We start from the raw sequence: 261,294 nt of genomic DNA, 5'->3' as shown, positions 1-261,294 counted from the left end.
ATTGAGTGTAGCCACGAGAGTATTTTATTAGGCATATTTAGGCCCAAATTCCACAAATCGATATTTCACTGTACTAGAATTGTTTAAGTCGGGTTGAACGAGCAAACTTCGGAGCCGGTGGCCTTATGAATATCCAGATGTCCTTATTATTGTTTCCAAGGTATCGCGTAAACAATAAATTTCATTTTTTTTTGGTGTTGATAAAAATTCTATTATTGCGTTCACGCAATACGTGTTTCAAAGGGTGTTTGTGTGAAGTAATAATAAATATATATTAATAATAAAAAAGAACTATAAATGTACATATAATATAATAACCGCAATAAAACAGAAATTGCAAAACAATAAACTGTATTGAAGTAGTCATTCTTTTGTAACGCATGCGATGTGGTTACCGGTGTTTTTGTGAGGATGTTAGGTTACGATAGTTCATTTATTTCATTATATGCCTATTATTATGTAGAGTATAAAGCTTGGTTTCCACTAGAACGCAACTCAAGGCCGTAAGTCACAACGCAAGCGAATCGGAAATAACCAATCAAAAGCGATAGTTCGAATAATCTATCGCTTCTCATTGGTCGAACCAAGCTTAATAGTTAATTTGCTAGCTTTTTTTTCTTTAGCAAAATTGAATAAGCCATTAACTCAATAAAAATACAAGTAAAAAACAATTAAAACAAGTACTTTAACATAGATATACATCACTTCGTCATTACAGCCATAAGTTTTATTTGAAGAAATTGGTTTATTAATATCAGAGTGAATTAGAAATAGATGTTCTTCATCTAAACTTTGTGGGTTGATTCAAAGTTTTCAAACGTTTGAAACATTAAGAACGTTTAAAGTTTCCATTTTCCCAAATACGGCTTTCTTTTACTTTATTGATTCTATGCCTGCGTATACAACTATACTATAATTGGGCCTGTTTGTTTAACCTAGCCTATTTATTCACTTAATTTCAGTCCACGAGCGAGAGTGATTATACTAACAAAGGCACAAAGCAAAAACAATACAACTCAATAATAAGAAAGATGTTGGCAAACAATAGATTTGGCAAACTGTTTAATGTCCGTAGCCCATCGTTAAGCTTACGACCTATAACGCCTGCTAATGATTACAATATCTGGGTCGTATTTTTAAATTAATATATAAGTATGAATTATCTATGAGGCGCCATTAGTTCTGCACGAAATGCTCTGCAACAATGGTGGAGGAATTCCATCAAGATCGTCATAGGTGGTAACTATTGGTAACAAGACGCGAATAGTATTTACGGTTTTTTATGTCGGAATAGGAGTTTATAGAGAGCAATGAATGAATCAAGCATGCAACTTAAGTGTGAACCAACACTAGTTCACATTGGAACATTTCCAAGGGTTTCTCTGTACATACATTGGCAAAAATATGCGCAGACGATTTGCAGCACGCGTAGACTCACTTATACTACACTCGTGTCCTTCTTTGCGTTGTTGCGTTACGTTGCGTCGCTAGTGGGAACCAAGCGTTATACTACACTCACGTGTCCGGCCTCCTTTGCGTCGTTCATAACCTTGTTTGTATAGGAATAACAAATGACACAACTCACTCTTGCACTTGTGCACATTATTAATGAAGCCGCAGTTGAAACGTAATACAAAGTAAATATACGTGAAGTAAAACGTGTATTATAATAGAGGCGGTAATAATGGCAATTTACAGATCCGACAACAAGTGTATATATTAACGTCATCTGCTGCCAGGCCCACAGTTAGTTATGTCAGTTAATAATTCGTTTTAATAAAAAAAAATAATGATATAATAATGATAAAGTCGTCGCTATTAAGGGAATCCGCGCAGTTAGATAGTATATCATTCTATTTAAGGACCGCTTTGACCTATGGTCCTTTTTTTCACATGACGACACAATGTCCAACAGTTTTAATAACAAATTAACGATATATTAATGATAAAGACAGTCGCTTTTAAGGGAAGCCACGCAGTTATAGATAGGATATCATTCTATTTATGGACCCCTTTGACCCGTGGTCCTTTTAACTCTGCTCTCTGTCATTACGCGTTGTCATACATGACGACACAATGTACAACTTAAGTGTGAGAAAAAATACGGTATTAAATATACATAAAACACATACATTAAATATACCGTATTTTATACTCTATAGGCCTATCGTATGTTGAGGATGTGTAGCGGATTGAGGCCCAGAGTGTCTATAATCTCAATATATACAGCATGTGCGTGAAAAGAAATTATTATTATTAAATTAACTGTATATATGAATATATAAAATGGAATTGGTCATAAATAGATTAATATTTATATAAATAGTCACTACAGTGTCATCATAGTTGTCTCTATTTGAAGATATGTACTAATGTTGGGTCTTAGACAAACAAATGTGATGTGCCCATATAATATGGGCATGATGATGTCATATCACTACTATATTTGGGCATATCACTACCATATTTGGGTATATTACACTTCTCACATAAAGTTTGATAGTGTAGACAAGGCTTTATAGTTAATATCCACGTATTTGTATGTTATATACCAATACATACTCTTGATGTTTTGAGTGTATTCCTAAAAAATCGATCCGCATTCTAAGATTATTTATAAGTCAAATAAATGATAGTCCTTTGCCTGGTCACGTTTTAGCTCTAATACCATGTTAAGTGGTGCTCCAGTCGGCGATTCCAAGTCGCTAAGCGTGGACTGAGATCGTTTGAGAGGAAGTGATCAATTTCTTAGTTCGATTTTCACTTCCATTGGTTAGGAGAGTTTTCCCGTTCAATCTCAGTTTGTTTGTATTGTTGTTAAGTTGTGTATTTTCGTTTGATTGTATTTTGTTATTTGCCTAAATAAATATTATTTGAGTTTCGATTTATAGATTTATTTTTAAAGATATAATGTTTTTAAATTCCTATTAAAACGTATCAAACAATTAAAGATGTTTTATCTTCTCGTTTATCCAGTGTCCAACACGATTCAAGTCGAATATCCAATCGAAAACATTTTTTTTATAATAGGCTAAATCTGTGTTAAATAACATTTTATATCAATAAACTCTATCACCTTTATTTAAGACGAACATAGTTTCAATTTTATAATAGGCTAAATCTATAATCGTATGTCCTAAATAATATTTTATATCCATAAATGTTTATATCAATTTTATTTAAGACAAAAATTTCAATTTCAAAATAAACGTTATACTGTGAAGAGAACTGTAACAGTTACCAACATGTCAATCATGACATTTAAATCAATTCGTCTTCAAAATAGATTGACAATTAATTTGTCTTATCGTGGCATGCTCTTCCTGCTATATACTATTCATGTGACAGTGACATTTAATATTCATACAAGTTAGACCTATAATACCGACATACCGAAAGTGCTAATAGTAGACCTATACATCTAAATCTCTGTCTACACTATCAAAAAAGTTTGATGTGCCCAAATATGGTAGTGATATGCCCAAATAAGGTAGTGGTATGACATCATCATGTCCATATATGGGCACATCACACGTTCTTGTTACATAAAGTGTACACACAGAGCTTAACACAAGTCCATGGGACTAATGTCAAACATTATCATCACATTTGTATTCTAAAGATTAGTTCCTACTTGGACGCAACGCAGGTACGTACGTAAGCGCGTCGACAAGCAACTTGACCAATCACGACACGATGGATCATCGGAACTGTCGATTGTGATTGGCCAACTAACGTACGCCTACGTCGCTACGTCCAAGTGACAATGAGAACAAAGCTTTATATTATAAATAAATCAAGAATAATCAACTAGGGCTCCCTCTATCGTCGTAGAAAAGTTTATTGGAATGACTCTTCAACCATGGAGCTTATACATTAGAATAGCTTTTATATCTATGGTTTATTAACTGTGATGATACATATGTTATTTAAATAATTACGATACAGAATATTGTAAATATAAATACAAATAAATATAAAAAGCTTGCTTTTCATGTCTTTTACATTACGGAATTCCGGGAATTGGTGTATAAACCACTGCTTATAAGTATTTAAATTGTTGCCATATATCGTTATTCAAACAGTGTTATTGTTCTTTTCTCATAAAAAGACAGTACCGTAAAAGTAAAGGGCATATTGTACAAAAATATCGAGTGTTTAATTTTATTTTTTAATAACAATTAATTTACCTTGAAAAGCAATCGTTAATTAATATTTATACTTGTTTGTTTGAAATTAAAACAATTATTTGCCTATAACATATTGACAAAATATCTTCAAAGACCATATTGTGCCATCTTTAAATTGATTAAATAATTAACAAACAAGAATTAGCAAACTATATAAACACTTCACAAATTGCATATATTATCTTTTTAAGACCATAACCTTGTATATGTTTGTATTTAGCGACAACAACTTAATTTAATTTAATATCAAATGGCCGGCTATATAAATATAAAAGTTGACGCGTACAAAAAAATTATAATACGTATGCGTAAAATATTGTATTTACTAAAGCGTGGTTCCCACTAGGACGCAACGCAGCGACGTATCGACGCAAAGTGTTGTATTGCGTAAATCACAAGTGGAAACCGACGACGCAACAGTGCTGCAAACATCGCAGGTTTGATTTCACGCAGGCGGGGGCAAACACAATTATTAGAAGGGCATTTGCTTACGTTGCGTAGATTACGTTACGTTGCGTCGCGTCGCTAGTGGGAACCACGCTTAATGCGCAACCCACTAGAGACACAACACAACGACATAACGCAACGTAAGGGATTTGATGAATCACAAGCGATGGATTATTCGGATTGTCACTTGTCATTGGTCAACTCGCTTGCGTTGCGTCTACGTCCTTGCGTTGCGTCCTAGTGGGAACCAAGCTTAACGCATATAAACCTCCTTTTCCTATACTGCGTTAAGGGTGGTTCCCACTACCGACGCAACCGACGCAACGTAAGGAAATGCCCTTCCAATAATTGTGTTTGCCCCGCCTGCGTGAAATCAAACCTGCGATATTTGCAGCACACTATTGCGTCGTCGGCTCTCCCACTTGTGATTACGAAATACAGCACCCTGCGTTAAGCGTGGTTCCCACTAGCGACGCAACGCAAGGACGTAACGCAACGCAAGCGAATTGACCAATCACAAGCGATGGCTTATTCGCTTGTGATTGCTAACTGTCTATAACTTCGCTTGTCATTGGTTAAAACGCTTGCGTTGCGTTTACGTCCTTGCGTTACGTTCTAGTGGGAACCAAGCTTGACGTTGCGTTGCGTTCTAGTGGGAACCACGCTTAAGTAGAGTGTACGCCATGTATGTATATTTGCACGCACGTGTGCATCAGTATCTGGTTTTATGATGGTCATAACCTTATACGGTATTATTTTATCAATAATCTGACAATTAAATGATGCTGATTTATATACTTATTATTATCCAAATAAAAATTGATAACCGATAAATAGGCTGTTATATTGCAATCAGTAACCTTCGTTTTTTTTGCAAATAAGTGTGACTTTGTTTACATTTTTTCTGCGGTATATCGCTTTATATCAGGTGTTTGTGAGAAACTAACATTTGGTGCCTAATCGATTAAACCATTGTTCTTCATCTTATCGTACAAGATGAAAGAATTTCGAATTCTTGTTAGAAATCGATTTTATAGTTAAATAACTACGTGCTTTTGACAATCATATCATAATCGTAACCTTTTCTACAATCGCGTACATGAGACATAATATTCGAACCGAAAGTCACGGTGCGTCTAAAGCTCTGTCTACACTATCAAAAAAATGTGATGTGCCCATATATGGACACGATGATGTCATGTGTTTGCATCCGCCTGCGTGAAATCAAACCTGCGATGTTTGCAGCACTGTTGCGTCGTCGGTTCCCACTTGTGATTACGCAATACAGCACTTTGCGTCAATACGTTGCGTTAGGCCTACGTTGCGTCGCTAGTGGGAACCACGCTTTACTGACGATGATAATGATGATGTTATATGCAAATTCTCTTCAAATAAATTAAACCATATTTTAAAATGACTACACTGGTAAATTACTGCGAGCCTGGTATTAGCTCTTCGCTAGAAGGCATATTTGACTTGTCTTTTGTAGTGGCGTAACCTTTGCGAGTGACGCGTGCTTCAGTGCAGAAGACAATAGACTACGGATTATTATGGAAATATAGAATTACCGGGCCTTTATCATATTTTCTTGTGAATTTCCTCTCAAAAAGAACCAATCAATCAACTTCAAAATGACGTAATTTTGGCCTCTGGTGTATTTTTAAACAATTCGTGTGTTGATATGTAAAAAAAACTTAATTTTGTTTATGATTAACATCTTTAAATTGCAATTCCATTTTTAAAGTAAAATTCGCTGATAAAAGCAATTTAGTTTTAGTCTAGTGGACAATAGGCCTATAATGAGAACACTATATCCCGCATCTCTTTTTTTCGTCTCTAAATTGAAATTGTATAGGCCTATATTTATATATCTTGTATCATAAATTTTGTATATTTTTAATGAGATGCAAATAAATAAAAAAAATAAAATAAATCATAAAAAAACATGACTATTATATCCTATAAACGAAAGCTCTTCTCTTTTTTTTTCTACTCACTTACATTCCCTGAACATACATTCCAACTATTGCTTAAACATTTTATAAACATTATATAACATAAAGCATTACGTATTACAGCTGGTATTTATATAAGGCGACATGGGAGATATACCAATTTCAAAACTTAATTAGTATTTGTTGACATTACATACCAAATTCGGCAACACATAGCCTTAAATTTCAGACTTACATCGTGGATATAGTCTGCTGTTGGGATATCGTCTGCTGTTGGGATATAGTCTGTTTGAATCACCTGAAACAACAGCAAACATTTTGCAGAGCAGGCGATCAATGAAGTTGGCACTTGCGCTAGCCCATAGGCGTGATATGCATTATAACTCAAGTGTAATGCAACCGCGCTGAATAGACCAAAAACACATGCTGAAAACCAAAAGACAAACACACGACATGGCCTGTGTGTATTTGTTGTAAAGCCTGCATTCATATAAAATTAGTTGGTTACTTATTTCGTATGTTTGCTGTTTGATCTAACCGTGGCAGTTCGTACGTTTCGTAAAGTTGCATTGTCTTTGCATACTCTGCTCTGTTTGAACTACGTCATCTGGGTGGCTATAAGCATGTTCTTGACTTAAAAAAAAAATAATGTCAACAAACACATAAACACAATTAATAGACCAGCAATTGTGGCAAAAATACAACAAAATATTTTGACTTGAAGTTACAACGCAATGTATTATAGGGCCTACGAACAGTTAAAATAGCATAGTGCGAATAAGAAGCCTCTGTAGTTTTTATTTTTTGTAGGTCAGATTCGAATCCAAACCCAAACACAATTTACTTATTTTTAACATTTATTAACTTCAGAATTACAAAGCTGTATTGTCCTCCAAAAACATGAACAATAAAGATTAATAAATCAGACTTTGTTATTTTGTAGGTTTATATCGCTTTCGTAGAAAAAAAAATGTTTTCATTTATAACATGAAAAAATAAGTGGTTAAATTTAACCAAAAACCCATTTGCTGGCAGCCAATTTGACTATTTTTTGCTTTAAATTACAGTTTTTCAGGTAAATATTTTTTTTTCGATCCAATTTATTGGATAACTATTATATGACATTAAAATGACATATTAAAAAAAAAAAATTACAAATTATTCTTTTCAGGGGGACAATACATCTTTTAAGGTGAATAGCAATGATATGTATTTTCATTCATTCATTTTTTTATTTCACTTTTTTTTAATTTTCAACTTAATTTTGTAATAGTTTGACCACTTATGGCTTGTGTTCTGTTTGTGTATACTCTCTCATGGGGAATTTTTGGTTTAAATTTTATTTCATCATAAACTCGTCTTGTTTAACGTACGCGAAAATTATACCAGATAATAATGATAATATTATAACAAACTGTTTGTTTTAGACTGTATTAATTGTATATGCACACATCAAATTGTTGTTTACACATTGAGTTATAATTGTTAATAGAATGTAGACAAGTATAATATCGAGCTATATATTCGATTAGTTGAAGCAAGCAGGGTGAGAGAACAAATTGATTGTCGGCAGTACATTGTCCAATTAAACCAATCACCCGGGCTTTCCTGTATTACGCTATAACAAGTCAAAATCAGATATTGAATGCGTAAGACAAATAGATTTCTTCGATTGTTTCAGAGTATAAAGATCAAATCGTACGATTCTCACTAACATACAATAAGATAGACACAGTACTTAAATAGATCGTTTTCGATTTTGTAATGTCTGCCCAGTAATAAAGATCCTAAGCCGGTGGTTGTCGATGATGAACTGTCGGAAACGGGAGCTCCCGACAACCTATAGATTGGTTCGATTTTTGGATCATTAAACCGGCAGTGACAGGCCTAAAATTGCCAATGTTTCCCACTCGAAACTCTAATGATTTGTTCGATTTTTACATCGGAAGATGATAAAAGTGTACGTTTTCTGTTTCGATCAGTCATTTCTTGTTGAGACAACACGTAAAACGGACTATATGCTTTACTAATAGGGATAATTTATACAGAAAAGGGGATTTTTATATTTGTTGTGATTTTTTTGGATGATTTGGTTACATCAGGACTTGTTGCCAAACTGCGCGTGAGTCTTTTTGAGATATAAATTCGGATGCCTCACAACAGTTGTATTATACTACTGCGCAACACACATGGAAAGCAGAAGATGTTTTGATTGAAGACGGATTTTTACAATTCATTAATTTTTAATATTTATGCTTTAAAATAGGATTCTAGATTAGTAAATTGGACTTTTGTTAGTTTGGTATAACACATTATTAATATTATTTAACCCTGTTTATGTTAATTATATTATATATAATTTAAATTATTGTATTTGTTTCTAATCTGATGTAGGCCCTAATCTAATCTAATTATTCATATACTACTAGTAGAACCTCTTCTTTGGGACACTTCTATTAAGGGGACACTTTCCCGTAAAAAACGTGGGAAAAAATATGTTTTAACACATACGGCCAACCCTTATTAGGAGAGTAGGAGACACCTATATTAAGGGGACACTTTTTCGTGACACTAACGGAAGAGGGAGGAGGATATGTTTTAACACTACAGCCAACACCGGGGCCTATTCAGGAGACACCACTATTAAAAATACACTTTGTTGGGCCCAAAGGCGTCTCTTTAATAGGGGTTCCACTGTATTAAACACTAGGCCTAATATTATATCATAAAAATGCTTGACAGCTTTAAATTTAAATCGACGTTTTGTTATTTTTTGCGATGACGCCAAATTGCAGCCCGGGAACGTAAGTCAACAGTGATTGCTAAGTTAGTCACTATCACAACAACCCGTTATTATTCTTAATCAAACCTGACTAATTAATCAACGAAACGAAGAATAATTTTAATAAGAATTCATTTTAAGTTGGCGTCTTTGCGAAATGTAAACTTTCGCGGATTCTTTTAATATCCTGCGAATGACGTAGGATAAACAAAGTGTTATTTTTTAGAATATAATTTATGCTTATAAATAGAATGTAAATTAAATCACGTGTGAACTGCGCGTACCCGTAGGTGACTAATCACAGTGTCATATGTAAATGTTGCGTTCATTCATGCATGAGATCGTATGTGAACTGTACGTAAAAGAGTTGACCAATCACATCGTTGTACTATAAATACGCTCGTTTTCATTGGGTTGGTTAAACGAAAGGAAACGAAAATTCGTAAATGTTTTTTAATCGTATTCTAAATAACTGCGCATCACAACTACGTGTTGTTTCGTTGCGTTGAACGAACGTACCACCAGCGCATGGCACCAAACTAGTGGCGTAACGCAGTGGCCTGAGGCCCCTGGTTTAGGAATCCTAAGTAGCCCTCCAACGCTGGAGACCTCGGGCGTGTTTAGCCTTTTTCGACACATTTTAATTTTCATTTTTCTGGGCACTGCTCATGGGCCCCCATACATGAAGCTGTGGGGCCTGGGTTTAGCCAGTGAGCGCTCATATCCGTTACGCCACTGCACCAAACACGTGGAAACGACAACAACTGTTACAGATATATTAAAAGTGTGTTTATTTCTATATTGAGAAAATTAATGCTAAATTCAGACGATATACTTTCAGTAGTAAATGATGCGTGCTAAGCTAAGGATAACACGCGTGTAAAATTGAAAACGCGACGTAGGATTATATTATTTTCTTTACAAAATTAATAGTTTTTTAAACAGGGAAACACAGAAAGGCTGACAATTCCGGATTTCAAATTGATTTCATAGAAAGTTGGGTCTTTCAATATAGAAACAAACAAAACACCGATATTGGAACAGGTGTTAGGCTTTCACAGGAATGAACCCGACATCACAGTACGACGTATTGCATATCATTTCCGATCCGGGTTCACCTGCATTTTAATTATCAAAACTAAGAAGATACACTAGTCGTTGCAAGATTCAATTTGCTTTATTACTTGTGATTATCTAATTATTTGTGCATTTGCAGACAAGATTAATCGTTATCTCTATCGTTAGTTACCGTTTTATGTACGCGCGCTATTACGTCATGATGATTAGGCGCGCGCACACCTAAATCTTGATCAGTGTACCGCGATAAGTCCATTAAAGAGATCAATAAGTCTTGTCGTGACGATTTAATATAATATTTTTCATCTTATTTCAGTTGGGTATATCCATGCTGGTTTTGCATTACGTCATTGGCCTCTCTTGAGGGCGCTTGAAACACTTTTTATTTCTAACCTTTTTACTATATATTATATTTTCTAATCTGTTTTACAGTACTGTTATATATTACATATTATGTGGTTTTGCGGTATGGCACCTTCCTTTATTATAGCAAGTGGTTGGTTCGATTAGTGGTCTCGAATATGGTTGTATTTGTGTATATATTTTCATTTATTTTAAATTAAAATATAGGCCTACATGGTTTTGTCAATAACAACAACAGTTCACATTGAAAGTGTCACTGACAAAGAGATTATTACCAATTATAAATAATATTAATTAGTGTTATTACAACTATTTTATACCCTTATTTTATCATTACAGTTTCGTATTGTTATAGTGTTATATAATTATTTCTTTTTATAATTATTATTTTTTATTATATTTAGTGTTTATACGCCCTTAACAACTCGTGAAAAACAGTAAATTTAATTCACAGTAGATGTGACAAAATGCGACGAGTGGAATCCCGTGTTTATGGTTGAATTCAATCAATCAATTGATTTTTACTCAACTCGTGGGCAAGGACACTCGAATTTAGCCTTATCCAAAAATCGATAACCCATTGACCAGGGTGAGGAGGCTATTTAGAGAGGACCGTTAAACGGATCGATCACCGTTAGGCCTTTCTCTTGAAATTGTAGTCTTTTGTTCTTTTTATATAGTGTTAATTCTGACAAGTTGGTATCAAACCGGCCTAAAGAGTCTGAATCTACCCACACTCTTCTAGTCCCATAAACTTTAGGCCTAGACACATTTACCTGTTCAAAACTAGAAATATTGGGCCTGATAGAGTCAGGAATCGAAGATGTTAATTTTACGTCTATGACTTTATGAGTTATATTAAAAAAATATTTAACAAGGCTAAAAGAAATTGGTCTTATTTCGTTTTGTAGTCAATACTCTTCTTTACTTTAGTAAAGTAGGTATATGGGCCTGATAGTCAGGAATCGAAGATGTTAATTTTTACGTCTATAAGTTATTAAAGAAACATTTAACATGGCTAAAAGAAATTTGTCTTATTTCGTTGTGTAGTGTCAACAATGTTGTTTACTTTTTTCTATAGTAATCAGACTACTATTGTGATGGGTACCAAAACAAGTTTCCCGCCCAGCCGAGTAATGAGCGGGTAGTAAGAGATAAGCGCCTTATCCTCTTTATAGAACACAATAAGTATAAGTTAAAGTCACTATTAATCGTGGTGTCTGAGTACTTATGCTGAACACTACATTCTAAGGCTTTGTTACTCAAGGTAACGGTTTCTGTTACATATACAACAACATTAACTTGCAAGTTTCGTTGTAATTAAATACCATGGAAAAGGGGACTTTAATTGGGATGAAGGCACGCACTTGAGTTTAATACGATTAACTTGTCGAAATGCTTCTTTACGCGGTAAACATTTTTTGTGGGAAATTTAAACTAATGTTAAGCTCTGTCTACACTATCAAACTGTATGTGTCATTTCATAGATTTTCTGTAACAACTATCTATAATAATGATATAAAATGGTTACCGGTATAATGACATTAACTATAGGCCTATACAAAACATACGGTAGCCTATAGCAAATAACATTTGTGTTATGTTTTTATGTAAAAGTGTCCTGCGAAAAAATAATTGTAAACTTCTCTATGCAGGATCCTTGCCATCAATTATATACTGAAATTGTATTTTTTTTTTTTTGTCTTTCGTGGGAACAACCCACCTTTATTATTTCCACTCTTTTTCTCTTTTTTTCATTCTTTCTTACAAATAATTTGACACACATTAAAAAGAATGTGTTAAAATAGTATATAATATACTGAAATTGTAATTATAAACGATGACAAATAAATGTGAATGGATGAAATAAATTGTATCGATTGATCGATCGATTGATTGAATGTAGGCCTATGTATGATTGACGCAGTCGAAACCAGAAACGAAAAAAAACAAAAGATGTCTGACCATTGGAGTGTTATTGCTCTGACCAAACAAAAATGAAGCATTTAGGCCTGCTCATGATAACCCGATTGTAAGACTACTTCTTAAATGATTTTTCAATATATTTGATTCAGTCTATATGACATGTACAGAAATAAGTAGAAGAATCATCAAAATGGAGTACGGTATATTATGAAACCATATGTCCAGGGGCGATTGGGGCGATTGATACGTGGCTATGTTTCCTGGGCAGGGGCAGTTTGTATGCAGACAATTATGTCCGTCTTGGCGTGTCATAGACAATAGTCACACCAGCCAATCGTGTTTTGCATTAATCGGAAGACGTGACTTCACCTGCCTAACAAAAATATAATTAATACAATAACAAAAAAGATACTTTAAAGCTACAATTCTACTCTTATACCACTGTAAGCGCCATATGATATTAACCCATCATTGTCTATGTATTTACCAAACTCTCGCAACACCGACTTATTTTCCCTTGCCCGTTGTCGAGTCAACGTAACCAAAAATTGTTTCATTCAAAGATTATCCAAGCTTTTTAATTCAATTTCTATTAAGGATAAGACTATCGATATTTTTTTTGACACTTTGTCCAAATTTAAGTCTTAAATCGATTTAAGTTTGCCATTTTGTATGTTTCATGTTTTGTATTTTTATGTGCTTTTAATTCTATATTTATATCTAAAGAGTTTTAAGGCATCCTGTAATTGGCGATTTTTCGCTGTTGAATGTGGTTGAAATAAAATAAAATAAAATAAAAATTATTAATAACTACACTTTGGAAACAAAGCATAAAGGTAGACATGTATAAAGCTCTGTCTACACTATCAAACTAGTTTGACAACAAAAGTGTGACGTGCCCAAACAGTGATATACCCAAATATGGTAGTGATATGACATCATCATATCTATATATGAGCACATCATTTTTTTTGTCACATAAAGTTTGATAGTGTAGACAATGGATTTTTTTTATTTTTTACTTCAAACGATACATACAAGACAAATGAAAATGTTAATGGTAACCAACCTTAAATTTCGATTCTCTTATTTATAGTCGTACTTTTTTTTATCGCGAGAAAACAATTACAGAATATGATGTTGTACGAGAGATTGTCACGCATTCACAAATTTAAAATCACCCATAAAAATTAATGTTATAATAATTATCTTTACAATAATTTTACGTATATACAAGGACATATTTTTCCAATAGTAATAAAGAAAATAATTACTAGAACAACCTGACAACTGACGTTTATGTCGTATATCTCACGGGTGACTTTATTCGTTTCATTTCATTTTGTTTTAATCTCAACAGGCCTACAATTTTCGTCAATCATTCTATAACGTTGATATAACAATGAAATGAATTAATGCCACAAAGATAGGAAGACTGATGGTTATTATTAGCATCGTGAAATTTACGAGCTAGTTACTGACAATTATGGAGATATATGATAGGCATGTTGGAATATTGAATGAAAAGATGAATAAAAAACAGTAATTTTTATAACGATTAAAGAATGGATGTTTAATATGGCATGCTACAGGTTGTTCCGTACTTTTGAGGATGATGGGATATTGTCATATGTGGTACGATTGTGAAAAATTGCGTGTTTGCGGTCCGGCACGCCTCCGGAATTCGCACTTAAACGAGGTGTCAAATTCGACGGATTACGTAAACGGATAAATAGAAAGAAGTGTTAAAACGTCAAGTTGACAACCAAAATTATTTCCAAATAAGCAGACAAAAATAAATGTGTAATAATTAAAACAATTAAAAAAAATGGAACGGATCACTAGTAGAAATAATAATAAGCAATATTGTCACCTGCGCAGGTGGAGATTGGTCTTGTACAATCTAAATTAATTCAAATAAAACAAAACGGAAATTGTCAACTGTAAGTTTTGTGAAAGCACGGTATACCTCAAACATTTCAATACGTTAAACACAATTAAAACCTATATCTATATATTAAAACCTCTATTTATTTTGAAAATGAAAATACACATGTAAGCCTAAACTGATTCGTCGACCAACAATTGATAAAATAAATTATAGTACTTATTTTATCCATGAAGTGAGTGGACACAATTACTAACGACAATTCATATATTATATCCACATCATCTTCACCACTAATATACTTATGAGTCATTATCACCACAATCATTATCATAATCACAATCTTCGACATCATGGAAATTATCCGAACTCATCATTATTCTCATCATCATATCATCATTCTCATCGTCATCTTCATCATCATAATCATCATCATCATCATCATCATCGTCACCATCCGCCATCGCCAACGCCATCATCCTCGTCATCACTATCATCATCATCATCACCACAAACACCAACACCAACGCGACTACATCAATCACCATGTCTATTTATTTGCTTCGTGTGAACGACAGGTATTAGTCCTGCATATAGTCCTTCGGTAGACACACCCTAAGCGTACATTTGAACATTGCTAATTTTTACGCCGAAATGTATTATGTGTGCCCGACCAAAATCGAGTTATATTTTATACTACTGTACCATCATTCCTCTAACCTCATTATCATCATAATATTCCTTGTACATCGATATTTCAATTTGATTTCTTGCTGTGATGATTGTTTAATTGTTATTATCATCAAATCAATACATTACACCTTATTAAGATATCATTTGTGTACACAATCGACAGAATATTACCACAAATCGTTGATATACTCTTTAATTGATTTCAGACGACCAATCCGGCAAATTTCCCGCGTCATATTTACCGATTTGTCATCAGGCTGTCACTGCCAAAGCAAACCAAACACTCTCCTATACCACTTTATTATTACACTTTCTAACGCACTACAATTCGCAAAAAAAATTGTCCTTTTAAGCGATTTGCGACTGTGGTGACGATTGAGTGACATTTTAATGTGGCTTTGCCAAGTGCCTGTCCGACTTTTCTTTCTCTTGTTATCGACGTGCCCATAGGCGGCATAGGTAGCTCGTTTTTGGTAAGAAACATACTAAGATAATAGACGTCAGTGCCGTTTTGGTATAATTACTATACACACACAACTAAGCGTTTCGGCATATGTCTTAATATTTCCCTTAAACAAACATCACGGCCATCGATTCACAAGGAAAGTAAATAGAATACTATTAAAGAAAGTGATTTATTTCACAATACCAACTTATAAATATAAAGTGTCGACCAGTAAACTTATTCACACGAATTTGAGTTGAGCGCAGCTATTTAGTACAGTAGCTTTGCAACAACGCGGCGCTGCCTCAACTTTACAGAAGCGCAATTTACTGTTTTTCACAGTATAGTAGGAAATAATAAATAATAGGAAATCGACACCCTTTTACTTTTTGAACTGAGAAATAATAGATTAATTATAAAGGCGTATCAGACTAATACAATAGGCCTATACTTTATTTATTATTCAATTTAACAAAAAAATTAACAACTATATCACATAATCTAGAAACCAAAAGGGGCAATTTCCAAATAAATACCTTACGAGTTCCACAACAGCTTTTTTTTTCCACATACAACGCAGCAAGTAAAATAGGAACAAAGAAATTAGAATACCAACGCTGTATATGAAAGACTGATAAATTTGACTAACAATGTAGCAATAATTATAGTTTCATTATCATCAAGTTTATTTTAGTACAAGGAAAGTGTTGTATTCATTGCTGTACACTTAATTACAACATCAGCGGGTTCAGTAACTCATCACATAGCGTCATGCTTTGAAATCCAATGGAAAAAATTATAGACGTCATCACGCAAAGCGCAGCATAATCGTACCGACGACTACCGTATACTAAACACACAGTACATATAACATGGGCTGCGAAAAAGTAAAGCTACTATTTCCACGATAATCAACTTTAATTTATAGGTATGAATGTTCTTCTAAAGCTCTGTCTACACTATCAAGCTTTACAAAAAAAGAGTAATGTGCCTAAACATGGTAGTGATATGCTCAAATATGGTAGTGATATGCGCAAATATGGTAGAGATATGACATCATCATGATAATGGGAACATCACATTTTTTGTTACATAAAGTTTGATAGTGTAGACAGAGCTTAAGGTGTGGACCAATAGACATCATTACTAATAAGTGTATATCAGCCCATCGCTCTTAAAACCTCAATATTAACCATTGTGGATTCCATTTTCACTGTAAGAAAAAAGAAGAAAGTTCCACATATGGATGGAAGTTAGGGAAATCGTATACCAGACATGTTGATTACCAATTCACATCAAGCGGGGACTTCTATGCCTACATCACCACAATTTTTTACCACGGGGCCACATTCTCTATAATGTCCTTAATAATATATTTATATATGGGTAGAAGCTAAATTATGTAGGCCTAGAACTTAAGTATGCGCAGTGGTGTGCGGTGCCTAGAGGTATACTGTGTTTCTCTACACGTCAACCCATTCATGATTTTCAATTTGCATATATTATCATCTTGCTCATTATATATGCATAGCGTACGTCTGTTACCTGTAGTGTATAATTTAATTGCTTTGGAGTCTGGATATACTATACGGATACTATAATATCAGATCAACAAGGCTTAGGCCTTTATATCTATATAATTTGTACGCGTCCAACACTGCAATACTATTGAACGCATTTATTAAACTTAGTAAACATAAACTAGGTCTATAAATATATACTATATCAGATGAACAAGGCTGACTTAGACCTTATATTTATAGAAATTGTACACGTCCAAAGACTGCAATACTACATTTAATGCATTTGTTAAAGTACAGTAAACATAAACTAGGCCTAACTCTATTTTGTTACATGCAGTTATGTTGTTCTCGTGTATTGAAATAGAAGAAATGAAAAGTAAGGACTGACCCACTGTTATGCAGACAGACAAAGAAACTACACTGTCAGCAAACCTATAAAAAAATTGTTGAAATATCATATACCAGGAAAGAGTGAAATTACAATTTAATTTCTATCTTCCCTGCATATACATAATATTAACATTATGGACTGAAATTGTACGGATTAACAGACATACAAGAAAACTGAATAACCGAAAAACCTAAAACTGTGTTTCCAACACGCTACGACACCAGTGTTTGTTCAATGCGTTCATTCAAAGCATCACAAAACGAACGGTACCTTATTTCCAATTAGTTGAAATTTGCGGTAGATACTATGGTAATTATACATGTCTCCGCAACATTCCTATTCCCTAATTGAGTAAAACGCTAAGTACCTCTAATTTAATAGATAACTTTACTAGGTTGTTTCCCCGACAAGAACAAAGACTTGAATTATAGTGTGATTGTAAATAGACCTGTGATGAGGAGCGATCACTGATGATAAACATAGAATTACAATCTTACGTGTAAGATGTCTCCTCAGACCATCTGAAGGCACAAAGGAATCATAAGAAGGGCGTATTATACTGAATGTTAAGCCGATGTGTGTGTTCTTTCGTCGGCTTGTTAATTTTGCAGGGATCATACGACGGGCTAAGCCTAGGTATACGAACAACAAGGGATTAGCCTGATACTTTAGTTTTAATTGGGTAAATACAAGATTATCCATACGAAACAGACAACAAATAATTGTGTAAGAACTAAAAGTGTTAGTTATTTCTTTTCTGGTACTGGGATAAATATAAAGGAATTAAAAGTAATTCCTATAGGATAAACAACATTATAAGTAGGCCTACCTGTTAGGCCTATAGATATATAATGTTAACGACATTAGAAAAGCACAAACATACGCAACTACATTCATATTAGTACAAGTTCTTCATAATTACCCACAAATACTTTTGGATGTTTTTTTCTCTGGTCAAAAAAAAAAAAGAATTGACATGAGCTTGTGAAAAATATCCTATACCATAATATATGACTCTGTGACACACAATTGTAATCGTGCACGGTGAAATGTAAAGTAAAAAATAACAAATCTATTTCAGAATCTAAAGCTCTGTCTACATTGTCAAATGTGATGTTCCCATATATGGACATATTTTGGTATATCATTACCAGATGTGGGAACATTACACTTTTTTTGTCGAACTAGTTTGATAGTGTAGACAGAGCTTTAGTGAATTGGAAATGGAGGAACTGAAGAACATCCAATGTAAACCTTTCCGTCGCGAGTTAAACGCCTTTATGGCACAAACGAACCGCGCTTTATGGTACATATTACTTTTATTACTTGAGAAAAACATTCTCGTTTTCAAAAAAAATATTTCTGTTTTATTATTGAATAGTAATTCTGTGATGGAATATTGTTACTTACAATGTTTTATTTATTGTTTGATTCACATATCGTGTTATTGCTCTTTGCAAAAACCAAGGTAAAACACAAGATGTACTTTTGTTGTCTTTTTATTATCCTGTTAAAATACATTTCCAGTTGGATATGTACAACAAACGTGGTATACATCACGTTTTACTCATCCCCTGAATGTAGCATACACGTACAAGGCATAAAACGACCGTGCAGCAGAAATAAAGAAAAGAAAAATACCACAGCATTACTTCTGTTGGTATCAAAAGAACGTAGACTAAATATACCTTCACATGTACTAATGTAATGGGTATGGCTACAGAGACACTGAAGCAACCTTATATTTATCAGGGTGTGTCCATAAGTATGAATTAGGTAAAGAATACAATATTACACATTATACAGTAGTATATATATAAAGTCTAGCTTAATATATATATCTATAAATTAATGATGTATTGTCCCCCAAAATCATAAAAAATAAAGATCTATAAATTCGGACTTTTACTAGGCCATTTTAATAAAGTTATTCACTTCAATAGAAAACAAACAGAAAAAAACAATGATTTTCTTATAAAAAGACAAAATAAACAATTAGGGGTAAATTTAACCAAAAACCTATTGACTGACAGATTTGTTTTGCTTGAAATTATAGTTTTTTCAGGTAAATAATTTTTTTGCCGATTCAACTTTAAGTGAATAACTATTATGTGACATTAAAATGGCATATTCAACAAACACAATTTTAAAAATTATTTTTTCAAGGGAAACAATATATCTCTAACGTCATAACTGGTGCAACAGTTAGGCCTAGCCCAATAGCTATTGGTATAACTTCCATTTATTTTAAGAAAGGCCCACTCCCATTACAACAATTAGGAACACGAAACTACAATAAGATGAGCAAATTTGTAATGGTTAAAAAAATAATTTAAGATTTTAATGACCAAAGTCTGTATTTTGATAAGCGGTTGTTAAGTTTAATTCGTGGGGGATTAATGAGAGACGAGTCTAACTAATTGTCAAGGCGAATAATAGGCCTGGTTGTAGCGTGTAAGACATTATATCAATAACCAAATTATGGTTTTTATTCCGTTTTGTTAAAGAAGATTATATACCATAGAATTCATACATATACATTTGTATTGTTGTTGACGATAGTAATTGTTATGGTAAATCTTATTTATTTATTTATTTATTTCAATCAATTTGGCGATTGAGTAAATTTGAAGATTGTTAATTTCTATCGTTCATAAATTATTTCAAACTATAAAAACGACCGTTGTTTCTCACCCTCTGTCTTAATGCTTCGTTCCTACTTGGACGCAATTTAAAAAGCGCCGGCGAGCAATTTACTTGCGTTGCGCTTACTTCCTTGCGCTGCGTCCTAGTGAGAACCAATTACTTTATCTCCAGCATAACTTACATGAAGCTTTCTTCATTTTCTCAATTATTCATCGTCAATACAAAAGAATAAGCAAACAAATAATTGGATACTAGCGGAAGTAAATTCTGTAAATAAATTGTTTAAATAAAATGATTCATTAACTTTAGAAAAAACACACCAAAATCCACTTTCTTTTAATTAATACCAGAGAAGGGTGTTCATTATTACAAACTTTGAAATTAAAATTGCAAATTAATTTAACCAAATTAATGCTAATTAACAAAGTCACCACATCTTTTAAGAGGTTAAATGAATATATTATTCCTCAATAAATAATACTGATTAATAACAATAGTAATTTATATTTGCAATAAATAATAATACGAGTAACGACAAAAGAAATAAAATTAATTTATAAGTTGTTGAAATTCAAGGCTTGAATGATTAAAATTGTTTTCTATGGGAAGCCATATTAAAAGTTGTTTTAACAGCATAAGAAGTTATCAATAAAAGTATACATGTTTTGTTACTATTCATGATACTGTTAATGATTATGATAATGGTATTGTAATGAATACATTCACATTAAAACTAATTGTTATATCATAAATTCTGTAAACAGCAACAGTAGTACAAAACAGGGCTAAACGGAGCTAATGCTCTTATTGAAAAATACGAATACATTAACATTCAAAGCTGTGAATAGAAATATACATAAAATACGGTAAGTGTATATAATAATATTATAAAAGTTATAATAGACTAATGGAGAAAAAAATGCCGTATTGTATCATGAAATAAATTCATAATTGTAGAATTTTAATTTGAATAGTGAAGTATAAGCCTACACTCAATTATGAAATAAAATTGTAATAACTTTGTTGTTGTATTTATGTAATGGTGGTTGTAGAGTCAGAGAATACGCACCGGTCTCTGGTGGTAAATTAAAATAGTTAAGTTAAAACATAGAATTAATATATTATTTTATACTAAATAATCTAATGTTACACTTATGTTTTTAAAAGTATGGAAATCTGCATCAAACTGTTATAGTCCCAATGGCTGTCCCACATCACTTAAAATTAATAGAAAATCTTGAACATGGTTATTTCTCTCCATGCTTAGAAACGCGTGCCATAAATCAACGACTAAGTTAACAAGTTTTCAATTGGTACCAATAACTTCCGAAATATACGTAAACGGAAGCAATACCGGACACGCAAGTGATATATAACCCCTCGCATATTGCGAGGCCCGCCCTCGAATGGCTCATATGGGGTAGGGATCGCTTTCAGATTTATGGATCCTATAAGATCCATGCCGATTATGGGGTAACTGGTTTTCCTCCTCCGTTTTTGTGTAGAATGGGTTATTGGTGGGAAGGGGATTTCATATACCTCCTGAATACTCTAAGTAATAAAAACATAAATTAAACCTATGTACACTTATTCTTATCATTTTATTTTTGTATTGTAGCGCCAACACATACGTCTCCACATGCCTAAACATAATAATAAAAACGAATACTGTATAAGCATTTCCTAGGACAGAGGGAGGAGTAACAAAGGCCTACATGCACCCTCCACACAGCCCCCCCCCCCCACCCCCCCCCCCCCCACACTTATTTTTAAAACTCTCTTGTTTGCAATCAAAATACACGATCTTTATTTCACAAAGCAGTAGTATAGATTCGCGCCTATTAATCCAGTACAATCTTCGGCGCGATAAAATATGTTTGGTGTGAATTCCACGTTTGTGATTTATTAGAGTAACAATCCTTAATGGCAGAATAAATGCAATTGATAATTACTTTGCTATCATTTGTCACTCATCCTTAGCCTGCTGTGATGTCATAGCAGACGCATGCTCCTTGATATTGTTTTATCTACTGCTATACACAACGTGTAGGCCTATACAATATATAATAGTAATAACAATACTAGTATTACTGTATAGTAATATATAAGGTAAATGAATTAAATGTAAATATTTTACTTTTATATCATATTAAATAAATATAGATCTATAAAGGCAAACATATTCATAAAAAAATAAACAAAAGTACTGTAGTACTACTGAGTTCATCGAACTGTATGATTGATGCGTAAAACGGAAGTGCGTATTCATAGGCGCGTGCGTGATCGGATGCGCGTCTGCGTATAAAACGCAGTGTATCGGAAGTGCGTACTGGACGCGACTACTAGTAAAATAATACGCATTAAACTAAACAGCTGTTGAAAGTATTGGCTTTTGAGGAAAAACCAATCAAAAACTGTCAATTATAATACTGTAATAATTTAAACATTGAAAAACATTACATTATTCTATTTATGTTAATTTTATCGATAATCTTACAGAGAATAGAATAATTTAGGCACGTGAAATGATTTGTCTAAACTTGACTTAATTGTCACCCTTTATTTATCTCTGTTTGATTGCTTAATACCAGAGGAAGGAATACTCGCAAGCTTACACATTAACTTCGATCTTATTGGAAATCAATTTCGAATTGAATTAAATAACTTGCTCGTCGATATTCTCTGTTATCATGACTTTCGATTTTTAAATAATAATACAAATGCCTGTCTGTGTAATTATAAATGTCATTTATTGAAATTTGGATAATATGTTTTGTAATAACAGTACTAGTAATAAATAGTTGGTTATAACTAAATTAAAGCGTTTTGCTTTGTGTGGATATTGCATTTTGAAAAACAGAGGAGGCAGGAAAAAGGAAACAATAGCGAAATGATTGGTTGCTATGGGGATATTGTTTGAATGGATAGCGACGGTATTATAGAAATGAAAGATGGAATGCATATGGTTTTGTTAATCGGGGTGCTATTGTAAAATGTTACCACTGCTAAGAGAGAATACAAGGTGAGTTTAAATTACAAGAAAACAAATATAGCAGTTTCGTTTTAGTAATCAAGTCTCAATCAAGGAAGGATATTCAAATTTGATGAACTGCTCTCAACCATGAAACGTTTTTCACGAGTGAGTTGTTGTCATTGTAGCTTTCTCATTCATAAACACATCTCAGTGGGTTTTCGGCAAGGGAACCGAAAAACTCAGTGGATACTCGTCGCTGATTGGACAATTCAGTATGCGTAATACCAGTAGCGAGTATTATTATGAAAATTGACAGATTTTGAGTCTGCGCACTGACCGATAATTTGTAATGCGCATGGCAATACAACGCGGCGGGTATGGTGATGGGACTCAAGGCAGCTGACTAAATAATAACATGGAAGAGAAGCTTTGGAAAAAAGGCAAGACAAGTACAATTCTCCCACTGTAAGTACAAAAAGCTATGCTGTAGGCTACAGAGAACGCGCGGTGACCTGAAATCAACCGCTTTATATCCCCGAAGATCGTTCGCTTGTTTACTCCTTGGTTACAGAGTCGCACTGTACGGTAGGCCTGATGATCTCGAGCGATATCACAGCTCTCGATTCGATTAGTGAACCGTCTTCGGCCTTGCATCCTGATCACGTAGGCCTTTCAGGCCATCTTTCCTCGGACATCTTTCTCTCTAATTCCGATATTAAAACCCCAATTAGTTCTTATCCTGCATTATCTTCGTTTAGCACCATGTTGGAACCACCGGCTGATTTTCGATCCGATTACGGAATGACTTCCTTGTCCTCGTTTCAACCTATTTCAAGTGCATCAAGTTACACAACGTTAACCCCTCTGCAACCGTTGCCACCAATTTCAACGGTATCTGATAAATTTAGGCATGAGCCTAGCAACATCGGCAGCAGTTTTATGTTAAACCATTCTAGTAACTTACAAATGAACAATTATCATCAATATGATAAACTTGGAGCCATGAACATGGGTATGAGTATGAGCATGGGTGGCGGAATGGCGCCCAATTCAATGTTAAACGGTTATACGCAAATGGGTACGTACTGCTCCTCTCAAGACACGCGTTATGGTGTAAACGGGTATGAACAATACACAGGCAATCATTCTGTGCGTAATTTACAACCGCAATCGCAACGACCGTCCCTTCAAAGTCCAATGGTCATAAATGGTGTACATCACCTCGGTGGAACGCCTCCCGGTTTGGCGGTTAGTACGCGGGAGAGAAACACTGGATCCCGATCAAGTACGGGAAGCGATGGTGAAGAAATAAACACTAAGGAAGTTGCGCAGAGGGTTACAAGTGAACTAAAGCGATACAGCATACCACAAGCGGTTTTTGCTCAACGTGTGTTATGTCGGAGTCAGGGTACTTTGTCGGACTTGTTACGGAACCCAAAGCCATGGAGTAAGTTGAAGTCTGGTAGAGAGACCTTCAGGCGGATGTCCAAATGGTTGCAGGAACCCGAGTATCAACGAATGTCGGCATTGAGATTAGCAGGTAAGCACAAAAACTGTTTATATCTAGGCTATTGATATTATTAGGTCTTCTAATGTACTTGAATAAAACGCCAATTCATTCACATAAAAGAGTAAAAATATCAAATTATTACGCTATATTTATGCAATTTTTGCTAAATTATTTGTTTTACACATTTTTTTGATAAATTAGTCAGTCAAATTAAACTTATTATTATTGATTTACATACGCCAGTGAAATTCAAACGGATGTTATTTTTATTTCAATTGTACAGTAGGCTAAACTAGAATTGTTTAAAAAAAATAGTGTCTGTAATAGGCACTATGATGCTTTAGAGAAAAAAAAATTAAATAAAGAATTCACTATAAATTAAAAATTCTTCTTTCTGCATAAAAAAAATATTTATTCTTAAATACCACTTAAATTATAATAATTTTCCTATTATACGAGGTGAGATAATTTTCCACCCCTTGTTACTTACAAATAACCAGCATTAAGGAGAATTTCTACTGCAAAAGTGTAACATTCAATTAATATGGGAAATTTCTAGTCATAAAATTAAACCTAAATGTTGCGTGATTGAAAATAAATTGTTTTTTAAGTTGCAGAGTTTGAGTCCTAGCTATAGTTATTCATAGACTTGACACCATCAAACATTAATATACGCAATAATTCAAAATTTTGAAGTATTCGTTTTAATATTCTGTCATTGATGGGCTAGTCTGATAATTTTTTTTCTCTTCTTTCTATGAGAACTCAAAGAGTTAGAGAGTCATCGTTTTGACTTTACTCTTTATTTGGTTAGGAATTGATTTTCCACCGTTGTGTGTTGGAATTACTGTCGAAAAAATCAATATGGTATTGGTAGTTAGTTAGCGTATTAAGATGTAACTATAAATTGTAGCGTATTTAACAGTTAAGTTGTAGGAGTTATCTTGTTTACATTATATTTCCAAAATAATACATCTGTCTACCAAGTTATAACAATTATAATTATTAACTATTATTAATTATTAAAGAAATAATTACAAGTACAGCACAGGTCAATGTGATGATATTGAGAGACTATAAAGTTTTAAAAAAAAATAGTAGGCCTAACTATAATTCTTTAAAAAAAATATATAAATTTATAGATCCTAGGCTATATCTTTTTAAAAAAGAAAAAATATAATTATACTATTTAAAGTAAAATGTGTAGGCCCATGTGTTTTAGAATACCTGTTATATTTGGCAATTTAGTGTTACATGGCAAGCTATTGTTTAGAAGGAGGTAGTACCTGTACTTATAGTGTATAGTGTTTGACTAGTGCAAGTATGCCTTGAATAGACCATGTTTTTAACACCTTTACAACACTTCCTCACATCTATTGTTAACTTGAATTCTTCACTATATATTTAGAACAATCTAGAGTATTTTTCTAGTCTTCCAACCATTTTTTAAACTACATCTAAGCTTACAGTAATATTTTTTAAAGTAGGAACTGAATCATTATTTAAAAATACCTTTTTCATTGAAACTTTTTAGACAATGTAAAGTATTGATTTGTACTACATCCATAGAGTGTATACTATTATTAGTCTGTATTTTAACACAGAAATGAAAAATAATGTTTCACTACTACTACAGTGTACTGTACATAATAAATTGGACTAATACAGACAAGATAGTGATATAATCTTTGTGTATTTTGGCATAACTAAATAAATCATAAGAATCATTATGATAAATATATTTAAATAGTATTATATATTCAAAAATTAAACCTTGATTATACACAGCATGCAAGTTTAGCATAGATAACGCAGTTTTTATAGATGTATTATTAAGCAAAGGTAAACACAGTTCGACTATTCAAATCATTTTAACACAGTTTTTTTTTATTGCTTTTTGTTGCAATAATATACTCAATAATATCCTGTATTTTACCATTTTTTATTACAATGAATTGTTGTATCTTTGTAGTATTTTTAATATGCAATATTATAATCGCTTGAAATATTTTTATTTATTATTATAATATAATTATATAATGTTTTGTACCGCTGCTAAGATGTGCATTGAACTGGTGTCATACTAATATTTTGTATGTTAATCAGATGTTTTTATAAAGTAATCAACTTGCCTGTTATTTTGGAATGAGTATAGTAATACAATTACAAATTCCTTACTCACAGAAGTATATATACAGAAAATAAGCCACGTTTATTTTCATATTGGTACAAAAATTACCAAATAAGGAAACAAACATTAATGGTATATAAATTTTGGTGCAAAAACTGCCAAACAATGGAAAACAAATTATGGTATAAATTTTCATTTTAAAAGTTTTTCGGTTAAATTTTTTAAAAGCGTTTCAATAACTCGTGTTTAGTACCAGTTTCCTATTCAGTGTACAGCTAATGTAGTATGAGATTAAACTTGTTTAAAAACTCTAAGAAAACACATGTAAACAAAAACCATTCTCCCCCTCTCTGTTTTCAGAGCTGGTATCAAAGGACAGAAGCGGTGAGTAATTGTATTACATACAACTTTTGTGTTTACCTATCTTTGCTAACTTGCTCTCTTTATTATTACCAGCTTAAAGCTTATAGTAAACCATTACTACAAGCTGTTCTATCTGTATATTGTTGTAGTTTTCTATGTTTGTCTAAAAGATCTTTTGAATGAAGGAAAATAATCATGATGATCGGGAATTACCAGATTACTTGATGAATGAATTAACTCTCTTTGTACCAAACTTTGCTATCATAAAATGTCGATAAAACAAAAATATAATTGGAAACAAAGACAACTTTTAAACCGCTTTTATATAATTTAATATACAGTATTATCTAGCATATTTGCGGCTGGCAAACAAAGTCATATTTTCCGAAAAATACATAGCAAACAAAGTTTGCATAATTTCACAAACTGAACAAATAATTAGAATTTTCCAGGAATTTAAATCGTAAATGTTTTGAACATCATGATTATTTTCGTTCATCAATTCACTCTTTGCTTGTTTTGCATTTTGATATTTAACCTGTGCATTTTGACCTTTAACCATTATATTATGACCTTTAACCTTTGCATTATGACCTTTATTATTTTTATTTATTTCATTTGAATTGCCACACTTTTTTTGTTGAACTTTATACTAATACTACCAACACAAATGTAACAATTACCTCAAAACATTACTAAGAAATAGATGTTTTTTGGTAAAAGTTTCAGGTTTACCACAAATTCAGTATCCTACCTGTACATTATAAAGACCCAACAGCTTAATATTCAATCTGAAGAACTTACAGTCATGATGGTTTATGGGTCATACACTATATGCCAAGTTTTGTGAGAGTGTTATAAAAAGACCAACCAAACGTTTTCTCAAAATCCTTTCTTTTACATTGGTCGTTTTAGTACTGACTACTTTAAACGTAAAATTTATGTCCAAGACTAGCCAAGTTCTATTTTGCTTATTAGAGCTGATATTAAATGCCACGATAACTTTTTTTTATGATTAATAATATCACTTAAAAAGTTGAAAATGACAAGTTAACCACACATATATTTATTTGAATATAAAACTTGAAAATGATAACTATTTCACTACTTCAATAAAAATGTTGCGGTAGTATTTCTCACATACTGTAGAGTGACACTTTTCAAAGTACAGCAAGTTATATACTGTATACCTAACTGTAGTTATTGTTTTGTTCACTCCGAGACCTATATTGTATATTAGGCTGCTGTTTCACACTAAAGTAATGTAAGCCTGCAATTATGTCTCCAATATGTACTAACAGTGCGAATGGGTTCGTCGATCTTGTATAAATTGTTGCAATATATTCACGATAATGAGATTGTTGAATACGGCTGGGTTCACCTTTTATTCACATACTAGTGTAGTTTAGAGTAACTAAACGATAAATAGCCAAGGTAAAAGCGTTACATTATTTAGCATAATTGTTTTAAGTCAACGCGCTAACATTAAGAAATGGTATGTTAAGAAATCGCTTTGAATTTCAATTTATGTAGAAGGTCTGTTTAATGACGATTATGAAAATATGAAAAATTTATTTGATATTGTGGCATTATTCCTGAAAATATATCATAAAATAAAATTTAATCTTGGTATCTATGCTAATCTATTATATATGAAGAATATCACCAGAATTGAAGAAAATGTTCATTAAAAGAATATGTAACATTTTCAAATTTACGCAGGAAATTAAAATAAATGGTTGATATTTTTTTAATGAATTTCAAGTTTTAGAGAGATCTAGAAAAATAACTTGCCACTTTTCATTATTGATTATAGTAATTATTAATTTTACAAAGTAAAACTTTAAATGGAGGAGGTCTATTTCTCCAGGACAATCATTTATTGCTCCTAAGTGAAAAATTCCGATTTTAATATTTAATAATTTGATGAACTATTTCAAATAATCTATGTTTCCTCATCTCTTTACAAATTTTATGCTGCATCTGAGAGATGAAATATTTTGAACTTGAATAGTTTTAGGCTACCAGAACAATATGTCCATGTCCAAGTTTATTTATTTTGACTGAAAACTTGTTTTAAAAACATTCTAAAATTCATTTTAAAATGTATGAAATTAGTATCTTATTAATAGATTTCTGGTAATTTACAAAGTACTGTATACTAAATCTGTAATCTAAATGAACAGAATCCAAAATATAGATTATGTACCTTCCAAACATTAAAAATATCTTTAGGATACAAGTTAAGAAATAATTTATTCACATTTATATTTTTTCATCTTCGTCTATTTCCATTTTTGCTATTAATTAGTCATAAGCAGTTATGTGGTGTGCGGCGAGCTGTCTACTGCTAGGGAGTGTGAAGTTCGTCCATAATTTAAACATAGTATTTAATACTAATTATTGCTTTAGAATCGCTAATTACTTGCAGTTTGGCAGACATTTGGTATTTCTGTATTTTTTTTTGTTGTATTATAGCCATCAAGCTATCATCTTAATACAAATCAATACATTAACTTGGAAATCAATATTTTATCCATATATATCACTTGTCACATTGAGTTCATTGTCGGCATTACAATCTTTTCCTCTTTGATGGAATTCTTGACATTTTCATAATTCACTAATCAATTTATAAACACTAGTACTCTAGATATTTTCATTCATCATTTTTTTTCATATAAAAGGAAATTATAGAACAATTAATGAATTATGAAATTGATAATTTGTATTTTTACTAATCAAATTATGATAAGCATATTTATTTTTGTTATTAACAATAACATTTATGAGAATTTATCAAAGAGATAATACCAAATTTTTAAAAATATATGTATATTTTTTTCTAATTTTTATGATTTAATTATGGTGCTTTGTAGTAAAATGAATAATGTACGATATCCCAGGAGGCTTTGTTTCGCCTTTTATTCATGGAATTCGCGAGTGTCAATTTACACCATTTGTGACTCGTTCATCGTCCTCATTCTTTTACTAATAAGCCTAAATTGACCACCATACTATGCCAACAAACCTATATACGTACAATTCTTTCAATTCGCTTCTGTCTTCTCCACCCCGCTCACGATTGAATTGAGTAGTCTTGTACTCAGAACTGTGTATTGCAAGCAAACTGCATTACTGCTGTTTAATTAAATTACCCAGCACAAGTACTGAGGATCTCATTACAGGCCTTGTGTGCTACAATGCGACTTTCTCTACACAAATAACGCTGACAGCTAAGCAAAAAATAGCATTATACGCTGTCTACTACAAAAAATAATTAAAAATTACTGCTGTATTATTCTGCCAAAAAACTACACAGTTTACAACGCAGCAAAAATAGTAATATTTACAAAGTTGCCTTTTTTATCAGTCTGTCTTTGTGACGATTTATTTACAATTTTACAGAATAAATATAGTCTATTAGTATTATACAACAAGCGAATTATAAAATCAATAAAAATAATTTGAAGGCAATTTTTTAATAGTAAATTTGCGATGTAAAATGAGGTTATTGTACGGGGGGATTTGGTGCATTCAACGTCGCTTTTCACGTCAAAAACGTGAGGAGCAATTATTTCAAGAAATGTAGCCTTTGGCAGGATGAATAATGCGAAAAGAGTCGTGCAATAAAGAAGCCACGATTCAATGATGTCTTGCCGTTTACCCAATAAAAAATAAAGTGGCCACACTTAAATACTATACACTACAGTAATTATACCGTATTATGCCGCCGTTATAATGCCAAATAGGCATCAACATTACCATGAAATACTGTATTTTGTATGTGGATATATTTCGTTTCAAATGTGTTAAAGAATTTCATTTGGCGAATTTTATAGATATTTTAGTAACAAATTAATCATTTATATCTTGACCATAACCTATTAATGAAAATATAATTTGATTTTTACTACACAAAACATGACCTAAAAAATTCATATAGCTGTATTAGGTTGTTATATTGTACCAAAATGATGATATAAAACACTTTTAAAAAAAAGCAGGAATGACTGCAAAAATAAGAGTGCTTTTGTAAGATAATAAAAAAGGTAATTATAAGTCTTAGTCCCAAAGTGTTCAGAATTCTAAAAATTTACTATAAAAATAAATTCTTGTTTTACTAAACTGTAAATTATCTTCAAACGAATTATGTAACTTTACCATATATCTAGTTATTTCTTTATGAAAAAAGAACAAACTAGTATTCATGTTACACTGGATCTCGTAGACGCCTATTGCTTCTATGTATTTCAATATCTATGAAATCTGGGATGAGTTCCCTCGGCGGCTGTTCAAAGATCGCATCCAGTGTAACGCTATGACCAGAAGGCATGTCTCACGTTACGTACAGAAGTCCCCGATGGGTTTTTCCAACATTGGATCTTGTGCTAAAATATTACACTGTCCCTCTTGCGATAATTTGCAGCACTTATAGAAAGCTGTGGCTGAATAAATGCCATGGTTTTAAATTACACTTTAATCTTTTTTAGTTTGTGTTTAAGTGTGTTTTTCTTTGCTGTACTGTAACTGTCAACTTACAAAAGTTTTTTCAAATCAAACCATCCCAACATTTATATAATTTTTAATAAACAATCAACAGTTAAAATTCTTTAAAATTATTAATAAGTGATGTATTTTTAATTCTTAATGATTTTGAGTACATTTGCTGGTAGATTAATACAATTCTGACACATGCTAATCATTAATAAAATCACTAAATAAATATTTCTGATAATAAAGACTTTTTTTTTTTAAATGTTTAGAATTTGTTTAATTTATCATGGTACATTTTTATTTATAGTACAGTATGCTAATATTGGTAATTATTACTTTATAATTGGGCCCATATCAACAATTATTTTTTAATCAACATATTTAATTGATTTCTGAGTACACAATCTTACCGTTTCATTTAATTTAAACCGATAGAAAAACAAGAATGAAATTTCATTCAGTTAGTTTGCAGTTTATCAAATATTTGGCTGGCCGGTCCCGGTTTTCCGATCGACTTGGCTTTAAATTTGAGTTGCGACAAATTCCTATTCCCTCGAGTCCATTAGGTCATGTGATCCATTAGTATGTATGCAAATGAAAAGCTGAATCAACAAAACCAAAGAAGTAAACTAATTAGACCGTAATTTTCGAACATACATAACTGCGACGACGCAAACTCTGTACTACAATCAACGATGCACTTTCCGCAAAAGAACATTTAGAAAAACTGTCGTTAAATTGGGACAAATAAACAATTAAACATTTTAACGGCTACTGAATTGACGAGTTTCTATCCAATTTAAGATTTTGTTAAAAATTAAATCATTTAAAAGAAATAATTTTGAAGTCTTGTTTTGTTGATAGAAACATAGGCCTAATTTGAAACAAAGTTTTTCCTTTATGTACAACAAGTTTGAAACAAAATAGCGCATTTCACTAATAACGCAAATGTTTCGAGTAGAACACTAATGACAAGTAATGCTATAGTACTTGGTATAATAATCATTCATTTTAACATGCATTGTATGTCGTTTTTTACAAGGTTAGCGGTAGAATAAAGTGGCTTGCACGTGGTAGTAGTATACAACATGCCCCATAATAAAACAAATTTTAAATTAACTCGCTGTAAATTACAGTACTCACTTAAATAATACTTCCTGACTATGTTTTTCTAATATTATGTTAAGTAATTTAGTTACTATAGAGGAATGGTGATAAAAATATGTAATTATGTTCTTTTGTACTAGCTATAGTAGTCATGTTCTCATCGATACATCATTTTGTTAGACCGAATGTAGACATTTTATGCCAAAAATACATTTTCTTTTAAGGGCAATTTTTCTATGCACTAACCATTTCATATATTGTTCGTAAGATTTTTGGTCTATGAATTCATCTGACAATATAGTAATATAATAATATAAATCGCATCATTTAGTTAGATCTACATCAGGTTCAAGATTAGCTATATTTATTTCTGTAATAAAATATTATTAAGATAATATATTAAGAGGTAATGCTGTCTTCTGTGGCTATAATAATACATTATAAAGACAAGAATGATTAACTGTATTGTTATATTATTTAAGGCACATGTCGTCTTTTATTGTGTTGTTTTAGGAGCATGTTCTATTGGGTTCAGCACTATTCTATAGGTCATCCTTTTTTTTTGTTAAAGCTTTTAATATCTCTTAGTTATTCAAAATAATGCAATATTTTGCTATCTGTTTCGTAACACCACAAGGCCACCGAACACCGTGGGGTGTCAATTATTTTTTGTTCACCGAAGTGAAAAGTCATTTTATGCTATTTCTGCACATCGGCTACAATACTATGCCTGGGAAAATATGCATGTGTTTGAGTGCCCGTCAGCATTTCATATGCTTAAAGACAATACATGTTTTCGTGCGTAAGTAATTCATCTCTGAATCGTTGACGATTCTATCACCTGCTATGTAATGCGAATAAAAGCAGACCTATATTTGCTGGTTTGTTCATCTGCTTTGACCAGCACGGTTTGGCCATCAACATGTCAGTTTATGCCAAGCTGTCATCTGCGGTCAATCAGACCGGTAGAAAAATGACTTACAATCCCCCATAGTGCAATGCTAGCACAACGTAACCGTTTATCAAAAAAATTACGATAACACAACCATCATCGGTCATGGCCGCAAGTCCATCAATTTTAATACACTGAAATCATGAGAAAGCATTTATTAGATAATTTATCAGTCGGAATATTACCAGCCCATGTTGTTATAAAAATCTAACAAAATTGAGTGAATTTCTCCTCATATCCTGCCAACTTATGGGCTATCATTGTCTGCAATGTGATGCATTAATTCTATGTTCAGTGAAGCATGTCGCTGTCTTTATGGTTTTTACTTTATTTGACCACAAAGGCTGTTTTTAACACTTGTACCTCGCAGTAAACAATAGGTGAAAGCGAGTATCATTATTGCTGGGGTTTCTGATGCATGCAGAGCGGCATTGTTCTAGACTAATATCTGTTACCGCCTGCTTTTGTCCAAAAGATTGCGTTAATGACCATGATGACGATCGCGTGAAACAACTTGGTTGAAACAACTAATAAATTAATTTATAATTTCAATGTATCGTGATAAAACAGTTCATAACCAACCAAGAAGAAATATGAATTTGTCACCATGTCGCTATTCAGGATACCTGGAAAGTCCTTGTAATAGCGTGCTGTAATAACGTGCCGTGAGAGAGAGATAGAGCTATTGACATTTTTTTCTGTTAAGCAGAACTCATAGACTATCCAACACCAATCATTTTTGTGTAATTTATATTTATATGAAACAAATAAAATAATAAGAAAATAAAACCAAAATAGTAATACACGTATAATCTTAACACTTGCAAAAAATATGCAAAAAAATTGACTACTACTATCTATGGATAGACAATTTTTTTTAGCTTTTTGCTGTGAACCGAAGCTTTTCAATTTGCCAACTGTTTTGAATAGGTCCCCGGTGTGTGATTGGAGATTTACGTGGGAATCGAGCATTTATTTAGTAAATTACTTCAACAGTGTTTCAACAATTAATTTCATTTCAATTACATCATCATGAAGTACGGGTTAACCTCGCTATCTACGAGTTACTTCTGGAATTGGAAATCGCTGAAATCAAATTTTTACAATGAATAAATCATTAATTTACAGTAATTATGAAGAGGAATTGTCTTGTATAATGAGCCTCTAGGTAGGTGAGGTTTGTTTAAACTGAAACTAAATCCAGTTCAACGTTTATTAGTATTTCTCAAATATTATGAAATGAAACTTTTACATATTTGTCATTTATTTATCTATTTCAAATTTAAACTTTAAACAAAACATTTATTTAAAAAAGAAATCTTTTTATATATTTTATCAATTCTACTGTATAATTAAAAATATTATTTATAAACATAAATCAATTTCATTAATCTAAATCAGTTATTAAATTCACTTCAATATTTCCTCGATAATTTTTAAATGTAAAAATAACTAGGATAATTAAAAAACATAAACATATTATAGTCTGTCTATAAATCCTTGATGAATTAATAAATAATGTATGGTTTAAAAATGTAGTATGTACAGCATTCTGTGCTACTCCTATTTTGGAAATTCCTTAAATGTAAAAACACAAAAATAACCATAGACATTAATAGTGAACTACTATAATATCCTTTGAAATATCCCAATAGTTTATTATTAGCTCCGGTAGTAAATATATGTGTAGAACACAAATCTATGCAGACACACACACACACACACACACTGGGATCAATACATTGATATAACACCGTGTATTAGTGATTTCGGAAATGTTGTTATTATCACAAGGAGGTCAGAATATCCACAACTGTCAATGAATTGATTTGGGAAAGCCCTTCTTAACTAGCTCGGCGGCGTTGTCGCTGGTTAATATCAACAAACTTTCCTTTTCACACAAAGAATTGATTCTTTTCCACAGCAGACGTGTCAAGACTATACAATTAAAATGTCTCAGTATAGATGTGTATGTCATTACACAGGTTAATCATTTAGTAATTTTTATTTGAATGGTCTAATAGCTAGGTGCCTGCATTTCTAGCATAAATGTCTAAGTTCAAATCTTGTTTGATGTAGATTTTATACTCACAAATTTTTTCTTTTTAACCTCAATGATCACACAATTTCCCCCTTTTAAAAAATTTATTTCTGTTAAAATTTTAATTTCTTTGTATAGTGTATGAATTAAGAACAATTTATAAATGAAAAACTATTTTTTTTATAATTATACACAATCTACAACCAATATTTATTTTAATATAAAAAGTATACATTCATTTTTTTATTATTAGAAATTTACTCTACTATTTTATAAGCTTGATGATATTCTATAATTAATACAACTATCATTAGCAAGTTTAATTGTTTTAACTTGGTCTTCTGTTTTAACTAGAAATTCACTTAAGGCCTTCAAATCTGTCTTCATCACCTTAATATTATTGGTTATTATCGTTTTCCTGTACATTTTATTTCATTGTAGTTTAGTCCTTATGGGCACGGACTTTGATAAATGACTTAAATCACTCATTACTCGTCTTTCGCATACTGAATACAAAATGCATTTTTTTTTTATTATTAAGTGACTTTAGGATAATTACATTGCGTTTATAAATTTACAAAATATGTTATTATGGATCATTTTATCTGTGTATACATTTTGAAATTGCACTTTTTTACCCATCACAACATTTGTGTTAGCATATGGCTTTTAAAGTGAATTTTTTCTGACAGATTTTACTTGCAATTCATGTAAAAATATTCACGACTAGGCTGCCTAAGGCAATTGCAATTTTGTAAAATGTACAGTTATTTAGAGTGTATGATAAACGGAGTAATCAACTCTTAACTGCAGTTCTCCCTAGCTGACGGTTTTGATTTCAAATAAGTAAATTCCTGTCAATCATCCGCAACATTTGCATTAATTACCGTTACACCATTCCGCATCCACCTAGTTGAGGCTACGATTCAATCGCACGTTTTCTTAAGCTACTAGCGGCTTAATAGAATGATTATTGCTCTAATCAGCAACAAGCCCAGGGGAGTAGGGGCTTCGCTGCCTGCAGCTGCCAATATCACCAATGCTTTCCGCATCTTCACTAGGCCTAATGAATTTCTATCGTAATACAGTGTCCATGAGTGTAGTGTTCTGGTTCAAGTTCCCAGTGTCAAGGATTCATCTTATTTTTTGTATGAATTGCCCGAAAACAAAAAAGCGTTTAATAAAGATTAAATTATATTTACCCATGCTTTTGAAAATTGACGCCATCGCCAACAACCAAATAGTAGTAAATTTATTCTGTGTCTAATTGAGGGAAATGAGTGTGACAGGGTACATGTGAACATATTGACTTGCTTGGGCTAGCCTTCGGGATAGTCATCAGTTATCAACAAATACTGTGTGTTACTACTAGCCTTCAATTTTAAGTATGTGAGGGGTACCTTATTAGGGGTAAATTCTAATAATTGAGGTGATTCTTTCCCACTTCAAATTTACAGGAAACCGTATATTGTAGAATGTTGTACTGTATATATAATTATAAACATATATCATCTTTAATAAATTAATTAAAGACCCTTTCCATAAAAAATAATAAAAATTTAAATATTTTTAACTTCATTAATGGTTAGTATTAAGCCTTGTCTACAATATCGAACTTTATGTGACAAAAACCATGTGATGTGCCCATATATGGACATGCTGATGTCATATCACTACCATATTTGGGCATATCACTACCATATTTGGACACAAACGTATTTTGTCAAAGTAGTTTGATAGTGTAGACAGAGCTTTAGCCATTGTGTGCATCAGACATGATATTCTTGTACTCATTGTCGAGTCCCAAGTACTGTCTGATAAGAGTACAACATATAAGCTATTGTCAATATTGGTCTGTTCAAGTGCTTGATAAAAATGTTACGATACAAAAACTATTCAAAGTATAGCGAAAAGTAGATATAATAAACACATACCGATGATAACTATCATTATTAAGATAAAGAATGAATTGTTAATAATATAGTAATAGTTGCTTTAATGGAACATTGGTATGATACTGTATACCAAAGCCTGTTTATTCTTATGTTCTAATACCAACTTAAAATCTATGCTGTGCCTAGCTTACCTGTATTAATAAACAAAAATGTTGTGATATTTTCCCATAGATACTTATAACTGAACAAACAGAAAAGGCTAACATACAAAATTTGAAAATTGCAGGCCCTTTAGCTAATAAATAGAATATAATAACTATAAATAAATAGTCATTTAACACTATCCCCAGTGGTCTAATAGTAGGTGTCTGTATATCAAGCAGGGGGTTCCAAGTTCGATTCTTAGTTGAGTCATTCTTATTGTTTAATTTCAACAATATTATTGAGTGCTATTTTCTCGCTTTCCTTGAAACTAACAAATGAAAAAAAAATAAATTGTTGTGTTTGCAATTGCCTACATATTACTCCACCTTTATTGTCCATCATGTTCTCATTTTAATCAAATTGACTCCGAAGATAAAACTGTAATTTTTTCAAATTACTTTTCAGTTCTATAAATATGTAAAACTAAACAGACTCAAATTTTAACAATAAAATATGTAATTATAATTTTGTAATGACACTTGAATTATTCATACAAGAAAGATGTGAATAAAAATATGAAAATTATATGAATATATTTATGAAAATGCATCGCATGATATAAATAGTAATTTTTTTTCATATAAAAGCTTATAGTTAATGAATAGGATTTGACTCATGCCTGTACAGGCATTGTTTAGGGGATTCCTTTATCGTTTATAACCTCAAGAATGCAATCTTCATAACCTATAACCAAGACGCATTTTATACGTCTTTTGTGTGTACAAAAAACCTTGGAAAATAAAGCTTCCAGGGGCCGTGTTTTAATCTGTTTGAGACCTCCAAAAGAGTGTGCATAATTTATGAAGATTCTAAAGAATGCATTCAACTTGAAGGAATTAAAGATGTTTCCGAGTTTTATATTATTAGAGAATGCTTGTAACTAAGCAACCGCAAACAAACCGAAGCCATTATTATCATTTTATTTACAACCTGTGTAAAAAACCATATTGGATCAGATAAAAAAGATACTTTGTAATTATAGTCTAGTTCACTCTATGGTATTAACCATTATTTAGTATAGAATGTTATTCTAATTAATGACCACATTTTGTACTTTATGGTGGTGTAAGCCTGATTCCTAAATCGAAACTTATAATTGTGTAGAGGTGAAGTTTACGGTATAAAACTTATGTGATACCATCGGGGATACCACGCAGTAAACTTGCTTATTGCGTACCTACTATATGTAAGCATTACATTTATTCCAAATGATACACGTACGTGTTGTAATAAACTTTATAGACAGCCACGAAGATGAGGTTTTGTTGAAATAATAAGCAATAACAGTATTACCTGTGACAAATTATAATCTATAATTTCCCTATTAATATTATGTGGAAATTGCGTGAGGGGGATGATTGTAATGAAATGTCATTTCGGTTATTTGTCGTCCATCTTTCGTAAACCTTGCTAGAAGGCCTATGCAAACCCTTCATGTTTTTTTGGTCTATTTTGTATGCTTCTTTTGCATAGTTCCCATGTTTTGGGTGTACTTTCCATGTTTTTTGGTATAGTTTCCATGTTTTTTAGTATAGTTTCCATGTTTTCTGGTGTAGTTTCCATCTATTTTCGGTCTATTTTCCATGTTTTTTTTGGTATATTTTCCATGTTTTTTTGGTATACTTTCCAGATGTTTTGTTGTAGTTTCCATGTATTTTACTACTAGTTGTCAATCACCAAGGTCAAAAAGACAATCCAATAGTCTGTCATTTATTCAGATGATTCAAGGCTACGTAATATTGCCCGTAAACACTAACGTAGCAATGAACAACTCATAAGGAATACGTCGCTAATGACCGTTAATTTCGCCCTATTAGTATACATATTTCTGTATGCGATTTCAATTTGATGAATTAACGGGAGAAGAGTTCAGGGCGAGAGCGAATTATTCTATGTAACTTGACGTCAAGTGAAGTGATATTAAATTAATTATTTAAAATTGAATTTTAATTTATGGATTTAATGTAAAAATTGTTAAAAACAAAATTTGTTTAATTTCATTGCCAAATATTAAGTATGAAAAGAAATAAGAAAAATGTTTAAAAAATGAAATGGCCGTTTAACAAAATGATGACACTAATACATTAGCGTTATTTACAGTAAATATACCCTTATTTCCCTAGGTTTATATGATACACACACTGATTAAAATTGATTGTCTAACGTGTTCTTTGATTTTCAAATAGCTTTGGGGGGTGTCTAGATTGTAGAAGGGAAAATTGAAATAAGAGTGCAATGAATATTAATACATATTTACATATCTACAAGGTCTAAGAATTTTTTTTATAATTGAGTTTTTTTTCTACGAAACTTTGAATGATTTCATCATTCAGAATAAGTGAAATGATTTAATCTGTTGGGTTGTTAAGTGTGTCGCTGAAGGAATTTTGTCAGGGATCTTCAATTACATTCACTTAAACTAATAGTGTAGTCTCCCCTGTGCCCTCAAAATTAATAAAGACCTAACTAGGTCTAGCCCACAGCTACGAGTCATATCACCTGTCTTGTAGAAACTACTGAAATCTTGTCAAGATATTAGAGAAATTTGATTATTTTGTTAGATTTCACACCAATGTGGCTCCGAGCCTTGTGTCGTCAAATGCCAAGCCTATGGGTATTGGTAAATAGAGTAGAGCGAGCGTGGTGTTTGCTGATAGCGAACGACGATGGCCATTCATGTTTGATGTGCAGATGGCGGTTTAAAATCGCTTAACAAAATCATCGTATCATTGATAAAATACAATTTACCCGCTAATATAAAAAGCTTCTTCTAATAACATAATATTGAAATTAATTTGTATTTGTAATTTAATGTATGAAGTAGCCTGAATGTTATGAAGTAGCCTTTTTACATACATTTTTCAGATTATTATTGACATTTACTTCAAAAAATTCTATTGGAACTCTTGTAATTTGGAGGGAAACCATTATTTAAAACCTTTTTGTTAACTTTAACATGATTAGCACATGTTTTTAACAATGAGTACAAGTTTACTAAAGTGCATGTTCTATCAGGGTATTTTGAAAGGGTCAATTTGTTACCTCTTGGAGTGTCCAACAATTACCACTTCAAACTTCCTCACAGTGCTTGTTGAACCCACTAATGAACATCCCTATTGTTCAGGGATTCTCGCCGTAATCCGCAGTTGAACAACAACTTTTGAATGATTGGTCTTAGAAAAGATACTTAGTTTCCAGCATGTACTAATTAATGCCATGCTTAACAACTGCAAAGCTTCTTACTTCTTCTGTTTTGGTACAACTTTTTTTGGTTAAAATAAGCAGTTTAATACTGATCTATGTAATTAGTATATAATCAACAAATGACTTCTAATACTATGTAATCCTTCTAAGAGCAACTAATAAGTTTTAACTACAACAGTAACAGATATAGGTAAACAAGTGTACAGTATATAGAAACAAAGATGCCTATATGCCAGCTTAAAGAATTAGTGAGAATATTAAGTTAGCTTGTAAATAAAAGATATCTTTTTGGGTTGTGTAAGGTTGGATAAAGTCCTTATCCCAATCACAAGGTCACCAAGTAAAACAAGTATTAAGAATAGCATTAATTATTTAAAAGTGTTAAAGAAGAAAAAAAACTACAATGTATTTATAAGAGGTAAACAGGTTGCATAGAAAGAAAGGAACAACGGAGTCTCAAGTATTTTTGAGAAGTAAACAGGTTGCTAGCAGATTATACTGTTAGAGTACATTTAGAAAGAAACAATTGTTTACCGACACATGTTACAAATTACCACACAAAGGTAGACGTTGCCTACAATAAAACTATTTTATGAACACTTTCCATGTTTTATAAAACTACTAACAACTAGTGTTACTACTAACACAGCTATAAATCAGCCATAAAAAGCAAAAATATTATAATTCTTAAAAGCTAAAGCTACAACGTAGAAATCATAAATTTTCAAATACTTATTCCAGACAATGGCTCAGGGTCCAATTAGATTTTGCTATTAAAATGCTGAAAACGCGGTTGTTTTCTTTACATTTTTCTGCAATTTGCACGGGTAGTAAAACTTATCATACTCGTGTTACAATCACATCAGCATGCGACGCTTATCGTCGATTGTAAATATATTGTTAGATAATAACGCATAAATGTCCTCGCAAATTGAATATTATAGCGTATAGCTAATTTTAGCACATAATAAAACTTTTAATCAAAACAATCGTAAAGTCAACGACAGTATCATTTTCTGCTTTGCTATTCATGACGGAATATAACAAAGTTTCTTGACTATTAAATTTTTTCCGTAAATATTATCATTATTATGATTGTACATATACTAAAATATGTCTACAAAATGATTTCTTTTCATAAAAAATCCCTAAGAAAAATATTTTTTTCAAAACTGGTATTAAATTGGTATCGTGTTTCCTTCAAAAGACAATAGGCAGCTCTCCTGTTAATCTTAGAGATAATATTTCATTGTTATTTGTTCCCTTTCACTCGTACTTTTTCCTGACCCGTAGCATTTCGCAAGCAAATTTATGATTAATCGCGTAACAAAGCAGTGTTTCAAGTCTCTTTTTAAACGCAAGTGCGGTAGTAATTTCCTTCGCTCTTTTTTCGGACAAAAAGCAGGAAGATGGTTCGAAGCGAATCAGTGGTCATGCAGGTGATGTTTTCAGTTTTAATACGCTCAGGCCGAGGGCAGGTGGTCTGCCATTTTACATAACTTTGTCAAAAGAATCAGAATTAGAATAGTTGTCACTTGTAAAATGGGCTTTGAAATAAATTAATATTTCTGACTAAGCTATATACTTATTCATCTTTTTAAAAAAGGTCTATTTTACGCTTTGCCTGCCTGTATAAACAAATTCATTTAATTTAAATATCTAAAGTATACAATTTAGAATGCTTTCAAATGATAATATTTCATAAAATAAAAATTCATATAAAGTTTATATTTGTGATTATTACCTATTTTACTTAATTGGTCCCATATCAACAATTATTTTTTGATTAACATTTTTGGCTGGCAAAATAGTTACTAGATTTTAAAACAAACGTTTGTGGTTGATGCGCTTGGACGAGTCTGAATGCTTTCTTTGTACGACAAGGACTGAAAATAAATAATAAGAAGTGTGTCTTAAAATCTTGTGCAAACACAGAGAGTGTTGTTGAAGTTTGTTGACGAGTCTCAGCGGTAAACAGAGACACGCGCCACCAACACAAAGACATTCAATCTGAAAGCGAGGCGGGTGCCTTAGTTTCTATGCTATTAAATTTATAATTTCTTTAAATAAATTTAACAATCGTTTATGTTTCTTAAAAAGTTGTGGTTTGATATCGTAAGACAATTACTTTTTGTTTGTCATATGGAAATGTAATTTCTTTAAATAAATTCACTAGTAGTTTTTTATTTTTTAAAGTTTGATTTGATATTGTTCATTTATTAATGAGTTGTAAAAATGAAAATGGCATTAATGAGAAATGTAGTAAAGAAATATATGTAAATTATTTGCACAGATGGAATTTATCAGCATACTTAATTCCATGCTGTGTTGTCGTCAACTTTGAATTAAAAAAAGACAAATTGATGTCGAAAATTTTTATTCTTTCAACTAGTCAATGAACTTTATAAGTTTTCTGCAAGTAATAATAATAAATAGTAATAAATACAAAAGAAAAACTGAATATAATTTCTAAACATTGCTTAAAGGTGCTCTATAGTATCTCCTTAATTGGGGTATTTCCTGATTAGGCAATTAAAACATAATATTTCCTCTCAATCCTTTGGGGGAAGTCTCCAATGAGGGGTTCTGTTGTAATGTGAATATACTGTAGATATAAATTCTAAAAATGTCTGATCTTTAATTAATATTAGTGATTTGTTTTGTGTTTTTTGTTTGTATGGGGTTTTTTTAGGAAGAGGACACCTATCTATCAGTAAGAATGCTTTAAAATTATATTCATTAGGATTGTGTGAATGTTATTATTAGAACTCATTAACATAATCAATATCAATCATTATTATTATGTGAGCAAACAGTATTGATCTTACAATTAGCATTAGTAGCACTATCAATATTGTCATTGTAATCCTTATCATTTTAAATGTTATCAATATTATTTATCAATATTACTTATGATAACGAGGTAATTTCCTTTGTTGCCTATTTACTCTAAATTATAGTATTGTCATAATTTGTAATTGAATGTTATCAATTTCATTTATCAGCGACATTCTTAAGCTCTGTCTACACTTTTAAATTTTATGTGACAAAAAAAGTGTGATGTGCCCAAATATGGCTAGTTATATGCCGAAATATGGTAGTGAAAAGACCATATCACCACATCACATTTTTTTGTCACATAAAATTTAAAAGTGTAGACAGAGCTTTAAACATTATATTTTCAATATATTGTTATCATTTTCATCATTATGATATCATTTTCTAGTTGATTTCTGCGACTCATCATCATTCTATCCCAACATTTCAATCAACATTTTTCTATACTCGGAAATTATTATAATCAGATGTATGTAACACAATAATAACAGACTGCTTAATTTGATTATACTTTGACTGGTTGTGGATTCAGACAAAAGGCCGAATTACCCAATGTTAATTTGCTGTTTGTTGAATGCAAATTTCTACATTGTGATGTAGTCTGAATCGTTAGTTTACGCCAAAATTGATGGTTAAATTTGACAGATAATTCTTGATTGCATTATTAATTTGAAGACTGCTTAAGCTTTTGGTTTTGTTTTGTCCACGAAACCCTCGACTAATTAAAGCATTATGTTAAATCAGTTTGAGATGGAACTCATTCAAACACAAACTGACGAATCGGGCTTGATTTCAAAATGAATTCTAGTGTATTGTTATCATTGTTACTAACCTGTTCATTATCGCTATTTGTTTTGTTATTTATTCCATATTGCGTCCCAATTCAAACATTACACTGGCTCCAAGTCTGCGCTGTTTAAACGGAGAAATCCTTTATATTAAATTCGTACGAGTTTGATTAAAGTATTCGGGTGATGGCGAACATTGCATAAATTACCATATTTTGTGTAATTCTTTTCTGCAGTTTCATTTAACATCTTTAATTAACATTAATTATTTATAAACCAATGTTAATTCTTGCCTTCAAATTTGAATTAATCTTGTTTTAATTTCAATTGTTTGTATTTTATTTTTTATATCTTGCCTACTATTGTGTTGAATGAATGAAATTAGTACACATTGTGTTTGTTGTTGTTATTTGCATAAACAAATACATAGAGAGTAGAGTACTATTAGTAAATGACTTGAAAAATATAATTTTTAATAGCGATTTTTAAGTTAGTTTTATAGATGAAATGGCACTTTATCTAAGCGTAACATTGAGATATTTGTGTTTCCATAGTATTAGTCATTTTTTCTATTTTGTGAGATCTACTCAAAAACACCTGATTTGTCTTCATTCATTACAAGCTCACGACAAGGCCTAGGCTCTTTCCAAAATCACTTTTAATTAAGTCAACGTTGCAATGCTATGCTGTTTTTTTGTGTGTCTGTTTTGTTTGTACCACCTGTTGTTTAAATGGCTTTTGTTGCTAAATTAAAATACATTCTGAATCGGAATAAAAAAATAAATTTGCTATTTAATATGTTGCTTCGTATCGTAGATGAATAACCTTGGCTGATCTGCGTTCGTGTGGCTGTACTAGTTTTCAGCATTGATTTCCTCTCTTCTCTCAGCTTGTTTAACAAGCTAGGAATTGTCATGCAATTATTTTTGTAATGATTTTTGCGGATATCCCGACCGTTTAATATTGGGTCATCATAAGTATTTGGATGTAGAAATCAATACCAATTATGGTTAGATCAATTGATTGTTATTGATTGTTATTGATTATTATTGAAGATCAGTGTAGTTAATAGTAACTCTTTAACACTCCTCTTGTTACAAATTCAACAATCTTAAACCGCGGATATCAATCACGACAAATACACACTTTAGATTAAACTTTCAATACGGATTGATATAATAGTCGTTTGGCCGACTGTCTGATGATCACCGTAGTAATAGCCAAGATCCGACATCAAAGTTATCTCTACTGTCACGACGATTAGTTATTTAAAAGGTGACAAGCCTCAATAAATCATGACTACGGTGTGTCGATGAATAAATGATGATAAAAACGATAGAATCTTAATAATAAGAATTAGAAAGAGGATATAGGAAGTATTAAAAATTATTACACAAATTATATATAGTACCTAATTGATTCAATGATGATATAATTACTACTGTTAAATTCTAATTTACAAATTAGTTTTCCAGTACAGTATGTTTGAGTATATTTTTATTCGTCTGCTATGATAATTTTGCATTTAGTCTTTCGTTGAATTTTTAAATATTTACAATTTCTATTCTATAGTTTTTTTTTTACTTTTATAGTTTTGTTTTTCTAAGCATATAGACGGTATTTTAAAACAGCTAATTCAAAAATTGAAAAGGAAAAAAAAATTGTAATTGTGTTTTTTCTTTTCCAGTTTTTTAAATACTAATATTCTTCAATTCATAATAGAAAAAAATATAGAAATATTTAAAAGTGGCATTAAAATACTTTACAAATGCACCTAATAGTTTTTATACAAATTTATCATTTTTTAATTGATTTTACATAATTATTATCTTTATTATTTTAATAAAAATATTTCTATCGATAGTTTAGATTAATTTGGAAGCGACATATTATGGAGATTATTTTATAACATTTTGCTAGAAATTCATATGAATTCTAAGTTGGTTTCTTCGGGCAAAATATTTCAATACGCACGGTATAAATCATTATAAATTGAATTAATGTAACACTTTTGTTTTTATTCGATTCATATTAATCATTTTCATTATTGTCGTAAATCATCATCGTTTTTAAAATGACAAGACTTTATGTCTAAGGCAATTTGTGGATGACGCGAGTCATTTAAACAAGTTACAATTTCTAATTTATTTCTATTTAAACAAGTTAAAATTCTTAATTCATTTTCTTATCAATCAATCCTTGCCAATTATCATTTTAAAGTCATTACTTTAATGTAATTATTATTTTTTTTTTTTGAAAAATATAAGTATACAGTTCACGACACTACTTATTAGTGATTCTGTATGTAACTTTATGGATCAGCATTTAAATTATTACAAATTGTGTTTTGATTTTTTAGATAATTATTTATATTTATTTTATCGATTTAAATTAATTTAGTATGTGCTCATGGTTTTATGTCATTTTTTAAAATTGTAAATTATGTTTGATAATTAATGGTTCTTTTCCTAATAATTTGAATAATATGAAATATACATTTTAGGTTGAGTCCTGCATAACTTAAATGATTCTTTTTCAATTTTTTTAAAAATAATTTTTGTGCAACTTTGATTTTTTAAAGTCTGTAATTAATAATTAATTAAAACAATTTGATATTGTGATAATTGTTGTTTTATCGTATTAACATTTTGAAGTATATTTTTAAAAGAATATTATTTATTCTAAATCTGAAATTTGTCTGCTTCATGAAATATTTGTAGCATAAATTCCTTAATAATTCCTCAGCAGCTTTCAATTATATTTAATATTTACGAAGAACTGCAATTTCCGCCATAATTATAGTATAAATGCGTGCTAGTCAGGAGGAGACAAAAATCAACGGACTTCCGATTTTTAAGGATGAGGGACCTCACGCTCGTCGCTGACATTAACAATTAATGATTCAGTAGTAGAAATATTTAGAGTCTGTCATTCGAGAATTATGAACATGATTAAATTTATTTTTTAATGTTTATGTGGCTCATTTCAAAGTAGTTTGAATAAATTTTAAATTCTAACAAATGTAGGAAAGTATCGTTATTATAAATTATTTTATACTTATAGATTACAAAAATGTTTTTTTCTTTAAATTCCTTATTTAATGGCATTATGAAATTTACAATTAGTTGATGAAAAAAAGATGTTTTTGTCTTATAAATATTAAGTTTCAAGATCAATATTATTTTCTTAATTTATTGTTATTACAGACTTGCGATTTAGTGTACGTTTTAATGTTAGGTTTAGTAGAACTACTTTTTGTTGTGGTTCATGTTTCGCAGCGTTATAAGAAGTGTAGTGTCCGGTTTCATTGCTCCTTTCAAACTCGGCCTACGTAAGTGAAGATAGATTTCAAGCTAGCCCTAAAGCTATTGGGTGGACCCATTTATAATCTATGGATACTTTATATTTTACACTGATATTACATATAGTACACAGACTTTAATATTGGCCTTTATTGTCTTTGTACGTTTGCGCTTTTGCAATGAAAGAGTCGGTTGCTTGGAGCAGAGGCTCTATTTTCGTCTTTTCTTTGTTGTCGTTTGTTTCTTAACTTGGGTAATGAAGCAAATACTCGGCTGTGAAAAATTAATGACTGACTATTGTTCTTATTGTTGAACAGCAATATTCTTTGACTTATCCCCGACCAAAGCATGAAGGCCAGTGGGTCTTGTTTGTTTTACCTTATTGCTATCGTACGTAATAGATAATAATTGGCAGAGCGCGTCTAAAGCGAACCTGGGTTTTAATTAGAACACATGAAATACCCTCTATTATTACTAGGATGATAGGTTTTCATTGCAATGTGATAAAGCTTATTAAAATGAAGTATTCTCTAATGGTAGATACAGCTGTAATAACACAACATCCAGACTATTAGAATAAATTCTACAAAAAGATTTCTACAAAAAAAAGATTATTAAATAAAGAAGTGAAATTCTCTTTATTTACTAACCATATTTATTTATAACTTGTAATATGAAAAAGTGCATTGGTTTAATGCCCTTGGCTATCATTACTTATTTCACACGTAATTCATTCGGTCTCTATATACCTCTCCCCCTTGTTAATCGAATAATCTACGTTGTAATGAGCTGGGAATACCGCAGAAAACCTGACCACCGATGTGGTGTCGGTCCCGCGTTTGATGCGTTCCTAACCAACGACGAATCATGAATCTATTCACGGTTTTCAAGTCCCAAGCAGAAGAGAAAAACCTCTGAACTAGTTTAATCTTAAAAGTTTGCGGATCGTAAGGTGGTCTGAAAATGACACCAATTTATAATTCCATTAGCGTAGTGTGCAAGGAATACTCGTTCCATTAAACGATCAATAACGCCTGCTCTGTTGACGTTATCCCTCGCCGTTTGCCCCGTAGCAGTGCAAAGATCGGGTTATAATCAAACTGCCTCGTGCTGCCAAAATGCAAGCATCAACGGCAATGTAATAATAACAAACTTCTGTCAAGTAGGCCAGATTTTGTTTTAACTTATCTTCATTACAAATTCAAAATCTAATACTATGGTAATCAAACAAAACTAAGGTTCTCTTGAAATTCATACGAGAAAATAGTATTGCCAGTCAAAGATTACCTGGATGAGTTGAATGACCAAAGTAATTTATTTGTATGCCTACCGATAAATTTATAAACTTTCATGCTTAAAAATTAAAATTCAATATGTAAAAGGTACAAATTTGTCAATAATTATATCTATATCAATTTCATAATAATAAGTTGTAATATATAATGTACATTTATTGTACATGGTATAAGTCATATTTAAAATGCAACTAGGCTAAACATTTCCACAAATAAATTCAGAATTTTTTTAGCGGAATCAAGGCAACCAACTAGAATATTAAATAGAAATTGCAAATATATATGATACAGGTTGAACACAATTTGGTTGCTAAAACCACCTAATAAATCAGATTCTCTACTACTAAGTATATTTCAATAGAAACTCAAGTTCTAACAAAGGTTACAGTACTTATTATGTAAAAGATTGCATGATATTAAATCAGAAAATGTTAATTAGTCGTGGTAAATTTCTCTTAACTAAGATATGTATTAATTATTTCTGATACTAGGTTTTTCTTTTAGACTTATTGGATTAGATCTAATGGCTTTCAGAGTAAGTACTATTAAAGAGTGTACACTGATAATGCATCGGCTTGAGACACGGTATCTTATTGTTATAATTGGATAAAGTTAAAAACAGTTATGACGACTCCGCCAGCTGGTTCCTACCACTTGCTACATAAGGACCTTTGAAAGCATTGTCGTTTACAAATGCATCTTCAATGATAATTAACATAAAAAGAAACATTAAATTTAATGATTACTATTTAAATTAATGTTTGTCATGTATGACAAGAAATGTTATTTTTGTGAATTCTTCTTTGAGGAATGGATTTTAAATAGTAGGAAAAACATTAGACTTTAACTAGTTTTAGAATGAAATCCTGTTTCGAAGAGTTTTCAGTTCATATTTGTGAGAATTTGTTTATAAAAAATAAAATATCAAGATTTTTAATAATATTTCTTGATTGGTAATTAATTTTTAAAAATATAAATAATTTATCAAATACTATAAAATAGAAAAAACTAAATATTTAGTTTTTTTTTCTATTTTATAGAAACAATTATTTTGAATAATTTTTCAATTATAATGAACTATATTTTTGCTTTAAAAATATGTGTACAAAATTATTTACAATTTGCAGTTAAATGTCAGCATATAAATCAACAATTAACAAAAAGCCAAGAAATTCTTTAAACAGTACTATTATTTACAAGTTGTGTTGATAGAGAGGCGGGTAAAAAAATTACAAAATATGTAAATTATTTGATATTTCAAATTATCCAACCCACTATTTTTAATAGTGTTGTTTGCGCAAGCATCTATTTCTACCTCCCAGCTGGTTTCGAATTGGGAATACATTTTTCAGCCTGGTTTGACATCAATTTTATGCGGTTCATTTTCGACCGCGTTGGGAAAATATCTTAAAGAATACGATGCACGAGCCACACACGAGAGTAAGTCACAAAGACACAAGAATAGGCGTTTGTTATCACTAACAAGAGAACAATAGAGGGGGAATGTTTCTCCTTACTGTACGATTATTCATCATTGTAGTTTTTATTGTATGAATTGTATAGCCTTTGTTACGCCAGGTGTACTTGGTTGAATTGCTAACTCGTTCCAAGATATTGTGTTAGAATTTCTCGTTCTTATTGTCATCTGGATGCTGTGGGTATATTTTAATACATAATTTCCCAGGCGTAACAAAACAGTTTTGCAGAATTTTTCCGCATTTTAATTCGTAGCCATTAGTTTAACGGTGGAGCATAAAACATGTGTGATGGACGATGGATAAAGCAAACATCTGTGTATAATATAATAAATACATAATATTTAGCTTATTAACATTAACTTATTTCAATTACTAGTTTCTGTATTTATTTTATTTATTTTATTTATTTTATTCAGTTCACAACCAACAGCGATGAAACCTATCCAATTATAAATAATATATGTGTATGAGTGTAATGGTACAAATAATGGCATTTCATACACGAAAAAAAGTACTATTAAACGATCGTTTAATAGTGCGTACTATTGTATGCCATGTGACCCACAATCGTCCAATCAAATGACAGGAATTTATTCAAGTGTTATATAAAAGAGAATAGCTATCCAATCATATGTACATTCTATCTGTGTGGTGGTGCAATGGTAAAGATGTCTACATAATTAGAGTCTAAGTTTGATTCTTATATGTATAATACATTGATGTATACAACCAAACATGAACACCACATAATAATGTTTACATTGTATTATACATTACTGTTATTTCTACATAATTACATACAAAACAAACATACACACTGGCGGTAGTTTTCCCTTTTTAGTGAAATCCGCTTGTCTATCAATTTTAACTTTAAGTATGAATTGATATCAATTTCTTATCACGCCTCTCTCATAGATCTGCCACTGTAGCTCTTTGCTCCTACTTTTCATGAACTTTACTTTTCTACACTACCAAACTAGTTCGTGTGATGTACCCAAATATGGTAGTGATATACCCAAATATGGTAGTGATATGACATCATGTCCATATATGGGCACATCACATTTTTTTGTCACATAAAGTTTGATAGTGTAGACAGAGCTTTAGTAATTATTTCTAACTTCATGCAAAAGCATTTTTTCTTTAGGACAGTGATAAATGGATATGTTTTCTCATATTTATAATCATTTTCTTCATATTATATTTTACAGCTTGTAAGAAAAAGGAAGATGACGCCAAGAATCAGATTCCGACCAATATGATTAAGAAACCGAGACTTGTGTTCACGGACATTCAGCGACGTACGCTGCACGCCATTTTCAAGGAGACAAAACGCCCGTCAAAGGAATTACAAATGCAGATTGCTAGTCAGCTCGGCCTCGAACTGAACACAGTCAGTAACTTTTTTATGAACGCGAGAAGGCGGTCACTCGATAAATGGGTAGATGACATCAATGGTAACAACGCGATGATGAACAATAGTGTGATGTCACCAGGTAGTAACCCGGCCAGTAACGCAACAACGATTACGCCGTTACCTATCAAATCTGAATACCTCCCGTTAAAACCTGAATTGAGTTCATGAGGCCGCAACTACTAGGAGAGGAAGAAAAAAAAACAATCCAAATCGTTATCCGCCCGGTTATTAATTATTATTTATTTAAACTGGGATTAAAATCCTAGCTATTATCGGGCCAAATAAGGCTGTTTTCTTATATAAACCAAATATAAATTACAGTCTTTCTATGTTTAAAACTTGTATAAATTATTGAATTGTAAATTTTCGTATCATTATTTCTTATTAGTAGAACTATAGGATGCTAATTTTTCTAGCAATGTCTCATTTAGATAAGTGATAACCCAGGGTTGATGCCTTGGAATTGTTTTAAATAGTAAGATGATATCACTCAACAACTGTCAAAGAGATGCTAAGAAGTAAAGATGTTCATCTCTTCTTCTAAGTATTTCTTCTGGTTGTGTGAAACTTTTAATGGTTTTAATGAAAATATAAATATGCAAATTTCTAATTCATGGTCCGTCGATCTATCCTTTTGTAGACACAATTCTGTACAGACACTAATCTTTTACAAATATTGTATTATTTTACTTGAAATTTTAGGTTGTGTTTGTATTTAGCAACGCAACACGATCTAGCAATAATATCGATATTTTCTTTGATAATTGTTACTACGCCGTGCAGTTATCCCTGTCATCAGTATTTCGTCCTATATTTATTTTCAACCCCAATTTTATCGGGGAAACATTTTAAATTTCTGTGTAGTTGTTAGTGCTTAGTACTCTATCTGTCATGATAATTATTTAATAATGATTCATTCCATGCAATATTATAGTTTAAATATAGTGAATACCACTTCCACATTTTTAAATGTGAAAAGACATAAAATATGTAATCAAATTATATGTATAAATATATTACTAGTGTTAATCAGGTAAAAAATTAAATTGAAATAAGAAGCAAGTAAAATTTTTTGATAAAAAAAGTTACACATAAATTTTAAAAGGATTCCAGATTTGTGTTAGTAATTATTCGAGAAAATTTTGTCTCAACACAAAATTCTATTTCTGTCACTTTGAATAACGGTTGTTTGTTTTGCGTCACACAATTTTCCTGTGTTATTGTTCGCCGTGAGACGAGTACAGCTGCAATTGAATCATGTTCGTAACGAAATTTACAACATACTCGAATTTATAATTACGTTAAAAACGCTGTGTGGAATATTAAACACACCAGGCTCTACGAAGTAAATAATACTATTAATTAATATATAGTCCCAACAGCTAGCATTAATTATCAAAATGCATTAATTATCAAAATTAAAAGTATTAACAATGTATTAATAGGGGAGCCACTAGAATTTCAAAATTGAAAAATTATTTTACACGTACTTACATCCATTACCTATATTAAAGGATAATGATATTTCAATTATACAAAAATTGACCAAACATTATTTATTATTTAGTAAAAATTTGGATAAAATTTAAACATCCAATTAAACCAAAAATAATTTTCTTGATTTTAATCAGAATTTGCTGCAATGAGACATAACATTCCATCCTTTTCAATTTTATTTAATTTTCGATAGATTATTATTTCTATATTTAATTTCTTAGTATTGTTACAGTTGTAAGTACTTGATTTGACTTCATTGACTACTTGTTTCGGAGTGACAGTTCCCTGTATTAAAGCTAGAGAAACCAAAAATTAAAATAGTTTATCATTATGCTATGGTTATATGTACGGTATTCATGGGTTTGTTATAAAAATCGGTTGAAGTATTGAAAAGCAACAAAAAAAAACACAGGGTGTTAAATGTTTGTAAATAGGGTTCATTTTGATCCGTAATATTTCAATACTATAATAGGGATTTATTTCATTAAAGCTGCATTCACACTGAGGATGGATTCCAGCCGGAAAAAAACGTTTCATTTTTCGGTCACATACATACATTTTGTGTGGAATCCAGAATGAATTATTGTGAATGGGTTCTACCCTTAAGCACTACATAATTTTTTACGATTTGTTTATCCAACCATAAGACCAGAATCTGTGCTTAGTGTGAACATAAGCTTAAATCCTAGTATGCCTTTCATATGCTCCATCTTTGGGTGGAGTAATGGTTTCAAAATCGTGTTACATTCAAATATTCTAAGTTGTATGCTTAAAAGCAATGGCAAACATTTATGCTTTACACAATGTTGAGGTTAGAAGAGGGATGATGCATGCTGGGTAAAAATGTTCCTATAACCATCCTTTTAATATACTAATACAGTCAGCTGTGTAAATCATATAATTCAAACTTATTACTCAATTAACATAAAGGAGTTGGTATCAGAAATTATAATACAATCATTCAGTTATTCATTTATAAAATTAAGCTACTTTGCAATAATGAGACAAAACCTTTAATTCATTTCAACATTTCTTTCATTGGACCTAATTAAGAATTTATTATTAATTACTATTTTATCAGAACCGTTTTTTAAAGTTATGTACATTTTTTTTTTTCGATAAAGTTGTAAAATAATTTTGTGAGAAACTCTTTATGTAAATATATTTCTTTCAGTACAGTACTTTATATAGTTATTAGAATTTTGTTTTTTCTTTTCAATTTGTGTTTACGCCAAGCGTGAATAATTTAGTATTTCTTGTTATTTTTTAGAATATAATTTCTTTTATTGTGTGTGCTTTTTTTTTGTTTTATCATTCCAAGACCACATTCCAGTTATCTGCCAAATGTGTGGTTTTTTTTTAGTTCTGAAGTTGTTCTTTTACACATTGTTTGTTCGTCCTTGCTTGTTTGAAGAAATGTATTTTATGTAATGTTAATTGTAAAGGAGGGGACAAAAAATATGTATAAAAAATACCTAATATTTCAAAAGGCAAATACTACTTTCTAGAACTTTGGTGTTGTGTGTGTGTTTGTGCAATACTGTATATATTTACTCAAGTATTTACCAGTGTTCAAACAGAAAGTGGGATTCAGAAACATTTTTAATTTGTATTTCAAAGTGATATTCCAGTCTACAATTTGTTTTAATTCTTGTAAAAAAAATATACCTCACAAGTTGTATAGATAAATTGTCAGGAACATAACGAGGTGAATTAATTAAAAATACAGCAGCATTCTTCACTCTAGCAGCTGTGAATAAATTAATATGTTGATTAAATAAGTATTGAATTCTATAAATTGATACAGGTACAAATGTATTCTGTCATTACTTTTATTACTGGTTAAAATGGCTGTTATTATTAAGACTAAACTAATATAGTAATATCCATTCTGATCTTATACTGTTGGATATACTTTTTCAGGGAAAATTATTGACTTTACCAACTGCATTTAAATCATTCCTTTCAAACCATCATTCCTATTAATATACACATGAGTATTACTCATTGTGTATGTATGAGTGTCATATCGGCAGTGCTATATCCTGGGGAACATAATTTGGACCCCTGCCACCACCCTCAATTTCTAAACCTAACCCTGAGTGGTCCTAAATATTATGGTATATCACAATGCTACATTGTTGTGGTTTGAAGGGTGTTACTATATTTAGTTTGTATCTTATTATATATTCAATTGTTGTAATAAGATGGGTATTTTTATCTTAGTTTATATTTTAAGTCAGGCAGTGCCTTGGTACATTCTTCTTCAGTTGTTTGCTGTGCAATTTAGTATTAGTCTAAGAGGCTGTCATATATAAGGCTGATTTCAAGGGATAATCATATCTTTGAACTTGTTAATAAAATATTTTTAATATATTTTGAATGAGCTGAAGCTTTTTCAATTTACTATGAACTAAAAAAAAATAACTTATTACATTCTCATATGAGTTATTAACTTTATAAAATCATCCAAATTTTATCATACAAATATTAGTGTTATTAATTTTTTAGAATACAATTTATTCTTATATTTTCTTGCTATATTTCATCATTGCATAAATCATGGGTGTAATTTTAGAATCATGGTTTTTTCCATCTTGGTCGATTGGGGATCCAGAATCTCTCGGTCATTTTTGGTCCAGAACCCTTTGGTTGGGTCCTGAGGCATTTAAGAAATCTCTGACATTCATATTACTGTAAACCATCATGATGAAAAAATGTCCGAGTACAATTTTATTAAGTTATCTTGCAATATATCATTAAGTTGTTATACTTACCGTGCTTACTCGGGTATAAGCTCACGATGGGGTAAAATGGGCTTATTCCCAAGTTAGTACGGTAAGCACAGTTGTGCAAAAGTAATAATGAAATTAATAACTTGCTATATACGTCCAATTTTAAATATGCTCTGAAAACCAAAGGTTATAATTCTTAGTAATTCTGTTTATTTATAAAGTATAGTGCAGTGTGTATTATTGTAATGGATTTAAGAACCCCGTAAAAAAATTGTACAAAAACCTTAATACGATGAGTTAATATATCAGTTTGAATAAATTATGAAGTTTAATGTCATTCATTTTGTGCATTTTTACTTTGAGTTTGTCTGTAGTTCAATAGTTTATCAGAGAGGGAGAAAAAGGGGCATTCAGAACAAGAATTGCCATTCGTCCTTTTTTTTATCTCTTTGCAGCGGAATGTTGAATATATCTCTTTAATTACTGAACTTCGAAAGGACTAAAGTTGAGAGTAAATGAGATGAAGATATAAATATGTGGATTATAAATGAATCATTTAAAAAAACAAAACAAAAAATAACTTGTGATTGACGAAATAGTGACATTAAAATACACGATTTCCTTAAGCATGTACAGGTATTTCACTAAGCGAATTTATTCATTCAAAAGAAAAGCGTTGGTTGAAAATATTCGTTATTGGAAAAGAGGCTTAAGTGTATGAAATAAAATACATTTTGTTTTTATTCCAATTACTGTGCTTTTTTGGCACAATGCAAAATGCAGATATAGAATAGCCCATTACAGTTGTTGAATATACCACCACCCTTCCTTCTGTATAAGCCCACCTCCTACAGTAGTGATGCATGAGTCTCCTTACAAATGTATACTAAAGTGATATACTTTTGTAAGTCCACCAACCAACTTTTGTAGGTTGGCTTATCTCCAAGTTAATACAATATAAAATTGAATTTTATATATTTAGTATAATTAAATTTCAAGTTGAAAAAATATTAATATTAATAAAATTCAGAAATCGTTTTGACAAACACCTTATTTGTAGTCACAATGGGAAATGAAAGTTTTAGTTTCTTTAGATTCTCTTGTCAATAAATATTCTTTTCCATTATAATTTGGCCTTGCATGTGAATAATTTTATTTCTCTTAAAATGAATTTATTTTATTTCCACATAGCTTGGCCATGAAGTATGAAGACAGAGAGGAAATATTTAAATATGTGAAAAAAACAGAGTTTTAAATTTTAAAAAAATATATTAAACTTAACAATTGTGGCATTATTAAAATAAAATCAGGGGTCAAAGTTTGAGGAGATATTGAACTGTCTTTGATACTTCATTGTTTACTGTCCGCTCCCAGCTTTCATGTAGAAAAGCTTAAAAAACAAGCCAATGTCTTAAGGCAACCAACTGGATATAAAGATTGTAAAATTTACTTACAATTATTACGAAAATATAATGTATTTTGATTATGACTATATCCAGTCAATTAAAAACAATATTTAAAAATTAATTATAAATAAATATACAAATGGGGAAAAAAATCCTATTTTAATGCTATTTAAGTCATAATTTCTTTAATGGGTGACAATCATTCGAAAACAACGTGTTTTTCTTCATAACATCCATGTTTCTAATTTGGTTATAATATCGTCAGAATCAAAACATCACTTAATTCAATTTTTATTGACTTTGCTTTTCGGATCTCAAGGTTTTCTGACTGTTTTGTTGCAACTAAATTTGATCTTAATTAAACATAATAATAATATCGGCACATATAATGTAATACCTTCTTGCCGTTGACGAACAATCGTACAACTCGTAGTTATGAAGAAGTTAATAACGGTGTGTTATAGTAATTACTGAGCCATAACAATGCCGTGTAAATACTCCAGTAAAAACAAAAGATCTGTGCCTAGAAAACACTGATGGCATAACATAATAACAACATTGCAATTGGGTCAGCTTGTTTGTTCACCATACAAAGATTAAGATACAGAATATCCTCTGGCAGAAGAGAACTTTAATATTTTACTAAAACAAAGACATCAGTTGAAGAAAGTGAAGGCATATTGGAGCCGTAGTGAAAGATACAGAAGCACTTAGAACTTCTAAGAAGTCTTCCAAGTGTAACAGACAAAGACCAAACACATCTAAAACTAAAACTAAACATCCCCACGCAAGATTTCATCTGATAGACAGCCTTTCCAAATATCATTAAACATCAGTTACCTTTCACATGATGCATTACAGAGAAGCAATACACAATTTAATATTTTTCATTGGAGGAAGGACACAATTTTTGAAGCAGCACCTGTACTTAAAGATTTCACAAACTACAATTCTCCCTACACACAATGTAGCCACCTGAGCATGTAAAAAAGCTTGTGAACACCGGTATTTTTAAGCATATCACAAAAACCTTCCCCACTACCCAATAGAATTCTCCCTACACACACACAATGTAATATCAGCCACATGAGCATGTAAATAATCTTGTGACCACCTGTATATTTAAGCATATTACAAAAACCTTCTCCACTACCCTACTACTATCCTCCCTTCCCAAACGGCTTAAAATACACACAATTTAATATTACAGTCACCTGAGAACGTAAACGAATCCAGTGAGCACCTGTACTTAAACACGTCGTTCTCACAGTATTATATACAACAGAATTAATTATTCATCCACCGTCTTCTATGCGCACCGTAATAATTAATTTTTATAGTCTAAAATATCAGGCTTTATAGAAGTAGAATTTCACAAGAAAGCAGTGGAAAGTTATAGGTTTCTAGTTACAGGTGGTAATATAATAATTGTTCTATTTATTACATAAATTTCTATTGAAATAATTCATCAATAATTATGTGTCATAGTATTTAATTAAGAAACCACTAATCATGTTTGTATGAAGTTTTACAATTTTATAATGTTACGTAGAAATATGTATGGTTACCGCTAACATATATGACTAGCAGTTGGCCAATTGAATTCAGGACATAAAGAAAATGGCCAAGAATTACTAAACGCAACATTCAATTTGTGATCACCTATTGTTATTGATAAGAATTTATCTTAATGTTACGTTTTTTGAAATGTATACATACACACCTACCTAGATTTTAAAAGAAAAATATTTTTTAAAAAGCACACATATACATTTCGTTCCACCACCAATCCACCACCAATCACCAAAAACTTACTTTTTGTTCCCATCTGGTGTCATACTATCTTCCTTTAGCAACCTTAAGTTCAACGATGCCTAGGGCAAAAAAAGAGGACAATTTTAACTATGAACAAATTATTGACACTTTCTAAAATGTAATTTCCATTCAAGAAAACTTAATTAGAAAATATATGTTTACTGACATTTTATTATCTTTAAGAATTTATAATATGAAATGTAAATTTGTAGGAAATATTCTGAGATATTGCATAGAGGTACTTATTGTTATGTATATTGGTATTCCACCTGATAATTTTATACAACATATACATTTTATAAAATTATCATAGTAAAAAAATTAAATTTTTAGAATCCAAACAATATTGTTAAATTTGAAAACAAATTATAAAATAATTTTTCAAATTTAGATAAAAATTTAATTTACAGACATTTTGTTATTCAAATCCTAATGTTACAATTTATTATACAATGTTTTAGTTGGCAAAGATAATTTTTTTATTGCTGAAAATTAATCATGGGTATAATGAAAAATTATATTTTCCAGTTTGTACACTTACAAAATTATATAAAAAACCTAAATATTTTTTGTATAGTACAAATTAAATTAAACAACAACATAAAATAAATTGAGTAAAAATGAGTACTTTTAAGTATTCATTTTTCATGATAATGTTCATCTAGTTAAAGATGGCCCATTAGTGTTAATATTATTTGCTGCTTTTTAGTAGGAGACCCCATGTTTCGTCCTTGGAAGAGGCACTTTAGTAATGGATGAATTTCACCACCAGGAGTGCAAATGGGTACTTGATGTACTATGAAGGGTTTTTGAAATTAAATGGTCTTTGTTGGGTATTAGCTTCATTTACTGTAAATACCACCCCTGGGAAGCAAAGTTATGTATATTTTTTTATTAATTTGATGTGCAGTGAAGCATGAAATATATTACTATTATATAATATGTGTATTAATGAGTTTCACTTGATAACAATGTATAATGGAATGTCATTGTACTATAAATAAGCATGTTATTTGTAACAGAAACTGTTGTAAATGAGATGAGCTGGAAATCAATTTAAAAAAGACTTTCCATTTTGAAAACTTCGCTGTTTTTTTCAATATTTTATTTAATTTTTGTTCTCAATAAAAAATGAACAAAATAATAAAATACACAGGCATTAATAAATAACAAACACAAAAATTAACTAAGTCACTGTTTACTGGGAATATTATACTTGTGTGGAAAATATCTTTCTATGATAAAGTTATGAGATGTAAGAATTATAGAGGGCGGCAAACAAGATAATTAATTGTTATTGACTGGTGTATATTGGTGGTACGTACAAAACTAGTTTAAACACCCTTTTGAAAAAAAATATTCTACAAATTTGTAAATAAAACTTGTTTTGAAATTAAGTATCAACGCTAACAAGTTACCATATTAATTTAGTGCAATATCAAAACCTTATCTTTTATTATTTAACAAAAATTGTGTAAATGAATTTTTAAATACGATATCTGGTTTATAAAATATTTTATATATTTTGTAAATAATAATCAAGGTTTTTTTGTTTCAGTATTAATTTTAAATGAATTTTGAATTTGTTGAAACATATTGCACGACCTACAACAAACCATATTGTACCGGTGAATTTCACACACATCATATTGTCAAACACAATTGATTCAAAATTCCCTAAACATAACAATAGACTTATTATATTAGTCATAGTGCGTACACCACCAAAAATCAGTTCATATGAGCCTGTCATAGCTTATACCGAGTGCCAACCCAGCCCACGCCAATATGCTTAAACAGCAACGAACATATGTGCAGTTTGTATGCATGTTAGCAGCAAAGTGACTCTGTTTAACACAATGCCTACCGCACCATATGTACAAAATACACGGTTCTCAATCACTTGTTTCTGCAGTGATTCAATTAAAATTAAGGCCATTTGTTTATATAATTTGAACTTCATGACATCATATACCACAGATGTCCTAGAAAATTTATTTATTTAAGCTATCCGATGTATATACAGCATTGTAATTAAACCTCTGACTTAATAATTATACACCCTTAAGGGTAATTTTTTTGTAACAGTTACAAAAAACGGGCAACAGATAAATAAAAGTACAGAAGCACAAATATTCATGACATTTTATTTATCGACTTTCTTCCCAAATACATCTTTGCAAAATAATAATTTAATAATTTAATTCTTAAGCATGTTAAACTGTATTCTGCTGTGGGACACTGGAAAAGTGATCAAACCACTTGTATTGGTAAACAAAATTATTTTTCCTGTGTTTTATTCATAAAATTAAATTTTATTGTGCTCGTTTGGTATTTTATTGAAGCATACAAAAATAATTGGATCCAAACAAACTTTTATTCTATTAATAAATCAATAAAAAAAATCTTCAAAATATAAAAATGGTTAAGTTTCAGCAAATGTAAAGAAACTTAAAATTTATTACTGATCTCAGTATAAAAGTTATCCTCCCAAATTGCATACGTTTAAATGTTGTCAAATGTAACATTTCATTTTCATATCGCACCACACAACTGTCGAGTCTAAAGGTATGAGCAGAATGACTGTTAGACTCAATAGCTGCATAGTCAGGTGGCTAATTAATAACAAATGTAGAAATAATATCACTCTTACAAAAAACTGTGAAACATACCTGAGAATTGGTTTTGCATTAAGCTCTGTCTACACTATCAAACTAGTTTGACAAATATGGTGGTGATGTGCCCAAATATGGTAGTGATATGACATCATCTTGTCCATATATGGGCACATCACATTTTTTTGTCACATAATATTTGATAGGTGTAGACAGAGCTTCATATACAAATATTCAAGCAATAAGATCCCCGAGTAGAGAAAGGTTAAACATGTATATCTGATTGAATTAAACAGGTGTTTAAAAGTATACATTGAATGATAATGTATAACTTTCATTTTGGAAATTACTTTTTTACCAGAATTAATTTGTGGTTTATCCAATTTAGAATACTGTACATACAGATTTTCATTGGAAATACAAAGGGTTATAAAACTCCCGAAATTTACATTTAGTACAAGCATAAATAAGTATTAGGACAGTTTTAGCCTATTTTTACTATTTACTTATTTCAGTATGGTAAATGTAATGCCATAGATGTATGGTAAATGTAATGCCATAGATGTATGGTAAATGTAATGCCATAGATGTATGGTAAATGTAATGCCATAGATGTATGGTAAATGTAATGCCATAGATGTATGGTAAATGTAATGCCATAGATGTATGGTAAATGTAATGCCATAGATGTATGGTAAATGTAATGCAATAGATGTATGGTAAATGTAATGCCATAGATGTATGGTAAATGTAAAGCAATAGATGTATGGTAAATGTAATGCCATAGGTGTATGGTAAATGTAATGACATAGATGTATGGTAAATGTAATGCCATAGATGTATGGTAAATGTAATGCCATAGATGTCAAGTTTAAAATGTGAAGATTTAGTATAAAATAAATTCATCTTCATTGCAACTAAAATTGTAATATGGTAATGATGAGAGTTTGCAATGGGAGCAAACATCTCCTATAGAAACTCTTTAAGAGGAGTAAAGTTCAAAGTTCAATGTATTTATAAGTTATAACTGATGTTCTATTAAAAATAGTTTTGATAAACACTAGTGTTTTTAATCAACCTTATCTTTCTCACTAGTTTAGTTTGCTCACAAACCACCTGTGGTATAATCATCTTTACATTAGCATGTTTAAAGCATTCCAAGATAATTCTAATGATTTTATAATGTTGGCGGCCAAAAGATATGGAACCCATTGGGGTGCAAAAAAGGAAATTAAACGTACATTAAAGCACTTGAGACCTTAGTTGCATTAGATACTATTAGCATTATGGATGACAATCGCGAGTAATGTATGCCATTTCATAGAAAAATGTAAAGGATTTTCAATTTAGGAGGCCTTTGTGTTGATGAATATAGGAGGATGTACTATGGTGTAGAGGGACGATTTTCAAATTTAGGGTTTTATGTAGTTCCACACCCTAAAGCTCTGTCTACACTATCAAACTTTATATGACAACAAAAATGTGATGTGCCCATATATGGAAAAGATGATGTCATATCAGTACCATATTTCGGCATATCTTTTTTTGGCAACTAGTTTGCTTAACATTACTGTACATCAAAGATTGTCCAATACGAGGTCACATCCTTTAATCATGTTAAGAGATGATAATGAATGAATAAAGTATGACAATTTGTATTTAGTAGTGCACCGTTTTTAACTTTTAAAGTAATTTTGAAATAATTTCTAAGCTAAATGAAATTAATGCAATAGAATAATGTTGACATAATTTATTGCTTTTAGCATCATAAATATTTTATTTAGCAATTATCATGATCACTTCTTAAATAACTGACCAACAATCTGATCAATATAAGTTATATATTAACTTTCTGAAAATCGGACAACCCTCAACTAGCCCAGTATTCAGAATAAAATCCTTAATTTGCTGTCCAGTTTTGAGAGAGTTGACAAACATACAAAATGGCACACAATAGTAACAACATCACAAACATGAATTAGAAAAAATATCTGCTATCATTAATTATCAATTAAATAAACAATAGTTAATACTTAAAATAAGATACTATTTACGGCTTCCTCCAAATCTGGATCCTGCAAATTGCTCACTGCTGAAAATTCATCGTAACTACTGTTCGTTTTATCAAAGTTGTCAAAACCTTCTTCGAGCTTGGACGACCTCTGTATACGAGAAAAACTAGGAATTGTCAAATCGTCAGCATCGTCATCATCATCAAACTCGTACTCCAAACCATTGACGATTCTATCGTCTGTTGGTTTGTATACATCCGTTCGGTTGTCATGTGAGGAGGGGATGGTTGGATGGTCATTGTTCCGAAAACTAAGTATGTGGTTGATAGCACTTTCATTCTGTTCGCTCAAAGCACCACATGAGTTCTCTTCTGTGTCATCATCCTCATCCTCCTCCTCCTCCTCCTCCTCACTGGCAACATCTGAAGCGACAGATCCATCCTTTGTATTCTGTGTGTCAACACGCTTATCATCTGAATCATCCTCTATATCAGACATTTCAAATGCATCGTAACTATTGCTATTCGGGTTAACTTCTCCATTTAAGGAGTTATCAAAGGTCGGTGACAGAGAATCATTGACCTCTAACCCATGTTCCTGCTCCCCAAGCAGGTCTTGCAGAGTGCTAGGCCGACGCAATTTGATTTTTAATTTCAAGGGCTTCTGTCGCCCTTCATCATTGACCGTTAACTCTCTCGTTATAAATCCATTGCAGTCTTTGGGGCCTAGCTCCAGCATTTCTGCAGATTTATCTGTAGTTCTAACATCAAGTGAGGGCGATACAATATCACTTGATGGAATTTCTTCTTTTTTAACAATTTCTGGAACAAACTTTGTCTGTAATTCTGTGGCAAGCCCTATATTGTCCTGCGATTCAGTGATATCACTTTTAACAGGCGATAACAAATCAGTTGAGACATCACTTTCTATTGTTTGTGATTTCAAATCAGCATCATCTTCATTTAATTCAAATCCTGGTAAAGTTCGAATTTTTGCAACTGAAAAAATTCAGAAAAAGTGAAATTAACATATTTTTGCAACTGAAAAAATTCAGAAAAAGTAAAATTAACATATTTCTGTATTGTCTTTCTGTAGAGTGTTTCTTCAGATCAGCTGTACTGGTGTAGTGCAGTCGGAGCTGCCCTCAGAAAATAAAGTTCAATAAATAAACTATTTAGGATTACAACTTACTTAACTGATCCTGAGGCATTTGTTTTTCCTCCTCAAAATGATTCTTCTCATCTTGTAACATCATTCTACCCAGCATTACCATCTCAGACGACTCGCTAGTTTTCTAAAGTAAATGAAAATAATGATAAAAGGAATTAAATACAAATTTGAAAACACAAACAAATTCTATACATGGAAAAACCTCAAAACTTCTTGCATTGATACTAATGACAAAATATGCACCTTAGTGGAACAGCAAACTTTATGTGACAAAAAAATGTGATGTGCCCATATGTCATGAGGATGTCATATCACAACTATATTTGGGCATATCGCACTTTTTTTGTCAAACCAGTTTTATAATGTAGACAGAGCTTAAACAATTTAATTTTGGCACACAAAATTAATTTAAATTAAATATATATTTATATACGTTATTGAGGCTGCATGAACACAGGCCATATGGCATCTATATTGCAATCTAAAGACAAATTACTGAAAAAATGACAATGCTGTCAGTATGTATCAGTGGCTAGATCTCAATAAATAAGATACAAATAAAATAAGCTAAAAGCACAATCAAAATGTAAAAAACAGCCAGAAAAATTTGCAGAGCTTTCGGGCAACACTACCCCTTCATCTGTGCATATTTTATTTGTATTTATTTACTCACCATACTATCTTGCATTATTAACTGCTGATACTTGTTATACATTTTCTGTTTCTTCTCCAGAATAGTGACGCTTACCTCCTCAAAAGCTTCATCAACTAAACAACAATTATAAAGAAAATTAAAACCAATTCTCATATTCACAATTAAACTCCTTTGACAAAGTAAACAGTGAGGTTGTAACTTGGTGGTTGGCTACCAATCCTAAGCTTCTGTCTACACTATTAAACTAGTTTGACAAAAAAAGTATGATGATGAAGTGCCCAAATATGGTAGTGATATGCACAAATAGGGTAGTGATATGACATCATTATGTCTATATATGGGCACATGTGTTTGAGTATGCTGGTATAAAAGATATGTTCAATATATTAATCGTTCCACTCTTAAAAATGTCAAATTTTTAATTATCAAATAGTGTCTTACTTTCTTCGAGTTGGTCACTGGTGGGTGTGTGATCTGTCACCACATGGTAGTCTACCAGTCGGTGAATGGCATCCTTGTAGTTCTTAAATGGAGTCTTTAAATCTGGTCCAATCATCTTCTCTTGATTTTGCTTTACTTGATGGAGCATTCTAAATAACACAACAAAAGCTGATTACTGGCTGCAACATTATGGGAGTATGTGTTTGATCCAAAAAATGACTGTGGTAATAATGTGAAACACTTAAAGGCTTTGTGCATTAAGCGCTATACAAGATCGACGTATTATTATTATTATAAGCGAACATACATAAGCCGAGAAATACACATTTACACATCCTTCCCACCCCCCACCCTCCAAAAAGTAGAAATGATATTACTTACAATGAACTTCTTGTAAGCTGGTACTGTGCTGGACGTTTTGTGCCTTTACTTTCAATCTAAAACAATATACAATTCAATATATATATAATTCAAATTCAAATCATTCTACAAAATTAAAACTATTATTTGATCATGATAATGAATTTTTAAGGACTAACTTTTGGCCAATACAAAACACGTTTATTTTTATTTCCTAGCCATTGTAATTTTAAAATGACAATGATATAAAATATAAAAAAATAAATCATTAATATTATGAAATGTTCAATATTTTTATTGAGTATGTGCTTACCTTGATAAACTGAGTACCACTTGACGTCTGCCCTTGTTTAGCCTGTAACAAAATAATTCATAATCACTAGATTGTAATATTACATACAGTGCAACAAAGTTTAGCATCTTTTTGGTAGGTACAAATAGCATAGCCAGCATGAGCATGAATTTTCACTACAAACCCCAATTCCCCAGCAGAGATCATCACATTCTATATTAATAATTATTATTTAAGCATCGGTTTTTAACCTCTCACTATAGCCTTGAAACTAAATAAATAAAATAAAATTGCTAAAGACATTTAAGTCCCATCCAACTGATGACAGCCTACATCCTTAATTCAAACAAATTTGATTAAAAACCTCCAATGCAAGATACCCAGACTGACTTATAACCCTCCCATCTTCTTTGGGCCGAGTTTAAACTGGGACTAAACTGTAGATTAAGCCTACATAAACCAGTAAACATATGATATTAACCTGTTTTTGTTGTTGTAAGTTGAGTAGCAATGACTGTTGAGACTTAATGTAGGCTTGCTGTTCCTCTGGAGTCATCGTTTTCAACTTTTCTTGAACTGATCTCACAATCTGCTGTTGAGTTGGTGTCAAATTAATGGATTTCACACCAATATTCTATAAACAAAGATCAAAGAATATCATTATTACTCGCTCTATATAAACCAAGCTTTATTAGTGTGAAATTGTTGAACAATTAATATATGTCCTGAGAATCCTATAACATGTCTCCATGAGTAATAAAGAATGTTACAAACTTCTCAAATTTTCTTTAGCAAGTTTCAGGAAGGAACAAAACACATGATAAGTTCAGCTCCAGCTGTATGCTTGCGACGATTAAGTTTAGTAATATTGTGAGCCAAACATCACCTTTATCCCATAAAGTTATATATAGTACACTATCAAACTAGGTTGATATAAAAGTGTGATGTGCTTAAATATGGTAGTGATTTGACATCATCATGTCCATATATGGATGTGCACATCACATTTTTTTTGACACATAAAGTTTGATAGTGTAGACATAGTTAAATTCATATATGTACTTACGACGGTTGTTTCTTGTTTAACTGTCAAAGTGTCACTGCCAGCAGGTGAACTTGTGTTCTGTTTAGGGCTCTTTGAAGCAATCTTCTTGATTCCTTTCCCTCCACTCGGTTGTGGAAGAATGACAGTGTTTACAGGCTGCCTTGGCTGCTGCTGCTGAACCAGCATCTGCTGCCTAGCCTGAGTCACAATCTTCTGTTGGATGATCTGAAGCTGTTGCAGAAGGCGTGACTGTTGATCGTTCAAGCTTGGCATTCCAGTCAATGTCCGTATATGGTTCTGAATCGTCTGCAATTGTTCCTGAGCCTTGATGCTGATCTGGAATGTCTGTGGCAGGTTAAGTCCCTGGTTTGTGGCAGGGGTGGTTGCAACAGATGATGTTGTAATTACCGATTGTTGAACAACGCTTTTTTGAATACTGTTTGGATTTATGCTCGACGACGTGCTGAAGGATGCTGATGCTGGCTTTGCATTTTTAACGGTTTGTTTTTTTGGTGGATACTTCATAATGGCAGCAGCCTGGGCAGAGATAACAGGCTGTTGTTGACTGATTACTGGTTGAATACTGTTAGCAAGGTTACTGTTTGCATTCAACACAGGTTGATTAACCTGTGTATGAGGTACTCCGATTACTTGGCTAGTTTGCGAGTTAGATTGAAAAGTGACCTGTGACGGCGGATTGGATTGATTGTGCACTAAGGTTATGCTACCAGTGGGTTGCGGTTGAGTTGCAGATTGACTTGCATTACCAGCTACATTCTGCATGCTGTTAGCTGCAGCATTTTGTTGCTGGAATTGTTGCAACATGACTTGAAATTTCTGTTGCATTTCTGGATTATTTTTTAACGAGTTCTGAAAAACAGCAGGATGCTTCAAAATCATCTCTTTAAGGATGTTTTTGTTGTGCAGATTTGCAGTACGAAGATCATTAGTGTTTGCCGTTGGTTCTTTCATGCCATCATTCTGAACAACTAAAGGTGATCCTTGTAAAGGTTGGGATAAGGCTGGTTGATGCGGTAAAGGAAGTCCAACTGAGAAAGACGAACTGCTGGCGCTGTCCGTCTGTATCTCAACTTTTCTGTGCGTTAACGAAATACTTGGAGTTGGTACTTGGTGGGTGAAGGTTTGGTTGTGAACACCTGTATTTTGAACACCTGTATTCTGTTGAGCTGCTGTTTGCAGTGATGACGTTGAATATTGAATCTGGTTACTGCCTGTATTGACAAACGAGGTCATCGTGTTACTCTGCTGGACGGTTTGCGAAACAGACTGAGAGGGGTTTACAAATGCTGGAATGTTTTGTTGTTTGGTCAGGGTTTGTTCCGGTTGCGGTGATGGCACTTGGTAAGAACCGCTGTTTTTCACATTGAACGGCATTCTAGAATCTGATCCAATCCCAATATTGCTACCACTAAAGGAACCAGATGGTTGGTGCTCTACTTTCATTTCTGTCGTCGAGGTTAAGACTGTCTGTTGGCTTGGTATGTTTGATTGTAAAATAGATTTCTGAATCGAGACAGATGGCACTGTATCAGTTCCTAAGCCTGGATTCTTAGCAGTAACGGTAATGGGTTTGGATTGCTTCACAAAAATCATACTTCCACTCGCACCTATTGTAATGACAGGATTCAAAGTTTTATTACCGGTTTCAGTCACAGTCACAATAGTTGGTTGTGAATTCACCGGCTGCGTAAAATTCATAGAATTTGACACAAAATTTCCCTGCGATTGACTGGTAAGCACAGATGATGTCAGATTACCAGACGATGCGACAGATTTTGATTGCGTTGTTTGCGTATTTGATTGTGCATTGTTTCTAGATTTCCTTTTAGACGAAGTGGTAGTTGGCGGTGTAGACGCAAGATTACTACTAGACTGTGTCGTCATTCTACTCGGCAACACGTTTGTGGCTGGAGGGTTGTTACCTTGAATGACCTGATAGTTTGGCGCCCTCACCATACCGCTATTTGCGATAACCGTTTGTCCAGCGTTAATTCCCTGAACAAGTTGAAGGTTTCCAGGCATGTTGGGATTACGAATTAAAAATGTTTGCGGTTGGCCTGGTGCTCTCTGTGCAATCTGTAAAGTCCTCGTCATAGGCTGGTTTTGGAGTATCTGAATCACTTTCTGTCCTGGTAGAGGCTTCGGACTAATATGCCTTGGTCCTTTTGAAATCGGCTTTGGGCTGATCGCAACAGGACCACTTTTGATAACTTTACCAAGCTTTTGTTGCATTGGTGAATTTATAACAGTTTGTATTGGGATTCTTGTTCCACCAGTGTTTAAAACAAAGCTGGTCAGTGGTTGCTGCTGCCCGTGTAACCCTTGCTGCAGTTGTACAGTTCCTATAATGCCCTGCGAAGTTTTTACAGAGGCCAATTGAGGCACCAGGCCTTGGATAACAATTTGTTGACCTCCTTGAGCATTGGCAGGAATCTGTTGGATGATCTGCTGACCAGACGGCCCAACCTGTAGCACAGCAGTAGTAGGTTGGCCTGTCTGGTTCGTCATCATGGGCTGTAACGTCTGGTTAAACATAGGCATTGTGTTAACCTTCTGTGACAATGTTGATTGTTGCAATGTTGGTTGAGGCACCATTGGTTGCCCTGCCGGAATTACCAGTTGATTTGTAACAAGCGGCGGTTGCGTTTGAACCGGTTCCGTGGTCGTAGAACCTATCGGCTCATCCAGATCATCCATAAACGGAAACACGCCCGCTTCGGCAGCTGCTTGACTCAACAATGAATCAAATGGATTCGCATTAGTCGTAGTCTCCATCGGTGAATCGGAAAAAAGATCGTCATCACCGAAAATATCTTTCAGTTGCGCGTCCATGCTGACTGAACTTTGATCATGTGACGATGACATCATTAAAGAATGGTCATCCATGGCTACAGCTGGTTCTTGACCCTGCTGTATAATAGTTTGTTGACCACCTGGGTCAAATGTAGCGGTTATAAGCCCAGACGCATTATCATTTGCGATTATCACATTTTGTGCATCATCAATGCCGTTGGCTTTGTCTTCTACTGTTTCTTCGTTAATACAAGACGCTACTAAGGCAAGTGATAATATATTCTTGCTTGTCGGTTCTTCTGTAGTTTCCTATACAAATTGAATAACAAAGGTAAATCATTATCAAATCTGTGTAGTTAGAAATAATACATGAAATATTCAAAATATCTATCAATTATAATAACTTTATATATACTTTTGGTATAAATAATTAAAAACAAATTCACAAAAATAATTACAAGCTTATATAGAAATACAAAATGCATTTTTTTCAGGCAATATTACAGTATATATTTTATAAAGTATAAATAACAATAAAGAAATGCTTACGTTAATGCCAGCTTAATAATCCTAATATAAACTTGAAAAACTATTGCTAAATCAAAATTTGAGCATTCCGAATTAACGCTTGCTTTGGTAATGAATTGGTTTACTTCTGAACACTTCAGCTTGTTAAGGCTTTTGTGTTCCGTTTTATTTCTCCAAATCATCAGAGTGAATTCTAGGATCTAATTTTAAGGACACTTCTAAAGAACAAAATTAATCTAACAACACTAAATAGGTACGTTTTATTTAAGTTTTATTTTACAACTTACAAACAATTTTGAAAATGGATATTTATTGATACAGTAGAAAAAAGCAGAAGAATTACACCAATGAAAAATGTACTAAATAATTACATTCATGCATCTTGTCTATCTGCCAAATTAACCACAAAATGTTAATGATATTTATAACTACTTACAATGCTGAAGCTCTGGCTACACTATCAACATTTTATGAGAAAAACAAATGTGATGTGCCCATATGGACTTTCATATTTGGGCATATCACTACCATTTTTGGGCACATCACACAGTTTGATAATGTAGACAGAGCTTAATGCATGCTTTAGCTATTATCTACAAAAAAAAATATTAATAATAAATCACAACTGAATACAAACAGTAAACACAAAATCTTTTTCACCAAAATTAGAAGTCAAAAGGAACACATAGAATAGACAAAGCTAACAACTGTAAAATGTTTTTATTTGTGAAATGCAAAGCACACAAATTGATAAAGCAAATTTAACAATTCATATGAGTTTAGACAACAATGATCTAAATTAAACTACAAACACAACATTGAAAAACAACCATTGTATGTTATCAGGTTGATATCTAGATACATTAAGTACGGTAGATGTGGCCTTATTGTCCCAGAATTGTATTCATTAAGAGGAATGTCTTGGTGTGAAGAGAGGAGGGACAAACTTAAGTAACACTTAAGTGGACATTTTTTGTTTAATACTAAAGTATGTCAAGTACTAGTACTGTATCAATGCTTCATGCTTTACTTGTACAAAACAGTGAGCTGTACAACAACACCAATGTACAGTACCTGTGCATGACTGGGCTTACTATGCTCCAAGTCAACATCCAAGAAGCAATCAAACGCGTCCACGTCACTGTGAAAAATTGCACACAAGTTCGTAATAACTACAATTGTGTTGGGCTTTAGGCTAGAATAGCCAACAAATTCAATTTAGACAGAATGCTAATACTGTGGCTAATGAATAAAGAAAACTTTAATTGTTTTTAAAAATTATTATTAATAATCCTTGTTTAGATAGAAGCAATATTGTCAAAATGTAATCATGAAATTAGAAACCTGCAAAGAAACTATTATTTGTATATTTACAGGAAAGTTGAATGAAGTTGGAATAGAAATGGGAAAGATCTTGGATACCATAGTCTTAAGCTCTGTCTACACTATCAAACTAGTTTGACAAAAAAATGGTGATGTGCTTATATATGGACATGATGATGTCATATCACTGCCATATTTAAGCATATCACTATCATATTTGGGCACATCACACTTTTGTTTTGTCAAACTGGTTTGATAGTGTAGACAGAGCTTTATGAGTGTGAAAATGTTTAACAATTAATATATGTCCTGAGAATCCTATAACATGTCTCCATGAGTAATAAAGAATGTTACAAACTTCTCAAATTTTCTTTAGCAAGTTTCAGGAAGGAACAAAACACATGATAAGTTCAGCTCCAGCTGTATGCTTGCGACGATCAAGTTTAGTAATATTGTAGTCAAACATCACCTTTATCTCACAAAGTTATGTGTTCATATCAAACTAGTTTGACAAAAAAGTGTGATATTCCCAAAGATGGTAGTGATCATCATCGTGTCATATATCACATTTTTTTATCACATAAAGTTTGATAGTGTAGACAGAGCTTTAGATGATTCAAGAATAAAGGCGAGAAAGATACAAGTGAAAATATTTTGCGATAGGTCTGAGATAGGAATGACAAGGGAAATGTATTAAGAGAAAGAAGAGCATCATGCATATTGTTATCATTATGTCCTACAAATTTATATTAGTCTAACTGTTATTGTTAACCAAAGGAATGTTAACTACTGTGGTAGCATGCAACTGTTTTAGTAGCAATTAAGATTGGGAAAAAAATGTTCCCATATTATTTTTGTTGTTGAAATAGAAACGCTTACCTAATCACGTCCAAAAGTGTTTGGCAATCATCGTCCATGACCCTTGGTCAGAAAATTCACCTGTAAAATATTTAAATTAAAATAATTCGAAATTAAATTCTAAAAATTAACAATGAATAAAAGTTCCATTTAGTGAATCAAAAGAATTGAATCTGAACAAATATTATACTGTAATTTGAAGTTTTCCAAGAATGGTATTCAATTGATTGAATTGCAAATCCCTCGGATCAATCAATTACATTCTCATAATAATATAATTAGGATGGGTAAAAACCAGTATAGAGCAATTATAAAAGGTTTTTTAGGAGGTCAAGGTGGTAAAAAATAAGTTTTTGGGAAACCCTATCTATCCATTTTATTTAGACAATTACAGCAAAACAATTGATATTGGTGACTATTGTAAATTATCCATTAATCTATATAATCTATTCAAATACACAATTTATTACAGTAGTCTTTAATTATTTTAATATTATAAGATGTTTATGAATACTAGAAAGAAAAAACCTAATATGCAAATGAGCTATGTCAACAAAAAGATTGATAGATTTCACTTTAGTTTTTTAAGGTTTCAGATTAAACTAGCAAATAAATCTTCCTTCTTTTTTTTCCCTGTTGTGTAAACATTTGACAACATATGTGAAATGGATGACTCAACCTGGAGTTGGACCAATGGCTATCCAAAGGCGGAGACTGCAAAGCTTAAACCTGGACTGATCCATTAGCTAACCACAGAATGTTCCATTTTTAGTAATCAAACTCATTAGGTCTATTTTACTTGGCACAGGATCATTCCCTTTCCACATAAGATTACTTATTTTGGAATAACTTGCATTTTCAAACATTAGAATACGGACGGTACTTCAAGCATTTAGAAGGGCAACTACAAATTCTGATAATGCAAGTTTCCTTAATGAATGGAAAAAATGTATTTAGATATTGTTTTAGTATGCATTTTATGTGAAAGATTTATCATAGAAAGTGAACAAAAAATTGTACTCTAGATCAGTTAATTATGGATTGATTTGAAACCTGTTATTGATAATGATTGTCTTATTAAGTGATACTTATGAGAGTAGTATAATTAATAATCCAAAACAATTAATGGAAATGGGCATGTTAATCATTAATCCTGATTTTATCGAAGGAAAATTTCAATACACAGTTTGTAAATTATTCACAACCATTAAATTCATTATATATTGTTTAAACTACTTTAGATTTAAAAAAATTTTAAAAAACTTGATGTGTATGATGTATTACTCCCTCAGCCATACCTCTGCTGGATCTGACCAGGTAAGGTCGACCAACCACAGAAAGGAATTTTAAAAACATTGATTGATGTAACAAAAAACATATTGTTTTACTTTTTGGTGGGGAAAGATGTAATGTTAAAGGTTAAAATAGTGTGGATGCAGCCTTTTATAAAAAATATGTTAATTGATTTTTACATTGAGGTGTTCACACACCAAACTACTCGATTCTAATCTCTCTCATTTTAGGCCTTACAGAATTAATTAGACCACAAGAGAAGGTAATGTAAAAAATAAATAGCCTAGGCCTTCATTTCATACTCTTAGTCAGGCCTTCTCAGTATATAATTATTTGGATTACATTTCTACTGTACTTCCAAACAGCAGCCCAAGCAGCAATACACACTCCACTCACTGTACTGAGTTTGTTTTTTGTACCCAGACTGGCCTGCCAATATGTTAAAAACAAGTGGACAACCCACCAATTTTACAATTTCTGTACCTAAGGTAGGACTTAATAATTACGAGGGAACTGTAAATTACCTAAAAGTGAACAATAATTGTGATCTATTACTAGAACCTGGCGAAAAAACAGCCATATTAATTTGGATTCCCTGGATCGTGAATAGGTTATACGCGTTTTCAGTGCTGCGTATTTATCATTGGTGTCCCTCCACTGACGAATAGCATCAGTGCACATGATCAACTTTTAACTATTCTACGAAACCCCATCCTTCAAATCTGCATTAAATCACCCAAAATTGCAAATAAAGCCCTCCATTTTCCCTCTGTAACCTCTAAACAACGGATACACCCTCTTTCCCTCTAAATTTTATCAGAAAATAATATTCAGGATTGCACTCACCGTCATGTAGAGAGCATCCACTGTATAATAAACCCCATTTCAATAACAATGAAAATGATTGGCTGATGAAATGACGATTATTAATTTACATGTTCGATTGACCAATTGTTAACGTCGACTTCTCAGATCAAATGAAGGTCAATTTGTAGTCTCACAAGGGGTTTCCAATACTGCTTTTCAGGTTTCAAACATCCGTTCAGTTTTCTTTTGTTGGATAATAAAAGATATAAAATAACATAATTTATCATAAGTGAAGTACAGTAATTGTATTGGAACGGATGTTTTATATAATGTTAAATCACAGCAGTATAATAATACATGTCTACTTGAATAAAAATGTATTTACCACTAAAATTATAAGAAACAGCTTAACTAGGTTGTTCCAAAAATGTGGAGGGAAATTTAGACCTATGTATTAAAGGTGTAATTTTTGTATTCAGTAGACCCTACACAGTCATTTAGTTTGCTCTATTGTGTTTGTTTATTAATAATCAATATTAATATTGTTTTCATTCAACAGTTAAAGATAGAACATATTAATGATTAACTGACTTTAAAATCGACACGAAACTACTTTCCACAAAAAAAAGTAAACGTAATTTACCTACTTAAATTAATGGATGAATCTATTTTGAAATTTGGCGGGTCATGTGTTTGACGTCATGGATAATATAACTCGCACCTCGAATGCCCTAAATTGTCTTAAAATTGAAGAAATTAGTAAAGGTCTGAATATTATATCTTTATCTATCCATGCCTCGTTATGATTTACTTTAATAATATTAATTGTGATAGTTTTAGCTTGTAATTAGGCTTGCAGCAACTGTTTTGCGTTAGGCCTAGCTAACGTTTTAAAAAGGCTTGTCAACCTCCCGATCCCGAACGGGGTCTTTCCGGCGCGTTTGCCATCATGTCTTCGCTGTGAATCTTGTTTACATGGGCCTAGCTAGGTCTAATGTACTAGTGTAGTGTTATATAACAGGCTGAGCTGAATGGCATAGTGAACGTTATAGTTGCATATTACAAATTATAAAGTATTAATTTTTGAAAATTTAAAAAAAAAATAAAAGAATAGAATTTCCTTATTTCATAGGCCTAGCTAGGCCTATATCAAGTCAATCAAATCATAAATAATACTACACTACCTAATTTAATAATAATATGAATGAATATGATAATTGTTTACGTTAATTTTAACTGATAATGATTAATGTTGATATTCTTCTGCAGAAATACCAGATTTAGATAGTTTGTGGAATCAGGATCTGCTTGATGAAATAGCCATCCCAGAAAACTTAAAACAATGTATTGCTGATGAAAGATACCTTGTGCCGCAGTTAAAGAGTGCCGTGGAAGCCTTCAGGTGTTGGACAAGCAATGCAACAGATTCCAAGGGTTAGTATTTTGCAATCATAAATGTAAATGGTCAGAATTGCCCCTCTATCTACTTGCCCATATTAAAAATGGTAGCCACCACAATGCAGCAGCACCATGAATAGCTTACTTACAGATACAGTAATCCCCTGATCTATTTATTGCTTTATTTGTGCATAAATAAATTTTTTAGGTACACAGGACCAATTCTCATAATCAGAAGTAAACATCTAGCTTGCCTATGAGTATTGACACAAATTGTCATGTTGCTTACCATTGTGGAAAGTATCATTTACAAGTGTTCAATTTGTAACCCATGATTTTGTGGATGGTAGTCTGCTGGATTATTTTTATTATTCTTCAAATTCTGTATAGTGTGTTTTTTCTCATAATATTGTTTTTAAAATGACTATAATTTTGTATGTTTCAGAATTTTGGGGGATCTTTCAAGAAAAGAAGTTGTCTCCTCGGACTGTGTTAGTTCTTTTGTGTCATCTGTTAGATTCGGCTGACAGATATCTGTCTAATATATATCAAAGAGAAGCTGCTGCCCTAGCTACCACTTTGTACCTGATTATCTTGCAAATTCCAGGTAAATCCTTGTACAGAATCTGTAAGTTTACTAGTCTATTCCGTGCCTAACTTACCTGAATAAACAGATATTGGCCTATATCCCTATAAGAAGAGTGCTACAACTTAAATACATACCAGGCAATGGTTTGATTCAAGATCAGCATTTCTCCCAGGGCATTTTGTTACCATGATACTTTGCACTTGACCAGGATTGAGAATATATGACCCTGGGAAATCTTGAATTTATGTATGTTTGTTTTTGTTGTTGTATGACACAAGTTTAAAATGAAAGAAAAAAATGGAGCCCTGAGTGCCAACATTTACAAAAACTGAGCTGATATTAAATTTTCAATTTATTAGGAAGTGGTGCCTTTAATATTCTACATCCTATAATATTTGAGAAAGCTTTGGAAACATTCAAGTTGTGGCCTGACAATGGTAATTATATTTACATTTTTTAGCTGACTATTATTTTTGAAACCTGATAATACTTGCAAAGTTAGCTTTAAAGTTTAATACAAATCTATGTTCTCAATTCTTTTACTATGTACCCTCCTAACAAAAATAATCATCAATCACCAATAAAATGCCTTTTTTAGTACCTGGTAAAAGGAAACGTAATGAAAGCCAAACTTCCTCCAGCCAGGGACCAGGCAAAAGACAACACAGGGGTGATACCCAGCAGCAGACTGGGGCTGTCAATCAAATAGACATGGATGATAGTGATGACAGCGATGGTGATGAAGATGTTGTTACTACTCTTACTGCTAGTGATGTACATAAACTCAAAGGATGTGTAGTCAACGCCTTAAAGGTTAATTATTTTTCTGGGCTCTGCTCCAACAGAAACATTCAACTGATTAAAATGAGCCCCATCATATTGATGATAAAATTGATGAGGGCCATTTTAATTAATAAATTGGTGTGTCATAGTCTTGTTAACAAAATTTTGGACTTTTTACTCATTCTAAGCAACACTATCACAGAAGACAATCTCCTACTTTCACAGAAGTCGATCCCCTACTTTCATAGGATAAGATCCCCTACTTTCATAGGATAAGATCCCCTACTTTCATAGGAGACGATCCCTATTTTTTATATGAGACTATCCCCTACTTTCTTAGGAGACGATCCCTTACTTTTATAGGAGACGATCCCCTACTTTTATAGGAGACGATCCCCTACTTTCATAGGAGACGATCCCCTACTGTCATAGGAGACGATTCCCTACTTTCATAGGAGACGATCCCCTACTTTCTTAGGAGACGATCCCTTACTTTTATAGGAGACAATCCCCTACTGTAATAGGAGACTAGTTGCATAGGAGACGATCCCCTACTTTCATAGGAGACGATCCCCTACTTTCATAGGAGACGATCCCCTACTTTTATAGAAGACGATCTCCTACTTTCATAGGAGACGATCTCCTACTTTCCTCTTTTCTTTTACAGGAGTTAGTTAGTTTGTTGAATAATTATTCGTTGAAGCAGTCTGAACACTGTTGTCAGTTGGTGCTTCAGGTATTAACAGATCTCACTAAATCAGAACCAAATATTCATAATATCCAGTTTACAAGTACTCAGTAAGTAAATAATTGTTTTTATTTTATTTAATACACAGCTAACAGAGACAAAAACCTCCAATAACAGGCTGAGATAAATAGATAAATAAATAATAATGCTATGCATGAAATAGAATAATGTTTATGTTGACTTTTTTTTACAGTAACACAAAATCACCAACTGAACTAGCGTTCATTGGACTGACTAGCCTCTGTACAGCAGTACACGGTGAGGTGGACACAACAGTTAAAACGGTAAGCATACAAACAACTTTATAATAGTTTAGCCACTTTTTTATCAAGAATTGTGTTGTTTTGTGTTTTTGTTTTTCTGTGTATTTTTACTGTTTTATATATATTTGATATGCCAGTTACTTTGATATGTCAATTCTTTTTAATGGACAAATAAAGATAGGCCTACTATGACTATGATAATAATGTTCAATAATATATCGCAAAATTCAGGGTGCCTCTAAGCGCTGAACAATCAACAGACAAATTGGCCAGTCAATGTTTTAAGAAAAATGTTAGGTTAGGATAGCACAGTACAGTTTGGCATTACATTGTGCAAGTTTGTAATTTGTTATTAGGGAGGTTTCGCAACCTTACGGATACGATAATGAAAACGGATACGTCGCACATTTGTGAAACTTTTGAGCTGATCCCCATTTCATATGGATCACCAGTCATATTCGTAACTACAAAACGAGTAAAGTTTTTGATCTATTTTGCACATTTTGCATTTGAATAAGGAATGATTCATGATTATAATATAATTATAGATTTATTGAAAGTAATTTACTAAAGTAATTTACTAAAATGCCAGATCAATTTTGATAAATAGCAGTTTTTAAAGTCCTCACTCGCTTTGATGTTACGCTAGGCCTAGGCAGCAAAGCACCAAGCAACACGTACCTGCGCTTCGCTCAAATTTACCGCAGTCATATTTTGGACGGCTCCCTCAATATTTCGTTGCCATGCGAAACAGATTTTTACTGGCTTACGAAAAACGAATACGTGTGCGTGACGTTTTCGTTATCGTATTCGTAAGATTGCGAAAACTCCCTATTGTTATCTAATATGACATCATGCAATTGAAAGTTTGTGATATAAAGTTTAATTTATTATTGTTATCTAAAGCTCTGTCTACACTATCAAACTAGTTTGACAAAGAAAAGTCTGATGTGCCCAAATACGGTAGTGATATGCCCAAATATGGTAGTGACATGACATAATTATGTCCATATATGGGCACATCATATTTTTTGGTCACATAAACTTTGATAGTGTAGACAGAGCTTAATATTCATTTGTGTTTTTTTAGGTATTCAAACATTTGATGCCAAGTATACTTATGCTTATTGGTGAAAATGAAGGGGTATCTGCCTCATCCATTCCTAAAGAGATTCAAAACATCAAAGATAATGCTGTTGCATATGTCTGGTTAGTATTTCAGTGTGAACACAATAAAGTAAATTCTCCCAAGCCCAAAATATTTTTTCTCCACCCAGGTGTACAAATGGGTACCTAGTTAGGTCAAGACACAAATTTTTGCTGATTACTAGCTGCATTATTGGAGTTTGTTCCCATACTTGTTTGATCGAAAATATGAAGGGGGTTATGATATGTATTCTAGAGGGCCCAGTGAAACGCAGTGATATCATTGCTGTGGGCTAACAATCTCTAAAGAAGACTAAAAGCCTGGGCTAGCATTTATGATACCAACAGTCCACTCTGATGTGTGGATTAAAGAAATTTAAATCCGTAATGTGAATAAATAAAATTGATAATATAAAGCTCTGTCTGCACTATCAAACGTTATGTGACAAAAAAATGTGATGTTCCCATATATGGACACATTGCTGTCATATCACTAACATATTTGGGCACATCACACTATTTTGTCAAACTAGTTTGATAGTGTAGACAGAACTTTAAGCATACTATATTGTATACATTTTGTTATCTTTTCTTGTAGTTATTTGATAAAGCACCTTGGTGAGTTGTCGCACGTCAGTGTTCGAGTGCTTCTTCAGCACCTTTGCGTCAAGGTTCCCGACAGGTCAGAATATCGTCCACGTATCGCTGTAGCCATGACAAACATCTTAGCCGTCCTACCAAACAGTTTTAATGCTGCCTTTATGCAATGGCTTTATAAATATTCTAAAAATACAAAGGTATATTAAAGTTATGTAGTGTATACTTAAAAATATTGAGCTTAATAAGGCAGTTGTAACATATATTTTGCTTATCTGATAAAAAAATAGTGGAAAGATAGATAGAACACATAGTTGTTGTTTTTTGTGATAATTGTTTAGGTTGTTGTTTATTATTTTGACTTCACTTTTTTTTTCTTGTTAGACTGGTTTCCGTGTTTTTGCTTTAGAAGTGGTTAGTGTAATGTTAGAAAATTCACAGAAAACTTCTCAACAAGGTTAGAACTTTTTATTTCTTTATTTTTAACCCAGAGCTAATATTTATTCTTAACGTTTTGTGTTTTCTAATTATTTTTAATCAACTCCCAATACCGGACACCTTTGGGCTGGCCTAATATGTGTGGTTTTCTGGAATGTCTGGTATTTGAAATGTGTTTTTAATGGTAAAAATGAATTTGGGACTCTTTAGACTTCAAGAAAAGTTTTGGGAGAGTTTCCGGATTTAAGAAAATTATTGGGAGAGTTGATTGTAATAAATATTTATTATTTATTTTAGGTGATGGGACACCTGATGCTGAGCAGGTAGCCTCTTACCAACTGTTACTTATGATGTTGATAGGTCGCTGCTCTGACAAAGCACCGACGTAAGTTTATTGCAACACAGATTATATCATTTATAATCAAAAAAATTTTACCTTACAATGTTTATCAAACTTTGTGTGACATCAAGATGTGATGTCATATCACTACCATATTTAAACATATTACTACCATATTTGGGCACATCACACTTTTTTGTCAAACTAGTTTGATAATAATAGTAATTTATAAAGCGCACATATCCACTAGAAGTGCTCAAGGTGCTACCAAAGTTGACAGTGATCATGGGTTATCACAGCCAATAATATAATAAAATAAGATACTATTATATAAGAACCTCTTATAAAACATTGTTGTATCATCATTATTGTTACAGGGTTCGTGCAAAAGCGCTGTCTTGTTTTGCAATGTTCACTTCCTCTGGTGACCCAACCGTCCTACAAGCACTCAAGAGTTTGTTTAACAAATCGGACCAATCGATTAATTGCACACCAGCAAATCTGCAGCCCGCGGACAAACCAGCCACTGATGGTAATACTACAGATGAGGCAACAGACAATGAAGGAGGCGTGGAGGATCAAAGACACGTGAGGAAAGATGGTGCCACACCTGGGAACCTGTTTGGTGGTTCACCTGCAATGCTACTTGAACTATCTGGTGATACATGTAATTTACTTTGTTTTTATTACATTCAAACCATCTTTTATGACATCCGATCCCTATTGTTTGTTGTCCCCATATCTCCTATTTCTTATTGTATTTCATCAACTATCAAGTCTTCATCAATTCTGTTGATAATAATTTACAGTTCTTAATACCAATGGCTCTATAATTTGATAATGAAGTCTTTGGCTAACATACTGTACCCACTCCACCATGACCTACTAACATATGCAATCAAAGGTTTACATTAATTTTTTTACCAATAGCAACACAAGATGGACCAAGCATGGTTGCTATGCTACGGGCCAGAGTTGGTGACCTTAAGGTCGGAGTCAGAAAGGCTGCCATTCAGGTGAGCAACAATTTAAAAATATTAATAGTTAAGTGAAAACTAGCCTTAAAACCAAACTAAAGCTCTGTCTACACTAACAAACTTTATGTGACAAAAAAATGTGATGTGGCCATATATGGACATGGTGATGTCATATCATTACCATATTTGAGCATATCACTACCATATTTTGGCACATCAAACTTTTTTTTTTCAAATTATTTTGATAGTGTAGGTAGAGCTTTAGATTTCAGTAATTTTTTTGTAGGCCTTATCAAACATGATTGCATTGGATGGTATGTCTGTGAATGAACGCGAAGTAGAAGTACTGTATAAGCATTGTTTGGATCCAGCATTATCCGTCCGCAAGCAAGCACTGAATTCCATTACAAATCTATTACTCCTTCGACCTGAGAATCAAGTCCAACAAAGGTTTGTCTATTAGATCATGTGACATATTCAAACATTTCTGTAGGTAGTGTTAAGGGAAAAGGCATCTATATACACCATAAAAAATGTTTTTACATTTACCTATGTTACACCAGGAATCATTGTACACATTTTCTTACTGCTATTTTGTATATTATATGGTTTTTACACCTATTTTACATATCACTCTACTGCAGGCCTTGTATTTTAAGGCGAGCGCCCTTGAGGTGTGTGATTTACAACACACTTAAAATTTGGTAAACTTCTGTAGGCCTATCCTCTACTGGCTTTACAACGCTACTCATGCCAGTGAGGGAAGGGTGATGATGTGGGTGGTTTAACTGCAATAATAAAGATTTGTACATAATATACGGCGACAGAAAACGCTAGCTCATTATCCGTTAAAAAAAAACAATTATCGTAGGAGAAGATAGGAAAATGCGAAGCATCCTCGCATTATTGTATGCAGGTATTTTTCAAGATGGACATGCATTAGACAGTGTATACCACGATCGGAAAACACCGTTGAAATCGTTGAACCTAAATTCATTTTAATCGTCAATAACTAATTATCAAACTCAATTTAATTAGTAAACAGGGTTACATCAGGTGGTTAAAATCAGTATCGAAAGTATGAACCAACTTTATATACCACCGAATAAACATTCTAGAAATAACGTGCGATTTACCGAATTTTGCCCTTACGTAAATTTATATATAGATATCCTTTGGAATCTATACCCAACTCGCATTTTTAATAACATCATCACAGGTACCTTTTCCCTCATTTGTTGTGTACCCTCCTATTTATTTAGATTTTGTTGATAGCATACCCATTTAAAAAAAAGAGCTCTTTTCCCTATCATAGAATGTGGTTGAATGCTGTTCTACCAATGGTGTTAGACAAGGAGATGACAGCACAGGAACGCTGTTTACAGTTGTTAGAGGAAGTGATCTTGCAGAAGATCACGCATGTGAATAAATCAACTAAAGATTGCCACACCCTGGCTTGGAGCCTGTTGAGCTTTATAGCTGGACCTGAAGGCTTTGCTGTGAGGTAAGTATCAACTAAGGACGACAGTGATTATAATGATAATGATGATATAGATGAACATGATTATGAATTATAAAAAGGACTTTTAACTGAAGGTCTGGTATACATATTTGGCTCCTGTTCAGTTACTAGAGAAAAGGATGTCCATCTCAGCCCCTGTCATTGTGTACAAACAAACGAGTGCGACACAAAGTGACCATTGAGCATGGTTCCCACTAGCAACGTAACGCAACCTACACAGCGTAAGGAAATGCCCATCCAATAATTGTGTTTGCCCCTGCCTGTGTGAAAACAAACCTGCTTAGTTGCTCATCAACATTAGTTGCCGTAGACTTTGACCTGGTTCATCCTGCTTACTTGACTACGTGCTGTACTATGTTTCTCCTGTGTTCTTGTGTTGTTTTGTGTAAAATCAAACTGATTTGATTTTCTGTAGTGATATTTGCAGAACTTTGCGTTGTCGCTTCTCACTTGTGATTACACAATATGGCACTTTGTGTTGTTGCATTCTAGTGGGAACCACGCTTTAGAGGAGATGAAATTTGTTTGCAATTCAGCCCAGTTAGGCTCGCAAGACGCAGGTTATTCCGTCAGATTTATAAATAATAATAATTTTGTTTTACAGAAAATACTTGCAGAAAGCATGTTCAATGTGGGCTTGCCAGAAGAAACTAAACAAAAAGATGGTAGAGGCACTCATCACACATATTGATACTCAAAATAGAGAGGTAAACATATTTTTTTATTTATTAGATAAATAATTGTATTTTAGATCCATAAATGCAACATCCTTGTTTATTTTTTTATTTATTTTTTTAAAAATTCTAGTCCGCATGGATGCTGCTCTCATACACTGCAATGTGTACAACAGACTTGAACCCAAGCTTTGTAATCGAATCATGGAATCGTTACACATCACCTGACTCGGACGTTAGCTTGCAAACCCTCAGCTGTGTCTTGACCGTTCTGGGATTGGTGGCTGACCAACTGGACTCGGACACTGCCAATACTCTTACAGATGATCTGAGTTTACGTCTTGAAAGGTTTAACTCTCCAACAGAACTTATTGTGGATTATGTTCGCACTATAAGCAAGGTGATATTTAAATGCTGCTTTGATCATTTTAATTCTGGTTTGGCTGTTACACTGTCAAACTTTATGTGACAAAAAAATATGTGATATGCCCATACATGGACATGATGATGTCATATCTTCTTTTAACACTACAGCCTATCCAAGGGACCCCCCTCCCCCTATTAAGGGGGCACTTTGTTGGATCCTGAAGGTGTACTGTAATCAACAAAAATTGCTACTTTATATTTTCAGTTGTGCTCAGCTCAAAATCCTGCTGTAGAAGATTTTCAGAAATCCATTGCTGTTATCAGTGCAGATATTCTTAAGTCATGTGACCGTTACTTATCAACAGTCGTCCTGACAGAGGACCAATCACAGACTAGCTGGGATGAGGAGAGCCTTGTGAAGCATTTGTTTACGTTAGGCGAGATGGCTCAACTCTGCCCTAAAAATGTCTCATCCAGGATATTCATGCTTGTTCAGTCAATACTTGCAGGCCCTGGGGATCTTGGCATAACTGGAGGTACACATCTAGCATATATCATAGATAGGGTTTTCAAATGTAAATGTAAAAAAATATGATTATATTTTACTTGATTATATATTTGTTTTGGACTAACACTGAATAAGTCTTGTTTTACACATGGATATCAAAAACTTCATTTCAAATGTTCAGAAAGCCTCTTACTGTTAATTCCAGAGAACCTTGTTTAAACACGACATAAAGATAGGATACTACAGAAATTCATATGGTATCCTAAAGAAATGATTCAATATTAATTTTTTTATATAAAGTTCTTGAAATTGTCATTAACTTTTAGTTCCAAAAGATATGATAATTTCTGTAGTACCTACTCACCCCTCTTACTTATGCTAACTTCTTCATAAACTTTCAAGAAATAAATTCAGTAATACCTACCCAACCCTACTTTCTTTATCATCTAGAAAACTGCTTACCATCATCACAAGCATCTTCCCAGCCATCACAGACACAGGTGCCTATCTCGCAGTTTTGTGGCTCAAAGATGTCCAACAGGGTGCGTGCGTTTGCGTTTATTACCATTGGAAAGCTGTGTCTACAACACGAGTCTTTAGCGAAGCAAACCATCGCTGCCATCGCACAAGAGTTAGAGACGTCGACAGACACAGCAATTAGGAACAATGTTGTTATTGTATTGTGTGATCTTTGCAAAAGGTAGGTAGACTTTTCTGTCATATTTCACTTATCATTTTACATAAACATTTTTAATTATTTTAATTATTCAACTTCTCACTAAGATGTATGTACATTAGTGAAGGATGGGACCAACAGGTGGTAAACACCTCTAAAACGGTCCAGTCCCAATTGCACAATGGCTGTGTTTGTGTACACCGGCGTAACCCCCTACTCATCTCGAAAGATGAACTAGGTTCTTTTAATTGCACATGAGCTAGATGTGTACACTGAACCTACGGTTTATAGTCATTATCCGAGAAGACTCGTTCTACCACCAGAACCATGGAGCGAGTGAGCCTTGAACCCTTGCCGATGTTATGGCTGCGTAATTACTCACTACTCACTCAATGTGCGCTATAAAAATCCTGTTATTATTAATTACGGTTCCACTGTCTTAACCGCTTGGCCACTCACTCGCTCAATTTATATCTATATATAATTCATATAATTCTACTCTTTTTAAGGTATCCAAATCTTGTGTATCATTACATACCAAACATAGCATCCTGTTTGAAGGATAAGTGTCCATTAATTCGTAGACAGACCCTGACGCTTCTCACTCATTTATTACTGGTAAGCCGACAAATTTAAATAAATTAAAAATAAAATAAAATATTGTATATAACATCAAACTCCTTTTATGATCATCATTATCAACAGTTGGTCATCATCAATCAAATCATCATTAATGTTACTATTAATTATTGTATTTTCGCTTAACAGGAAGATTTCATCAAATGGCGTGGATGCTTATTTTTCCGTTTTATCGTAACAATGGTAGACGAAGTTCAGGAAATTCAAGAGTTTGGTAAATAAAATGAAAGCATATATGTGGTTTTTCAAGTAACTCTGATAGTTGTATGTCTTGTTGAGTGCTTAACCCCACCCCTGTGTAATACTTAAATACTCATACATTTATTCTAGATTGCGCAGTACTCAAGAACCTATTACAAAATGTTGGTTATTTTTATAATCTGTTTTTGTCAACAGCTCAACTGTGTTTTAAACAGCTTCTGTTGCCCCGACATCCTAACCTTCTTTTTCAACATTTTGTGGAGTGTGTCTACCACTTTAATTCATATGAGAAGCACAATGGTAAGTGAACATAGTTCTCTATCCATCCATATAATCATTAAGCTCTGTCTACACTATAAAACTAGTTTGTGTGATGTGTCCAAATATTGTAGTGATATGACATCACCATATCCATTTTTTAGTTACATAAAGTTTGATACACACTTTACACACCAAAGCCTTTAAGATAAAATAATGTTACCCAAGACAATCCAACCCAAACTTCAAGAATATCTATGATCAGCTTTAATGATAATTAATTTCATCTGTGTCTTGTAGTTTATAACCGTTTTCCTCAGACTGATAAAGAAAAACAGACATTTTCACTGAAAGGGCAGGAAAACCAAGAGAAACGGCTCAAACTGTATGCCTTCATGCTGGAGAATATGAAAGATGAACATAGGTTTCAGATCGTGGCTAAACTCACCCAAGAGGTATGATGTCAGAGTAAAAAGGCGTGGTTAGAACCATATATGTATCAAACACCTAGATGGTCTTAACATGTACACATCTTAGTATCTTCTGCTTGATATGATAGATATTCTAGTATTAGACCAATTCATTGGATGGCCAATTTAGACAACTGGACATTCATTGGATGGCCAATTTAGACCATTGGACATTCATTGTATGATCAATTTAGACCACTGGACACTCATTGTATGACTAATTTAGACCATTAGACATTAATTGTATGACCAATTTTGACCATAGGACATTCATTGTATAACCAATTTAAACCACTAGACATTTATTGTATGACCAATTTAGACCACTGGACATTCATTGCATGAGTAATTTTGACCACTGGACATTTATTGTATGACCAATTTAGACCACTGGACACTCATTGTATGACCAATTTAGACTACTGGACATTCATTGTATGAACAATTTAGACCATTGGACATTCATTGTATGACAAATTTAGACCACTGGACATTCATTTTATTAACAATTTAGACCACTGGACATTCATATATGATTGATAGTGATTCTCTAACCCCCTATATGTACATACCTCACATTGTTTTTTCCAAACCCTTTTTTGGAAAACTAATAAGTCTAATAAGTGCCTATATTCACAGTTATTTCATTGGGACTTGTATTTTTTAGACTATCGCTTCTGTTGTTGATGACATACTACCATTGGATAAGCACACATCAATTCTTCTTCAGGACACACTCACAATCATGAGCAGTAAAGTATGTGGTTTACGTCAAGGTCAAAGCTAGACTGGTCTTCGTTCAATCTAAAAGAGTTATTAGACTTATCAGTATTTCTATGAATGGGTGACTGATGGGTAGAATGAATGATATGCTATTTGATCAGGATCATTGAGTTGAGTAGTCTGACATAGTCTGACATACAAAATGTTTCAGTTGAATTCTTGCTTTTTTTTTAAACCCAGGAAATAAAGCTGTCGTCATTACGCAGTAAATCCATCGACGAACCAGCTGATGAAATGGAGATGGCGGGGGCGGTAATGCAACAAGCAAAAGCGAAGCTCATTACGCAAGTAGTCAAAAAGAATGTTATTGAGAATATCGTTCCTATCATTGTCTCACTAAAACATTTAGTAAGTTGAAAATGTTTTTTTTTGTAAATTTATTATCTTTTTTATATTATTAATCTCAAAGTTATATCCAAGTAGGGTTTTTTTTCATATTTATATAGTACCTGTTTTCTAATGTATTTTCATTATATATTTGTCTTTACTGCCATCTGATTTGAATTTTGTATATATTTAATTATGTTTTTATTGTTTATTACAGCTGGAAAAACATCGTTCACCTGTTGTGAAATATCTTATGATGTATTTAAAAGAATTGATGAAAGATTATAGAAATGAGGTCAAAGGTGAGATATCAATATTACTAAACAAAAGAAGCGTTTTTTTATTTAAATATTATGTTGTGTTATTTTTTGCTAATGTTTCTAATTTTAATGCTTTATCATGACTTTTTAGTAATTTATTTTTTTATCTCTTTTTTTCTTAAGACATTATGTCAGCTGATCACCAATTGGCCAGCGAGATTGAGTATGACCTCCGCAAGTTTGACGAGCAACAAGAAGAGATGAGACTGGAAGCCCTCCGTCGGCAGACCCTAGCCACTGCGTCTATCAATACGCTGCAGTCAAGTAGCAATGCTTCTCCTCTTTCTGTTCATGGAAAGTCACCAGCACAGGTGAACTCTAGACCTGGTACACCTCAGGTAGCCATAAAACCTTATTAATTTGACAGATTTGTCACTTAAGCTCAATCTATACTAGTTTAACAGTGTGATATGCCCAAATTTGGTAATGATATGTCCAAATATGATAGTGATATGGCATCATCATGTCTATATATTGGCACATCACATTTTTTTTTTCATATAAATGTGATAATGAATAAAGCAATTCATGTTAGATTTCTATTTGTTTAACCTTTGACATTCTGTAATATACAATATAATAATCTTGAATAATAAATAATTAATCTTGAAACCATCTCAGAAATTTATATGAAAATTACATTCTATTATGAGCTGAATTTACCACAGTAGAACCCATATTATGGGCACACCTTTCATTGTGTCCTTTGAATAGAGGATGGCCGTAGTGTTAAAACATACATTTCCCCTCATAGCAAGTGTTCCCTTAACAGTGGTATCCCCTCAATGTGGGGGGATCATCTACTCTCGTAATGTACACATTTTTTTGGAAGTCTTTGATTAAAAAAAAATGGTAATGAGAATCATGTGTAAAGCATCATTCACACTTGCTCCGGTATGGTTCCAGTCCAGCTCCGGCAAATCAAATAGAACAATGTTTCATTTTCACACGGCTACACGCATATCGATTGCTGCATTGCTGCATGGAGCGTCGTGAAACATCGACTTGATCTTGCGCTTTATTCTGTTGATTTCTTTTTCAGAGTTTACACCCTCTGCAGCAGCCTGAAGCCCCACTTACTCCTAACATGGTGGCAAACCTATCACCACGAGTTGTGCTACAACCACTAAAGAATACACAACATATGAATCTACCAGTACCACCAAAAACACCAATGTAAGACTTATTCTTGTTTATTGACTTGAGGAATTTTTGTGATGATTTTCTGTAATATGTAATTTATTTGTGACTAAAGCTCTGTCTATCAAACTTTATGTGACAAAAAAATGTGATGTGCCCATATATGGACATGATGATGTCATATTACCATATTTGGGCACATCACACCTTTTTTGTCAAACTAGTTTGATAGTGTAGACATAGCTTTAGATTTGGCTTCAATAAATGATCATATGTTTTTTTCTATTAGCTTTTATACATGACAGATTTATGGCAACCATTGCTGATTGTGTTTGTGGAATAAATCTTTAATTTGTACACTAGCAAAGATGCCTATGGTCATGAGTACTCAGATATGAATAGAACGATGAGAAGAGAGAGAGAAAAAGATGCCTACTTGAGAATGGATTTCAAATGTAGTTAAAACCTTCCCAGTACAATTACAGTCCAGTTTGATGTCAAGTTAAATTTGTATAACCAAACGTACAAATGCAGCCAAAGTGGGAGAAGTGGGGATTTCATACATCATACTAACATAGACATTTTTTTTTTGCATTGCAGTCCAAATTCACTGGCTGTTATGGCAATAGTCAACTCGGCCAGGAAAATGTTAGCTTCTGTAGGAAGAACAAAACAAAAAGAACAATCAAAGAAAGATGATGGCACTGATGTGTTTGAATTTCCAACTAGTCCAAGTGTACAGCGATTACCAGATGAAGGTTCCAACCAAGCTGTTGCTGCTAGTCCAAATGGGCTAGTGGTTGCCAGTGATAAAAATGGGACTACTAAAAACAGTGAAAATGGGGCTACTAGAAACAGTGAGAATGGGGCTACTAAAAACAGTGAGAATGGGTCTACTAAAAACAAAGAAAATGGGGCTACTAAAAACAATGAGAATGGGGCTACTAAAAACAATGAGAATGGGGCTACTAAAAACAATGAGAATGGGGCTACAAAAAACAGTGAGAATGGGGCTACTGAAAATAGGAGAACCAGAAACAATAGTGCATCGGTAACAGAAGAGAACGGACGAACAAGATCTAATAAAAACCAAAATATTAGCAGAGGAAATACGAGATGTGAAGTACAAGTGAGAAGGATGACGTTTAAAGTAAGCATAATAAGTAGTAAAGTAAAGTGTGGCTGTTTCTTACCATTAAGCATGATACTGTGACCTTTACCATAATATTGTTAATCATATAAACAACAAGCTACAGTATTATTTCCAATGTAAACACTAGTTATAATATTTAAAACACTTTTAGTTCAAAATATAACGCCCATTGTTATTATTATGATGCCATTTCAAATCTTGAAAACCATTTCCAAATAAGGACCACCTCTTCTAATTTGGGACCTAAGAAAGTTTGTTTTATTTAATATATTTATACAAATTGCCAAGGATAGCATTCACTATCCTTCTTAAAGGTGCCAATCCTGTACACAAGACAAACATATACACAAGATGCTCAAACAAAGTCTTATTACAAGTTTTTGGGAGTGGAGTTGTAAATTGTCATTAGAAAAAATCCCGACACTGATGGCAGGATTTGAACCCAGGACTCTTGGATTGGTAGCCAAGCATCATAACCACCAAACCATAACTCCACTTGTGTTCTAAACATCCTACTTCCCTAACTACACTCTAGCCCTTGCCAATGTTTTCTGTGTTGTCTTAGTTTCTAAATGAATGTCATCATCTCAATGTTTTCCCTTCAGACACCAATCCGAGATGATAAGAAAAAACCAAACCGAGCCATTAGCACTCCTGACACGACTATAGGATGTATTACATTTATGGAACCAATGGACGTCAGCGCTATACCATCATCGCCTATACCAACATCAATGCCTATACGATTGTACGCAGATGTGGACCCGAAACAAGGTATAACACGTACACTTTACAATCTCAACCCCTTATAAATACCCGAGTAATGATATGCACATTAGCTCTATATAATAACAATGTATTGTCATAGTTTACAGTCAGGCAGCAGGGGTGCCAAAAAGGTGGCTTTTATTTTATTAACAAAATTGATTTTACATAATGTATTAGTTTCCTATTCTTTCTTTGTTTGTTTGTAGTTCCTGGTACAAAAAGTTGGACTCCACAACTTGAATCTGATAAAAATAATGATCAACCAAATGACATCCTTGTTATGTTCTCACCGGAACAACCGTAAGTATGAGTGTATGCATGTGAAAGAATTTTAATTTCATTGCAGAGATTACCCATTGGTAAATGTTTAAAAATTGTAAATATTAATACTCATTTTATTCTGAAAATGCTCTTTAAAAATTGGAAAATTAGATGGGCTTCTTCATTAATTCTTTAATAATTAACATTTTAACATTATATAATGTTTGTAACAAATAACGTTCCCTCATTCTATGAATATTGGAGGAACTCTTTACCTATTTATAAGAACAGAATTCATGACAGTTGTAATAGTCTGATTAAAACCATAGTTAACGTACTTCCACAATCCAACCTACATCAACGTTGGTGCAAATTGATATTCTAGGATATTGTAGGTTTTGTTGCTATTGTTAATTTCCTGGTGAAATTTATTTCTCTTTTTGTTTTGTATGATTTATAATATCCGAAATAAAGGAAATGAATGAATGTACACCTTTAGCTTTTCTTCTACTTAATGAAATATGTTTTTTTAGAGCCCCGAAACCTAGGAAGTGGAACGTAAAATCCTCGTCACAATCAGTCGCCAAGAAAATGAACAGCATATCTGAAGCCCCAGATGATCAACTATGTATGGACAACTTGTCAGATCCACAGCAGCATTCGCATCGTCAAACCAGATCGGCTTCTAAACAACCTGCCCCACGAAAAAGTTCTCGATCACGTAGGAAGTGATCAAATCACTTAATACTGACAGAGAATAAAATCTCAATAATAGTTGCAAATATTGCGCTTTTTAAAATAATATACAAATCATGAATTGTGGGTTTAAAAATGATAGAAACTGAGTAGGGGACAGTAAAATTGAAAATTACAAAAGTGTGTTTTTCTTTAACTGTATAATTTAAGATACTGTATTTGAATTGTGAATGTATGTGATGAGTGGATAATAATTTTCATGGTAAAATCAGCCTTTTAAAATTTGTCAAAGAATCAATGAGTGTCTATTACGATTACAAACATGAAAATTAAAATGTACCACTTATTTTCTAAAAAATTGTATATTATATTATCCATATTAACACATTCTTTATATTTTATGTATAAATAAAACCAGTTTTTTTTTCAATAAATAGTTTTATTATAATATCATTATCAATGTTTATTTATTATGTATTTCAATGTATAATTTTAACAGATCTGAAAAGGATATTTGTATATATATGCCAGCTATGGTAAGTTCATGACTTTTCCACCATTACAATGGAGATTTTTTTTATTACAGTATAAGTTTCTGGAAACTTATTTATTAAGTAAAAATACCAAATATTGATTGATTGAATAAAGTTTACAAGAAACATAAAAAACACTTAATATGTAATGTAATAATGTGGAAGTTGGTCATAATTGTGCCATCTTTGGGAGGGAAATTTACAAATAAATCATTGTAGTAAACATTTGTTACAATTGTGTGCTCAGTCTGGAGAAAATGGCAAAAGGCTAAGTTATCAGTTATCACTTTGTAAACATGACCACAGCCATTTTCCCCTAACTGTGCTAAATTTTTTTATTTTGATAGGAATGGATGTATGATGAAGGTAATGCATTCTCCCATATCCATAGTAAAGTTATGGTAGGTAAGTATTTTTAATGTATTTTTTTAAGGTAAAAAAAATTGCTACTTATCTTATCATCATCTATTTATCTATTGAATTAGTAAACAAAATTTCCTGAATAATAAGCATACCTTCTTCCCTTGCAATTATTAATATTAAATGTTCATGTAGGTGTATTAGGTTCAAATGAACTCACTAATCAACTACAATATGAGAATGCATAATGCATATTTCAAGCAATTCATTTTAAATTCAACTATCTATAACATTGTTTCATCATTAGCATCTTAGTAATTATATTGTCTATTTTGTATTATTTTCCATCTTTTATATCTAATGGTATAAAAATATACATCTGCTTATAAATATGTAAAATATATAGTGGGTAAGTATATAATATTTATATTTAAAATGACTAATTTATTATCAAACTGCTGAGTTGCATATTGAAAATGGTCTAATACTATCTTTCTTGCTATTCAATATGGTTTTCATTTTGTGTCACTATAGATGAACTATAAATGTTTCATTGCAAATTGTCCACTCCTACAAGAAAAAGAATGAAAATAATTACCATATGTATCGTTCATTGTTTGTTTGATTTTTTTTGTGTGTTTTGTTCTGTCTTTATGTTCTTTTTTTCATTACTCACAATTTGTTTACACTTATTGTACCTGGCTTGCCCGGCACAAGTGTCAATTGGAGTAATCCAATTGATGTATAACTTCTTCGGCACTAGTCTCTTCTTTTTAGCATATTTTTAAAATTTGATATGTTTTTTTTTAATCAAGTATATTAATCATTTATTTGAATACTTTATTTTGTCAAATGTTAACGTAATATTTGAAAGAAGAAATAAATGTTACTTGAAATGAAACATCATTTTTTATGTGCTAATTGATCAAATAAAAACAGGAGCAATGATGGTGTGTTTTTTTTGCAAAAGAACACCCACATTTTTTGGAATAAGTTACAAAAATGTTATATTTTTTACAAAGCTTTTTTTTGTTCATATTTATTTATTTTTATTTAATTGATTTCTGTTTCCTCCACAAACAGAAAACTCAGGATAAATCTCACTAATCATTTAGGTACCCCCTTCCTACAAATCTTGACAATGCCCTTTATTCATAAGTATCTATAGCAAAGCTTTTGCCAAAATGTTTATACATATTTTATTTTACTATTCTATAAATTGTGAGTACAATTTTAGAAATACCTGATTTTGATTCTTTTGAGTAGACTACTATTGTATTTTTTGAATCTGCATCGGATCTGCTTTTGCATCTGAAAGCAAAATATTAAATTTACAATATTTCAGGTTTTTTTACTGAACATGTGTATGTTTAAAAATAGTTCAAAATGAATCTAACAATTGATAGAATAATGCGTATTTTACCTTTTGCAGATTACAACCAGTCCTATCAGTATTAGGAGAAAGACTACTACTCCAGCTACTGAGCAAATAATCAAAGTGGTGTAAGACTGAGAGACATCATCCTTACAAACACTGTCTTCTGAATCTGATAAACAAATAGTATTTGCTGAGAACATACAGGGTTAGAGTAATGACACGTATGATCTTTGTGTTTTCCTGGCTGATAAAAATGTATGCAAATATATTTAAACTTGCCTTGCCTGCTTAGGAGGCAGATATAAGTAAATTATAATATGAAAAATATTCCATTTAAACAAATATACTCTATATCTTTTATTCTCTACTAGTACACTCTGTTTTTTTACAGAAGACAAAGGAAAGGAAAGACGTTTTTGGACTTGGTGATATAGAATACTGAAATATTGCAGGTGCAAAAGATTTGGACCCAGTTTTTATGGTAAGGAACAAACCTTGTTTTCTTGACCACTTATCAACGCTTTCTTCTGGGAGACATTGTTGGCAGTCATCTGCTGGGTTTGTTTCTAATGCTGCATAGCAACGACCGTTAATATTACAGGAATTTTCCTGAAACAAAATTGATTAAACTAAATTATAATGAAGATGATACAGAGGATATTTATAACTTTTCCCTATTTAGATTGATGCATTGGAGACAAAACATAAAATTGTTTACCTTGAATGTACACTTTCCAGCTGATGAGTTACAAGTCTGACAAACTGAATCATATAGAAACATTGCTGCCATACTTTCACTTATCAATTCACCATCATTACTGATTGCTATCAGGTAGCCACTGGCAACAGTGCCCTCTCTGGGTGCCTCATGTTTAACTGTGGGTTCTGGTAGAGGACATTTAACCTCTTCAGGCGTTCTAAATATACCAGGAAGCACATGTTCTTTGGTAAGTACCACAATACCATTCTCATTAACCTAAAAAAAAGGATTAGTTATATTTATTATTTTTCCAGTGCCACAGAAAGCTTTCAATACAGAAGGGTTTTAAGGCATTGAAAGAGTTCCCACGACAAAAAGAAAGATTGTCACCAGTATAGCCATTGTAAGTCAAGACGTAAATTATTTTTTTGATGCTGTTAGGTTTATTCTGAAATGTATGAATAAATATTTAATGGATTAAAAACTTACACCAATGTGTTGTAGATGACAGGTGATATTCATTTCTTCCAAAAAGTTTTTACCAAAAACTTTTGCTGATTTACATGGCCTTTCCCGTACATCACAGATTCCATCTCCAAGAACAGCAAACACTAGAGGGGGTTCAACCAGAGAGATTGAACAATCATTTCCTCCTAATCCATCGTTACATTCACATGTACCATTTATACATTCACCCATTCCATTACACTCGTTTACACATATTTTATCTAGTATATCTGTAGGTGGAGCTAGAGTACCATTTTCTGTCTTTTCCCAATAGATAGGATTTTTGGTAAGGACAACCTTACAACGCTCCTGCAGAATTAATATTGTATCTTTGGCAATAGATACATCATCAAATACCTACAAGGATAACAAAAATAATAACTTCAATTGCTTGTTTCCATAATATGAAATAGTTGTACACAGCTCTTGAAAATAGTTTTTAAATGATCATGAGAAGTTCTAAAGCTCTATCTACACTATCAAACTTTATGTGACAAAAAAATGTGATGTGCCCATATATGGACATGATGATATCATATCACTACCATATTTGGGAATATCACTACCATATTTGGATACATTTTGTCAAACTAATTTGATAGTGTAGGCAGAGCTTAAAAGGAGTTCTTTTGTATTTCAAGTATCTTTTCTTATAGCTAATTTTCATCTATTTATTATATTGTCCTTATAGAACCTACCTTGACATCAACAACACATCCTTCAATAATATCATCAATAACAACTGAACCATTGTTGATTGTGTTTAAACACAAACTGTAAGTAGTGGAATTTACAAGCGTCTCATTACAAAGTCTTCTGGTGTACTCTTCAGTTAAACCACTTGGAGTTGGAAACTCTGGGACCTATTTTAAATCAGAAAATGTGTAATAGTTTAATTTCCTTTGATGATATTTGTTACAAGAATAGGCATACGATTGTGTTCAATGTTTACTGCACTTGCCTAAATAGCTACTACTTAAATACTGAGTTAAAAATGGTGAGGGTTTTGTAGACGACAAAAAAAAGACATCAAAGTATATTTTCGTCTAGTATAAACCAGTACTTTTTGGGCGGGTAACTGAAATTGCCCAAGGGGTACAATGAAATGAAAAGGAATTCAAATGCTTTGTGTGTATGTATAAATTTGTTTATAGGTCAGGTGGACCTTTAAAAGCATATAGGTTCGTCCAAAACATAACATTACAAACATCTGTTTGTTATGAGTGTTCATTTCTTTTTAACTATTTTCACATATTTCAATTTAGTTTTTAAACTTATTGCCTTAGTCAACTAATTACTAACTGTAATCTAAGTTTAAAAGTCAGAATACCGTTTTTTCGAAGTTGGTATCATACACAAGCGGCTCAAATTCAAAATCGCCAACTAGGTCATCTGTTTCATCCTCTACTGATCTTTTTCCTATCCCATTCGATTCACATTCAAAAGATCCACCATCAAATCGTCCATCGCAATACTTACAACTTTTGATGTTACCATTTTCACCACATGTACAGTAGGCAACTTGCTCATACCGATCACCATAATCAAGATTACCAAGAAATAAATTCTTACTTTTGTCAACCCTGAAATTATTTTATGTCTTTATGTACATTTAATATTTCATATCATTAAATACCTTTTGTTTTATTTAAGTTAAGTTTTTTCAAATAATAATAAATAGAACTACAATAGCATATGAAAACATGACAACAACAACAACATGAAAAATATTTAAATCCTACCTCCAAATTTCAGAAAATTCTTCTGTTGCAATTGCACCATATTCAAATTTGTCACATTCAGGGTGACAATCATAATTGATGTTTCCATTTTTATAATACACATCATTTTCATCTATTGTATCAAAATTGCCACACAGACCTTCAACATTTCCAGAATCATCAGAGGAAGCGGTTAATGACACATGGAAGTATGTACTCTGATATAAACTAGCTGTTACTATTGATCCAGTTGGTAATGTGATCTACATAAATCATAAAATAAAGTTATAATACAGAGAATTATTTTTAGCCTAGCCTTAGCCAGTGGCATAATGTAGAGACCTGAGGCCCTTGGTTTGTTTAGGAATCCTAAGTGGCCTTCCAACGCTGGAGGCCTCGGACGTTTTTAGCCTTTTTCGACATATTTTAATGCCGGTTTTTTTCTCTAGGCACTGCTCGGCCCCCATAAGGCCCTGGGTTTAGCCAGTGAGCGCTCATTTCCTTATGTCACTGGCCTTAGCCTGCCTATAGATCTATATTGAGTGTATTTTTTAAGCACTACCATACTTACTGTATATGTTCTACTTATAGGTTTTATGTCTGACGAAGGTATTTTCTCCCCGTCGTCATATGTAGCTAGTTTAACTCTTGTATCCGATGTCTGTACCCCTGGAATGAATTCACCCGTTGCTGTTTTCATGTAGATTATATGATTGTTACTGTCTACCTGGTTGTTATTACATCGAACCATGTAATGGTATGTATTACCAATTTGTACCGCAACTCCACAGGTACATGCAACAGCACAGTTGATACCCCTAGAATCACAACAAGGTACTACTCGTACTTGAACCTACATTTTACAAAATAATAATAATAATAACATGCATAGAAATTATATTCTGATTTTGTTTGTGATGGGCACAGCAAAGGCTGTTATGTCCTTACTATTAACACATTAAGCAATAATTATGCAATAATTTTGTAACACCAACTGGTTGTTGCAGTTTTTTTTTTCTGGCTATCAATTTCAGAATAGTTTGAAAATATAAGTATTATTCGCCAATTGATATCAAAATCAAGATAGAAGCTACAAGTTTTGTGTTGAAGGGCAATTTATTTGTTGAAATGATATATAGCTCTGCCTTGTTAAATAGTATACGAGAATGAATGATTATATGAGGACAGTGTTTTCATGATTTCTGGTGTTCTATGACCTCATGGAATAAAATTGAATGCAGTCTTCCAACGAATGAAAAAAACAAATACTGCACAATAATTATTTCACCTGTTTATATTAATCAAATACAAAATTGATGCTTTCATCTTCAATCGAAGAAAAGTAACAGCAAAAAGGTGGCGCTCTGATTACAAATGTAGAGCAGAGACATATACTCAGCACACTCTATAGGTTGGTTTTCATTTCCATCATTTATCAACCTGTCTCAACGGTTTTATAAAAAGGCTGGCCATTGAATAACATGTGATACAAAATCAACCAATCAAATGACACAGACTGTGTTATAAAATTCAATCTTTTAATATACATTCAATATTTGTGTAATATTTTATACTGACCTGTATTGGTAGATAGTTGTGTTTGTACAGCAAATAATCCCCAGGTTCATATAGATGATAATACCTTTACATTAATAACAAAAAATAGTGTTTTTAAATTGTTGTAATCATTGAAAATTAAATATTCATTATTTTACCAGGAAACAGTTTATAAATTAGATAACTTTAAATGTAGATATTACTGCTATTTGATATATTTTGTCCACAATTTGTCCATTACAATTTTTCTTTATAATATTTAGGATCCCAAAGTGGATACTGCTTTGAAAGATGAGAGATTATTATTTTGTATTCCCATTAAATTTATCCACAAATAAGTATTACATAAAAACTCCCTATCATATCGCAAATCAGCAGTGAAGGAATGTATTTTGGATGTAATTTAACAAAAACCTACCAGTTATCAAATGTTGTGATGTGTGGATCCCCAGTTATTTCACAAAGTGTATCACTTGGTACATCTTGTACAATTACCTATAAAATTATATATATTTTGTTTGTATATTCATTATATGTTGAGATACTTTTCAGTTTTGTCATCAATAAGTTTATAAAATCGTGAACCAATTTATTGTTTACTTTGATGTAAAATGTTTGTAATTATTTTTTACCAAAGCTTAATGTAAATACAATTTATTTAATTGCTCGTTGTTTATGGTGTGCCTTTGTTGTTTAAAAGTGAAGGGTAGTATATTTCATTACAACATTTTCTGTTGCTAGTCATTTAACTGGACTTATGATTAGCCCAGGAGCAAATATGGTGTAATTGGTAATTCAATAGCATATTCTTTATCAGGACAAACATTTCTTAAGTAAATTCACTTACAGTGAGTGGTTGGATTACATTTTCTTGATTTCTCCATATTCTTGATGCTTCTAGAGAAAAGCTAGTCCTATCGCCAATAAATTGGATGTATGGAAACTTATCCCCATCATTAATGTCGTCTCGTTTCGCAAAGACTTTATACACGGCTGGAGCATCGTTTGTTACCGATTGCATACACTCCGGTACCAGCACATCATCGTCGTCAAATATTATGTGAATATTGATTTTTGTCTGACCTTGAATATTTTTTTGTAAAACTATTGGAAATGTTGATGTAACAGTAATGTCCTGGCCTTCATCACTTTCACTTATAATCACAGTATTATTTGGTTCAATCTGTAAAAATTATTTGAAATATTTCTATTTTGATTTATTTTTTATGTCATTAACATCATATCACTGTCATTAATCACTAATTGGTAGAGCAGTAATGTTTGCCTACGAATATACTGTCATTAAGGCCAATTTACACAGACGAGTAATGGTAAAACAAAGATAAAATTATTTCTTATAACCATTTACAAAAAACGTAAAGAGGGCAGGCGGTTTCCGCTCAGGATAGATACAGATTCTATATGGGACAAGCAAAGTTACTACTTACAATAAGCCCGGCATAGATGGTGTTGCTTTTGACTCCTGGTGGAAACTCAACATAGATTGCAAAGTTACTACTTACAATAAGCCTGGCATAGATGGTGTTGCTTTTAACTCCTGGTGGAAACTCTACATAGCTTGCAAAGTTACTACTTACTATAATCCCGGCATAGATGGTGTTGCTTTTTGACTCCTGGTGGAAACTCAACATAGCTTGCAAAGTTACTACTTACAATAAGCCTGGCATAGATGGTGTTGCTTTTAACTCCTGGTGGAAACTCTACATAGCTTGCAAAGTTACTACTTACTATAATCCCGGCATAGATGGTGTTGCTTTTTGACTCCTGGTGGAAACTCAACTCAACATAGCTTGCAAAGTTACTACTTACAATTAGCCCGGCATAGATGGTGATGCTTTTCACTCCTGGTGGAAACTCAACATAGCTTGCAAAGTTACTACTTACAATTAGCCCGGCATAGATGGTGTTGCTTTTTACTCCTGGTGGAAACTCTACATAGCTTGCAAAGTTACTACTTACTATAATCCTGGCATAGATGGTGTTGCTTTTGACTCCTGGTGGAAACTCAACTCAACATAGCTTGCAAAGTTACTACTTAAAATTAGCCCGGCATATATGGTGTTGCTTTTCACTCCTGGTGGAAACTCAACATAGCTTGCAAAGTTACTACTTACAATTAGCCCAGCATAGATGGTGTTGCTTTTTACTCCTGGTGGAAACTCAACATAGCTTGTGTTGCTGAATCTTGCTCTAACTTCACAATGAATCTAAAAATACAGATTAACTTCAATTAGTAACTGAATGGTTCACTAATCAACAAGTTTCAAACACGAGCAAGCATACACTTCATTATTATAACCAAGGCCTTTTTCTTTTATTAGTGTTCAGACAATTATTAGTGCATGTCCTCTAATAGCCCTTTCACATTACGTAGAGTTTAACACACACATTGTGGCAACCACCTGCAGTGTAAATGGTGTATGTGTGGTGTGTGTAAACTCATCAGAGTTTGGCTAGGCAATTTGAAATGGCCATCATTATACAGTATAACTAATAGCAACTTGCCTGTGAGTTCAGTCTCTCGTTTAGGATGCATTGGTTAGGCTCACCGTCTCCACAATCATGTTCATCACTAATGAATGCAACTACTGTACTATCAAAGTTTTCGTCAACTTCTTCCTCATAAACAAATTCATCATTTATGTACCACATTACAAGAAAATCCATTTCTTCATCAATATTCTCATTTGTATAATTACAAACAGCTGCTATTCCTGTGTCTTTAACTTGGAAGTCTACTATTGGTTTTCCATTCAGTATAGGGTAATAATCTGTACAATAATTTATATAAATGAAATGAAACATTTTCCTTTAAATAAACTCATTGAAAATCAAAAAACTTTCCCAAAATCAGAATTCTTTTGCATTTAAAATTCAGAAAGACATTTTGTGCCAGCTCAAGGGTGGCTACTGGATTAGTTTAAAATATTTTTATTCATAATTTTCATGAAATGATTTGGAAACATAACTTTGATATATTTAAAAACTCACAGCCACATGGTTCAAAACCTGTTTCTGAAGTGGTTCCATTCTGGCAAGGTAGACGGGAATCTGAAATCAGATGATAGATAGATTCATAGATAGATAGATTCATACTTTATTCTCATCCATTTCTGGAAATTCCATTTCATAGCATAATTAGAAATCAAGGTTGTCTTTTTATATCATGATTTTCAAATTGAACCAACCTGTGCAATATGCCATGTCACTTCCTGGTGCACCATATAACAGATGTACATAGTAGATGCCTTCAGGTGAGTTGCATGCCGTTATACAAATTGATAGTTCAAAGTAACAAGAATCAAATCCTGCATCTACACAGGCCTTCATATTTTGAAAACCATCAGAGATATCTGGATAAACACCTATTGGAAAAGATTTACTCAAACTTAAAACATGAGAAATAAATGCGACATGAAAACAATAAAAGACATGTGTAACTTTAGTGGTTGTAGTGGTACTGGACATCATTTTAATAGTGTATATACTTAATATTCTATTAGTGGTTTTAGTAGCATTCAATATCAAGGCTTAAGTCTCTGTTCGTAGATTTAAAATCCTAAGTCTAAGTTCCAAGATAATGATTATTTACCATCAATCCATATTGGGTATTTGGTACCACAGTGGTAAGTTCCTGGCCTGGAGGTTGGCATGGTGACGTCAATCCTGTCACCTTCATTCATAAGTCGGTACCATCCATAAGGAAGGGCAAAATCATTGATATATCCGGATTCAGGAACGTATTCAACACTCCGCTCCCAGTTAGTCAACATGAGATTTGTATTACAAGCATCATCATCATTAAGTAATCCAATATAGCATGCTGTAGAACAGATACATTCCATGTAGTTGAATACTATTCAACTACATGGAATGTATTATAAATACTAATAATGAAGATGATGGCATCGATAGCAATAATAAGGATACAGTGTTATATCAGACATTTCTACTGTATAGTGCTATTTCAATTTTTAAGAAGATACACCCTTGTGATTGTCAAAGATCATCATCATCATCTTTTTTTTTATTCATTCTTTCTGTAATTTTTGTGTCTCACATATCTCTAAAACTTGCAAACATAACAATTCGTAACTTTCTCAACGTATCGTCATTCACATGAAGTTGTGCAGCCAACATTTTCATGATGTTTACAATTGCACGCACAATTTTATGAATTTCGCGTATAACATATAATAGGTTAAAAACGAAATAACATTTTAAATTGAAACTTAGCAAAGTGTAATTTATATCATGCGCTAACTTTCTGATGAAAAAAAATGGCAAGTTCCACAGAAAGTTATCGTTCGCATGATTTACCGTTTTAAAAATTTTAATGAAAAAACGTGAATTACTTGGGTCTCTTATTTTCATCATTACAGTAAATGTCAATATGTTATAGCTCCTCCATGCTGCACTGTACGTAGTAAGACACAAAATAGAGAGCACAACTAACAGCATGTTATTTTCTTTAGGTCACAATGGCATATAGTTTTTATGTGCTCAATATTCTAACGTATGACGTGCATGTGGCATTTGCACAACGGATGACCTAACTCGTCCATAGTGATGAGTTCAAATCTAGTTTATTTCATTATTTTATCGCTCTGATATATTTGTAACTTTTTCAATTTTATTTTTTCAATTTAAAAGACATTTATTAGTACTGTAATTTATTATTGATAAATTTTCTTATTATTCAACAATTAACCATGTTCAGAATTGAACTATGACATGCTGTTTGGTATAGACAGCAGATAAAGAAATTAGAATTTCTGAGGGAGATACCATTTTCTTTGAATCTAAATTTTGGTAACCAAGAACAGAGTTTGTTAGATTTTTTGACTGATTCGCAAAATTGTAACATATACCTTGGTGTCTTTTCATAAAGTGGTTATTCCGTAAAATTATTTTGCATGCTTTTTTTTTTACAGGCAGATTGTGCAATAACCTCTTTTTAAAAAGTTGTGCTATACTTTTAACTTTTGTTAAAAAGAGTATTTTATAAAAATAAACAATGTGTATAAAACAAGCAAATGTACAAACTCTCTCACTTATAATATAGATATTAATATTAATATCTGTATATGTTAAAAAAGAAAAGAGCTAGTATACAAATAGTTCAATTAAAATAATACAGAAAAATATGTAAATACAACAGAAAGTTAGATACTATTTAACTAACAATATACCTAATACCCTATCATATATAACATAATCATATTTACCATATCCATTTATTAAAATATATCTTGTTATGAAGTACACACAAATAATTAAGAATCTCATAATGTTCTTCTTTTCTGCTTCTGTCCAGTTATGTGATATCTAATCTAAAACCTCCATTATATACAACTAAGCAGAATCAATTATGCTTGTTTGATATTTTGGGTGTGTTGTTAAACCTTTTTTTACCCTAAGAAAAGCTTTTATCAGACAATTTATCTGATTGGCGTGGGTGTTTGAAACATTTTTCAGTTGCTTTTTTGTTGATATAATGAAATGATGCAAAAAATTGTCCAAAAGGGTTATAGGCAGACAAATTATCACTCAACCATAGGTAACAAAATCAGTGAATCACATTTAAAAAAATATATGATTGAAGGGAATGCAAAGGGAAAAAACCCTGCGATATACTTTAATGAAAACAACACTAAAAAACTATTTAATGAGAAAAAAAGGTCTTGTTTGCAGTTAAACAACAAATTTGGTTAACAATTGTATGTAAACACGCACCAACTATCTAAATAACTTGATTTGTTTTGGGGAAGGGGGTAGAGACAGAATTTGGAGATGTAATTATAATAAAATAATACTGTATATCACAAAATACATAAGATAGGAATTACATATTGTATGGTGCTTTTCCTTGTTAAACAACTATTTTAATGTTACAAATGCAAATATTCAGATTGTTTTTTCATTCAAATTTAAAATTAATGCAACAATGTTATATAAAAAAGGAAAGGTAAAGTTACTTTCTTGAGACTAGAGTGTGACATACATATCAGTGAGAATTCACACATGTTTAATCATGGAGGATATTTCCTCTATGGTTTAATACAGTGTACACTGTAAATATTTTAGAAAAAATGTAATGCACAGCAACAGGGTTATTTGAATTAATAACAAAAGAAAGAAATTAGTCTACCTTTGTCCTCATTTTAAAATGATTGAATCTTAGAAAATTAAAATAATATGCTTTAAAATAAATTTTGTTTCTGACATTTTAGTGATTCCGTACACTATATATTTTTTTCTAATAAATCGGGTTTAAGAACTATACATCTTTCTCAAACTTTTCCCTTTGAGAAAAATGGCAGCCATTTTGAACTATATTTTATCATCTTGAATTTTTAAACAATTTATTTTAATATCTCCAGTGATAGTTTCTTGCAAAATATATGTTTAATAACTGTGGTTGAACAAATATTTGCCAAAATCAGATGCTTTAATACTGATATTTAGGTAAAATTGAGAGAAAGTGGCCATTTTAGTTATATGCAATTTAAGCAATTTTTCTTCATCTCCCTTTTTCTCCATTTTTTATATGTTGTTCAGATGGGTCTTAGGAAGTACCTACAAGAAAAATAAATTCTGTTCTAATTTTGTTTAGGTCAAATTGTAGTTTGACCGGACTAATATATTATTTGTTATTTATTACCTTTCAATTTATAGAGTTGAAATATAACCACAAAAAATAGTCCAAAGCATTTATAGCAAACTATCATGTAAACAACATTTGTTGATTTTGTTATTTCATTTGTTAATCAAGTTGATTGCATCAGATGTAACGGCTTATTAGGTTAGAGTTATTTATTTCCTCAATGGTGGCTGATACTTATATGGAAATTCTTAGTGAAGCATAGACCTAGATTTGAAGAATCTCTGTAAACTATTATTCAGCAATGCATGTTAACTTTTAATTTCGAAACTTCAATATCGTGCAAGCAAGTCCACAGTTGAATGATTTGCTAATCTGTTGTATTTGTATTAATACGTATTATGTTATTTTTAGATACTGACATTGTTTTGTATATTTTGCAAATATTTTTGTGAAATATACTGAAACATACCCATATTAAGGAAAAAATCTATAAGCTTTGGAATATTGGAAAATAACCAATAATTGTGTTACAAATTGTAAAAATGCATGATAAAAAAATCAGAAAATATTGAACAGATAATTACTACAATATTGTATGCTGTAAAACAGGAATAGTGCAAGATTTTAACCTAAGAACAACAATAATTAGTTTTGAATTAATAATAATACATAGTTTTATTATAGTATCATTGTTTATTTAGTATGTAGTGTAATTTATGTTTTAATAGGTCAATCAATGATTTTGACTTAATGCTGATTGGATAATTTATTAGACATAATTTATATATAGATGATACTTTGTTAGTTACTAAAATGGATATAGATCACATCTATGTCACATCTATGTACTCTATCTATGTACATTATTGTAGGTTATGATTTATGGTGCAAATCTATGTGTTGCAAGCGTAGTCTAAGGGTTATGTTCACACGTATTGCGTAAGACTGACTTGGCTTAGGATGCCTAGTTCACACACAAAGGCCTACGCCAGCCTAAAGCTCTGTCTACACTATCAAACTGTGACAAAAAATGTGATGCCCATATATGGACACGATGATATTTGCGCTTATCACTACGACATTTGTGCACATCACACTTGTTTGTCAAACTAGGTGGATAGTGTATTTCTACATTTAGGATGTTTACACATTTAATGTGATTTCTTTATATATATTTTTATATTTAGTCATACGGGTGAAGGGAAGTGTATATATATATAAATATAGTGCATCACTTGCACTGATGAAGGGCTAGTGTTGCCCGAAAGCTCTGCTAACTTTTCTGGCTGTTTACTTTATCGTTTTGATTTTTGGATAGCGACTCTTTAACATTCTCGGCGTGGTACGGCGGAACAGCACTAGTCCTCAGTTGTACGCACGCTATATATATATATATATATAAATAAATAAAATAACAGCAGAAAACTTGGTTACTTCATTGTTTTAATCACCTTGGTATTGAGCACTCTATCCTAACGGTCTGATAACTTCAACCTGAATATATATATATATATCGTTTCAAATTAATTAATTAAATTTCAGTATATCACCGGGCGGTTTAGAATTAATGTTCTTTGCCTCTTGTGTTTATATATATATATATATATATATATATATATATATATATATATATATATATATATATATATATATATATAATTTGAAACGATAAAGATAAGGAAATCTGTGAGAATGAGAAAAAGTCGCCTGCTTGATATGCAGATGTCCTAACCATTAGACCACTGGGGCTTTCATGGTATTGTTCAAACTCGATTGGATAGCGACTCTTTAAGCACTATTAGCGACTCTTTGAGCACTAGTCCTCAGTTGTACGCACGCGCACCAGAGATCAAATTGATACGCCCTCATCTTTCAGTATTTTTATTCACAAGGCGGGATCTCCGAAGAGATACTTTTATATATATAAACAAATCAGGCAAAGAACATTAATTCTAAACCGCCCGGTGATATACTGAAATTTAATTAATTAATTTGAAACGATAAAGATAAGGAAATCTGTGAGAATGACCGCCTGCTTGATATGCAGATGTCCTAACCATTAGACCACTGGGGCTTTCATGGTATTGTTCAAACTCGATTGGACATCTGCATATCAAGCAGGCGGTCTGAGTTCGAGTCTCGGTTGGGGCGACTTTTTCTCATTCTCACAGATTTCCTTATCTTTATCGTTTCAAATTAATTAATTAAATTTCAGTATATCACCGGGCGGTTTAGAATTAATGTTCTTTGCCTGATTTTATATATATATATAAATCCAAAGGCAAATTACTGAAAAAATGACAATGCTGTGGGTGGCTGGATCTCAATGGACAGCCAGAAAAGTTAGCAGAGCTTTCAGGCAACACTAGCCCTTCATACATTATTTAAGATTTGTGCTAAAACATTTTTATTTTACTTTGATAGTGGATGTACTGTATAATCAAGCAATAATCCTCAAATATGTAAGCCATCTTTTAAAAAACACCATATTTCTTGATTCTGTCATCTTTTCCAAATCCAGTAGTAACACAGTGAAACATTGTGGTAAGTTATTTTTCGTTTTTGTGTGTTTCATAGATATCGGTATTTTTATTTTTTGAAACCATGAACTCTATTTCATGTACAATAGCAACATTGTTTTGTCATATCGTTAATTAATCAACATTTTTTCATAATTGTCTGTGTATTATTTATTCAAATATATATTTATGGTGATAACACAAAATATATATAGTTATTATATATCAATTGAGAGTGACAAATCTCCCATCAAACTACTAACAATAGATAATAGATGGTTTTCTGGTTTTTTTCAACATTGTTTTATGCATCTGAAAACAAAGAATACAGTCTTTATAGCCCAATTTCAACCAATATTTTGTGACAACAAAATGTGATGTGCTCATATATGGACATGCTGATGTCATATCACTACCATATTTGAGCACATCACATTTTTTTGTCAAACTAGTTTGATAGTGTAGATAGTGCTTGAGTCAATTCAAATCATATCAGTTTTCATTTTAAACAATGAAGATGTGCAGAATAAAAAGTTTTTTCTCTTAAAAAAAAATAAACCTGAGAAAAAAGAAGGCTTATCAAAGCAGAATTAGTTTAACAAAGATTTGATTATTTCTATCTGACACATGTTACTGTGTATTTACATATACATGTGCTTGGATGGAGGAGTATATTTTACCTATTGCAGTCTATACTGAGCAGACAACAATTAAAATGACTCAGAGACATCATCCTTACAAGCATTGTTTTCATCCCCAGAATCTGAGAAATAAAAAAAAAATTTAAATAAAAATGAATTGGAAATTACTTGCTGAGGTATGACAGATAAAGTTCATTGTATGTAATACTTAATTTTCTCTATTTCTTTACAGCTTCTACAAATTACCATGTATGAAGGTAATGTACAGGATGTCTAAGAATAGATAACAAGATATGAAATGATAACAAGATTTGTTCAGAGTACTGAAATATTTGCAGCATGCTTGCATCAAAGTTGTACAAAGTTTTTATGGTAAGGTACAAATCTTGATTTTTTGACCACCTAACAACACTTTCTTCTGGCAGACTTCTTCTTCTCAGTTGGTGTTACAGGAATTATCCTGAATCAAATTAAATAAATGAGTACCATTGAAATTCAAAATTTATGAAGAGGATGATGATCATAACTTTTTTTCAGCCATAATATTTTGTAATGTATTTGTTTCCTACCTTAAAGGTACACCTTCCAGCTGTTGATTTACAAGTCTGACAAACTGAATCATATAGAAACATTGCTGCCATACTTTCACTGATCAATTCACCATCATTACTGATTGATATCAGGTAGCCAAGTTTTTACGTACATTATAAGGTATGTATTTTGTAAATGTTGTATCTTATGTTATGGATATCCTGATCATTTTCTGTAACTTTGTTTGTATTTGCATGAATAGAATAATAAAAGGTATCTTTCTATTATACTTTATTTTGATTTTATTCTGTTGTCTTAACATTTTCAAAACCACTTTGAAAATATTAAGGCAACAGAATAAATAAATAATACCTTGATGTCTTGTGTACTCTTCAGTTAAACCACTTTTTGTTGGAAAGTCAGAAAAAATGCATTTACTGTACCAGACTATCCCACCTAGTAAAACTAAATAAACATCATTAGCATGTTTAAAACCAATTTAAAAAAATACTTTTGGAGATTTATTGCCACCAAATAGTATTAATTATCAAATTCATTATATCTGGGTTTTAAAAAAATATACATATATTTTCCCTTCCACAAGGAAGTACACTACAGTGCAGTCAATTCTCCAGAAAGTGAATGAATAATTTACATTAACGGTACACAAAAGAATTGTTGTTTACCGATATAACAAAGTTTGGATCATATACAAATGGTTTGAATTCATAATCCGAAAGTAGATCATCTGGGTCTTGTTCATTGTCTACTGCCCTCTTTTGTATGTCTTGACATTCCAGAAATACACCATTTAGTTAATCCATTGCAATAGTTACATTCAATTTCATCTTTAGTCTCACCAAATGTACAATAACGATGAATCTCATATGGATCAGACAGGTTAATATTCTTCTCAAATAGACTGTCTTCAACACTGTATTCAATGATTAAACATATAAAATAACTTATTAAAAAAATATACAGTATTACACAATATTGACAATTAATTTGAATTGTTTTGAAAATGTATAGGAAATACTCAAGGATTGAGTGTTTTTAAAAAGTTGACAAGGCCTACATTTAAAATTATCCAAATTATATGATAAAAAAAAAAAAAAAAGAGACCATCACTAAATTAATACAAAACATATTTACTCAAAATCGCAGACTGATAAATGAAGAGAATAAATATTAATAATAATAATAAACTAAAAAAATCACATCCCATAACTGACCTCCAAATGGAGGATTGTTGGTCACATGGTATTCAATAGGCCTATGAATACTCTAATGACCACTTACTTCATCAAGAGTGCAATTTTGTTATATGCTCGTTCACTCTTGTCGATGTCAATTGTTTACACCATGCGTGACATAAGCATATAACCACATCCAAAGATAGAACACTGCCTTTCGGGCTTGCTTGCCAAGGAGCGCACAAAAAATGGCTTCTAATTTTTCATTACTCTTTTATTAATTATTTATATTCTTCTCTGAGGACTGTACATATGTATCTATTTTTTTGATAAAATTAATAAAAGTAAAAACATTTGAAAAGTTAAAAAACACATGATGGTAGGTAAATGCAACTGAACTATCATAGTATATGGTACAGTATTAATACATATTAAATAGTTTGTAAATCAATGTTTGTTTACTTTATCTTTGAAATTTATTGGAGTTTCCCTCGCCATCCCCTTCAATCTTAGGTCCACAGTTTAATGATATGATACATTTGATTTACTAAAGCACTATTTATACTACTCACATCTGCAAACAATAGTTTTAAGCATGCTTATCATTTGCAAATATTGGCAAACATCTATAAGTAATTTTGGAACATTGCAAACAGTTTGTTTACTTTATCTTTGAAATTTATTGGAGTTTCCCTTGCCATCCCTTTCAATCTTAGGTCCACAGTTAATGATATGATACATTTGATTTACTAAAGTTTATACTACTCACATCTGCAAACTTATCAATGGCACGGTGTATTGGAAAACATCCATAAGTAATTTTGGAACATTGCAAACATTTTGCAAACCGATTTTGTTTTTTAAAAAAGGCATATTTTAAATACTGAAAATATTAGTATAAGGAATATTGAAAAATAACATATATTTAGAAATTTTAAAATATAATAATGATAAAAACATCAGAAAATATTTAATAGATAGACAGTTAATTTTATCATTTACAAAATGAAAATCCACAGGATGTTTTTTATAAAGTGACATCTATATATAAATTTACGTAAGGGCAAAATTCAGTAAATCGCGCATTACTTCTAGAATTTTTACTCGATGGTATATAAAGTTGGTTCTTACTTTCTATACTGATTTTAACCACCTGATGTAACCCTGTTTACTAATTAAGTTAAAACGAATTTAGGTTCAACGATTTGCCCCAAATAGGGTGTTTTCCGATCATAGTATACACTGTCTAATGGATGTCCATCTTGAAAAATACCTGCACACAATAATACGAGGATGCTTCGCATTTACCTGTCTTCTTTTACGATAATTGTTTTTAATAGCTGAAAACCGGTTGAACAGCTTGAGTACAGCATCATAATGTTGAAAACAGGCCGATTTTCTTTAAAAAATACTATTTTGATAGATTTAATATATGTTTATATAACTGTATTGATTTTCGATGAATGGAACATTCCAATACAATTATTTGGTTTAACACAAGTACCAGCTCTGCAATTAACCTAAAACATTTAGATATAATATCGCAATAGTTGATTGAATGATAATGAGTTCAGGGAGAAAAATTGATAAAATTTCCCCCCAGTTAAAAACCAAGGAAACAAGTAACAACATTTAGTTATCATTCTTTGATTATTTTAGCCACCCTGGTGCCAATGTTATCTAGCTTCTCTATTGTAACTAAACCTTAATCAATCATTTTATCTTAATATTATCTAATGGTATATTTCCCTAATTTGGTACCTAGTTAACTTTAGATAGCCACTATTATAATAGACAGTCTGAAAGATAACTTGGGGATCATGGACGTGTTCAAAGTTTTTATATTCTGTTCAGCTAGTTTTGTGTCTTTGGTAAATGGACAAGGTAGTCATTCATATTATTATATTATTTCTAAATTAATTGTTTTCTTTTTTCCTGTTACTTTCCACATCCTTCTGTATATTTTTTCTTTTTTCTAAAAAACCAGTTAACCATAAAATAGAATGCTATTTATTTCTTAAAATAGAATCAACAGAGTAGTATGTTATTTACTGTTGAGTGAAGTTTTAGATCACTCATTTCTTACTGAAAATACTAAAACATAACAAAATTTTGCGTTTAACTTTTAATAAATTAGGTTGGCTGGAAACTCTGAAAATGGGTGTTAAGTTAAGGTGGCATTTCATTGAGTCTTTATACCCAAGAGTAGGTCTAATTAGATTTACCAGTTAATAGTTTTCTTTGCAGCATGCTATTTAACTGCTGGAGATCCATGCAATACAAAACTTGAGATGACCGACTGGCATCGTAGTATTAAGTATGAACCCGAAGGAAATAGTTATCTAAGCGACAAAAGTCTTCAGTATGGTTGGTATAGATTTAAAAATGAGGGTGACAGGACGGATATCAAAATGCCACTTTCTAGTCCAGGAAAGTATCACTGTGGAACCGAGTATCCGATATGGATTCGTGGTAATTTATATTTTGTTATAAACTTTTTTGAGCCATTGCTCATTACAAACAAAATCTATATACATTTTTTAAAATCCAACAGTCAATTCAAGAACAAAAAATGGGAATGTAACTAAAATAGTGATAATGAGTACAAACACTTTTCAGCTTGGTGCTAAATTTGTATATATCAACTGATTCTGGATTTTACTTCAATGTGGAGTTGCTCCCAAATATATAACATAATTTGGTAATTCTGCCTTACTGTTTTATATATTGTTCTGTTCATATTTGAAATAACTGATATGATAAGTACTTTTTTACCCAATTCACTCAAAAAGAACCCTAATTAAGATTCTGAAGGAAAATAAAAATTGTTTTAAATTGTATTTATTTCTATTGCAGCCGATTCTTGGTACTGTATCTATTTTCGAAGTATCATATGAATATTTGGTAATATCACATGTATCTAATTCTTAACCTAACCTTACATTAATACAGGCATGTGATGCTGTATTACCAAATATTCTTATGATACTTCGGAAATAGATAGTATGTGGAGATACAGCACTGTTAATCAGGGGTCCATTAAATATTTCCAGGTACAGGTACAGTTTATCCAGGAATTGGTGATGGTATTAAAACTGTGGTTTCATGTGTTGATGATGGCCAAAACACTTGTAATTTCCAACAAAATATTTGTATCAAGGCATGCAGTTCAACAGAAGGTGTCTATTTTGTTCACTTTTTGTATGCATCACCTGGATCTGGTTCGGCTTATTGTACAGGTATGTTAGCATATTACTTAAAAGGACAGGATTATGGTGAGCAGATACTATGTGTTTTGAAACTTTCACACTGTATATTTATTAAAATTATGAATTAAATAAAATCACCTTACTGTAGTCCACAAAAATAGATAAATATAATCTAGCACTTTATATCTAACATTTAGATACGGTTCTACCATGCAAAAATGGTACTAACTCACCAACAGGATTTCCACCATGTAGTGGTAAGTCATTTGCTTTTTAAACAAACTGCTTAATGATGAGACAATGAATAAAGCTTCTGGTTTTTTTTTGCATCATCTCTCTTAACTTTTGAAATGCAGCCAGCACCAGCGCCTTTTTCTCATCTTTCAGCTCATGAAATTATTTGTACCAAGCCACTCATATAAACATTCATTATTATCATTGTATAATATGTTATAGCAATTTAGTAATGTTAGGTTGAAAATTATGGTCTGACATGCTTGACTGTATTTACAAAGAACTATGCATTGTTTTTTCTTTAAATCATACATTGTATGTGAGGAAAGATGCTTTTGTAGTCTGAATGTATTGTTAATACTCTCTACAGGTGGTTTTCCTGTATTGGAAGGGAAACCAACATTAAGTTTTCAGAAAGAATCTACTGGAGTATCAACAGTTTGCCATTATAAATCAGAAAAATATCAAGAACAATTGGACTTCCTTGTAAAATGGTTTATAAATGATAATTTGGTCTATTGGGAAGATTATAATCCTAATGTAAATGAAATTGATGCGTTTATTAGTGATGAGTGTGATTGTGGAGATTGTGATGCAAACCAGTGCATTCTAAATGAGAAACTCAACTCTCAAGTAAGTTTTTTTTTATTTTTGTATCATGACACTAGTTTTGTAGTATTTCTTTGATACATTATTTAATGTTATGATTTATCAATAGTTCAACAATTTGACTTTGAAATTTATAAAAGTAACTTAAGAAATATTACTTTGAAATTATATTTTCAACTGGTATTCTTTTTACTTTTTTTTATTCATTTCATTCATTTCAAACACTTGTTGTGCTTTTTTGATATTTTAGATTCATTGTGAAGTTGGGGCAAAGTTTAGAAACAGTGGAGATAATGTTTTTCCACCAGGAGTTAAAAGCAACATCCTTTTTGCTGGACTTATTGTAAGTTCATGTAAGAGACATAATAACATTTGTCAATTCTCATATCATGGATAATTGTAGTAAATTGTAAATCATACGATGTTTCATGTGAAATATTTTTCAGATTCAACCAAATGATGAAGAATTTGTTATCAATGAAAATGACGATGGTCAAATTATTGAAATTACCACATCATTTCCAATTGTTATGCGAGATGAACAAAATATGGACCCACCAGAAGTCTTTATTTCTGTAGTGTCAACACGCGTAAATCTTGATATAGTAACAGATTCATGTATACAAAGAATAACAAATGATGCGCCAGCGAATTACTCAATTATAGCAAAGCGTGACAACATTGATGATGGGGATGATATCTCATATTTAAAGTTTAAAGGGGATAAAATATCTTTCAATGTAGAAGCATCCAGGATATGGGAAAACCAGGCAGACAACTTACCACATTTCAAAGTAAGTAATCTATATTTCAACTTATAATTCAATCAATCAAATAAATGTTATTATGTTATTCCATAAAAATTAAACATGAGGAAATGCACAGAACATCATTTGAAGTCATGGAAAAAGAAACTAAAATCTTTTAAGAATGGACCCTTAAAAAACAATAAAGTAACAAACAATAACAATAAAAACAAGAAAACATTACTTTAAGAAGATGATAATAGTGAAAAGTTGATCAATAAATGTTTGAATAAGAATGTGATAAGATTATACAATATTGACTAAAGAACACACAACACCATATTTGGTCCTGGGCATGCTGAAACAATTCATTAGAACATGTGTTTTTGATCAGTATTTATTTTAGTTGTGATGTATAATAAATTAACAAATAATATTTTTTTCCCAAACTCAATATATGAAAATATCTTGATAACCAATTCAGTAAACATTATACATGTCATAGCCCTTTTTCACTAATACTGATCCTATGTCTGATTTAATTTTATAGGTTATTTCCAAAGATGTTCCAAGCACAACAATCTGCACAACAACAGGAGATCCACACATTACTACTTTTGATAAATGGTGTGTTTGTAGTTTCCTAAACAAAGAAAAATATACCTGTATTTTAACCTGTGTCCTTATCCTACGAGAGATAGTCCATAATGGAACTTTTTATTAAATCTCACTTATGAGGTTTCGCTTAAACTGAACAAGTATGATTATTTTCATTAACCATAGAAAATATAATAAATACATAATACCTGATGTTAACTCTAAATTCCCAGTCTTTTCCACTTTCTCTTATCATTCTAAGGTCGTTTGCACTGAAGTTACAATGTTTTTTATATTTTGTAAAGGTATTATCATCTTTATGCACCTGGAGACTACTTACTGTATAGACACAAGTATCTTCCAATACAGGTAAACTGCTAATTTGATGTTTTTAATTTTAATGATTTTTCATTTGAAAAAGTTGTATTTCTAATAAACTGTGTTGAAATGTTGGAATAAATTTGTGTATAAAGTGATGGAATTAAAGTTGCCCAAACTGAGATTTTCCTAAAAGCTTTAACTCCCAAATGCATTACTAGCAGCACCATCAACTTCTTGTTTAATGATCTATAGGTTCAATCTCGACTTGCTTATTGTGGCAGTGTGACATGTAACTGTGGAGTTGCGGTTCAGATTGGTGACACTCATCTGTTCATAGATCGATGCAGTAATGGTGATAATCATCACACAACATACACAACAGATAATAATGGTGATATAGTTGAGGAAGTTAAGACAACAGCTGCAAGAGTTATAACAGCTGTGTTATTTAAAGATGGGATACCAAAACATGGGATAAACATACAATATACAAATGGAAAATATGAAGTAAGTATAAATCCAAAGGCAAAGTATTGACCATAACAGTGCTTTGGTGGCAATGGCTGGATCAACAATTTTTTAGCCTCCAAATACTATTACAAAATAAATATTCAAATTTTTTAGAATCTACTGACCTCCTAAATTCTATCCTAAATTAGGCTACTTAGGCCTACCTGAGAAAGGCACAAGACAGAATGAAGAATACTAGGTTTGATTGAGTAATAAGAAGATTTTTCTTTCTATCCAGGAGGGCTAGAGAACAATATGGCACACAATATATTATATTTTGTAGGTAAGATTACCGACAGGATCCGTTTTAACAGCTACATTATATAGATCAAATTATATAGAAGTGAGTTTAACAGGATCATCAGATGACTTCAATAGAATTGAAGGTTTGTGTGGTAATTTTGATGGAAATGGTGTTAATGATGTTGAATACAAAAATGGCAAGGTACCATATGACTGTAAACCATCTGATGGATGTAGCTGGGTTGGATACAGTTATGCAGCACCAGCATCGTTTTACAACATTTGGAGGTAATTGCGAGTTTGGATTTAGAGCTGTGATATGATATGTGATATATTTTTTAATAAGTTCTGTATATTTCTTGTTTAATCTGTGTTTTTTTACAGTGTTAAAGATGATAGTCTGTTTGATGGTAAGCTTAAACTGGGACTTCCTTATGAGGTTCGTCGTTATTGTGCATGTGGTGAGGATGGCACAACCATTCAATGCAACTACTGCAATGGATTAACTAATGGTGAATTTCTGGAATGTCAAGACATACAAAAGAGGGCAGCAGACAGTGAACAAGACCCAGATGATCTAATTTCGGATTATGAATTCAAACCATTTGTATATGATCCAAACTTTAATATATCGGTAAAAAACAATTCTTTTATGTTTAAGTGAAAGACCTCAGGAATCATGAATTGTTGGTTGTTGCACCTACTAAGTATCCTGGCAAATTCAAATACAGAAAAATTAAACTGGCTCTTAACACAGAATTTGATTTTGACATTTTTCTTGCTGCTAATGAGTTCTCTATTTAGGACTATTGATGTTTAAGTATAGTAGTGCTTTAAAAAATGTTGAAAATAATTGTGGTTGGCAGAAATATTTTTAATTTACCAATGAGGAAATTTTGGAGGTAATAGAGGAATATGAAAATGATTGAAAAAAAACACTCTTATTCTGCTTTATTCTAAACTAGGTTCCAGACTTTCCAACTCCGAGTGGTTTAACTGAAGAGTACACAAGAAGACTTTGTAATGAGACGCTTGTGAACTCAACTACTTACAGTTTATGCTTGAATCCACTCAACAATGGTTCTGTTGTTATTGATGATATTATTGAAGGATGCGTTGTTGATATCAAGGTAAAATTAAGTGCTAGTGCAAATAAACAAATGCTTTCATCAATTTCTGTAACATTTGGTAATATAACAATTTCATTTCATAAAAAGCACAGCCTGAATTTAAAACTATAAAAAAAATAGAACATTTTTATTATACCTGTATAGGTATTTGATGACACATCAATTGCCAAAGAAACCATATCAGTTCTACAGGAGCGTTGCAAAGTAGTTCTCTCTAGAAATCCCATGTACTGGGAGAAGACAGAAAATGGGACTCTAGCTCCACCCGCAGATGTACTAGATGGAATGTGTGTAAATGAGTGCAATGGAATGGGTGAATGTATAAATGGTACATGTGAATGTTATGATGGATTAGGAGGAAGTGATTGTTCAATTTCTCTGGTTGAACCCCCTTTAGTGTTTGCTGTTCTTGGAAAAGGAATCTGTGATGTGCAGGAAAGGCCGTGTAAATCAGCAAAAGTTTACGGAAACAAATTTGTAGAAGGAAACATCACCTGTCATATACAACACATTAATGTAAGTTTTAGTTTTTCAAATATTTTCACATCTTTCAGAAAATTAAGTTTTTACATATTTTATAATCTTTTTCTTTTAGGTGAGTGAGAACGGCATGGTCCTCCTTCCAAGAAAGGAGGTAGTTTCTGGTATATTTAGCACGCCTGAGGAGGTAAAATGTCCTCTACCAGAGCCTATTGTTCGACCGAACTCACTTGAAGAAACTGTTAGCAGTGGCTACCTGATATCAATCAGTAATGATGGTGAATTGATCAGTGAAAGTATGGCAGCAATGTTTCTGTATGATTCAGTTTGTCAGACTTGTAACTCAACAGCTGGAACGTGTACTTTCAAGGTAGGCAAAAATAAAACTTGATTTTGTCATAAATACACAGTTTCTATGCCTCAAAGTGTGGTAATTTTCCAATTATCTATATGTCTCCTTTTTCACACTTTCTGCCTTTTTTGATATTATATGTATAATAACATTTTTGCAGGATAATTCATGTAATATCAACGGTCGTTGTTACGCAGCTTCTGAAACAAACCCAGCTGATGTTTGTCAACAATGTCAGCCAGGAACTAATGTTAATGTGTGGTCAAGAAATCAAGGTTTGTCTGTCACTAAATTTGATTTTTGTTTGAACTTAATAATTACTAATACAAATGAAAAATATCTAATACCTACAACTACAAAACATTTATTTTTTTTGTATTTTTTTATATGTATTTGTCAGTTTCTGGTTTTGGAATATTTCATTGCAGACTTAGCATGTCTACTTTTTCATTATTTATGTGTGTATTTAACGATTACTTGAATTTCTTAAAACAAATAGATGTAGGGTGTTTGAGCATACCTGGTATTAACAGTACTGCATATAACTGGACCACCACAGAAATCCCAACAACTATAGATGTGACCACTGGCAAACCAACCAATTCAACAAATTCTACCAACCAAGTGACCACAGAAAACCCTACAATAGCCCAGACAAACCAACCAAGTACCGCTACAAACCAGGTTACCACAGGCAACCAGAGTACCGCTAGTACCAATAACCAACCAAGTACCGCTACAAACCAGGTTACCACAGGCAACCAGAGTACCGCTAGTACCAATAACCAACCAAGTACCGCTACAAACCAGGTTACCACAGACAACCAGAGAACCATTAGTACCAATAAACAACCAAGTACCGCTACAAACCTGGTTACCACAGACAACCAGAGAACCACTATCACTAAAAACCAATCAAGTACCGCTACAAACCAGGTTACCACAGACAACCAGAGAACCACTAGTACCAATAACCAACCTATTACCGCTACAAACCAGGTTACCACAGACAACCAGAGAACCACTAGTACCAATAACCAACCAATTACCGCTACAAACCAGGTTACCACAGACAACCAGAAAACCACTAGTACCAATAACCAACCAATTACCGCTACAAACCAGGTTACCACAGACAACCAGAGAACCAAAAGCACCAATAAGCATAGCACAATCAGCCAGACAACCAAAAGCCAATCAAATTCAACTATAGACCAAACCACTAAAGACAACCTAAATTCCACAATCATCTACCAGACATTTGGTACTGAGAGTACGGTTGACACAAGTGAACAGGAGACTACCGTGAACAACCCAAGTACCACTAGTATTAGTGGTGGAGGCGATAACGATTCCAAATTGGTTTTAATCATCGTTTGTTGCTGTATAGTAATTGTAGTTCCTATTGTAGGGGTGTTGATTGTATTTTGTAAAAGGTAAGCAATTGATAAATACATTCTACTCTCTGAATACATCATATTTCTGACAAAAGGTAAACAGATATAAGTTAAGATGACGACCTGGTATCTCATAAACTTAAACCCTTTATTTCTAGTGAGTAGAGTTCTCATTCTTTTAAAATATACCACAGAAGAGACGGAGACAATTTTAAGTATAAAAGCATTCCAGCTGTATATGATACAATAAATTGCCAACAAATGTAGTTGGTACTATTTCTTGCAGTGACCTCCTAGTTGGCAGTTGTACTGTTATTTCCTATTTTAAATATTTATTTCATTTTTTAAATAAATTATATTTTTTATTATTTCAATATATATTATATCTTTTGATATTTGTGATTTGTATTGTTACTGTTGATTTTTTTTTATTCTAAGGAAGGGGAATGGTCGTATTAGTCCAGAAGTTCCAGAAGATAATGATGAAAAAACCCTTTATCCTGAAGAAGAGGAGGATGAAAAAAAGATGAAAGAAACTAAAACTTAAGAAGTAATGAATTGAGATTAGTTAATTATTTGCTTTGTCTGTCAGTAAAATTAGGTCAATTAATTGAATGTTTGCTGTTTTGTTTTAAAATTGATCATGATGTTCTAATTTTCATATTGTGAAATGGATTCACTTTATGTTGCAACCTAGTAGACTTATGTTGCCTTTTAGAAGATAAGTTTACAAGAATGATGCAATAATGCAAAACTTGATAATTTTAGTAAATTTTTATTGTTAATCACTGATGGCTAAAAATAAAATGAATTGCTGTGTAACACATTGTCCTGTATTACTGTAATTAGATCGTGTGTGTTTGTTTGTTAGCAGGATTACTCAGAAAGTTATAGCCAGATCTTTACCAAATTTAAACCACATATAGATATGTGGTCAAGGACCACTCCATTTGGAGGTATTCCGGACCAGGATCCCAATTCTGGACCACTTATTATTATTTTCAGACCTCCTATTGTTAAAAGATAGGAGACAATTTTCAAAAGCTGGCGATCTAGTACTGAGCAGTCTTAACGTAACGTTCGTTTCATAGTAAAAAGAAATTACAATATAATATATTATTAATAATAAAATATTAAAAAAAATAATAAGGATGATGAAAAAAAGAAGATCCTCAGTAGAGCAGGAATTGAACCATGGACCTCAACTATGTAAGGCTGGATATATAATCACTACACCAAACCTACATTCACAAAGTTGTAGTGAAATTAGCCTCATCACACACAGCATTAGGCACAACAATTAAAAAATATATATATTTTCGGGATAAATCTTATATAGCGGAATTTTACAGGAGGTGTGCACTCTCAAAGTGCTGTTCCAGTTAATTAGTTAATTAATTATTTAAGCTTAAAACACTGAACAAAATAAAAATACAAATTATGTTTCTCCCATTTTTGTCCCATCTGGAGGTTAGCTATCAATTTTTACAAATTCCAGACGGGCTATGAGTTAAAGATGTACGTATTTGTCCCCAAAAATCATGAAAAATGAAGAATAATAAGAAAGGCTTTGAATAGGCCATTTCGCATTTTTAATAAAGTTAATCACTTCTGTAGAAAAACAAATGTAAATAATATATTCACTTATACAAAGACAAAATTAACTGTTAAATTCAACCATAAATCCATTTAATTTACTTCAAAGCAAACACACATTTTCACAAACACAGAATTGTAACTATTATTGCCCATTATGGGAATACAAACACAATTACAAATGTTTATGGCCTTATAATAAACATTCTTATCATAATACCGCTATGATTTCATTACTCAAAAAGCTTTTACAAAAGGTTTAAAATAATATACTGTTTATGGTTAAACCAAATTAAGTTTATGTACTTACAGTGATTGGCATAACTATATCAACAATACAAAATTACCAAATTACATGAATAACTACAAAACTATGTTTCTAGAACACAAAAACAACTGCATTCAAAATATTGAGACTTATACTGTAGGACTTGTCTGCTGGAAACTACTTGTCTATTGATACAGATAACTTTTTTCCAATGGGAGCTGTGAAAATAGTATGCTGACATCTGATTGGACAGAAGTAATCCTGTTAATGTCTTATCCAAAATCACCAGGTTGTGAGCATACTGAAAATAAATGAAATCATAATATCAAAATTGCTTTATTTAAACCATGGAGGAAAACTGTTTTATTTCTCCATGTTTAGAAACAACAAAGTTTGTAATAATATGAGCATCTATGTTTTTATTTGATAGCTTACCTGAATATTTCTATGCTGTTGTTTCCTTTGAGTGGCTACCGTACAAATCATTATCATGTGATGAATTATAGTTTACAGGTACAACTTTATTTCTAAAAGAAAAAGAAAATAGCAAGTGAAAGAATTTTTTTGGTTAATTCAATTCAATTTAAGCGCTGTCTACGCTATCAAACTTTAGGCGACAACAAAATGTGATGTGCCCATATATGGACATGATGATGTCATATTACTACCATATTTGGGAATATCAATATCATTTGTGCACAAATTTTTGTCACACTAGTTTGATAGTGTAGACAGAAACAACAAGCTGTAAAATAAATGACCTTTCCATTTCATTATTTGATATTTAAAACAAGAAATATTTCTTACAAAAAACGCTAACAAAAAAACCACAATGTACAAATAGAAACATATAGGATGAGCCCAGGGTCAAACAATTGAAACAGTGACAGTTTACCCATTATATGATGAATGTTCCTATGGTTTTATTAAACTAGTTTGACAAAAATGTGTGATGTGCCCAAATATAGTAGTGATATGCTGAAATATAGTAGTAATATGACATCATCATGTCCATATATGGGCACATCACACTTTATTGTCGCATAAAGTTTGATAGTGTAGACAGAGCTTTAGAGGTTGCTAACATGCATCAATATTCTTTCAGGTTTTAGACTTTCAATGTTAACATTCAAACTTTATGTGACAACAAAATGTGATGTGCCAATATTATATGGACACGATGATGTCATATCACTACCATATTTGGGCACATTTTTATCAAACTAGTTTGATTATAGTGTAGACAGAGCTTTATATACCGTTCACAACATGACACTTTGCAGCATGAACACATCATTAGGCCTAGTACAAATCCAATTAGAAGAAAAATTGCTGCAAATGAACAAATGATGATAAGTAAAGTGTTATCAGAGTCTTCATCAGAGTCTTCATCAGAGTCTTCATCAGAGTCTTCACAAGCATCATCTGAACACAAAAAAAACAACAGAAAAATACTATAATCATATCAGTTATATATTTATTTTATCAAGTGTGCATAACCATAAACACATCATACACTTTCACTGTTTAAAGATGTTTTGTCCCCCTGAAAAAAAAATTTTTTTTGTTGAATATGCCATTTTAATGTCACATAATAGTTATCATAATCATAGTCACTTTGACCAAAAATTAGATCGGAAAAAAAAATTATTTACCTAAAAATATAAATTAAAGCAAAAAAATAGTCACATTCATTTATTTTGTCTTTTTATTAGTAGAATTTTTTTTTCTATGGAAGTAATTAACTTTATTAAAACTGCGAAATGGCCTATTCAATTCATTTTTATTTATTAATCTTCATTTTTCATGTTTTTGGAGGACAATACATCTTGAATTCACCATCATAGTTAAATCAAATCATTTATCCTATTGTTGGTATAATGTGTATCCAAACCTCAACATGTGCATAATATATAAATACAAACCTTGTTTTTTTGACCACCCAACACCATTCTCTTCTGGCAGGCATTGTTGGCAGCCATTTTCTGGGTTCGTTTGAGAAGCTTCATAGCAATGACCATTGATAGTACAGGAATTTTCCTGAAAATATTAATAATGGATATAATATATAAAATATGTGTATGTTAAGTTGTTAAACTCATCATAATTGGAGACACACCATTTAAACAAATCACTATACAAAAACAAAACTTACAGGAAAAATTCTGTAAACAAGGAACTACACATAAGTAACTATATATGCTATATATAGAAGAAACATTTTTTATTTTTTGTTGATCCAATAGATTGAAAGTACTAAAAATGATAAACGACAATTTGCAAACAATCAGTTTGCTTTCTATATTAGGATCCAAATTAAATTATTTCAAGATGATATGCTATGTAGATAATGTTAATTTCCGATCAACACAAATCAGACAGAGGAAGAAACTGATATTTGATTTGCAGGAAGTAAGAAAACAACAATTATAAATATTGATTATTTATTTATTTTATAAACAAATATAGAAAATGTTTTCTACCTTTGTAGTACACGTTCCAGCTGATGCATCGCAGGTTTGACAAACTGAATCGTACAGAAACATTACTGCCATACTTTCACTGATCAATTCACCATCATTACTGATTGATATCAGGTAGCCACTGGCAACAGTGCCCTCTCCAGGTGCATTAGGTTGAACGGCGGGTTCTGGTAGAGGACATTTTACCTCTTCTGGTGTTTTAAATATACCGGAAAATACCTCTTTTGTTGGAGAAAGGATAATGCCATTCTCATTAACCTAAAAGAATACAGATTAGACTATATAATAATTATGTAAACACTAATTATATTATTCTACAGCTTTTTTTTTCTATCATAGTTTTTGTTTTGTTTTTTAAATTAGATTAAGATGTATGCAACAAATATGTGGTTTTCACATTGTTTAAACTCTGAATACAAGTGGATTAAAACCCACTTTTCAATTAACTTTGTTTTACGAAAACATCCTAAATAAGTATGCATTTGTAATAATGACTATCCAAATAAAATATATCAAACTTACACCAATGTGTTGTAGATGACAGGCGATATTCTTTCCTTCCAAAAAGTTCTTGCCAAAAACCAGAGCTGATTTACACGATCTTTGTCTAACATCACAGATTCCATCTCCAAGAACAGCAAACACTAGTGGGGGTTCAATGAGAGAGATTGAACAATCACTTCCTCCTAATCCATCATAACAATCACATGTACCATTTATGCATTCACCCATTCCATTACACTCGTTTACACATATTTTATCTAGTACATCTGTAGGTGGAACTAGAGTACCATTTTCTGTCTTCTTCCAGTACATGGGATTTCTAGAGAGAACTACTTTGCAACGCTCCTGTAGAACTAATACTGTTTCTTTGGCAATTGATGTATCATCAAATACCTATGGGTGCAATAAGATATTTATCCATTAACTAAAAGATTCCATTTGTGAGATGATACTGTACAAAAAAGCACAATAACTACACAAGAGAGGTTGAATGAACGATGGCAATATATAGGCTCATGCCACTGAATCTCTGTCTACACTATCAAACTTTATGTGACAAAAAATGTGATGTGCCCATATATGGACATAATGATGTCATATCACTATCATATTTGGGCACATCACACTTTTTTGTCAAACTAGTTTGATAGTATAGAGAGAGCTTTATACAGTGAGATCCTTGGACCATCACAACAAAACCTACCTTTACATCAACAACGCATCCTTCAATTATATCATTAATCGCAACAGAACCATTGTTGATTGGATTCAAGCACAAACTGTAAGTGTCAGAGTTCACAAGCGTCTCATTACAAAGTCTTCTGGTGTACTCTTCAGTTAAACCACTTGGAGTTGGAAACTCTGGAACCTATTTTAAATCAGAAACGTGCATAGTTTTTATGTCTGTTTTAGTTTATTATAAAATAGGCATGGTATAGCATCTATTTATTCTTAGTTTGGACAATAACTTCACTCTCCCAGATTTTGTCATCTCTCTCATATACCATTAATTATGGCCGGGATTGTTTTTTTTTGTCTCAACATTTTTTAATGAAGTTTTAATATATTTTATAGGACCAGCTGCCTGTTCAACCTTAAGCTTTTTTAGAAAACTTTACTTAAATTAAAACCTTAAAAGTTTATATATATATAAACTAATTTTAATTTAGTTAATTAACAATTCTGAATACTGTACCAAAATTTCAAAGTTTGGATCATAGACTAGCGGTCCAAACTTAAAATCTGCAACTAGGTCATCTGGGTCATCCTCTACTGCCCTCTTCCTCCTTCCATTTGTTTGATCACATTCCAAAGATTCACCGTCGGTTCGTCCATTGCAGTAGTCACATTTTATGTTGTTTTCACCATTACATGAACAATAATGATTCATCACATAGGGATCCCCAAGGTAAAGTTCACCAAGAAATAAGTTTTCAACATCTTTCACTCTGGCGTACATAAATATTATAATTTTAGGTTATTCATTATATTATATGAAATATATTTTCCAATTTATTTATTTTTTTATTTTAACAATATTTTACGAGTGTGGTCCATTCAATTAAAAAATAAATTAAAATAAATCGAATTTATAAAGATTAAAAAAATAAAAATTGCACAAAATAATTGGAATCAAAAGAGAAATCAATTAAAACAATAAAAACAATTAATTAAATTGGCCATCTCAGAGAGAAAAGACAGGAGATAGTAGGAAGCAAATAAAGAGAAGATGGTTCTTGAACAAAAATTTGAGGGAAGAATAAGATGAAGCAAGTTGGATATCTAAAGAAATTTAGAGCACTGAAGCTAAAAGATTTTTTTAAAAGAGTACCTAAAAAACAACTAGCTTTGTCTGTTCTGTTTGTTATGAATACATACCTCCAAATTTCATAGAATTCCTGTGTTGCTTCCATATTATAACCAATTTGTTCACAGTTACCAGATTTGCAGTCATAGTTAAAACTTCCATCTTTATACTGGACATCATTGATAGCATTCCCATCAAAATTGCCACAGAGACCTTTAATTTTGTCAAAATCGTCAGAAGACGCTGTGAGAGTGACATGGATATAGCTGGAACCATACAAACTAACTGTTAGTACTGATCCAGTTGGAAAAGTTACCTACAAAAGAACATCATCAAGTTATTCAACGATTTGATTACAGGAGAAAAGGTGTATGGCTGCCATGTGACTTTTAGTAGAGAATCAGGTTATTGAAAAATCTTGAGCACCTAGTTCTACTGTATATATAAATTTGCAGATGTCATTGTCGGAACTTGTCCTTCGACTATGCAGCGGAACAAACCCTCTTAGAAATCTAATTTAATCTCAATTAGTTTACAAAATGTTTTTATGTACTTGTAGAACAGACCTTCAGTAACACAGCTTTTCTGATTCTGATTCTGATCCTGATCGAATCTAGAGTTTGACACAAGATGAGGAAATTTCTGTAAACTTACTATGTATTGTCCATTTTTATATTGTATATTAGACCCAGGTGTTGCTTTGTTACCATGTATCTCAAATGTTTTCACTCTTGTGTCTGATGTCATAACCTCTTTGACTACTTCACCATTCTCTGTCTTGTATGTTACATGTTCATTATCATCATTACTGCATCGATCTATGAATAGATGAGTGGTACCGATTTGAACCGCAACTCCACAGTTACAAGTCACACCATAACAAGGTGCCATTCGAGTTTGAACCTGTAGGAAAAGTAATCATACAGTCATTCATCCAAGTATCTGTATATGCAGTGGCGTACAGGGACCCTGGGTTTAGCCAGTGAGCGCTCATAGCCGTTACGCCACGACTGTGTATATGTAAATAAATGGTAACATAATTAACTGCTTTGAAAAGCCTTCTTTTTTTCCTCAGGTTTATTTTTTTAAGAGATAAAACTTTTTATTCTGCACATCTACATCGTTTAAATTGAAAACTGATTTGAATTGAAGCTCTGTCTATACTATCAACCTAGTTGTGTGATATGCCCAAATATGGTAGTAATATGATATCATTGTGTCCATATATGGGAACATCACATTTTGTTGTCACATAAAGTTTGATAGTGTAGACAGAGCTTTAGTGTGTGTTTTGTGTTTTTCTATGAATGATTCACAAACCTTTATTGGAAGAGAAGTGTGTTCATACAACAAAAAATCTCCAGGTGCATAAAGATGATAGTACCTATAGATCGAGAAAGGAAATAATGTTTTTAAAGTATCATTATTATTATGGTGTAAATATGACCAATTGTTTGCTTTGTTTGAATATAATTATTAAATAGTACGCCTACCATTTGTCAAACGTTGTGATGTGTGGATCCCCAGTTGTTTCACAAATTGTATCACTTGGAACATCTTTTACAACCACCTATAAAGATAGAAATCATAGAATGTTAAATACAATACACTCGCCCATAACAATGGCAAGGGTAGTCCAATTAACCAGTTTAGAAACTTTGGCAAACAGAAATCGCACAACAATATTCAGGGCCGTAGCCACCAGTACGGTTGGTAAGGTTTCGACCTTACCTCTTTTTCACAGAGTCCTTTGACAACCCAGTGCCGTGAACAGAGATTGTTCCCATTTTTTGCTAAAATTGCACCACTTTATTTATTGTGACTACATCACTGATATTGTTTATTTGTTTATTTATTTTTATTGGAAAGGACAGAGAGAGACTCCAGTAACAGAGAATGTGTTTAAAGTACACATTTATAATAGAAGGAAGTTTTTTCTTTACTTACTTTGATTGGCTGCAGATTATCTTCTTGATTTTTCCATATTCTTGATGCCTCGTTAAAAGTAGCAGTATCGCCTGTAAACTGGATGTACGTATACTTATCTCTGTCATTGATGTTGTCTCGTGTGGCAATGATGTTGTACACAGCGGGAGCGTCATTTGTAACCGATTGCAAACAGCCTTTCTGGGTGAGTATTTCATTTTCATTACCTGACACAATATATATACTGATCTTTGGTACAGCTGTACTGGTTTTATTTCGTAAAACTATTGGAAATGTTGACACAATATGGAATTCCTGGCCAGCATCATTTTCACTTACAGTCACAATAGTATTAGGTTGAACCTGATTAAAGATAATTTGTTGGTTAGAATTTAGGATTTGCTTAAGAACAAAAAAATCTTGTTCTTTTTTTGCCAGCTAATGAGTGTCTGATGCATTGGTCAATAGTTTTTAAAAAGTATTGGTGTTTTGGAGGAGTTTTTACTATGTTTGTGAATAAGTATGATATGACGTTTGCAAAGTTACTACTTACAATAAGCCCAGCATAGATGGTGTTGCTTTTGACTCCTGGTGGAAACTCAACATAGCTTGTGTTTCTGAATCTTGCTCTGACTTCACATTGAATCTAAAAACAAACACAAGAAGGATTTCTTTAGTTCACAAGTTGCAGAGGATGATTTGTATTGTGGGATTACAATTGTATACAAAATAAGTAAATTTTACTGCAAACCTTACTTAACTACATTTGGTTGTGTAATGAACATGTGTAAAGAGATTATATTTCATTGAAATATCCTTTTTAACTTAAGTCTGGTCTTAACATTTGCAGTTTGAATGAAATTGTTGTTGTTGAGCTGATTGTTACTGATTGTTGAGAGTTATGTCAAACATTGATACCTCCTCTTTCTTAAAATGTATTTTTTCATATATTTTCAAATTCTTTATTTATTTGCAACAAAGTAAACATTGTTGACTTTACAATATTAAAATAGCAATTAATGAATAATTAAAAATACAAGACATTACAACATATAAAAATGACATTAAAATATTTAAAGTATAATTATAAAATGTTATTTATGTGAATGTTACAAATTTAGTACTTGTATCTAGGCAACTTACATGTGAATTCAATCTCTTGCTTAGGATACATTGGTTTGGTTGACAATTTCCAGATTTACACTCGTCACTGATGAATGCAGACACTGTATTGTCGTCCGGCTGATAAAGTTTCTCATAAACAAATTCATCATTTATGTACCATTTTACAAGAAAATCCATTTCTTTATCGTGATTCTCATTTATATAATTACATACGACTGCAATTCCTCTTGGTTTTTCTTGGAATGCTACTGTTGGTTTTCCTTTCAGTATGGGGTAGCTATCTGTAATTTAATGTAAGATGGTAACAAACTTAAGTACACTTTGTGACAAACTAAAAAAAAAGGAGCATAGGCCTAATAATAATAATAAAAACTTTATTTAATCACGCTAACACTTGTTCACCTCAATGGTGTTTTTCTACAAGACCGGAAGACATCATACAAAAATCAAATTAACAGTTAACAACAAGAGTTTAACTAAAACTGAAAATCTTAATTTACACTCAAATTAGAATGAATTACTATTATAATTCAATATTTGAAAAAAAAACTAACATGATAATTATTTACATTTATTTGTACGTTGATTGAGTTTATTCAAGTTCAACGTAAACATTTTTTTTTTTCTTTCTTAAACCATTACAATAATATCAATTAATAAGGTACTTAAATAAGGTAGATAAGTATTGAATTTATATATAAAAAAATATCATTACTCTTTATTTAAAAATTTCATAAAATTATTAATATTTTCTCGTTTTACTTCTTTCAAGTAAAATATAATACATAAAAAGATGTTAACAGAATATCTAGATTACCATCCCATACAAAGATGTTTACCATGACTTCGAAAAGTAATAACATAATAACATATCTCATTGCATCTCAGTTTATCTAAAATGAACTCACTGTTTTTGCTGCATGGTGGGAAACCTGTTGCTGAGTTACTTCCATTCTGGCAAGGTATGAGTGAATCTAGAATTAGTTATAAAACATACTTTTACTTGCAGTAGTCAAAAGTTGGTGAAGTCCTAGACCTACTCTAAGCCGACTACAACAGGCCTAGTTGGTGTGTGATAGTCTAAAATTTGAACTTTGTTAATAAAATATAGATAAAAAGTTGGATTTGGTAAGTGAATAAACATACTAAGATTGGGAATAAGTTGAACTGTAAAGTCTGTATCATGTTAAATGTGATTGAAATATAGACTTGCTCTATGGTTTGAATATAACCAAATACCTACCTGTACAATAGGCCATTTTAGTCCCTGGGGATCCATACAGAAAATGTACATAATACACGCCATCAGTTGAATTACAGGCTTTGATACAATGTGTTTGCATATATTTACAAGGTTCATCTCCCATATCAGCACAGACAGTAACTACTTTAATGCCATCAGCAATATCTGGATAAACACCTTTTTGAATGATAATAAAACATAATAATTAACTAATTTGGGTAAAGATGAGTCATATCTATCGTATATTGAACAAAGTTGGCGCTAGTGTGAGTCACATCAAGAAACAAACATTCAAATTCACTTTAAAACATTACTTTTATTTACATCGTGTGGGACACAAAAAGCTCAGTTTAACTCGAACCCATAATCTCCCAATACATACCTGGAATCATACCTCGTGACCACTATTAGTAGTGACATAACATCCTGACAGAAACTTCTTAAAAACACACTAATGCTCTGTTATACAAACTCATGTGACAATAAAAATATTTGTTTTCTTTTTTGTTATATTGCATATACAGTAATGTAGTTACTTTTTTTGTGTATTTTAACATTGTTATTATTAGTATTATTCATTAGTATTTATTCATAAAACAAAAAGATTAAAACATGGCAGCAAAAATGCTGAATTGCATTTCAATAAAATATGTATAAAATTGGTTAAAATTACTTTTTAAAAATGTAAAAAATTACTTTAAAAAGTCATAAAAAAATAAATTGAACATCAAAATACACATACGAAGAAACAGTAAAATAACAAATTATTTATTTTTAAAAAAATATTATGTTATATTAAGCTGGTGAGTCTGGATACCAACACAGATGATTGGAAGACTAGCAATGACATGGATTTGTTACAAAAGGAAACAGGTTACACTCTGAATAAATACTGGTATGCATTCAGATAGAAATTAATGGAGATATATTCATTAATTTCCTTAAATTCGGATAGTACATCATATACAAAACATACAAACCAAAAAAGAGAAAAAAAATCAGCAGGAAATTTCCAATAGCATCTTCCATAAAACAACCTAAAATATCAATTTGCACCAACGCTGATGCAGGTTGGATTGTCTATCATTAGAGTCCAACTGAAGATGCTGCAGGGGGAGTGAGTTAGTAAATGAGTGGTATTTATTAATTTGATTTACCATCAATCCATAATGGGTACTTGGTTCCACAGTGGTACTTTCCTGGCCTGGAGGTTGGCATTGTGACATTGATCCTGTCGCCTTCTGTCATTAGTCGATACCATCCAACTGCAAGACTGACATCATCAATGTAGTTACCTCCAGATACTACATGATGGACACTCCGCTGCCAGTTGGTCAGATTGAGATTCGTATTACATGGATCGTTAATGGTAAGCTTGCATGCTATAAACCAAATCAGATTTAAATAGATAGTTTTCTTTTAATTAAAACATAAATGCTTTTAGTTGAGGACTCAATTTACTTTAGATTTAAAATTGAAAAAAATATTTGAAAACAATATATATATATATATATATCAAAAAAGTGTTTAAAAAAAATGAATGCATCTGGATAGAGACCAGCTCACCTGGGTCTATGTGGCACTGAACAATAGGATATTATATGTACAGTTTCAATTCAATCAAAAAACATTTATTTACGTCCGAAAGACAAAAAGTAACAAAAACAATAGCGACAAGAGATAATTTATGGAATGGATGAAGGCAGGATCCCAAAAAGATTAGAATCTTGTGGCGGGATTGACATTACAAATGAATCAAAAATAGATATTATGAAAAAAATAAACAAAAAATAAATTAATTAAACATAATGAAATAAAAAAAAAAAAAAAAGTTGAAAAAATAAAGTAAAAATGATGAGCAGAAAAAATTACAGCTGCAGGGCATAGTATATGTATAAGAGCAGACATATCCCCTATCCCGGATCAAGGGTGGAGTTTAGGGTGTTGTGCACTCCTCTTAAAATGGACCGATAAACTACTTTTTCTGTAACTACACATATTATTATATGGTAGTGATCCCCTTTTAACAATATCCTGGAGCTGCCTGTGCCTACAACCATTCTAGTTTGTGTTCCGATTCCAATGATATTAACTAATTGTTTCAACTAAACTAGCAAGCTACACTCAGCCTAATGAAAGTCATCTGATTCTCATTATCTAATTTAAACATATCTTTTCCAAAATATTAATGTCATTTACCTTGTCCATTTATTGAAGTCAACCTTGCTAAAAAGTATATAAAAACCAAAAATAATTTCATAACGAAGAGTAAAATCACTATTGTATGTCTGCTTGTGCGCAATTGTTGTTAATGCTTAATCTAAAAATAATAATTTATCAAAACTAAGATATTAAATGTTTGCCAATACACAGTGCTGATATGATAAGCATACTTAAAACTATTGTTTGCAGATATGAGTAGTAACAGTGCTTTAGTAAATCACATGTATCATATCATTAAACTGTGGACCTAAGATTGAACGGGATGGCGAGGGAAACTCCAATAAATTTCAAAGTTAAAAGAAAACAAACATTGGTTGCCATAGTTTATGGAGATGCTTATCAAATGGTTTCTCTGGTGTAGCAAGAATGTTAGTTGCCTAGAGATATAAAACAATGTAATTTGTGAAACAAAATGTGTACATGTATGCATGCATGCATGGGTTTCTTGACCATAAGTATGTAAATGAGATACTGTATAAACAATTAGCCATACAGGATGTTTCAAAGAAAATAAAAAAATTAAGGAGTAAATAAATAAAATCAATAACAGGTTCTCATTATTATTATAATTTGTTTATGTATATTGAAATTTGATTTAAATTTACAGATAAAAGATGTAGAATTATTCGGTTGTTTATTTATTTTTTTGAAAGGAAAACAAACATTTCAGTCCGGGTTGCTATACTAGACTATATATTATTACTAAAACAAAATGTGAACTGCTTACTATCGTGTATGTCGCCCTCTACAGTGTTAAAAAATGTAAAACTTTTTTCTCTTTCACTTTCAAATATTTTCCTGCATCGATTTGCATTTATAAATTAAATTTAAGTGACTTACAATAAAAAATACATGAATTTTTAAAAATTTAAACATCCATATGAACATAAATTGAAATATTTAGAGAAACATACATTTAAACTACTTATTTCGAATTATAAACCTGATTTTTTAATAACTAATTTGATCCAGGTTTCACATATCTATAAATTAAACTTTATTGGCTCATTTTTTTAAAAAATGTGAGATTAATTGAGATTAAACTTGCCTCTAATTTTAATATGGCATATTAATATTAACAGCATTGTAATTGGTAGAACATTAGAAGGCTTTCTTAACTAAAAATTAAAAGTAACATTATATTATAGCTTACCGGACAGTACATGATCCAACTATTGGATATATCAGAAATGTTGTATATTTAGATGCATTGGAAGAATACAGAATAATAATAAAAACAAAAGACAAATATTAAAAATATTAAATTACTACTATAGCCCCACCTATCGACGACATCCGTTTCGTCGGAAAGTAGGTCAACACTTCATTTGTTTTGCTTTTACGGACGAGTCTACTTTGTGCAGCAATATTCAGATGTCTGAATTCAGGTTTCACAAATATAATCTTTATTTAGGTTTTAGTATAAAAAAATTGTTAAAAACAAAGTATTAAATTATATTTCGTAAAAAAACGAGCACTTTTTTAGAAATAAATTCTGCAAATAATCTTATGTTATCACGGTAGTAACATCACTCTACCTACAATAAAATGGAAGAACCTAAATTATAATAGATGACCTTGTCCCTACAGAAAAGGTCAATGTCTTGTGCTTACTTTTTAATGCTCAGCAAACATGGCTAAATATTGCGGTAGCGAAGTGGAGAGAAGATCTAACTGAAGGAAAACTAAAACTATCTGGTATTGTCAGTCAGTATCAAAAGTAGAAGATTCGAATTATAAACATGAGAAGCTAATTCGGTAGTATGATTATACTAGAAATGTATTGCCCGCTATTGTAAAACAGGAATTGTGTGCGAGTAGGTTGATCGTCTGTCAAGCAGCCACACGATTTTGAGTTGGTCGTCTGGTACCAACACCACCAGTGCTTAGTAAGTACTGCCAGACGAAAAGTGAAGCCCCTATCTGCAAGTGGACTGTTCGTAGGACATTTATACACTTGGATGGAAGTATATATTATTCTACATAGATCAACTTAACGTTTATGTATTATTATTTTGTGAATTCTAAAATTTCAGCATCGGAATTTTGATCTTAATTTTGCTAAGCCTAGCAGCCTAGGCCTAAACTTGATTATGAATTCCACCACCGGTTACAACAAGATGATGCCGAGTGGACCACCGTCCCTCAGGACCACACCATCACCACCAAGTTCGGTATCCCCAAGGGCACATGGACACCAACCAAACCACAATAGTGCTGCAAGTACAAGAATAGGTAAGAATAAGATACATTTATTTAGGCCATGTGACATGGAAGTATATTTTTTACCTCCATAATGATAACTGTTATTAGGCCATTCATTAATTTTTAGCAGTGAGTGACTGGAAGAGTGAACGCGGTATGGTTATTGATTATATTTGAATGAATGAAATATTCAGCAAACATTGTAAAATGTTGCATTAATTTTTATTATACCAGTTCCTAAAAAACTTTTATTATCTTTATTTCTGATTTTTGTATAAATATTTCAAGTTTTACTATTTAAAATGGTTTTTTTTCTCTTGTTTTACATCATTTCAATCATTAAGTCCTACAATACATTTAGATCTAATAACAACCCTACAGTATGATATTAAAGAAATGTTATTTTGCCGTTTCTCTATTTTATAAACTACAATTAACAAGGATCTTTTAAAATTTTTAATTCGAATCATTACAAATTATAAAACATTTTTTTCATTCTCACATATTTCCTCATCTTTCCTCTCATATTGTTTCAAATTAATATTTTATAAAACATTGTTATATTACAGTTCAAATGATATTATGTTTTAATGTACATATGTAAACATTCTTGTCACAAAATATTATATTAAAAAGTAAAAAAGTATTTCATTTATTTTAATACTGTAAAAGTACAGGAAATATAATGTGTTACAGACCAATCATTTACCTTTAAGAATTTTATATACTGTATCTCAGTATTTAAAATCATTAAAGAAGAAAACTACTGTACTGTAGTAAGTTCTCAATGAATATAGTTTCTAAAAAAAACAAATTTCCAACATTTTCTACTGTTAACAAAACTAGACATTTATATTTATATTATACATTTTTAATTTATTTTTTACTAGAAATCCTTTTCTACTCTAGTAACAAATCTAAAAAGCAAAATACTGGAAAGCAACCTACAGTAGCAATATTACTACAGTAAAAATTATCTTAATCAAGTTTGGTCATTTTACAACTTTCCGTAAGTTGTTAGTCATAATGTGAAAAATCCATAATTTTTCACTCATTTATTTTAATGTGTTGAAATTATAAGTAATGTGTTAGATACGGTTTGCTATAGTGTATTTTTATATACATAATTTAAAGGTACACGATCAATAATATAGACATACAAGTTATTACGCTGTTCTATTGCCTAGTAAAAGTGAACATTTATTTAATAATTTTACACAGTCGGAACCTGTCACATAAAATGACATGACTTCCTCTAATTTAATCCATCTTTATATTATAAACTCAATTTTTTAAAACTGACCCTTAAAATTATTAAAGCATAAAAGTTGGTACAATGCCAAAAGCACAGCGCCAGAGTAATGGGAAGGGTTTAGAATGCCTGTTGACTGAATATGACATGGATTTATAGTTATTAAACTACACATGTCAGTAACACAAGAATTCTTACAATAAAGTTTATAATTTTGTTGGTTTTCTTTAGTTTAAATAAATGATATATCAAAGAAAATAAATACTTTTTATTCTTCAAAACTTTACAATGTTAAAAAATGAAATGAAGGAGTATAGAGCAGAACACTCTATTTGGACTCATTGCGTACAGTATACTGTACAAGCTCCAGTCAAATTATGTAAAAACTTGTTGACAAAATATTATATTAAATTGTGGTTCTTATCTGACTATTATTACAATGTTTATAATTTCTATTGTGTACACAACACTACCACGAATTCTCTACTAAAATACAGGACAAACCAAGCTTAGACATGGTCAACAACAACAACCATAAAAATTAAATTTCCCCGATAGACAGTTTAAAAATTAATAATTGGCTTGGATGAATGAGTGATTCAGTTATTATTATAAGGTTTAACAATAGATTGACATATATAATAGAAATAATCTAGGTCAGGCCTTGAAAGTACAGAATAAACAGAACTACAATAGTGTATAGAAGATACACAAGTTATGGTTACACTCTCTTTCTATCCAAGTTAAATTTTGGGTTTATCAGTTACATTGCGGTTTACTGTCTCTTGTGATTTGTTGCGTTTAAAATGCCAAAAAATGTATTTTGGTTAAAAAAATGTAACGTCTGATACTCTTTAATTTAATGAAAAATGCCTGTTGAATGTTATATTCTGAAATAAATTATTCTGTTCTATCCTGAGTTATTTACAGAATATTACATATACAGTAGTAACTCTACATTGGAGCTATATCTATGACACAGAGGTACTATATCAGAGTGGGTCAGAGAATTAGCGTACAGTAGAATGGTTTTAACTGTAGTGCGTGCAAACACACTGTACCATTTTAATACCTCAAGACCTACACTCACAATCAGAGATCCATGTACATAGCTAGGCTGGAATGCTTTGCAAATATTGCCAGGTCAGATGGGCTTTAAATGTCCATGAACCTTCCTTTAACCTATTACTTAAAGCAAACATTCTAGGCCTACAAGCTAGAGTGATTCGGGCCAAGGTTTTCTTTGTTTTACTGTGTATACCCTTCTCACCATAGCTTTTTGTGTTCGTAAATTTGTTTCATTATGGGATTCGTCAGCGTGAAATGTTTATGAGGCAAAATGAGTATAGAATGATCATCCTTGACAAAGAAAAGTTTTTTAGTTAAAAAAAGTAAAACAACCAGCAAAAAACGAGGTACTAATGTACCGTGTATCTTGAAATTAAGTATATCTGTAAAATTAAATTAAACTACAGTACAGGTCTTAATGTACAGTACTGTATGAAGTGATAGTTTAGAAGACCACGTAGTTATTAGTATCTAGGTACGTTCTGTGTCTTGAAAGACCATGTGATACTGTACCTTCAATCATTACAAATATTTAACCAATATTTATTATGTAAGACAAAAATATTTTGATTGTTGATAATTGTTCTCTTAATAAAAATTGTAATGAATCGAAGAATTAAATAACTTTATGCTTGCATTTAACTGTAAGTACAGAGCCTTAATCAGACGTCAACCTGCGTTAACCGAGATAAATCTTAGTAAATACAATTCTACATAAAGTCTTGTATCATTTAGCTTTTATTGCTGGCTGTGGGTTGGTAATACGAAGCCAGAGTTAATGAAGATATTGTTTTTATTAGACATTAACCCAGTTCAAAAAGCAATCAAATAAATGTTTGTTAGGAAAATGATATTTAGCCTAGTAAGATTAAGAAGCAAGTAAAAGAGAATCCTGTACAGTAACTATTTTAAATATTCTATTTTTTCCAATTGTGGGGTGTTTGTGTGTGAATGTGGGGTTTTCCATCATTAGGTGTAAATCAGTAGCCTTCGATACTGTAACAGTTTTCAGAAGTTTATGCTATTTATACCCTCTTCACACACCAATCTTGCTTTTTGTATTTTAAACTATGTATTTTATCTGTATTTTAAATGTGTTTTATTTGTATTTTACAAAAATTTAACCTTTTTAACTCATTTTCATATTTTTATGTGAATTTTTTAACTTTGAACAAACAAAAATAATTTCAAACCATGTACATATTTTACTGTGTTTGACCATGAATAAATAAATGAAATGAAATGAAGTTTAATTAATTACTGTAATAAAATACATTATTAACATTGATTTTGAAAATTCAGATACAGTATACATTGGTATAATTAATGCTTTATACTATTTTGGTTCAATTTTTTTTCGTTTTAATTTATTTTATTCATTAAAGAAAAATAAATTTATAAAATATAGAATATAATTTATAAAATACATTAATTAAAAGATGAAAAGGACCATCAATGAAAAGCTACAGCTTGTTTGTGGTTGATGACCTAAAACTTAAAAAGTTAAAAAAGGGTGTATTTCTCACTGCTCAGTGGAGTGAGGAATTCTGGAAGCTTTTTCGTGATACATCAATGTTAATAAACGCTTAAGGAATGCAAGGTCGTCATGAAAAATGTTTAGTCATGGCGATAAAATAATGCGCTAAAATTATTTAAGATACCATAATGTAATTTTTTCTAAAGTGCGTATGATTAATATTTTTCTAATAAATTTTTTTACAAATTCTATATTGTTTAGGAATTTAAGAGTCATACAAAAAAAGTTTTAAATTCTTTCACCAAATCTGAAAATTCTTTTACCCAGTGTAAATTATAAGACCAAATCTACATGAATTTAAAAGGGATATTAAAAATTATTCAGAAAAAACACAAAACCATTCTGCTCAGGACAAACGAAAATGGCATTGTAACAGAGGATGAAGATACAAAATGGAGAATTGAAATAATTGTTTGTAAATACTTATCTTTATTATGTTTGTAACTTTTTATAGTTTTAATGTACAGTACTGTACCAATCGGTTTTTGCTATATAACCTTGAATTTTAACTTTCACTGCTTATGACATCTTGTAACTAGCCAATGGCTGTTGGATGTACTCGAAATAAATTAAATAAAATACAAAAATTGTAATTGTATAAATAATACACTGTAATTATCAAACAAATATTAATTGATGTATTACTAGTAAATTAACGTACTGTACTATACCTGAAAGCAGTTATGGTACAGTATTACCCCAGCGAACTAATTACATAGTATTAAATCTGCAGAATGATACCTTGCAATCATGTACAGTACACCTACAGTATAGTATCCCACTTTCTCTTATGTTTTGTCGATATAATGTGATTAGTACCTCAAAGCCAGAGATCTTTACCTTCAAGCATTTAGCTGACAACCATCAAAATATCAAGTTTATATCAACCATTGAAGGAAATTTAATGATAATATTATTTCTAGGCCTTTATGTTGGATAAAACTGACATGCTTTTCATGGTTCTGTTTGGTAATACTAAAAAAAAATCACTCTGGGCTAGTAAAAAAAATGAGGGCGTGGTTGGTAGAGTCGTATATTATTATAGAGGGATGTAAAGGAACTTTTATCTTTCCATTTAATATCATGCTCAGTCAACACCCAGTGAACTACAAACACCACATTGATTTGTATAATTTAAGATTTTTGTTACAGTAGTTCTGGTACAGTACTTTACGGTTTCAAAACTGAAACTTCATAAAATTTGTCCTTTTGATTGATTAAAATTGTTATAATTCATATCAAACAATACAGTAGTGTTAGTTTAGTGATAAAGATAAAGATTCATATTTTTTATTTTACTGTCACGTAATTCTAATTAGTTGAATAAACTATAATTTCTGATTTCAAATGAAAGATGCGTAATACTTTTCTCACCCAAAAGAAGAGTGTGCACTAGCTCATGTCAGCTACACCTGTAGACTGGACAGTAGTTGGTACAAATTACACATATTGTACTTAATGCTATAAAGATCTGTCTACACTATCAAGCTAGTTTGACAGAAAATGTGTGATGTGCCCAAATATGGTAGTGATATGACATCATCATTTCCATATATGGGCACATCACATTGTTTTGTCACATAAAGTTTGATAGTGTAGACAGAGCTTAAGATAACAATTTTCAATGATTTTTATATTTATAATATTAATATACAGTAGTAATATTATAAAAATCATACTGTAAAGTGCTCTTGAAAACAATAGGGTTTACTCTACAGTTCCTAAATACAGTTAGCAATAACTTTATCTCTTAAATATTTCGTTAAATAATTAAAACTCAAGTTTAAAATCTGAAAGTTATTGTGTGGTTAAAGTCGGTAATAATGATGTTTATGAAATTTGTCTTTTCAAGCCCACAACTAGACTCTGTAAGGCTATCGAAATATTTTTATTAATTCCCTTAAAAGCTTTAAATACCATATCTGCTTACTTAAGCAGTAATCGCTGGAAAATATTATTTTAAAGACACTAGTATAAACAATTTAATTATTGCATTCCCGATCAGAAACTACATTTTTAAGATGCTATTTTTCACGGCGCATTATGTAGGTTCTACTTTTGTAATTGATTGTTTATAAAAACTGGGAAACTCGTTTTGTAGAATCCCAGTGGAGAAGACTATGTTTAAATAATTTACTTTTAAAATGTTAAGACAACTTTTAAATCGGATAAAATAATTTTTGATCACATGCAACTTTGGGGTGAATTATTGCCGTAGCGACTGTTGCCGTGGCGACTATTGCCCATGGAGACTATTTCCGTGGAGACTACTTGCCATGGAGACCTATTTGCCATGGCGTCTATTATTGTATGGATAGTAACTTAAAGGTTGCAGGTTCAAATCCCAACTGATTCCTTTCTTATCAGTTTTAAAAGCTTGAGCGTATAATTGTTATATAATTGTTAGGGAATAAACCATAGTTTACAGGATTAGGAGAGGATTATCTTTAGATTAGGAAAAGGAAGGGATAATCCTTGGATTTAAAGTATTATTGCTATGATTACTTTCTTTCCGTTGATGATGATAATACATCCAGAAGGATTACTATGTGTTGGCTAAATGTTTAAATATTTCTGTACAATATGAGTTACAGGTATTGCTCCATTGGTTTGAATTTTTTAACAAATTTGGCTTGAAACTTTATCAATATTTATTACACATTGTACATTTAAACAATTAAATTAAGCAGAAACAGTGTTTTTGTTTTGAGACCTAGAAATAAAGAGACCGGTTGTTTTCTGTACTACAGTAGACTTAAAAGATAGTGACGATACCAAAACCATTCGCCATGTAGAGGTCTGCTAACAAAAACTCTGAGAATAATTTAAATAACACTTTTACTATTTAGTATATCTTAAAATTATTTAAATTTAATGAAAAACTTAAAATATCAATCAATAATTCAAGTGTGTATCAACTCAGATTAACTGTTGGATAAATTAGGATTAATGTTAAACATTTTGTATTAAAGAGGATGAAAAGGACTTAATTTATTATTTATAGGATTAGCTGTATTAGCAAGATTATTAATGGCAATTCCAAGAAAATAAAAAACTGCAATAATTTTATTTAAATTTAAATATATATTTTAAATTTTATTTTGCCAAGAAAAACATGACATTTCAAAAATGTTTATTTTTAGCATAATTTTGATTAATTTTCATATTTAGAATTGTTGTTTTTATAATTTGAAAATAGTTTGTTCTTGAAATAGAAAAATAGTAATTCCCCAGAGGGGTTTTAAAATTGAGAGTCTGATTAGAGAATGATTGTACAGTAATACAGTAGTGTTACTCACAATATTATTAATATAAACATACCTCTGTAAGAAGTAGCCTACAGTACTGTACAGTATGTGCAGCTAGCATTACAAGTATGGATGTAAAATGAGATCGTTAGAGGGAGGAGGGAGATAGTTGGATGTATCCCCCAAAAAAGAACCCCCCCCCCCCCAACTGGCTACAGTATTAAAAAGATTAAATTGTGAACTTGGTTATATATTTAAATATATAGTAGAGTAGCCTAGCCAGTATCACTTACCGTGGAGGTGGGCGTGTCAGTCTAAATCGCATCTATAGCATCCAAAAGTAATGAAAGATCGCTGATATCTCACCGCCACCAACAAACAATTTTTCCTCATAAGAATCCTCAAAACTCACTCAAGACATAATCTTTTTGTGATAGATTCTTCTACTTTAACTCCTAGCTTTTCCAATACATATTGTATGACACACACACACACACTTGGATGATAGCCTATAGGTTAATAACCTCAATGGATTTGATTCTACAGATATCTAATCTACCCAGCCTAACATACTTCATTCTGTTGTGTACTGTATTAGGTCCTATCCACCTGAATTAATAAATTGAAATTTTGAATTTTGAATTATCTAAAAAAAAAAGAAAAGAAAATACTAATGTGTCTATCTGTAATATTTAATCTTGAAAATGTTTAAATTACCGCAGGCCTACATGACAAGAAACATCATCTGTTTCAATATGTATATTAGAAAGTGTATGTTACTGTATTTGTTAAAAGTACAGTGGCCGCATTCACCAATCACATTTATGTGAGATATTTCCCTTAAATATTATTAGTAAATATTAGTATTTCACTGAACTCAATAAATATTTAAGTAGTTAAATTGTATTCACTTCAGACAGGAGATTTTTTAAAAATGTTATTAAGGGTAGGTGTTTCCCTTCGCCTAAGTGTGAATGGTGAATATGGCCACTGTAACTTAAATTAGTAGAAGATTTACTTTAACGCAACAGTATTTGTCATGAAAAGTTTAGTAAGAAAAACCGATTGAATTAATAAGGTATCTGTTTAGATCAGTATGGTGTACTACTGTACGTGGTTTACTACTTTACCTACCTAGTCGCTTGCCAAATCAGAGCTATAAAGCAAGAAAGTGTAATTTCAAGTATATATTTTCTTATTTATAATGGCAGTGATTAGGTCATGTTCAATATTAGAGGCAAAGGTCATGGACAGGTCATTCTGATAATTGCAATAAGTAATTCCCTAGCTAGAGGTATTCAGCATACCCCGTTCTTTGTTATACAGGAACCGCTAGTTGAAGAATAGGCAAGTCGGGTTTTCCTCACCGGAGTTTCTCGTTTCCGAAATGTTTTTAACGTGTGTCGTAAAATTGTGGCTGTGGTGGGTTTATTGTTTCATTACCACATTATTTTAAGATCGTTCATCGAAGTATAGTAATGTTGTTATTGTTTTACATTACCATTTCTTTGGAAGCTTCTGAAACAATAGACTTGAAATGATTGAATTCTTATATAAAGAATAATAAACAATCTATAACAATCACTTACTTAAAATTGTCTAGCTATCTCAAAAGGCTTTAACAGCTTTGAGTACTGTACATGTTTGTAACTCACTTGTTTTTGTTTTTACATATATTAAACACATTTTAACAATTTTTTATTTCTGCACATTGGGATTTTACATTTGATAAACGTTTTAGAATTCATCAATGGAAAATGTGTGTAATGTATTCGTTGTTTTGAGAGCCATTACAGAGTAAGATCTTTTGTTTAATCAATGTATTCAATTTGAGGTGAACGTCTTCATGTACTATATAATGGAATCCATATAAAATGTAAGTGGATGAGTGGGTATTGCGAATATTCCGTGATTGACGATAAATGAATGTGCCTAGTCACATTGGCGTCTTCTCCTGCACAAAAATGAATGATTATAATAATTGATCTAAATTTTTACCTAGTAAAACTCAAGGACAATGAGCGCTATGTCGAGGATGATTAGTACATTGTTCCCTTTGCAGGGCCGATTTAAATTTTTACCCTCTACATGCATTGTAGATATTATATATTCGAGAGAAAAAAAAAATGTTTTATGTACATTAAGTTTAGAAAGGTTGCCTTTATTTGTTAACTATTTATTCTTCAATTTTTAGAGGCTGAACTTGAAGTTTTCTGACTAATTTGTAACCCTTCCCTTGATGTATTATCTTTACACTGTTTATAACTTAATTTTGGGTATTAATAAAAGAAAGAAAGATATAAGTGACAACAATTTGTCATTTTTCTTCTTTTTTTTCCATATAAAACCGTATAGTATGACTAGTTTGGGCAACATTAGGAAGAGGGATTATAATCGGATTTGCATTTTAACAATCTAATTTTGATCAAACACTTTAGACTAACCAAATTTTGACTAAATTAGGGGGTGGGATATACATTAAATTATTACCATAATACTGTATGTACATTATTATAATACAATAAGATTAGGTAATATTTCAGAAAACATTAACTTAATCTAGTTGTAAAATATATTGATTAGTATAACAGGGTCAATAAACGATTATGCGTACGTAGATCTGAAGTGCAAAGTGAGGTGGCTTGTCTCGTCGTCATATGTATTAAAGGCGCATCTAAATGCATCAACACTATGGCAATGTAATACGATATTGCCAAGATTTATTTTTTATTTGTTTTCTACTAATGAGTGTCTCTTCTTATATAGCATTTTCTTCTAAAGCACTGTCTACACTATCAAATTTTATGTGACAAAAAAAAATGTGATGTGCCCATATATACAGTAGACATCATATGATGATGTCATATAACTGTCATATTTGGACATCACTACCATATTTTGGCATATCACTACCATATTTGGTCACATTACACTTTTTTGTCACATAAACAATAGTTCAACATCTGTATGCTGCTGCTTTCTCAACATATGAGCATGACCCATAATGCAGTTCAAATCATTCAGTAATAATCCATGTGTCCCGGCTTAATAAAGTTATTTAAAGTTGTATTTAATTTTGTTCTCTCAACCAAACTTGGCCCAATTTCTACTCGGGCCTAAATATAATTAATCGGATGTTTTAATATTTACAGTACTGTAATATTTTTTTTTCTCTCAATCAGACTTAACCCAATTTCTACTCAAGCCTAAATATAATTAATCAGATAAGATTTTAATTTAAAATCTCATACATAGTTCAACCTCAACATAGTTAAAGAAAGTGCATACAGTAGGTGTCTGTACTTAACATTATGTTTATAGACCCTTTTATCTCAATACCTTATTTGAGCCTTACGGTGTCGCTGCTGTACTTTATAAATGTTAATATTTTTAATTGAATTAAACAAAACATATGAAATAGGAAAAGCGAAAACAGGCTGTGTTATTATTCTCATATCTTGCGTCATGTCTCTTGTGTATAATTTATGTAATACGAACTTCATAATTAGAGAATGTTCATTATTACTGTATGTAGGATAATCATGCGCTTTTGTCTTGTGTTTTTTTTTACAGTATATTACCCATTCATATGATGTACAATGATATACGACATACACTGTCACATTATATATTCATCAATATTATATTCATTCTTGCTTTTTTATTCAGTTTATGTATGTTTTAAAGTTCATTGCTCCAAATTTGTGTAATTCATAAACATGATGGAATGGTTTTTTTAAGTTGCTTGATTTACTGCGTTGGCGCGATATTATATTACTTATACTCATAGGTTAAACTTTTTTGCTATGATAGATATACTAATATCCATTTTAAATAATGTATATTTCTGGTTAGTTTAATTAAATATTCATGATAGCCATTTTTAATTACCGCAGGGTGAAGGCATCTCCAAGATCATTCCATTTGTGTTCTGTTCTCATCCAGGTTATACAATAGTCTATTTCGTGTCTAACTTACCTGGACAAACCGACAATAGCTATTTTCCCCTTCAAGGGAATAAACAACCCTCACTCCTCCCCACTTGACAAGCATCTCATAGAATGTTGAGGTATGTATGGGCGTTGCTGCCCACCTGAGAGCCCGGTCACGGACGATACCACTGACTTGGAAGGGAATCCTAAGAATATTTTTACTTTTCGATATGTTCTCCCCTTAAGGGAAAAGGTTTATCCAGGTAAGCTAGCACTTATAGACTGCTATAACACTACTATGATGTCATATCACTACCATATTTACTGTAGGCACATCGCAATTTTTTTTGTCAAATTAGTTTGATAGTTTAGATAGAGCTTTACAAAGAAGCATATTATTATCATGCCCACCCTAAGAAGCCTCTTTGATATTATGTTATGAATGCCTATAAAACTCCATCTCATCTTTACTGTATACATAAGAACTAGTTGAAGAGATATAAATAAGTTTTAACCTCTTCTAGACAATCTCTAAACGTGCAGAAATTATTTTTTCTGACTGAAATCCATACTAACGTAAAATTCAGGCCAAATAATTAGACGACTCAAGGAGTTGATCCAGCACACACACACCGTTTACCAAACCCCTAAAGCTATAAGTATCCGTAACAAAATACCATCATCATGAAAAAGATGTGAGCAAAATGGGTTACGGTATTATCCACAGCAATCTGAATTTATGACATCTTTGTGATTGCGGTCATTACAGTATGGTTTTTGGATGAAATTTATTCAGTCTATTTCGTATTTACTTACCATTTACTTATTTATTTATCTGGATTTACATATTTAGATTGGTGGCACACTAATAGCACAAAGGTGCATCCTTTAAAATAACAAATATAAAATAAAGTTTAAAAAATAAATAAAATTAATTTACATACAAAAATGTATACAAAATAAATAAAAAAGACAAAATTATTCATCGAGATTTTGGAACCCCATGATAAATTAATGAAATAGTATATTTTGTGTCTAATTTTAACAGGTTAAACATTGGGATATTGGCATATATAGAATTTGTACAACTATAAAATTGACAAAGTCTAGAGCACATGTTTATTCATGATTTCCATGGAGGAATTCCACCATTGTTTAAGTAGGCCTGCTACAGTACATTATGTTTTTTTTTACAGGGACTTAGTCCCTACAGTGGTCTGGTAGTTTAAACTATAATAATTATGAATGTTGTAATTACATAATAGTATAACATTATACTGGTAATGTATCTTTTTTAACGATGCATTTATCATAACCATATTTTACTGAAATTTACAATGTTCTCATAATTGCGGATTTTAAGGTCAAATAATGGTTAGTTGCGATAATAAAACCTTATTTGCAATGAGCAGTTCATTATACTGTAAATGGTACAACATTATGTACAAAATTACAGGTATTAAAATTTGATATTTGTAAATATAAATAGTTTATGCAAATGATTATTCAAGTCCGTATGTGTTTATTATGACTTATTTTATAAGACATTTAATGTCAAAATGAGTCACATAAACGCTTGACCCATTAAAGTATCTATATAAAAGTACATGTCTTGTAGTATGGTGCTTAATCCAGAATGATTGTTGTTGATCTATGGTTGCATTACTGTTGTTGGAGGTCAGATAAGGTCATGACCTCTTAGATTAAGCATTATCAGATCATTTGTATGATCCTTTAATTCAGAATGTATTATGTACTATTAGAAATTTAGTTTAATGAGAAAATTATTAATTGTTTACTTTGACTTTGTTTGACTGCTTTCATTTGTAACTATAAATATATATCGTTAATAAATATGTTTTATCAATATTTAAAATTTATAATAATTGATATAATGAAAAATAATTAAAGAAATAATCAAATCCAAAGGCAAAATACTGAAAAAATGACAATGCTGTGGGTATCAGTGGCTGGATCTCAATGGAGATACAAAATAAAAAGCGAAAAGCTAAATCAAAACGATAAAGTAAAACAGCCAGAAAAGTTAGCAGAGCTTTTCGGGGCTTCATCAGTGAAATACTTAAGTTGTACATAATTAATCTACATAAGAAGTTTATTATTTAATTAAATTAAAATATTTGATTTAAATTGAATAAATAGGTAGATTAATTAGTATATTCTATTTTTCATAATTAACATAGAAATTTGGAATTAACATTTGATTCAATTTTGTATCATTAAGGAATAAATTTATTTATTTGAAAATGTTTTTACAATATATTAAATACTGTAATTAAATATAAAATTGTTATATAAGAACATTAAATGATATAGGTTTTAATACTAGTATTTTTACCGATGTTATAGTATACTTTTACTTTAATCAAACATACATTTTTAATAGTAAAATTTAAAGGTTGTTTTGAAGGTCTAGGATAATTGCGGACTGACCTTCAGAACATATGTATTTGAGACCGTGAAATGGTTTGTTTCAAAATAGCCTAATTCGTAAACATATTTAAATTGCTTTCTGCATCTTACTATAACAATACAATATAATATTTATTAGTTACAAGGACGTTTTAAATTCAGTTTCAGAACCAGAATAAATGTAATTATGTAAACCAATTTCTTTTCCATACTGTTTTTTCATATTCTGAAGAAAAACAAATAAATATATATAAATACTGTTTAAAATATAATTATTGCATAACAATTTGATGTAAAGGTATTGAACTTGGTTGTATTCTATACACTTGTCTATTTATAGTACAATTTTTCATATATTGTATTGTATATACAATACTGTAGATATGTACAGTACAGTGACAGTATAATCAATAACAATTACTTTTAGTATTCATTTTTAATTTATCTTAATTAGGCCGATGAAAAAAACGGATTATATGTTTGACATATATTAACCTCCACAATTTTTCTTTTGTGAAAATAAAATCCCCAATCTAATTTTTAGAACTTATCATTCGAATTGGTCACATGACCAAGACAGGTGATGACGCTTGTACAGTATGAACCTTCGATCATTTTACTATTTTAAGATGCCCTCAAGGAATGCGTCTTTCCCCCTCTCGATATTCATTGCTATGGAAATCGGAGCATTTATTATGTTCTAGATATAAATCGCGAACAATCCCATTTTCACATAATTTACCTACTGAGGGAGAATGTATTTAACTGAAGGTGAATGACTGAATTATTATGGGATTTTGTCTTCTTTTCTATTTCCCAGGGAGACTTAATTTTCAAATTGATAGCTAGTGTCTGCTGTAGCAAATCTAAAATATGACATTTCAAATACAAGATGTCAAAATTCCAATGTCAAGTTCAATATCATGTACAATGATTTCAGTATCTAATGAAGGTTACTGTTTTAGTAGTGTTTTGTTATGTAATTGTACTTTAGGAGTTGCTGGGTGTAACACCCAGTGTAATTCATTTTTGGTATTGACCACACCTTTCTGCACCATACCCTTTTTTTGTTCTTCTATATAATACAGACAATGATGTACAGTAATATTATCTTTTGTCAAATTTCTTAAATTAAATAATCAATTTCGTGCCTAGCTTATCTGGATAAACCAACGATAGCCCTATACTTCTCGAAGAGTAGAGTGAGATAGACTTAAAAAGTAAAAAATGTATTGAACACCCCTCTCCATAAATGGAGTTTAGACTACATTATGCAATATTACGAGCAGGAGGGAAGTTTTTTAAAGTTGTGATGCTGTTAGGTATTAAAAGATAGTCGATCTAAATACAATTTATGAATATGAATTTATTTGTCTTAGGTGGTGGTGGTGTCTAATAAAACTTCACAATCACTTAGGCATGATCACCTTGGAACCCAAAGGTTATTGATTTTTTAAAAATTTTAATTAAATTAATTTTTTCTGGAATCCCAAAAAAAAGAAAAGAAATGTGACAAATTCAACCTTGTAAATGCTTTATGTATTTATTACATAGATGATCAATTAATCCAATTTTATAACTATCTATCTAAAATTTATGAAAATGTTTTATCAAGGCCAATTGAAGGTTACAGGCTTTTTTTAAGTGGCTTGTACTTTTATATTTAGTTCATGGTTATGTTACAAATTATGGAATTTTTACTATTAAGGAAATGATGGACCTTGACAAAAGTTATTAGTATATCGAAATGTTAATTCTCATTATTCTCAGTTTGGTAAAAATGCATTAAATCTACTATATAACGTTAATGATATTATATTTTTTGTCGATATTTTCAGTGTATAATTATTGCTTATTATTCCTGCCGTTGCGTCAGTGGTTGTGAATTCAAATATTAAGGGTGGTTTTTTTTTTATTGGATTGAAAAAAAATGTTTTAAATATTAATAAGGTCATGATTTATTATTAACAATAGTTTAGCTTTAAAATAGAATTCTCGCTTGTTTTGTTCACTTATTACAGTTGTACGTTATTCGTCCTTGAGTGAAGCACGTAGGCGAGAAAGGTTTTTTACAACCAGGTGTTTTTATGCGGGCATATTTTAACTCGTAAACGACTCAAAGAACTTCATGTGAGAAAGAATATGATAGTTAATATACCCAGTTGAGATTTAGAAAAATAATTTAGAAACCAAGCATTATCAAAGTTTAAATTAATCTCACAACTACAGTACAGTTTTACAAAATTCTTACTTTTTATACAACACAAAATAAACGAAAAGGTCGGAAGATACCATCAGTACTTGATAGAGTTGTACAACAAAGTCAACTTACTAGATGCAACTTCATTGGAGCCTGCTTCAACAGAAATTTATAATTCCCAGCAATGTTTTAACTGTATATATGAACTATTTTATAAGTTGTTTTGTGACTGTGCAATTTGGTAGTGGTCACTCTCGTACTGTACATTTAAAAGTAACACATCCAAATGCCAACTTTAAGTCAATGGCTACCAGATGTCTCTATGAGACGGTTATTTGAACCAGTACCAGTACCAGTACCAGTACAGTACAAACACAGATGTACTGTACCCTGGCTCATGAACCTGTGGGGCAATAGCGTAGGCCGATTCAACTGGTCTGTATTTAAAAACATGGAACTTTATGTGAGAAAAAATATTATAGTTATATACCCAGTTGAGATTTAGAAAAATAATTTAGAAACCAAGCATTATCAAAGTTAATTTATCTCACAAGTACTAACACATACAGATGTATTGTACTGTACCCATGTACTTGTATTGTGGGGCAATAGCATAAGTCGATTTACCTGGTCCTCCTTACCCCACCCCCCCCCCCCATTGAAAAAAAATGGATCCACCACTGTATAAGTGGCAGGGTCAAGTTATCTTGTCATATGGAACCCTCAATGATTCAAATTACTGTTACGGCTGGACGAACTCTAAAATAGCAATGAGTGCAAGAATACAGAAAGTACCGTACCCATTATACTCCTTGGTGGAGATAGCCAAACGTGGTATGTTCAAGGATATATGCAATGTAATCATCAATTGGTTTCAAACCATGGCTTGGAAGGCCAAAGCCTTCTAGCTAACTATTCACATTATATTTCTGCAAATATTAATATCATCACGTTTTGGCTTATTATCACATTTCATGTATAACAAATTGAGGCTAACTGTGTGAGATTTCAAGTTGGACGGCCATTTTATTCGTCACTAGGTCATTGCAACAGGAACTTCTAGGTTTACGACCCGATTAAACAATAATGTTAACTTACAGTACATTTAAGATTTGAAATTGTCTGATTGCTACAGTATCAGATGAAATACTTAATTAGAATTTTAAAAAATACTACAATTGATAATATAAAAGTGACATTTCAATTTACGTACATATTTACCAACCTGCAAAAATGTCTTATTATATAATAGTAGAATATATGATGTGTAAAAGTACACGACAAGGGTCACATGCAGTGTTTGTATATTAACATATTGATCAATCGTATTTATAAATTGTACCCAAGCGTTCTACTCTTTACGCATGTGTAGTAAAAGTTGTCAGAAAATAGTGCTAAATTTGTTCATGTTGCTGACATTGAACTTTCAATTTTGTATAGTATTTTGCAATAGTGCTTTAGAAAGAAAAAATGCATAAAGTAGACTTCATCTTCCTCTACAGTGCAATTCAAGGCTTTCTTATTTTTAAAAGCAATTTTAATTAATTGATTATTAAAAAGGGATTTCCGCTTTTGTGTGTAGTACATACAGTCGTATACTTTAAATGAAGCTTTACCCTTAAGAAGAAATGAAGCCCATTCTTCATACCAAAACAGCACCTCTACCACACCGATAATAAGACTCAAATGGTCCTGTTTCTGCTGCCAAAAAATAATTAATTAACCCCAATTTCTTGGCAGCAGAAACAGGACAAATTTTCAGTAACAGGTTAAATGGCAGTCTGAAAATAACGGTTAAAAACACCCAATTAATTCGATGTTAGAACGCCATTTAACTGTTATTGCTCTGCAACTTTTAGCTGCAACGCAAAATAACGATTATTTGAATGACAGCCGCTGACCTTGAGTCAACTACACTGCAGTAACGTTTGAATTGACTGCCAAATCCCATTGCATTTTGGGTAATGCTACTAATTTCCGTCGATTACCACCCCACTGATTTAAACAGTTATTTTAGGAGCCAAAATTTAGCAGATATGCAGTTGATATAAAAATTATATTTAAAATAAATGGTGTATTGGGGCTTGCAGGAGAAACAGACCCTTAGAAAGCATGGGTTTAAGCTGTCATCGTGTACAATTGATGATTTCACAAACTATTATGTGCTTAAATAAGAAGACAAAATATTATGAATCATTTATCATTTCTGCCATTATCGTTAAGATCGTTTATACTCATACTTATTTAACTCACCCTGGTAATGACTTGAATTATCATTATTATTAATAATTTCTATTAGTAGCTCGTCGAGCAGTTAAAAATTCTGATTCACTAATACATAACAACACACTACAAGAATATCAATATTACCATAGTTAGTCCCTTTTTCCAGTTCTTATTATTCATAGCTCAATGATTTTTATGTGGATAATCAATTTCATGCCCTATATATTTAGAAATAGACTGGTTTGATTTGAACTATTATCTTCGGAATATATTCAATTTCTTTCAATCTCATTAGAGAAAGGCTGGAGCAAAATTGCAATGAATAAAATACACATGGCCATCTGTTTTAATTAATGCTATCCACATAGTGATAGAATTTCAGAATATTAAGATTTGCATCAATATTATTTAATTTCTTTGTTGGAAAATTGTTTAACTTTTGTTTCGTACCTAATTTTCTTGGATATTCACTATTCTCAAAGAGCGACAATTAAGCCCTGTCTACACTATCAAACTTTATGTGGAAAAAATGTGATATGCCCATATATGGATACAATGACTACTACTGTATTTGGGCATATCACTATCATATTTGGGCACATCAAAATTTTTTTGTCAAACCAGTTTGGCTTTAGAAATTTTTTAATCAATTTGGCAGAAATTTATATACAAATTGTATGTTAAACTGTATACAACTATATATGTACTGTACAAGGAACCATGGTACTTTATCAAAGCCCAGAGAATTTTAACCTTATTTTTCTCAAAGCACAATTTATAAAGGTTCTTTTATTCTAATTAAAAATATATACACACGTATGATTGTGAGTATAACCTAGAAAACCTTTTAAAAAAGCACAGGCTTTCTATTAATGAATCCATTATTTTGTCTTCATCAATACAAAAATTGTGATACTAAAATCGTACGTTGTGTACGAGAACAATTGTTAATTGTAGAAAAAAGAACAGTTAGGCTGCATGGATTAAGCTGCAAACAAACAGCACATGGCAATCAGGCTTGCTCTTTGGAGTGAGGATCTGCGTGTTGATATCGTAACAGTGGGTTAATGGAGAAAGCCTAGCCTAGTTGTCTCCGCTTATCCCATTGTACGATTGCATTATGTGCTATCAGTGTTGCATCGAGGTAAACGTCAGTGAATTGTGTGTTTCTATGTAAGGGGACAAAATGTCTGGGTAATGTCATTTATGTTTGATTGCTAATTAAAGATGACCAAAAAACACAAGAGATCAGAAGTGCACGAGTGACCATAAAATGCAAATTCAAACAAAGTTCACATTTGGAAGAATTGTTATCATTCATTTATAGAAATTATTTAATCAGTAATAATTAAAAACAATTTTAAAATATTATATTTTATTTGTTTATTTTTCGTTTATAAAAATAATACTTTAAAAGTATTTTTAAAATATTTTTTACAGTGAATATTGAAATGAAAGGATTGTTACAGCTATTTTGATCTTTAAATATTTTTGTTTATAAAAGTAGTTTTTAAACTGGATAGAATGAAAAAATAGTGAACAAAATTACTGGCAAAAGTGTTCAAATAAAAAGACTCTTTGTTCTTCTGTTCCGTAGATAAATCAAAGAATTTAAATTGTTGTCACTCTCCTTAGCAACCAGATAGATGAGTACAGTATGTCTCTAGGCTCAAGTCCCATGCCCGTATATCTTTCCAAGAAAGTTCAGTATAGAGTCAATGACTGAACATTCTAGTAGCGTAGTAACTTTATCTAGGCCAGAGTATATATAGGATCATGTATGCTGCCTAGCTTGCCCACAGTCTATGTGGTCCACACTGGTTGTCTAGGCACACCACCTGCTTCTAGCTGTTCTCTTCAACAGAACATATCTTGGCCGTACAAGGTCGTTGAGTCAGCTAGTATATACAGTACACCAATTTTTTTATCTTGAATATTGGGCTCAATTACATAATATGAGGGAGGCATTTTATGCAGGAAAATTTACACAGTGTACTTTCAATTGTACTTTTCATTGTTAAATCATTAAATAAACTACAATAAATAATAGGTAATAAAAGATGATAAATTCTGGCACTGTAATTATATTTCACTATTTGTGTACCAGTATATAAATACATTTTATCTGTTGATTTATTGATGCCATCATATATTATATAATTTATTGATTGAAAAGATATTTCTGTCAGTTTATCCCCAGCTTTTACATGACAGTTCATTTACCCCTTTTCTACAAACCTACTCAAATCACTATCTATTTTCTCTAAGTTGATTGATATCTCAACAAGGCAATTAATGATCTACTTTTTACTCCCTACACAATCTCCAACTTCTACATTTAATGCTTAGTAAAGCTGGTTATAACAAATGTAAAGCAATAATTTTGAATTCAATGCATTTCTTAATAAGGTATCGTAAATAAAGTTATCATTTCTATAAGATCTTAACTTTATCATACTAACAAATGTCCCACCCCATCAACCCCCCTCCCCTTTTTGTTAAAGTCCATCCTAAAAAATAGGAATTTTTTAATATTACAGATTTAGCCTGATCTGCTATTGTACAGTATATGGGATAAGCCCTTCCTATCCAGAATTTTTCAAATGGATGACTGAGCACTAAAAATAACATATAATATTAATTATCTTTAAAAAATAAATTTCAAAAATAATTTCATTTAAATTTCATCAAAAAGGTGCAACCACATTCCTCTCTCCCAACCACAGACTCCCCATCCCAACCACATCCCCCTCTCCCCAACCACAGTCTCCCCTCTCCAACCACACCCCCTGGATTCGTCACTGCATCCCAACACATTTTATGGCAAAGCAAATTACTTTTTAAATGTAGAATAGAATTGCAAATTGCAGTGCCAAGCTTTGTGTTGTAAAATCCCTCCTGAAATTAAACTATTCAGTGTTAGCAGGTCAACCAGTAAGGCATGCATTAATAACCTACAGTAATTACTCTAATTATAATGCTAGTCAAATTGTGTTCAGGTCAATTTAAGGCTATTTCTATTTATTTATTTATTAAAAATTCACAATTATTACTGATTATGAAATAAGCGTACAGAGTGCTTTTTAGTATTAACAAAATGTCGTATGTGGCTCTGTTGATAATTAATTATTCGTTTTCTTTTTTTTTTCAACCAAATCATTATTATTTTAAAAACTGTTCTATTTGTATAGACGTATTTACCATCTAATTTCGTATTTTTATTTTTATAAGAAGAAATATTTTTCATTAATTTTTATTTAAAGCATTAGCCAATACATATTAACTGTATTTTTATTTTGTATTAATTTAATTATAAAACTACTTTTTAAGTTCTTTAAATTGCTCTGGAAAATGCCATTTTTTAATCATTGTTAATCTAGGATAAAACAATGATAAAGAAGAACTCACTTTAAAAAACGTTGAAAGTTGATTATTAAACTTAGTGTAAAATTGCTTACATACTCATTATACTAAGTATGTTGGAAGTGTTTATTAATTTTTCAAATTTTTTCACTTGATTTAATTTTCACCTCGTTCCTAAACAGCTTATCTGCTAAATTCACTTAATACCGAAAAGTCAAAAACTTGTAAACTTAATTCTGTGACATACACGAGGGAAAGAAAAAGTAACCCTGATGTAAAAACACGATGTCAAGATATCTTATTCTTTACTTTAAATTACCTATTACCTAATAGTTTCATAAACCCTCAGGGTCTTGAATACAATTAGGTAATTTTTAAGACTTTTATATGGCCCGGAAATCTAGGCAGTTCTTACCCACCGTCATCCGATATTCTTAATACTGTGTTTAACTATTGCATAGTAGTTTTTTTATACTAGGATAGTATTTTTAGCAATTTGCACCAGATTTTTGAACTTTCGTTAATGAGTAAAAGTATTTTTTACAGTATCTGCTTCAACCAGAAACCTGATTGTTGTATTTCAAATCATTAAAGAATTTTTTAAACTGTGTTGTGATAAAAGTCATAGAATATAGAAAATAATTGAAGGAATATTTCAGTCATATTTATGCTAATTTCAAGTAATTAACTCCCATGATTGTTTTTGGTGATTTTCATAATTTTTTTTAAAAAGGAACTTTCTAAGATGGAAAACTTTTACATAAAAACATAAGTATCTTTAATATACTGACTATGAAACACACCTTTTGACAGAACTGTTAAAATTAAATTTTCAATATCGTAAAATTGTTTTAGTCTTTACTTACTACAGTAATAGTACTTAGAATTTAAAGTAAGATGAACTTTGACATCACATAACTATATTTATATAGTTAAAATAAAATGTTATGTATACCAGTCTTAAACATTGCATCAACAAAATACACTCATCCATTAAAAGTTTCAGATTGTAAATATTTCAATATAAACAAAAGGAAATTCTTTCTGTTTTGTGGCTGTGACCCCTAATATAATGTCTTGAACTTTTTATCTTTTCTTAATTAGAGGTGAACAACCTGTAGATTGTACCAGTACTGTGTCATGTATATGTTTATGAGATGTTTTAATATTCCCCTTTTTCTTTTAACTATCCCCTTCCTAGTCATAGGTTTTAGAGGCTTAAGAATTGATACGTCAATCAACGGATATAATCTTGAAGCCTAGAATGCTTTGCAATTAAGTTTATTAGTAGTATCAAAGTTCAGTGGCATCTTTCGTTTATAGATGTTTATACTCACTTGGGTATAGTACATGTTTTGAAATAGGCAGGCTGAGGGCCTAAAAAATCGTGAACATAACCTATTGTCAAACTTTTGCTTGTGTTATCCGGCTGCCCTCCTCCCCTCACCCCTTCTTGGATCCGCCTATTCAACCTCCTCCCCTACACCTTATTGGATCTACCTACTCGACCTCCTCCCCCTATCCCTTATTGGATCAGACTACTTAACCTCTCCTTCCCCATTGTTGGATCTTCCTACTCAACTCTCTCTCCCTTCTTAGATCTGCCTACTCAACTCTCTCTCCCTTCTTGGATCCGCCTATGAGCTGAGGGTTGTGGAGGGCATTATGCCTGGGTCAATGTAGATGACTGAGATCAACCACATAGGACTATTGGTCAATGGAATCTAAATTTGATTGATTGAAATCATAACACAAACTTGGATAATACAAGAAAGCTCTGTTTAATAAGTGCATTGTCTGCCCTCACATTGATTGAATAGTTTATTTTATTTTAAGAGTACACTACAGTTTTGCAATTTGTGTAAATCAAGTACTAGAAACAATAAACTATATAATTTTGATGTTTCCCTGGGCTGTGCTTGTTCCAATTCATGGTGTTCCTAATTAACCACAAGAATTCTGAGGTTGGTCTCTGTTCAATCTCAACTTTTCCTGCGGACTTCAAGGACCTGACAGTCCACAGGTTTTTACTTCTAGTCATAGAAAACTTATTCTAGTGATGGTAAAAATAATCATGAAAACTGGTGGCATTTATAAAGTAAACCAATTTATAAAATGATACCTTTAACAGAAGTTTACTATACTGTATAGTACTTTACTTTTAAGTTTTCTAGAAGCCCTGATAGGTGCGATATCCATGCTTATGCTTATGCTTATTTTAGGCCAGGTATTCTAGAATTACAGCTGATAACGTATGTAACAAAGACAACTACAGTCAGTACGCATACAGTGGAAATCCTTCAGATATAGTAGTTATGATTCAAATGTAGTTAACAGAAAGAGAGGAAATGTTCAGTGATGCTGAAATAGAGGATAATTACTAGTGTGAAAGTTTTGAGATAGATTAGAATGAAAAGAAATTGTGCAAAAAGAGACTTTTACTGAAACTCCAGAGAATTTTTCTCGAACTCCGAGTCTCGCTCTCCTCCTCTGCTTGTTATGTAATACGTGCAGGTGCCATTATATACTCACTCACAAAGTCACTTTCACACTGATGGTAACAAATAAATAAAATTCATCACTATTTTATTCATTATGATTAGTTCAATATACTGTATTGTGTACATTCTTTCTAAAAATGTTTATTTTAAATTAATAATGCTAGTTGTGTTTGAGGGTCAACCACCGCATGTTGTACAGGACATCATCACACAGAAGAAAGGCACTTCTTAATCATGCCCTACACTTTCAATCGTGCTCATAGCAACATCGGTGCAACCTTCACGCTAATTAGATCAGTACGCTACGTAATGTGCACATTCTTATAATGTCATTGTGTATTTAAAATGACTTTTAATAAGACCATTTGGGCAAACAAACTTTTATTTTACGACATCATTGTGTACGTACTGTAGTTTTTAAAACGACAATGACATGCAGATCCGTGCTCTTATCAACTTTGCCACAGCCTTCGCTTTAATTATTTCAACAAGCTACGCAACATGTACATTCTAATAATGTCGCACTGAATATATAATGACCTCTCAACGAAATGAGATTGACCCAATTATTTAACTTGTTAAAAATGTAAATTTATTAAGGGGACCACCATTAGGGTGATGAGGCAGGTGAATGCAGTGGCCGTATTCACCAATCGCACTTAAGTCGTGATTTTCCTATAAATATAAATAACTTAACTCAATAAATATTTAACTATTTTCCTTAAAATTGTATTCACTTTAGATAGGAGATTTTCTTAATTTAAGGGTAGGTGTTTTTAGCCTAAGTGTGAATGGTGAATATAGCCACTGGTTTCTGTATAAGATTGTTCTCAGGCTTTATGTTGCTGTTACTATAATTTAACTATACTGATGATACATGCATGACATTTTTGCTATCACTACTATACAGTAGACAACATAGGAATTGTATGAGTAAAATATTAAAGAAGTTAAGAGATACTGCAAGACATTTTGAGGTGACAACTGGCCAAAAATATCTCGACAGGAGACTTAAAAGATGTTCTTCTTCCAAAAGGATATAAAGTATGGTTGAGAATGTTTTGTCATTTCGGTTGTTATGCCACAACCATCTTCTGGATATAATTATAAATACTTAATTAAAAAGAAAGATATATTATAATCAAAATGCCAATTTACACAGACGAGCGGTAACGGTAAGCGAAAAACAGCATAGATTGTCCCACGTAGAATCTGTATCTATTCTGAGCGGAAAAACATGGTCATAAGGAATAACATAGTTTCTATAGTTTTATTACCGTTACTCGTCTGTGTACATTGGCCTTAATATGAACATAATAGAGTACAGCAAAAAGAATAGATCTATTATGTATGAATTGAGTGGATTGGAACAATCTATCTTAAATTAAATTATATCCACAAGTTAAATTTAATAATTTTAATTGCCAAAGTGTATGAATTGTCAAATTCAATCAAATTAACAGATATAGTTCTTGAGTGTTTGTTTTAAGTAGAGCAAATCAATGCAATGAATGAAACTGACAATCTACGATATTAATAGATACAGAGATGTCGTAGTAGAGAATGACGGAGATAGTTGCAGCCAAAGAATAAATAGAATATTGACGTGTATTCTAATACAGTTTTAATGTAATATTAATCAAAGGGAAAATTACTGAAAAAATGACAAGGCTGTGGCTGGATCTAAATGGAGATACAAAAAGTAAAACAGCCAGAACAATTTGCAGAAATTTGCAGAGCTTTCGGGCAAAACTAGCATTTCATCAGTGCAAATATTAAGTATTACATTAATGTAATATTAATTATTTTGATTTCCAATTTTTCCACCACACCTAAAGTATCTATTTCTTCATTTCCAAGACCGTCATCAAATACCATAAACAATTGTATTCAGCTGTGTGATTAGTAGATTAATGTTAAAATTAGAAGACTATCTAGAGGCAAAGCTGCAGTATGTATTTCTACATATATGCAAGCATACAGTATCACCGAATACCAGAAACATTATTTAGTATCTAGTTAGTAACATTAACCTTAATGTGCAGATAGTTCAGTACCGAACCTTCATAACCTGTACACTTATCGGGAAAACAGATGCCATAATGTTAATGAAATCCGACTCCTTTCTCATGTTGACAGCTGAGATAAAAATGTAATTGGAATCATCTCGTTGATTCCCCTGAAATAAACTCGCTGAACCTTACCGTAGCTTATGTTCGTCTGACCCCTCTAACCTCCGATCCTTCTATTTATGACTTCTTTATGTCACATAAGATGACATTTTCTGTGAACATTTTTTTTTTACCATCAATTGAATTCACATTTACAGTGAACATTTCCATTTGGAAACTTTGATGAAAAATCAGTGATTAAATCTGGACTAGAGAATGAAGTTAAAGTACAAACAAATAGGGTAGTTTATATACTGTATTATTATGTACTGTATCATTTTGCTACACTTTTTTTTTTTTACCATATTTTAATGAGGGTGATCCATCCAGCATTTGCTGATCATTATGGACCCTCATAGGTTCACAAGTCTTTGGGAATGGAGTTGTAATTTTGACGGGACTTGAACCTAGGACCCTTGGAGTGGTAGCGAAGTATCATAACCACCAAGCCACAACTCCACTCCACACTAATGAAGATGTTGTTACCATATTGTAAAGCAAAACTTAAGTTTTGATGTACTACAGTAGAAGACCCTATTAAAGGGAACACTTTGAAACGAACAAGAAATGTATGTTTTAAGACTACGGCCAACCCCTATTCAGGGGACACCACCAACAAGGAAAATTTCTGTTAGGTCCCGAAGGTGTCCCCTTAATAAAGGTTACACTGTATATTGACTAAGATAAAGAGTATGTAAAGTTAAAACATATGTACAGTTTTATCGTGACTGGTATGTCAGCCAATTTTATCTCCAGGTTGCGTACTACTGGTGCGTTTTTTTTGGCGTTAACCTTTTCGTGGATCTTGAAGTAGACTATTAGATTCTAAAAATATTATTTCTAATTTATTAATTTTTGCTACAAGTTTGTAGGTAGGTCATGGCATGATTTATTGTAAAGAGGAAATTTGTTAAGTGTTCTGCTTTCCTGGAAATATATATTGTTCACAGAATGTAAACATTAAAATCAGACTGAACATCCTTCTTAATTATTCTAGTAGTAGCCTACATAGAAAGTAGGTGTGTCATTGACAAGATATTTGGAGTTTATAAAAGGATTTAAGCTCTGTCTACACTATCAAACTTTATGTGACATGATGTCATATCACTTCCATATTTGGGCATATCACTTTCATATTTAGGCACATAACATTTTTTGGTCACATAAAGTTTGATAGTGTAGACAGAGCATTAGAAGCTAGGTGAAATTAGGGGTATTTGACTGGTCACTCACAAACACCTCGTAGTTATCTAGCTATATTTGAGCTATATCTGGTGATTATCTGCCGAAAACTGCCCAGTCGAATACGCCTATTAACTGGTTTAACCACACAGGAAAAATAGTACTGATGAAATAATATGGATATATTATATAAATATACTAAATTAAGTTTTGACTATTAATAACACCTGAAATTTATTTAAATCAACTTTACTGACAAGAATACAAAAATCTATTGGCTCAAATACTGTGGTGAATTAAAATAGAAAAATATTAAATATTTATTTCATTTTGTCAGTTGCTATGATGTAATGTTTTTTTCCTGTTGCTTCACTAATAATATTTTGCTCGAGGCTTTAGATGTGTAAACGTGATAAATTTCTGTTTGGAGAGTTTTTTCTTTCCCTACTGATTTGAGTAGAATTATATGACCCTTGCTAGGCCTCTCTCTTGGGGGACCTTATGGTTGTTAGAAAGCCTTTAACACCCATATACAGCTTCCACAGACTTAAAAGCATTAGCGGCACGTTTAACATGATCTAGCCTGCACTGAAATTCTCAGTCATTTATGTCCCAATCATCCGAAAATTAAAATATGAAAAGAAATTAAGTCTAAACAGTGGTCATTGAGCATTAAAAGCCTTTTTTTCGTCACTTTTTTAAAATGCTGTTTTAAGTACTTTTGTGTTGCGTTATTAACTTGTTTACTACTGTTAGTAGTAGAATACGTAATATGTATTTATTTCTTAAAACGTAGAAAGGTTGATTTTATCAAGGTTTTTTTTAAAAAGAAAGTATTGTAAACAAAATATTTTTTCATTATTGTCATAATTATCATCAAAATGTTGTATTGGGCTTTTCTCACTTATAAAAAATTAATTATAAATATAAACAAAAAATTTAAATTTGGGAAGCACAGAACAAATTCTAAACCGCCCGGTGATTTACTGAATATTAATTAATTAATTTGAAATTAACATTAAATACAAATAAAGGGTAAACATATTAATAAATTAATTTGAAATTAACATTAAATATAGATAAAATGGCCTTATTGAAAACAGTACAAGAAAGGTTGATTTTATCAAGGTTTTTTTTAAAAAGAAAGTATTTTAAACAAAATATTTTTTTTTTCATTGTCATAATCATCATCAAAAGATCTTGAATTTTCTCACTTATAGAAAATAAATTATAAATATAAACAAAACATTAAAATTTGGGAAGCACAGAACAAATTCTAAACCTCCTGGTGATTTACTGAATATTAATTAATTTGAAATTAACATTAAATACAAATAAAGGGTACAAATATTAATGTATTTGAAATTAACATTAAATGAAAAAAATAAAAAATAAAATAAAAATAAAATAAAAGGTCCTTATTGAAAACAGTACATTACAAGAAAACAATCAAAAATTGACATCCATTGACTTGCATTTATCCCAACAATATCATGTCATCATTTTTGTATTATCATTGTTGTATATTACTCATCGATGATGTTATAATCATCATCATTTTTATTATCATGCATGATAATGATTATCCACACTAATATTCAATGATATAATAATAATAATTATCATTGCATAGATTTGAAAATTAATTTCACATACCAGGGGATAAAGGGATCAAGCAAATACGATTTTGTATTTAAAAGATTATTTCATGTCTCTATGAATAATGTATAGATTGAATGCAACAAAAGGATATTATAGCGGCATATAGCCTCATTCTATGTGGAAGGATTTGTGAGATGAATAGCAACAATTGCATTGTACCTTAAAAGGTAAAGAGTTCTTGAACTTTATATAGAATATAAGCATAAACATTATCACAAATTAGTTTAATGTATCATGCGGGATGTTGGTGACGTTATGCGTCTTTTAACCTGTAACCGTCAATCATCCAAGAAATCGTAACAGCTATCATTCGTTTGTTCACACCTGAAAAATGTACGTTTAATAAAAATTAATGTTTAAATTAGATTCCGGCATAAATTGAATGTTTATTCGATTTTGGCGGATTAACAAGAATTGTCTGCGATTCCATGTAAATATGTTAAGAGGGAATTAATAGAGCGAGATAAATTATATTAAATCTGTAGATTAATGGCGCTGTAGCCTGGTGCTTTAATTATGACGTGCCAGTCACCCTTGTTCAAATCCTTTTGTACTTTACTAAGACGTTACCTGCGATGTGTATTTATTGCTTTATGTTCAGTTTTGATATCTTGTTCATTGCACCATTCATCTTACCAGTATGCTCAATTTATTGACGTCAGTGTCTGTTGAATTAAACATGTGCAATTTATGAGTTAAATAGAAATGATATTGTCATGAGTTAAAGGATTAAATATTCTATTTAACACGTTGGTTTAACGCCTGAACTTTTTTAAAAAAGAAATACTGCTGTGTAATAGCCCTTTACTGTGTAATAGCCCTTTACTGTGAAATAGCCCTTTACTGTGAAATAGCCCTTTACTGTGAAATAGAACTAATATTGAATGCACATGATATGATATTAACCAATCAAGTGGCAAGGATACACTCAGATGTGATGTATAAGTTTCTACTGTATATTGCAATAGAACTAATATTGAATGGCACATGATATGATATTAACCAATCAAGTAGCAAGGATACACTCAGATGTGTTGTATAAGTTTCTACTGTATATTGCAATAGAACTAATATTGTATGGCACATGATATGATATTAACCAATCAAGTAGCAAGGATCACTTAATAGTCTACACATTGTAGTGTACAGAACATCTACCCAATGATAAGCCTAATATCCTACCTGCATAAACAACTTCAACACCCTTTAAGCCCTTCTGGATGTGTTGACGTAGGTCAACAGATTCAACCAAGTTATAAACAAAGCTTCTTTTTTCTTTATTAAAAGTTGCAATCCTATAAAATGATTCATATCTGATACAAGATAGTATCATTTATTTTATCTTTTTTCATTATTAAACTTCTTTATTTTTGTTGTGTATTTTACGGGAAATAATACTTGGGTATTGATCGATAAAATGATTATGACGACATTAGATTGGATTTAGAGATCGTCTGTGCAAGGTTAGTAAGATTAAAATGGTAAGTCCAAGCACAAAGGTGTTGATTGATGGTACTATTCCACAATTTTATATTCAACTCGCATTTTGGATGACCAATGTTAATTCCCATAACAACCTATCACAGAAAATCTCATTAGAGTTTTTACTATTAGTTAATAGAAATATTTAGTCTATTTTGTACCTAGCTTACCTGGATAAACCAACATTTATATTGATGAGATAGAGCAGGTTCAGAATTTATTTTTGGTATTACAAATTTTCTTTTTAGAATTTCAGTACAAATAACATTTTTTTGTCTCACTGAGAAAAAATAATTATTATCTTTGCAAAAAAGTATTCAATAAAGAACCTAAAAACATACATTTTTACACAAGTGTGTTTTACTAAAATTTATCTTTTTTATTTATTTATTTTATTTCAAAAATATTTTACGAGGGTGGAAGCTGATCATGTCCTCACTTCGCTGTTTGTAACTACAACAAATAGTTTAGCATTGCAGATATTAATCAAGTTAAAAATTGTGTGATGTTACCAAAACTTTTGCTTAATTCGAAGTTTTAAAAATACTTGGCATTACATTTTTAATTTAAGTAGTGAGAGTTTTAAAATCATTATTACTAAAAGCCAGGGCAAGTTTCAGTTCAGACCTGGTCAAACACTCTGAATCTATGAACAGGAATTGTAGGCCTAGTGTGAAACGGTCCCTTAGGAGTTTATCGGAAGATCAGTTTAATGACGGAGGGGTAAGAAATTAGTCACATACATTCAACAACCGAACATTTTAAAAATATAAATAGCAAAATCAATTATTTTCCAATTGTTTCTTTCCGTAAGTTCCCTGTGGTGAACAAAAATAAGTAAATAAAATGAAATTTATTTTTTAGCTATATTGAAGTACTTTTTAGGTGTTGCCATTTTTATCTATGACAAATAACTAGATTAAAGTTTTTATATTTATCTGTTGAAATATTTTCATTCAATAGGTAAAAAATATCTGACGGAACAAATCTCAAATAGATACTATTAAGGGTTGATATTGTAATAATAGTGACCAATACTTCAACAACATCGACCGTCATCAAAGCCAGTCAGTTCAGTTTTTGGCCAAAAGACAGTACAGGCATGTGAAGGGAGATTACTTTCTCTAGAACTGAGCTTATCTTCAGCCTTGGCATTAAATCTCTTTCCTCGTGAGGCCAGCCCATTGGGAGCCTCAAAATACTGGGTTCATTTGGTGAGAAATGCATCGGCATAACTGAATTTTGATTGAAGTGGTCCGTGGCTACTTGTTGAGCAGCGAATTATTACACATTTTATCCCCAGATCTCTATTTGTAAATAACCCTGGTATTACTCAATGTATCCAACACTATAGGGGGATTTAAAATTATTTGATTTGTAGACGAAAGGAAATGTGTAAGGGAAATGCAAATGTTGGTGTGCGCTACGCTAGTGATCTTCAGTGGAGTAGCCGAAGGAAGTTTAATAAGGCGCTGTGTTTGACAGATGTGTTGGTGGTGGTCGCTCATTTGCTCGGTAACTGGCCTGATGTCCACAGGATATAAGAGGTTGTAGAGGTCATTGAGATTCGGATTACTTAATACTCATGGTAGAGTGAACCAATCCAAACATCCTCAATGTATAGATACATTATTCAAACTGCTCTTTTTGTGTAAACTTGAGTTGTCATTTAAAGTTTTGATATTAAAAAACGGCCTTACAAAGTGATCTTAAAATCTTTTTGTACCCTTTTATATTTTTACTTTCCATTAAAAGAATGTTGTTTATAAACCTTGAGAGATGCAACATTTGAATTGTAAAAAAAAATGAATGTTTTGATCATATAGTAAACAATGTGCTGTAAATGGCAGATATGTTTTGGTAAATGAATGAATGAAAGAATGATTTGTTGTGTACCAAGCTTTTAATTTAATTTTACTCCTGATTATATCGTAGTCTAATTTGAACTTATTTTGTCAATTTCGTGCCTAGCTTATCTGGATAAACCGACAATAGCCCTTTCTACTTGAAGAGCGAGATAAGTAGACATTTTCATTGGACACCCCTTTCCACAAATGGTATAGTCCATGAACCATGCCCTCAGGTGGGAGCCTCCCACAAACCACCATCATCATTTATATTTATATTGTAACCTAATTTGAACTTATTTGTTTGGAATATTTTTAGATGCATGCATTTTTTAATCTTCACTAGTCAACCAACCAACTTGTATTATGTAATATTAGTTTTACTGCAGCTTATATTGTTGCAACTTGTATTTAATTTATACTAAGCTTGTTTTTACACTCGTTTTCAATTTTACTTTTAAATATCTCCTCATTAGTTGTAATACAATACCTTAACTTGATACTCTGCCGTCTCAATACACCATTATTAGCGAGAACAATAATGGGTAACGCTAGAACCATCACTAAAATAAATAGAGCAGAATGAAGATAATAGTTATAGCTAGAGACTATAAAACGGATATGATTAATTATATCTCAACCTATTATTAAATTTAGAATGTATATAGATACACTGTATAATAATTACTATTATTAATCAGGGACACAGCCATGAGTTTTATTCATGAACTAATAATACCGTATATGAGTCTAATTCCATGCTGAAGTGCCCCTAATTCAGGCTAACTTTAGACATCAGATTTTGCTTGTATTAATCAGGGACACAGCCATGAGTTTAACTAATATAATACTGTATATGAGTATAATTCCATGCTCAAGTGCCCCTAATTCAGGCTAACTTTAGACATCAGATTTTGCTCATATTAATCACAGACACAGCCATAAGTTTAACTTATCATATTTGAGTATAATTCCATTCTCAAGTACAATATCCCACCCTGTAATTTAGGCTGAATTTAGGCACAAGATTTTGCTAAATCCCATTGTTAATGCAATCCAAGTATCCTACCCCTAATTTTCCCAAATTTCATTTCATCAGGCCCCCTCCTCATATTATAGCAACCACTATTTGACTTAACTTAAGCCATAGAATATAAATGAAAGTATTAAATCCTAGATATATGTATTTTCGGTTTAACATTTTAATATAATTTGTAGAAAATATTTTTATGTTTAGTGGTAGTCTATTTATGAATGACCTTTTAACCTTTACGAAATATTCATATTAGTTATGATAATGACTTCCTTTATAGGTCAACTTTAGATCACTGTGGTTAAAACTGTTCAGGATATTATGTCTTAGGCCCCGTTTCTACTTACAACGATTCCAAGTACCAAATTTGTTAGGTGTTCATATTTGCATAATTAACCACAATGCAGTTTAAAGACAAAATGAGGTCGATAATTTATATGTAATATGCCATTACCCATCATAATAGTATGTATTGTAATTTGTCAGACCAGAATTACTGAGAAATAAGTTATGTGATTTAAAGATAAATTCGGTAAAATTAAACTTTGAATGCTCATATTTTACCATAACATTTAAATAATTGATAACTAATTTGGACTCTATTCAGTAAATACAGGTCATACGAAGGTCAACCAAATACTAAATAATGTAACGGGTATAAATGCTTTAATACAGAAAGCGATACAAAAGAATTATACACGGTTATAATGTTTTATTTATAATTGTACCGTTACTCCAGTGAGTGCACTCGAGGTCAGATATCTTAACTAATTAAAAAGCATGTTAATTAATTAAGCCCTCTTGGTAACAAAGAGGGTTGTGAAATTCTCATATCATTTTCAGACCAAGTCCATCTGCGTTAAATGCAGTGATGTATGTAAATGTGACCTCCCTGCAGGCGATAAACTACCGTGGACAATGCCCCCGCATGGTATCGCAATTCACTTGTAATATATTACTATTGATATTATTAACCAATATTGTTTATTTTCATAGGAAATCATTCAGTAAAAAATATAACTAGTTTACAGGAAAAAAAAAAAGTTCAAAAGTTTCTATTTTTAGTAACTTTCCTTTTCTCTACTACTACCTATCATTTTGGCTTTTATTTTTTACCACTTGCTTAAAAACAGAATATATAGATCACTGGCCTCCATAATGTTTTAATGGTACCCACAATGAGCCACTTTTGATCAATCAAATCGTTCATCATCATTACAAACTTTGGAGACATTCTGACATCACCATGGCAATGACATCTTACAAGGGATGACTTGTTTGTTGACCTTACAATCTGTGAGACCTCCCCTGACAATTCTCTCTGATTGTTTAAAGTTCATACAATTTCTTCAACATATATATGTATTACTATTAGTCTATTTCTAAAAAGTAATATATTTGGGCTCAGAAGCCGATATTAGCTCAGAATCTCAGACTGCAGTCTTCGTACACTTTGGGCTCCGACAGTTGATCTAGGCAGAGCACCATCCTTTCCAACCCCCTCTTCTTTTCAGCCCTCTACCATATTATATAGATCATCAAAATCACGAAGAAAAATTGTAGTGATAGATATTAAAACTTAGTTTTATCATCAAGGTGGATGCGTTTGACCCAGCGTAGGCGGGATCAATGCATTATGGGTATTCTGGACGACAGTTGAACCTTCGCTAAGTTGCTACTTCCTGTACTGGCTACCATGTGGGGCAAATGGCAGTAAGCATGCCTCGAGGCAAACCTCTTAGTGGGTCAGTGGCAAGCTGCACTCACGTTCTATCTCTTCATCTGTTTTCAGATATCATAGCTTAATATATACATCACTCTATATTCCTATGTTTTTATTTACACGTCGTCTATCCTTGCGGAAGGAAATGGTGATTTGTTATATCTGTGCACTTGTCTGCTGATACTGTTCCAAGTTTTAGCCTAGTAAAAATATCACTTTTTATTTCTGGTCTTTTTCATTAATCAAGTTCGATATACCATTTATGATTATGTGCTGTGATGTAATTAAAAACTTACCATTAATTTTTACTTGGCCGTTTCTTTTCTTAGTATTTTTGATTGGTTTATACTTCCATACCATTAATGTACAATGTGGTTTTATTTCATTTGGTGAATGTTATTTTACTCATAGGGCATTGTACCACAGTAAAGTACCCTGACATCTTGGGTATGTGTACTACAGTGCAAGGGCTGCTGAGGGCCCTGACAAATTGCAACTTTGGTATGTGGGTATGTGTACCAAGGATGGTACAGTACAGTACCCTGACAACTTGGGTATGTGTACAGTACAAGGGCTGCTGAGAGCCCTGACAAATTGCAACTTTGGTACGTGGGTATGTGTACCATGGATGCTACAGTACAGTACCCTGACAAATTGCAACTTACTTCGGTATCTGTACCATAAGCTTTGTTATAATAATATAATATACCACGTTTATATAGCGCCCTTTTCATGAATCTCAAAGGTGCTTAACAAATAGTTCATTTTTATATAGCGCATATAAGCAAGCTCTCAATGTGCTACATATTATTACGCCGGTCATTTTTTTTATCAAAAATTTGAAACATACTTCCATAATAATACAGCTAGTAATTAGCGCAAAATTGTGCCTTGATCTATAGCGGTACCCATTTTATACACCTGGGTGGAGAGAGGCAAACGTAAGTAAAGTACCTTGCCTAAGGATACAAGCAATGTGGCATGAGTTGGATTCGAACCACGATCTCATGATCAGTAATTCATCGTCCAACCCACTGCGCCACATGCCCCATGTAAATATAATTTTTATAATTTATCCTGTTATATTGCATTTTACACATTCTACATGTTTATTTGATTGAATTCACACATATTCTACAACGTATGTGTGTATAAATCATTTGTACATGCAGTAGAGGGCCACAAGCTGGTGTTTTGCACATGGACAACTAACCACAAATGTTTATCAGTTTCTATCTTCATGGTTTCTGTTGTCAAAGATCAGTAGTCTTGCATACATTGTCGTTTGTTAAATTCCGATCTCTGCGAATGTGTATTGGTGCTATCATGCATTTACGTTAAGCTATATTTCTTATAGACAGATTAAGTGCTATGTTCTTGTGGTTAAGTCAGATAGGGGATAACACAGTCTGGTGTAATGTGTAATGTTATTAAAATGTACACAGTGCATTATATAATATATTATCATCTGCATAATCTTAGCAGGTCTAATGTGGTCTTCATTTTCATAATATTTATATAATTGTTTAATAAATAATAAATATGTTTTGTAAAATCATTACTGTTTTTTAATTCAAAGCATGATGGCTACTGTTATACAGTAGTTTTTTAATAAGAGTTTTAGGATTTAGAAAAGCTATATATATAATGTTCATGAAGGTTGATGTTTTTGGGTCATAACATTTTATTGCTCCCCATGCCAACAAATGTTCTTTAACAGGTCAGCAGTTTTCATGATGTACGAGCCTTTAACATATAAATCATCTATACATTTGTAACTCGGTATGTAGTACCAACAATATATATATTATTATTATATATCTTTGTACCCAAGGCCAAACCTGTTTTACAACTTATTATAACTTCCTACTATTGAAATAATTTGTTTAGAATGAGTTTTCTACACAAAAAACTACAAATTCTGTCAATCCTAGTCCAAAATAAACCTTATTTGAATTATAATGACCTGTTTGCATTGTTTTAATTCAAAATGAACTGTGGTTCCTATAGGAACCAGTCCTTAAAGAATAGGACCACTAGATTTTCAACTTAATAAATATAAATGAAACTGTATTTTGGCTTTAAAATGTTTATAATAAATATAATATACTAACGATTAATTAGATTATAATGTGTCAACAAAAATGTATTATTTATTTTCGGCATTTCCTGATAAATATAGCGATATTATTATATACTTTTTTGAAATGTCATGTAAGATGTTGGCATTGGCCGTGAACTGAAGTCTATCTACAGGAAAGTGAGTTTGAAAAAAAAAGTGGGTTGTTTTCGCTTCATGTTCTGCGTCATTTAGAAAACCATAAATTGAAGTAAATATAGGATGAATTGTGACGGCAATTAGACTTACGATCAGCATCGGTCTATTGCAAGGGATACCACTGGTCTTTTGACTATTTTCGATCACTAGGGAGCGTTTTAAAAATGACATACTCGTTAAATTCTTATTAATGTAGTTTGAGTAAGTGCGCTCCCGATCTCGTTCAGTCGTTTGATGTCGAGAGGCGGAATGCATTTTCCGTGCCTGAGTGGTCACAGTGTTTTCAAAGGCTCGTTCTTGATTACCGTTGATGAGATGAAGAAGCAATGAAACACCGCAGTATCAAGGCTAACTCTATGCTCACACATGGACGAGCTTAATTGTCTGGAACCATCAAAACTATCACCACAAAATTAATGTTGACATTGACTGATAAGAGCATTATGCAAATTTTATGCAAATTAGTAATATTAACCTGTATTCCAGTTGTATAGTTATGTGCAGTTTTTAAGCTAAAGTTCATAAATTGAATATTCTATTTATATAGTTAAACTTATTTTATAGTATTTGTGCAATTGATGAGTAATGGTTTTTGACATTGAAAGTATATAAATTATATGCAAAATTACAATATACTATATTTTAGTTGTATATATGTAGGATTCATAGTTTATATAACTATACATACATAAAATAATTTGACATTTTAACAGAATTCAGAATATCAATTTTAAAATAAGAACAATTTAACTCCAAAATAAAATTTAGAAGACATATTGAGAACATTTAAATCTGTATTAGCTTTTAAATTATGTTTGAATTTGTACTGATATTTTTGTTTAGGTATAAAATGTTTACCAACATCCCCATCTCAAATGCAAAAACAAAATATTTTTATCCCAAAAAAGTTCACTTATGTCAATAAAAATGTTTAACTACCGACGTGTACAACATTCTTTGGCAGCTTGTACATTTATAATTTTGTTTTTGCATACTTTAGACCCAATAAAAATGATGTCAAAGGTTACTATAATACATTGAAACTATGGTTTATGAAAGTGGATGATATTTGATAACTTTTTCCTGTTGTGTGAATATAAGTGAATTTATTTAAACTGCAAAATGGCATATTCAAAATCTTATTTTAGTAATCTTCATTTTTCATGTTTTTGCGAGACAATAAATCTTTAAATTAAAAAAATTATATTTTAATTGGGGTCAGATTGCTATCCAGTAGAAACAGGCCTATAATGTCATGAGGTTGAGTTTGTGACCAGACAAAAAGTACAAATGAAATAAAATAAATATATATGACAGCTGTCCTTGGGTTAGTAGACTGTTTTATTTATATATATATATACCTGTGCAGTTTATTTGATTCATGGTAAGGCCATGCTTGAGAGAATAAAGTATATAATAGGCTCAGGTGACCTGGTAAATTTTAACGAATAAATGAATAAATTAATGAGTGTGCAACACTAATATCTTCATTCTAAAGATATCTATGTTAACTTTAATAAGGAAAATTAAAATTAATTGAGAGATCACCTATTTAAGGTGGTTTTGCTGATATCCATTCATCCCCTATAAAATTATTATTTAAAAAAAATATTATTTAAAAAAAATATTATTTAAAAAAAATATTATTTTAAAAAAAAGTATTATTTAAAAAAAATATTAATACTTTAATATCAGAATTTGTGGATAAACACATTATTTGTGATAGTAATGATTTTTATAAATTGCGTACTCAGTATTACAGTGACATATTAACCAATGTTATTAAGTCACTATCTCTTATTCATGCAATTTATTTTGGTTCCGGTTTAAAAAAAAGTTCAATTTCCCGAACATTATCACATTTAAAATCTAAACTCAAGTGTCCCTGGGGAAGTGATTAGCAATCATTCCGTTGGTTGCTTAATTTGGGTCGTCCGTCTGCTCCTGACCTCTTCTCTAAAGTTCATAGTTCAACAAACCTACCGTGAACGATTGAGCGAGAAGAACTGATCTAGATTAAGAGCAGCCATAGACTCTTAGATCGGCTGCATTAACGATTAAGCCACATAGAATTATCCGAAGCCATTTTTGATACTCACTTGCTCGTGATTCTATAATGCTCTTCATAACTCCGATTCTGCGAGGTGTGATTATTTCTCGACGGCAAGCACTTCTTACTCTAAGCCAACTAAGTTCAATGTTTTGAAACTAATCGATCGAGATGACTTGATTTTCCCCTGATCCATGGCGTTTGATAAATGATAAACGAGAGAGAATACGAACATTTTTAGTATTACTATATATATATATATATATTTAGATCAATGGTACATATATTGGTGTGAAAAGCCAGCCTGATGGCGAATTTTGAAATAATTTAATGAAATTATATCCTGCGTTTAGTGTAATTCTGCTTGATTTACGTTGTGATTTTGGGACATAGTCGTTAATTTCTGTACTACAGATGCAAGGCATTTTAGTCCTCATAAAATCTTTATGGGTTAATGAGTTCAAGGTAATCTGCTGCAATGAACATTAAAGTTTTTTTTTTACTTTATTTATTAAGATATTATTTATCTTTAAGAAAGCGTTATCAATCTATTCAAGTCTAAATGCTCTTTTTTTTTATTGAACCAGGGCCGTAGCCAGCATCTGAAATTTTCAATTTTCACCACGCACCCCCAATCCTCCAGCATAGATCGTAACATTTTGTATTAATAATTATATTTAAGCATCTTTGCCTCGTCTATTTTTAACCTCTTGCTTCGGCCTTGTGAACCTTCAGTCAGATTAAAAGGTCATTTTAAAAAATGGTTGCATAATGGTACTGACGTTTGGTTGGCATACTTTCCTTCTAAATTCTTGGTTCAGTCTTGGAATTATTCTTGCAAGGAGAAATAAAAAACTGTATAAAAAAGATAACTATAGTTAATTTTACATTACTATTAATTAGTCTCATATCTAATACAGTTTGTTTCCATGACAATCAGTGAATCAGTAACCAAGGCAACTATTATTATGGCACCTGTAGCTAGGACACCTGTAACTATAACACTTGTTACCATGTCATCATAAACCTGCACATTAATAATGTGACAATTGACCTTTCAATGTTTATATAGCATGATTCATGTATAGTATAAGTTACATGAGTATCCTACGAATGTGCTGTTACCATCTGTTTTGCAGTCAATGAATGTCAATATTAGTTAGTGATTATCTATACAAACATGGCACTGTCTGTCCGTTTGAATGTACTCCTATCCGGATGCTTTAATATATAACGCGACAGTGTTAATAAGTGTTGGCTTTGCAGAAAATTTGGTTGTTGACTGTTATACTTATATACATAAAGAAAAACTTATTATCCCAGACTTGTTTCTATCTTCATTTCCAGGGTCCCTCTCTTCTGGTTTTGGCGGCATTTTTATCTTATGACACGTTTCTAATAAAGCTGTAAAATTTCACTGTACATAAGTCATACTATTTATTGTAGTGAGAATAATAATTTGATTGCCTGTCACTGAGCAGTGAAAACAAACGGTCAACGGTTTAAGATAAATTGTCCAAAGTTTAGATGAATTGTCCACGTCTGAGATGGCCGATCATATGTAGAGATTAATCATCTAACTTGGCTCTTTATGGATTCAATTTCTCTTCAGACTTGTATACAATAATACAACTCGTATATTTCTCGTCAGATAAAAACCAACGTAAGATTGATGGTTACATTCTTTGTATAGAACACTTTCGTTTCAGACGCATGTTCGTTTTATCTTTGCGTGATTAAAATGACAAATTGAGCAGAAAAACGTAGCGTAAAATTCTGTACACATCTTTATCAATTATTACTGCCAGAGTGAAAGATACCTTGTCAGACGGACCTATCCATCTCTTGCTGTTGACTTTTGTATTCTCTAGCTTGTTTTATTTCTATTAGACCGGCTAATCAATTGAACATATATTCAACTAGGACTGATAAATTAGTAGGTAGGTCGTGAGATGACAGTGATCATAGATAAACATACTAGAAGTTAGTACAATCCTTTAGAAACAAAAATGTTAGCATGGATATATTGTATAGGAAAGGGATGGATTTAATTTTAAAGAATGTTAGCCTATGCAAAGTAACTTAAATCGTTCAGAATCGTTTTTTCAATAATACTTTTGAACGAATGTGTTTGTACCTTCAGCACTTGGTACAGTTTTCATGATTTACATTCGTGATTGAAAGCCAAAAAGCCCCAGATGTATAGTATTTCATATTTTAAGAAAGATATTTTCATTTTCCATAGATAGAGGGCTCTCTAATACATGTTGGGATTAATATTATATAATCATTTTCACTTTGTTAATTTAATGAAATTTATCTTTTAACTTTTACTAAAATTTATCTGAAGATTTTCTCATATTATTGTAATTTATTTGTACAACAAAAAAGATAATTGTATTGAAAAGAATTCTAGAAATATTGTACTACAGGTATATTTTACAAAAACGAAAATGATATCACTATATATACAGTATACTGTTGTTTTTACTGCCTTCAATGTGTGTAAGAACACATGTTTTCAAGTTATGTTTTAGCATATTCAATTGTATCTATAATTGAAAAGTTATTTCAAAGGCACACTCCAGACCTACATCTATTCAAAGTTTTAATCAACTGCCCTTGAGATTTCTACAAGAAAATTAACTTTGTTGAATCACTAAATAAAACTTGTTTGAGCTTATGTTAGAGGTCAGTTATACTATCGCCTTGATTGTTGTGAATTGGGGGAACTCCTGTGAGATGGGAGGTATCATTGATTAATCTAACATGGGTAGATAATACAGCTGCTCTTCTGGCTTTACTTAAAAGTCTGTCTCCAGTTAGATTTGATCAGATTGGAAAGAATAAGACGCATCTCGTGGGAGATGGTAGGTCGTGAACTGCGCTAGGCTTTAACACGTGTTCACTGACCATCTGGGATGATTTTGTTGCGATCAGATGAAGAAAAATTCATCATATGTTTGAAAAAATCACATGAAAATACTGAATGTTTTCTGATTTTTCTGACCTAGGTAATTAAAGAATCAGGGATGCGTATGTAATTGAGGGCGGTCATTGGCCGTCATCAGTCGACATATTTTGTACTTGACATGATGGGTTTTCTTTTCTGACGGTTTATATTGGTAAAAGTCAAGTTACTCATATAGGCTGATCAAAAATCAATTTGTCAGTTGTCAAATAAAAAAAAAATATCAACCTGAATCAATCTTAAAACATACTTAAGTCATTTCAATGTTTTGAAGAATTGTTGAAAATACTATTACATAGAGAAATGTAAAATGATTACTTCAATTTTATAATAATAGTTTTATATAAAATAAATGTATCTTTTATTCTATATACTTTGTTTAAGCCTGTATATCATTTATTATACTTTATTGATTATTTAACAGTTTTGTTTTACATTTTTTTTTTTTAATGTAGATTACAATTATGGTCAGATTTTAAAATAAAACATAAAGCATATATATCAACTAATCAAACCTTTAAAAAAATGTAACTTAAGATTTGAATAGACTGCTGATAGATTTTAGATTTGATTCTAATGATTTAAGTTAACGAGTGCATGTATGGACAGCTGTCTGAAAACTATGGACAGCCAAAATAGACAAAATTTGTGTACAAGACAAATATATAGCAGTAACATCAGGTTCTAGGAATTTTTGAGCATGCTAAGTAAACATTATTTAAGAGTTAAAAGCCTAAATTTACCAAGTTTTAATAATTATGTAAAAACTGTTCTTGTGTTCTGTTTGTAATCTATTTGTTTTGTATGGCATGCATTTTATAGTCTTTGCATACAGTATTTTTGTCAACAGTGGCTGTCCATAGCTTTTAAACAGTTGTATAGCAGCTGTAGTTAAAATAAAAACCAAAAACTAAATATATATTTCATTTGTCTGTCTACTAAACCTTTGGCTATACATTTTTTGATTATTTTTTCTGTTAATGTAAAAGAGGGAATCTCTCAGTGGAGACAAACAGCGAATTGAAACTCTGACTGGATGCATGCATATTTAAAACCTAAGGGATATGATGTTTGTTTTATCTGTGTAATCTTCATCTGTCACATCTAAACATTACATCTGTACATCTCTATTTATTTGTTCTGGCTATGGTTCTTATAATTTAAGATTCTTTATAATTTAAGATTCGTATTCTTGGCTCCATAAATGACTTTTTGTTTTTATTTTCCACTATTTTTCACTCTTACTATTTTGAATTATGTGAGTATATATTTTTATAATGCATAATAATCATTATTTTAATAAGTTATAAAAATGTCAAATCTATACTGTTGAGATTGCCTAGCAGGTTAAATTCTTTGCTTGTTTGTTAAAGTTAAAGTTAAAATCACGTTTTTTATAAACCCTGTTTGACAAGTTGTTTGAACTCCTTTTTCTGCTCTCAATCTAGGATGACCTTTTCAAGTTTAAAATACAAACTCTTAGCAAAAACTCAGTAATATAGTTGTCCGTTAGTCAGTAGTATAAAACAATGTTTTAATTTATAAACTATTACACATTTTGTTGATGATCATCATTATATATTTATCAATTCCTAAGTTAATGGTTGTTAAACTGCAGAATTTTAAAAATAACGACTGCAAAAGGAGACAAAAAGACTGCAAAATGAACTTTATTGTAAGTTCACCGACAAATAAACACACTAAACTGAATTAAAATTAATTGGAACACATTGATATTACTGTATCGCACAATTGTTAATAACTATATATGTATTTAAGAATAAAGTATATTATTTTATGATTTATTTATTAGAGGTATATTTAGGTTAAGTGTACTTTGAACTATGAAACTAAAACATAAAATAATACACATTTTTAGTAATTTGTCTTGGCATTTTAAATGAAGATTTTTTAAAATTGTTATTCAATAATCCAAATACAAATTAGAATACTGATGTGGAGAAAAGTTATCTGGCTGGGTCACAATAGATGAAAATTAGCAAAAAAAGAATATAATTATGCAATTTTATAGTTATTTATAGTATTTCTTGCACTACTTTAAAAACTTTATTTTCAATATATGAAAGACATTTGATGAAATAAGAAAATTTCACATTGCAATGTCATAAGATCGCTCTGTTTTAGTTTTTACATGTGACATTTATTTTATACACATTTGATTTTTTTTTTCTATAAGAATTCCATTAAAATGTAATATAAAATTTGAACCGAACTGCTCCATTGTATAATAACTTTCCACTTATGTTGCCCCTTCTGGGAATTCTTACAATATTTCTCAATCCGCTAAGAAAATTACATGGAAGAAAATAAAACTAAAGCAATTATTAGAGCAACGATGGAAAAAAATATCTGGCTTTTTTCAACGATAAAAAATTCCCACCGGAGCAGCTTTTTAATATATGCTCTTACCTTGTTAATAACGTGTACACGGTTTTACACAGTGTAACTTTCATTGTGCATGTCGATAGACATTAGAGTTAGAATTACTATTTGCCGTGGCCTTGTATTGTTAGAATATAATGTGCGTTACCTTATGGGGTTACCTTTTTGTTAGGAGACCTTGAATTTAAAATTCTCCCAATGTCATAATATTTGTTTAATACTGTTGAGTTATTTTTAATCACGAGGTCATTTAACTTCTTGTATTCAAGAAGGCGCTAACATTTTTATAATTTTTGAACCGATGATGTAAATACTTGCAAGAAAAATTATATGTTTTATTCATTCATTATTAAAACCAAATTTTTGTCTTCTTAAAACTGACTTGCACATCTTAAATAATTTAATACATCATTTAAAAGATCTATGTGCAACATTATTTTAATACACAAGGTAAAATAAAATACAAATATTATTTAAAAAACATTTATTGTGATTTTATTCATTTATTTTAAGAAAAGTAGTTACTACTTACTATAAGAAATTCACAAAAAAAACCCCAAATTTATGTATAAAAGAGGCTTTTTATTAGACATTTAATCTACTTCACCTGTATTTCAAATTTGCTATATTCTTTTTAATACTTAGAGGATTTGAACCATAGAACTTTCATTTGAAGGTTATTAACCCCTAAACAACTTTCAACCTTCAAAATCTATATTTCTTAAATTATTATTTTTATCATTTCTATAAACATTGCCGTAATTGTTCGCAAACAACGACAGTCCCAACCTACGCATAATTTTTCAGCCATTACCAGGGTAGCTCATTGTAATTTCCAAGGTTAAAAGTACAGAAACTACAAAAAAACGAAGAAACATTCATAAACACCGCATCCAGTTATGCGTTATCGTATTATTTAATGACCCAGATGATATTTGGTTACCCATACAAACATGTCTTACTCAATATTTAAATTATAATCGCATAACCTTTCACCTGCTCATGTTTTTTATACCGTATTTGGTCGTCGTTGGCGCATTCACTATGGCGGCCATTGAAAGCCTGCTGAGGTTCATTTTCAAATTTAAGGTCAAGTGCGAATGTTGTCTTGATAAAATATGTAATTTGAAGACTTGATGTGACCTTCGACTTTAACAATTGTTTGTTAAAGTTAAAGTTAAAATCACGTTTTTTATAAACCCTGTTTGACAAGTTGTTTGAACTCCTTTTTCTGCTCTCAATCTAGGATGACCTTTTCAAGTTTAAAATACAAACTCTTAGCAAAAACTCAGTAATATAGTTGTCCGTTAGTCAGTAGTATAAAACAATGTTTTAATTTATAAACTATTACACATTTTGTTGATGATCATCATTATATATTTATCAATTCCTAAGTTAATGGTTGTTAAACTGCAGAATTTTAAAAATAACGACTGCAAAAGGAGACAAAAAGACTGCAAAATGAACTTTATTGTAAGTTCACCGACAAATAAACACACTAAACTGAATTAAAATTAATTGGAACACATTGATATTACTGTATCGCACAATTGTTAATAACTATATATGTATTTAAGAATAAAGTATATTATTTTATGATTTATTTATTAGAGGTATATTTAGGTTAAGTGTACTTTGAACTATGAAACTAAAACATAAAATAATACACATTTTTAGTAATTTGTCTTGGCATTTTAAATGAAGATTTTTTAAAATTGTTATTCAATAATCCAAATACAAATTAGAATACTGATGTGGAGAAAAGTTATCTGGCTGGGTCACAATAGATGAAAATTAGCAAAAAAAGAATATAATTATGCAATTTTATAGTTATTTATAGTATTTCTTGCACTACTTTAAAAACTTTATTTTCAATATATGAAAGACATTTGATGAAATAAGAAAATTTCACATTGCAATGTCATAAGATCGCTCTGTTTTAGTTTTTACATGTGACATTTATTTTATACACATTTGATTTTTTTTTTCTATAAGAATTCCATTAAAATGTAATATAAAATTTGAACCGAACTGCTCCATTGTATAATAACTTTCCACTTATGTTGCCCCTTCTGGGAATTCTTACAATATTTCTCAATCCGCTAAGAAAATTACATGGAAGAAAATAAAACTAAAGCAATTATTAGAGCAACGATGGAAAAAAATATCTGGCTTTTTTCAACGATAAAAAATTCCCACCGGAGCAGCTTTTTAATATATGCTCTTACCTTGTTAATAACGTGTACACGGTTTTACACAGTGTAACTTTCATTGTGCATGTCGATAGACATTAGAGTTAGAATTACTATTTGCCGTGGCCTTGTATTGTTAGAATATAATGTGCGTTACCTTATGGGGTTACCTTTTTGTTAGGAGACCTTGAATTTAAAATTCTCCCAATGTCATAATATTTGTTTAATACTGTTGAGTTATTTTTAATCACGAGGTCATTTAACTTCTTGTATTCAAGAAGGCGCTAACATTTTTATAATTTTTGAACCGATGATGTAAATACTTGCAAGAAAAATTATATGTTTTATTCATTCATTATTAAAACCAAATTTTTGTCTTCTTAAAACTGACTTGCACATCTTAAATAATTTAATACATCATTTAAAAGATCTATGTGCAACATTATTTTAATACACAAGGTAAAATAAAATACAAATATTATTTAAAAAACATTTATTGTGATTTTATTCATTTATTTTAAGAAAAGTAGTTACTACTTACTATAAGAAATTCACAAAAAAAACCCCAAATTTATGTATAAAAGAGGCTTTTTATTAGACATTTAATCTACTTCACCTGTATTTCAAATTTGCTATATTCTTTTTAATACTTAGAGGATTTGAACCATAGAACTTTCATTTGAAGGTTATTAACCCCTAAACAACTTTCAACCTTCAAAATCTATATTTCTTAAATTATTATTTTTATCATTTCTATAAACATTGCCGTAATTGTTCGCAAACAACGACAGTCCCAACCTACGCATAATTTTTCAGCCATTACCAGGGTAGCTCATTGTAATTTCCAAGGTTAAAAGTACAGAAACTACAAAAAAACGAAGAAACATTCATAAACACCGCATCCAGTTATGCGTTATCGTATTATTTAATGACCCAGATGATATTTGGTTACCCATACAAACATGTCTTACTCAATATTTAAATTATAATCGCATAACCTTTCACCTGCTCATGTTTTTTATACCGTATTTGGTCGTCGTTGGCGCATTCACTATGGCGGCCATTGAAAGCCTGCTGAGGTTCATTTTCAAATTTAAGGTCAAGTGCGAATGTTGTCTTGATAAAATATGTAATTTGAAGACTTGATGTGACCTTCGACTGTCGTACAATTTGCATACCTTTCATGTTTTTTCAAAATGTCTGTTGTGCAATGATTTAAAATATTGATTGTTAATTTTCTATTTCTATTTTTTTGTCATGAAATTGATTTTTGTTTAAAAAAACTTTTTTTATTTTGCACTGTATTTAAACAATTAATCTATAAAGGAAATAAATAAACAATAAATGATTAAATTATTTGTAAATATTATTTCATATAAATATTATTTTAAAAAGCTAATTTTGAAATTTATGTTTTATAATCAAAACGAAAACTAAAGCATTAATCTCATAATGATAGAAGTTTTGTTGCTATAAATTTTAATATTTGAGAACGTGCATAGGTAGAATTTTTGCTATGATCCAAATGAATCATTATTTTCTTGCTAAAAACGGCTACCATATCATCTTCTTGTTCATCATTCATATACACACGTAATGATCCAGTGTTTACTTGTGTTCTTCCGCTTCTATTGCTATACACTATATGCAACTACAGAGCCAATCAGGTCAAAAGGTCATGGTTCATTTTGTATCCATCATAACAAAACATTGACCATTGCAATATCCTCTTTATGTGGGTCAAACGGTCAATAATATCCTCTCAATGTATATATTACCTTGACCCATATCTACAGGCAGGTTGTCCAGACAACTGCGCCCTGAGGCTATACAATTAGCTGACCACTCAGCTGGTCAGTAGCGGTCAATGATGCGTGATGTTTGATGTGATTGTCTTGCTTTAAAGTAGCACAATATATATTACATGTGTGGATACAGTGTTTTCTCGTTAAACGACTGCGAGAGGTTGCTATGGATTTAATATCTCAACTATGAAATTGGTTAGGAGTAGCTTAGTCATGTGTTCGCAGATTATTGCGATAATATTTGGATATTTAAAAGGAGCTAAAATTAGATAGTTACATTTGTACTCTACATAAATTAACGGGTACTGTAAAAGTACAGAGGCCTTAAAAGAAAAGAATATATTTTCATAATTAATATAAACAACACAACAAGCACTATAACACTTTATAATTATAATATAATAATATTTAAAAGATGTATTGTCCTTAAAATAGAACAATTTAACTTTGATTTAATAGGCATTTGAGTATATTCACTTTCGCTGAAAAAAATTTACAAACTAATGATTTCGCTTATAAAAAAGTACATTTATCTACAAACCTATTCTTCCAGATAACTTTTGTCCCTTTAAATTATGATTTATTGGACAAATTCTTTTTTCCTTTTTCGATCAAATTTTTGGTCAAAGTCAATATTTATGCAACATTATTTTGTATTAAAATATCTATCTCTTTTATTTATTTGTTTATTTATTATTTTTTAATATAATATCATAGTTCAAACACTGAGTGGTCATTATATCTTTGATGTTCTCCGTACATATTCACAGACATTTATTTAAAAAAAATGAATATTCATATCCGCTTATTTGGATAAACCAACAATAGCCTGTTTTGAAACAAAAAATGAATTATGCAATGTTAAAATTTTATTATATTTTTAATACAAAAAGCTACATACTACATAATGTCAATGACACTTTTATGTAAAATTACTGGTATTAATGTTAAAAATTAAAATATATAAAATTAATAAAGCATGTTCATGTGGTGATTGACAGAACTATAATGGAGTACTTTTAAAATATATATTTGTTTTAAATTTGATGTTTTCTGTTATTAAATACCATTTGCAAATGTCACTATATATATATATTTGTTTTCTACTTTTAAATGGGTATTAATTTTTAATTGTGCTTTTTTTTCTTGCAGATTTTCCAACATTAGCTTGTAAGGTTTGTGGTGATAGGTCATCAGGAGTGCATTATGGGATTGTTTCATGTGAAGGGTGCAAGGTAAAAAAACTAATAATATTTATAATTGATGATGAACTATAAATAGTTATTTTTCCAGAATTTATTTTACTATTAAACTGTAACCCATTTTTCTTTTATATGATGTGTTTATGTTTTTTGTATTTTCACGTTGAGATCAAAGCGCACGATAATGGCATTATATTATGTTCCTATAGCATAATTATTCTCTAAGGTGTAAGGCCTGTCCATTTAGCCTTTTTAGATCCATAATGCGGCAGCCTACGCAAACATTTGATCATTTGTTATGTAACACTGTGTTGCATAATTATGGCACCCAGATGTAATGGTTGGTCAATGGTGTGTTTACTATTCTCATCTTCGATAAAATTCTTTTAAAACATCAAAATAAAAATAGTAATACTAATAGGCCTAGAGTTATATAGCATAATGGGTATAGTCTCGATTATGTTAATATTTTTATTTTCTTTCCTGTTTGAAAATAAAAAAGAAATATTTCTTACAAAAATCGCTGCTTGACTTTTTGACGTAACAGTTTTAATTGTTCTTTCTTCAGAAATAATGATTTATTATCAATTATTTTTGTTTAACAATCAGTAGTAAACATTAAAAAAAAATATAGTTTGGCCTAAAACTATATTCTATTGTAGTTCTAAAATAAAGTTAACTTTTATTGGAAAGGGACCTAAATGTTCGCTTACATTCCCAACATCTTTCTGTGATACTAGTAATACACTTGAATAATATTATAGTATAGTAATAGTTGAAAACAAAATTGGGTCATAACTTATTAAAGGGAAAATCTGCCAAAGGCTTGGTTTTAATCTCAGAATTCCCCTTAAGCACAGTAACTACAAGGTTACATATCATTATAATGTTATTTATTTCCAAAAAAAACCATAGCATAAGTGAACCATGGTCGACTGCTAAATTCTGTCATGTACCTTACAAATCCTGCGTTTGAAATTAAATTAAGTGTTCTGAGTATTCACTACAGACGGCTTAATTGATTTGAGACTTGAGAGTTCAGTACCACATTATATAATCTTAACCTTTGTATGTTGAATATAGATTAAATGTTACATAGCGCTTACGGTAGTGTGGAGACCTTTAAGTACAATTCCAAGAAATGGTTTCCATTTTATTTCTAACCCCAATAGTAGTCAAGTATTGTTTCAAATGTGTAAATAAAAATAACTTGATTTCAAAATGGAAACAACTTGTAAGAAAGCCATTTGATATAGCATGCAACTATTTAGAAATATAAATTAGAAGTACAACAAATATTGTACAAATAATTCAAATTAAAAAAATGTTAAATGGACTTATTTCATCTAAGAATTTCCATTATTTATTTGTAAGTAATCCATTACTGTGTATTGCAAACATGATGTAGAGTGCAAATAGAATTGTCCGACAAATTTAAAAACCTACATTATTAACTGAAATGTCTCTCTGACCATGACCATACGAGGACGAGTGACACTCAACAGACTTGATGCACTTTTCAAGGCGATGCTCAATAAATCATGCAAGCAGGCTGATAGTCGACGCCGGGAATAAAACGAACATGGATGGGTTTGAATCAATGGGTGGGCTGCGGATAAATGCGTGAATGCTACCGACATATGTTCACAGTATAGCTTACTCATACTGATTAAGGATCGTGGCTATTTGCGGGTATACATTACAATATTGACTATTTATATGAGGCTTAACTAGGGAAACATACAGTACTAAAGATTATTTACAAGTTATATAATAGTTTGGCCAAAATTAGTAATTTATGAACAAATATAAAATTGAGCACTTCCTTTTTATTGAAAAATATAAAAAGCATTTGAGACTTTAAAGCTCAGGTACAGGCATGAATTTTAAATATAATATCTGGTTAATTGTACATAAATCAAATATTTGTAACAGAAATCAAGATGAAAAACCATGAATTTCTCCTAATATGGTCAAATACAAAATTTGGCAAAAAAAAAAAACCAGGAAGAATTTTTTTCAGTAGTTAGGTAGTTAACATAATGTAATAACATGTCTGGTGACTCCCTAGAAGGTGAAAAAAGATGGTGGATATACGGTGGATAATTTTTGCTATAGTATGAAAATAAAATTCTGAAGTTGAATAAAAATACCAGAAATGTAAAATTCAAGTTATATTACCTCTATTTAGTCATCTGATAACGTTTTTTACCAAACCGTTTATTTTTCATAGCTTTTTAAAATGCCTCTCTATTTTCAAAATGTGTGTACAAAAGAATATAGATTTTACTGTGTAATTTGAACTATCCCCCCACTGATATGAAAGTGCTAATTTTCAAAAAGCTCCTGTAACACAAATAAAATCCCAAAAATTATGAAACATAGGGGAAACTATAGATCGATAATTATTGGAATGTATGATCAATAGAAATTTTTTGCCCGCACCTGGCCTTTAAACATTTATTAAAACTAGATTATAAATGTCTATTAAATAATAATGTTAATAATAAATTCCTTATGTAACTATATATAACAGAGAAAATGATCAGATGTTGATAGGAATATTAAATTGCCCTTACATCCTTCGTATTTCCTCCTCCCAGCATTTTGATTTCCGTCAAACCGGCACTAGGTAACCAAGCCAAACAATGAAGTCATCAATCCATGTTTAAAAATTGATGCACTGCGAGTTATATCATTGATGAATGTAATTGATTTGATGACGCCATTGTGTGAAGCACCTGGCGGATAGGGCACATACACTCGGCACGAGAAAAGAATACGGCTAATGAAACTGAGGACATTTTTCTTTCATTCAGTTACGCCATTTATTAGTTCATTAACCCTGAAGTGTGCGTACTTTATAGCGTTTACCTTGGTGCGTAATCCGCGACCTTCACTTGATAGATTTTTCTTGTTCATCTTGACAACGTATTACCTAAAAAACCTCGCGTTGTATTAAGATCACATTTTTTTTAATGGTTTAATATCCGAAACGACCTAATATTTGTGATCTTGAAACATTAAAGACACATTTGTGCTCACATTAGGTATAAATAAGCTTTAAATCATTGTTGTTATGTGGAAATAAAATAATAAATCTTACGACTTAAACGAAAAACAGTTATATATCATTAAAAAATTGTGGGTAGATTTTAGAAATTTTAACAAAATTAGGTTATGGAAAAAAAAGGTTTACAAAAATTATAGCATACAGTAGAACCCTTATTCAGGGGACACAATTAACTGTATAGGGATGTCCCCTGAATATGGATGTCCCCTGAATATAGGTGTCCCTTGAATATGGGTGTCCCCTGAATAGGGGTGTCCCCTGAATAGGGATGTCCCCTGAATAGGGGTGTCCCCTGAATATGGGTGTCCCCTGAATATGGGTGTCCCCTGAATAGGGGTGTCCCCTGAATATGGGTGTCCCCTGAATATGGGTGTCCACAGAATAGCAGTTGGTTGTAGTCTCAAAGTATATATTTCTCCTCATTCGTTTTACTGGAAAGTGTCCTTTTAAAAGGGGTGGTTCGAAGGCATTGGTCCTATTTGAATACAGTACTACCTACTACAAGTCCTTCTATTAGAAAAAGAAATTTTGTACTGTATGTATCGGTACATTATATATTGTTTATATTTAATATTTTTAAAAATCTTTGAAAATATCGTGTTGTGTTTTCTTTCTCAAGGGATTCTTTCGAAGGTGTTTGCGACGTCAAAAAGAATACATATGTCTTCGTGGTGGAAATTGCGAAATCAGTCGGAACCAAAGGAATCGATGTCCGTCATGTAGATACAAAAAATGTATTGAATTAGGAATGTCAAAAGAAGGTGAGTTTTCTATTCGTAAATGTTGTTTCCCGAGTATATTGTATAGTCTATTTCGTGCCTAGCTTACCTGGATAAACCGAAAATAGCCCTTTTTCCTTATATATGTATATAATATAAATAGACATCATAGGCACAGAATAAATTCTGAACCAACCGGTAATATACAGAAATTTAATTAATTAATTTGAAACGATAAAGATGAGGAAATCTGTGCGAACCTGGAACCTTTTGCTTGATATGCAGATGTCCTAACCATTTGACCACTATGGCTTTCATGGTATTGTTCAAATTCGATTGTATATTAATATCAAACAATAAAATATTTCATAATAAAGTTTGTTAAACCAGGTAAAACATAGAGCATCACAGCCTTGTGTATCTCCAGATCTGAACTCTTTCGTACCAATAAGTAAAACTATTTTTTTCATATACAATTTGTATTAATTTGTTGTTTTTCATATTATTCAACCATTTTTGTTTTTCCAAAAAAATGTGAAAGAATTTTGATGTCTAGTAACTGGTCCGTGACAAACAGAAAGATGATTTAGCAATATTTGCATATATTTATTTGACTGACTGCATATTATGCCCTTGCTGCTAACAATTTTGGCCTTCATAATAACTGTTATGACATTGACATATTCTAGGACAATGGCTTTTGATAAAAACATAGATTCTGCGAGGCACATTTTCTCATACGGTGTAAATCTTCGCAGAATTTTTCGCAGCGGGTGTCTGACCTGGAGACAGTTAGCTCCGTTATATATGGATGGGTCGTGAGGTTTAATCCTAGCTATGAGGCGAACATTTATTCATTAATCATTGTGGAACATATTCGATTAACTCAAGGTCCTTTTTAAATCTGAGGGCAACACTGTGTTATGGGTGCTGGGTGCAAATTTGAAGAGATTAGTAGTTAGCCTGTAAAAATGATATATTACATCAAGCTATCCTGTTTTACAAGTGTGTGTCATTATAATGATTTAACCTTTAGTTATATTCATGTTTTGCTATTAAACTAGAGATCAAAATAGATTTTCATTTCTACTAAACAATAAGTTGAGTAATAAATGATATGATAATAATCTTTGAAATTATATACTGTAACATCAGGCTGATAATATTCAACCTCTAAAAACACTATAGAATATGAGTGTTACTTCAATGCAAGTTACGAGTCGGAAAATCACAACTGGCACTTTCCGACTCGCAACTCGCACTTTCCGACTAGCAACTCGCAGAAAAGAAACCCTCATAATGGATCCTAGCTCTCAAGATTTGATAATAAATGACTAAATCTTTGCAGTATATATACTGTAACATCAGGCTGAAAACATTAAAACACTATAGAATTTGGATCCTAGATTTCAAAGACCACCAGGCACAAGAAACTGTAGTTGTTTCCGTATTTACAGTAACAACAAAAAGCTATGAAGTAGCAATTCTAGGCTTTTGCAAATACATTCTATTATATATTTTTTGGTTCAAGTGTTGTACTATGAGTCATGACAAAGATTGACTTGAATGTGAGTTTGTACATTAATTAGAGTGGCAGTCAAATTCTGCCACTACTGTACTTAATCAAACACACTGGAACTTAGCAACCCACCTAACCTAAAACCATTGTAGGTTTCTCAATGTAGTTGACCTTTACGAAGTTCACACATAACAGAGGTCATAACAGTTGTTTGTGAATTAACTCTACAACCTATTCATGGTGTTATTGCCTGGAATTAAGGTCACCCGGTTCTTTGCCCCAATTTCTAATATGATTTCCTGAATTTTGGTTTTATGGTAGCTTTTAAATGTCTGATGGGATATTGTACAATTTGTTTTATACCATACAGGTACCTATTTACTGTATCCTTTTAGATCTTTCAGAATAATATTAATGAGCAAAATTTTCAATCATGAGTTTTACCATGAAATGTTCTCCTCCCCACAATGAAATATTTCCTGTCTCCTTCCTCTTCTATTTGTCCTCTTCCCCTGATGCTTCTTCCAATTATAGACGCTTTTTGAATTACACACAATTATAGAGTCTTTTATTAGGGACAGTTTCTTTTTCTTTTTTTTCCCTTTAAGCTTCTGTCAACTTAAAACCCTGGTCAGAATATGGTCCCAAAAGGTCTTTAATAGCAAACCAGTACTCCATTTCTTTACAATCTTAAAATTCAATATGTAATGGATCAAAAAGATTTACATTCAGAAAAAAATAAAATTGTATAATCTTTTCCAGTATTGGAAAAATCAATCACTGGCATACATTTGTAAAATGTGTATGTTATTCATGAGTAAAGCTTAAAACGAAAATTAAAACGTTTCTTGAGGCCTAGCCATTTGGATACTTTTTCTTGAACTACATATCATATGTCTCCCTTGTGTATATTTCAATAGATAATGTTACAGTGCTATATTTTTCTGTAATATGTATTCCTTGAAAATTATTTCATTACAATTTTAACAAGCCCCCTTTAGTCAGATCATTTTCAATAAAATATGATCGTGTCAGAGCTTTTTTAGAACAATTTGTCTTGAATTTGATGCAATACTTTGAATTAATTCTGAAAAATATTTCATATCTTGTTTAATAACATATTTGATTGTTTTTGTTTGAGATTTTTCTTGAAAATTAAACTGAAGTATTGTTTGATTTGTTCTGGCAGTGAAACGATGATAAATTCAGGTTGGCATATAGCGATCACATTTGCTAGTATGAAAAGTATTTTCACTTTTGATAACATTTGATACAAATAGTTTATTGTAATGATTTTATTCCTGTATCTGACATCACATCATAATATAAAAAGCAATGTAATATATAAATTTCACTTAAAACCTACTGAATTAATTTAAATATTGATTTATTTTGTACTTTTCGGTGAATGATTTCTACCTTATTATATTACACAATGATGGTATTATTATTAAGTAATACAACATGAATGCATAGTCTTTGTACTAATGCATTAGTCTTTGTATTAATGCCTTGCAGGTGCTATATGTTCATATACCATCTACCTGTAGTACTTTCACATATATCTGGTATGTAATTTGTTGATTGGTAGTTTATAAAGAGGAAACAGAAGCTAATAATACATTTGTGAATTAGCTAATTACATGTGTACTTACAAAAGTGGAAGAACTTCTGGCCTAGAAAATCACAAACATTTTCCCAAAACCAGAATGTTATATGTTCCCAAAGATTCCTAATTTGATATTAATTTTCAAAATGTGTTTTGAAAGAAAGTAATCCAGACATTTCCATCTAGCCTGAACCTTTGAACTAGTTGAATGTAGTGCACTGGGCTAGAATTGATCAGCCTTTTGCTTAACTCAAGATAGTACTTAAGTCAAGACAGTTCTTAAGTCAAGACAGTGTTATATTGCTTAAGTAAAACGGATGCTTTATTTTAATATCAAACCAATCCTTTTTATCCTATGGAATGGACTCATTTATAGATTTAAGAAAAATAATTATATGAAAACTAAATTTAAAACTGACTTTAGATAGAAGCAAAACTATTGTCTTACAACAAAGTTTCAGTGATTTTTTTGCCAATCACAGCTGAAAAATCTAACCCCCAGATGTGTTTACACTCTTATTAAAATATTAATGGGACATTATTGCTGGTTATACATTATATATATTGATTATTTCTTTGTGTACTCTATTATTTCATAGTCTTCTGTTTAATGATCTTGCTCATTAATGTTTTATAAGAGAAATCCAGAAAACAAAACATTATCCCACAAGTATATGCTCACCCATCTTATAAATCATTCCACGTTCATTAAAGTTTTAAAGAATTAGGTCATGTCATTAAAGCGGATAAAATAATTGTTTTTATAAGCTTTATGACATCATCATTTTAACATGAATGTGGTTTTCCTTCTTCATTTCATAGCCTTACTTATAATTATTGCCTATTACAGACCCATTATCTAAAGTATTTGTCGCGTGAACTTTGGCTTGCTATAAACGTGTTAATAACGTTTGACCTAATTAAACCAATGAAGTTATAACATTGTGGAAAAAAAAGCCACAACATTATAATTTATGGATGACCTAATTAATGTTTTATTCTGGTGAGACTGTTGAGGGCAGCATATTGGTATGATTTAATCTTCTCTTGCTTTAAAAACCAAAGCCCACCAAAGCCAAAGACTTTTTGAACAAAAACAAAATAGATATTAATAATAATAATGGTAGTCTTAAATAGCTTTTGTGCTTTACACACAAAAATGGTCCATAAAATATCCTAAGATAAAAAAAGATGTAAAGAAGAAGAACCATTTACACCGCTCCATACTCCAGCACTTTGAAGCTCCCATATGACACCTCGCCGAAACAGTATTCAAAGGGGTTGAGTGAAAAAGGCAAGAAGAAAAAAATAAGGGAAAAAAGAGAAAAAATGAACTTCTTACGATAGAAAGTCAATATGTAGTGATTATTTTGTTAGATTTTCAATAATGATGGTTCTTTCATTTTACAACATAATGCTAAACATTAATGAGATATAGGAAAATATATTTTCAATCGTAATAAAATAAGAGTAGTAACAATAGCATAATAGGCCAAATATTGGATCAAACATGTAAACCATATAGTCTCCGACGCCACTTTTAACATACACATTGAATAAGACTGCTTTTGAGTTGATATTATCACCTATCATATATTTCTTCTTTTAGTTCTTGCCTGAATACATTGATATTAAAAAAACTATAGAGAAAATAGTAACTCTTTATGATCCCACTTCTATCTTTACCATTTAAAATAAAACTATATACTATTTAACAAAGTAGTTGATTTGAAACCGTAATCTTTAATATGATAGATATTTCATTTTAGTTTCTTAAAGTTTACTGAGAAAAAATGTTAAACATTCTAGGGACAAGTCAAAGTATAGCATTCTTGTAACACTTGTATATTTCTAGACTTGCCCCAAGTCTGTATTTATTGTCTTTTTTTTTATTTATTTGTTTTTATTTCGACCGCGATTTTTGTCTGAAAATACAGACTTGTGAAACACGTATAGAAATCGATTTGCAAACCGCAAACATCCGATAAGAATGACGTAGGTTATCATACCGTATTTGGCTATATGGGGCGGGCGGTATGTAAATATGGATTTCAAATCAACCAATGATCATTTTGTTTCAAAATGAACGGATCGAGTACGTACGTACGTACAGTGTGCTGAATGTACGATCGAGACTGAACAACTGTTGAAATATAAAATCGTGTTGCCAAGTTGTTTTGTTTATTAATATTAATTGTTTAGTCCAGTCCTGGCCTAGGCCTCCTTCGTAGGGCTACTCAACTCGTACGTATGACCTTCCAAAAACGTCAATAAGGTACATACCACCACCGACCGGCACACAACAGGGCTACACCACCACACAGAACAGGACAGGGTCTGGGTGGGAATTAAATCAAATTTTCTCCGCATAATAAATGATCCATTCAATGTTAGATTTGGCGGAGAAGCTATAGCCTATCATATCATATCAAGACGAGTTTTCATGTTCTTGGGAAAAATCTCATAAAATGTTTACCAGACTACTTGGCATATAAAATCATTTTTAGCCTTCAGAAACTTTCATCAATGTACCCAAGTACACATTGTCTAAACGTAACATAGCGCATGCGCATCGTCTTAGACGTTGAGTCTTTGAAATTCTGAAATATGAATATTAAAACGACGTACGAGTGAGTAGCCAATGGCATGCGGCTGAAACTAGTCAACTGGATAATTTATGCACCAAGAATTCTTGGTGTCAAACCACGTGACTTATGCGTGTTTCCCCAGACGGAGTATCCAAACTCAAGTAATACACGTATGAAACGCCATATGTGCAAAAATATTTATATTTTTACAAAACTCCGTCTGGAGCCCAGACTAGTATATTTCATTACAGTATTTTTGTTTTTGTAAAGTAATATATTTTTAAAAAACTGTTTAGTTAGATTTATACTGACACAGCTCAAACTGTTGGTTATTGGTTATTATTTATTTTGTGATTTGAAAGAATGTTTAACCTCACTTGACACAAAAAGGTATGATAATCTTTCAGGAGAAATATGAAAATTCTAAAATGTACCCTACAATGATAAATCATTGCTATTACCTATGTTGAATGATTGAACACATTTATGATAATAGACAAGTAAAGGCTTTGAATAATTTAAAAAACTGAGTGATGGTATTGATTGAAGAAAAATGAGTTTAAGGCAAAGTACAGTAAATGAAATAGTCTTCACTTTGTCTGTCGAGTGATTTAATATTTGTTTTAATGAAACACCCTACTAACCTACAAATGTCGTATAATGGATTTGTTTCCGCACTTGTTGTTAACTTGAAAAGTAGCTAATTTAAATCGCAGATTTTTATAGGAATTCTGTATTGCAAAGAACAATTATTAATATATACAAATAGATTCACGATGGAAAAATGCGGGAGAGAGTTGTTTAAAAATGCTAAAAAATGTATAAGATGCTAAAATGTAAAAAATGTGAGAGGAATAACTACAATATGAGAAATGTTTGAAAAAAATTGTATGTGCTCTCATGGTATGAAAATCTTTTAAAAATGTTGAAAACAAAACATTTATTTATAAAAAAACAATTCTGACTGACATAACTAAAAGTATACATGCACCACCAGGTCATGAATATTCATGAATTTACTAATTATTACTGTTTTACCTTTAAAACAAATTAATAAAACCAATAGGTGTCAATTTGTATTATGTATGCAATTTTTATTTTCATAAAAACTAAACCGTACATTTAAGTATTTTTCTCGACAGACAGAAAAGGAATCAAATATAAGAGTATTATTAATATTAGCATAAAGTAACATTGTATGTATGTTGCACACCACAAATTACTTTATAATGACTGCGGTTGGCAGTTAGACTGATGAAAATGAATATAAATGTTGTAGTAGTAGCTAGGTGTTTAGTATAGAGAAGCTCACGGCATCCGTTGCCTACATTCTCTCTATATTTGGGTCAAAGAAAGCTACTACAGCACTCCGCTATTATATTTTAAGTTTGGACTGAGAATGGGTTAAATTGCCGACGGCATGAATATTCATTATGGAAAATGATTTGTATATGTGTCATACTTATTTGTATTCAGTGTATTCCTCAACGGTTTAAATTAGCTGATGGAGAATGTAAAGTTTAATTTAGGATGCTACATTTTGATGCGTGAATGTTGTTTTTTTTTAGGTATGTTTTTGCAGTTTAATTTAAAAGTTAATAAATGTGAAATTTTATACATTTGTAGAACCTCTCTTTTGGGATATGTCTATTCAAGAGACAGTTTTAATACATAAAATGAACAAGGGAAATAGATGTTTTACAGTAAGACTACATCCAACTTCTCTTTGGTGTCCCTGTATGGGTTCCAGTGTATTCATGGTTATTAACTCCATCTCCAAAATTGTCATATCTATCAAAAATGACTTTAAAAAATAATTTTAAAATAATTTAAATTATTTCATCTTTTTCATTTTATAATATCACTACCATAATCATCGGAACACACTATCTAAAACTTTAGTGTACATTTATTTCTTAAATTGTGCAAATATTTTTTTTTTATGCCACATTTTATTCCGAGTTGTCAAATATTTGATTGCTGCCATTTGTCTGGGCACCGCATCCAACTGTTACACTGATGTAACACTTTATTAACAGCTAAGGCATTCCATCCATCATCACTAACCTTCATGGAAACCAAATACATATGAATGTACTATTTATCAGGTCATGACCATCACTACTTATCTTCCCAATTTTATCGCGCTTTAACACTGCAAGGGTGCGGAAATAATCAGAGCATAGGTACTTTTTTTAACCACTTAAGGTGTTAAATTATTAAAACGTTACATTTGTAGTCACAGCGATAAAATCTTCTCGATTTTAACGCGGATTATGAAGTATGAGAGCGTCGAAATAATCGGAGTAAAATGTACATTTTTTAGAATTATTTTTGGCAACTTAAACTGTTGAATTATTAAAATACTTGTGTATAATCTTTGTAAAAGTATACAGTACATCTATCACACATTTCATCTGCTTGTCACTATGTCAAAGGTCAAGGGTTATAAATAACCTAAACATTCACGATTTGATTAAATGCATACATTGAACCTCACGCTACCATAACGTGTATGGTTTCTCATGACCTTCGACAGTCATGTGCAGATATGCTATAAAACGTCCACTAATAATAGGCACAATAGTCAAATACACGTTCTTATATTTTGAAAATACAGCTTAAATTCTAAACATATTTAATCTTGGTAACTGAAATAACCTTTTCCCTTGGTATTTTCCAGTTTCGCTTATTGGGTATCCATTAATTATTATTCATTATTTATAAAAAAAAGAAGATCTAAGCGCTGTACAGAAAGATTAACAGAAACCACATACAAAAAAAAAATTTGTTAAATGCTATTGTAAATGTTTATAATGTATATTTTTTCATTCATATGTGTAGAATATCAATGTTTTTGTGATACTTCTGAACAAGAAAAACTATATGATGAAGTTGAAACGAAACTTGCATTTCAGCCGGGCGAAAAAGTTAATAGTAAAATCTATTTTTTTCATTCATATGTATTGAACATGAATGTTTTTGTGATAGTTCTGGACAAGAAAAACTATACAGTACGATGAAGTTAAAACAAAACTTGCTTTTCAGCTGGACGAAAAAGTTAGTAAAATACTACTACTTTGCAAAGACCAAAGTTTAATGATAATAGTAAAATATCATCAAATATCCATCAATATACATAATGTCAAAAGATGTTTCTAGCAATAGATGATAGTGTTTTCTTTAATAATTGCCATCATTATATTATGAATTATTGTGTATTTTTAATGTTTTTCTTACCCATTTATTATTCTTTCTACTGAAATAATGAATCAATTTTACATTAAAAATCAATTTAGAGTTAACGGTTAAATCAAGCATGAAAATTACACTTAACTCATCTTATTCTTTTGTCATTTCTGTTGGAAAATTTGTAAAAAAATAAAATAACATTTCTGATGTATTGCTGTGAAGGAGTTTGGAAAATTAATATTTTGATATTTTTAAAAAATGGATTCATATTTTAGTCGATAGATGAGCTATTGCATTCTCCATCTCTTCTCCTTTGTACCGCAAATCACCAGTTTGAGGCTTGTATTTGTGTTTTTAAATTTCCAGTTTGTTAATATTACACTTTCAATCCAATTTAAGCAATTGTATATATAGTATACTGTAACATTGTAAACAAATTATATCCTCATAGCTTAGAAAAGTATTTTTCTCTTAGTCTTAGTATTAGCAAGATTCGTGCGTGCTACATTCCTTTACAATTCAGTATTGTTTGTATAAAAGCTTTACATAGGATATTGTGTGTTATGTTATTCCCACTAGAATCAATGTCCAACATTCAGAACATAGATTCATAATTCATTAATACATTCAATAGGCCATATTGTTGTCGTAAATAGGTCTCGTAGCATGTGACACAATTTAACCCATTCTACTGGTAGGTCACGTCACGAAGACTAGGTCATGTTGTAAAGACTAGGTCATAGTTATGTCGTAACTAGGCTACTCACACCAGGTCACGAGTACTCTCCGTTTGTTCTTCACACCGATCATCCGGTATCATTTCTTAAGGCTTTTCATTCGTGTGGAAAATGTACATAGTAATTAGAAAAGCACTATGAAATTATTTACTTTAATGTAACATTTACATGTACGGTTGCGCGACAATTATGGAATATCATGTTTTGCATTATAGATGATTTTGTATCGGAAAGTCAATTTTTGGTACAATTAAATCTTGCGTAAACGGTGTGAGTGAACTCTTAATGACTTTTTGGTTTTATTATAATTATTAATCCGATAAATTGCTATCATCACAATAATAGGTAGGTGCTTATAGGTGAATTTTATATTCATTTTTAATTTTTCATCACGAAAAATGATTTATTTTCATTTTTCATTTTCCATCATGAAAAATGATTTATACCTGATGCCAATATGAATTATTGTATTACTTTAATATTAAAGTCATTGTTTTGTTATAATTTGTATAAAATTTGATAAGGATTACATACAAAACACTTGAAGATGACTAAAGGTTAATGACCTCATTTACCAGGACACTTTCTTTCAATTTATTGGATTAATGGTCTTGATGGATATGAGCTCCACCACAACACAGTTGTTTGTTATCTTGTGGGTTCCTAAAAAAAGGCTGTTTCATTTTATAAACATTTAATTATATGAAAGAAACTTGTGTTCACACATGCACACTATAGAAAATCCTTGGTAAAATGATGTTAAGCTGTTCCTCAGTGAAGACCCAACCCTCTAATATATTGACTGGACAAAAACAACTCCATCACATTTGTGTAGCCTCTTCAATCTTTGCTTTACACTTTATTTTATGCCACCCAGACTGGACCTGATGATACATTCTGTCTAATTTATAACATCAAACAAAACAGACCGAAGAATGTTTATAGGGTTTGGAAAGTATTTTTTAGGCCATTTTGAGGTTTTAGAATGCCATATTATAATAAACAATATCTGTTCTGATGGCGACTAGATTTTAGCCAGATGTTTTCTGTATAGATCTTCCCAAGATTGACAGATTACGACATCTTTTTTTCGATTTGCGTATGATTTCTGTAGCAGTGTCTTGTTTATAGATCTTTATTGATAGTAATTTGATAGTGGAATTGTCTCTTTTTACCTCTTCAACTTCCCTCTGATCTTGATTGTTGGTTTGGTTCATACTCCTTGATAACTAAAGCTACCGCAGCAGCTTCTTGATCTTTCATCAACCTAGTGGAAGAAATCCTCTCTTTCTACAGCACATTCTTTTCCTTTTGAAATTCTGGGTGCCCAAAAATAAATAAATAATGAAATAGGCCTACTGTATATAATAAACTTTGATTTGCTAATCTCTCGAGTTCAGTATTCATAAGAAAGGACTAAGTACTTTTGTACACTATCAACAATAGAACAAAGATACTATTATAATAAATGCTTAAACATTTATTAGGGTAGCGTAGCTACCAGTTCTTCTAAAATGTTTAGCATAATTTGGTATTTTACTACCTGACATACCGTATGTTTTAATGCATGTATCCATTTATATTTCATATAAAAATTTATTATATACTGAACAATGTAATGATAATTTTAAATTAACCTGTCTATCATTGACATTAAAAGAAGGGAACAACACTAAAAAAAGATAGTTTACTTAGTAATTTAAGGCCCTTTGATTACACACAGCTGCAGGGCTACAGGGACCGTGCACTTTATAAAGGTTTTTCTATAATATCACATTAAATTAAAAACTATAGAAATGATGAATAACATTGCGTCATGCTTTGTTTTGTACGGTGCTATACGTAGTAGAGTATCTGAAGTGGAATGAAATTAATGACATATAGAGTTTCATTGTAAATTAGTGTTTGTCTCAACAGTTAATGCAGCTAGGTTTACAGTGTTAATTAAATGTTGGGGGACCTATCGATAATGATATCTGGGTGATCATAGTGCTATTAAAGTGTCAAAAGGATCAGGATATTTAGGTTTTGTTCTCATTTATGGATTTACAATTGTGATATTGTTTGCTCAAATTATACGGTAGTTATATGTTAAATTTAAAGCAAATAATTTTAATTCTTCTGAAACACATACACAAGTACTACAGGGAAAACATTGTCCTATTATTTATTTTTGCCAGATTAAAAAAAATAAATAAATAGCATATCTTTCCTCTACCCTGAATTTCTTTTTAGGATATGATATTTAGTATTTAAAAAAAATATTTTTATATGCAGTATTTTATAAAATAAAAAACATTTTAAAACCTTTTCAATTAAAATGAGTTAATTAGATAATTAACCACATAGCTAATTAGCTAGTCAAATAAAATCAATCTCTAATTCCTTACCTTGATAAACCTATACATGCATCATAGTGTTTATAATATGAAATATTTATATTTGATTTAAAATTTAAACAAAAGTATTGTTCATATTCCATTAACATTAACAACAGACGCATTGATTACTACTCAGTAAATGAAATTTATAATAACAATTATTTAGGATAATAGACCATACACAATATATCAAGTACAAACAATATTTCAAGATTACAATACAAACTACACTAACAAAACAAATATGATGTGACATATATGGACTTGATGATGTCATATCACTACCATATTTGGGTATATCACTACCATTTATTTGTCAAACCAGTTTGATAGTGTAGACAGAGCTTAAGAAATGCTAGGTATTGTGTTTTCCATCTGATCTTCTGTGTCTACACAGCTTCTTTTAATGTAAAAAACACACAAAATAAAACATAACTTTTAAAAATGTTGGTGTTTTAATTATTTTAAAATAATTTGATTTCCAAAATACTTTTGAAAATTGTGGTGTTTTAATTATTTTTAAATTATTTGAATTTCCAATACTTTTAGAATTGTGGTATTTTAATTATTTTTAAATTATTTGGATTTCTAAGAAATGTTGTCATCAGTGTTTTATACTAGTGACATGGCCACAGCATTTAATCGCTAATCCAGTCCAAAGTCTGAATATTAATCATGTGATCTAATCCACCCAACGATAAACCTGATTGTCTCGACTAATGTAATCTGCGACAGTTTCAACAAAATAGTATTTTTTATTCGCAAAGCGCTTTAATTAGTCACGTCAAAATAATTCAGAAGGGTAGATAATTTATTATGCTAATTTTAAAACTTTTTTATGATTTATAAATCAAATTATTTTGTCTTTGTGACATTCCCCGATGGGTAAGTATATCGTACATTTCAGGCTTTTAGGTTTAACATGTGGATTGTTATGTTGTGAGGTTTTTGTTCACTTCTAATAAAGCCGCATGGAGTTGATTTGGCTTATCACAAACAGAAATGTGTAAAATGTGCTACGGTATCTATCCCAATAGTTTTATATGATCTAATAAGACACATGTTTTAATTAATTTTAAGAAAATGAAATATCTTTTATCATCAGCACATTTTTTGATTAGTATAGACATTTCAGAAAGCTATTTTTGTTTAATTTGATAATATAACATAATAATGTCAATAGCAATATTATTATATCAACAAAATGTATAAGATATATTTGTATAAGTAGTTTTAATTTAGTATCAAACATCAATATGAATTTTTTTCATTGGTATTTCAAATTTAAACAAAAGGGATATATCATTACATAAAAAATTAATTTTACAAATTTATATTTTAGTCATACGATATGAAATCATGAAAAATTTATTTTACAAATGTGATACAACTTGAATTTAATAATAAACCAAAAATGAGAAGATTTATTTTGTTTTTGTAAGGATACAAAATAGGTTACTGGGTTTTACAGTAAAATAGTTGATGTTATGGAATTCTCATTACAATTTCATATATGTAGCATGTAACACATTCAAGAACATTAATACCTGACTGAATGTTAGATACCATAATTCTGTCATATTACTTTTGATTAATTGCCTTAGTAATTCATCCTGATGCTATTTATTAACACCCCCTCCTAATAGATTCCTACCATATGCTGTTTTGTCATTACCATTTATACTTATATCAGTACGATCACATTAGCTTGCCTGCTAAAATAACAGAATTCAATCTAAAATTTAATAACGAACAAAATTTAATGTAAGCACATTAATTTTGAATATGTAATTTATTGTTAAATAATGATATGTATGTGCTCTTTTGTTGTCATTTGTTATCCACCTTATTTCTTTACCTTTACATCAATGCATAATAGTAACAGAGAAGAACCACAGTGCTCATAGATATACCAACATTTTTCTTTTAAACAAAAAAGTTGAGAAAAATATGCAACAAAACACCCTTATTGAGATTTGAACCTACAATCCTACCATCAGACTATAGGTGTTTTTATGTTATACCATGTTTCTAATGATATAACTATATTTTTAAAATTTGATGTCTAGCTAGCTTACCTGGACAAACCAACAATAGCCCTTTCTTCCCAAAGAGATGAATAAAATACTTGGAAAAAAGACATTTTGTTAAATACCCCTAGGATATTGGTTTGTTCCGCATACCAACATCATTTCTTTCTTTAATCTTGAATTATCAACTAATATCATCAATAAAATCATCAAATAATATCATACAACACACATGATAACATAAATTTCAGAAAAATAAAATGTTACCGTCATCGCTATTGTGTAAATTTATTCATGATAGTGTAGCTTTTCATATGCCCACACAAAAGGTTATATGATAATATATAATTGATAGAAAAAATATTGCTTAAAAACAATGTTTTTATGACATTTAAATGGAGACAAATAATGTCATAAAATCAAGCGATTGTTTAAGATTTTAATTAATGAGTACATATTGTTCGTTGATTGATAATTGTGACCGAACGTAACATGAATTTTATGAGGTTACCGGGCAATTTGTGTATCGTTATGTTGTCTACTTCACCTCGACAATTGGGATTTAGATGAAGTTTGTGACGCAAAGCTCAAGACAAATGTACCTCTTGTTTTTTATCTTTGACAAGAATATTGTGAAAACATTTGTTGTAGTAGTAGAATGGAAAGTAGCCATCTAAGTGGCTTCTGTCATCTCTAATAACGAGATAAATTGAAAAATCTTTCATACAATTGTTAATATTGATGAATATTATATCAAAAACCATGATTTTTCATGGTATATTTTTATATGCTTCATTAATATCATCATCATCTTTATTAAATCATCATCATTATTATTATCATTATATTATGAGTATCACTGTTACTGTATTATCATCATTGTCATTTATATCATCATTATTGTTATCAGTTACATTATGAGTATCACTGTTACTGTATCATCATCATCATCTTTATTATCATCATTGTTATCATTATTATTACATCATGAGTATCACAGTTACTGTATCATTATCATTATCATCATTATTCTTATACATCATGAGTGTCACAGTTACTGTATCATTATCATTATCATTCTTATCATCATTACATCATGAGTATCACAGTTACTGTATTATCATCATCATTGTCATTATTCTTATCATCATTATTACATTGTGAGTATCACAGTTACTGTATCATCATCATTATTATCATCATTCTTATCATTATCATTACATCATGATATCACAGTTACTGTATCATCATCATCATCATCACGATCGTTTATTATTAATTTATTTTCAATCTATTAATTCCGATTTATATTATGATGTTGACCATACTTGACCATTTCTATTAAGGCTAATCTCCAAAGAATTGAATAGAATTTTAATTATTTTGTCAACATATTTAACAATTAAGTTCTTTCAGCAGTAAGTAATAACAAAACTGATGTGGTCAGTACAGTATTTTGATTTATTTCATAAGATAGATTTATGCTGGATTACGTAAAAAATATCCAGGCTAAAAGAATATAAAATTACCTCAAGATTTGAATTCTCAGATTGTATTCACGAAAACCTAGACGCTAAAACATAAACCCATATAACGTATCACTTGGCGTACAATGAGAGATACTTCAAATATGATCCGTCGTGTTTTAAATCGCTTGTTACGTATCTCGTCTGTAAAACCAAGTGTCGATGTTGATTTAGTTTTAGATTTTCTCGTAGAACGCTTTTAACCGATATCTCCCTAAGCTTTATCTTTTAGAATTAGCCTAGGTAGATTTTTATTATTTTTCAAGTGGTTGTTTAAATTCATTGTAATAGGATGAGATCAAAGATGTATAGGATGAAAATGTTACATGAGATGTGTACACTTTATATGAAGAAATCAGTGTTCTCATCGTCGCTGTTAATATTTACTGTTTATAGTTCGTCACTCCCCTGATTGTTGCTGATTATTCTTGTACAATGCACAAGAAAAAGTCTTTTAAAACATTGTGACTGCTGTTGATGCTTAATAACAGTTAATGTATATAGTCAGATATTAACATTGAAAATCTACATTTGAAGATTATGTCGTAACGTCTGCTGACATCGGGGCATTTACACATGATCTTTAGTCTGCGAGGAGTTATTTTCCTTTGTTTTGTAATTATTTTTAGACATTAACTAATCTTAGATACAGACATTCTGTTACATACATATTCCAAGAAATTAACATTCTAATGTTACGTTTAAGCATCTTAACAAATTAATATATAATGTACTATTCTTATTTAAACTAACATTTTAATAGTTAAATAAAGTAAACAGGAATATGTTTTAATAACAGAAAGAAGAGTAAAAATAATTAAATTGAGTCCTTGTTTTTTTTATTAAAAATTAATTTAAATGTTATATAAAATTTAAGAAGTAAAACAAAAAATAATATATACCGTAAATAAAAAAATCAAACAAACCAAAATAAAAACAAATTTGGAAAGAAATGGTCTACAGTAGTATGGCTTTAGCTTCTATAGTAAATAAATCTAGAAATAGAAAAAAAAATGGGGCATGCTCATCTCAAGATAAATGAAATGATGGGTCCGAAGATTACTACGCCGGTGATCTAATCAATGAATTAGTATTTATGGTAAAATGCATTAGTTTTAGTTTTTCTAAATTCGCATTTATTCTATCCAATACAAACAAAAGATACCAAACTAAAATAAAGCACCTGAATATAAATTGATATTTTACAATTTCATAAATACTAATGTATAATATCCCAATTTATATTTTAATGAAAACTAATATAATACAAAAAAAAATTATTTCATAGCTAAAATTAAATCAATATTTGACAAAAACGACAATGTTCTATATTACCACAATAAATTGAAATGGATCATAACAGACGTTTTTTTATATAATGCAAAATAATATTTGCCAAACCATTGCATAATAAAAATTATATCGTTTATGAACGTTAAATACCCAAACAGCTGGTTCACGGTCCCCAGAGCTTGGAAAAGAAACATCCACTTTAGAGACACCCTAAAATTATAATTCACAAACACAACTTTTTTTGTTACTCGCTAATAGTCAGAGTTAGCCTGTTGGGTTGTAAATTTTGTAGGTGATGTGCATAGCCCATATATCCGAGGAGGCGAAAGGAGTTTGTAGCCGTAGTTTATGCGTTGGCTTTGAGTTTGCGTAAATCAGAGGGCAGGAGCAGCTGACTCAAAGAACAGAGGCCCATTAGATGCGAGTCTTTATGACGCGCACTGATTGCCAGCGTATATTGCCACGATAGATGCTGTAAAAATTGTCGTTATTTAATAAATCGCATCCTGCCTTTATCATCTTTATTCTAAAAAACATAAGTTTTACAAAATCATTTTCTGACATATGGTTTTAGTTTATTATATAATTAAACTTCAATAATGTAATTAATATATAATTAAATTTTTTAATATGGTTTAAAAATTATTAGTAAATTAATTTTTCCATATAAGGTACACAGATGTACTACAATATATTTTATATAATTAGCCAATAACTTCATTTTTATTCTAAAAAAAATAAGTTTTACAAAATCATTTTCTGACATATGGTTATAGTTTATTACAATTTAATTTTAATAATGTAATTAATATATAATTTAATTTTTTAATATGGTTTAAAAATTATTGGTAAATTAATTTTTCCATATACTGTACACAGATGTACTGCAAATTTTGTTTATATAATTAGCCAATAATTTCTAATTAAAGTTACATGGAAATTGCTCTATACTACTCTATCATTTAAAGTAATTATACCGTCTTAATAAAATATATTTATAAGTATATTTTGTATTTCATCACATCAATTCAAAGAATAACTGACTTTAAAATAAGCTTTCAAATTTCATAGAAAATATATTTAATGAATGTTAAGTGACATAGATGGACAATAAAATCTATTGTTATAATTGATACCCCAACAATTCCTTTGTTCTGTCAAGCTTAACAATAGTATCTCTATTTTTATTTCATATTTTGCTTAAGGCATTTTTTGGACTTAATATTTAAGCCAAGTGTCAACCTTTTTTTCATCTTTTTCTGCTTTTATGCCCTGATTTTGATGAGACATTTTAAGGTGAATCTCATCCATTTTATTATTATATTTTCACTTAAATCTTGGTAATTCTCTGTCATTCAAAAACATTGTCAATATTTTAGCGTAAACTGACGACCAGTACCCAAGCTTGAATTTCAAACAAGATAGAATTTATGAAAGATTATGTAATTTAAACTGATCATTTGAGAGGAACTTGATTTTTTAAAACATATCAAAATGTCATCTAGATAAATGTATATTTGGGTTTTTAAGCAAATGCTTGTCAATGTTTGCAATGAGTATTTGAATGGAAATTTCTTTGTGTGATGTTATACTGACATTAGCCTTCTTCAACTTCTCTTCCCTGAACAGCGAGCTGTACAGTCTTGGAGGTTAGGCTGCAGACTCTAAGCCCAATCCAAATTTATTCCTAGGGTTAGATTCTCAGTATCGTATATTTAATTTGTCCAGTATCTATAGGAAAATTCTTTAGTGCAGTAACATATGTGTCACAATGTATCATAGCCTGACCTAACCTTAACATGATACAGTTGTCACATGTGATACATATATGACACTGTATTATAGAATTTGCCTATGAAACTGGTCAGCTAATAATGTGAAGATACAAGACAGAGAATCTTTGTTATGGTAGTGATACCAATGAGTTATTTCAAAAGTAAAAGTATCTTGTTCTTCGAGGAGAAGAATTGATGAGAGGTATGTTGGATGGTCCCATTAGAGGATGCAGTTTACGGATGAATCCATGGGGATGCTCAAATAAATTTATTCTTTTCATAAATGTTTCTCCTTTTTTTTGAGAAAGAGGACTATTTTGCTTTATCCAGTTATTATATTCATAGACTACCAACAACACTGTTGATTTGTGTGACTTTTGCTATATATTAAGTGTTACTATTTAAACATTTATTTTTGTGAGAATTGACCTATATTATTACCTGTTTAGTTTGTAATCTTGTTTACTTATTAATTTCATAGGAATTATCTTTTAAATTAAATAGATTGTACTTAAGATTATGATATCTTTAATGATTGACATGCAAAAGCAAAGCAAAGAAAATGTAAAACATAATACAGTATTCATCAAATATTATGAAGCAACTTGTAAATATGATATTTTGGAAAATAGGTAATTTACATAACACAAATTAAAAGGATGTTGAAATCACTATAATCATATCAATGACATAATCAATACCACAGAATGGTTAAAAGCTGATTTATGACCTAAGAATTGAAGTAAAATGGCATTAGTGCATAATGTTCAACTCTAACCAACTTGTATTGTATTAAGGATTCACTTTCATTTAAAATGTATATAGACAAATATTGAAGAATTTAAAAAAAGTACTGTACTAATGTGTTTGATGATCAACTTGTGAAAAATCAGTTTTGGTCAATTTACAGAGATTTTGGATTTGCTGCTGGACAAATTTAGAGTTTATTTCTAGTCCATATTTCATATTTGTTATTTTTATTGCATGTATGAAATAATTACCACAATAACAATATATTGAGTTAGCTGTTTAGATTGAGTCAAGTCTTGTAGTTCATATATTCACAACCCCTGCTTATTAACCAATCATGGTATTCAAGGTCATCATGTATGACCCCATGATGAATGATGAGCCAATCGTGACCCTTGTAGTGTGTACATTGACCTATCCTTCACCCCGCACCCTACTACCAAAAAGCACTACGCTTACTTCTATAATACATAAATTGGGAACGAAAATGTACTGGTTCTCTGATCATATTTGTGGTTAATTTTTTTAGTCTGGCTCCAAAATTATTGGAATTACGATATATATTGAACGGTTGCGACCATGAAACTTGTGCGCTATACAATAAATTTTGAACATGGGTGTGCCGGTTGTGCTTCAAGTCGTATTGTTGTAAAGATGAACGATTTCCCGACAAACGCCATTTTTGGTATCCACACAGAGGGCGCTGTTTGTTATTTTTGTACCATATGAGTTTTTTTTGCAGATTCTTGATTTCATTATAAAATTTTCATATCGACCATTTACATTCAATTTATTATTTAAGTATTTGCTTTAATAATTTAGTAAGAGGTACCCTTTGACGCTAGTCCCCGTGGACTTAGCCTTTTCAACAACCATAACTAATTTTAGGCTTGAACGATTTTTATTACATTTCAAACGAATATAATATTTAACTAAAACGGAAAAATACAAGTTCTTTAATTATCAATGTTTTAAAAATTGTTGTTAAAATAGTACTATTTTGTGAGAGAAATAAAATAGGATTAATATAACTAAAGTTATATATGTAAATAATAATTTATTAAGATTGATTGTATAAACATTTTATTTATTATTTTTTAAATATAATTAAGACTTGCACTGATGAAGGGCTAGGGCTGTTTTACTTTATCGTTTTGATTTAGCTTTTCACTTTTTATTTTGTATCTCCATTGAGATCCAGCCACTGATACCATAGCATTGTCATTTTTTAAGTATTTTACCTTTGGATTTAATATATTACAATGAATATATATTCATATGTATAAATACTTAGACCCTAGTTGGAAAAGCCCTATTATTGGAACATCTTAACTACGGGACACTTTCCCATAAAACAAAGAAAGGGCAATAAATGTTTTAACACTACAGTTAAATACATATTAAAGAAACACTTTCTGTGAAATGAATTGTTTTAACATTGCAGCCAACCCCATTAAGGGGGCCATCTCTATGGGACACAAGTCAAGACCCATGTGTCCCCTCAATAGGGGTTCTATTACAAGCAAATTTATATATACACTAATATATTCCTAGACATTGGGAATACAAAGCTTAAATGTTACTATAATTATACCATTGATCAGTCTACTTTTGAGTTCAATGTCCTTCAGGTAATATTGAAATCTATCCTTATTAATTATCTATCAGCTCGTTAGCAAGTAGTTCATTACTCATTAGTTGACTACCCCATTTCATTATTGTGGTATAACCCAATTTTTGGCCCATTTCTTTTTTTAATCTTCTGAATTTACAAGGGGTGGGATAGCCAAAGTTCAGTTTTTGTTGATTGTTTGACCCAATTGTTTGTGTCAAATGGGGCAATCAAAGTCAAGGAGGGGGAAGGAAGAGGTCATTCACTCTTATAGCTTGAATCATTGTAGTTGTCAAGTGTTATGTTGAAAAGGGAAAAGCTAATCAAAGTGAAGAGGAAATAGGAATCACACCTAGTTTTTTCTCTTCCTGCTCCCTCCTTTCTACCAACCAGACCAAGTGATACTTTTGTTGTTGTTTAGTCTATGTACATATGTTAATGGTTAATGGTCAAAATGAATGTTGAATTGGAACCTACAGTATAAAAAAGTTTGAAGATGTGTGTGAAATTGATTATAGGGGATATCCCCACAGCAGAAACTAAGTTTTAACATTTTTTGGATGATTCGCACCTTACCACACCAAGGCTTCCTTTTACCCCAGTATATTAAAATATATAATAATAATTATAATATTTTATTTATCCTTCCTGTATTTGGCGAGTTTGTGCTCGCTCTTGGATGCATATAAAATATATATTATATTTCCATATTTCTTTTCATAGCTGTACGAATCGGCAGAATACCCAACAAACAGAAAGAAACAGAATTTGCAGATATTCAGTTATACGTTTACGAAGACGAGAAAGACACTGGTTCACCCGACCAATCAGAGGAGATACAAATAGATAAAGATACGTTGGAAATTATACAGAAAGTTACGACAGCACACAAGTCTACGGCTAAACAATATGTAAGTTGATTTACAAGAAATTGATATTTTTAAAAAAGCCCTAACCAGAGGGGTTTGCAAGGTTCGAAAGAACCCCTCTTTTTCCTGAAGTGCCCTTTTCAAACTAGAGAGCACCCAAATAAAGAGACCTAGCTCATGAAATTTCTTTTGCCAATCCTACCTGGCCAGAAGGCAACCTCATCTACTTAGACCAGGACTAAAAACAAATTTTCTTTATTCTGCCTTCTCCTTTTGGTCCATACACTTGCACTTGAACCTTTTTCCCTTTAATCCTGGCTACATCTTTCTAAAATCTATGGCTGAGGAACTGGTTGATTTAATAAGTTCTTAGAAGCAGAAACAGGTTAAATTGTATGATGTAATGCCGTTATTGTGGTATCACTTTTTTCTGATATATATAAAAATGTAAAATCAATCAAAGCTGTTTTATGTGAGTTAGTACCTCCCTTATAGCAAACATTAGAAATCATATTTATTGGATTTTGTACGGCGAGTTGGCGTTTAGGATTATGATTTCTAATTTTCTATCAAATTTGCAAGATAGTCATTAATGGAATGGTCCAACAGATTTTACTACAATGATCTTGATGCGTTTTTATACTTTAGTTGCATGGATTTCAGTGGAGTTCTGGGGAAAATTAATTCTAAGGAAAAAATGATTGCTTGAAGTCATAAGCAAGATGGTGCTTAGGACCCATGAGATTATGTAATAGCATTCTCAGAAACACCTGTTTTTAAATATTGAATTTCCATGGTAACAGTTTTGAGAATACCCATTGTAAATCGTCAGAATTTCTGCAGAAATTATAATAATGGTCGTGAATACATGACATGATGTATCAAATAGAAGTTTGTTTTTTGTGAGAAAGGAAAGAGTTAATATAGAATGAAATAATCAAGTATAATATGTGAATAAGAAAGTAAAGCTCTGTCTACACTATTAAACTTTACAGTATGTGACAAAAAAGTGTGATATGCCCATATATGGACATGAAGATGTCATATCACTACCATATTTAAGCATATCACTACCATATTTCGGCAAATCACACTTTTTTTTGTCAAACTAGTTTGGTAGTATAGAAAGAGCTTTAGGCCGGATAGTGTCTTCTGAAATCTTGACATATCTACTGTCTTTTTGCATTTTTATTTGATTCTTTTATTTAGTCAATTGAGATAGTAGACATCCTTATTTTTTTCCTCCCCACTATGACTTTATAAAATAATAATGAATATATTAACTTTGTATTGTCTTCTAGCCTGAATATGAAGGGTTCCTGAAGCTTTCGGGCCTGCCAGACCCACCAACACAAGACGACGGCTACCCTGATTGGAATGCAGGCCTAGATTTAAATAGTAAGTAAAAAACAAACTTTGTAAGCCCAGTTTTCCAAGTTGGTTTTTAGCAGAATATTTTTATTTACAGATTTTGAGATAAAAATTGACTAAAGCTATTTCTACAAACTTTATGTGACAAAAAAAAATGTGATGTGCCCATATATGGACATGATGATGTCATATCACTACCATATTTTTTGTCAAACTAGTTTGATAGTGTAGACAGAGCTTAATCTATAGATAAGTTCATGCATACAGCTTTGCTTTCTGAAGGAATGAACTGTTAAAAATACTTGGATAGTAAGCAACGTCTCATGGTGACTAGTGGAGGGTGTGAAGTTAGTGTGTGAGAGAAAAAGTCTTCTATATATTAATTTAAAACCTACACCCTTATGTCTGTTGATACTGTAGGCATAGTTTTAAAATATATAGCCTATGATGATCTAGAATTTCAATAAGAGGACCAAATATATCAAATAATTTTACTAATTGGAAATTATTGATATCATTAGACAGGTATGACCTACTTATTAAGTAACAGCCTGGCAACTATGATGAGGACACTGGATATAAGTCCAGCTTCCTGATACGGTGATACCCAAATATCAGGATGGTCATGCTTGAATGATCAGACATTGTCAATCAAAGATTATATAAGTAGTACAGTATAACCCCTCCTTTTCAAAGGTCACTTTCTCGTGAAACGAATGAGGGAAAATATGTTTTAACACTACAAATCCTATTAAAAAGACACACCTATTAGGAAGACAATTTATTGGCGGTGTCCCTTAATAGGGTTTTGAATAGAAATACAATTTGTCATTTTGTACTGATTGTAGGATCCTTCTCCTTCTTACCCTTCGTTTATTATCATCATTGATAGTGATGGTCCTTATCATTGTTATTATCATCAATATAGAATTGTTTTCAATCTAATCATATTTATAATAATCATCATCATCATCACTATTTTCATAATCATCTGACATCATCATCATCATCATTGTCATCTTTATTTTTAGATCTACCAATCTTTTACATTGTTGATCAGTACAGGACTGTATGTAATATAATATCCATCTGAAAGTGATGACAAAATGAATGTGATGTCATAATTGTATGTCAGTATTCTGCCGTTTTGCACCATTGATCAAAGTAAATGTATTTTAAAAATAGAGATAATAAATACATCAACACAACATCTTGCTTTATCAGTGACTTCAAACTCAACATGACTTTAAACTCAGGCTTAAGTCAGATTTTGACTGCTACCTAGTCAACTGAAGATAAGATTGTTATATTATTATAGCAAAATGAAATGGTAAAAACACTATAATATTGAATTTATCTATCAACTTGAATGAATGAATCTATATAAACATGAAATTAAATTCTTTAATATTTACATAAACATAAATCATTAAAAATATTTGTGGAAATCCAAATTTTGAAAATATCAGTAAAACTAAATTGATCAACATACACACATTTATTCAGTTATTTTTTGACAACAACTGGCTAATTATTGATTATTCAAACACTAAATAAAGTTATAAGCGATTTGATATAATAAATAATAGATAAAGTTTAATGTTAATCTCAATCCCATCTTTCCTCAGTTATTTGAAAAATAATGCTACATAAACCACTGGTACAGTAGTTTGTTACATCATTTTGCAGTTCAATGCTATCTCGTTTAAATTTTCCATTCCAGCCAGCAATTTTTAAAAATAAATCAAACTTTTATCGATTTATACTAACTAAGTTTAATTATCCCGTCAAGTAAAATATTAAAATAAAACACAGTAGTCCAATCAGCAGTCTGTTGAAGTTTGTTAAACTCTAGTAGAATTTCTAGATAAGGTTACGGACGTTGATAGATTTATGAAACATCGAAAACACCATTTTTGATTGTTTTGTTGTAGCTTTTGAAAGAAACGCGAGTTAAACCTGGTTAAACTGTTGAATTGATGCTTGCATTCTTTGACGATTTAAAGTATTTGTTACAAAGGTTTTTAGAACATGCAATAAATATTTTATTTTCAAAGGTGTGGATAGACATATATATTTTTTTTAATGGATTATACAATGTATGCTGACATATAAGGACATACAGTAGGCAATAGGCATAGGACATTAATTAAGAGTAAATTAATTGATTTCATTTATTGACAAAAAATGAGAATCACAGTTCATCTACAATGGCATTATTAATATTAGAATATAACCATGACAATAATACTAAACATATACACACACACATTATATACACTGTATGAGTAAGAGATAAATATAGCGTCTGTTTACTGTGCTTGATACCATTGGTATCAGGGGAAAAAATAAAACTTGGTTAATTCATAGTACTTTATTCAAATTTATTTCGTATCAAGTGTATGAGTGTGTTTAGCCCTGCTAGCATACAAAACAAATTTGTTGTGTAATAAAATACTATAAAGTAACCAAATTTTAATTTTTTTAAATTTCTGATATATATACTGTATTTATACAGATTATGTGCATATCTACTTAAAATATTTAGAACTTTATTACAAATACATTTTTTTTTCTTTTTAGGACTTTAAAATACTAATCTAGAATCTTTATTACTGATCAGATTTCAACTTGTATAGTTAAAAATTTCCCAACATTTATTAAGATAATATATTTCTCAATAAGATATTAAATCATATTTCATTCTTTTCTAAGAGGAATACTCTTCTATTATATTGTAGTCATTGTATCCAGATGATTTATTATTTTCTTTCTTAATAAATACGATTTTAGAAATGATAACAGTGATTATCGAGAAAAACGAACAGGTCGCAGAATTAGAATGAAAAATGACAATTGCAACAGCGTAAATCGTTTGTTATCCTACAAGACAAATTCCTTCGCACATGATTAATGGCGCTGAAATTTGTTCCTAATAACGCCAGTAATTACTTCTCTTTTGCATACGTTATCCTTTATCACTTTCAGTGCGAATTCACTATACCTATAATGCAAATAGATTGTTTTAACAAGCTGCACAAGGAACAGGGGGTTGCGGTGGGCTGCATGCACCCTTTTTGATAGCTAGAACAAGCTTCACAAGGAACAGGAGGTTGCGGTAAGGCTGCATGCACCCTTTTTGATAGCTAGAACAAGCTTCACAAGGAACAGGGGGTTGCGGTGGGCTGCATGCACCCTTTTTGATAGCTAGAACAAGCTTCACAAGGAACAGGAGGTTGCGGTAAGGCTGCATGCACCCTTTTTGATAGCTAGAACAAGCTTCACAAGGAACAGGGAGTTGCGGTAGGGCTGCATGCACCCTTTTTGATAGCTAGAACAAGCTTCACAAGGAACAGGGAGTTGCGGTAGGGCTGCATGCATCCCTTTTGATAGCAAGAATGAAAATATGAACTACTTTTGCTTATTTATTATGATAGAATATTAATATTTAATGCTGTTAAATCCTGGTTCTGCCACTGGGTCCAGTTAAAACCAGCTTAACAAGCTGCAGAAGGAACAGGGGGTTGCGGTATGGCTGCATGCACCCCTTTTGACAGCTAGAATGAAATTATGAACTACTTTTGATATCTATTTTGATAGAATATTAATATTTTATGTTGTTAAATCCTGGTTATGCCACTGGGTTCTTAAACAGTTAAAGATGAAAGTTAAAACAGGTGTCTCAACGATTAAAATACATAAAAATTGTATAAAATCCTCGTAACGTACCTCTGGTTAGTACACACACCTCCATACACACCCCCATCATTTTATCACCAGCTGCCTATTCAGACTGATGAATAGTCTAGATAGGGGAGAAGATAGATGAGGTAGATGATGAAGGTTAGAACACTCACACAACACAATACTGTGCATTTACAAGGTTTCGCACTTATTTTAATAGCATATTCATCTTCCACGCTGACAGGTCTTCCTAGATAGAACCCAATTCGACGTGTTCTAATTCGTTTAAAACTAGTTTCTTGATCACATTTACATTTTCAGAGATTTTGAATGTTAATAAACTCCAAGCTACAGCATGAATTTAATATGAATAATTAGTCTCGATAAACAAAATAATATTGTATATGAATTAAAAATCATAAATATTTATATAGCATATAACCTCAAAAGTTGTTGACTATCTTGTAGGTACTTTAGTCCTTTTTTTCTTTTAATATGAAAAAATCAGTTTTTTTGTAAATTGAAAGTATATTATTATTCAAACATATTAATATCTTTCTAAAGTTGTTTTAATTTTGATAAATTTAACACATGAAATTGTCTATATTGCTATTAACAGTAGAACCATGAAATGAACTAAGTGAAACATATGTTTCTACACTATGGTCAATCCCCATGGTCAATCTCTATGGTCAATCCTTATTTAGGAAACACCACTATTAAGTGAATGCTTTGTTGTTATCTATAGTTCTGTATTAATGGTACATTTCCATTCGCATTCAATTTGTAGTAAGATAGGTAGTCAAAAGTTTCTCCAATGGTTGTCTGTTCACAGTTACACATGCCTATATAAACCTTTACTAACAATGCCCTTTTTAATTGAACCGGATTTTAGTGTTTACTGACAAATATTGATCATTGATTTATGATCTGAGATCTATAACAAATTTGTTTTTATTTATAGAAACAATAATGTTATTACCACTTAAACCGGTTAAGTAAATGTTAAACCAATATTTTAGTGGGTATCAGCACCATTTCCCCTTAAAACGTATCCTGTTTCTCCTGTGCCATGTCCTCTTTTTGACTCTTAATTGAATGTTTACTGACAAATTCATCATACTCTTTATAACCTAGAAATATTATTTGTAAACAAAATGAACGCTAAAGTTAGGGTATATAGGCAAAAATAGTTCATACAAATATTTTGTTAAAGCAGATGTTTATTTAGTCTAGACTCTATCATATATTCTGTATATCTATATAATATAGGACAGTATCTGATAAAGAGTTCATTTCTGGTTATTTTAACTTCTTGTACTTATTTGGGTTAGGCAAATTATTGTATCCTAATCTATGTTATATTATTAAGATGAGTTCTTGTTATATTTCATCTTTTTTGGTTACCATTACTGTATATCGATTAAAAATAAATAAAATTAGAGTTTGTTTTTACAGATTATTAATATTTAAGATATTCGCATTCCCATATTTAAAAAATCCTGGATCCATCCCTGCATAAGTTTCGTTTAACTCTAGTATTACCCATTTTTTTTATTATACCAATTCAAATTTGTTTTTTCGCTTGAATGAACTCAACAAAAATAACCCGATACGATTTAACCCAATTTGAAAAGCTATGTTTGATATTATGTCGCTAGGAAATTTAGGGATCCACTCAAACTGTTTTTCGAAACTGGTTATGGCTCGTATCAAAAAATTATAAATGGTTTTCCAAAATGAATCATCCAATTTAATAAATTTCAAATTGTTACTGAAATATTTTGATTAAGATAACAATAAGATTTTACTATTTACAATGACCATTCAAGTATTATATATATATTTGTTGTTACATTTTGTGTACAGTCAAATTCATTGTAAAACAACGTGCATTTCATTCAATATTAAACTATAGAGGGAGCTATTTAATTTTTTTGAAACAATATTTCATTCGTTGGTTGACTATGCCAAAATGTTATAATTATGCCGAAAGCAGCGTATTCCCGCCAGTATTAGTAATGCCTAAATCCTCGGAACATGCTGTCATTTTTGCACATGTGTTTAGCTAAATCTTTCTTTTCTGTCAATGTCACCTTTTTATGTGCAATATTGTTTTACATATGTGGATTTCATTAGTGTAATGGGAGCGCATCATAGGCTAGATACTTAGGCAATATATACACATTAGCTTTGCTCATACTTTCATTATTTTGCGTAGGAATTTATTCATCACAACTGTGTGCTTTCTGTCCAATCTTTTTTTTTGCCGCCAACATTTATATTCTATTTTAATAAATAAAAGGTTTTTAATTTTTTTAAAATATATTTTGTTTGCAACTATGATTGGTATCAAAATGTTGAGTTAATATTTAAGGAAATGTACTGCCCTGGAAAATGCAAAATATTTGATAAAATGTCATTTCCTCTGTTAAAAGTAATGTTTTTATTTATTTATTTAATAATAATTAATTGTATTTATTTAAAATAATGTTTTTATTTATTATTTAATAATTAATTGTATTTATTTAAACTTACTTATATTTCAAAGTTCATTATTATCATTATTGCTGTTAATAGTTTTCATCTAAGTATCATTAGGTCTATACTATTAATTACACTTGACATCAAATTTTTTTTATTTTTTAAATTCAGTGAGGCTCCTCACAACAGTCAACCTTACTCTCGAGAAGCCTCTGCAACATATAACAAATATAAGCTTAGAAACAGAAAGTGGAAATATATAACAACAAAAATCTAAATAGTAAACTTTCATATTATAACATATTTATAAACTAAGTAATATAAAAAACTATTTTTATTTATCAATGTTATTTCATGTTCAATGACAGGTGTTAAGAAACAAAGTCCCTCTTCATACTAATGTTCCTGCCGATATACACATCAAATTATCACACACAAAAAAAAATGCTCTAAACTTCTGCAATCAATTTCATATCAGTTTACATGTTCTATGATACAGACATGTATGTATGTTATTATGGCAAATGTATGAGAATGAAAATTCAATACAACTTATGTACAGTTGGTTTAACATGAAAAGCATGTTTTTACTGATTTTTTTTTTTTTATAAAGTCCTCCCCCAAGACTTATTGTTCCGTCTGTCTGCGGACAATGAACAACTGTTTTAGAAATAATAGTGATTGATCGTTATGCATTATGATGTATGTAGTAAGGTGGTCACATTATGATGTTTGTATATCTGTGCTATCAATCCCTCAACTAAACTTGAGTGTAAAGGTATCATTCTTGATATATTTAGTATTGTGTTTTTTTTTCATCTTTTCAATCAACTTTTCCTTTAATTTTACCCAAATTTATTCATTTTCATTGCCTGTTTACTTATATTTTGCTTTATTTTTTTGCATATTTTGTTAGAGATCTTGTCGAGCATTGTTTCTTTAAACAGTAATTTGTCTTTTATTCCAAATTACTTTAAACTTAATTCGTTTATTTTGCAACTAGCTTTAAAGTCACCTCAATAAACCAATAGTTCGCATTCTTCATAAGAAAAAAAACACAGTGTTGATTTTTATTTACATAGCTTATATGCATACAAACTAGAAATGTATCTTTGAATTATGCTGTTTCCATGTTTCTTTAATATTAAAATTAAAGATGTATGATGGGATACATTAATGCAGTGCATCGTCTTCAAAATTATATTTATTTATTACAGTAGTAACAAATAAAATGCCGGCATGTAGTTTACTAGACAAACAACATCAATTTATAGTATATTTGTTAAATAGTTACATAATTGCTATTTATTCTCCTATGGTGTTTAAACATCTGTAAATACAGCATTATAATAATGTCTATGTCCATTTAACTTATCAGCATTAGTTGTATATACCCTTCCAAAGTCTCCGGTTTTATAAGCTTACTGTGGCTTTCTTCGTTCAGCGTACTGAAATTAACCTCGCAGAGTCATGTGATCTAACTAAACATCATATGACTCAATTTCTCGGTGTATTTTCATGGAATTAGATGGTTTTCTATATGGTTAATTACTGGTATTTTCTATATGGTTAATTACTGGTATTTTCTATACGGTTAATAACTGGTGTTCATAATGTGATGAAAATGATTTATAATGATGATTATGATTATATGATCATAATTGGAGGGATGTTGATTGTTCTTGTTTTGCTGATGATGTGTTTTAATGGCCAGAATGCGATATGGTGCCATGGACATAGTTCTGACATGAGAAGGTATGTGTGTCCAGACAAGATGCATAATCTCATTTCCTCATCTTTCACATGGGATGTTAAGTTTTTGGTCTTGTGATAAATTCACACATGAGGGACTGGTATTCTGATTGTTGTAGGATCTACGATGTTGTTACTGTGGGTCTAGTCTATATTCATTCCACTTATCTCAGTCTAAAAAGATCACAAGTTATATAATACTTTTGACATAAAACTAGACATTCTGGAACAGCCAAAGGGTGTCCGGCATTTGATGTATATAGGCACATTTGTATATGTTAAAAGACCCAGTACAACGTTGGCATTTATTCAAATGTGTCTAGATGCAGATTTCTAGGTGATGAGACTTTACTATGTTGGCATTAAAGTGTATTAGATTATAGGCTAAGATTAGTTGACTTTAGGTCACATACCAAATCATACAATACCAAAACCTGGCGGGCTAAATTCTAACTTCATCTACCGAAACAGCTGTGTGCACATTCTTCAAAGCAACCTTTTAAAGTAAATTTTAAAATAACTAAAATAAAGTGCAGTGTTATACATTTTGATGTTAAATTTTGATTTTTTTTTATAGATATATTTATTAGTTTTACTGTTTAATCTGATTCTTTTTACAAATAGTTGGCAAGGAATGTTTTTTTTTATGCCACATGATTATGGATGTAGTCCCTGGACACATATTCATAATATTGGGTGGATGTCAAAGTTATATTCTTTCCACATTCTTATGGACTTTTTTCCTTCTAAATTTGTTGCTAATCAGAGCAAATATCTCCCTGGGAGTAAAGACTTATTTTTATTCCTTTAAGAAGAATTTGGACTTCTTTTCTCTATGATATATATATTAATAATACAGTTTGTATGAAATATTTTTTCATTTCAGCACATATGAGGAATAGTATTTGATTGACAGTATTGTAAATCTAAAATACTCTTATCTATCAATCATTTTCTTTTTTTATATTCTCACTTTATCTTTTGATCATCTTACTTTTAACTATCTGCCATTTATCTTTGCATTCATCTATTCAAATTTATTTATCTTCTGATTTATATAAATTTTTTTATTGAGATTTTGATGGTTTATCCAAAGTTCACTTACAGTTTTGATCGCACTTTAACAATTGTATGTTGCTATGATTTCAATAGCTAGACTATACCACTTTCTTTTCTTTTTCAACTTTCTGTTATTTTTTTATTTTAATTTTTTTTAACCTCCAGATTGATATATATTTTTACAAGTCTATGGTAGACTCTAGCCATTTACATTTGATATACAATTGATCTACAATCAGTGGTTTTTTCAATGCTAGAATGAATCCAACATGTGTAGAAGTAATTCCGTAGGGAGAATTTCGTAATTCTATTGGGAATTACCACAGGATACCTCAATATATTACTACATGGATTCTTGTCATCTGCCGTCCCATTGCTTTTGAACTGCTTTTATTGAGAAATAATCCAATGTATGTTTATATAATGTATTCCAACGGGAATTTCCGCAGGAGACCTCGAGTAACACATGAATTCTAGTCAGCATGTGGTTGTTATTTTGAAGGTTTTGGGTTCAAATCCCATCGGAATATAATATTTTATTTCCATTTTACTGTCGTTTGACTTGTCTTGTATGATGATTTGCAGAAATGTCATTAATTTTAAAATGTCAAATTTATGTACTATATTTAGACATTCTAGGTAAGTTTATTGTTAGTTATATTTTATTTTATACTTTTGCTGATTTGGAAAAGTTATTTGAAAAAAAGACATCATAAAGAATATTATGTCTTTTGTTTTTTGTTTTGTTTAATATGTATTTGTTCTTTTCTGACGAAATAAATTAAATGAAAATGAAATTTCTAAAAGTTTATGCTCATTATAAAATGTTTCAATTTTAGTAAAAGTAAATATATAAGAGTTTTACATTTGCCAAAAGCCTTTGAAGCAAGCAGTGATTTTTGTTACAAGTTGATAAAATCACAGGGATATATTCATTTTAAAATTAATGCTACACACCAATCAACATTATAATATATCTTATATTCATGTCCCATCAACCTTAAATCTTTCTGAATCAGCCTTGCAAATTGAACTTTTATATAACGTTAAATCTCCATCCGTCAGCAACTTCGCAAAACTACGGCCGTAATAGTCAAAGTTGAATGATTGTTTAATGAAAATACGGGTGGTCTCGCGACGACGAATATACAGATATCGCAAGAGTTTTCTTCACAGCGTTCTTGTTGTCAGATTAATAAAGATTTATGAGTTATTACTACGATTATCCCATGATTTGATTTCTGCAATTTAACAACCCTTCAACTCCGTGAATACAACGAACGTGTAGATTAATACGAAAGGAAAGTTGATTCAATCTAGAGAGAGAGAGAGAGAAATTGTGATGAAAACCTATGCAATAAAATTGTCAACATTAAACTGCGACGTTTTGGTTTTAGCATAAAACTGCCATTAAACTTCCCAGTAATTAACTTTATATACGGACCTAATAGTTAATAGGATTTACTTTACTTAAACCTGTCAGTATGTTTTCCATTTCGGTTACCATTTAATCACGATGTTAAATCATGTTTCACTGGCTTCAGGAGCATGTTTGGTTAACACATCCAAACTCGCGTATTAATTCCACCATCCTTGTCATCACCTCAAAGTTCCTTGTCAATCTGCATGATTTTTAAATTCACCCTGTCGTGATTCGTTAAACTCAAATTATTTTCTAAATTAGTAAAATTTGATAATTTAGAAATAATTTTGGTTACCGGTAATTTTGTTATTTGCCTAAAGTTCAACGTCAGTGATTCCTGAAGAGACGCATCTTTTTCAACTTGTACTGTCGTAAATCGTTAATCACAAATAATTTTGTTTGTAAAGTAAAATTTTATAATGATAAGTGCCTGTTTTCAATATATAAGATTGGTTCCCACTCTTCAACGCAACACATAAGCGCACCAGTTTGACCAATCACAATGCGATGGACCATCTGACACTTGCGTTGCGCCTACATAATTGCATTGTGTCCATGTACCTATGTGTTTTTGCATCTATGTGAACTCTCCCAAACAATCATTGTCAATGTGTCAAAATTCGTTAAGTTCCAATTATTTTTCAAAATTAATGTACAGTTTTATAATTTGGTAATAAGTGCTGATTTTACTGATTTCCTTATTTTTCTTGGTTCTTATGCAATGTTAATATTTACAGTATATTCTTCTTCATATCTTTGTTCAGTCATGCTTTTATCCCTCGGGATAGTATTTACAATAAAAATCTACATATCTGGGTTTCAGTCAACCCAAGCTATGTAGACATTTTTTCCTATTCTATTTCTGTTTTATATCTGTAACATTTCGACGCAAACAGAGAAAATCAAGAAATGTGAATTTTACCAATCAATCAATCAAAATAACATTTATTTCCTTCATTCATAAACAAACATAAATATACTTACAATATACAAAATGAAGGAGACAATGATAATACATTAGAAGGATAGCAAGCAAAGACCAGACTAGATAGGTGTAGTCTACTCTTTTGGGGAACTTTTTCCACTCTCTTATTTATCCTATCTGACATCAATATAATTAATTCAATTATTGCAGATTTATTTTGACATAAAAGGCACTCCATAAAACCAAAACATTTAAAAAAAAACATTTAACCAACTTTTAAGAGACACATTAAAAATACTTGACATAATTTCTTTGTGGCATCCCAAATTTAATACAACTTTCAAACAAAGGGTTGATAATGCACATAATAATATTAATATTGCAACTAATCACATGTGATAACATTCATCATAGAAAATTATTGAATCCCCCTGAGGCATCAGGAAATTGTGATAATCTCTTATAATCTGCCGATAACACAGATCACTAGCTTTAGTAATCTGCATAATCCTACAAAATATACACTGTGGATTAATTTGGGATTAGTAAGCCATTGATTAATCTTAGAATTACATGTTTTTTTTATAAAATGATGATTTTATTGAAAAAGAATGTTTTTAAATATCAATATGTGGGCTACTGAAAAACAAAACGTATGTGGCCGCACCGTCTCAGATTAAACATGATAAATATTTTTTTTATGGTTTATTTTCGTTTGTTATAGTGTTAAGCCTTGTCTACACTATCAAACTTTATGTGACAAAAAAATGTGATGTATCCATATATGAACATGATGATGTCATATCACTACCATATTTATACATACCACTACCATATTTGGGTACATCACACTTTTTTTGTCAGTCTAGTTTGATAGCGTAGACAGAGCTTAAGTTCAGATTGTGTCATATGATATTGTACCTATATCAATATATTTTTTATAGAAAGAGAAATGTTATCATTAAAAAAAGCTGGTGAAAATGACAACATATCTACAATTAAATATTATTTATGTGTAAAGAAATTTTTGTCAGATTATACCGAGTTATATTTTTATTTACTTTTTTATTACAACAATTTTTCTATCTATAAATTATCACCTCGTACATCCTTCTAGGGAACGCATCCCTAACAAAAATAAAGATAAAAGTTTAATGAATGTTAATAAATGAAGTCATAAATTTTCAAAGTATCCTACTTCTAGCAAAAAATATCAGTTTCCAAAAAATTCTATTTCGAATTACTTATTAAAAATTGATAAAAAAATACCACAATTTATGAATTAAACTTTTGTATCAAAATGTAGAAAATTTATAAAAATATAAAGATAAAAATGGGAATTCCCTTAAAAAAACAGATTGTAAACAATATAATTTGTAATATAATAGAAAAAATATGTCAATATTTCTTTGTTAAAATGTTTTATTAGAAATGAATGACCTCTCTGATGAAGATTGACATTTTAGTATTCTTTACTTTTAAAAGAACAATTTCCTGTATGGACGCACGTTTAATAAACTTATCCAACCATTAAAATAATTCTAAACGCTGTTCTTATTTTGTTTTAAATGAATGCATGATCGAAAACTCACATTCAATAATATTTGTAATTTTGTACAATATTTGATAAAGGCGGTTATGCAATTTAATGACTAACCCTTGGTTGTAACGGACAAAGCCATAAATAGGTCAAGGTGAAACGTTGTATCGTCATTTCTATACTTATGAACTTATCACTGTTTTGAGCCAATTTAACAAACGATTATATTTTAAATATATAATAGCTATTTTAAATAGTTACAAGTCAATCATATTATGTTTTCCTCGTAAAGAAATACTGATGTTTTCCTCTTGTTGTATTGCCAATTTATCAAATACTTAATTAAAAAGGATGCTTATAATGAGTAAATTTCTAGTTTTGAGACCTACTTTTTTCTACTAATTTTGTATTAAAATTCTTTGTATTAAACTATTATGTTCTACCATAGAGATCATATAATTTATCATAAAACAAAATAAATTTAGATTTATTTTATAAGGTTTATCGCAAATAGTGTGTGCGATGCATGGTGGGAAGGAATTAAGGGCAAAATAAAACAACAAATCTTGTAAACACAGCGCACATGCTCCCATTCATTCAAGAAACCCACCAATGGCAAACTATAATATTCATAAACAATTTTTAATAGAGAAACCATTAAACAGATACAATTTTTACCCTAGCCTTTATTTTCCAATGAAACCAGTCCGATAATTTTAAAAAGAAAGACGATTATAATAGTTGCGTATATTTTTTAACGATTGCATGCTGGTTTGGTTAATAAATATAACCGTTTCTTTTAGATCCATTTTCTCTGTATCAACAACTAGTAATTTTTGAAGTTTTAACTTTAATTTTAAATATCTTAATTCAAAAATAAATTTACATCATAAGATGTTTTTCATCTAGGTTGGATACATAGTTGTGACGCCTGTCGTTCAAAATGATGGCACTATAAGCAAGTGATAAACCCAGATAGAATGGGCTACCAGAAACGTGTTATCTAAATTCCCATTTGTCTTATTTTGACACTCAATATAATCATTTTTTCCTTGTGATGTTCTTTTTGTAGGTTTTCGTGCCGCTAGACATCATGGAAAAATAATTTTTTACATTCTTTGAATTTTTTGCTTACATATTGAAATTTGGCAAAAAAAATTCTTGGAATATATTTTTTAAATTTATTTTTAAATTTTATATTACAAATAAGTTTGTTCATTTTGTAGGTTTTCTTGTCGCTAGACATGGGAAAATAATTGTTTACATTCTTTGAATTGTATGCTTACATATTCAAATTTGACTTAAAAAATTATAGAAATTAAGTTTTTTAATTTATTTGATATGTTTATATTAGATATTAACTTAAACATTTGCAAGAAAAAGAATTGTTTTGATCTTTTACTTAATTTTTTTATTGTAAGCCATGTTTTAAAACTTTGAAGACTTTAAAGTTTTAAAGAACTGCAAATTTAAAGACAATATAAGATTACATTGTATTTTCTCTAAGATGTTTATTACAATACACTATATTTCTTGTGTATAAACTACTTTAGTATCACCATAAAATGTCAATTTACATCGAGTAAAGTCTTAACTTAAATAATTATTTAATCTATTTGATTTAAATATCTAAATCCAGGCTTTTGCTTAAGTCTTATAAACAGTATGTGCTTTGCATGTGTTAGTATCGGGAGCTGGTGAACTTTTAGCTTTGGGGAACGTCCTTGATTCGTATCATATCGTAGTTCTTCGGGAAACGCCTCCAAGCACATGTAATTCTTTCGTAATGGATGTTACCTTCATCTCAACGAGCCCTAGATTCCAACAGTTATACCCAACAAGCCCGAAATCCGATACGCAAGACAGAGCGTCTTCAACTTCCAGTTCAATCACTGCTGTATGTTAAAACACGATACATGAAAAGGCAGGGGTTAATAAAAATGACATGCAATGTTTTTAGTACATTTCTCCAACAGCGATTTGGTTTGAAATTTATGGCATTATGACTTATTGTAGGTATATTTGCATATTTAGGTCAGCAATTAATGTTTTTGTGTAGGCTTTATTAATCAATTATGTACCATCTTTTCTTTTATTTAAACTTTGTCTGGTATACCTAGTCTGGTACATATATGCCCAGCAGGCGTTCTGTTTATGACGTGGTGATGAAAACATACAGATACCCTGCTAACAGTATTCCAATTGCAGTTGCAAAATGCCAAAGGCTTGAAAATATGCAACTTTCTTTTATCATTAAGTTATTGATAGTTTAATTTTTATATACAGTATCATCATCATACTAAGGTGTAAATGAGATAAGCATAACACTTTTTATAATAATAGAATAACTCTTGTATCCGTACTTTTCTCCCTAAAATTCTGTTACCTACTTGCATTGGCTTTAAAGAAATTTTTATTTGTAAAACAAAGAACATTAAGAAGTTTACTAGTTTAATAGCTAGTAAAAACTGTACTTGAAATTTGGGTGACAGTTTATCAAAATGATTTTACGACTAAAATAATTCGCTGTGCCGTAAAAAGTTCTCAGGAAATGTATATTTACGCACTACTTGTCTTTTGATAAGATGTCTGTTGTTATTTTCCCATTTACAAAGAACTTAAATTCCAGATGACAACGACAAGGTGAGAAGTTGGTAATTGGCAAGACACGTTGAAGAGCTTTTGCGTTAAAAATATCACATAAAATCCGCAATATCAACCGAAATATGATACGATACACGACAAATGCCTCGGAATGAATATTCACGCATTTTTAGAACGCGAACATGAGAGGATTCCCCTTAAAACATTTATTTTTTCTTTAAACATTAGTTAGGTTATATATTCAAGTGTCCTGTTACAAATAGTAATTTGCGAGAGCCAATAAAATGTTATATCGTCCAATATCGAATGTCGAAAGGAAAAATTGCTTCATTTCCAGGTCTTAATATACAAACATTTTTATATCTCCCCAGTTATTTGTTTATTATGCTTTCTGATGAAGACAAAAATATACTCCATTTCAGACATTATATCATTCAGTGAAGTCAAACATATGTGAAGAGATGTCCATGTATTCTAGTATATTATTATGTGTTTTCTCTTTACATTTTATGTCTCCAATGGCAGGCAAGGAGATTACTGGACTGCCCTAAATCCTATACATTGAAATGGAGGGCCACTACCAATAAGGGGTGTGATGGCATTAACTATTCTTATTAAAACATTTTTATTTATATTTTTTTTTTCCTATCTAATCTAATTAAGGGGAGTTGGGAAGGGAAAGGAATGGCATTACCTATTCTCATTAAAATGGTTTATTTTTTTTTTTTTTCTATCTATAATTTAATTTTTAGTTAATTTTAATTTACAGAAGAATACACTACTAGTTATTAAAGTAACTTTCACAAAGTTGCTATTGTCCTGAATTTGTTGTCAAAAATATCTTCAGATTCTCATCAAAGTATACTCGGCCATAAATAAGTCAAGGGTGTTCTACGAGCGTTGGTATTTTATCGTAACGTCCCTTGCGGAGTAGGCAATCACCAGAGAGCCGTAAAATGGGTTGGGCGAAAATTGCGTGTCATAGTAGCGTTAATTCTTTAGGGTTTTACAGAACACATAAAGAACGTGATATGTCTAAATGACTGGCAGATAGTGTAATTAACAGTTAAATGATTTTTGATCATTAAAAAATGCTGATTACATCGTCAATTCATGCGGGAATTACTGCCTGATCACGTCCACTAAATGGCCAAATAACTTGTATAAGAGACTTGTTGTAAAGTTGCGAAGCAATTACTAGTCAATATCCCTATTGAATTCTTTCAGCTTCATTTTCGTTTCATAACTTCTTTACTACTCAAAAAATAATAGTTGCAAATGTATCACAAACATAAACATTAAAAGGAGTTTTTTAAAGTATATTTAGTTTTAAATATTATTTTAGATATTAAAAATGTCTAAATATGATTTTTTTTTTACTTTTTGTGTTATTTTATTTTTATTGAATGATTGACTTGTTTAGTGTTATATATTAATTAATAAATCATTTTTTAAAATTAAATATTTTTTATTTTTTATTTTATAATTGTTATTACATTTTAAAAATTTGTTTATTAAACAATATCATACTCATACATATATTGTTATTTAATTTGAAAACAATTTTAAATGCAATAACAAAATAAATTTAACCACTTCAGTAAAAATAACAAATTTAATTGAAATTTAATGCAACACAAAATATTAACAAAAGCAAATGATTTATTGTTAATTAAGAATTACTTTTATAGTTAAAAACATGCAAGTGAATAATAAGCATTCTTTTATTCATAAGTATGAACATTAATTTCAATCAAATGTAATTCTTTAGCAAAAAAAGATTATTGTGGATAAGATGTATAGTTTACTTGTTATATTGTGATTGACAGTATATAATACTTGAACAAACATTTTACTTAAATTGGAACGTTCTAGTGCTGTTATGTCTGAAAGTCGGTTATAATTATACAATTTATATATTTATTCGCGAAAATCGCATTTTAAAATGTTTTTTTTTCATACACATCCAACAGCGAGTAACTCACCAATTACATCATGGACAGACATTTTGCTACTACAGTGGAACTCCATTGGGATATCGGTATTCAAGGGACACCCCTAGTAAAGGAACACTTTCCTGTGAAATAAACTATATAAATAATTATATACTATTTAGGGAACACCCTTTAAGGGGACACTTTTCCAAAGGTGTCCCTTTTATAGGGTTCCATTAATTAACAGCAATGAATCTAGTGGGAGGTTTTTGGTTGTGTGATGAAATGTTGTATAATCCGTCAATCGATAGTACTATCCCCTTTTATCTTGTTCAATGTCTATTTTCAAGATACTAGATACACAAATGTTGGTTTTCCCAGAAGACATTATCTTTCAATATTAGTTACAGAAATTTATTAATAACTTTCTCTAGGTATATTTCAAATTGTAACCAAATATATTTCATTAGAAGAACAAATCAGACGTCTTTAAATCAATTTGAGAAATCTATGATTGAATCGTGTATTATTCTATTTTGAATTAATTGAGACATATTTTAAATGCTTCACATAATTTATCTTTAATTGAAAGAAGCATTTGTGTATACAATAATAATCATTCATTGACTGATATTTTTCGTTGATTAATTTTAGCAGTTAGCAAGTTAACTATCAGGCAATAAATAAATCTAGGCTTTTTGATAAATGGAATGATTGAGAAGTGTGCTAAAGTCTATCATAAAGAATTAGTTCTTCTTGATTATGTTTTTTATAATATTTCTGTGGAATCGGTTTAAATTGGTGATAGGTTGATTTTATCATTACAACAAGATTTATTAGTTTGTTATTGAAATCATATTATTTGTATACTGTACAATATAGCAACAATTTTATTTGTACAATTTAACATGTTTTTCTGATACTAAATCCTTTAAAATTATATATTTATTTAATATTATTAATGCTAATGACTGCTTATACTATTAATTAAAATATATTCAATTTTTGTTTGACCAACTATCATATCTGGACCTATTAGAAATAAACTGAAAACCCCACATATTTCATAATATTAATCTAAAAACAATCCTTGGCTGTGCAAGCTGGAGTCATGAAGGCCAACTACCAGTTTCTTTTGCACATTATCCAGTGGTCAAGATTAACTATAATCTCTACTAATGCCCATTTATTAATAAATCCAAAACAATGCTTTTGTTGACCAACACACACTTGACCCATGAAGGCCAATTACCATTATTTATCAGCAATTTTTTTTCACACTTTTCCCAGTCGTCAGGATAAAGCTATACCGTAAACCTCATAAATATGCGTTGTCCATTGGTCACCTATCCCATATAAGAGATAGCAGATGTCCTAATGACCGGTGATGCACTGGATGGTCAGATGACTTCGTTTCCAGTGAACTCTGTCATAAAGGTTATTTTATGGCCAATTATTGCATTGAAGTTTTAAAATATATTTTAATGTTTTTTTAAATAGAATTTACCCAAACAAAATATTTCTCAAATTGCAAATTTGTTTAAAACACCACTACACATCAACAGTGAAATTATGATCAACATCATTATTAACCTCTTCCTTAAATGCTAACAACAGTTTCTGTATCCTCGGTCCAACCATACAATATCATCTTCAAATACTACATCTTTGCCACTTTCATAACTTAAAGAAATTTATTAGCATTTTTTTATAGACACTTTCTTTTAAATGTTTTAATCTCATAATTTATTTGTAAATTGAAAGAAATGTTTTTTATCGTTATTCTGATTTTGAAAGAAATAAATGTTTACTTGAATTGAATTGAATAAATCCACTATATTCATGCAGCCAGTCTAAAACATTAAGATGTTAAACATTCAGGCACGTTCTTGAAATTATAAACCCCATTGCAAAATGTTAAACAATAAATAAATAGACAAACGTCATTTATCACCTTCTAACGTGGAGCCTTAAAGTTTACATTAGAGAAATCACTGCCATTAGTTATCCGTATTTTCTCGCGGGAGTATAAGGATTTATTGTTAAGAGAATCATAGACTTTAGAATATAATACTTAATAGCATACTCCTTGTGCTGGACTTTGTCTTAGCGGAGAAGATATTTAATTCCTCTCTACTACTTGATTAGATGGTCATTTGTGATGCGGACACATGGACTTGAATGTTTTTTACTTCTAATTAAGATTCTAAAAATACATTTGCAAGACAGAGGCTCATGTTTTAGCTCGGTCATTCAACTATTAAAATAGGCTCCGAGATGTAGTCAGTCTTGGAGGGAATAGAAATGAATTATATATTATTGCTTTTTATGATGTTGAATTATGTGTACATTTTCTAATAAATCATACAGAAATATCTTCGCTCAATTAATTTGAATACCTTCATATTAGAATAGCATATTAGAAATAATTTTTTAAAATAAATTAGTTCAGTTACATAATAATTTAGAATAGCATGTTAGAAATTTTTTTTTTTATAAATTTAATTGGAGTTTAATATAATGATTATAAAATGTTGATGAATTGAAAGAAACAAAAACGTTTAATAATAGTTTTTTTTTTCAAAAATATACAGTACAATTGCAATATTTTACTTATAAATTGAAATGTTATATTCTGTATATTGCTCAGTGACTTCTATTAATGCGAGATTGTCCAATAAGTAGTTGATCTATATATTTATAAAAGGATCATTATACATTTTGTCTGAATGTATAGATTATGTTATTTGAAAAAGAATCACAGTAAAAGCTTCTTAATTGTATGCGTCCTCAAATGCAAAATATTTGTTTCAAATAAAAAAGATCTTCTTTGTGATAAATTTGTGCGATTGTCGAAAAAGGACAAATGTAATGATATAATTGATCCCATTTATTTATTTAATAACTATTAATTTTTTAGCTTAAATACATATTTTATCTGCATATTCTATAATAGATGATCAATATATGATGACCTATGATACAGATGTCACATGTGATACATATGTCACACTGTATCATGAATTTTCCTATGATACTGCACAAATTATAAATACATATGTCACATGTGATATACATATATATGTATTTTACACTTATGAATTTTCCTATGATACTGCACAACTTATAGATACATATGTCACATGTGATACATATGTCACAATGTATCAAGAATTAGCTTATGATACTGTAGGTACAGTACATGTATATATAATTAGCTATTGTACAGTTATTTTAAGCACAGAGAAAATTGTTGGTCGTGTTTTAAGCAATGCCATTTATTTCATTATGACATTTATCATTCCATATGTCTCCATACTAATTAGATTACGGATTAAAGTACTTAGGATAAGGAGACTTATGCTTTGATAATATAGATTAGTGGGGATAATGACTCGTACAGTGGATTCTAAAATCCTTTGTATTATAAATGAACTCTGTTGTAGTCTGCAGCTTCTAAAACTATGGAAAAGTATATCGTCTCTAAACAAAATATTGAATAAAATGTGGTGGCTTCCATCCACATATGTTTCTGGTTGAGTACTGTATAATCTAATATTTACAGTTTAAAAATTAGGCTAAGGCTTAAGTTGCCGGACGTTTCGTTTTGACGTCGGTTGTAGATAGGATTAGTGAGGGCTCAAATTAAGTCGTAATACACGAAAATCAGGAACTGAGAGGTAGCAAATATTAGGACTTTATTAATTAATTTAATCGTTTTTGTTTTAAAAAACACTAAGGAAACACTTATTGAAACTAGTATTTTATAAGTAATACAAATAAAAAGTATGTATTAAACTTCATTTTGGCAAATGTAGTCAAATAGGATGTGTTTTTTCCCTTACATTAGTCTTAATGCTAATATGTTCGTTTTCTCATTCCGTCACATAGGCTTAAAAGTATTTAAGTATTATGTGTCTTGAAATCAGTCTTTTCAACGAACTTCAACTTTTCGTTTTTCAAAAGAGATAAAAGAGCCAAGTGAGATGGTGTTTATATTAATGTCAAAGAATGAAGATGACTTTGTTAGTCTATACTTCTGCTGTATGGGTCATGCTATTGACGGCAACACTGTTGATAGATAATAGCTGTTGTTTTTAATGAAATAGATGGTGATAAACCCAGTGTAGTTAACAGCCAGACTTGTAGCGGTTGAAGGCAATATGATGAATGGCTGTCCAAACATGAAGATAGTGAAATTAAGTGCTAATACTGTCTTGTACTTTATGAGGGTGATGTTGATACCAAAGTGTGATAATACATAACATACCTTGTTATTTGATATTTGTAATGTTTGTGATGGAATGAGGAGGTGATGAGTGATGTTGAGTCATTAATTACATAAATTTGGATGGGGATAAGAGTGATACTAAACGAAAAAAACAAGTTATTTATGTCATCATAATCATCAATCTATTTTTGTTATCATTTTTTTCAAAAAATATCACCATCATCAATATCATTGTCAATATCATCATCAATATCATCGTCATCAGCATCATCATCAATATCATTAACATCGTCATCATCATCATTTTCTTGCTGATCTTTGGAATGCCCTTCCAAACTTCAGGAAAGCTGAATCGTTCACCACATTCAAACAACTTCTCAAATCCCACCTTTTAAATGCACTTTCATCATTATTCTTTTGCTTTTGAAAAAAAAAATTGCGCTATATTAAATTAAACTTATACTATTATTATTTTTATAATTTTCATCTCATCCAATCTTTTAATTAATTGATAATACTTATTATCATCACTGCTCTCATCTTTATCATCACTGATGTCATTGTTATCATGATTACGCAATATGTTCGTCACTACTGTATCATTTCAACCATCAATTTGCAATCCTCCTCAAACTTGTACCGCCCGAAGCGCCTTCTGCATTTGTTAATTTCTCCCTCCATCCCAAATCAAAGAATCATTAAAACTAAAACAAGGTTCAGTTCAGTCGCTAGTTGCTGATTGGTCAGTAGAAACGCTAAATCTATTGGGTCTCAAGTTATTCGTTTATAGCATATATTTAGTTAACTGCTCTTTCTTTTACCATTAAGTTGCAGCTATAGTATAAATGTAACTGAATCTATCTCTAATGATCTGCATTTTTTCCTCAAACTCCCACGTTCCAAAAGCAAGTATTTTTTTTAGACCTGCAGGGAATTTCGCTGTTATGTTCATCATTATCTCGTTGGTATTTTGATTGAGTCGTTGGATCGCTGGATATTTTATCCCGTTTGAAATCGTAGACAATTTGCTTCTATTTTACGTTATTCTTCTACGAGAACATAAACGTCCCTTCAGATTAAAACCATTTATCTGAGTATTTAAAAACAAATTTTATTTTTAAATTATTTTCAAATCGAAAACTATAATGTGATATCGTAAAATGGGTTAGTCTTTTCTATGTCACATTTGCTTTAATATTTAATTGTATTATTGTTTAAATATTTTTTGTATGAAATTTTTTATATATTCCTAGAAATAATCACCACAAAGAGATAATTATCTTTATATATCTACTAGTATTTTACTAGTACGATGATGAATCGTATACTTTCGTGTGTTAAGTTGACTTTTCTATTTTGTGTGTGTTTTTCTATCTTAAAATCTTTCAAATAAATTGTTTATTATTTGAATACTAAAACATATAAATAATAACCCTATTGTTCCTCAAAGCTACCCTACCAGTTTATATTAATTCACTCACTCTCTTAATCATCCATATTGTCATTATTATTATTATAAAAACCTTTGTATATTGCCGACATTTGCCGTGTAACACCCAGGTCACGGAATGACCTACATTTAATAAAAAATACAGTTTTTTATAAAAAAATTATAGGTTTTGATTCTTTTTTATTACTGTCCATTAAAACATAATTTTACTGTCAGATTAGACAATACGACTAGTTCATTAATGATGATTTATTTGTACAATTTAATGAGAGATAATTGACTTGTAATTTGAATTTTTTTTATAAGTTCACACAATTTTCTTGTCATTAACCCTTCACTAATTTTATGTAATCAGAAGATATTTCACCAAAAATAGTCTATATTAGATGGAAAAATAAGTTATAATTTTGGTTCTTTTTGTCATAGATGGTATGTAGTTGTATTGAGATCCAAAATAATGTCTGTTTCGTTCTTAGCTTACTGGAATAAACCGACTATAAAGAGATGATACAGTAATATTTAAAATATTGAGAGATTATTTAGTCTAGTATATACTTATATATATATATCACATTGGTTCCATACCACATATTGAGACAAAAAGTGCAGTAGTTAATCTTATTGAATGGGTACCACCACACGCATCACATTAAATTCATGTTCGCATACAATCCCTCCCGCAGGTCACATGATATTCTCAACATTCAATATGTCTGAATTTCTTAACAGCGCAACCTTAATCTAACGTCATATCATTTTTCTGCTATCGGTCAATAATGTTAAAATGCGATACATACTGCGTTCTCTATACACTATGTAAAACCTTGTATATGTAGGTCACCTGAGTGAACTTGATAGCATCCCATCTTTGCATGTTGTAGTGTCGAGTGAACTCAGACTATCAATAACTGGCATTTGTTTAGCGATCCCCCATTGTGTTTACATAATGAAATGAATGAAGTGAGCTTACAACATTGCCCCAAGTTACTCTTAGCGAATCTCATGTCTCGGTATCTACATCCTGATAACTAGATCTTAATAGGACAGGGACCTCATTTCTTATATAATTACAATTTAAAAATTCATGTTAAAATGTTATTAAATTATGTTTAAACTGACTGGATACTTGAATGTTCTAAAATCATTCCTTTTAATCATAAAATGCATTTTATCATCAATATTGATATTCTTAATTTATTTATTTATAATAATCTTTATATTAATGATTCATGATAGGAAAAGTAATCACTATCATTAATATCGTAATCATTTTTATATATTTTTAGTTGGTTTATAACCATGTTTTATGTAGATGGGTTAATTAAACAGAAATCAGTAAAATCCTAATACATTGATATTCATAGTCCATTAAAAAGAATTAACATAAATTTGAAAACTGGCATATCATAATATATATTAAAACGTACAGTAAAAATATTTTAAAAAAAGCTATCATTAGCTATACAATAATTATACATAAACTAACCATACCCATTGCATTATATCAAGCTTTATCTATCAGTTGTATTTCTAACTGCTTTCTTTTGGATCTTCCACAAGTCATCAATAGTTATCCATAATACAATGCGACACATTTGTTCCACAGTGGTTTAAACGTATGAGTACCGGTAACAGATGCTAACCAACCTTTGAATCATTCACAACACAATTGATAATGTAATATGAATATATTTATAGGCAAAAGATTCCCATATTACCGTCCCATCTCCACTATCTATATATCTATCTGTGTAAGTTTTTATATGGCGACCTACAAAGAACAGAGCGCCTAACAATACTAGCATTATTAATTATATTAAATTATTATGATTAAATTCCCCATAATACACTTGTATAGTGGTATATACATTATTATTTTAATGGGCTGACGGTAAACTTTTGTCTTCTTCTAGTAAAATGTTTTACCTAAATACTACAAAAAATAGGAATATATAAAAATGTTGTCTTTCATTTAATTTGATTTCTAATCACGTTTTAAAATTTAAGTAAAAGCAGCGTTTTTGAGACGACATCTTTCTAGGTGGAATACGTGGCAATCGCTAATTGTCAATCCACTCGTAAACGGGGCATGAATTTAAATCTCATTTTTTTCGGATGCCATTTACGCCATTTACTAAACATTTGTGTGTTGAGTTGTGAAAGCATTGTAAATGGATTTTGCTTTAGGGTGTGTAGCGAATCTAAGGGTGAAAAATCGCGATTAAAATGTAGATTTGGTGATAGGAAAATAGTAAAGATCAAAATATTAGTTTTCATGCGAGTAATATAAATAATATTTTAGTATGTCTTAGTATTTATTTATTGATATTTCTATTAAAACTTATTTTTTAATGTTATTGTGAATATCTATTAAAAGCTAAAAGTTAAACTATTTTTACTATATATAAGCATGGAGTAATAACTAATTATTACTCCATAATATAAGTATGTTTCGTTTGTAGTTTACCTGGATAAACCAAAAGTAGAACTCTTCTCACAACGTGAGGAACAATGCAAAAAGAAAATTTTTTAGGGGAATTCCACTACCTGATTATAAAACAGTCCCCTACCACATCCTCTAATAACAGTAATTTTAAGTTAGTAAAACTATGGCTTACATAGCATTGATTTTTTTACGTAATATAATCTGTCAATCATTATCCTACACAAACTCGCCAATCCACCAACGCACCATTACACCAAACGTTGATTTACTCAGCGATTTCACTCCTAAATTGGGTGACAACGAACCTAGGCTGGATGAACCAGCTTGTGACATTTTTACAGGGTGAATGATGTATGTGCACTGGCTATACTGACATGTATTGAGTAACAGAACAAGTGGAAGGATTTACAGAGAAGCATTCCAGAGATTTATATTTGTGCTGAAAATGATCTATCAGTGTGTAGACTGTAGATATTTATATGTCACGTTTGGTTACATTTTATCCCATTACGCGTATTCAATTTAACAGATATATCATGTATGTTTGATATCATTTGTATGTGTGTATTGTATGAGTTATTTATCTTCATATGTATAGTTAACTATTTAGAGTATGATTGTTGTATTATAGTAATTATTATAATATTCTTATCAGCAATTAGTTAGATATTTAACAAAAAATACAATCAATTTATACACAATTATGTTATTTTCTGTGTACTAACATTCCGAAATGTTTTATTTCTTGTTTAACCTGGATTAACAAATAAATAAAAGATTGAATGAATGAATACTCTATGAAAATAGGAAAGTCTAAAAATAATTAAAGATCGTATGTATATTTAAAAGCTTTGTCCAATTTCATCAGTAAATAATGAGTTTATTATTATTATATTACAATGTCTTATTAAATAATGTATAGCTTTGACAGTATTACAGTATATTAGATAAGCTGGATTTAGTTGAAGATCTTAAGGTCAGTGGTTCAAATCCCATCATAATCACATTACCTTTAGGATTTACTACTACGCTATGCTATATTCAGACTAGATACAATTTTTATTGTTCAATGAGAAATGAAGATAGTAAAAATGTCTAAAAAATACTGTATTATTTATAGGTAAATAAAATAAATAGACATATAGCTTGCTTTTTTCTAACACTATAATAATATACTTTTATTTGTGTTTTTTATGATTATTATTTACTTTTTCTTGAAAAGTAATTTTGGATGTTTTTCTCTGAGGTCTTGATTTCCTTCTATTCCTTTTTATCTCTTGCTAGCCCTTTGTACTAGCTATTTAGCCAACATACAATATAGCCTGTACTAACATTATTATGAAAGAACATACACATTTATCTTCAGAGCATATTTTTAGGATGAAAGTTGTGATCGGAGAAATAGTTGGTGCGTGCATTAGGTAACCACCAAACTTCTCTACCTGTACTCCATTCACAAAGAAATTATCGGTTATATATATTCTTGTTTAATTCTTACCAGCTTTTCTTGTGTGACCGACTACACGCAGCATCATACACGTAATTACCGTATAACACATTCACGACATTTGGACATTTCTGGTGGTGTTCGGTCGTCGTAACATAGTGTTTACGATCGGTGTCATTTGTCATTGTTGGCATGAAGACTGTCGTTAAAAATGTCGTTTTCATACGCTGAGTGATATAAATTCGACGAGAACTATCGATATAGACTTCTTGATTTCGGAATACAGCCTATTAAACTCGTTACAGTGTTCGCTACTGTTCGATCAGTTGTCATAAAGTATGACTTAGTTGATATCGAATATATTCTAGATATTTATGTCAGGTTTTATGTTTTATACTATTTATTGGTCATGTTTACTGTGTCTGAAAAAAAAAGCAATATATAATTCAAAAGAACGATGAATCACATTTGTCAAGTTGAAGTAAAGATAACATATTAATTCTCTCGGTAAAATATTACTACTATAACAGAATCCCTCCTTATGATAGGACACTCCACATTCAGGGGATACGACCTCTATTAACGGTACACTTCCTGTGAAATGAACAAGGGCCAAAATTGGTTTTAACCCCTATTCAGAGGAAAATTCTATTAGGGACACTTTGTATAATAGGAGTTACTATACTATATATTCCCAAATATGGTTGGTTTTCATAATTTTACTTTTAAATGGTTTTAAAACATTTCTAAACATTATTAGAAGGTATCCGAAATAAGAATTCTAGATGGTGACTTTATAACAAAAATGTTTCAATGAATACTTCAAACAGTAGTAAAAAAAATAGGGATTTCATATTTTTTTACATTATGAAAATTATTTATTATATTATGACAATTATTTATTATTAACTTTCGATTTGAGGTGATGACTTTAAATCACAATTGAAACCCATATATTTCATTTCTTATCACCAACTTTGTATGTAGGCTAAGATTGAGTTATGATGAAAGAGTATGTGCAAATTTAATACTGGTCATACTCCAAGTATTGATTGTTCTCAATAAATTCACAATAACTTGGCATTGGGCGATTAATAAATCAATATAGAGAACTGTACGTCAACAATGATATGTCATTTTCAGAACTTTCTCCTAAATATAGACATTCTTTCCAAAGTAATCTATCGGTATCATTAGATTAAAAACAACACTTGATGGTATGCTCCCACTAGATGGTGCTGAGGTGGACTGTTCTATTGTCAGGCATTCAACTAAAAATTCTTTTTTTTTGTATTGTTCCTCCACTTTGAGGAAAATGGCCATTGTTGGTTTATCCAGGTAAACGGTACTCACTACCAACGTCACTTTGGGTTTGTGTAATTTTGCTTTGAACTTGGGTATAAACCTCATGGGTCGGTCAATAGAGGGGTGAGGGTATAGTTTACTGTTAATTGAGGTAGGACCACCTCTTTAGTTTAGAAGCCTTTTTTTATTATTTATTTTTATTTATATTTTGTGATTTATCAAACAAAATAAAAATACCATGGACAAATAAGTTATTTCTCCATTGTCTAACCAAATGAATTATCAGTTCTCACCATTAAATGTCGGATAAAAGAAATAAATAATTCAAATAAAATCTTTATATTATTTACTAGATAAATTTGAATTATGTCTAGTAAAAATGTAATACATACTTGTATATTAGGCTATGACAGTGTACATGAATTTAATTAAAATAAATACGAATAAAAATGCGTCATTTGATACTCAAAGATAATATAATAGGAGTTTTACACACACCCTTTACATTACCATATAAACATTTAAGATCTGGCCAAATCGCTTTAGATCAATTTTGACTTAGAACATGCAGAAGCCTGAAGGAAAGTGGATTTTCTCAAGACGACTGTGCAAATTGTGAAGCTAGCCATCACCCTTGATTCACCTCAGTGGAAGGTATAAGTTCAGTATGTCGTTCACCTACTTGGTAAACATTAGAACTAGGACGCTTTCGAAAAGGTCACCAGAAAACTGACTGACTAGCTGCAAGGGATCACCTCAACAAGTGTACACTCAGTTGGAAATCCAGCATGAGCGAAATAACCCATTTAAAATTGATCAAGTTGTATACAACTGATAAACTAATAATACATATTTTATTATAGTTAGTCTACATACATATTTATAAACTTGTGGTTATTGATAATTTATTTAAACTTTGATATGAATTGATGGGTTTACCATGTATATACATAAATTTGTATTTATAATTTTAGTTACAAAGCATGTAATATACAGTTTATGAATTAATCTATTAAATACCAGTGTGCAAATTTATTAATTATTTAAACCTATTTTTTTCCCGATTTATGCGTCTATAAACATCAGTATTTGTGATAATATGTATAACCAAAAATGGTTGAATAAATAACATAAGTCTACCATATTTGAAGGTCGCTGGATTATGATTTCAAAGGAAGAGAATAAAGCCAATAGCAAACAATTCAATACCAAAATTAACTCTCTTAATAACTAGTAGGCCGTACAAAATTAAACAATAACATAAACAATTTGAAATGCAATTTTTATTTAAGTAAATTCAATCAAAGAGCATATTGAATAGCAAGCGAATTGACCTCGCCACCTAGATGTTAGATATCATGCTGTGATTGCGTCAATATTTTGCTTTGTAAATTGCGGTGAAATTTTCAAGTTGAATAATTTATTCGAAAAAATTACCAAGAAAAACAATCTACATAGAGCTAGTCTCCTTTGGCCTAGAGCTGTTCAATCTGTCCATTTTAATATATGTTTGTCCATAGCTATTCAATTTTAAAACCGCATAAAAGCTATAGGATGTATTCATTATTATTAATATTTAGTTTGTAACTTCACCCTTTATATATATTTTCATTTCATTATTTACTTTCAATTGCCTTTTACGGAATATCTTATTATATAAATAATGAATTTTATTCGTTTGTGCTTAGTGAAAAAATTATTTATAGGAATATTTTTTATATAAATAATGAATTTTATTCATATGTGTGTTTAGTGAAATAAGTCAGCGTGTGAGATAGTAGCGATGCACTATTAGACTACGTAGCCATCAAGTCATTCTACACATGCTCAGAAAAATTTGAGCATGCTCAGAACTGTGATGGAATAGCTGCAAAGATTGCTATTGCCACCACGTGAACATGAAAATGACATGAGTTTTTTTATCCTCAGATATTTTCATGTCAACATAAAAGAATTACTAACACGATTTGCTTTGTTTACCTGAGTAGGCCTAACTAATTACAAACGAGTCTTTCACGTCTTTGACGATAAAAATAGGTATGCGTAACATTTCCCTGGGTACCAAAAAACGCATAACAATTTTCAACAACTAGATGATGGTTTTAGGATCTCTAGCATTATATATCTCAAATTGATAATAAAGTGGATATAATAAGAATAATTGTTTATAAGAAACATTACACAAAGTAAACAAATTTACCTACATATAAATTTTAAACTAATCTTTGATAATCGTAAGAATTAATTGTAATCTTGTTATACATTGTATGACGAATATTAGTTTTTATAATTGCATTTGAGTTGCTGATATGTTTGTGGAATTTTTGTGTTTGTATGGTTTTACATTGATTGCACACTCACGTCAGAATATGTGCTTTTCAATCTCCCTGTCTGGAATCATTCGGTTATATAGAGTTCAACTGATTGGATCACATTCTAATTAGATGTGTTGGTACTCCGCATAATTAATGTTGTCATATTATTGTTTATCATGATCATCATTAGCGTTATAATTATCATCTCCTATACATTCTTATAATCAAGACATAATGTTCTTCATCTCCATCAACATCATCAACTTTGCTTTCTTTCTTTCTTGAATAACCTCCGAATGACCCTAGAATGTTATCTTCTTTTTCTTACCAACAAAAAAGTATGTTTTTCTGCTATTAGAGTGATGTACCTAATAGTTGACATATGTTGATGTGCAGATTGCCTAAGCCCTGATAAGCAAAATTACTGCCTACTTATATTGGCATCCTTTAGGCTAAACGAGAATTCCAAGAGGCAATAAATTAGTAGCCTTGATTGTTTGTTTCATAAAGATAATGAACTCCGCATAAAGCTAGTTTTGTTTGGCTTGGGATAATTATGTGCTTGCTTAAACTCCCAGGGTTCTTGGTTCAATCTAGGTTCCAGGTAGATAATACCAAATTACAATCATGCTCTGTCTACACTATCAAATTAGTTTGACAAAAAAAAGTGTGATGTACCCAAATATGGTAGTGATATGCCAAATATGGTATTGATGTGACATCATCGTGTCCATATATGGGCACATCACATTTTTTTTCACATAAAGTTTGATAGTGTAGACAGAGCTTTAGTTCCTACCTAGAGTGTGTAATATAATGATGTTTTTGCATGGTGCTTTCCTACCAATTACAGAATAATAGATTAAATTCTGAATATTGATAAAAATAAAAGTATCTATTAGATATTAGAATTATTAATGAACCACGACACATTTTATTTTGCAAAAAAAAAATTAAATAAACCCATAGATATGAACTATTTTTAACTATGTTAATTATTTATGAAACTTTATATAATATTAATATGACCAACACATATATCCATATGTCCAGTAGAAATGTCAGCTGAATGGTATGAAAACTAAACGCTTGACTTGCTTTGTTACACGACCTTTTTGTAATAACTTAACCGAAATATATAAAATATCGTTTGTGTGGACATCATTAGACTTACAAAAAAAATCTAACAAATGACCGGTATTTATTTTGAAACGAGATCTGACATAATTGTTATGTTGATAGTCATTGATAGTATTAGCGCAAGAAATCGCAATCAATCCGCCGAAGATATGAGTAAGACTTATGAATGTAATTTTAATGCGAGTTGCAAAATATATTTTGCAGGGCCGTGGTCACCAGTACGGTTGGTAAGGTTTCAAACTGACCACTTTTTCACAGAGGCCTTTGACAACACAGTGGCTTGAACAACTGCACTTTATTTCTTGTAGCTACATTATTGTTTTGCCACTTGGAAAATACAGGCTGCAAGTTGAAAATTCCAAAAATCATGGGAAATTCATACCTCTCTTTTATGATAGTTAATTATCTTTATGCTACCAATTTAGAGAAGTATGGGGGATACTAGTACCATGGAGGAAATATTTCCTCCATGCTAGTACCAGAGCACACATTCAAGCAAGGGACCAGCTCAGATTTAATTTTGATACTAAAAGATAAGCTGGCTAGCCTCAGTTCTACCCACATTCTCTATAGGCCATTGTGTCAGAGGGCAGTCAGTACATTAATAGGTTGAATAGAATAGGTTGATAGCTAACACAGTACATAAAACCACCTTCACAAACCCTGTAAATCCTTCAGTAACTCCAGAGTGCAACCAACCTCACAAGGCCTGTAAATTCCTCAACAGCTTGTAGAGACTTTTTTAGCATTTCACAGACACAGTGGGTAGTTTACCTAAAGTCAATTATGCTCTGTAGATTAATAAATGTTGAATACATAAACTTTGACCACTTCAGTGGGATATAAATGCCCCGTAAGATGCATCAAGCGAAGGTTTAGTTCATGGACTATAACACTCTAGGTCTGCAAATTGTAGACAACTCCTTTTGATCTATTGGTCAGTCAAGGTACTTAACATCAGATCTTATCTACGGTTTATTTAATAACCATTTAAGCTACATTTTAATAGGAGTAATTGCAGCCAGGGTACATTTTGGTATGCACCATGTTATAGTCAATCTAACCCCGTAGTGAATAAACTAAACTAGACTAGACTAAACGACAGGGACAGCTTAACAATTATTGGAAATCACATTTATACATCTCAAATTCCTAAGTGGGTCCCTGAATTGTCACTAATAAGAACCACAATTCACCCACCCATCAGAAGTATACCTTTAGGCTACCCTTAAGTACATCTACCACCCTTTGGTATCAAATCCTTTAACTGGTCCCCAGGAATGCTACAGTACACATTTCAACCGCAAGTCACCTAGCCCAGTTTTCTATTTGTGACAAGCACTAAAACCGTACCACCTGACACTGCTTATTGCGCTTGGGCTGCAAGCTGTGTGTTCCGTCTGACACTGGCCTCAAAAGAATTCCAATGCATTCAAAATGTTTGAACTCTGGGGATTTGAGATGAAATGTTTAGATACATTTAATATTAAATGTCATTGAATCAACGTCTATCTATATTATTAATAGTTTGCGTTTGTATATTACACAACTGTGTTGAACTAAAAATACAAAATATCAAATGAATGAAATGAAAATTAAAAACCAATAAATGCACTGATTGTGTTTAAATATAAGTGAAATCAAGATTAGTTATCATTATTATATCAGAATCTGTCACCAATCTCTTTATTATTGTATTCTAATCATTATAGTTATTATTAACATAAAAATCATCAACAATTTATCATCATATTCGATATCATTTATCGTTATTATAATTATCATGATAATCATTAACATCATAATTTTCATCATCATCATCAACTTCATCATTAAAATCATATACATTATTATCAAAATCATAATTTTCATCATCATCATCATTAAAATCATATAAATTATTATCAAATCATAATTTTTATCATCATCATCCTAATCAGAATCATATAATTTTTTATCAAAATCATAATTTTCATCATCATCATTATTAAAATCATATAAATTATTATCATCATCATAATTTTCATCATCATCATCATCATCATTTAATTATATCATCATTAACATCCTATAGGCCTACGTTATTATTATTATAATATTCCTATAAATGATTATAACATTGCATTGTTTAAGCTTCATGCAAATGTATGATCAGATTAAGAGATACCCTCAAAATGACGTCGTCGTCGTTCAAATATGAATCTCAACTCATCATAATAAACATTAATCATCCGAACGCTCATTAAATAAGACACACACGCTTTTACCCTTCACACATTATCTACAACTCTGTGAGGGGAATTAAGCATGACACAATTACTATTTAAGGTGAGATCGGCAAACTATAAATGGTATACTCACGAAACCAATTAATATTGTCGTAGAGTTCATCGGAACAGATATTCGTAAACCAACGCCATCAGATGCTTGTATTTAACCGGCACGAATAATATTATGTGCGAAGATTTCCACATTGCGACTGTTTGACAATTTAAATAATATCTTTTGATTGTTTTTGACAAGTGATGGGCATATGTTAGATGTTTTTAATATCAAAGCTCTTCTGAATTTGAAGGCATTCTTAAATGAATTAATATTTAATTTTGATTTATAAATTTAAGATAATTAGAATTATGATTAATAAAGAGTTTGTCGTTTATTGCTCGGTCGTCGGACACATGAATTTTAATTATGTATTTAGCCTGTAGGCAATATTTGCATACAGCGGTCATGGTAAGTTCCCTCGGAATAAAAAAAAATGTTAGTACAGTACTTTCATACTGTGTATTGCAGAATAGACTGAGAGAAGTAGGTCAGGTTTTAAAAGGTCATGTCCCGAAAGTGGTTGATTTCCTACAGTTGAATTTGGTTTCTAGAAATCAGATTAGTATTACCACCCTAAAGCAGAGGGAGGGAGGAATAAAGAGATAAGAGTATTTTTATTTTATGTAATGTATAAATGTCTATGTAATTTTGTTGTATTCCTGAATTTTCTTCAGTCCAAGGTTTAAGTTGTCTACTTAACTTGTATGATCCTATAGTTGGACCATATTTACCTTTATTTGAATATAATCCCAACTTTAGATCAAGATTCAATGTAATGTAATATATAAAGTCTATGTAATCAATTGTATTCCTTAATTTTCTTCAGTCCAAGATTTTGGTTGTCCCTTTAACTTGTATGATCCTATAGTTGGACCATGTTTCCATTATTTGAATATAATCCCAACTTTTGATCAAGATTCAATTCAACTCCCATTTTGGAACCATCAGAGGCTTGTGCTACTAGACTACCCATGTTACGGTCCACGTATTGGTTGAAAGATTCACTAAGACTTATCGACGATGCATAGACAAGGAATATAAATCAATTCACTGATTTCGATTGAATTCTCTGGATAAATGAACATTCAGTTTTTGAACTAGCTAGGATTTTGTTGAATCTGTAATTATCAGAAAATTTATGTTGGTACAAAATCTATCAATTAACACTATGGCTGACACAGATAAAGGTGAACTTATGTCCATTTCTATTGTTTTCAAATCTCTACAGATATCCCGCCTCCGAACTGCCTCGTAAACCGGGTTCACAATCAATTTCTGTACGGTTCCTCACCCCTGATCTAAAAAAAAACGTCTAATTTTTTTTCCTCTCTGTTTTTTTCGACAGCTAACTCATAAAATTGAGTCATGTCATCATAGCAAACATTAATGGCATCTTTTATTTTTTAGGTCAGTGTGTTCCTGTCTGTTTTTTGCAAATCCCATGCTTGTCAAAATCTTGAAAACAGGTTTACGTTTGCCGTATTATAAAATTATATATTCTTCCTTTGGTTCGTACCCCCCTTCATGAAACTGGAAATTGGTTTTACAGATTTATAGCGACGGTATTGGTCTGTCACTGTTCTAATTCTTCCGAGAACTCACACAGACTGCCTGTCAATTTTTAAATATTATTATTAACAGGAGAGGGAGCAGTAGTAGAAGTATAAGTAGCAATAGTAGAAGGGGCAATAGTAGCGGTATAGTAGCAATAGTGGTAGTATAAGTAACAATAGTAGCAGTGTATAAGTAGCAATAGCAGAATGAGCAATAAACAAACAAAAGTCTCAATAGCAACAGAAGTTTTAATATCAAAGTATAACAACAAAAGTTTTAATAGCAGAGTATCAATAGTAGTACAGTAGAGTAATACAGTGTTCAAAATAGTTGAATAATATTTAAAACAAAAACATTTTTTCATGAGAGGGAAATGTGACAGGATTTAAATAAATTTAAATAAACAACTAGTGGGGGCGTATCGTCCATCATACACATCGTTTCAACAACAGCAATATAATATGCAAATCATGCATGCTTAAGGTTGATGCATATCTATTTAATAGTACGGTACACGTTACGCTCTAGTTGTTCCAATATACATATGAAATATTATTAGACCATTTGGCTTAATTATCGGGCAATATGTAATATTGGTATTAAGCAGAACAAAAATTGTACCTATATGGACATCCCCATTAGTAAAATTGGATGCTTCCTTTGTTTGTACCGAATATTTCGCAAATTACATTTGGAACCGACGGATGATTTATACCGAAGTATTAATCTTACTGTTGTGTGCATGCTTTACCTTCGGGCATGCTTTCTGATTGATATGCCCTCGGTGAGCAATACATAGCATTATTAATGTTTCACGCTGTGGGCTAGTTAAATCTCAGCCTTACTGCGCCGTTCACCGCGCTTTTCTGCCCAGAATTTATCTATCTCGACTTATTCATGTGAATCCGTCTTGTTGACACTGTAACGGTTGAAATCAGATGATAAATATTTGGAGACGTGCGTGATGTTTGTGGAGATGTTTGCTGTGAGTGATGAGCGTATACCTGCGTACACTGACAAATCGTCAAACCATTTGTCCTGGCTGTGTTTTACATAACTGCTTGAATTCTGATCACACCGAAACATCATTTGTTAAGTTGTAATAACAACAGTAATTCAAAGTGCAATTTCCTATACATTGCTTTACAAAATATAATAAGATTTTTTATAATGTATTTACTTCATATGACAATTGTGAAATATATAATCAAAACAATTATAAATATTGAAGTATAATTGATTATGACATATTCATTTAAGGAAACCATGTTTTATCATTTAAATAACATATCTATGTTATATTATCTTTTAATTTTGGTATAAATGTTATCAATATTTATATATAAAGGAAGTACAATGTTGTTGTTTTTATATCCTGCTAATTTTGTTTATTATGTTTTGTCTTGTAGGTATGGATGGTAGGCAGATGTGGGGATCTGTTATTGGTGAGACATTGGCCATGTATATCAAAAGGATAGTCACGTTTTGTAAACAGGTACCAGGTAAGTTTAAGAGTGAACTCTGACCTTTGAACCACGCTATCAGATGTGGTGATGACATTTTCTACAGATTGGGGGGACTGTCAATATGTTCTCTTTGGTTTCCTTTCAGAATAATCATATTTATGACAATCCTAACTATGCCCTTTAACGAATATTAATTAATGACAATGTATTGTTGCAGTGTGTCTATTGTTTTCCACACATTACTGTAGTAACAAATTTTCTGTTTCCATGGTTCCATGCATAAATCAGCTCAATTTCTAATTATAAAAATTAATCTCAAATTGACATTTATTAATGACAATTGTATTGTTGCAGTGTGTCTATTGTTTTTCACACATTACAAGCAAATACTGTAGTTACATATTTTCTGTTTCCATGGTTCCATGCATAAATCAGCTCAATTTCTAATAATAAACATTAATCCCAAATTGATAATTTACACATTTATTTAAGTTCAAACTTGATTTTTTTAAATAATAATAATACAGTATGTCATATTATTCAGTTAAAATAATGTTTGCTTTTCTAAGATTCGTGTACATGCTTTCATACTAATAGCTATTCTGTAGCTACTTTTGTCTAAAACCCATTTTTAAAATGCTTTCACCCATTTATGAACCTAATGTTCATAAGGCAATTACATCCTAATAGTAATTACTCGTTTCTAGGCTAGTATTAGCTACAAAAGTGAGAGGTTATTCCATTTCTGCAATTACTCCCCAGTTGACGACGCTCTGACATTTATTTACCCAGTGGGGTAACAACAAAAAATGCAAACTTGCATTGAGTAGGACATTTAGCAAATAGTTCCTGATAATTGTGTCAGAAAATGGCACGTATTAACCTATATTTTGACAAAATGCATAACTATAACTATTGAGTATGGAAGGCAGTTGCTGCAAAAGAATGTACAGACATTTCCAATTTTGGCATAGATTGCCTTTCATATAATATTAATGGGGTTCAAGTATAAAGCCTTCAAAACTCTATGTAAATATAGTTATTTAAATTGGTAAAATGTAATTTGTACAGTTTATGCAATGATAATAATAACAAGATTAGTACTTTAATATTAAATAGAATAATATTAATAATAAAAAGATTAAACTCTAAATTTCTTAGGAACAAAACTGGTAAATTATTTGAACTGAAGTTCTTATATTATTATTATTTAGTAAATTTTATAATAATAATATCAATAATAATTATTATAATTATTATTATTAAATAAAAAATCTACAAAAATATATCTCTTTCTGAACTGCATTTTCTAATTTAAGTTTACTGTCCATTGCAATTATTTCTATTAAGAAAAAACATTTTTTTTAAACTATTTTTAACAATGACTTTTAAGGTAAAAGATCAACAAATAAATGTTATCTCCTTTGCCATCTTTTTTTTAAACATTAAAAAGTAATATCTATTGATGCCATGCCCGCAGACATAAAGACATATTTATCATCATTTTTGTTCGATCTCAAATAGCAACATGTAGAGTAATACATATATTTTAAGTGTATACTGCAGATTTATGAAATAATTTCAAATGCTCTTAAAAGAAATTTTAAAAGCGAGATTCGATATGAAACAGAGCGGTCTCCGTAAAAATCATCCTCACTCGAGGCGATTAGAAACATACCGTGAGATCCGTAACATGCAGCATGTCGGAGTTCGTTACATACCATTCATTAAAAACGCATATGCGTGTGATTGTACTGGGGATAGCTGTTTGCTATTTACTGACAATCTCAAACAGAGTTTTTCCCCATAAGCGATTTTCTTCTCATTGACAGCAATTACACTCTACTTTGTCTTATCAGAAAATAAGGAGAAAAATGTTTCTTTTTTTTCCTACACCAGATTAATAAGGTACAAGGCATTTTCGTTACAAGTCTCAATTTAAAAATTAAATGATGAAATATGACATATTATTTATCTTAGAATAAGAGTGACGGTTAGAAATGATTTAAATTGATGATATGCAGATAAAATCCTTTGTTTTAAGCAAATAGATTATATCATAGACATGTAGCATATGTCGAATAAAGAGCAAGTTTTATTATGTAATAAACCTACTAGCAATTGGGAAAATTATAAATATGATATTTGTTATATACGATGTCCTCCCTTTTTCGTTTCTTTTGTTGTATATTTACTAAAGAATAGATGTTATCTTTTCTACTTTACTAAAGAATAGATAATAAATGAAGGGCATTTTTATATAATTTAATAATAATTTCATTTTATAATAATATAACAAATTTGTTTATGTACATGGGTTACTAAACACAAGATTCGAACCCGCACCTCTTTACCAAAACAGTTACATCTGTGCCATATTAAGACTATTATAGTGGTAATTGTTTAAATTTAGAAGCTAGAAAAAGAAAACATAATCCAAACAGCTTAATAGATGTGTTTTTGTTTTACATACACGGGTTGAATCTCCAGTGGGTTGTATGACACACAACGCTACTGCATGATTTCCAAAAATACACCCAATTATATATTACGGCAGTGATTTCTTTTATCTGTTGGGATGAGACTATGAGCGCAATTTTAATTATCATGAATGTAAAGCAATAAATTATTTTGATTTCAAAATCTGTCTTGCAATAAATTAAATCCGACACCGATACATTTTCAAACATGGCAAACCAATTTCCAACACAATATAGATATGTTTGTTTTATTGTTGTATTGGCGCCTGTAGGTAGTTTTGAATAATTGATTAAAAACGTGTAAAAAAAATTAACAGCATATTTTTTGTCTTTTTATAAGAAATTACAATCGTTCATACATTACTAATTTGTTTTATATAATGATTTCTTTTGTTTGGCATTCAATATAACTTCTTATATTTCAAATATTTGAATTTTACTCTTTGTAAACTTCATATTAACATTGTTTCTGAAACGTAAAAAAAAATAAGACTAGCTCTTCTAATTTTCCCTTCTTTCCTTCTTTCATCTAGGTTTTTCTTCATTGGAACAACAAGACCAAATGGTACTGGTAAAAGCTGGTTTCTTTGAAATTCTAACCGTGCAGGACTGCATCGAACTCGTCCTTTACAACAAGTTCATCCTGAACAACAATGTGCGCGTATCACGTCTCAACATGCTAAAGTTCATGCCTCACGAGCTGGTAGATGCTGTATACGATTTCGCAAGACGTCTTCATCGGTTAAAGTTACAGAAATCAGAGTTAGCACTGTTATCAGCCGTTGTACTTTATGCAGACGGTAAATAAATTTAAATTAATGTGAAAGATAGTTGGGATAGAATTTGCAAGTATTTCCCGAATAACTACATTTTGTTTAAAGATGTATTGTCCCCCAAAAATATGAAAAATAGATATTAATAAAAATCAGACTTTGAATAAGCTATTTTGCAGTTTCAATCAAGTTATTCACTTCTGTAAAAAAAAAAATATTATTTCACTTATAAAAAGACAAAAGAAACGCTTAATTTTAACTGTCTGACAGACAATTTAGGGTTTTTTTTCCGATCCAGTTTTTGGTCAAAGTAAATAACTATAATGTGACATCAAAATGGCATATTTAACAAAAACAAATATTATTTTAGGGGGACAATACATCTTTAATTACTTAGGAAAGATATAATTTATACAAATACTCTCCCTGCATTTAGTTTCTTTAGACAAATAACATTTTTAATGTGAATTCCTACAGCATTTTTGATCTGCGGTGCTGTTTTACTTTTCATTAATATGGAATTTTTCAGCAAAGATAGATTTAAATAGTTATCCATTGATTATATTTAGAGGCTGCTGTGTGCATACCTTTAGAAATTATTTTTCGCTTTAAAAATAAAAACAAAAATTCTTCTTTCCATATCTATCTAAAAAGTTGATTGTTTGAATTTTGAAAACAATTTTTTTTAAATCAATTTATGTTGTTATACATTCTAATTTCAACATTTGTAAAATTCTTTAGGGTAAACACTTTTTTTACAAATTAAAAATTATAATTTTAAAAAAATGATAGTAATTATATATAAAAAATGAATAAAAAGCATGATTAAGAAAATATTTAGAAAAAATCTATTCTCATCTTGTACTAGTTCATAAAAAAAGATCTGATATTAAAACATACTTGAGAGTGTAATGTAGAAGCAAAAACAGTATTAACAAAATCTTCAGAAGTAAATGGTAATGTCCACGTTTTATACAAATATTTGATTGTTTTTTATAACTATCCCTACTTAAATACTTTTATTAATCATTTTAATTCCATGTCTAGATTAGCTGAACCCATCAAATATCAGTAATGGAATCTTATACTTTATCTTTATCATCAAGTTTTTTCAATTTTGAATATTAATTTTATCTCCTTTGAAGACAAATTAATTAAATTTGATAAAAAAAATCAACTTCAAATAAGTAAAGAAGCTTGTTTGAGAGGAGAAAACAAAGACAGTTTTGTTGTTGAGCTGATATTCATGATAACTCTTGTATTTTGTCATTATTTGTGACATTAATTTATCAACAATTATACCTTAAGGCTTAGACTGTAGGAGTGTTGTAGAATACCTATGAGCTTACATACTCCAAAATCAAATTAAAAGTGTCATATACTTAATCTCACACTGTACTAGTTAGATAGTTAAATGCTAGTTCACTCTTCATACTATAATGCACTGTTATTAAAAACGTTGTGCTCAAAAGGCTTTCAAACTGTGCAATGGATTGGTTGATAAATTACACTAATCTGTTTTTGTTTTTAAACCTATTGGTAGTTTATTAACATGGATTTTTTTTTATGTCATTTTTAAATGTTACTGAATCTGTTATTATATTATTTCTTTCAGATCGAGAAAGTCTACAAAATCGTGATTTGATCTGCACTTTACAAGCTAAAATTCTTGGAGCACTCAAAGTTGAAACACAGCGAAACCATCGCGACGATCCACACATTTTTGCAAAGATTCTACTACGTTTACCTGAACTTCGGACTCTAGATAATCTTCACACTCAATTTATTATGAAATTGAAAGTAGGTGTGCCATCCTTTCCAATGCCCGAACTATATATGGAAGTGTACGACTTCAAAGGCGGGTGCGAAGGAAAGAAAGACGAAGATTTAAAGAAAAGCAATTCAGCTTCGGTGTCGTCAAGTAACTTCTCAAAAGGAACAAATGGTTTTAACGGTCATCACCCATTAAACGGACGTGGCCATGAAAGTTCGAGTGAAACTGCATGTGCGGTAAAAGTTGAACAGCCAAATGGCCGCGATTTACCATTTCCAATACCGTTTGGAAACGATATGGAAATGTACCGACATTATCTCGGATATACGCCAAATGCGGGCTACCCACAGTAATGTTAGTCAAGTATTATCTCTAGTAGTATTAACTGCTTTGAGCTGGAGTTTTATCGCGTACTTTATTGTGGCCAACGAAACATTATCACTGATGCATTACCAAGACATTTATGGTATTAGTACAGCCACAAAATCAGTAGGACTGTGAAGACAAACCTCCTCCTACAAACAAGGAAGAGATGTTGTTGAAAACAACAAGTTGCTTTTTTTGTCAATCATGTCTTTGATGTCAATCTAGCTTGTAGATATTTGGGTCAAAGACCAATGTAACGTGTTTTGTTGTTGAAATCTTAAAAGAGTATCTATGCCAGAACTACACAAAATATGGCGATCACGACAAAATGTTACTCAAGAAACGGCTGAAAAACTTTCGCAAATTGGGTTAGAATTTGTTGAATTCATGGCAGCACATTCTGGGTGATTGTACTTGTAAGTACATTCACAATTCATGTAAAATTTTGTCACATTGAAGGATCGATGAATGAATACATAGCTTAGCAGCTGTAAATTGTCAATGATATGAACGCATTACGAAATTACACGTTCGTCTGCGAAACAATGTTGAGCAGCACGCAAGAAAGAACGCAAAGAATCAATTACATTCAGTTTAGTGTTTTTTCACCCTCTAACCAATCATAAACTCTCTACAATGATTAATCATTTTACTAGTGAATAGGTGAAACATATGTTCTGGGACTGAAATGAATATGGCTGATAATATGTATCTTATGTTTGGCTGACCTATACGACACCTAAGCCACTCCTTTAAGAACACACACACAGGGATCAGAAAAAAATTAAAATAATCAGGAACAAGAATTTGGTGCAGACCCGATAATTCTGATACGACCAAATTCTGTCTGTAGAAAGTGTAGAGTTTCTCATGCCAAAATTTTAAATTCTAAAATTATTTATATACGAAAATCAATTGTTTGATGACAGTGTTTTTAAACTTGTAGTTTAACTTTTTATTAATCATTACTTAGTGTTCACTAAATTTCACAAAAGGATGTGTTTTGGAAATATTAATCCACAGTCTATATTTTAATATCCATATAATATAATAACAAAGTTTGTAAAATTATTATTAAGAGTTTTATTGGTTACTACTAGGAGGAGCGTTTCGTCCCTCTACCTTCATTGGCACTTCTCAGTTTTTGTTTTTATAGTCTGTCTGCCATATAAAGCTCAATAAATAAATATAATTCTCAATAAACAAGCAAAAAAACAAGACAATAATTCTAATAAAATAAAAATCATGGGCTTTCAAGCAATACTTGAAATGGCGATGGGTTGGAGCTTATTGGATGTTACCAATCATAACATACTCACGTCAGTCTTCATAAGACATATCAACAGGACTTGCTTAAGGTGTGGCCTACTTGTTACTTAAGTGGTTTTGGCTCACTTAAGTGGGTGTGGTCTACTTAAGTAAGTGTAGCCTACTTAAATACAGTATAACAGTTTAACCAGAGGGTATAGTTCAATAAAATGAGATCTCTGTATATAGTGATCTGCTAAGTGTAAATGTTTTATGTGTTGTATGAAAATATAATGTTAATATTTTGTTTGTCTTCAAATTCACTGTAGAACAAACAGATGATAAATGAAACACAAATATATTTATTTTATCATAAACACAACAGGCAAACATTAATTCTAAACGGCCCGGTGATATACAGTATTTAATCATAATGATACAAGAATCAAAATAACAAAAGTCACAATAATATAGAATTTCATACAAATTTTAATGCAAAATTGCTAAAGTCTTATTCCGAGTGGCTGGTATAAAATTATGTTTGTCATGGGTGGTGGGGTGGAGAGGAATCGACAAGGATAGAGGGAGGATTTGTGTTATCAATTCTTATCTGTTTGTTGCACAGCCAGTTTGAAATAAAAATATACCAGTAAAGACTGAAATATGAATTTTAAGATAAATTCTCTTAGTTAAAATACATTTTTTAAATGCATTCAATTTTAATATGTTGAGGTATTTAAACAGATAGGTAACTGATGAAGCTACTTCTGCTAATTACTAAAAGCAATTAACTCATTATATATTACCTGGTATTATTTTATAGACAGCAGGTTTGAGGTGATATTTTAATACCCAGGTCTTTTTTGTTTTATTTCCAAGTTCTTTTTTATTTTAACTCATTAAATAGAAACTGATTTTAACTATAATTTTCATTTTTGATGAAAGTTATTTTTTCTGATGTAGATGATGAGTGATTTTTATTGTCTAATTGTTGGTGCCTTTCATTCGTTACTAGTTTAGCGGTTTCTTCATTTATTCACTGCAGCTGTAATCGTTTCATTTGTGGACATATACTATGGGATATTATGCTATAGTTTAAAAACTGTCACCCTTTGTATTAAGTACTATTTATCCTTATAGCGTCGTCGTCAATTTAAAGCCTTTTAAATAACTGAATGCACTATTTTTTAATAGATCATCTTTTAGGAGCGATAGATATGTTAATTCATTTAGATTGAATAAAAACATAAATTTAATTCAATTTAAACTAATGTATATTGTATCAAAGTATGTACAGTATAATTTCATAATATTTAAAAATTATAATTATTTTTATTTGCTACAAAGTTAAAAAAGTTATATAGTGTTTTTTTTGTAACAGATTTAATTTCATTATTTCTGCGTGCCTAACTGTTGCTCATTGCTAATTGATACACTATTGCTTCTACTCATATTAGTGTATGACCTGATATACACTACTTACCAGTATTAAGCTCTGTCTACACTATCAAACTTTATGTGACAAAAAAAATGTGATGTGCCCATATATGGACATCATGATGTCATGTCATCACCATATTTAAGCATATCACTACCATATTTGGGCACTATCACACTTTTTTTGTCAAACTAGTTTGATACTGTAGTGTAGACCGAGCTTTAGTTGTGAGCTACAGTATAATGCTTTGTTTTGTTTTGCAAGAGTATATTCAGGGGAGCTTGGGGCTCGCATTAGGGGTAAGGTGGGGGTCTTGCGTTGAAGGTAAAGTGGGTCTTTGCATTTGAGGTAAAGTAGGGTTGGAGTATGGATTCAAGTGTCCAGTGATACTTCCTCTGATACAAACTCAATTGTTTTTGTTTTTAATTGACAGACTACATAATAATTGTATAATGCTTTATTTATAGTACTAGAAATGGCTGCATATGGAACCACACGCCAATAACCTCATATCATTTTAAACTGATGTTGTCAATGATATATTTAAAAAATGACATTGGTTACGTTATCTTTATAAATGTATTTGATCTGAAATATTGATGTTTAATTGTCGTGTATTTTATATCTTAGGAAAAGAAAAAACCAATACTGTATGCATTCATTCATTGTAAAGAAAATATTCTGCCCTATCTGTGTTTATAAGGATTGATCTATTTTGATGTGCTTGTAAAAATCTGTGTTAGTGTTCCCATCAACCATTAAGCGTACGTGCACTCTCCGTGACCTTTGACACCAAAACATTTAACCAATAAGAAGCTTACTCTCATTTCACTCAAACTTGTTGTGTTATTGTTATTGGTTTAAGACTAGGAAAACGTTCATTTGCGTACAGCGAATATGACTTCATTATTGGGCGATTTATTCATATCCGAGTGCTTTTTACCGATAATTATTACAAGATCTATGTACATTGATAAATATTTCTTTTATAAAATTGCGACATAGTTATCGTGTTAGTGGTGGTGGTGGTAGCCTTTCAGATGCTATTAAATTATTTATGTAAATTATTACTGCAAAATCTTTCTAAAATGTATCTTTTTACCATAAGAGAGTGCAGAGAATTTTATCATCATTTTATCATCATTTTATCAATAAGTCTACAATTATGTAAAAACCTGTTCAGTTTAGAGCAACAAATATTAAAATAATTGTAGGTTTGAAACTACTGAATAATATATTTGATGATTTTTAAATGTAGTTAAAATCAATGTTTATTGTTAAGATTATTCTTAATGTAATAATTGTATAAATTGCGCGTGTGGTAATCAATGCGGGCTCGTCTTCGTCGGAGAGGAATAAGCGTGTGTGTTGCGCGCTATATGCTAAAAGATAATACCTTGACATCAAGTCCATACTTTAGTTTGTTTCTTTTCTATAATCAGTTAGTTGTGATTATGAATAATTAAAAAGATGAAGTGCTATTGGATGAAATAGCATCATGTGACCAATACTATGTGTCATTGATGTGCGATGATTTGCGTGTTAATGTAGTGTATGTAGATTAGGGCAAAGGTCAAATCGATGTAAAAAGTTCTCATATGACCACGTAGGGGCGCTCTGAGCGTCTACCAGACTATCAAAGTCATTCTTATCTCTCCCTGGAACGTGAGGTTTTAGTCCTGACACCAACTTGTACAATTAATATGGAAAATATATTGAAACGTCAGTCAAATGGTTTTGAGTTTATTTTTTTGTACAAAATGGTGGAAATGATGATGTTTGTGATGTAGAGATGATGAAAATGAACAAGGCAGAATGTAA

General features: G+C 31.0%; 7 protein-coding genes across 10 annotated transcripts; 4 read left to right on the top strand and 3 right to left on the bottom strand.

Annotated features, from left to right (window-relative positions):
• The first annotated feature begins 23,695 nt into the window (after positions 1-23,695).
• Positions 23,696-54,788, top strand: LOC144847972 (hepatocyte nuclear factor 6-like). Of its 4 annotated transcripts, none has more exons than XM_078704606.1 (4): positions 23,696-24,840; positions 27,302-27,325; positions 42,599-42,643; positions 52,117-54,788. In XM_078704606.1, the coding sequence occupies exons 1-4, from the start codon at positions 23,895-23,897 to the stop codon at positions 52,488-52,490; spliced, it is 1,389 nt and encodes a 462-aa protein (XP_078560732.1). In that variant the 5' UTR covers positions 23,696-23,894; the 3' UTR covers positions 52,491-54,788. The 4 variants fall into 4 exon arrangements, with proteins under 4 accessions (XP_078560732.1, XP_078560731.1, XP_078560733.1 ...); XM_078704605.1 differs by having other exon boundaries at positions 42,599-42,682; XM_078704607.1 differs by lacking the exon at positions 42,599-42,643.
• A 9,337-nt stretch (positions 54,789-64,125) lies between these two features.
• Positions 64,126-76,044, bottom strand: LOC144849253 (uncharacterized). The gene is made up of 10 exons (XM_078706326.1): positions 76,028-76,044; positions 73,910-73,969; positions 68,387-71,488; positions 67,802-67,954; positions 67,342-67,383; positions 67,050-67,105; positions 66,669-66,817; positions 66,246-66,340; positions 65,594-65,696; positions 64,126-65,400 (listed from the first exon to the last, which is right to left on the bottom strand). The coding sequence occupies exons 3-10, from the start codon at positions 71,270-71,272 to the stop codon at positions 64,424-64,426; spliced, it is 4,461 nt and encodes a 1,486-aa protein (XP_078562452.1). The 5' UTR covers positions 71,273-71,488; positions 73,910-73,969; positions 76,028-76,044; the 3' UTR covers positions 64,126-64,423.
• Positions 76,045-76,682: 638 nt separating this feature from the next.
• Positions 76,683-94,589, top strand: LOC144847946 (condensin-2 complex subunit D3-L-like). Its single transcript, XM_078704551.1, has 32 exons — positions 76,683-76,753; positions 77,258-77,422; positions 77,832-77,993; positions 78,335-78,412; positions 78,574-78,788; positions 79,426-79,556; positions 79,700-79,790; positions 80,860-80,978; positions 81,514-81,712; positions 81,897-81,969; positions 82,248-82,335; positions 82,668-82,957; positions 83,221-83,306; positions 83,554-83,717; positions 84,583-84,771; positions 85,394-85,496; positions 85,597-85,863; positions 86,095-86,365; positions 86,788-87,037; positions 87,523-87,631; positions 87,782-87,866; positions 88,049-88,153; positions 88,412-88,566; positions 89,249-89,338; positions 89,545-89,712; positions 89,909-89,993; positions 90,135-90,349; positions 91,054-91,187; positions 91,752-92,301; positions 92,910-93,078; positions 93,279-93,372; positions 93,867-94,589. The coding sequence occupies exons 1-32, from the start codon at positions 76,690-76,692 to the stop codon at positions 94,063-94,065; spliced, it is 5,163 nt and encodes a 1,720-aa protein (XP_078560677.1). The 5' UTR covers positions 76,683-76,689; the 3' UTR covers positions 94,066-94,589.
• Positions 94,590-94,834: 245 nt separating this feature from the next.
• On the bottom strand, positions 94,835-104,784 carry LOC144848887 (uncharacterized). Its single transcript, XM_078705839.1, has 20 exons — positions 104,399-104,784; positions 103,995-104,171; positions 103,798-103,857; positions 103,312-103,577; positions 102,766-103,013; positions 102,535-102,682; positions 102,234-102,419; positions 101,633-101,968; positions 101,204-101,280; positions 100,807-100,870; positions 99,800-100,081; positions 99,250-99,491; positions 98,838-99,090; positions 98,206-98,370; positions 97,490-97,864; positions 97,019-97,276; positions 96,795-96,909; positions 96,346-96,469; positions 96,166-96,233; positions 94,835-95,492 (listed from the first exon to the last, which is right to left on the bottom strand). Exons 1-20 carry the CDS (start codon positions 104,649-104,651, stop codon positions 95,473-95,475), a joined length of 3,717 nt encoding a protein of 1,238 aa, XP_078561965.1. The 5' UTR covers positions 104,652-104,784; the 3' UTR covers positions 94,835-95,472.
• Positions 104,785-114,591: 9,807 nt separating this feature from the next.
• On the top strand, positions 114,592-122,912 carry LOC144848886 (von Willebrand factor D and EGF domain-containing protein-like). Its single transcript, XM_078705838.1, has 17 exons — positions 114,592-114,772; positions 115,354-115,539; positions 115,707-115,766; positions 116,114-116,376; positions 116,603-116,695; positions 116,799-117,146; positions 117,649-117,725; positions 118,001-118,064; positions 118,269-118,523; positions 118,810-119,057; positions 119,154-119,403; positions 119,735-119,899; positions 120,044-120,415; positions 120,495-120,749; positions 120,892-121,006; positions 121,231-122,167; positions 122,567-122,912. Exons 1-17 carry the CDS (start codon positions 114,592-114,594, stop codon positions 122,673-122,675), a joined length of 3,978 nt encoding a protein of 1,325 aa, XP_078561964.1. The 3' UTR covers positions 122,676-122,912.
• Positions 122,913-124,193: 1,281 nt separating this feature from the next.
• On the bottom strand, positions 124,194-133,472 carry LOC144848885 (von Willebrand factor D and EGF domain-containing protein-like). The gene is made up of 18 exons (XM_078705836.1): positions 133,463-133,472; positions 133,081-133,257; positions 132,746-132,811; positions 131,856-132,118; positions 131,266-131,358; positions 130,734-131,075; positions 130,280-130,356; positions 130,107-130,170; positions 129,441-129,689; positions 128,858-129,102; positions 128,175-128,427; positions 127,683-127,847; positions 126,998-127,372; positions 126,476-126,733; positions 125,918-126,032; positions 125,252-125,417; positions 124,428-124,519; positions 124,194-124,293 (listed from the first exon to the last, which is right to left on the bottom strand). The coding sequence occupies exons 1-17, from the start codon at positions 133,470-133,472 to the stop codon at positions 124,438-124,440; spliced, it is 3,000 nt and encodes a 999-aa protein (XP_078561962.1). The 3' UTR covers positions 124,194-124,293; positions 124,428-124,437.
• A 3,469-nt stretch (positions 133,473-136,941) lies between these two features.
• Positions 136,942-260,460, top strand: LOC144847967 (retinoic acid receptor alpha-A-like). The gene is made up of 9 exons (XM_078704595.1): positions 136,942-137,538; positions 187,217-187,299; positions 190,959-191,100; positions 212,794-212,981; positions 214,241-214,337; positions 251,338-251,430; positions 254,408-254,674; positions 256,263-259,772; positions 259,822-260,460. Exons 1-8 carry the CDS (start codon positions 137,397-137,399, stop codon positions 256,772-256,774), a joined length of 1,524 nt encoding a protein of 507 aa, XP_078560721.1. The 5' UTR covers positions 136,942-137,396; the 3' UTR covers positions 256,775-259,772; positions 259,822-260,460.
• The last annotated feature ends 834 nt before the right edge of the window (positions 260,461-261,294 follow it).

The sequence above is a fragment of the Antedon bifida genome, chromosome 7 (assembly GCF_963402885.1).
Source record: "Antedon bifida chromosome 7, ecAntBifi1.1, whole genome shotgun sequence".
Lineage (NCBI taxonomy): Eukaryota > Metazoa > Echinodermata > Crinoidea > Comatulida > Antedonidae > Antedon > Antedon bifida.
The sequence above is the reverse complement of the archived record's forward strand: the minus strand, read 5'-3'. Positions and strand labels throughout refer to the sequence as shown.

Bases quoted from the DNA above. Each gene is read 5' to 3' on its own strand.
- LOC144847967 (XM_078704595.1), top strand. From the start codon at position 137,397: ATGAATTCCACCACCGGTTACAACAAGATGATGCCGAGTGGACCACCG. The intron at 214,338-251,337 runs GTAAGTAAAAAA...TTTGTCTTGTAG, and splicing joins TGCAGGCCTAGATTTAAATA to GTATGGATGGTAGGCAGATG. The intron at 254,675-256,262 runs GTAAATAAATTT...TATTTCTTTCAG, and splicing joins CGTTGTACTTTATGCAGACG to ATCGAGAAAGTCTACAAAAT.
- LOC144848886 (XM_078705838.1), top strand. From the start codon at position 114,592: ATGACCGACTGGCATCGTAGTATTAAGTATGAACCCGAAGGAAATAGT. The intron at 115,540-115,706 runs GTATGTTAGCAT...TCTAACATTTAG, and splicing joins TGGTTCGGCTTATTGTACAG to ATACGGTTCTACCATGCAAA. The intron at 121,007-121,230 runs GTTTGTCTGTCA...TAAAACAAATAG, and splicing joins TGTGTGGTCAAGAAATCAAG to ATGTAGGGTGTTTGAGCATA.
- LOC144849253 (XM_078706326.1), bottom strand. From the start codon at position 71,272: ATGGATGACCATTCTTTAATGATGTCATCGTCACATGATCAAAGTTCA. The intron at 66,341-66,668 runs GTAAGACACTAT...ATTGTTGTTTAG, and splicing joins CAGTGACCAACTCGAAGAAA to TTGATGAAGCTTTTGAGGAG. The intron at 65,401-65,593 runs GTAAGTTGTAAT...GAATTTTTTCAG, and splicing joins AATGCCTCAGGATCAGTTAA to TTGCAAAAATTCGAACTTTA.
- LOC144848885 (XM_078705836.1), bottom strand. The intron at 131,076-131,265 runs GTAAGTAGTAAC...ATCTTTAATCAG, and splicing joins CCATCTATGCTGGGCTTATT to GTTCAACCTAATACTATTGT. The intron at 124,520-125,251 runs GTATATAAAGCT...TTTTTCTTTTAG, and splicing joins AAAGTGTCATGTTGTGAACG to AAATAAAGTTGTACCTGTAA.
- LOC144847972 (XM_078704605.1), top strand. From the start codon at position 23,895: ATGATCTCGAGCGATATCACAGCTCTCGATTCGATTAGTGAACCGTCT. The intron at 24,841-27,301 runs GTAAGCACAAAA...CTCTGTTTTCAG, and splicing joins GTCGGCATTGAGATTAGCAG to AGCTGGTATCAAAGGACAGA. The intron at 27,326-42,598 runs GTGAGTAATTGT...CTCTTTTTTCGG, and splicing joins GGTATCAAAGGACAGAAGCG to ACAAAAAGCAGGAAGATGGT.
- LOC144848887 (XM_078705839.1), bottom strand. From the start codon at position 104,651: ATGGAATGTATCTGTTCTACAGCATGCTATATTGGATTACTTAATGAT. The intron at 101,281-101,632 runs GTAAGTGAATTT...ATAATTTTATAG, and splicing joins ATGTAATCCAACCACTCACT to GTAATTGTACAAGATGTACC. The intron at 96,910-97,018 runs GTAAACAATTTT...ATTTTGTTTCAG, and splicing joins CTGGAAAGTGTACATTCAAG to GAAAATTCCTGTAATATTAA.
- LOC144847946 (XM_078704551.1), top strand. From the start codon at position 76,690: ATGGATAATATAACTCGCACCTCGAATGCCCTAAATTGTCTTAAAATT. The intron at 77,423-77,831 runs GTTAGTATTTTG...TGTATGTTTCAG, and splicing joins CAATGCAACAGATTCCAAGG to AATTTTGGGGGATCTTTCAA. The intron at 84,772-85,393 runs GTAAGTATCAAC...TTTGTTTTACAG, and splicing joins CCTGAAGGCTTTGCTGTGAG to AAAATACTTGCAGAAAGCAT.